Genomic DNA, 288358 nt, shown 5'->3' with positions numbered 1-288358 from the left:
TATCAATAAATTCAAATAATAACAACCAAAAGCCCTAACCCCCTCACTCACAAAAATAAAAACCATGATTAGAGTAATACAATAAAAAGCCAGGGTACTGATTGTGGGACTCACTCAGAGTTGCCCATTGTCATTCCAATCCTTCATCCAGTGGAGTGCTGTCACATCCCTCTAACGCCAGGGTCAGGGTAGGCGGTAAATTAGCGGGTTAAAGACGCGGCAAAACAGTTGGTTAAAAAGGCGATAATCGGGCAGCATGTAACTGTATGGGAGGGAATAGCTAATCCGATAGTTTACATATCATATACATGCCATGGGTGGAAAGGGATACGCGTCGATTTAAAGAAGCGGTAAAGATTGGTTAAAAACAGATAGTGAATCGCGGGTTAGACTTACGCGGCCAACTTGTGGATAGAAAGCGGGTTAGAATCAGGGTAACCACTGCCACGCTTTACTGTATCGGCCTGCTAGTTTACTCTGCCTTCTGGCAGATAGAAACAGCAAGTTCTCCTCTAGCATAAAGAGCTGCACAAACCTAGGTTTACTGGCCACTAAGGGCACCATATTTTCCATATGATCCATATACATATGAAATAGAATGCAGTTGCACACAAAATAATGCATTTTAATATCTAACCATACAAATACATGTATTGATTAGTCTATAATGCATGAACCTTTGTGGGTGGAGATGTACATATTTTCAGAATATCTCAGCTCTTTCCATAGTTGTCTAAAAACCAGGGTAAAATTTAGGTCCCTACATTTACTGTGTGTGGCTTTTAGCTTAGCTAGAAGCACTATTGAAAATTGTCCTTAATATGCATTCTGATGAAACATCTGTTAAGTCCCATGGGTGTAATTTTGACACTTGCCACTTGTCACCTTCAGTAACTATTTCCTACTAGTTTTTTAAATTAAGGCAATTGGAAGACAGCCATATATTAATTAAAGTAAAATAGTCAGTTCTGAGCAGTAATAAACAATTGCATTAATTTGCTTCAGATATGAGGACACCATTCAATTTGAGAAACAGACTGTATAATGATGTTAACAGTAGTATTTGGTTTCTAATTGTAAGTGTAACTATATATATGTAAAACACACAACTCATGCCAAATATTATTGCTCTTTTATATTCCAAAATAATTATGCACACAATTTGCTTTTAACTTTCCTGTGAATAAAAGAGGTTCACCTCTGTCATCCATGCATAGAGCTACTTAATATTTAATAGAAAAATATATCTGGAAGAGATACCTAGCAAACAAATATATTTTCTTGAATATGATGATGAATCTCCAGCTTCTTATTTAATTGTCAAATAATATGTATAAATTCATGGTAAATTGCACAATGGGCAGTGACCAAAATATTTTTGTATTTCAACCCTTTGATTGTTCTAAAGTTTTGTTTTGAGAAGGTACTGCTTAATGAGAGGTTCAATTCACCCAAATATTTTGACCTCTTGGGGGCAAATGGAGGAGTTCACCAATTACCAATGGTCATAAAAAGGAATATTTACCACAAATTTGCTGGAAACAAAAATGCCAGGATCTGAAAAGTTTTATATATGGCCAGTGCAGGAGGTGAGGCCATCAAGATAACCCACTAATGTTCTCACTTTGGCCATGCACATCTTCACAAGAACTGTTTCACTGCAAAAAATGCATGACATATTTATCTTGATCCTTCAACCCTAATGTATTCCCTCTTGCCTCAGGCAGAATTTACTCTAGCTCAGAGGATTTTCATGCTTTGTAGCTCATTCATTGCAGTGAATATTATTTTATCATTTCTAAAACCCTGACATTTATTTTAAATAGATAGATCTATTTTTCAACATATTGTAGAGAAGCAGCAGCAATAGCAATTTAAAAATGTTTTTCCTATGCTAAAGTTCCTAACTGATTCAAATTAAGGAAAGTGTACATTTTTCTTAGTAGGATTTTTCAGTAGAATTAAAGAGAAGAGAGTAAGAACATAACAAACATAAGAAATTGCCATACTGGGTCAGACCACTGGTCCATCAAGCCCAGAATCCTGTTTTCAACAGTGGCCAATCCAGGCTACCTGGCAAGTCCCCAAACACTAAGTATATCCCACTGTTTATTGTCCACTACACTTCTTTCTTTGACCATTTCCCTGGTGCTACCAAGACTTGGCAATTTGTCCCCCAACCTCCCAAGCTGTAGTCCATGGTAACTACAATCTAGTCAGGGGGCTGCATGGCTAGCTCCTTTAATAGAGTGTCTGGCTGTGTCCACTAGAGATGTGCAATCGTTTATCATGAATTAGGCAATTGCAACAAAATTGCCTAATTCGTCGTGGTTCGGGGGCCCCGAAACCCGAAAAGGATTTTCACCAAACTTCAGGGAAAATTCGTTTTTCGGGTTTGTATGGGGAGAGCGGCACATTTTATTTTTTAAATTAAAAACCACCCCAAACAATATGATTAACTATAATACAACCACCCTCCCCAAGACTTACTAACATCCCTGGGGGTCCAGCGGGGTCCCGGGTTCCATTTTTCCCTCTGTGCCCGGTGTGCCACTGCCAGCCGTGCTCAAAATGGTGCCGAATAGCCTCTGAACTACTATGTCACAGGGGCTACCGGTGCCATTGGTCTGCCCCTGTCACATGGCCATCGGCGGCATCTTGTGCTCACACCATGTGACAGGGGCTGACCAATGGCGCCAGTAGCCCCTGTGACATAGTATGGGCAAAGGCTATCGGCGCCATTTTGATTCCTGGCATCCGACGGCACGAGTGCAGGAGATCGCTCCCGGACCCCCGCTGGACCCCCAGGGACTTTTGGCCAGCTAGGGGGGGGCCTCCTGACTCCCACAAGGCTTGCCAATAATACCTGGGGGTCCAGCAGGGGTCCGGGAGCGATTTCGTTGTCGGCTGCCAGTAATCAAAATGGCGCAGATAGCCTTTGCCCATACTATGTCACAGGGGCTACCGGCGCCATTGGTCAGCCCCTGTCACATGGTATGAGCACAAGATGGCACCGATGGCCATGTGACAGGGGCAGACCAATGGCGCCGGTAGCCCCTGTGACATAGTAGTTCAGAGGCTATTCGGCACCATTTTGAGCACGGCTTGCAGTAGCATACCGGGCACGGAGGGACAAATGGAACCCGGGACCCCGCTGGACCCCCAGGGATGTTAGTAAGTCTTGGGGAGGGATCGGGATGGTGGGGGGCTTGTATGTAATGTATTAAAATGAATTTAAATGCTTGAGGTGGGGTTTTTTTTAGCTTCGTTTTCCCGCTTCGTTTTTTGGGCTGGTTTCAGGTTTCCTCATTTTGTTTTTCAAAAAAACTAAACGATAAAACCCGAATTTTACCACGAAGTATCCGAGTCAAAAAATGACCCGGTAGAAAAAAATGAAGCACATCTCTAGTGTCCACCAGCCCAGGTTCCTTCTTATTTCTGGTGGCATCTATTAGGGATGTGAATTGTTTTTCTGATGGATGAAACTATCGTACTATATTTTCTAATCCGTCAAGTATCGAGGGGTCCCCAAAAGCGATAGGAAAACCCCACACAAATTTTGTGTGGTTTTCTTATCATTTGGGGGGGGGGGGGAAGAAAGGGCACACAGAAAAAAAACCCAAACCCACCCCGACCCTTTAAATTTAATTATTTAGAATTCCCCACCCTCCCGACACCCAAAAAACTTTCCTAAAGTGCCTGGTGGTCCAGCGGGGGTGCCGGGAGCAATCTCTTGCTCTCGGGCTGTCAACTGCCACTAATCAAAATGGCGCCGATGGCCCTTTACCTTTACTATATGACAGGGGCTATCGGTGCCATTGGCCAGCCCCTGTCACATGGTAGGAGCAATGGTTGGCCCGTGCCATTTTTTAAGACCTACAGACGCTACAGTAATCCCTGCACCAATGGGAATATTACTCTAAACTCTGCGCTGATCACAAACATCAGTTGTATATCTACAGAATTGGCCACTATTTATCAGCTTGCTGCACCCCTGAAGAAGGAAGTGATTCCGAAATCCTGCAGAGTCGGGCGTTTAGACAGCGAGCGGCATTGAGGACTTGAAAGGGATCCATTTGCAGGACATTTAATGCATAGCCCAGGCCGGGGAATACAATCGCGTACCTTGTCATCGGGTTTATAGTACATCGTGGCACATGGCAACAACTTTAAAGTTAAGTACTTTTTGCGGCACTTTGCAACAATTTTTAAGTTAAGTATAACCATATAATATAAAAGTCAATGTTGGCCACTGCCATTACCTGTCCTTTACAACCACCCCAGTGCCCCCATATGCGGTAGCTTAAATATCTGTAACAACAGTCCATTTACACCACAGTGGTAGGAAGCATGTTGATTCAATTGGTGCTGTAGTTGGCGCCAGGCCCTCCACAGCACATGATACTGGGTTATTCTCTGTAGTACGGGGAACAGATAAGAACATAAGAACATGCCATACTGAATCAGACCAAGGGTCCATCAAGCCCAGCATCCTGTTTCCAACAGTGGCTAATCCAGGCCATAAGAACCTGGCAAGTACCCAAAAACTAAGTGTATTCCATGTTACCGTTGCTAGTAATAGCAGTGGCTATTTTCTAAGTCAACTTAATTAATAGCAGGTAATGGACTTCTCCTCTAATAACTTATCCAATCCTTTTTTAAACACATCTATACTAACTGCACTAACCACATCCTCTAGCAACAAATTCCAGAGTTTAATTGTGCGTTGAGTAAAAAAGAACTTTCTCCGATTAGATTTAAATGTGCCACATGCTAACTTCATGGAGTGCCCCATAGTCTTTCTATTATCCGAAAGAGTAAATAACCAATTCACATCTACCCTTTCTAGACCTCTCATGATTTTAAACACCTCTATCATATCCCCCCTCAGCCGTCTCTTCTCCAAGCTGAAAAGTCCTAACCTCTTTAGTCTTTCCTCATAGGGGAGCAGTTCCATTCCCCTTATCATGTTCCATGTAAACCGCCATTCAGGCGATAGTTATCTCTGTTACCTGTAAACCGGAGTGATATGTATATTATACAGGAACTTCCGGTATATAAAAACCAAAAATAAATAAAATAAATCATTTTGGTAGCCCTTCTCTGTACCTTCCTCATCGCAATTATATCTTTTTTGAGATATGGGGACCAGAATTGTACACAGTATTCAAGGTGCGGTCTCACCATGGAGCGATACATAGGCATTATGACATTTTTTGTTTTATTCACCATTCCCTTTCTAATAATTCCCAATATTCTGTTTGCTTTTTTGACTGCTGCAGAACACTGAACTGACAATTTCAATGTGTTAAGCACTATGACGCCTAGATCTCGTTCTTGGGTTGTAGCATCTATTATGGAACCTAACATTGTGTAACTATAGCATGGGTTATTTTTCCCTATATGCATCACTTGCACTTATCCACATTAAATTTCATCTGCCATTTTGATGCCCAATTTTCCAGTCTCTCAAGGTCTTCCTGCAATTTATCACAATCTGCTTGTGATTTAACTACTCTGAACAATTTTGTATCATCTGCAAATATCATTATCTCACTCGTCGTATTTCTTTCCAGATCATTTATAAATATATTGAAAAGTAAGGGTCCCAATATAGATCCCTGAGGCACTCCACTGCCCACTCCCTTCTACTGAGAAAATTGTCCATTTAATCCTACTCTGTTTCCTGTCTTTTAGCCAGTTTGCAATCCACGAAAGGACATCGTCACCTATCCCATGACTTTTTACTTTTCCTAGAAGCCTCTCATGAGGGACTTTGTCAAATGCCTTCTGAAAATACAGGTATACAACATCTACCAGTTCACCTTTATCCACATGTTTATTAACTCCTTCAAAAAAGTGAAGCAGATTTGTGAGGTAAGACTTGCCTTGGGTAAAGCCATGCTGACTTTGTTCCATTAAACCATGTCTTTCTATATGTTCTGTGATTTTGATGTTTAGAACACCTTCCACTATTTTTCCTGGCACTGAAGTCAGGCTAACCAGTCTGCAGTTTCCCGGATCACTCCTGGAGCCCTTTTTAAATATTGGGGTTACTTTAGCTATCCTCCAATCTTCAGGTACAATGGATGATTTTAATGATAGGTTACAAATTTTTACTAATAGTTCTGAAATTTCATTTTTTAGTTCCTTCAGAACTCTGAGGTGTATACCATCCAGTCCAGGTAATTTACTACTCTTCAGTTTGTCAATCAGGTCTTCCACATATTCTAGGTTCACCGTGATTTGGTTCAGTCCATCTGAATCATTACCCATGAAAACCTTCTTCAGTACGGGTACCTCAACAACCTCCTCTTCAGTAAACAGCAAAGCAAAGAAATCATTTAATCTTTCCACGATGGCCTTATCTTCTCCTTTAACCCCTCAATCATCTAACAGTCCCAACTGACTCCCTCACAGGCTTTCTGCTTCAGATATATTTTTAAAAGTTTTTAACGTGGGTTTTGCCTCTATGGCCAACTTATTTTCAAATTCTCTCTTAGCCTGTCTTATCAATGTCTTACATTTAACGCCTAAGTTTATGCATTATCCTATTTTTTTCTGTTGGATCCTTCTTCCAATTTTTGAATGAAGATCTTTTGGCTAAAATAGCTTCTTTCACCTCCCCTTTTAATCATGCCGGTAATCGTTTTGCCTTCTTTCCACCTTTCTTAATGTGTGGAATACATTAGGTCTGTGCTTCTAGAATGGTATTTTTTAACAATGACCACGCCTCTTGCACACTTTTTACTTTTGTAGCTGCTCCTTTCTGTTTTTTTCTGATAAGTTTTCTCATTTTATCAAAGTTTCCCTTTTGAAAGTTTAGCATGAGAGCCATGGATTTGAATACTGTTCCTCTTCCAGTCATTAATTCAAATTTGATCATATTATGATCACTATTGCCAAGCGGCCCCACCACCGTTACCTCTCTCACCAAATCCTGTGCTCCACTGAGAATTGGATCTAAAATTGCTCCCTCTCTCGTCGGTTCCTGAACCAATTGCTCCATAAAGCTATCATTTATTCCATCCAGGAACGTTATCTCTCTAGCGTGTCCCGATGATACATTTACCCAGTCAATATTGGGGTAATTGAAGTCTCCCATTATTACCGCACTACCAATTTGGTTAGCTTCCCTAATTTCTCTTAGCATTTCACTGTCCGTCTCACCATCTTGACCAGGTGGACGGTAGTATACTCCTATCACTAAAGTCTTCCCCGACACACAAGGGATTTCCACCCATAAAGATTCGATTGTGCATTTACTCTCATGCAGGATGTTTATCCTGTTGGACTCTATGCCATCCCGGACATAAAGCGCCACACTGCCTCCCAAGTGCTCCTCTCTGTCATTGCGATATAATTTGTACCCCGGTATAGCACTGTCCCATTGGTTGCCCTCCTTCCACCATGTCTCTGAGATGCCAATTAAGTCTATGTCATCATTCACTGCTCTACATTCTAATTCTCCCATCTTACTTCTTAGACTTCTGGCATTAGCATACAAACATTTCAAAGTTTTCTTTTTGTTTGTATTTTCATTCTGCTTTTTAATTGATATGGATAAGTTAGAATTTTTTAGCTCAGGTGAGTTTTTAGTTACAGGCACTTGGACTACATTTCTTATTATTGGAACCTCACTGTCGGGATGCCCTAATTCTAATGCATCATTAGTATCCTTTCAAAATACTCTCTCTGAACCATGTGCTGCTGAGCGACTGTAGGCTTTCTCCTTTGTTCTAGTTTAAAAGCTGCTTTATCTCCTTTTTAAAGGTTAGCGCCAGCAGTCTGGTTCCATCCTGGTTAAGGTGGAGCCCATCCCTTCGGAAGAGACTCCCCCTTCTCCAAAAGGTTGCCCAGTTCCTAACAATACTGAATCCCTCTTCCTTGCACCATCGTCTCATCCACGTATTGAGACTCCGGAGCTCTGCCTGCCTCTGGTGACCTGCGCATGGAACAGGGAGCATTTCAGAGAATGCTATCCTAGAGGTTCTGGATTTAAGCTTTCTACCTAAAAGCCTAAATTTGGCTTCCAGAACCTCCCTCCCACATTTCCCTATGTCGTTGGTGCCCACATGTACCATGACAGCCAGCTCCTCCCCAGCACTGTCTAAAATCCTATCTAGGTGACACGTGAGGTCCATCACCTTCGCACCAGGTAGGCATGTTACCAGGCGATCTTCATGCCCACCAGCCACCCAGCTATCTACATTCCTAATAATCAAATCACCAACTATGACGGCTGACCTAACCCTTCCCTCCTGGGCAGTAGGCCTTGGGGAGATATCCTCGGTGCGAAAGGACAATGCATGACCTGGAGAGCAGGTCCTTGCTACAGGATCCTTGCTACAGGTGCTGCTAATTTGCCACCACCAGGGATGCCAGAAGAGCTACATCCCAAGTGGTGAAATTAGGCTGTCTCCCCCTCATGGCCATCTTACATTAATGCAGTGAAGAGAAGGAATTTCCACCCTCATGTGTCCGTATGCACATGCAAACATACACCTGCCATTGCTCGGTGTGTGCAAGGGCGTGCACATGGCCACACTCAGTGGCACACTCAAGGCCACATGGTATGCACAAGGGACACACACAACTTGCAACCAAAACATGCATGTATTTTGCATAGCTAATGCCCATATATGCAAGCTTTGAAAAATATCTGCAGCTAGTGATGCGACATTATATTCGTGCATGTATGGCTGTGCATGCTCATTTTTAAAAATCTACCTTTTAATTGGCATCTCAGAGGCATGGTGGAAGAAGGATAACCATAGAGATACTGCCATATCAGGCTATAAATTATATCACAATGGTAGGGAGGAATAACATGGGGAGGGGGGGGCACTTTATGTCCAGGAAGGCATAGAATCCAACAGGATAAAGATCCTGAAAGAGACTAAATGCACAATAGAATCTTTTCTTTATAGGTACAATAGGAGTATACTACTGTCCACCTGGCCAAAATGAGAGGACATATGATGAAATGCTAAGAGAAGTTAGGGAAGCTAACCAAATTTGTAGTGCAGTAATATTGGGAGATTTTAATTTCCTCAATATTGACTAGGTATATATAACATCTGAACATTCCAGAGAGTTAAAGGTTCCTGGATGGAATAAATAACAGTTTTATGGAGCAAATGGTTCAGGAACTGATGAGAGAGGGAGCTATTTTAGATCTAATTCTTCTTGGAGAGCAGGATTTGGTGAGAGAGGTAACAGTGGTGAGGCTGCTTGGCAGTAGCAATCATAACATGATCAAATTTAAATTTATGACTAGAACGGGGACAATATATAAATCCTCAGCTCTAGCATTAAACTTTCAAATGGGAAATATAGAAAAAACTGAAAGAAGCAGCTACAATGTTTAAAAGTATACAACAGGTGTGGACATTTTAGAAGAATAGTCCAGATGTATTCCATGCATTAAGAAAAGTGGATGGAAGGCCAACAATTGTCAGTATGGTTAAAAGGTAAGGTGAAAGAGGCTATTTTACCTAAAAGATCTTTGTTCAAAAACTGAATGAAGAATGCATCTGAAGAAAGTAAAAAAAAAAATCATAAGCATCGGCAAGTTTCATGTAAAACACTAATATGACAAACTAAAGAGAATTTGAAAAGAAGTTGGTCATAGAGGCAAGACTCAGAATAAAACCTTTTTCAAATATATCCAAAGGGTTTAAAGGGGTACTTAAGGACAATAAGGCCATCGCAGAAAGACTAGATGAGTTCTTTTCTTTATTGTTTACTGGAGGATATTGGGGAAATACCCATTCCGGTACTGAATAGTAGCAAATGGCATCCATCCCAGGGTTCTTAAAGAACACAAAAATGAAATTTCAGACCTACACAAGTAATTTAACCTATCATTACAATCATCCTTTGTACCTGAAGACTGGAAGATGGCCATTGGCCAATATAACCCAGATATTGGAAAATGGCATTAGGCATGATCTGGAAACTTTAGACGGTAAGCCTGACTTCAGTGCCAATAATAATCTTTGAAACAATTCTAAAGAACAAAATCAAAGAACATATAGATAGACATGGTTTAATGGGTCACAGCTAGCATTTATTTATCCAAGGGAAGTCTTTCCTCACAAATCTGCTATATTTTTTGAAGGGGTTAATAAACACATGGATAAAGCTGAGTCAGTAGTATATTTGTATTTTCAAAAGGTGTTTGACAAAGCTCCCCAGGAGAGGCTTCTAAGAAAATAAAAAAGTCATGTGATAGGAGGCAAAATATTTTTGTGGATTTCAACAAGTTAAAAAGCAGGAAACAAAGAGTAGGATTAAATGGTCAGTTTTCTAAGTGGAGAAGGGTAAACAGTTGAATGTCTCAGACATCTGTATTTGGAGCGGTGCTTTTTAATATATTTATAAATGATCTGGAAAGGGGAACAATGAGTGATCAAATGACACAAAATTATTTAGAGCAGTTAAATCACAAGCGGATTGTGAGAACATGCAGGAGAACTTTGCAAGACTGATAGATTGGGCATCCAAATTGTTACAGTTTGTGGACCCTTGAGCCGGCTAGCGGATGGTGAAGATACACTGAGGAGAAGTCCACAGCGGGTGTCTTAGCCAGGAGGTGGATCTGAGCCAGGAGACCAATCAGGAACTTCACCACTGGAAGCTCAAAGTCCCCCCGGGAGGAGCCCTTGGGAACCCGAGCCGCTTGGACTTAGGTGCGATCTCCCGGAGACGAAAGTCCAAAGAGAATTTGGAAGTAAAGATGGAGGCTTGAGAGCAGAACGTAGAGACAGTCCAACAGTCGGGGCTGGCAGCAGACAGGAAATCCAAAGACGTACTGAAGTCAGGAACCAGGAAGACAAGCCAAGGGGATCAGGAGCAAGGCTGGATCAGGAAGATGACTCCAGGGAGCAAACCTTGTTGCAAGGCAAAGACCTGAAGCAGCAGCTGGATTTAAATACCCTCCCAACATCTGACGTCATCCAGGGGGCTGACTGAAGTTTTCCGCCAAAGTCCTTTTAAATCAGACCCCCTTGCGCGCGCACACGCCTAAGGGGCGGTGTCAGAGGAGGAGCTCAATGGTGTCTCCCTCATGGGGCCGCCGCCACAGAGAAGGCCTACCAAGGCCCAGGGAGAGTCGGGGAACGCTGCGGCATGCTGAGAGGCCAGCGGGAGGTAAGAGCCCAGTCGCGGGCCCCACGTCCGAGATCGCAACATAAATGGCAGATTAAATTTAATGTGGACATGTACAAGTGTTGCACAAGGGAAAAAATAACCCACATTGTAGTTATACAATGTTTTGTTCCATTTTAGAAGTTAACAGAGTGGAAAAGTATCTGAATGTCATTGTGAACAATACTTTGAAATCCTCAACTCAGTGAATGGTGGCAGTCAACAAGTAAATATATCAGTAATTATTGTGAAAGGAATAGAAAGTAAAATGGAGAATGTCACAATGCCTCTGTATTTCTCCATGGTGAGACAATATCTAGTAGGGATGTGAATCATTTTTCTGACGATTCAAAATATAGTACGATATTTTCAAAGTCATCAGAAAGCGGGGGCTCCCTGAAACCGATAGGAAAACCCCACAAAATTGTTCATGGGGTTTTGGGGGAGGGTGGGAAAAACGGTCCACAAAAACAACCCCTAAACGCACCCCAACCCTTTAAAACAGCTCCCTTAGCTTCCCCCACCCTCCCGACCCCCCCAAATCATTTTAAAATTACCTAGTGGTCCAGTGGGGGTCCAGGGAGCAATCTCCCACTCTTGGGCCATCGGCTGCCACTAATAAAAATGGCGCCGATGGCCCTTTGCCCTTACCATGTGACAGGGTATCCATGCCATTGGCCGGTCCCTGTCACATGGTAGGAGTAATGGATGGCTGGCGCCATCTTTAAAAATGGTGCGGGCCATTCAGTGCTCCTACCATGTGACAGGGGCCGGCCAATGACACAGATACCCTATCACATGAAAAGGGCAAAGGGCCATCAGCGCCATTTTTATTAGTGGTAGCCGATGGCCCGAGAGCGGGAGATCGCTCCTGGGACCCCCACTGGACCACCAGGTAATTTTAAAACATTTTTGGGGGGTTGGGAGGGCGGGGGAAGCTAAGGGAGCTGTTTTAAATGGTCTGGGTGGGTTTTTTGTTTATCGGCTCTTGCGCAGCCGATAAAAAGAAACCCGATCGGGCCGCACAAAAAAAAATTCACGATGTGAATCGGAACCGGAATTGGTTCCGATTCCGGTTCCGATTCACATCTCTAATATCTAGAGTACTGTGTACAGTTCTGGTCACCTCATCTCAAGAAAGATATAGTTGAACTGGAAAAGGTACAGAGAAGGATGATCAAAATGATGAAGAGGATGGAATGGCACTCCTATGAAGAAAGGCTAAAAAGGTTAGGGCTGATGAGCTTGGAGAAGAGATGGTTGAGGTGGGATAGGATAGAAGTCTATAAAACAAGTTAATATGAATCAAAAACTACAAAAACTATTTTAGACCCTACTTAAAAGTCCACAATCAGGCATTAAGTTTGGTCCACTTAAGACACCCACAAGGGAATTGTGGCTGCAGGACATTTCCCTTGGGATGAGAGAGATAAGAAGTTAGGCCCCAGAGATGATAGTGGTGGACACTAGGTTGTGTTGAGAAAAAAAAATGTGTTTTTATAATTTTTTTATTGGGCTGTTTTTTCCACAAATTTTGTTTATTTAATCTTTTTTTGTTGTTTTCAAAAACAAAATAAAATAAAATAATCCTAAAAACAAATTAAAAAAGAAACAGGATATCTTGAAACTCCCATCCCCACTAACAATCTCTCCAATTCAAAAAATGTGGGTCCAGGATCTCCATGTTCCCCACTTACCCAGTCCAAGGGGGACTCAATGATGAGACCTAGACTCAGGTTGAAGCCTCAATTTTTCACAGGCCTAGGCCGCAGTAGCTCATCGTGATCTCAACTTGTCATATACAACGGCCAGGCTTGGAAGCCTTGTCATGCAGCCTTGGCCTAGATCTAATGCTGGGGCCTAGACTGGATGCCAGGGCCTCAGTCTTGGCCTTGTCCTTGGCGAAGGCATAATGCCTTTGAAAATCTGACCCTATGTATAGTAATCTATTTGTCCTTACATTTTAACCTTCTCTTTTTAAAACCATATATCTCTTCTCCCTCATATGAAGCGTTAGTTCCCCTAACTCACTCTTCATTAACTCATCCTCTTTTTACATGCCATCTTTCTCCCTAAAATAATTTTCTTCTTTTCCAAGGTCCATCTCCCTTTTCAGAGTTCATGTTGTCCTAATTTGATCATCTTATTCCATTTAGTCTGATTACTAAGTTTCTCTTCTCTTTGCCTTCATCCTTTATTTCATATTTCTACAAAGCAGATGTTGCCCTCCTGCAGTGTAAAATCACCTGGTCTGCAGCACCTGTTATGTTACCTACTTTCTGCCCTTTCATATCTTTGTTGTATTCTCATTGCCTGAGTAACTGTCAAAATAACTTTCTGAAGGACGTCACCAGACTTTTAGTTGTTTTAATTTTTTTCTGATGGGGATGAAGGCAAAACAACATGCAAATTAGAAAGAATAACAAAAAGGATAATTATATTTTTATGCCAAAAATAACCCTACTTTAAAAGCCATCTTTTACAGATATGGGTGTATATTTAGTAAACTGAAATAATGCTTTAACATGTGAAAAACTGTTTATCATGTGTTTCAGCTATTTATCATGCCATATACCCATAACTCTGCAATATCGCACAATATTTGTGATAGTGTGTGCAATATAGTTTGATGTATTTACTGCACTCCTGTTTTATGTAAACCAGCAAGATATGTTTTCATGATTGCCGGTATATAAAAACCTTAAATAAATAAATATATATATATATATATATATATATATATATATATATATAATTTATTTTTTTAAATCACCCCTTATTGAAATTAGCTGATTTGCATGCATGTGAATACATACATTTTTAAAATGCATGCAAAAGTAGCTAATGAATAAGTATATGCTAAGAAAATATCATGGCCAAAAGAAGGGAAGCTACGCTATTTTAATAAACATCAAGAAGGTGGAGATATTTTGCCACAGGAGTATTAGGACATTAGCAAACATCCCAATACAACCAAGGCAAACTCCCCCTCAAAGTGAAAAGTAACCCCTGGGGGTCTTGGAAGATCCCTGTCAACCTCCCTCCTGCCACTAGAAGTGGCCCAATAGGCTGAAAAGTTTCACAAATATAAAAAACAATCATGTGATGATGCCATGCCCTCGTCCCAAATCTGTCCCCTTTCCAAAATTATTGTTACCCTGTTCTAAACTTCCCGGTTCTTCCTCTCTCACCCAGGCCTCCACCCCCCCCCCCCACCACCCCCTTGGTTCCCATCCCAATCCACAGACTCCCCTTACATAAAAAATAAGTCCATAGTAATATAGTGGCCCTCCCTCCACCCACCATATCTAGAGAAGACATCCCTGATGTCTAATGGTGGTTCAAAGCTTCCAACATGTAATAGTGGCAAAGGCCAATCAGTGTCATGTTGGACAATGATATTGAATTGCACTCCAGACCATCACCAGATACCAAGGATTTTTTTCCAAGGTGTGGAGGTGGGGATGGGCCACTAACCTACCAGATATTTATTTTTACCTAAGTAGGTGTCTCGGGGTGGTGGTGGTAGGGGTGGGGGACACTAGATACCAGGGACTAGAGCTATGGAAGGAGGCAAGGTGTAGAGACCTTGGGGGGGAAGGAGGTAAGGCATTGCCACATGATTATTGTTTATATTTTTAAATGTTTAAACATGCTGGACCACCTCTAGAGGTGACAGAGAAAGGTGGTGAGCATCTTCCAAGAGACCCCCCCCCCCCCCGGAGGGATTTTTTCACTTTGGGAAGGGGTTGTTTATGGGATTCTTAGCCATTTAATATGATGGCAGCCCTGGGCAAAGTGGGCCACTGTTATGCTTTTTTTTTTTAATATATTCCATGGTGATATTTTTATTGTGGGTTTTTTCTGTGATTAAATATATTGGTGTAAAACCATGGCAACATTTTCTTGTGGAGGGACAACATATTGTGGGAAAACAGCCCCCCAATATTTCACCTCTCATGATAAATATATTAGCTTGATAAATTCCTGCCTTGGGGGGTTATTTTCTAAATGTGTATCACGTGCATTAGGGCCTTATCACATGCAATAAGGCCCTAACGCACGTGATAAACCCTTATCACACGCTAAAAGGGCCTTTTCACGTGCGATAGGATTTAAATTAGCTGGAGGGGAGGAGTTGGGGTGGGGAGGGGAGGAGTTGGCCGTGGCACCGCTGCCGGTGATAATGTGAGGAACATTATCTCCGGCAATAGTGCAGCATTTAGCTACACCTTTTATGATGCTGCTATTCACTGCGAAAGGCTGCAGCTGGCCGCACTGCGGCTGGCAAAATCACTCCGCCACAGTGCGAACGACTGCAGCCTTTTGCAGACTCGCCCACCCCCCTTCGCCTCAGTCCTCTTTTTCACGGGATTCATCATTCCACAAGGAATGATGAAATGATGAATCCTGCCCTTGTTGTGCTATTGAGATTTATTTCATCCAATCTCCTAGTGATCCACTGAATACATTTTCCTTCTTGTGGCAAACTCCCTGATGGAATTCCACCTGTTTTTCAGAAATAGATTGCACTTTACCAAAGCCAACTAGTCTGAAACATCATATGTTAGATCTTAGAAGAAAGCTGAAGGATGGATCTAGTACCCAGATTGGTACTGGAGAAAACTGAAGTCTTAGAAGGTTGTGATACCTTATAATGGACCGCCAAAATATCTTGTAGTACATGAGTTTCTGAAATAATACAGGTTCTTTTTCTGAAGAAGGCACCTGTGTTTTCTCAAAAGCTCATGTGCTACAGCATTAATTTTGGTGGCCTCTTATCTAGTTACACAATCTAATAAGACTCCATGACCTTGAAGGCAAATTACCATATACAAGTACTTGCAATATTCCTCATTTCCTTCATTTTGCAACGTTGAAACTGAAAAAATTGTGCAGCAGTCAACATTGGCTTAAAATTATTATATTTATAGTTCCCAGTGGTACAACAAAAAAACATTAGCTCGACACCTTTAACAAAGAGAGGAACTTATTAGCAATAAAGAATTTGAAAGGATGGTTTATAATATTATTGCCTCAATATGAATGCTGAAATTGTTTCTAGGATATTCAAAGATCCTTTTAATAATTTGTCACAGTTAAAACAAAGTGCTACTTATTTTGATGCAGCTGAAAAAAAATGACAATACCATAGTTTACTGTGTAAGTGAAACTAAGTCATTAGTCGGACAGTTTGTGATGTGTAAAAATAACACTTCAGTAACACCATCTGGAAGCTCTTAATTAAATATAACCTTCAACTAACAACTTAGTTCACTTTCAACATCCAATAACTATTTGAAAATGTATATCTCTATCTTCCTATATATATATATATATATATATATATATATATATATATATATATATATATATATATATATATATATATGTGTGTGTGTGAAAAAATCAAAGGTGCAGGAACATTATTTTCAAAAACCTAATCCTAAACAATAAAGCCATTGAAAAAAAAACCAAACAAAAAAAAAAACAGTTCATAGCCTAAAGGCAAAACTAAAAGCAGAGGTTTTGCCAATCTGGCACAGCTCAAATCACATTAACTGGCTGAACTAATTATTTCAATCATTGCTGGTGAGTGCACTGTTTTGCAATGCAATATCAAAAAACAACCATTTTCACAGTTCAAAGGTGGGATTTGTCAAAACCAAGCAGACTAAGTATGTTTTCAAAAATACTCACATCCCCCAAAAAAGGCCCTCATTTAGCCTTGGAAGGCATCCTCAGGGGGATAAGATATATAGAGATAGAAGAGTGGTTATGCTAAACCAATCTCAAAACCTTGCACTTTTCAAAAAAAAAAATTCAGACTCTGCATGGGTTGCAACTCCAACATAAAGGCTTCATGCTAGCTTTATATATACTCTCTGAAATTTAACAATATATCAGTAATTCTAATAATCCCAATTTAAACTCAACTTTAAAAAAATTAGCAGCTCCCTATTAGAAATCAACAGACAACATACCTGAAGCCTATTCTTCAATGCTTTATCCACCACACTTACAGCTCATCTCAGAGGAGCCAGAAACTAAAAAGCTAACCTATTACCACCCATCATACCTATTTACCAATCCAGAACCTCCATTCAGATAAATGACAGCTAACATTAAAAACATCCATTAGCCCATCCTACATAAAAACTTCCCAATCAGCAAACAAATTGAGACCACTTGGAACTAATGTTTGCCAAGATAAAATGAAAAATTGTTCCAGTCTTCTTAATATGCAGACACATTCAATCGCCATATTTGTTGTAAAGAAAAAACTGTAGCTCATGCTTTTCATCCTATCAATGTCTGACTATTAGAGCTTCTTGTCCAGATTCAACTTTTATGCTGAATGATATTGGTTTTAACTATATTGTCCAATATAACAAATTATGACACACAATGTTATAAACAACCCACTTGGTATTACATTCAAAGGATCCAGGTAAACAATATTGAATGGGCAAGGTAGGGTGAGGAAATACTGTTCAAGCATAAATATTCTCACAAACAGCACATTTACCACATTGGTATTTGCCCTCTTCCCATGAGGCAAAAATTGTTTTTCCAAACAGTACCACGGATACTAACATATCATGCAAAATTCTGCCCCTTGAGTGGACAAACATAAGGCCCAATTTTAAAAAGCTTTTACATGATTAAAATTGGGTTTTACCTTTTTTTTGGGAGGGAACAAGATGGTGGCATGGTCTGTATGCATGGTTTGACCTGCTGGGGGTTCTGTTACTTTGTTTGAATTTCATGCAGTATGATGAATCCTAAATGCAAAAGGAAGGTTCAGGTCTTCCATCCAGTCCCACCTTTACTCCCTGGTCAGCAGCAGATTCCAAACTTCATGCCTCAGAGTCTCACAAGTAAGGGAAATGAAATCCCTTCTGCAATTCTCAGTAAGGGAACATAGCAATCACTAGGGGTAGAGGTGTCTGTCAGCCCTCTGGATCAGTGACTCCCCCCAGCACAAAGATGTGACTCTGCCAGTATCCCTTACTCGGTACTAGTTCATTAGCTCATCAGGGAGTCCGAAGTAGAGGGGCAGTGGCAATAGTAGCATATCTCTCAACTTTGTCATCAGATGTTTTAGACTCCAGAAGATCTGCTCAGAGATGCTTTTCTTCACAAGCGCTGTTGGAGCAGACTTACTCGGCGGCTGCTGCTGTGGTTTCTACTGTATCTAGACCTTTTGACAACTTGGCCATGAATGGTGAGTCCTTATTATCACTATCCAAGCTTTGGAGCCTATGGTTTATTTGCAATGGAATGAATTGCATGAACAAGAAGTAAAGACTATAGGGTAGATTTTTAAAGGCCCATGCACATAAATCCAGGGCTTTACATGCGTGGCTGGGTCTCACATGCGCCAAGCGAATTTTCAAATGGGCCCGGCCACAGGCGTAAGCCCCGATACACGCATCTGTGCTGGGCCTCTTCGAAGGGATGGGCTGAAGGGGCAGGGAGGGGCAGGGGGGGGGGGGGCAGCACAGCACCATTGATCACTGAATCGAAGACTTGTGCACCTGCAGCCAGCCGGCACACACAACTTACTTCAGCTCCTGAGCTGAAATAAGTTATAAGACAAAGAAAAAAAAAAAGGTAGGGTTTAGGGGTTGGGGAGGAGATGGTAAGAGGGAGGGAATTTAGGTAGGGAGGTAGGGATGCTAACCTATTACCACCCAGGCCTGCCCCTTCGAGGAAGACCCAAATGCGTTGCACGCGGAATTTGCAAAAGTCCCCTTCCGCGCACACCGCCCACACATATGCGCATGGATTATAAAATCTGGCACACATCTGAGCACAGCTCATGGATTTTCTAACTTGTGCATGCCGGCGCATGCATGTTAGAAAATTGCTCAGCCATGTGCCCACGCCGGGAAGCGTGCGCACATGGATGCCCACACACACACACACAGGTTTGAAAATCTAACCCCAAGTCTATGGAAAAAGACATACATGATATTAAAGATCTTAATACCTCTCTTGTAAAGGACTGTTTTTACCTCAACCACATGCTGCAGTGCTTGGAAAATTACTCTAAGGTTATCATTGAACCACCACTACTGACTTTAAGGAAATATTTTCTGGATATCTTAAAATGGGAGTCAGATGCCATTCTGTTGATGAATGAGATTTCTTTTCTTCTTACTCACATTGCTACTTCAAGTCACCTAACACATTCTACCTCTGGTTTATCCATTTTGATGAATTATCTTGAGAACTCTGGCCCTGAGATATTAGAAAGTGGGACTGCTTTGGTTACTTTTTCTAATGAATCTGACTTAAGCAAAGTAATGCATTTGTATTTTAGGAGTATCAATTTCCTTTTCTATGGGCAAACTGTCAGAATTTTTCCTGATTTATCAAAATATACTGAAGAGAAAAAGAGATCCTTTATTTTGTTGAGACAAGCCACCTTGTCTTTAGGGGCATCATTTACCTTAAGGTACCCTTGTAGGTGTGTCATAAGTTCAATAATGATTGTTTCAAAAACTGTAGCTTAGGCTTTTCAACCTGTCAATGGCTGATTAATGGGGAGCTTCTTGTCTAGATACAACTTTTATGCTGAAAGATATGGGTATTAACTGCATTCCTCGAATGTCCAATAAACAACTTATGGCATAGAAACATAATGGCATAATCAACCCTCTTGGAGCCAGTAAAACAATATTGAATGGGCGAGGAAGGGTGTTAAAATTCTGTTCAAGCATAGATATTCTCACAAGCAACACATTCACCACATTGATATTGGCCCTTTTCCCTCGAGACAATTCTTTGCTCCTGAACAGCTACAGTCGTTTTTGGATTGCAAATTATCTGCACCCCTCCAGGGTTCCACTTTGGACTCATAATGGGCTATTTTGAATGTTATTGTGGTCATTTCATGCTTTTTTCTTATTAGTATTTTTCAATGATAAAACTCCATTTTGATTTCTGTTCCTCCCTCTTCGTTTGTTTCTGATTACTGGATGGAAATAAGATTATCTTTTTATTTTCTTTTTATTGTTCTTTTCTTACTTGAATCAATTTCTATATGTTTCCTAAACAAGGTGGGGGTCATTTTCAAAGGAGTTACGCATGTAAATGTGACATACTATCATAGCAATTTTCAAAAGCTATTTACTCGAGTAAAGTGCACTTACTTGAGTAAATCCTATAGACAATTCAATGGCATATATTGTAGCAATTTTGAAAAGCCCACTTACTTGAGTAAAGTGTATTTACTCGAGCAAAAACCAGTTTTGCTCGAGTAAATGCTTTTTAAAATCTACCCCGGTATGTTTACACTTTGTATTATAATTGAAACTTGAGAAATATATATTTTTTTTAAATTGGGTTTTATTCAGGTCAATGCACTTTACCCATGTAAGTGGCTTTTGGAAAATTGCCACAAGTGTAAATGTTCTTTGAGTTAGATTTTATTTAAAAGTGTAGCGTGCCGCATCAATAAGGGTTGTGTGCACAAATTAGGCGTATGTGCACCGACCAGATTTTAAAAGCTACCCAGATGCACACGTATCTCCCATTGCATGTATATTTCACTTGATTTAAAAAAGGGAAATGGTGTAAGTATGGGCTGGGCTGAGCATGGGTGTTTCAGGGCATGGCTTAGAGATATGCACATAAATACTTACGTGCCCTGGTGCATGCCCAGGTCTAGTGTGACCTAAGTTTACTTCTGCTGTGGAAGAGATGAAAGTTAAAATTTTAAAAAACTAGTCATTCCTAAAGGAGTAACTAGGGGAAGAGTAGGCTATTCAACCAGGGGGGTTTACAGGAGCTAGCTCTACACTTGGGGAATTGGTCAATGAACTTGTGAAACTGACCATGGCACAGACACATACCCGTTTAAAAATTCCACGACTTACATGGCAGAAACCTGAGATGCATGGCTGGGTGCGCATAAGCCAAAAATTAGTCGAAGATGTGCATGTGCCTAGGCTATTTTATAACAATGCTGCATAAGTTCATGCAAGTTATAAAATCTCTACATTCCTGGGTGTGCACCAATGCACAAATGTCAATGTGTGCTTGAGCACTGCTTTGAAAGTTACCATTCCTAAACGTGTAATGGCTTTTAAAAATTGCTATTTTAGCATGATACATTTACTTGAGTAATCCTATTAAAATTACCTCTATAGGTTTTTCTTTGAAAATAGCATTCATAGACTAAATATCCCAATGATATAATATAATATTCTGGTCTCCCTGCACCTGCTATTTATACAGTAATACACAAACCAGCCCTATCAGATGATTCTTCATTGCAAGAGAATAATTGAATTTCATGATTAGTGAAAAGGACCCTTTTGTATGCATGGGTAACTGTTTCACTAAACTGTGAAAAGTGAAATGAAAAGTCTTCCAAAACAAAGCCAATGAAGGCATAAAAACTTCCCAACAGGAATGTTCTTCTTTAGGCTATGAGGATGGTGACTTGAAAAATGAAGGAATGTCCTATTGGTAGACTTATGGGGGTAGATTTTTTAAAAAAGCGCGTTCGCATACTTTTGTTTGCGCAGCAGGCGCAAACAAAAGTACACTGGATTTTAAAAGATGCGCGCGGCTACGCGCGTATCTTCTAAAATCCTGGATCGGTGCGCGCAAGGCTGCCGATTTTGGGCAGCCGGCGTGCGCCGAGCCGCGCAGCCTGTCTCCGTTCCCTCCGAGGCCGCTCTGAAATCGGAGCGGCCTCGAAGGGAACTTTCTTTCACCCTCCCTTCACCTTCCCCTCCCTTCCCCTACCTAACCCAGCCCCCCGGCCCTATCTAAACCCCCCCTTACCTTTATCCACGGATTTACGCCTCCCGGAAGGAGACGTAAATCCACACGCGCCAGTGGGCTGCTGGCGTGCTGAGACCCGACCCGGGGGCGGTTCCGGAGGGCGCGGCCACGCCCCCGGAACGCCCCGGGCCGGCGCCACGCCCCCGGTCCTGCCCCCGAAACGCAGCACCCCACCCCCAAAATGCCGCATTGTTCGGCCCCGCCCCCAACACGCCCACGACACGCCCCCTTCCAAAAACCCTGGGACTTACGCATGTCCCAGGGTTCTGCGCGTGCCAGCGGCCTATGGAAAATAGGCACACCGGCGCGCATGGCCCTGCTCGCGTAAATCCGGGCGGATTTACGCGAGCAGGGCTTCTAAAAATCTACCCGATGATGTATAGTAGTTAACAACCTACCTTCACCTTTGTATACCAGCACATCAAAAAATGAGATTTGTTGCATGTGATGTTGTACAATGAGTTTTATATTAACATTTCTTTGATCTAACCACTTGACAAAAAACCTCAAATATTCCGTGGGAACCATTCAGATCAAAATTATATTGTTGATGAATTAAAACCTCATCTTGATTTGAGACCAAAAAATTTAAATCATAAGGGGTAGATTTTAAAAAGCATTTACTCGAGCAAAACTGGTTTTTGCTCGAGTAAATACACTTTACTCAAGTAAGTGGGCTTTTCAAAATTGCTACAATATATGCCATTGAATTGTCCATAGGATTTACTCAAGTAAGTGCACTTTACTCGAGTAAATAGCTTTTGAAAATTGCTACGATAGTATGTCACATTTACATGCGTAACTCCTTTGAAAATGACCCCCTAAATGTGGATTTGCTCAAACAAGGACCTAGCATGGCAAGCCACTGAGGGGGCCATTGTAACTCTCATGGTAATACCCTTAATTTGCTGATAAAATTAATCACTGGTTTGAAGTAGTTCTTTATAAGAACTATCTCAGTCAGCCTCACAACAAATTCCTGATGTGCCCTCGATAGAGACATTAGCCTCAAATTCTTAGTAATGATATGTATACTGCAAATGAGGAATATTTGAATATAATGCTGTAATATCCACTGTCACCAATAATCAAGAAGGGTCAATCAAGTAATATTTTGTAATAATTAAATAAATTGTGTTGAATCGCTGATGTGATGATACTAAAGGATGCAAAAAAGAGTCTACATACTTAGGGAGAGTTTCCAAGACAAAAACAGTTCTAGATACAATAGGGTATGCGGGAGAGTTAGCAAAACTCTTGTGTATTTTTGGCAGTAGATGATAAAACTGGAACATTTGGATGTTGCTCAAATAAAATATTGTATTCCTTTGATGTAATAACCCCCTCTGACAACCCCTGATCAAGTAACTTTTTAATGTCAATCTGTAAAGATGCTATGGGGGTCTGCTCTTAGATGTTTATAAAAATTAACCTCTTGTAATTGTGGAAGTGCCTCCTGATTGCACTTTTCTAAATATTAAAAATTAGAGATGTGCATTCATTTTTGCCGAATTGGAAAATTTCAACAAAATTGTCCAATTCGGCATGTTTTGGGGAGCCCGAAAAACGATTGGGATTTTCCCGTTTTTTCACAAAATGGCAATTCCTCTCCTTTATCAGCTTGACAGGTTTTCTGGATTGGTAGATAGGTATGGTAGTAATAGGCTAGCTTTATAGTTTTTGGTTCCTCTAAGTTGAACTGTAAGTGTGATGGGTGAAGCATGGAGAAATAGGCTTCAGGTGTTCTGTCTGTTAATTTCTAATAAGGAGCTGATAATTTTTTAAAGTAAAGTTTAAATTGGGGGGGTTTATGTTACTAATATGTTGTTAAATGTGTGTTAGTAATTTTTGTTTTTTAAATTTTAAATCCAGTTGAAGCCTTTGGGTAGCAACCTCTGCAGAATCCAAAGATTTTTCGAAATTAAGTACATGGTTTTGAGATTGGTTGAGGATAACCACTCTTCATTCTATATAGAGTTGTGATCATAAGTTTACATACCCCTTGCCCCATTTGTAGGAATTATAGCATTTTAAGAAAAGATGAGTGGTCAGAAAAAAAACCCCATATCTGTACTTTTAATGTGTGTCAAATTAAGCTACTGTGTATCACAGAACAGCCCAATCATTAAACAAACCAGAGCAATAAAGGAAATAATAAAATAGTCTTGTTCAATAGTTTGCATACCCTTAGTTCTTAATATCATGTATTGCCCTCTATTACATCAATGACTAGAGATGTGAATCGGAACTGGAATCGGTTCAGTTCCGGTTCCGATTCAAATCTTATAATTTTTATCGTCCGGCCCGATTGATTTTTTGTTTATCAGCTGCGCCTGATCCAATAAACAAAAATCCCACCCTGACCCTTTAAAACTGACCCCTTAGCCTCCCCCACCCTCCCGACCCCCCAAAAAATGTTTTAAAATTACCTGGTTGTCCAGTGGGGGCACGGTGAGCAACCTCCCACTCTCGGGCCGTCGGCTGTGCTAATAAAAATGGCACCGATGACCCTTTGCCCCTACCATGTGACAGGGTATCCGTGCCATTGGCCGGCCCCTGTCACATGGTAGGAGCACTGGATGGCCGGCACCATCTTTAAAAATGGCGCTGGCCAGTTGTTTGGGATAATTCAGAAATCATTAGCTTCGGAGATTTTTTTACATATAGGCATATGGACTATGTTTGCTTTTAATGGAACCTCTCTGTTGGGATGCCCTAACTCTCCTGTTTCATTAGTATCCTTCAATGATACATTTCTCTGAACCATGCACTGCTAAGTGACTATTGGCTTTCCCCCTTGTTCTAATTTAAAAGCTGCTCTATCTCCTTTTTGAATGTTAGTGCCACAGCTTGGTTCCACTCTGGTTAAGGTGGAGCCTATCCTTTCTGAAAAGTCTCCCCTTTCCCCAAAAGATTCTCCAGTTCCTTACAGAGCTGAATCCTTCTTCCCTGCACCATCGTCTCATCCATGCATTGAAACTCTGGAGCACTGCTTGCCTCTGGGGACCTGCACGTGGAACAGGAAGCATTTCAGAGAATGCCACCCTGGAGGTTTTGGATTTCAGCTTCCTACCTAAAATCCTAAATTTGGCTTCCAGAAACTCTTTTCCACATTTTCGTATGTCGTTGGTGCCCACATGTACCATGACTGCTGGCTCTTCCCCAGCACTGTCTATAATCCTAAGTGATGCGTGAGGTCTGCCATCTTCGCACCAGGCAGGCAAGTTACCAGGTGGCCCTCACGTCCACCAGCCACCCTGCTATCTACATTTCTAATAATCAAATCACCAACTATGATGGCCAGCCTAACCCTTCCCTCCTGGTCAGTAACCCTGGGAGACTTGTCCTCAGTGTGATTCTGTGATTCCCCCTCCCCCCAGCCTCTCCAGATCATTTTACCCCAAATCTACTTTTTTCATTTCTTTTTTTATGGGGCAGACATTGAGCCCCAGTCACTCCTCCCTGACTGGTACAATTGTAAAGTGTGCTGCTAGACTGAAATTGGTACTATTATTATTTTCTGGCTTAAGGTAAAAAGTGTCCCCAATAATATTTTTTCTTATATTTCAATTTAAAAACAAAATTAAATGAAATTGAAATTTTTGAACATTTCCTAGTTTTCTTCCAACAAATACACATCCCTATAAGCAATCATCCAAGCATTCTAAGTGCCTTTTTTTTTTAATTCGATCTCACAGGATGCTGGGCTTGATGGACCCTCGGTCTGACCCAGTTTGGCAACTTCTTAGTTCTTTTGACCTGCTATATCACACTTGAAGCTCTCTAGTAAGAAAAAAAGAGAAATAAGTAAACAATGATAATGAAAATGCAAAATACAGGTGGTAATTTTCACAAAGGGACTTTTTATGGGTAAAGCAGTGCTTTACCCTCAGAAATGGTCCTTTAGAAAATTATATGACCAATATGTGTGAAAAATTACATACATGAACACTGTATATGCATACTTTTGCATGCACATGAGAAAAAGTATTCCAAATAGTGGAATTCATGGAGTTAGGCACTCCAGGAAGTTCAGTCTTTGGATTTAAGTGCATGAATTATCTTGGCAAAACCACATACACTAATAGCAAGTGAATAATTGGGTGCATGTAGTTTTGCCAGGATAATTTTCTAAAGGGAACTTAAATGCATAAGTTCACTTTGAAAACTGGTACAATTTGGGTGCATAAAGGCCCATAATTATATGTGGGTAATTAGAAAATTACCTCCATGATATAAAGGTTCAAAAATATTTCACTTTCAAAGTCAATTCATTCTATTTGGTCCACATTTAGCTACAGGCCAGCTAGCAAAGTTAACCAGATAAAGTTATCTGGATAGATTTCCAGGGTATTCATCTCAATTTCCATGTCTCTGCTGTTCCTGCTGAAACCACTCCTCCTGATCCCCTCATTGCTGCCTTTATGCAGGTTCTAGCCTTCTACTACATGAGTGGGTGACTCCAACCCATTCTGCAACTCCTGCCTAATAAAAGCCTCCTAGATACTGGCTCCTAGGATTTCTGGGAAGTGTAGTTCCTCATGGTAGCCATCTTAGGCATATTTTTTCAACCCACCAAAGCTCCTATTGAGAGAAATCTAGGGATTCTCCTTCTTTTTTTAAAGCACAGGGACTAAAGCAATCCAAGTGAATCATCACAGCATTCAATACATTGATATACCAGTTTCAATGCACTGCATGTATTCACCTATAAGCCTACATGCCTACATACACTTAGTTTAAAAAAACACATATATCATACACGTGGATTATTAATGTTGTGACCTCCTTGTTTCTCTTCCATGAATCATGCAGAATATTTCATTATGTGGGAAGAAAGCATAATTGGGTAGTTAGCTCCCACATGTGGGAGAGTGCGAATTGTGAATTTTTCTAATATAAATACTCTGACCACCATTTTGCCACGTGAAAGATTTTGTTTCCCTCACAGGGCCAGCATGCCTTCAGCTGTCCCCTATATAGGATTGTGTTGATGGGGTAAGGCTATCAGGGTTCTCAAAATGAGACCTGCAATATATATGGAATTAGAGAGCCTTATTTTATTTTTGAAAAAACATTTTTAAGAAGATTTTCTTTTGCTTAGCCAGGAGATTTCTCTACCCTCCTGGGCTCATGCATTTTCCCCTCTTTTCTGTAAAAAGACTTCTATTTTTACTGGGTCTCCCTATTAACTAGGGACCTAGTCTTTTGTTGTAACATCATAAAGGGAGGAGTTCTCTTTACTGAGAAGGAACTTAGGATCATCTACATCCATACAGAGGGATGGCTTATAGTCATCCAGATTAGGAGAAGGAGAATGGGGAGAAAGGAGTTTAGATGAAACTTCACAAGAGCCTATGTGAATCTACTGAGGTTTATAGGAGAGGAGAAGTAACAACTTTATCAGTCTGGTACTTTGAAGTGAACTTGAGTTCATAAAAGAACTACTACTGGAGAGGTAGGAAATTAGACTTTGCATGTATATTGTACTTTATCATTTGATACATTATCTACATGGGAGGGGAGCTTACACTTGCCCTTTACCTTGGAAAAGGAGAGAAGATACATTTCAAGAATTTAGATAATTGAATTTCACAACGTTCAATAAATAAAGAATTGATGAAGTCACAAATTTATCTGTAAAACCTTGATTGTAACATAATCACATGTATATGCCACCATGCTCAGTAATTTGAAAGTTATCCTCCTTTGTAGAAGGAGGATAACTCCTTTGTCTGAAAATAGACCTCTATCTCTCATCTGATAGCTTTTTTCCTAGCAGCTATTTCACCTCTAAGGAGTCTATGCCCTTCCAGAACTCGAGGAACTCCACCTTCAGAACCCCTCCTTTCCCTAGTCCTCCCAACTAAGCCTGCTGGTAGCTGTAGTCCAATTCTTATTTCATCTACTCTGAAGATCCTCATTGCTCCCTCTCCTTGCATAACTTTACACTCTCTCCTATATATACATCCCTTCATAGTGGATACAGAATATAAAAATAAGGTCAGGGATGGTAATTTTCAAAGTGGCAAGCAGGTGCACATGTTCATCAGCTGGCACCCAGGGACATGGGTATTTTATTACATAGTTATATAAGAAGTACCTTAAAGTCCAAAAATCTCATTTTGTGAACTCAATGAACCAAAATTTGTTTGACCCTCATAATAGGCTTCATCGTATAGTCTTGAAAACAACTTTAAAACTCCACCTTACATTTAATCATTGGTCAATTACTATTCAATTTTTAAAGATTAACTGTAAGGGCAAAACTAAAGTCATATTATGGTCGAAATACAGTATAGATGGACAGAAGGGGGGTATGGATTAGCTGTATGATAAAGATTCATAGTGTGAATGCTTGTTCAAACAACCATGTTTTAAGGTTTTGTTTGAAAGTTTTGTGACAGGTATTTTTGTGACAGGTATTTTGTGACAGGTTTTGTGACAAGTTTTGCATTTCCAGTATACGATGAAGCCTATTATGAGGGTCAAACAAATTTTGGTTCGAGTTCACAAAATGAGATTTTTGGACTTTAAGGTACTACTTATATAACTGTCGCTTATCTACCTATTGGTCCAACCAAAAAAATTGTAGGTGAACATGGTTTGCTAAGCATTTTATAACATATGCATGTATAAGCATCGATGTTTTAAAATAGCTTGGCTGCTCACACAGGTGTGCTCAATTTTAAATGGGCACACCCCTGTGTGTGCAAATCCTGCTTTTACTGCATGTTGTGACCATCGCTGCCCGACGTCTCCACTACACACACCTTACCTCTTTGGTGACTCCCTCTTTGCCTGTTGGAAGTTTGGCTGCCGCGGCGTCATCTTGCCATTCCCCTCCAGCGTCCCCGGACCAGCTGGACGCTGCACTCCGCCATGTTTCCCAGAAGCCTAAGGGCATGCGCATGGCGTGGCCCCGACTCAAGTACCAGCAGTGGAGCGAACCTCAGGGGCGTCCCCTGAGGTGATGTCATCCCCACCAGATATTTAAGGTCTCTGAATTCGCTAACTAATCGAGTTAGCAAAGGATTGGATAGAAAGGGTTTCCTTGCTACTCTGCCTCCTCGGACTTACCAGGGGTACCCGCTCCTCGGGGGCCTCGCTTTCTCTTTTGCTTTTCAGATCGCAGTCTGGAACCGGTACTTGCTCCTTGAGGGCCCACGTTCCCGGACTTGCTACTGAATACCACTTCTGCCAGGAAGTCATTGCTGCCTACTACACCAGTGAGTTACCATCCCTCACTCAGAGCGTTCCCTGGAACCAGGTACTCGTTCCTGGAGGGCCTATTTCATGCCAGCTCCTGGGCTGCTTCTAAGAGACTATTGTGTGAGTGTTACCATCAAGGGTCTGTTCCTGAACTCTGCATAGCCTGCCTACACACTATATTCAGTTTCTCTACAGCTCAGTTATCCAGGATCGCTGTTCTAGTATCTGAGGGACTACGGCCCAGCCAGGTGCTTCCAACTCACTACTGCCACTTCTGGTGGTTCCATATACTGTTAATAAAACAACTAGTGTGTGTCTGTCTCCATACTCTGAGCCTGACTGGTGGTCCCTCTCGGGATTTTTCCCGGGGGCGTGGTCATCTGCCACCGGCCCAAGGATCCACTCACAACTACCTCAAACACCAACACTGCATAAGTGGTGGGATTTTAAAAGGGATGTGTGCCAATGCCATTGACACTGAAACCAGTTCATTCCCAGTTCACCCATTTAAGGGATAGGTCTTCCAAACCCTCATAGTTTGTCTTCCTCTCCCTCGTTAGCTCTGACCTTTAAAACCCTGCTGAACTGCCTAGATTTTTTTCTTTTATCACTTACTCGTCATCCATAGCAGAAGTAAATTTATGTGGCAGGGTACCTCGGCTTGTGCCAGTTTGCATAAGCATTTATGCACAAATTTCACGTTAAAATCCTGGAATGCCCATGCCCTGCCCCGACCATGTCCACACCCATGCTACTTTTTGAAAACTTTTCATTTGTACATGCAGTACAAGGTATGTTCATTTCCAGGAGGCTTTCTAAAATCCACTCCGTGCAAGACCAACATTTTCGTGCATCCTCTAATTGATGTGAACATCAGGCTTTTAAAATTCACCTGTTAATCTCCTAAAGTGTTTTCCCATTCTGTGTCAATGCAGAGAATGTGTAAGACTTCTGGTCCTTAGTTATTATATAGAGATGTGTGGACATTTCTAAATTACATTCAGCTTGGTTTGACTTCAACAGAATTTTTGGATTTTTTGTTTCTTAGATTTTTCCTGTCCCCTGCTAAATTAACAAACTGAACAAATTTGCTCAGACTTTCATACTTCTCCACCAATTCAATGAATGTGCCTCGGATTTTTGTTAAAAAAACATTTGAAATTAATTTCACAAACCACAGACTTTTTTGTTAATTCTTTAAACTAGTTTACACATTTATTTTGTACATTTTTTCATACTCTTTTTGCAGATTAGCTGGGTAGTATATCTTTTCATCTAAATGTGTGTGAAACATGTAAACAAAACATTTCATACCTATCAAAAAATGAAAGCCTAAAGAAAATAGCAAGAGATGTTTTCAAGACAGCATTCATGGCACATTGTCTTTCCTGTCATATTTAGGGAATTAAATGATATAAGTATATTTCAGTAAAGAGAGAGACAGAATAAATTAATGCTGCAGAAAGATTCTTATTAAATCAATGTTTTCCAAGCACCAGAAACAGAGAAAATGACAGCAGATAAGTTCATCTAGTCTGCCCATGTGTAATAAAATACCACAGAACCTACTTGATTTTAAGCTTCACCAACATTTTCTCACATTGCAGAATCCTCTGGTTTGTGCCATATTTTGCTGAATTATGATACTATGTTACCATGATACCTTCAGTCATCAAATCAAGGTACCCATACAAACAGAACTCATGGATTTGTTAGTATTATAGTAATATTAAATTAAATGATTCCATCTAATGTAGCTTTTCTAAATTTCAGACAGTTGTGAAATATTTATACTTTTAAATCAATGGTCATACTATCTGCTGAGGAGCTGAATGCATTTATGTTTCTAAAGTGCTATAATTGTAAACTGCTTTCCTATCCAACCATGGTGTGCCATAAGCCCTGTATAAAGTTGACTCAGAATCCATTAGTGAAAATTCCTTTTCAGAGGTAGCTAGCTATATCAGTCCCAAATGAATATATATTTGCATTGGTTATTTAAGGGGTGCATGTGCAAAAGAATTTTAATGTTAAAATGCTTATTTACTGGTTGGCGCATACACATTTGTACTAAAACTAATTTGCATGGAAGTGCTAAAAAATATAGGGGCTAATTTTAAAAGAAGTGTGCATAGCCCATAATTGTGTGTATTGGTGCATGAGTGGAGATATGCTTGAATTTTAAATCACATGTGTACTTGTGCATGTATGATTTAACATACACCTACCATTCGTAAGTATGCTTCTAATTTTATATGGTTACTTGAGCAAACCAGCTTCACATATCATTCATAGGTCTTTGCTGGTTTTAATGTATTTATGTAAGCATATTTTAAAACATGCTAGAGCGAGGGACATTCCCAGTTTTTCCAATTAATCTACCAGTGTGCCCAGTCAATCTTGAGGTCCTCTATATTCCTCTGGTTCTTCATCCTGAATGCCCCCTGTTGACTCAGATCACTCATCTGCAGACTTGCTCCTCATCTGGAGCAGCAGTAAAGTTATGTGGCTAATGTTGGGCTTGGAGGTGGACTTTTGTCCTGGAGCAGTGTAGAACGGCTCCCTGGTAGGGACCAGGAAGCACCTGCCCCCAGGGGGCGGAGCACTGGAGGAAACAGAAGCTAGGATAAACTTCACCATTGGAAGCCTGCGGTCCCCCCAGGTGGAGCCTGTAGGGACCCGGGCCACTTGGACTTAGGTGGGCCTCGCAGGGTCTGCTGGAGAGGTAGTAGAGAGGCGTGCCCATGAGCATCAAGGGAGTGCGGTCGCTCACTAGGCTGTAGGTCTGGAGAACCAAGGAAGGCTGGTACAGCATAGATGATGAAAAGGCAAAGGACAAAGCCAGAATCAGGAGACGTTGTCAATGGCAGCCGGGGTCAGAATCCGAGGATCAGTCCAAGGAATAGTCAACGAAGCAAGGGTCAGGTTCCAGAGATCAGACAAGGTCACAAGGCAGACAGAGGTCAAGATCCAGGCAGTGAGCAGAATGGCCATGGAACAGGCCGAGGTCAGTACCAGAGAGATAGGACAGACAGATGCTGGAACAGAAGGATGCTGGACAAGGCTGGAACAGAAGGACACTGGAACTGTAGGACACTGGAACAGTAGGATGCTGGAACAAGACTGGAACAAGGCTGGAACAAGACTGGAACAAGACTGTGAAAGTGGAGGCAAACTAGTTCACTTACAGTGCCGACCTGATTGCCAAGGCAAGGAAGTGAAGGCAGCAATTTCCTTATATCGTACATTCAATCAGTGCATGCCGTGGAGCTAGGATCCTCCCCTGGCCCTACAAGAGGCTGGGCAGTCCGCACACAGACACATAGGGGCATGGCCAACACCACTGATGATGCCGTACTCTGGCATGAGGCCTGGTGCACAGTGGAAGGCCCAACGACCACCGCCGCAGGACGCCGAGGCCTGGAGGTGCTCGCGTCTACCACTGGGGAGGACGACCCATGACCTGCAGAGGAGCTAGTGAGGTGAACAGGCCCATGCGCGGGCCGGGTGCAGTTGGGGCGCACAACAGTACCCCCACTTCTAGGCCTCACTCTACGCAGCCGTGGCTTTTCAGGATAGGTCCTGTGGAAAGTCCTGAAGAGCTCTTTATAATGTTATGGGATGGTTCCCATGAGTTTTCCTTGGCCCCATAACCCTCCCAGGCTAAGAGGTATTCCCATGTGCCTTGACACCGACGGACGTTGAGGACCTCTCTTACTTGAAGTGACGAATCTGGTTTGGTAGAGATCCGTGGAGGTGAAGGATCTTTGCAAGAGAGCCAGGAGAGGACCAAGGGCTTCAAAAGGGAGACATGGAATGTGTTGTGAATGCCCATGGCACGAGGTAGCTGCAGTTGATAAGACACAGCTCTCACTCTTCGAAGAATTGGAAACGGGCTGATGTACTTGGGAGCCAGGCGATGAGAGGGGAGTCTCAAACTTATGTGTCGGGTGCTTAGTCACACCTTCTGACCAGGATGGAAGACTGGAGCAGGATATCTATGGGCATCAGAAGTTCACTTGGAGTGCTCAGCGGCCTGGGTAAGGTGCTCTTTGACTTGATTTCACACCTGGCGAATGGTGTGGGCCATGAATTGCACGGCTGGAGAGGGAACAGTCAGAGGATCTGGAAGTGCCAACTGAAGTTGTTGCCCTAATACCACAGAGAATGGAGATACATTGGTGGCAGCAGCAACGTGGGTATTGTGTGACAACTCAGCCCAGGGTAACAGATCGGACCAGTTGTCCTGCTGGTCATTCATGTAGGAACGAAGGAATGTTTTCAAGGTCAAGTTGGACCTTTCAGCTTGACCATTGGCCTGTGGGTGATAGACCAACGTGAAATTCAAGGCAATGTTGAACTTTTTGCATAGAGAGTGCCAATATCTGGCGGGAAACTGTGGTCCTTGGTGTGATATAATTTCCTTTGGGAGTCCATGGAGATGGAAAATATGTTTCAGGAATAACTTGACTAATTCTGGGGCCGATGGGAGGCCCAGCAAGGGAATGAAGTGACCCATTTTCGAAAAATGGTTGATGATGACCCAGATTACAGTATTGTTCTGGGACGGAGGCAGGTCTGTGAAGAAGTTCATTGAGATGCTGGACCATGGCTCAGTAGGTGCTGGAAGTGGTTGGAGTAGGCCCCAAGGCTGTCTGGTAGGTGACTTCTGTTGGGCTCAGATGGGACATGAATCTACATAGTTACAAGAGTCTTGCACCATGTTGGGCCACCAGTAATATCTCCACAACATCTCTAGGGTCCTGGTACAACCTGGGTATCCTGCCAACTTGGAATCATGAGCCCATTTCAGAACTTGTTCATGTCATCTACGTGGAATGACAGTTTTCCCAACTGGAGCTGTAGTGTTCATGGCAAGGGATATGCAGGCAGGATCAATGATGTGTCTGGGAATCTCAGGACATCCTCTGGTTTGAAGGATCTTGATAGTGCATCCACACAGACGTTCTTGGAAGCTAGGCGATAACGTAGTATGAAATTGAACCGTTCAAAGAAAAACACCCATTGGGCTTGTCTAGGATTCAAGAGTTGAGCTTCTTTAAGGTGCTCAAGATTCTTATGGTCAGTGAAAATGGTAAATTTATGTTGCGCCCCTTCCAATCAGGGGTGCCACTCTTGGAGTGCCAACTTGACAGCTAGAAGTTCTTGGTAACCAACAGTGTAGTGCTGCTCTGTAGGAGAGAACTTGTGTGAGTAGAATGAACAAGGTATCAATTTACTCTTTGGAGAAAACTGATTTAAGATGGTTCCTGCTCCGATTGCAGAGGCGTTGACTTTGACGAATGGGCATCTTGGGTATGGATGATGAAGACAGGGACCAGAACAGAATGCTTCTTTTAACGTCTGAAAGGAGGCTTGTGCTTTAGGAGTCCACACACGAGTGTTAGCCCCTATCTGGGTCATGGTGGTGAGCGGAGCAGCTAGGGTAGAATAATTGGCAATGAAGCTCCTGTAATAATTGGCAATGAAGCTCCTGTAATAGTAAAGTCCAGGGGATCCTAGACTGGCCCCAGCCAGTAGGCCCATAGGCCTACTGGCTGGGGCCAGTCTAGGATCCCCTGGACTTTATCTGGATCCATGGAGAACTATCAATCGGATATAGTGTACACCAGGAAGGATAAGTGATTTCGCTCGAAGAGGCACTTTTCTAACTTGGCATAAAGGTGGTTTTCTCTTAAACACTGGAGGACGATCTGAACATGATCTCGATATGATTCAAGGTCTTTGGAAAAGATAAGGATATTGTCAAGATATACGCCTACGAATGAGTACAGGAGGTCTCGGAGGATTTTATTCATAAAGCATTGAAAGACTGCTGGGGCATTGATTAGCCCAAAGGGCATCACGGTATATTCATAGTGACTATCCCTCATTTTGAATGTGGTTTTCCAGATATCTACAGGTTGGATGCATACCAGATTGTACGCACCCCTCAGATCCAAATTGGTGAAGATCTGTGCCCCTTGAAGGCAGTCAAACAGCTCAGTGATAAGGGGCAGGGGGTATCGGTCTTTTTGGGTTATGGTGTTGAGTCCTCTGTAGGCAATACAAGGGCATAAACTGCCGTCCTTTTTCTTGACGAAGAAAAATCCCGCTCCAGTGGGAGAATCGGAGGGTCGAATGAACCCTTTCTCTAAGTTCTCTTTGATATACTCAGACATGGCTAGGGTTTCTGGTTGAGACAATGGATAGGTTCTGCATTTGGGAGGCATCGTGCCCAGCAAAATTTCTACAGGGCAATTCCACTTGCGTAGCGGAGGCAAAGTGTCCGCCTTCTGCTTCAAGAAGACGTCTTTGAACTCAGCATACTGGGTAGGCAAACCAGCTAGGGTGGTAGACTTCAAGACAGGGACAGCTGGAGATACTTGACGTAGACATGTCTTCTGGCATTTGGAACCCCACTGCACCAACTGCAGGGAATGCCAATCGAACTTGGGTTCATGAACCTGGAACCAGGACAGCCCCAGGATGACTGGATGTGTGGAACATTTTAACACATAGAAGGAGCCCTGGAAAATGTTCTCCTTGAATGGAGGCGATGCGAAGGCTCACATCTAATGGCTGGAGAGGAATGTTCAGAAGCTTGGCAATGTCATCCATGATGAAGCTGCCACTTGCTCCTGTATCGACAAGAGCAGTGGTGGTGAAGGAGTGGGCCTCGATGCCCAGAGAGACTGGAAGCAGGAGTTGGGGGCCAGTGACAGTAGTGCCTAAGCTTGGGTTCCCCTGCTGGGCTCAGGTGTTGCAGTTTTCCATATGGACTGGACAGAACTTCCGAAGATGTCTGGAAGCCCCACAGTAAAGGCAAAGACCCTCCTTCCTCCGACGGAGACATTCGGTCGGAGACAGTCACCCACGGTTCACCTCCATGGGTTCCACCACAGGAGGAGGTACCAGTGATGGAGTCTTTGCTGGAAGACCCTGGACAAACATGGGATGCAGTGTAGGAGAGCAGGAAGCTTTTACTTATAGGCGCCTTTGCTGGAGTCGGTGGACAATCTTCCCGGTGAGGGAAATCAGGCCCTCTAGAGACGTGGGAGTCTCACGGACGGAGAGTTCATCTTTGAGAGCGCTGGAGAGTCCATCTAGGAAGATGGCTCACAGACAATCTACTTGCCACCTGAGTTCAGTATCCAGGGTCATGAATTCCATCGTATACTCAGAGAGGGTCCGTAACCCTTGATGGAGGTGGAGTAGACTATAACTGGCTACAGCTTGGCGGCCTGGGTCTCCAAAGGGCTGCTTGAAGAGAGCAACAAACTCGGATAGCTTGGAAAGCATGGGATCAGAACATTCCCACAATGGAGAGGCCCATGCAAGAGCCTTCCCTTATAGGCGGGAAAGAATGAAGGTCACTTTAGTGGTTTCTTTCAGGAACAAGGAGAGTTGCACTGCAAATTGCATGAAGCACTGGTTGAGGAAGCCACGACAGGAGCGTGGGTCCCCGTTGTATCGAGGAGGTGCAGGGAGTGCCAACGATGCTTTGGGTAGTATAGAGGCTGATAGGCCCACGGGATTGGCCAGAGCTGTATCTCTCAGCTGGGAACGAAGCTCTTCCACTGAAGAGGCTAGCAATTCCAAAGCTTGATGATGTTCTTTGACTCTGGCAGCCAAACCTGGTAGGGCCCTGGAGGCAGTAGACTCTGCCAATTCCATGGCCTTGGCAACCTGTTGCACTTGGAGGTGGACCCTTTTCCTGGAGCAGTGTAGAACGGCTTCCTGGTAGGGACCAGGAAGCACCTGCCCCCAGGGGGTGGAGCACTGGAGGAGACAGAGGCAAGGATGAGCTTCACCATTGGAAGCCGCGGTCCCCTCGGGTGGAGCCCATAGGGACCCGTGCCACCTGGACTTAGGTGGGCCTTGCAGGGTCTCCTGGAGAGGTAGTAGAGAGGTGTGCCCATGAGCATCAAGGGAGCGTGGTTGCTCACTAGTCTGTAGGTCTGGAGAACCAAGGAAGGTTAATACAGTGTAGGTGATGACAAGGCAAGGGACAAAGCCAGAATCAGGAGACGTGGTCAATGGCAGCCGGGGTCAGAATCCAAGGATCAGACCGAGGAGTAGTCAACGAAGCAAAGGTCAGGTTCCAGAAGTCAGACGAGTTCACTAGGCAGGCAGAGGTCAAGATCCAGGCAGCGAGCAGAATGGACAAGGAACAGGCCAAGGTCAGTACCAGAGAGACAGTCCGAGGGTACTACCTGGGTAGACAGGACAGACAGATGCTGGAACAGATGGACGCTGGAACAGTAGGATGCTGCAACAAGGCTGGAACAAGACTGGAACAAGACTGTGAACGCGGAGGCAAACTAGTACACTTACAATGCCGATTGCCGAGGCAAGGAAGTGCAGGCAGGGACTTCCTTATATTGTACGTTCAATCAGGACACGCCGCGGAGCTCGGACCTGCCCCGGTCCTTCAAGAGGCCAGGCGGTCTGCAAGTGAGTGCATGCATAGGGACATGGCCAACACCACTGAGGATGCCGAACTCCGGTGTGAGGCCTGGTGCGCAGTGGAAGGCCCGGCGACTGCCTCCGTGGGCCACCGAGGCCTGGAGGTGGTCGCGGCTGCCGCTGGGGAGGCTGACCCGTGACCTACAGAGGAGCTAGTGAGGTGAGCAGGTCCATGCGTGGGCCAGGCGCAGACGGGGCGCACAACAGCTAACAAGCCACTGTGCACTGAGGCCTCTGGTTTTAAAATAAGGAGTTACATGCATAACATTTGGCCCTCACGCCAGGATACCCATGCTCCACCCCTTATTTTTTGCTCATACGTGTAAATCATGGCTTTTAAAAATCTGTATTGCTTACGTGCAGTTCACATTCTTGCATATATGGGTATTTTTGTGTGAGCAGCACTTTTAAAATCAACCTCTTAGAGGGTAATATTTGCAAGTTTTTATGTGGGTAAACCCATTTATCAACATGAAAATGCTATTTATATATTGTCCCCTTCCTACTATAGGTTAAAGTATACACTCCATGATAATTATAGGATGAAATATTGCATGTTCAATGAAAATTAAAAGCCCTGATTTTACAAATGAAATATTGATCATGGTCTTGACAACATGTTTTCAGAATCTTGACATTTGCTTGCAGATATTGTAATCTTGTATGATTTGAGTCTATTTAGTTACATTTAGGATCACAAGCAAAGAATAAATAAGCAGGAGTGTGGCTTTGTGATTGTTTGTAAGAGCAGTTTATGAATGTACCAGTTAGCTTTTTCTTTTAGATTAGTGTGAAGTTCTAGTATTGTTTGCTGATAGTTGGTCTCTTGTCTTTTTTACTGTCCTCCTGGGTCTAGTGACAGTCCTTTCCTCTCTGGCCAATTCTTTAACTACACTACTATAACAGCTGAATGAAATTATCATTGATAGGATATTTTAACATCCATGAGCACTAGCTACTGCAAGTCTACCTGAATGATTTCCTACTCATCCCCTCTTTGCAGGATTTGTCTCGGGTTACTGATGTCCCTACTCACCAAGCAGGGCACATTTTGGATTTTCTCTTTGTGCCCATGGTTTGGCTAGCAGCTAAGCTTTTCTCGGACCATATTATGGTATCTAACACCATATTATGGTCTGACCATTTTATAAGCTGTGCATTTGTTTTAAAACAAAATAATTTAAATATTCATTTAGTAGGCAAACATGACAAATGAGGTGATTTTTATTTTAGTCATGGTTTCCCAAAATGCATGGAGGGTACCCATGAAAATAACACATAGTTTAGTTTTTATTTGTTTTTGTTATCTTCACTGCTGCAGTGCTTACTGTTTGAGACAGACAGAGGCACTAGAATTGGGAACAGGTGAGTGGACAGAAGCAGAGAACAGGGGTGAGTTTCAGCGTTTTTCTGTCTCACTCCAGTACACTGCAATTTAGTAATCTGCAGCTACTAAAACTGTAGAGATTGCATGGAACAAAAGAGCAGATTCAGCCCTGAGCCTTGTTTGTTTCTTTTCTGAGAGTTTTTGTATGTTTGCAAAAACAGTTAGCAGTAAATCACCGGCACGCTGCGCAGAACTTACTGCTGCTCCGTCGAGCAAGTAAGTTCCAAAACAAAAACAAATTGGGTAGGTAGGTGGGGTTTAGGGGTCGGGAAGGAGAGGGGAAAAGGGAGGAAGGATAGGTAGGGGGTTAGGGAAGCTCCCTCCCAGTCCGCTGCTTAACTCTTAGGGAACTGGGGAAGGCTCAATTGCGTTGCTGCACGCTTTTAAACAAAATACGCCCCCCTTGCACGCACAAGTGGGACCCCATGCACATGTGCGTGCAGGTATCAGATTTTATTGCATGCAAATGGCTACATGCACCTGTTATAAAATCAGCGCATCCATGTGCGCACGCCGGGAATCATGTGAGCACTTATATGCTGGAATTTTAAATTATAAGTGCAATTACACATGTATGATTTACAATATGCCTACCGCACATATGTGTGTTCCTAATTTTAAGTGGTTATATTAGCAAATGTATTTCACATATCCTCCTTAGCACTTTGTTAACTTTAATGCACACAGGTAAATGGATTTAAATAAGCTTATGTAAAGGCCATTCCCAATTTTCCCATTCCATCTCAAGGTCATCCAGACCCCTCCAGTTCTTCAGCCTGCACTCTTCACCAGTTGAACCAAAACCATCATCCAGTCGATTTAGTGATATTTAGTGATATTTAAGCAAACTTACACTTCATCAAGAGCAGAAGTAAACAAGTGTGGCTAACAGTTCACCATGTGCTGCAGCCACCAGATTTAAAATATACATTTTCATGCTTATCTCTTGGCCCTGCACCGGAATGTCTCTGATAGACCCAACTCTGGCCCTTTTAGCAAATACATGTGCATATATGCATGTAATTTGAAGCTTTTAAAATACAGATTGCTCACACATGGCCTATCTACCATCCTTTCTGTAAAGAAATACTTCCATGGATTGCCCCTTTTTACCCTCATTCCATGGCACCTCATTCCAGAGTCTCTTTTGCATTGAAAACGACCCACCCTTGTGCACTGATACCTCTGAGATATTTAAATGTCTCTATCATATCTCCCCTATCTCACCTATCCTCTATGGTATACACGTTTTGATCGTTAAGTCAGCCAACTTATGCTTTACAACAAGATTACTGAGCATTTTAGAAGGCACTCTGTGGAATAACTCCATCCAGTTTATATCCTTTTAAAGGTGTGGTCTCATCAGGGACTTTTAACAGGTGGATTTTATTAACTGTTCTGAAAAAGCTATAGACACAGTGTGATTGAAAATGCTTTAGAATGTCACTGTCATAAATTTCATGAAATTGCTTCTACTGATATACAGGGGTTATTAACAAATCTTTAACTTTCCTCAGGAGTCATCCATTCTGGGTCATTCATTGTTTAAAACTTATGGGGCAGATTTTAAAAGCCCTACATGTGTATGTCCTGTGGCTTGAAAAAAGGGGCAGGGTGTGGGCAGTCTGGGGCGGGGTGGGGTGTGGCAAGAGGCCTTCGTAAGGTCGCTAGGCCGGGGGATCATGTGCCGGCACTTGGCCAGCGCACGCAACCTAGGCCTGCCCGGAGGCAGGCGCAACTTCTAAAATAAAGGTCAGGGAGGGATTTAGGTAGGACTAGGGGTAGGGTTAGGTAGGGGAAGGGAGGGGAAGGGATGGGAAGGGAGGGGAAGGGAGGGGAAGGTGGGGGGGGGGGGGCGGAAGGAAAGTTCCCTTCGAGGCTCCTCTGATTTCGGAGCAGCCTCGGAGGGAACAGGGAAAGCCATTGGGGTTCCCCTAGGGCTCGGAGTGTGCAAGGTGCAACCCCTTGCGCGCGCCAACCCCGGATTTTATAACATGCGCGCAGCTGCGCGTGCATGTTATAAAATCGGGCATAGATTTGTGCGCGCCGGGTTGCGTGCACAAATCTATGCCCGCGCGTAGCTACTGAAGTCTGGCCCTATATTTGCACATTCTTTAACCACCATAGTTAATACATCATTATCCATGAGCGTAGTGAGTGTAGTTCCATCCTCATTGAAGAAAGCTATAGTAGTATGTCCACTATTAAAAAAATCATTACTTGAGGAGAAAGACAACATGGCCATAGGAAGTTATGTCTTCACTGGTCAGGTGTCTTAGGTATAATGGGGGAGCATGGCGTGGCGGGGCGGCAGTTGGCCAGTGCACACAAGTTACATCTGCCTCTGGCAGGCGAAACTTTTGAGATAAAGGTACTTTTTTTTTTCGGGCTGGAGGCAGAACAGGTAGGGGAAGGGAGGGAAAGGTGGTGGTGGGGGGGAAATGAAAGTTCCCTCCGAGGCTGCTCCGATTTCGGTGCGGCCTCGGAGGGAACGGGGAAAGCCAGTTGGTCTCCCCGAGGGCTCGATGCACCCAAGGGGCACTAGTGTGCACCCCTTGTGCACACCGACCCCTGATTTTATAACATGCGTGCAGCTGTGTGTGCATGTTATAAGATTGGGTGTACATTTGTGTGCCAGGTAGCACGCAAAAATGCACGCCGCGCGCCTACCTTTTAAAAACTGCCCCAATATTTTTGCTACTGATTTCCAAAGTGCTGCTCAAGTATTAGTCTTATGTTCTATCAATTACTGTAAAATGCTTTTTCAGGGATTACCAAAGTATTGGCTATGAATTCTACAGACTGTTCAGAATGCATTTCATTATAAGTAGCCAAAACTCTGACCATATAACTCCACAAACTTTACTGGCTGCTTATAACAATGTGGATCTATTTTAAATCTTTGCTGATTTTATTTGCATCCCTTAGAGGGAATGAACCACAGTATATTATCAGGTGAATTTTCAAAGTTTTTATAGAAATGTATGTGCATACATTTTGAAATAGAAAATAATGCATCTGAATGCAAAACCGTATCCAGACATCATCCCCAAAATGCCTCTCCCCACTGCACTTAAATTAAAAGCATATAGGAATCATGTGACTCATTTTATATGTATAGCAGCTGTATGATTTATAAAATGGCTATTTATACTTTTCAAATATTGTTTTATTCATAGAATTCCCTATGAAAATTATGCTCCCATGTGTACACTAAATGTGTACACATGGGGGCATAATGTGTGATGCATTAAACCTTTTAGTTCACACACTACAAAATAGCTTCAATAGTATGCAAATACTATTAGTTTGCATAATAATTCATAAAATTGTAACTTCTTGGGGTAAATAATAATCAAATTACCCACAGGTGTCTTGGAAACACTGAAAATATTGTAATTTTAACACACAGACCCCTAGATTTATCAAAATGCTATAAATAAAGCAGAACAAGCACCCATAATAAAAAAAAAAACACGGGGCATGGTTAGGCTAATTTCCCTGCTCCCACATTGCATAGGTAATTTCTGCAAGGCATGATACATTTATCACACCTGTGCTATTTTTCACTTCATGTGCTGATTAATACACCAGAGAGAGAGAGAGAGAGAGAGAGAGATCTCGGAATGGACTTTGGGGAGTGGGGTAGATTTGGGGGGTGGTTTACATGCATAGCAGGAAGTACAAACTGCAAAGTACACATCACTTAAAATTTTCTGTCATGTCAGTTGATGAAAGGTACAAGAGGAGTTGATTTGTTCAATGCACTCCCTAAATAGCTAGTTGCACTCTCTACCTATCTTTTTGAAGCATTGAACAAATCAACTCCTCTTGTACCTTTCATAAATTGACATGACAGAAAATTTTAAGTATTGTGTACTTTGCGGTTTGTACCTCCTACTGTGTATGTAAAACCATCCCTCATATCTACCCTACACTGCTAAAGCCCACTCGAGATAAAAGTACAGTTGTATACATAGTAGAGTGACATATTGTTTTCTCTCTCTCTCTCCCTCTCTCTCTCCTCTTGAATGGCATGTGTGATAAAAACCTTTTCACACAGCTACCATGGACATAACTCACAGAAAGAAGGTGTAATTATTTCTGGCATTAAAACACACATTGCTTTGTGTACTTTATCATGTTTGATGTTAGCAGCTGCTTATTAGGGATGTGCATTCATCCTGGTTAGGCCACCCTGAAAATGAAGTGTATTTTCCCGAAATTTCAGGAAAATTCTTTTTTTCAGGGTTAGTGCGCACTCCCCATTAGTGCGCACTAACCCCAAAATTTGGGGTGGCCGAAAAAAATTGTTCCGAACCGTGGGAAAACAAAATTTCCCACAGCGGGTCGATAACGATGACCAAACCGAAAGGTTCGGCCGAATCACATGTCTACTACTTATCACCATTAACTCCACCCAAATTCCTCCCACTTGCATAGCAAATGTGATATTTGCATACTAAAGTGTGTTGCACTATTTAACATGTACATTACAGTGTTATCACATGCATTAGGGTGGCACTTACTACTGCTCAAATGAGCAGGTCAGGTAAAAAATAATATATTAATTAGGATAGGTTTAGGGATCAGAGAGGAGAGGGGAAGAGGTAGGAAGGGTAGGGTTAGGGATAGGAAAGTTTCCTCCCAGTCCACTCCTTAATTGGTGCAGATTGGGAGGGAACTGGAGGAGGCCCAATTGTGTCACAACACGCATTTTTCTAAAATCTCCCCCCCCCCCCCGTGCATGCCACCTGCCCGCACATGCGCACGCAGACATGAAAATCCAGTTCATGATATAAAATAGCCATGTGCGTGCGCTGGGAACTGTGCACACATGGATGCACATGCGTATTTTTTAAAAACTATCTTATTGTGTGGAGGTGTTTCTAAAGGCAGAGAATGCAACAATGTGTATAGTTTTTAACTTATGGTACATATATGTTTAAGCTTGTACTTTGCATATATTATATCAGGTGTTACAATTTGATTGTATCTCTCCTGTTTTGATGAGGTTGCATAGGTTGCCAATATATTTGAAAGTAAAATTTAAGCTTAAATTCTGAATTTTAAAGTGATTCATGGCCTAGCTTCAAACTGCATAATTCAGATTCATTAACTAGTTCATACAAAATACAGATTCATTAACTAGTTCATACATTGAGGTCATCATTTCAAAACTTATTGGATATGCAGACTATTCAGAAGATTTGCATGACTGAATCAAGAGAGAAACTATTCTGTATAGCAGGATCTTAACTCTGGAACACTCTGCCTAATGAGTTAAAGGCTGAATCATCAATCTGTAATTTTTGGAAGTTGATAAAAGCACATTTATTTGCACAAACTTTTGAGGAGTTGAATTGCTCATTTATGTTTGATTAGTTGTATTGAAAGTTGATTAATTGTATTGAAACAATCAGGTTTGATTGAATTGCTTGTTTTAAGTATATATTTTAAATTATTTTTATATATTGTTGGTTAACTTTATTGAAGTGATAATAATTTATTGTATGTACTTTAAATTGTTTATGTTTTTTTATAATGGAGTGTTTTGATTGTGTAATCCATGATTTTAGTCAATTTATATGTTTATCAATGTATTATTTGTATTCCACTTAGAATGGAAGATACAGTTTACTATGAGTTTTTTAAATAAAAATGTACTTTACCTGTGTAAGTAGGCTATTGAAAATTGCTACAATAGATGACATTTAATTGTCCATAAGTTATGTATGTGTAAGTGCACTTTACATGGATAAATGGCTTTTGAAAATTGCTATGATAGTATGTTGCATTTAGGCATGAAACGTTTTTGAAAGTATGAGTACTTTCCCTTTGAGAATTTATAGAAAGCCCATGGATAAAAGTACCTATGGACTTTTCATCAAAAATCAGTTCTGAAATTGCCTCCTTAGGAATTGATTTTTGAATGTTTTACATTCATAAATCCCTGTTTTGTTTCACCTAAATTGAGCTTTGAAAATCATTTCCAACCTGTTCTTCAGCTGTCTTGCCAGTAAAATCAGCTAGGCTCTTTTCTGTAAAATCTATCTTCTACTTCCATACTCAGAATACCTTTTTGTAGTCCTGTTTGTTTGCTCACTTGTTGCTTTGAAGTATGGAATAGTTTATCTTATTCTTCAGACCATAATATGTTTATATATATCTAGAAGATATACATTTCAGTGTGGTATCCTTTGTAGAATCATGTTTCATAAGATATAAAAGTAAAACAGATCAACTAGAAATATGTATCAAAAAGATCTGAAAAGATACTACTGATCAAGTTCTCCCTGAAATTTACTTAATTATTGTTCTGTTTGCAGATATCCAAAATTTATGCTAAACTAATTACGCATTATTCCCTTGCTATTGCAAGGCACTATTGTTTCCAATGAATACCAAGTAATTCTACTTAATCCAATTGTCAATGAAATATAATTGATCTACTAGTAGTCAAATTATAACAAAAATAAGTTCAAGTGAACAACTCCATGTGGTTTCTACCAATCTTAATATGCTGTGGGGGGTGGGGGAGGGGGAAGGAATTCATAGATTAATATTTTATAAAAACAAAAATGTAAGGAAGAGGGCAGAGGAAAGTGAACATAGAAAATCAATGAAGGTATCATTATATCAGGATTAAACAATAAAAAAGTTGCTACCCACATCTTAAAGAGAACAATTATCAAAGTCATTTTGGTGGGGAAAAAAGCAATTATACATGTAAATAGACTGACTGAAAATTGCCATCCTTCAATGCAATCTTTTGTCATATTTAGAAGAGGCATTGCTAGGATATGCTTAGATCAGTGGAGGAATATAAGGAGGTAATTTGAAAAGGAGTTACTTTTATAAATGTAACTTACTATCATAGACATTTTCATTATCCATGTATGCATATTATGACAATAATTTTCAAAGCAATAGGCGGTTTCACATTGGTGTGCATATGTTGGCAATGCCCAGGGATGCAGTTATTTTAGAACATATGTGCACATGTTATTTATTTTTTTATTATTTAACATGTTTTGAATACCGTCATTCGGTTTTGCCATCACAACGGTTTACAGGAAAAATATATATGAGGACAAAGTAACATTAGGGTTTTAACAGAGAGTATCATAGTTGAAAAAAAAGTTAGGTAACATTTGATGGAAGTAATAGTAGGGTTAGTTATTATATATAGGAAAAAGTTATTGAACGACTATTGTAGGTTTCGTGGTTGTGTTGAGATTTCATGGGTGGACCGGGTGGTATCTCTGTTTTCTTGGTGTTGTCTGGTTGGGAGTCTGTTGGTGTTGATGATTAAGTGCGTCTGAGAAGGCTCTGGTAAATAGCCAGGTTTTTAACTCTTTTTTGAAGGTTTTGGTATGAAATTGAATTCTTAGATTGTGGGGTAACCATAGAGAGGGGCTGACGATGGATACAACTTTCTTTTGGGTTGATGATAGATGCGTGGTTTTTGCATGAGGAATTTTGAGGAGGCCTTTATTCATTGAGTGAAGGTTCCTTTTTGGAGCATGTAATTCAATGTGTTTGGTTAGCCAGTAGTTTTGTTGTCCTGTGATTATTTTGTGGAGGATTGATAAAACTTTGTAGTATATTCTATATAAAATATATAAAATGTAGGTTATAACATAGCCTGGCTGCGTGTACATGTGTGCCAAATTTTAAGTGGGCGTTAGCATGTGAATGCAAATGACGCTTCTACTGTATAAATAAGGGGCATGCACAAGTGCTTTTCCCGGTTTTACTACTTCATCCCCACTTTGCCCAGCTAAGAGATAGGTCCTCCAAGTCTCCCTAATCTAATAGCTTTCACTCCCCCCAGTTAGCCCCAACCCGTTTAACCCCACAGCTCTGCCTTTTTCTCTTTATATTTCAACTTACACATCGTCCATAGCAGAAAAATGTTATGCAGCAGGGGGCCTTGGTGCATACTGGATTACATCAGTATTTACATGCACATCTGAGATTCATACCCTGAAATGCCTATGCCCGACCCAGACCATATCCATGCCCCATCCCTTTTTGAAAAGTTCTGAAATGTGCATGCTCTGGGAGCTAGGCCCATATCTTGGCGTTTTTTAAAATTTGCTCAGTGCACATGAGCCCAACATATTTGAGCATCCCCAAATTGTGTGCATTAGATTCTTAAAATTCATCTTTAAGTGCACTTAAGTAAGTAAATCCTATGGAAAATGTAATAGCATATATATATATATATATATATATATATATATATAATGGTATATTTAATTCATTTATTAAAAATATTACAAATAATATACTTTATACAGGAACATGGCAAAGCAAAAAAATCACAAGAAAGCAAAAACAATAAGAGCAATAAACAATTTGTGTCTAGTTAGCCCACAATTAAACATAAAGAAGGAGGTAGAATTAAATGAGTGAACGAAAGGAAATGCATGAAGGAAACTGTGATAGCATGTTACCCTGCAGACATTCATACTAACTCCTAACTAGATGATGCATTTTGAGAGTTTGAGGACAGTATAACTTTCCAAGAATTAATTAAAACTTGCAATTATTCAGGCAAATAAAAAAGAATACTACTATCCTGATATTTAACAGAGCATTTACATGGATACCTTAATAGAAAACTAGCTCCTGAAGCCAGAACCTCCTGGCGCAAAGCCAGAAAGCCCTTTGTTTCTCCTGAATTGCTCGAAATAAGTCAGGAAAAATCCTGATACCTGACCCCATAAATTTTGCATTGACATTTTAAAATAACTCCTCACTACAAAACTAACTTCACATTAGAAGAAAAAAGATAACACTAACTGAATACATTTTATGTTGACCATTGTCATATGTGAGTATGTGTACATTTTCCATATAACATTATGCGTTCCCCCCTTGTTTCCCATCAATTCCAATTGATATGATGTGAAGTTCTCACTTTGCTATGTGAGCTTATACAAGCAACCATTGGTACAGGTATTTACTGTCTTAACACAAGTGTTTTTTACTTATGACTTTCTCCTGCTAATACCACGCCCTTTATCTTCAGACATACACATACATACAAATTCTGCACGTTATGGTTACAAGTTTAACAAGATCATGTAGTAAATGTTGTTCACACATTTCTACAATATGGGCCGGATTTTAAAAGAGTTACGCGCATAAGGTATGCGTGTAACACTTTTAAAATGCCCCTGTGTACACCGAGCCTATTTTGCATAGGCTTCTGGCATGCACAAAGTCCCGGGACAGATGTAAGTCCAGGGGCTTTCCGGGGGGGGGGGGGAGGGGGGGGCGTGACGTGGCCGCTGCGTCATCCGGGGGCGGCACCATGGTTTTGGCCCGGGGGCATTCTGGGGGCTTGGCCGTGGCCTCAGGACCAGCCCCCGGACTGGAACATGGTGCACGGCAGCTGGCCCGGCGCGCATAAAGTTACGCCTGCCTCAAGCAGGCGTAACGTTCGCGACAGAGGTTGGGGGGTTAGATAGGGCTGGGGGGTGGGTTAGGTAGGGGAAGGTGGGGGGAGGCGGAGGGAACGGGCAGTGCGTGCAGGGCTTGGCATGCGCAAGTTGCACAAATGTGCATCCCCTTGCACGCACTGACCCCGGATTAAATAAGATACGCGCGGCTATGCGCATATCTTATAAAATCCGGCGTACTTTTGTTCATGCCTGGTGCGCGAACAAAAATACGTGCATGCGCTGTGTTTTAAAATGAACCCCTATGCGCACACAATCATGTGTTTTTGATATATTAATTTAAATCATTGTTTGTATTTCTACACGTTTTATCACTTTATTTATGTTTTATATTTTTTAAGTTTATGACATTTTATATGTATTAACACATATCTATGTCTATTTGTTAATGTATATGTGTGTCAGTCATGTGTAATTTTAATCAATATCGTTCTTGTAGTAGCCCCTGAGGCAGCTCCTGCGAGAGCAAAACTCGGCCAGAGTCGGGCTAACACCAATAAAGAATCCCTGATTACACCAATCACTACCATTTGTCCTGCTTTCCAGCATCATTGATTGGCTTCCGATTCGTTTCTTGGGGCCAGAAAATTCAATGGGATATATTGTAAAAATTTTCAAAAGCTGACTTACATAGGTAAAGTGCATTTATACATCTAAAATACATTTGTAAGTGCATAAATACTTTTGAAAATCAGACCCTTAAATTGAATTTACAAATCTGCATGTGTTATTTTCCATGAAAATTATCACATAAAAAGTAGGCGCAAATGTGCACAGACACAACATACCTATGACAAGTTTTAAAATAAAAGTATGTATCAGGGTAAAAAGTATCCATGGACTTTGCCATAATGTAGAGAGTTTGAATATTGTTGCCAAGGTTAGTAATCATAAATATCTTAAAAACAGCCAGTTTCTCATTTAATAGCATAGATGCCAATAATAAAAAAGGTGAACACTTATATTTAGGCAAATGAATTAGAATACTAAGTTAGACACTATTTTCAGCTGAAAATCTATACTTAAAATTTGGGCTGAAAATAAATGCTTAACTTAAGATCCCTGGAGGCCAATATTCAAAAACAGAGAAAACAATAACCTATCCAGCTAAAGTTAGCCAGATTAGTTATTTGTGATATTCAGTGTGATAAACTTCCCACTGAATATTCCCAAATAAAGGTTTTCAGATAAGTGGATAACTTTAAACATAACTTAGAAACATAGAAACATAGAAGTGATGGCAGAAGACCATATGACCCATCCAGTCTGCCAAGCAAGCTTTCACAGTTATTTTTCTCATACTTATCTGCTACTCTGACCACTGAGGTCAGGGCCCTTATTGGTAACTTTTTGGTTCTAATTTTCCTTCCTCCCCTGCCATTGATGTAGAGAGCAGTGCTGGATCTGCATAAAAGTGAAGAATCAAGCCTAATTGGTTAGGGGTAGTAACCGCCATAATAAGCAAGCTACTCCCATGCTTATTTGTTTACCCAGCCTGTACAATTTAGTCCTTGTTGGTTGTCTTCATATAAATCCTCTTTTCTTCATTCCCCCCTGCCGTTGAAGAAGTGAACTGCGCTGTATATATATTCAAAGTGAAGTATTGATTCGGGGTAGTAACCGCCGCAACAAGCAAGCTACTCCCATGCGTATTTGTTTACCCAGACTATGCAATTCAATCCTAGTTGGTAGTTGTCTGACTGTAAATCCTCTTATCTTCATCCCCCCTGCCGTTGAAGCAGTGAGCTGTGCTGTATATGTATTCAAAGTGAAGTATCAGGTTTAACTGGTTAGGGATAGTAACCACTGCAACAAGCAAGCTAATCCCACGCTTATTTGTGAAAGCAAATCCTTTGTCCCACATTTACTCTTGTCGTTAAAGCATAGAACAATGTTGGAGTCACATTAACCGTGTATATGTTTATTGAATAAGGGTATTAATCACCAGGAAGTAGTGTTCATTCCCGCAAGCCACCCCCATGCCTCTTCTCTTCATTCACATCCTCGAGACTTTATGGATCCACAGTGTTTATCCCATGCCCCTATGAAATCCTTCACAGTTTTAGTCTTCACCACTTCCTCCGGAACAGCATTCCAGACATCTACCACCCTCTCCGTGAAGAAATAATTCCTGACATTGGTTCTGAGTCTTCCTCCCTGGAGTCTTAAATCGTGATCTATGGTTCTGCTGATTTTTTTGTAATGGAAAAGGTTTGTCATTGACTTTGGATCATTAAAACCTTTCAAGTATCTGAAGGTCTGTATCATATCACCCCTGCTCCTCCTTTCCTGTTTTGAATATTGCTGGTTAGGTGTATTGGTATCAGGCTATGATTAGCCTGATCATGTTAGACTTAACTGGCTATATTCAAAACAATATAATTGGTTAAGTGGTGATATCCTAAGTTTAAAGAAATTGATTGTGGGTCTACTAGTCCAAACGCATCCACCCTTCTCCTTCCACTCTAGCTGCATAAAAATGGGTGAGGCACCAGGCCTGGATCACGGTAGGCTGCTACTGTAAACCAGGATGAAGATAAACTTAAAAATAAGGTACAGGAGGGGAGAAGGGTAAGAGGTGGTTATGGGGGGAGAAAGGGGGGAGAAAGGGGGAGAAAGGGGGCCCTAGAGAGACAGGTTTTGTTAAAATATACTGGGCCTGGAGCAGGTGTGAGGCAAAGACTAGCCCCAGTTCATATTTTTTTTCAGTATTAGATGGAATGAATTTTAGGGAAAAGACTGCAGGCTTACCATTGCAGGGCTGAGTCTTTGATGCAAGGGTGGGATGGAGTGGGGGTTTTAGGACAGTAGGCCCACAATCTTTTTTTTTTCTTTTTTAACCTAGCACATCACCATTAAACTGGAACAGGTGACCAGATAACGTTAAACCTGCACTCAGGCATGTTTACAGTTAGCCAAATAGCTTATCCTACTAACTACAAATATTGGAGCTGGATAGATAAGTTATTTTACTAACTCAACCCAGTCTTAGAATACCTCCAAAACTCCCCTTGCATATTCAGCCATATCTTAGCTGGATGACTTATCCGGCCAACTTTTAGCTGGATAAGCAAGGGACATATTCAAAACTAGCCATTTAGACAGATAACTTGTGATTTATCTATCTTAATGGCTTTGAATATTGACTTCCTCATGGCAGATATTAAAAAAAACTGAGCCCCTAAATTTGGAACCTAAGTAACATCCCTAAGTAAAGGGCCTATTTTCACTCAAACTTAAGGACCCTAAGCTGATAATTCACCTAAATCTAGGGCATTAAAACATAGTGTGGTCCATATTGAAAAGAATTTAGCTGTAAACTGAGAAGTTAGCTGGCTAAATGAATATTTTTTTCACTTATCTGGCCAAATTCTAGCAGGCTAATAAGATAACTGGCTATAATTTAGCCAGCAAACAGGGTCATTCATCAAATTGTGTTAGGGCCTTATTGGGCAATATAAGGCATCTAATGCACAATCTTTATCCCATCACATGTTTGTATGCAAATATTATAATACGTATACACAAGCTAGATTGTATATAAATGAGGAAATCCTACATGCCTATGTTATAATGGCAGCTACCATTGTAGTACAAAGGCACATGTATGTGCACATGGTATCAGGCAGAAAGCATGTCATGTGCATTCTATTTGAAATGTACACACATGTGCATGCAAATCCCACTTACATCACATAAGTCGGGGGATGTTAAGGATGAAATAGGGGCTCATGTGGATTTGTTATGGGTTGAAAGGGGGGCTGAGAGGAAAGAAGAAGTTGAAAATGGCAAATATTTTATTGTTTTTCTGATTTGCCTTTGCAGTACATAAGAGACACTGCACACTGAAGGTTTGTGTATTTGGTAATTTTGGTTAATAAATGTTTTAGACTAAGAAGAACATGCACCAACGTTATTGCCAGTATCACCTCTTTGATCCCAGTTCACCCATGCTAAGAATAGGAATTCCAAATTCCCCTAGTTTGTCTTCCTTTCCACCTATTAGCCCCAACCAGTAATAGCATACTGACTAGCCTAGATTTTTTCTTTTATGGACTTACACATCATTTATTTATTTATGTATGTATTTACTTATTTATCTATTTTGTCGCTTTTCTATACCAACATTCGGTTGCACATCACATCGGTTTACATTGAACAAGTATGAACACATGGAAATTAAAACGAGAAAAAAAAATCACATCTCAATATTAAAATCATCCATGCAGTAGTAATGTTAAGAGGCAGGAGACCCCAGCATGCACCTGTGTGTACAAGTATATTTATGCACATTTATTGGCCTCCCACCATATGCCTACACCCCGCCCCTTTTTCGATACTTATCACATGTGCGCGCATAGTTGGAGATGCGTGCGTACTCAGGTGGCTTTTAAAACCTGTTCTGGGCATACTGGCCCAACTTGTGCTTATACCTCCTGGTTCAGATTTGCGACAAGCTAATTTATTGCATACCTCAATACTGCATTCTATAATGCAAAAACTATCGCGGATTATGATCTTTACCTATGCAATGCAGAATGTTCAATATTTGTCTCACCATGCCACTGTTTTATTGCAGCCACTAGCTTGCAATTTTCCCATGAAAAATATAGCAATTTGATTAATCTTGGCCTAAGTTAGGGATGTTCCAGGGGCATAACTGGAAGGAGTTGAGTTAGCTGGTTAAGTTAACCAGCTAACTCTGATATTCAGAGTTAGCTGGATGACCTAACTGGCTAAAGGGTCGATTTTCAAAGCTGCACGCAGACATCCTTGTGTGCTCGGATCCCGGCATGAGATCATTTTATAACATGCGCGCGTCAGTGAGCACATGTTATAAAATACAATATCCACGCGCACATGCACGTCAGATGTTAAGTTCCGCATGCGCATGTGCGTGCAGCCCGCAACTCGCGCACGCGGGGGGGGCGGGTTCAAAAGTATGCACACCAACGCGATTGGGCCTTTGTCAGTTCCTTCTCAGTCCGCTCTAATTAAGGTGTGGACTGGGAGGGAACTTTCCTTTAGCCCTACCTACCCTTTCTCCCTTTTTCTCTCTTCTCACCGACCACTAAACTAACCCTACCTATTCCCTTTTTCTAAAATTTCTATACTTACTGCTCCTTGGGAACAGCTGTAAATTCTGTGTCCCAGCTAGCTAATGGTGCTGTCCCAGCCTGCCTTCTTCCCTGCCCCTCCCTACCCAGAACATGCTCCCTACCCAGAACAAAGCCCACCCTTTTTGCAGGGCCCAGCACTTCTGCTGGGCCCTGCAAGGCTGGGCCCTGCAAGGCCCAGCCACGTGCATAATCCCCGGTTTTTATGCATGTGACCCTTTTAAAATTGGGCCTTAAGTCTGGTCTTGCCAAAGAGCTTTCCTAAATTTAAGCGTCTATAGCTAGCCATCTAACTTTAAGATAGCTGGCTATATTCAAAATGCAGTTTCACTATTGAATATACCTCCAAAGTTAGCCGGATAAGTTTATCCATCTAACTTTGCTAGCAAGACTGTGTCTGAATATGGACCTCAGGGATTCTAAATATAGGCCTACTATTCATTTCCCTAGATTTAGACTCCTAAATTAGGTGTTGTGCTGAAAATCAGTGCTATGCAATAAACACCAATTTTGTTTTCCAATTTAGCTCAATACTGGTAGTTACCCACATTTTAGGGTCAAAATGTTAGGGGTCTAGTAAAACTCAACACTGTAAATTTTTAAAAGGGCCAATTTTGGAGACTAACTTCCAAAGGTTGGCATCTAAACAATTTGAAAATTGATCTCACTTAAATTCACAACTATTATTCACTCACTTAACTTTAGATGTCTCAATTTGGTTTGTAGCACAGGAAATCAGTGTTGTGCAGTTCTTTTTGTCTAAACACCCTAACCTTTTACTTGACCCCACTTTTTAGACATATAATTGTAACTGGCTGATAAAAATGGGACCCTAAATGTAGGTGCTCAGTTAGGGAAATTTTCAATTTTCAGATGTAGGTGCCTGACTCCTTAAATTAGCACCAAGATCTTTGAATATTGGCTTCATGACTTTTATGAAGAAATGTCAATTATTGAAAAAAAATATATTCATAGCTATCCCATGTGGAAAGATCAGACAATTTATCTCATTCCTGAGTATTCAGTGCTTTAAGCTTACATATATTAAAAGAAGGATATCATTAGCAATTTTAAAAATATGTATTTTCTTTTAAACTAATATGCAATATCATGATATTTTCTACATGAGGTTTTGGAAAGAAAGGTAGGAATATTAACAAAACAAAGAGGTGTTTTAAGATTTGTGGGTTTTTTTTTATTTGAGACTAAAAGAACAGGATCTGATTTCAAATGTCAACTGTACATGGGTATTGCCAAATGTAATGGTCGGATGTAAATTTGTCCACTTAGCATTTCATACTTAGATAAGAAAATGCAAAACCAATCTTGCATGCCTAAACTGGAAACAGATAAACCCTTTGTACAAATTTGATCTAAGATTCTGTAATAAGTGTCACAGGGGAAATGGAACTAATATGCTAAAAATTATTTTTTAATGTTTCTGCAGAAATCTCATAGTTTAGTGCTTCAGAACATTGAGCAGCCAAATTAACCAAGATTTCCTGAGCCAATTCATTTAGGATCACCTTATAGAATTCTGATAACTTAATTCCTTTTGACCTAGACATTTTAATGAGATAGTCCAAAGGCTTATTCACAGCTAATGCTTTGTATTTATCCCACAGTGCAAGTTATTCCTAAATTGCAGGCACGCATGAAGTACTGTCAAGGAATATCAAACTTTTCTGTAGTTTGCTCTAATAAATTCATCAAATTTGAATAAAACACATCCCAAAGAGCAGGAATATCATTTCATCTTGATTCATAAAATATTTGTATCAATTTTCAAATGAATCTAGCCTACTAACTAAGTAGGTCATTTTCAAAGAGATTCACTCATGAAATTAGCATATATATGCATAAGTAATTTCCACTCTTGTACTTTACTTTTAATGTGGACATATATGTGTGTGTGTAAAAATGAGGTGGTCTGAGGATGCTTCAGGGCAGGGCCAACAGTTATGCACATATGTGCTTCACTAAAAGACACAAGCATGCATTTGGCAACTTAATTGCATGAATTTGCATCTGCTAATTATTTTGCATAATTCATATCAGACTTGTTAATTTTGTACTATTGGCTGGGTGGGAGGTCTAGATGAGCTGGAGGAATTCAGGCTGAAGAACCAGAAAGGTCTCAATGAGCTGGGAGAACTAAAGGAGTAATTGATAAACTGGACTAATTTCAATTATACACACATGTTTTAAAATTTGGTGACTTATGCATGTAAATTGGGCTTTACATGAATCTACTTTATTTTGCATAGAAAATGTAAGGTGAACTTTAAAAGCCCGGTGTGCACATCAATTTGGGGATGCTCAAAGAAGTTGGGCTTACACGTACAGACCATATTTTAAAAAGCTCCCATGTATGCATGTAAATGTTTCAGCATGCACAGCTCCACAGTTTCTAAAAGGAGTCAGGGCATGGCATGGCATGGTCTAGGTGGAGTGTGGGCATTTCAGGACCTGTCCAAGCGATGTGTGCATAAATACTTACACAGTCCGGCACACACTGAGGTCCCATGCCGCGTAACTTTACTTCTGCTATGCATGATATGTAAGTTAAAAAAACAAAACAAAAAAAAAAACAATTGAGCCATTTCTGAGGGGTCTGGGTCATCTGGGAGGGCGGGGGTGTAGGCTATCAAACCAGGGGGGTTGGAGGATCTATTTGTTAAGTGGATGAACTGGTGGGTTCTCTCAACCTAGCTTGATGTTTCCCAGGTAGAGAGTCCATCAAGCTAGGTTGAGAGAACATTGTACAAATCTCATCTTTGTGTGGGTTTCCTCACTCCAAAGGAAATAAAATCTTCAAGAGTGCACTGTACTGTTTGTACATCTCACTCTGAATGTGAGATGTACACTACACTAATACCTAAACCTCACTTCGAGGTACTAGGTTGGCCTCATATAGAGGTATAAATACTTAACTACTAGAAGGCCCTTATAGCTAGGTTCTCTCTCTCTCTCTCTCACAAAACATCATAAAGTGTGATAAAGCCATATCAAACAGCTTAACACAAATGAAAAAGGTGTAATTTTTAAAACTGTGTGATATGGCTTTGCAAGTTGTGAAGCCAGCCCACATCCTGCCCCTTTTGGAAACTTTAGAGATGTGCATGCAGCAGCATTTAAGCCTATAGCTGGGCTCTTTTAAAAATATAGTTGGCGAGCATGAGCCTGACTTCTTTGTGTAGCCCTTAATTAATGCACACGTCAGGCTTTGAAAATTCACCTTAAAGGCATTATGATATTCTGAGTTTTGCTCTCTGTTCCTTTCTATATAATTTCTAACATGCTACTTCTGCTGCACACTGAGCCTAAGATTTCAAGCTATTAAACAGGACTCCAAGGTCATTTTCCTGGGTGGTGACACCTATCAAAGAACACAGCATCTTCTACCTGTAGCAAAGATTATTTTTTCCTATGTGTATTAATTTGCACTTCTCCACATTATATTGCATCTGCCATTTAGATGCCCAGTCTTCCACTATTGCAAATCCTTCTACATTTTTCCACAATCTTTTGCTTTTCTAACAACTCAAAAATAATGTTGTGGAATCTCCAAATTTAGTCAGCTCATGCATTGTTCCTTTGTCTGGATCATTTATGAATAGCATAAATAACATAGTATATATGCAGATCCCTGGGGCACTTCACTAATGATCTGACTATTTACTCCTACCCTCATTTGCCTCTCATTTATCCAGTTACAAATCAGCAATAAGACACTGCCTCCAATCCATGACTTCCATACTTCCTGAGGGGTCTTTCATGAGAGACTTTGGCTTTGTCATTGGTCTTAGACATTGAGCACCGGTATCCAGGCTGGGTCTTGGCATCGAGCCTGGTCTGGGTCAAGTCCCTGGTATCAGGCTGAGGCTCATACATTGGGACCAGTCTCTAGGTCATGTCATGGCATTGGGCTTGTGCCTGGGCTATGATGCTGGATCTCCGATGGAGCAGGTTAGTTTGTTCAATTTTTGGGGGACTTAGCCAAGGCCCCTGGGTCTGGCCCTGGCTTCAGCTGAGACCCTGGCATCGCACTGAGGCATCAGCCGATACCCCCGGCATTGCATAGACCAAGATCCCTGCTTTTGGCCTCATCCTATTCCCTCAGCAGGGACCCAGTTTTGAACCTGGTCCTAGGCTCAATGAATCACTTTTTTGTTTTCAAAACAAAATGTGAAAACCAATGAAATTTCATTGGCTTTTCAATCTTTTCACTTTGTGAATGAAATGAAATGAAATAGGAAATTATGTCTCATTTACTATTTCATTTCTTCTGCATGCCCATCCCTATTACCCAGCAACCTGTTTGTGTATGTAAAAAATTACACAAATACATATTACACTTTTTTGACTAAAAGCAGACCCACAACTCTTTATCCAGATGAGTCTTGAAAGTGCTACTTATCAAGCTCTCAGAAAGTCTGATTAGCCTGAAAAGTGCTAGTTTTCTGGCTAAGTCAGATAGCTCATTTCGAGATTTATCCATGAATCTGATATTTGCCAGATTAGTATCATGTTTCAGACTTATCTAGCTATCTGAGTTAGCTGGATAACTAGCGATTTTTAAGATTTAACTGGCTAAGTAGCTGCTAAGCTGCTATTTGTCTGAATATTTGTTGTCCAACTTCTATACCCATATATTTTTACTTCTACCTTAAAAATATCTGCATAGAGATTTATCTAAGTAATTTACATGCATTTACCCCCTGTAAACCAGGGGATTATGTAACATATGCCACCAAAAACACCAACCTAGTCAGTATTTCACTTTTAAGCTGTTTATGATCACTGGCTCCAGATAAAGAGCAGATGTAAATATTTGCATGTAACTGCCAAATCTACAAGTGTAAATCTTTTATAAAATAGCAATTTTATAAAAAAGTTTACTTTGTTTACGCTGACGATGTGCAGATATTAATCCCCATCAAGAACCCCCTCTCCAGCACCATAAACTTCTGGAACAGCTGCCTTCACTCCATCAACCTCCTATTCTCTAGTCTCAATCTAAGAACATAAGAAAATGCCATACTGGGTCAGACCAAGGGTCCATCATGCCCAGCATCCTGTTTCCAACAGTGGCCAATCCAGGCCATAAGAACCTGGCAAGTACCCAAAAACTAAGTCTATTCCATGTTACCATTGCTAATGGCAGTGGCTATTCTCTAAGTGAACTTAATAGCAGATAATGGACCTCCTCCAAGAACTTATCCAATCCTTTTTTAAACATAGCTATACTAACTGCACTAACCACATCCTCTGGCAACAAATTCCAGAGTTTAATTGTGCGTTGAGTAAAAAAGAACTTTCTCCGATTAGTTTTAAATGTGCCCAATGCTAACTTCATGTAGTGCCCCCTAGTCTTTCTACTATCTGAAAGAGTAAATAACCGATTCACATCTACCCGTTCTAGACCTCTCATGATTTTAAACACCTCTATCATATCCCCCATCAGCCGTCTCTTCTCCAAGCTGAAAAGTCCTAACCTCTTTAGTCTTTCCTCATAGGGGAGCTGTTCCATTCCCCTTATCATTTTGGTAGCCCTTCTCTGTACCTTCTCCATCGCAATTATATCTTTTTTGAGATGCGGCGACCAGAATTGTACACAGTATTCAAGGTGTGGTCTCACCATGGAGCGATACAGAGGCATTATGACATTTTCCGTTTTATTCACCATTCCCTTTCTAATAATTCCCAACATTCTGTTTGCTTTTTTGACTGCCGGAGCATACTGAACTGATGATTTCAATGTGTTATCCACTATGATACCTAGATCTCTTTCTTGGGTTGTAGCACCTAATATGGAACCCAATATTGTGTAATTATAGAATGGGTTATTTTTCCCTATATGCATCACCTTGCACTTATCCACATTAAATTCCATCTGCCATTTGGATTCCCAATTTTCCAGTCTCACAAGGTCTTCCTGCAATTTATCACAATCTGCTTGTGATTTAACTACTCTGAACAATTTTGTGTCATCTGCAAATCTGATTATCTCACTCGTCGTATTCCTTTCCAGATCATTTATATATATATTGAAAAGCACCGGTCCAAGTACAGATCCCTGAGGCACTCCACTGTTTACCCTTTTCCATTCAGAAAATTGACCATTTAATCCTACTCTCTGTTTCCTGTCTTTTAACCAGCTTGTAATCCAAGAAAGGACATCGCCTCCTATCCCATGACTTTTTAGTTTTCGTAGAAGCCTCTCATGAGGGACTTTGTCAAATGCCTTCTGAAAATCCAAATACACTACATCTACTGGTTCACCTTTATCCACATGTTTATTAACTCCTTCAAAAAAATGAAGCAGATTTGTTAGGCAAGACATCCCTTGGGTAAATCCATGTTGACTATATTCCATTAAATCATGTCTTTTTTATGCTCTACGATTTTGATCTTGAGAATAATTTCCACTATTTTTCCCAGCACTGAAGTCAGGCTCACTGGTCTATAGTTACCCAAATCGTCCCTGGAGCCTTTTTTAAATATTGGGGTTACATTGGCCACCCTCCAGTCTTCAGGTACAATGGATGATTTTAATGATTGGTTACAAATTTTAACTAATAGATCAGAAATTTCATTTTTTATTTCCTTCAGAACCCTAGGATGCATACCATCCAGTCCAGGTGATTTGCTACTCTTTAGTTTGTCAATCTGCCCTACTATATCTTCCAGGTTCACAGTGATTTCGTTCAGTTCGTCTGACTCATCACCCCTGAAAACCATCTATGGAACTGGTATCTCCCCAACATCCTCATTAGTAAACATGGAGGCAAAGTATTCATTTAGTCTTTCTGCAATGGCCTTTAGGGATGTGAATTGTGTCCTCGATCGTCTTAACGATCGATTTCGGCTGGGAGGGGGAGGGAATCGTATTGTTGCCGTTTGGGGGGGTAAAATATCGTGAAAAATCGTGAAAAATCGTGAAAAATCTAAAAATCTAAAAATCGCAAAACCGGCACATTAAAACCCCCTAAAACCCACCCCCGACCCTTTAAATTAAATCCCCCACCCTCCCGAACCCCCCCAAATGACTTAAATAACCTGCGGGTCCAGCGGCGGTCCGGAACGGCAGCGGTCCGGAACGGGCTCCTGCTCCTGAATCTTGTTGTCTTCAGCCGGCGCCATTTTCCAAAATGGCGGCGAAAAATGGCGGCGGCCATAGACGAACACGATTGGACGGCAGGAGGTCCTTCCGGACCCCCGCTGGACTTTTGGCAAGTCTCGTGGGGGTCAGGAGGCCCCCCACAAGCTGGCCAAAAGTTCCTGGAGGTCCAGCGGGGGTCAGGGAGCGATTTCCCGCCGCGAATCGTTTTCGTACGGAAAATGGCGCCGGCCATACGCGTATGGCCGGCGCCATTTTCCGTATGGAAAATGGCGCCGGCAGGAGATCGACTGCAGGAGGTCGTTCAGCGAGGCACCGGAACCCTCGCTGAACGACCTCCTGCAGTCGATCTCCTGCCGGCGCCATTTTCCGTACGAAAACGATCGAAACGAGCGGGGGTCAGGGAGCGATTTCCCGCCGCGAATCGTTTTCGTACGGAAAATGGCGCCGGCCATACGCGTATGGCCGGCGCCATTTTCCGTATGGAAAATGGCGCCGGCAGGAGATCGACTGCAGGAGGTCGTTCAGCGAGGCACCGGAACCCTCGCTGAACGACCTCCTGCAGTCGATCTCCTGCCGGCGCCATTTTCCGTACGAAAACGATTTGCGGCGGGAAATCGCTCCCTGACCCCCGCTGGACCTCCAGGAACTTTTGGCCAGCTTGTGGGGGGCCTCCTGACCCCCACGAGACTTGCCAAAAGTCCAGCGGGGGTCCGGAAGGACCTCCTGCCGTCCAATCGTGTTCGTCTATGGCCGCCGCCATTTTCGCCGCCATTTTGGAAAATGGCGCCGGCTGAAGACAACAAGATTGAGGAGCAGGAGCCCGTTCCGGACCGCTGCCGTTCCGGACCGCCGCTGGACCCGCAGGTTATTTAACTCATTTGGGGGGGGGTTCGGGAGGGTGGGGGATTTAATTTAAAGGGTCGGGGGTGGGTTTTAGGGGGTTTTAGTGTGCCGGCTCACGATTCTAACGATTTATAACGATAAATCGTTAGAATCTCTATTGTATTGTGTTCCATAACGGTTTAAGACGATATTAAAATTATCGGACGATAATTTTAATCGTCCTAAAACGATTCACATCCCTAATGGCCTTATCTTCCCTAATAGCCCCTTTAACCCCTTTGTCATCTAATGGTCCAACCGACTCCCTCACAGGTTTCTTGCTTTGGATATATTTAAAAAAGTTTTTATTATGAGTTTTTGCCTCTGTGGCCAACTTCATTTCAAATTATCTCTTCGCCTGTCTTATCAATGTTTTACACTTAGCTTGACAATGCTTATGTTTTATAAGTTTTTCTTCAGATGGATCCTTCTTCCAATTTTTGAAGGATGTTTTTTTGGCTAAAATAGCCTCTTTCACCTCACCATTTAACCATGTTGGTAATCGTTTTGCCTTCCTTCCACCTTTCTTAATGCGTTGAATACATATGGACTGCGCCTCTAGGATTGTATTTTTAAACAATGTCCATGCCTGTTGAACACTTTTAACCTTTCCAGCTGCACCTTTCAGTTTTTAACTATTTTCCTCATTTTATCAAAGTTTCCCTTTTTAAAATTTAGTGTTAGAGCTGCAGATTTACTTATTGTCTCCCTTCCAGTTATTAGTTTAAATTTGATCATGTTATGATCACTGTTGCCAAGTGGCCCCACCACCGTTACTTCTCTCACCAAATCTTGCATTCCACTACGAATTAAATCTAAAATAGCTCCCTCTCTTGTTGGTTCCTGAATCAATTGCTCCATGAAGCAATCATTTATTACATCCAGGAACTTTATGTCTCTAGCAAGTCCTGATGTTACATTTACCCAGTCAATATTGGGGTAATTGAAATCTCCCATTATTATTGCACTGCCAAATTGATTTGCTTCCCTGATTTCTCTTAGCATTTCATCATCTGTCTGACCATTTTGTCCAGGTGGACGGTAGTATACTCCTATCACTATACTCTTACCCAACACACATGGGATTTCTACCCACATAGATTCTACTAAGCATTTAGTCTCTTGTATGATCTTTATCCTCTTGGACTCTATACCCTCCCGGACATAAAGTGCCACACCCCACCAAGTTGATCCTCCCTATCATTGCAATATAATTTCTACCCTGATATAGCATTGTCCCATTGGTATCCTCCTTCCACCAAGTCTCTGTGATGCCAATTATGTCAATCTCATCATTTGCTGCTATACACTCTAACTCTCCCATCTTACTTCTTAGACTTCTGGCATTGGCATACAGACATTTCAAAGTGTGGTTTTTGCTTGTTTTAACAACCTGCTTTTCAGTTGTTTGGGATAATCCGGAACTCATTAGCTTTGGTTATTTTTTACATATAGGCATTTGAACTATGTTTGCATTTAATGGAACCTCTCTATTGTGATGCCCTAACTCTCCTGTTTCATTAGTATCCTTCAAGGATACATTTCTCCGAACCATGTACTTCTGAGTGACTGTCGGCTTTCCCCCTTGTTCTAGTTTAAAAGCTGCTCTATCTCCTTTTTGAAAGTTAGTGCCAGCAGCTTGATTCCACTCTGGTTAAGGTGGAGCCCATCCTTTCGGAAAAGTCTCCCCTTTCCCCAAAAGTTTCCCCAGTTCCTTACAAAGCTGAATCCCTCTTCCCTGCACCATCGTCTCATCCACGCATTGAAACTCTGGAGCTCTGCCTGCCTCTGGGGACCTAGACGTAAAACAGGAAGCATTTCAGAGAATGCCACCCTGGAGATTCTGGATTTCAGCTTCCTACCTAAAATCTAGTTCTTAATACGTCCAAAACCGAACTCCTCGTCATCTGTCTTAATGAAAATAACCCCTTTTCCTGCAACCCAATCTTACCTCCAGCAAGCCATGTGACAGACCTCGGTGCTTTTCTGGACAACAGAATGAATCTCAAAAAGTTCATCAACAACACCACTAAGGAATGCTTCTATAAGCTACATGTTTTAAAACAGTTAAGACCTCTCCTCCACTTTCATGATTACTGCTCAGTCCTCCAAGTCATACTGTTTTCAAAGATTGACTACTGCAATGCGCTACTGCTCAGCCTCCCCTCTTCCACAACTAAACCTCTACAGATGCTGCAAAACGCCACAGCCAGGATCCTCACAAATTCACGTCGTAAGGACCACATCACACTGATACTTAAAAACCTACACTGGCTTCCCATCCATTATAGAATACTGTTCAAGAGCTTGGCCATTATCCACAAAACCATCTACAATCATTCCTCACTACAACTCACAATCCCACTCGAATTCCATAACTCCAATAGGCTGATAAGATTAGCATACAAAGGAACTCTCCAGGCACCTCCACGCAAATCCTTTATCCACAATTCCTTTCAAAAACGAACACTGTCCTCTGCTGGACCACAGCTATGGAACACACTACCCCCAGATCTACGCCAGGAACAATGTCTTCCCTCCTTTAGAAAGAAATTGAAAACTTGGCTGTTCTCTCAAGCCTTCCCCGGATGAGACACTCCCCCAACTAGCAATGACTCTTATCCCCCCTTCACCCTCCCTCCCCGCCTTGACCCTATAACCTCCGCCTGCCATTACCCCATCTCCAGCCCTTCCTACTTTACCACCTACCTTAAGGAACTGTAAGATCGAACAACTTAGCTAATTTTACCCGCTAAATAAGCTTTCCTTGCTAATCAATTGTTTTTAGTTACCTGTTCGCAATACTTTTAGAAGCGTTATGTTAATCTAATTTCTTCTTCTTTCAATTGTCCTGAATTGCACTCCCTGTTCATTGTAACTTTCATTCTTCTATTTATGGTTTCCCCTGGTTTTGATGTAAACCTGTACGATAAGACTTGGTCTTGAGCATCGGTATATTAAAATAATTTAAATAAATAATATAAATAAATAAATGTTCACATGTAAATGTTAGCCCCAGCTGGGAACGCTCTTGAACTACCTCTTTTTATATGCAAGTTGATTTACTTGCTCACCCTTATGTTTGTATGTTGTATTTTCTAAAATATCATATATGTAAGTATATAGTATTTACATGCTTATAAGCTGATTTATACATTTAACCTTTGAAAATTGAGCTTTAAATGTTTTCCTGGAAACATGGGCACCCTGCTGCACATACTCACTGGTTCTAATCCTTAAAATAAAATGGGCCAGACTGGTGCAATTCTGCCAAAAGCGGGTGGGAGATATTTATCTGCATCCAGTTTGGGGCATGGCCATTCACTGCCATATGGGTGTGTCATGACTGATTCAAGTATTTTTTCTTTTTTATTACTATTGTTTGCTCAATCACATTCCAGTTTACTTGCATAGGTTGATAAACTAATTTATTCCTTTGGGAGTCTACTTGGGAAAATGTATCTTTGATTTAAACCCTCAGTACTATGCAATAGTGATGTTACTGTGCAAGCTTTTTCAAGGCTGTATCCAGAATAAATTGATGGAATAAGGCTGCTAACTGACCTGCATATTGGGGTAGATTTTCAAACCGCGCGATTTGGCCTACTTTTGCTGGCGCATCAGGCGCAAGCAAAAGTACGCTGGATTTTAGTAGATACGCGCGGAGCCGCGCGTATCCGCTAAAATCCGGGATCGGTGCGCGCAAGGCTATGGATTCTGTATAGCCGGCGCGCGCCGAGCCGCGCAGCCTACCTCCGTTCCCTCCGAGGCCGCTCCGAAATCGGAGCGGCCTCGGAGGGAACTTTCTTTTGCCCTCCCCTCACCTTCCCCTCCCTTCCCCTACCTAACCCACCCGCCCGGCCCTGTCTAAACCCCATCCTTACCTTTGTCGGGGGGATTTACGCCTCCCAGAGGGAGGCGTAAATCTCCGCGCACCAGCGGGCCGCTAGCGCGCAGGGACGCGACCTGGGGGCGGGTACGGAGGGCGCGGCCACGCCCCCGGGCCGTAACCACGCCCCCGGGCCCGCCCCCAAAACGCTGCCGACACGCCCCGAAAACGGCGCGGTGCTCGGCCCTGCCCCCGACACGCCCCCCTTCCGAAAACCCCGGGACTTACGCGAGTCCCGGGGCTCTGCGCGCGCCGGTAGGCCTATGTAAAATAGGCTCACCGGCGCGCAGGGCCCTGCTCGCCTAAATCCGCCCGGATTTGGGCGGATTTAGGTGAGCAGGGCTCTTAAAATCCGCCCCATTATGCATATGCATTCATTTCAGAATTATGTGCATAATTCGTGGACTTTATACTACATACGTATGAAATGAATAGTATGGGGTAGATTTTAAAAGGTTTGCGCATGTGTCCATGTGCGTGCGTTTCCCAGCGCACACATGGATGTACCAATTTTATCGATTTTGGTAGCGCTCGCCTGCCAAGATAAGGTAAACACTTTGTTGGACGATTTGAAACACCGACTTCCAATAGATTCATTTTTGGACCAGCTGGCGGAATTTAAAAATAATCTTGTCATGTTTTGAGCAGAACTTAAAGCCAACAAATATAAGAAATTTATCAGGGATGAATCAAATTACTCCAAAGGTTTTGTCTATCCATGGATGTCCTCCACCTGCCTTCCTCGCAAACGAGTTACCTTTGCCGTATCTTCAGATGACTCTTCTCAAAATGAAGTGAGTTAAGTTCCCCAATTTTCCTCTACCTCTACCTCTTCCTCTTCTCTCTCCTCCATTGCTCCTTCCCTCCCTGCAGTGCCCCCTCTTTTTTTAGATCAAACACTCAACAGCAAACCCCAACAAATGTTCTGACAACATCATGGTTACCGCAACAGGACCCATCCACAAAGTCCCCCACTCACACAATGCATAACGTGGTCGAAACAGTCCTCTCTACCAGACCTTTGGCAGTAACTCCTTCTTCTTCCAGTTTAATTGATGTCCCATCTTTAACCTGTCATCACGACTACTATCTTCTTCAGAGACTCAGATCCTTCGCCGAGACCTCTCATTTATACCCGCCTTTAGGTATAATCCTTTTTTCATGCGGGTCTCTCTTCAAAACCTTTTCAGTTTACTACATATTAAACTTTTCTTTGCTAATAATTCTTCATTTCCTGATTCCTCTATTATTCGCATAAAATCTAAATGGGTTCCCCCAATCCCCCAGATCCACTGATCAAAACTTTTGAATGACTGGTTCTACATCACCTTTCATCTGTTCATTTCACATCTATCTTTCCTTTTCAGAGTTTATCCCACTCAGAACATTTAGCTACTGAGGCCCTGGCATCTGACACTTCCATCACTATCAAGCTGGCTGATAAAGGTGGAGGAGTGTTTCTCCTGGAATGGCTGGATTATATTCAGTAGGGATGTGAATCGTTTTTGAACGATTAAAATGATCGTCCGATAATTTTAAAATTGTTCTAAACCATTAGAGTACACGATACAATACAAATGCCCACGATTTATCATCAGGAACATTTATATTGTATCGTTAAATAGGGCACAGGAATTATTTGGGGGAGGGTGGGAAAACCGGCACACCAACACAACCTCTAAACCCACCCCGACCTTTTAAAACAAATTCCTTACACTCCCCCACCCTCCCGAACCCCCCCAAAATGTTAAATTACCTGGTGGTCCAGTGGGGGGGGGTCCCCGGCGCAATCTCCCGCTCTTGGGCCATCGGCGCCATTTTGGCTACCACTGATAAAAAGGCGCCGATGGCCCGAAAAAAAACCCCCACCCCGACCCTTTTCAAATTACCCCTTTGCTTCTCCCACCCTCCCGACCCCCCCAAAAACCTTTTAGATGTACCTGGTGGTCTAGCGGGGGGTCCAGGAGCCATCCCTTCAATCGTGCCGGTGCCGGTGCTGGAGGTTTCAAAATGGCGCCGATCGCCTTTGCCCTTACCTTGTCACAGGGAGAGACAGTCGCTCTCTGTGACAAGGGAGAAGAGATATAAAATGACTGGCATCACAGACAAATGAGGGAATAAGGGGAACAAATGGAGCGAGAAATGAGTCAACAAAGATTGACAGTGGCTCTAAGAGGGGAACCAATTCCAGAGACAATAGGGTGGCCAGGAGGGTTAGTCACAGATTTGTGGATCTTCAAAAGAATATAAAAAACGTAGGTGATGGGATGTTTTTCTACAAAAAAGCTGCTTTGTGTGGAGTTAAAAAATGTAAGGAAAGACCTCTATCAATCAACTTAGATATTTGCACTGAAAGAAGGGGTGTAGGGTCAGAAGCAAGTGGTTTGTAAAAGGATCAATCAGATAGTTGTCGGTTAGTCTCCTGAATATTAGAGATGTGAATCGTGTGCCCGATCGTCTTAATGATCAGGTTCGGATGGTGGGAGGGAAAAATCGGATCGTTAGAGATTGTGAATTGGAATCGTTCCGATTCCAATTCACATTGTTAAATTTTTAGTGAGGCCTGTGCAGATAAACAAAACCCCACTGACCCCCCCCCCCAAAAAAAAAATGTTAAATTACCTGGTGGTCCAGTGGGGGGGGGGGGGGGGGTCCCCGGCGTGATCTCCCGCTCTCGGGCCATCGGCGCCATTTTGGCTACCACTGATAAAAAACCCCACCCCGACCCTTTTCAAATTACCCCTTTGCTTCTCCCACCCTCCCGACCCCCCCAAAAACCTTTTAGATGTACCTGGTGGTCTAGCGGGGGGTCCAGGAGCCATCCCTTCAATCGTGCCGGTGCCGGTGCTGGAGGTTTCAAAATGGCGCCGATCGCCTTTGCCCTTAACTTGTCACAGAGAGCGACTCGCTCCCTGTGACAAGGTAAGGGCAAAGGCGATCGGCGCCATTTTGAAACCTCCAGCACCGGCACCGGCACGATTGAAGGGATGGCTCCTGGACCCCCCGCTAGACCACCAGGTACATCTAAAAGGTTTTTGGGGGGGTCGGGAGGGTGGGAGAAGCAAAGGGGTAATTTGAAAAGGGTCAGGGTGGGGGGTTTTTTTTTCGGGCCATCGGTGCCTTTTTATCAGTGGTAGCCAAAATGGCGCCGATGGCCCGAGAGCGGGAGATCACGCCGGGGACCCCCCCCCCCACTGGACCACCAGGTAATTTAAAAAAAAAAATTTTGGGGGGGGGGTCGGTGGGGTTTTGTTTATCTGCACAGGCCTCACTAAAAATTTAACAATGTGAATTGGAATCGGAACGATTCCAATTCACAATCTCTAACGATCCGATTTTTCCCTCCCACCATCCGAACCTGATCGTTAAGACGATCGGGCACACGATTCACATCTCTAATATTCAGGAGACTAACCGACAACTATCTGATTGATCCTTTTACAAACCACTTGCTTCTGACCCTACACCCCTTCTTTCAGTGCAAATATCTAAGTTGATTGATAGAGGTCTTTCCTTACATTTTTTAACTCCACACAAAGCAGCTTTTTTGTAGAAAAACATCACATCACCTACGTTTTTTATATTCTTTTGAAGATCCATAAATCTGTGACTAACCCTCCTGGCCACCCTATTGTCTCTGGAATTGGTTCCCCTCTTAGAGCCACTGTCAATCTTTGTTGACTCATTTCTCGCTCCATTTGTTCCCCTTATTCCCTCATTTGTCTGTGATGCCAGTCATTTTATATCTCTTCTCCAATCTCTCACGCTTTCAAGTTCCCCCTCTTTTCCAGTCACTCTAGATATGGAATCTCTATATTCCTATATCTCACAGGAAGAAGCCATTGAAATAGTTGAGTCCATTTTGGAACAACGTAAAGCTCCCTGTCACATACCTACTGACATATTGGTTGATCTCACCAGGGTTGCTCCCAAAAATATTTTTTTCAGTTTTAATGGCCAATTTTAACAGCAAATAAAAGGGACAGCCATGAGTGCTACCATGGCCTCAGACATCGCATGCTTGTATGTGGCCAACTTTGAAAAAAACATTTTTGTATAACTCTCCTTTCTACAGCTGCTTTATCACCGCATGGCTTTGATACATCGATAATGTTTTCTTGATATGGTCTGGTACTGACATCCAGTTCTACATGTTTTTAGACTTATTAAATTATTTTGACCCTAGCCTTCATTTTCAAGCACATATACACTCTTCTACTATTGCTTTCTTGGATTTATCAATTACACTTAACTCTGGTGTTTTCCCCACCTCTATTTTCCGAAAACCAACAGACCGCAATACATCACTTCATTTTACTAGCTATCACCCAGAATGCTTTGTGAGAACATTCCAATGGGACAATTTTTCCATCTGAGATGATTGTGCTCTTCCAGAGATTAATCCTTGACTCATGCTCGGCTGATGATGGCACATTTTGAATCACGTGTCTACCCACATAGACTTTTAAAACGGGCCTTCAAGGGGGGATGGAATCAAGATGGCGGACATGGCAGATGCATAGCACTCCTGTTCCAGCATCTTTTTTGCCTTTATATCTATTTCATCGTAACTTCTGTGAAGAAGAGAGGAAAAATGCCTGTTAAATGTAAGGGGAGACCCAGAGCTAACCCCTCTACCTCGGCAATCCCAGCTGGACAGAGGACAATCATGCAGTGCGTCGTCGCTTCTGGGGCAACAGGGCTGAGTGTTCCGGCTGTCGAGTCCCAGAGGGGAGCTAGGGACTTGACCTCGGAGGTTTCCCTCAGTCCGCTAGACGATCGACCACCACCAGCGGCACGAGCAACATCGACACCGCGGCTGCCTGAGAGCCCCGAAGGATTAACTCTCGGTGTGCAGCTTGAGGGGCCAGTGCCTTTGGAAGAGCATGTGCAGACCTCCGTGGAACATGGAGAGACCTCACTGGGTGAGAGCATTTCAGGAAGGAGAGAAGAACAGCCGGTTACCAGAGGTGAGACCCCATTGACAGGACTCTCTCCCCCTCACCTTGAGAGATGTAATAGCGGAAAAGCCACAAGTAGTCACTTTAGACTGCTTGTGGAATTTATCGGCAATGGCAAAGGCCATAACAGACTGCTCTCTTAAAATTAATTCGGTATCCAGTCAGCTAGACACTTTAAATAACAGCTTTGATGGTTATAAAAAAGAAGTTTCTGGAAAAATAATTGAATTGGAGACAGGACTGAAACAAGTTAAAGACGTACAGACTGTATTGATACAGGATTGTGGGATGATTAAAAGAAAAATTGAGAAAACTGAGCATGCACTAAGACATTTAAATTTGGGAATTATCAATTTTCCCAGGGTTGTAGGAGAGTTGCCTAGGATAACTGTGAATCGGTATATATGTGATATTTTGGAGATTCCCGCGGATAAGACTCCACCCCTGGAAAAGGTCTACTTTCTCCCTGTACGAAAGAACCAGCATGTACCACCAACTCAGAATATGTTTAAAAACTTGACTGAGTTTTTGGAATCATCCACTTATGAAATTGCTGAAAAATCAACCATATTGATTTCTTTTTTCAATGAAAACGATATGGGTGTACTTATGAGGGCATATTTTGAAAAGATTAATGTACCTTTTATGGGATCCTGTCTGTGTATATTTCCAGATTTGACAAAAGAGACTCAACAAAAAAGAAAAAGCTTTCTAGTTTAAGACAGGAGGTTTTAGATCTTGGGGCCCTTTTCATACTTAGGTTCCCATGTAAATGTGTCCTTAAGTATAGAAGGGAGAGTTATATTTTTTTTCAGCTGGAACATTAGATGAGTGGTGTCTCAAATAGTCTAAATAGAAATACCTGAAGCATGATGTCTGTTATTTTCATTCTATAATTTTGTTTTCCTAATATCTCCTTACTTTGTGCAGTACACCACCCCCCACCCATTATAGTGGTCTAAATGATGTATTAATCAAGGTCCTTTATTTGAGAATATTTTATTTGCTGGAAATTTTCAATCTTGAGTTAATGCAACATGTTTCTGTAACAAAGTAATCTTTGTAAATGTTTGATTTAATAACTTAATAAAGATTAAATAAAAAAAAACAAAAATGGGCCTTCAAATGGGCTCTATATAGTCATCGCGGATTGCTTCTTTTACCACAGAATCATCCTCCATCATATGAACTCACCTGTGTCCTTCCCTTTTTCCCAGAACCGGCCGTGTGTGCACAATCATTCCACAATTTTGGCATATCCTTTCTCCACATCCTTTGTTTCAGGAACTCCCACATTTTGCATTCACCCGAGCCCACAATCTTTGAGACATTCTGGTCTCCTCTGACCTTTGTTCCACAAATCTTGCTGTCACTCCTCCTTCTGGTCATATTCCATGTGTATCTTGTGCCGCTTGTTCACTGTCATTAAGTATACAGAACCTTATCCATACTGTCTCCAAACGATCCTATCCAATCTCCTACTCCTCCATCTGCAACACTGCTGGAGTGGTATATATTATCACATGCCCGTGTTCATTATTATACACAGGGAAGACTACATGTTCTTTGAAAACCCGGATCTTTGAGCACATGAGCTGCATCCAGAACTAGGGGTGTGAATCATTTTTCTGGCGATTGAAAATATTGGACGATATTGTCAAACTCATCAAATATCGGAGGGTCCCTGAAAGCGATAGGAAAACCCCACAAAACTTTTCTGGGGTTTTCTTATCATTTTCGGGGGACCGGAAGAAAGGGCACACAAATACAACCCTTAAACCCACCCTGACACTGTAAATTTCATTATTTAGAATTCCCCACCCTCCCGACCCCCCCAAAACATTTCTAAAGTACCTGGTGGTCCAACGGGGGTCCCGGGAGCGATCTCCCGGTCTTGGGCCATCGGCTGCCACTAATAAAAATGGCACCGATGGCCCTTTGCCCTTACCATGTGACAGGGGCTATCGGTGCCATTGGACGGCCCCTGTCATATGGTAGGAGCAATGGATAGCCAGCGCCATCTTTAAAAATGGTTCGGGCCATCCATTGCTCCTACCATGTGACAGGGGCCGGCCAATGACACCTATAGCCCCTGTCACATGGTAAGGGCAAAGGGCCATCGGCATCATTTTGTTTACTGGCAGCCGCCGGCCCGAGAGCAGGAGATCGCTCCCAGGACCCCCTCTGGACCACCAGGTACTTTAGAAAAGTTTTTAGGGGGTCAGGACTGTGGGGGATTCTAAAGGATTTCATTTAAAGGGTTAGGGTGGGTTTTTTTGTTTTTCGGCTAGGGCGCAACTGATAAAAAAAAAAACGTTTGGACTGCGGGAAATAGAATTTACTGATGGTCCACAAAACTGAAACCGTAACAGATTCTGGCACCGATTCACATCCCTATCCGGAACATCCGGGAGGAAGCTCCTCTGGTGCCTCACTGGCTAGAATTACATCACCGACCAGATGATTTACGATTTTTTACAAATGAGGTTCCCAAACCGCGTACACGAGGAGGTGATTTTAACACGTGGCTCCTAAGATGAGAGCAGTGGTGGATTTTTACCCTCAATACATCCTATCCAGCTGGACTAAATCGAGATATAAAATGGTCAGTGTTCTTTTGACTACCCCCTTTTGACTCGTTGCTGGTCCTTTTCTGGTTTCCCTCTAATGATTTTTGTTTTTCTCAGTGCTCCTTGATGAACTTGGATACAAGGTGTTGCTTCCATTAGCTTTGCCTCTCCTTTCATTTTCTCCCTTTTTCCCTTTTTTGACTGTCCTCTCTTTTCCCCTTCACTCCCTTTTCTTTCCCCTCTATTATTCCTTTCCTCCCCTTTCCCCTCCCATTCCCATCTTCATCCCCCCACCCTCCTTCTCCCACTTTTCCTTGCTGTCCTTCTCTTTTCCCTTTTCAAGTTCTGTACTCCAGAAATTGGTTTATGTTGTTTTACTTTTTCTAGGTTATCAATATTTGGGGGTCTACAGACAACAAATCAGTCTCTACTTGCTTTTCTATTGCAGTTACTTCATTTGTATCATCAGACCTGACCCTTAATTTCTTCTTTTTGAGCGCTTTTTGTTTTCTTATTCCAAAAATGTTCCCCTTCCCTTTTCACCCCCTTCTATTCCCCCTTCCACCTTCTCTCCCCCCTTCCTTCCTCCCCCTCCCCTCCCTTCCTTCATCCCCCATCTCCCCGTCCTTAATTTCCTGTGTTATTCCTTCTTGTCTTTTCTTTCCCCTTCAATTTCTGTGTTCCTACAGAATTTTCTTAGCTCATTACCCTTTGGGTGAATACATATAAAAGATCAGCTTCTATGTGCCTTTCCATTACACTTACCTCATTTGCATTCCTGCACTTGTCCCTTACTTCCTTTAAGCCTTTTTCAATTTAACTAAAACCGTCTAATCAATTTTGCCAGCCATTCATACTTGCTGTACATTTTTCTCCCCCTTTCCAGTCTTGTTACATTTTTACTTCAACTCTCGCGTGGTTTAGGTTTCCCACCCCCTTTTTAAATGGCATCATACCTTGGCAGCAGCAGCCCTTAAGAACCATCATGAATTTGCCTTTGTTTGGTAAGTTTTTCAGCTTTTTAAGTTGTGTACTCTACATATCCCTGATTGGCTTCCTTTCTGCCAATATAACTGAATCTCTACTTTCTATTCCCTGTCCAGGAACCGCTGCTTACCATCCCCAATACTTTGCATTTAGTCTGGAAAACAATTATCTTCAGGAGACATTGCTGCACTCCCTATTAACTGTTATAAGGTATTTGCTCTGAAGCTCTGATCTTGGGTTCCTTTACTGTTCATTATCTTCTTGTCTCAACTTGTTGGTTTATTTGTTCTTCTACCTGTTCTTGTTTCAGCTCATCTGATTCCTCAACAGGGCTCCTCTACATATTCATCACTCCTACATAACTGGCCTTACCAGTACTACTGTTTTGCTTTTTGGTTTCTTTGGTTGTTTTAAGGTATTCCCTGCCCTTCTCTCCCTTCTTCTTCTTATCCCCCACTCCCCCCTCCCTCTTTCCATTTTTGCAGTACATTTATCTTCTACAAACCCTTGTTGGCAATACTTGCCTTAAGCATCTAATGTTTTCAATACCCTATGGGCCAGATATTCGTACATACGCGTGGGCGTAGATCTGTGCGCGCAAACAGTCGCGCACAAATTTATGCCCATTTTAAAACATGCGCACATGTTATAAAATCCGGGGTCAGCACGCACAAGGGGGTGCACATTTGTGTACCATACATGCGTCGAGCCCTAGTGGAGCCCCAATGGCTTTCCCCATTCCCTCCGAGGCTGCTCCGAAATTGCAGCGGCCTTGGTGGGAACTTTCCTTCCGCCCCCCCACCTTCCCTCCCTTCCCCTATCTAACCCGCCCCTCAGCCCTACCTAAATCCCCCACTTCCTTTATTTTTTATTTACGCCTGCCTTTGGGCAGGCGTACGTTGCGTGCGCCAGTCAAGTGCTGGCGCGCAATCCCTGAGCCCAGCGGAAGTGGAGAGGCATATGGCCACGCCCACACCCCGCCGCTGGACCACCTCCCCACCCACGGCCCACCCATTTTTTCAAGCCCCGGGACTTACACACATCCCAGGGCTTGCACGCATCACCGGGCCAATGCAAAATAGGCTCGGCGCGCGCAGGAGCCGGTTTTCGGGGTTGCATGCTTAATATTTGCGCTTAATAGGGATGTGCAGAGCAAAAGTTTAAGTTCATATGTCCATATGTCCAAAGGGGGTCCCATTTGCGGTCAATATGGACATAAACAGAATTCAATGAGTTGAGTATATGTCCATATGTGCAAATAAAAATTTAAACCCCTCACCCTCCTTAATCCCCCCCCCCCAAGACTTACCACAACTCCCTGGTGGTCCAGCGGGGTCAGGACGCCATTTCTGACCAACTTTGCAAGTAGCACGTGTCGTCGGCGTCACGTCGGAGTGACGCGGCGTCACGTGATTCCCCGCGGGTTCGCGCCGGAATGCTCGTTCGGCCCAAAAGGAACTTTTGGCCAGCTTGGGGGGGCCTCCTGACACCCCCAAGCTGGCCAAAAGTTCCTTTTGGGCCGACCAAGGATCCCGGAAGCGACCCCGCGGGGAATCACGTGACGTCGGCGTGACGCCGACGTGGCGCCGATGTCACGTGCTCCTCGGAAAGGCTTTCAGAAATGGCGTCCTCACTCCTCGCTGGATCACCAGGGAGTTGTGGTAAGTCTTTGGGGGGGATTAAGGAAGGTGAGGGGTTTAAATTTTTATTTTGGATCAACAATTGCGATTTCCAACTTATTCAACATAGCTATGTTGAATAAGTTGGAAATCCGATCGTTTATGTCTTATCACTTTTTTAAGTTAAAAAAAAAAAATAAGTAGCGTTTTACATTTATGTTCAATACAAATGCACACCCCTAGCGCTTAACCTTTTTAAAATCTGCCCCTTTGGTTCCCTCCCAGCCCCCACCCCCACTATCCTCAGCATCTTATTTTTAGTATGTCGTCCCTTATTTACTGGTGTATTAATTTCAAATTTATATTCACTATACTTATTCTTATTTCATTTGTTCAATGTCTTTTATTATAGTATGCTATTATATAATTTTATCATTTCTCTATTATTTACATTTATGTCCTTTATTCAGTTTATATGTAAGTCACATTTATATGTACTATGAATATTCTTTTGTTGAATATTTTTCCCCTAATGACAATTGTTTCGCTGTTTGGTGTCCTTTTTATTTTTGGTTCCTGCTTATAGATCTCTTTTCTGCTTTCTTTGATTTGTCATCAGCTCATCCTTTTGGCTCCTGTCCCTCCTGATGCAGTCCATGTGGCAAAACTTGGTCCATGTTGAGGGACCAAAAATCTGTTCTCTTAAAGCAACTGTAAATAAACAATGAATATGTTAAAATTAATTCTTTGTTAAGTTTCTTCGATTGAGTGCTGTAAGACAAGGTTCCATGAATGTTATCAGCGCTATACTACCTACTACTGTGGTCTGCACCAATTTTATAACATGCCGCCGGATTTTATAATCCGTGCATGCATGTGTGGGTGGCGCGTGCAGAGGGGCCTAATTTTAGAAAAGTAAGCAATGCGATGAGATCGGGCCTCTCCCAGTTCCCTCCCATTCTGCTCCAATTAAAGAGCGGACTGGGAAGGAACTTGCCTACCCCCCTTACCCATACTCCCTCCCTCTTCCCCTCTCCTCTCCTCTCCTCCCCACCCTAAACACTTTTGCCGATCTTTTCTTTTTTTTTCTTTTTTTTTGCTTACTGCGCCATTGGAGCAGAAGCAACTTGTACATGTCAGCCAACTACCGGTGCGTGTTTCCCCAGCACAGCAGCAAATGGCTGCTGTACAGGCTGGCTCTAGCCCCGCCGCCTGGACCGTCCCTTTCCTTGGTCCTGGCACCTTTGAAAATGCACGCGGTATGCACGCGGTATGCGCAAGGCCCAGCCACGCGCATAAACCCCATTGTTTACGTGCATGGCCGTTTTAAAATTTGGCCATATGTGCATAACTCGAGTTATTAAAAGTACACACATAATATCCAAAGTCAACGAATTACGTGCATAATTCCAAAATGAATGAAATGAATTCACATCTTACTGCATGCCAGGCTCCATCCCTTGCTTTAGTCACTGTAATACACATAGAGAGTGGGCAATTTTGAAAATGCCCATTTCCCTGGGTAGAACCCTGTTTTAACAATGGAAATAGCTTTTAAAATTATCCTGTAAATATGTAGCATTATATATTCATAGTTTATTCTTTTATTTTATGATAGCTGTGTTATATGAATACTGTAAGAAAACAAATGCTAAATAAATAAAGACAAGAGAAATCATTTTATTTAAAGATGTTTTTTTAAATAAATGCATTGGTAGTCTGTGGTTACTGTTGATCAAAAAGTTTTACTGAATAAAATAAACCACCATAATGTCCTTTGGGAGCATGGACAAGGTGAAGTGGAAAGCTGATAACAGAAAGAACTGGTATACCATAGTTGCTGACCTTCATATCAAAGACGGTACTTGATGATGATTATGATGGTGATTGTCTTTTGTCCATTTAAAATCTGTTATGCTTAATGAGTTAATTAAAAGTACAGTAAGACAGCTTCCCATTTAAATCTGTTCACTCTTCGGTGAAGGACACTGTGTTTTCTAATGCCTTTCCTTGTAAACACATATTAGGAAACTACAAATATTATATCAGCACAAATTGTCCCTTTAGTTCTCTGTTGATATTAAGCAGTTCTCTCCTGCAGTAAGCAATTTGCATTGGTCTCAATGTGCAATTTTATTACCTTTGACAACTGCACCATTACAAATCACATTTCCAGGAAGAAGTTCATTCACATTGTACCATAAGTGAATTTTTTTTTTAATTGGATTTCACTTATGTCTCTTCTTTAGTAGTTCAAGGTGAGTTACATGTAGGTACAGTAGACATTTCCCTTTATCTAGTGGACTTACAGTCCAGGGAAGTCTTTTACTAAACTGTTAGGTGTTTACTCTGGGGTAGATTTTAAAAGGTGCGCGCAGGAGTAGATTTGTTCGCGCAATCCGGCTTGATCAAATCTACTCTCACTATTATAACATGCGAGCACTGCCATGTGCATGTTATAAAATACAGAGTCGGTGCACACAAGGCTGCACAAAATCGGCAGACTGAGCGTGCCGAACCGCACAGCCATCCTCTATTCCCTCCAAGGCTGCTCCGAAATCGGAGCAGCCTCAGAGGGAACTTTCCTTCCGGCCCCCCCACCTTCCCCTCCCTTCCTCTATCTAACCCACCACCCAGCCCTAATTCCCCCCCACCTTTATTTTACAAGTTACGCCTGCCCGAGGCAGGCGTAACTTGCGCGCGCTGGCCGGCTGCCGGCGCACCATGTTCTTGTCCGGGGGTTGGTCCGGAGGCCATGGCCATGCCCCCGGAACGCCCCTGGGAAGGAACCACACCCATGGCCCTGCCCCCAGAATGCCCCAATGACATGCCGGCTGTGACACGCCCCCCAGGAAAGCCCCCGGACTTATGCGCGTCGTGGGGCTTGCGCACGCCGCTGAGCCTATGCAAGATAGGCTTTGCATGCGCAGGGGGTGGAAGGGGCAGCTTTTCGGGGGTTACTAGCATATCTTATGCATGTAATCCTTTGAAAATCTGCCCCTTTGTGAATAATACCTTGATGCAGTAATAATATATAATATTTTAAACACCACATAGTCATTTAACCCCCAGCAGCACAAGAATGGTAATGAGCTGCTTTGCATGGAAATACATGCAAAGCAACTCATTACTAGGTGATTTCATATAAATACAATAACCCAGCTTGCTTGAAAAAATTGATGATCCCAGGATTGTGAGTTAAAAGACTCCAGCAGCTGATATAATCTCCCTAAATGTGTGAAAAAGCTCGGGGGGGGGGGGGGGGGGCTTGTGAAACCATCCCTGGGTCCACTCTCAGTAGTGATTTTATTTTTTTTTTGTAATTAACTTTTTATTACATTTTTCAGAAGATACATAACATTGTGCTTCGATGGACATCATATATTACAATTACAACGAACAGCGAACACATATGAACATAAAGAATTACAGTGAAATTACATTAAGAGTACAAAGTGTTGCCATATTGAGTGGCGCAATTCCCCCCTTCCAATGTAGGAGGAACATATATAATCATCATCCTCAGCTGAGTCACAAGGGAGTCGATCATCATGAACTGCATGGTCCAACAAAAATGTTAATATTAACATTAACATTGACATCAACAATAATAACATTGTGGGGGTCAGACTAATTTCTTGAAGACCTCAAGACATGAGCATGTGAATAGGTGTATGAATATATTAGTACTAACTGAACTTATATGCTGAGAAAGTACTTTAAAGTTGCTATGAACACAGCTTGCTATGGAAAAAGAACCAATTAGAGCATAGCCTGATGTAGAGACCTGCAACTAAGGGTACTAATTCCCCCATACAATCTCGAAAAGACAGATCCATACCCTTAGATCTGTGAGGTTCCATGGTCAGGAAACTTTCCATACTTGAAAATAGGCAGCTAAATGATTTATTTTTGCTGTCGTAAGATAAGCCATCCGGCGATGTCTCCTTAATCGAACCTGTACTTCTGAAAGTGAGGGCACCACGTTAGATCTCCATTGCTGAGTAATCACTAGTCTAGCGACAATTACCAATGAGAGCAAAACCTTTGCTGTGGTTTATATAACCCGTTCACTGGAACCGACAAAAGTGTATTAATAGGGTCCTACAAGAATTGCGTAAGTAATAGTTGATGTAGCCTTGTGACTCAACTAAAAGACAGGAAAAAGACAGGAAACTAAAAGACAGGAATCAGAGAGTAGGAGTAAATGGACAATTTTCTCAGTGGAAGGGAGTGGAAGGTGGAGTGCCTCAGGGATCTGTATTAGGACCCTTACTTTTCAATATATTTATAAATGATCTGGAAAGAAATACGATGAGTGAGATAATCAAATTTGCAGATGACACAAAATTGTTCAGAGTAGTTAAATCACAAGCAGATTGTGATAAATTGCAGGAAGACCTTGTGAGATTGGAAAATTGGGCATCCAAATGGCAGATGAAATTTAATGTGGATAAGTGCAAGGTGATGCATACAGGGAAAAATAACCTACTCTATAATTACACAATGTTGGGTTCCATATTAGGTGCTACAACCCAAGAAAGAGATCTTTCTTGGGTTGTAGCACATTGAAATCGTCGGTACAGTGTGCTGCGGAAGTCAAAAAAAGCAAACAGAATGTTGGGAATTATTAGAAAGGGAATGGTAAATAAAACGGAAAATGTCATAATGCCTCTGTATCGCTCCATGGTGAGACCGCACCTTGAATACTGTGTACAATTCTGGTCACCGCATCTCAAAAAAGATATAATTGCGATAGAGAAGGTACAGAGAAGGGCTACCAAAATGATAAGGGGAATGGAACAACTCCCCTATGAGGAAAGACTAAAGAGGTTAGGACTTTTCAGCTTGGAGAAGAGACAACTGAGGGGGGATATGATAGAGGTATTTAAAATCATGAGAGGTCTAGAATGGGTAGATGTGAATCGGTTATTTACTCTTTCGGATAGTAGAAAGACTAGGGGGCACTCCATGAAGTTAGCATGGGGCACATTTAAAACTAATCGGAGAAAGTTCTTTTTTATTCAACGCACAATTACACTCTGGAATTTGTTGCCATTGGATATGGTTAGTGAAGTTAGTATAGCTGTGTTTAAAAAAGGATTGGATAAGTTCTTGGAGGAGAAGTCCATTACATGCTATTAAGTTCACTTAGGGCCTGATTTTAAAAAGCATTTACTCGAGTAAAAACCAGGTTTACTGGAGTAAATTCACTTTACTTGAGTAAGTGGGTTTTTTAAAATTGCTACAATATATGCCATTGACTTGTCTATAGGATTTATTCACATAAGTGCACTTTACTTGAGTAAATGGCTTTTGAAAATTGCTACAATAGTAGCTACATTTACGCATGTAACTCCTTTTGAAAATTACCCCCTTAGAGAATAGCCACTGCCATTGGCAATGGTAACATGGAATAGACTTAGTTTTTGTGTACTTGCCAGGTTCTTATGGCCTGGATTGGCCACTGTTGGAAACAGGATGCTGGGCTTGATGGACCCTTGGTCTGACCCAGTATGGCATTTTCTTATGTTCTTATGTTTCTTAGGACTTTTCAGCCTGTAGAAGAGACGGCTGAGGGAGGAGATGATAGAGGTGTTTAAAATCATGAGAGGTCTAGAATGGGTAGATGCAAATTGGTAATTTAGTTTTTCAGATAACAGAAAGACTAGGGGGCACTCCATGAAGTTAGCATGTGGCACATTTAAAACTAATCGGAGAAAGTTTTTCTTCACTCAACGCACAATTAAACTCTGGAATTTGTTGCCAGAGGTTGTGGTTAGTGCAATTAGTATAGCTGTTTTTAAAAAAGGATTGGATAAGTTCTTGGAGAAGAAGTCCATTACCTGCTATTAATTAAGTTGACTTAGAAAATAGCCACTGCTATTACTAGCAATGGTAATTGCTGGGCCCACGGCGCATGCAAGGGGCCCACAGCTTACCTGGGGCCGTGGGCCAAAGATGGACAGTATTCCCCCAAAGCAACGGTGCTGGCCAATGGCCTTGGGTTGCTCCTGCATCCCAGGGAGAGTGTGGGCTGGCATCATCGGGGTGCACCGGCGTCATCGGGGCGCGTCGGCTCCCCGGCACGTCCTGATGAGGTCGGCAACGTGACACGCACGTGGGGGGGCATTCCTGCGGGCTGGCGTCATCGGGGCCAGCCGCGGCCGGCCCAGATGATGTCGGCCCAGCTATTTAATGCGCAAGCCATGCCGTGGCTGGCCTCTTGCGCCTCTCCCAGTGGACCAGCATGCATCATAGGCATGGCTGCAGTGTGGCCCATTCGTCGACCACGTGGCTGGCCTCAGAGCACGGGACAAGGTCAGATGGGGGGATTCGGAACTCAGCTATCCCGGTAGGATGGGGGCAGGGGGCCACAGAGAACCTTGCCAATTAAAAAATAAAATAAAGAAAATTAAAGAAAAAAAAAAAGCTAGAGTTGCCGGTTGCCTGCCTATTGCAGGCAACGCGGCTCACCACACAACTGCTCATCGGTAGTCAGGGCAGCCCATCGGCATCCAGGTTGAGTGGTGGGGGTCAGCTTGTTAAATTGTCTTCCTCTCCTCCCTCCAGACTGGAGGACGAAGAGACACGGGAGTGGGAGAAGGGGCTCCTTTCGGATGGGCTTTGCCCAGGCCCAGGCTTCTAAGGACATAATTGTCTGGCATTATGCATTGTCTGCCCGGATCTCCCTCCAGATTTGTATTTCTGGGATCAGATCATTGTGGGGCATTTGTGGCTTCGAGGAAGGGCCACAGATATAGGGACAAGTGTTTTGTGAGCTCTTTGGGACTGTGTATGGAGTGGGGTTCCTTGCATTCGCGTTACTCTGTGTCGCTCCATGGGTGCTAGGTGCAGTTTTGGTCGCTGCTCCTCAGTAAGGATGTAGTTGAGATTGAGATGATGTGGAGAGTGGTGATTGGATTAATGGGGAGGAGTGGAACAGCTGTGAGTATAGACTGGTGTGGTTGTGACTTTCAGATTGTAGAGGAAATGGCCAAAGGGGAGATATGATGCAGGTGTTTGGAATTGTGAGAGGTCTAGAGCAGGTAGATGTGTATCGGTTATTTGATATTTCATATAGTGAGAGGTCTAGAGCTAGTAAATGTGAATCGGTTATTTGCTCTTTCAGATAGGGGAAAGACTAGAGGACACCCCGTGATGTTAGTACATGGCACAATTTTAACAAGGCAAATAAGTTCTTTTCAGTCAATGCACGATTGAACTAGGGAATTTGTTGTCAAAGGATGTGGTTAGTGCAGTTAGTGTAGCTGGGTTTAAAGAGGATTATGTGAGGGATTGGAGTAGAAGTCCATTGCAGGCGACTGGTTAAGTTGACTTGGAAAATGTACTCTGCTATTGCTGTCAACAGAAACAAGGAATAGACTCAGCTTTTGGGTACTGGATGAGTTCTTAGGGATGATTGGCCAACGTTGGCGACGAGAAGCCGGGCAGGAGGGACCCCCTTTTGGTCTGACCCGGTACGACATGTTCTTGTGTCATTGGGTTCCTCGTCAAGGGATGCAGAGGCCGGAAATTCGTTATATTTTCGGGATGGATTTGTTTTCCCGGTTGCAGTTCGGCCGTATCTCTGGCAGGCCCTAATTTGGTGGAACGAGGAATTTTTCCTCTGTAGCCAAGTTCTTTTTGGTTTCTCTTGGCCTGTTCCATCAATGTTTTTGCATTTGGTTTGGCAACGATGGTATTCTTCGGGTGAATCTGTCTTCCAGTTTTGAAGAATGGGGGTGGGGGGGTGCCTGGAGTGGCCTCTTTCTCTTTTATCAAATTTTGATGGAATTGAATATCAAGCTGTCTTTGGGCAGAATGGCAACCCCTTTTCCTTTACCCCCTAGTTCAAAGCATGGCATTGTTTCCTCTGGTGGTGGTACCGAGGAAGAAATCAGGATGGGACCCTTAATTGATGGCCACCTGCCATAGCTCCAGATAGTGTGCTTCATTTGACAGCATGATCACTCTTCTTTGGACCTATGGAGAGTCAGTATATATATAAAACAAGTGTATGACCATGGGTTGCTCCATTTCCTGCGCCTATTTTGCAGCATTCAGGGGATGGCAACAAGGTCATATAATACAATCCTCTACTTGAATGAATTCCTTTTATTGGTCTTGTGGGAATAGAGATGGTGGTTATACATTACGTAATTTTCAGGAGAGGGCAGAGGATTTTTGGTGTCCTTCCTTGGCATTGAGCTGGATTCTAAAAGAATGATATATGGGCTGCCAAAGGACAAAACTTAAATAAAAATGTGATTTCTATTGGACAAGGCACAATGGAGGTGCAAGCAAAGTTGGGAGCATTTAACTTCGCCTGAGTAATCCCAATAGATGGAGCCTTCCTGCACAGATTATCCGCTGTGTTAGCAGAGGGGCGACATCCACATTACTTCATTCAAATATCACCACCATACACGAGGAACTTGCAAAATAAGACTCATTCCTGAGAAGTTATGTCATATCCACACGCATATGTATATAACCGAAACTTTTTGCAATTAATTATATATTGCATTTAATAATTGTAATGTAAATATACCCAGTTTTGTACTGTAAATATACCCAGTTTCTCCTACCCTTATTTAACTATGCATTGCATATGATTATACTGTAAACCTCCTGGTCTCTCCAATTCCTCCCCCCCCCCCCCCCCCCCACCTACCCCCTGTTACATTATCAGTTTCATTGTGAAGCCCTGTTGGCTAATTTTTTTGTTCGATGGAAACCGATGTGATGTTTTCTTAATGAATGTCGGTATACAAAAAATGTTAATTAAATAAATAAAATAAATAAATATCAGCTGGCAGGAGCCTCCGATTTCAAGCCGGATTTGGGACATTTATTTGTAGACTTCAGGAGGTAGGGGATTCAGTGTTTACGGTCAGAGTGCATGGTACGTCATGCATCACTCGACATCATGGGTGGACGAAGGAATAACAACAAACAACAATGCTAAAAAAAAAAAAAAAAAAAAAAATTCCCCCATGTGGTTGGCGCAGATAATCTAGCGGGGGAGTGCTGCAGAACAAAACTCATCATATTCCAGCATGACAACAAAGCACTGGTTTCAGTCATTAACAGTCAGTCAGCCAAATGTACATGGGTGGTGGACCTGTTTCGACAGGTAGTCCTAAGAAGTTTACATACTAATGCCACTGTAAAGGCGCAATACGTTCCAGGTAGGGATGTGAATCGTGTGATCGATCGTCTTAACGATCGATTTTGGCTGGGGGGGGGGAGGGAAATCTGATCGTCATGTTTTGGGTTTTTTTTTAAATCGTAAAAAATCATAAATCGGGGAGGGCGGGAAAACCGGCACACCAAAACAACCCTAAAACCCACCCCGACCCTTTAAAACAAATCCCCCACCCTCCCAAACCCCCCCAAAATGTTTTAAATTACCTGGGGTCCAGTGGGGGGGTCCCAGCACGATCTCCCGCGATCTCCCGCTCTCGGGCAATGGCTGCGTTAATAGAAATGGCGCCGGTGGCCCTTTGCCCTTACCATATGACAGGGCAAAGGTAGCGCTGGCGCTATTTTGGTTCCCGTCACCCGACATCACGAGTGCAGGAGATCGCTCCCGGACCCCCGCTGGACCCCCAGGAACTTTTGGCCAGCTTGGGGGGGGCCTCCTGACCCCCACAAGACTTGCCAAAAGTCCAGCGGGGGTCTGGGAGCGACCTCCATTACTCGGACCGTCGGCTGCCATTATTCAAAATGGCGCCGATAGTCTTTGCCCTTACTATGTCACAGGGGCTACCGTTGCCATTGGTCAGCCCCTGTCACATGGTAGGAGCACAAGATGGCGTGGTTCATCCAGTGCTCCTACCATGTGACAGGGTCCAGCCAATGGCACGGATACCCTATCACATGGTAAGGGCAAAGGGCCATCAGCGCCATTTTGATTAGTGGCAGCCGACGGCCCGGGAGCGGGAGATCGCTCCAGGGACCCCCACTGGACCACCAGGTACCTGTAAAAAGTTTTTTGGGGGGGTTGGGAGGGTGGGGGAAGATAAGGTATTAGTTTTAAAGGGTCGGGGTGGGTTTTTTGTTTATCGGCTCGGGCGCAGCTGATAAAGAAAACCGCGATCGGGACCGATGAAAAAAAACAAAACACATGTGAATTGGAACCAGAATCCAAACCGATTCTGGTTCCGATTCACATCTCTACCGATTACTGTAATGCACTTTTTCTAGGACTCCCAAATACAATAATAAGACCACTTCAAATTCTACAAAACACAGCAGCGAGAATACTAACTAGAAAAAGAAGAAGAGACCTTAAAACTGAAACTCTGGCCGAACTTCACTGGCTATCCATAGAACAAAGAATAAAATACAAAGCACTATGCACCATACATAAACTAATACATGATAAAAAAGCGGACTGGCTAAACACTGCACTATGAGTACACATACCACACAGGAACCTTTGTTCAGCAAACAAAGCTCTCTTAACCATTCCCTCAGTCAAGACAGCGAGACTAACCCAGGTAAGAGAAAGGGCATTGTCTTTAGCAGGACCCACACTCTGGAACACAATGCCTTTGGAGATCAGATTGTAGAGAGACCCCAAAATATTAAAGAGAAGTCTAAAGACATGGCTTTTTAAACAAGCCTTTTATAAAGAGACCGGAGAATAGAAAATACACTGGAATAAACAGAAGAACACTGGCACACAGCACTATTCTCATAAATGTGCATTACAATATTTTAACAAATTGAGTACACAATGAATGTAATAATATAATACAGTAAATGTGATATTTTTTGACCTGTAAAAGTACCTTCTAGGTTCACCTGGCCAGAACCTACATCACTAAATGTATTTTTATGATTTAATGTAACCGAAACTTAATGGCACCTGTTAGAATGTACTATAGTACACTTACTCCAAACTTACTTATGTGCCTACATGTATACCGTTGCGATGGTATATAAATTAGCGCCGGTATAGAAAATACTTTAAATAAATAAATAAATGTGGCACACCCAAATGTTTTTTTCATTTCTGAACAATTGCCTCAGCAGTGGTCACTGCTTTTTGATTTCTTTTTGGTTCTGCAATTATGAAACTAGTGAACATATCTATCATGACCATTACATTTTTCATCCCATTGGTACTGGTTCTAAAATTGTATAGTCAATGGCTAAGATGTCTAGAGGGTATGTTACTTGAAAATGGCCAACCTCTTCCTTAAGAGCATAAGAACATAAGAAATTGTCATGCTGGGTCAGACCAAGAGTCCATCAAGCCCATCATCCTGTTTACAATAGAAGCCAAACCAGGCAATAAGAACCTAGCAAGTACCCAAACACTAAGAAACATAGAAACATAGAAACATAGAAATGACGGCAGAAGAAGACCAAATGGCCCATCCAGTCTGCCCAGCAAGCTTCACACATTTTTTCTCTCATACTTATCTGTTTCTCTTAGCTCTTGGTTCTATTTCCCTTTCACCCCCACCTTTAATGTAGAGAGCAGTGATGGAGCTGCATCCAAGTGAAATATCTAGCTTGATTAGTTAGGGGTAGTAGCCGCCGCAATAAGCAAGCTACACCCATGCTTATTTGTTTTACCCAGACTATGTTATACAGCCCTTATTGGTTGTTGTTTTTCTTCTCCCCTGCCGTTGAAGCAGAGAGCTATGCTGGATATGTGTGAAGTATCAGTCTTCTCCCATGCTGTTGAAGCAGAGAGCCATGCTGGATATGCATCGAAAGTGAAGTATCAGGCACATTTGGTTTGGGGTAATAACTGCCGTAACAAGCCAGCTACTCCCCGCTTTGTGAGTGCGAACCCTCTTTTCTTCTCCACTGCTGTTGAAGCAGAGAGCTCTGCTGGATGTGTGAAGTATCAGTTTTTCTTCTCCCCTGCCATTGAAGCAGAGAACTATGCTGTATATGCATTGAAAGTGAAGTATCAGGCTTATTTGATTTGGGGTAGTAACCGCCGTAACAAGCCAGCTACTCCCCTCTTTGTGAGTGTGAATCCTTTTTTCCACATTTCCTTTTGTTGTTGAAGCTTAGAGCGATGTTGGAGTCACAGTAAGCATGTGTATGTTTATTTAATAAGGGTATTGTCTCCAGGCAGTAGCCATCATTCTGGCCGAGTCACCCACTCTTCATTGGCGGCCTCTTGACTTTATGGATCCAGAGTGTTTATCCCACGCCCCTTTGAAGTCCTTCACAGTTCTGGTCTTCACCACATCCTCCGGAAGGGCATTCCAGGCATCCATCACCCTCTCCGTGAAGAAATACTTCCTGACATTTGTTCTGAATCTTCCTCCCTGGAGCTTCAAATCGTGACCCCTGGTTCTGCTGATTTTTTTCCTACGGAAAAGGTTTGTCGTTGTCTTTGGATCATTAACACCTTTCAAGTATCTGAAAGTCTGTATCATATCACCTCTGCTCCTCCTTTCCTCCAGGGTGTACATATTTAGATTCTTCAATCTCTCCTCGTACGTCATCCGATGAAGATCCTCCACCTTTCTGGTCGCCCTTCTCTGTACCGCCTCCATCTTGTCTTTGTCTTTTTGAAGATATGGTCTCCAGAACTGAACACAGTACTCCAGGTGAGGCCTCACCAAGGACCTGTACAAGGGAATAATCACTTCCCTTTTCTTACTCGATATTCTTCTCTCTATGCAGCCCAGCATTCCTCTGGCTTTAGCTATAGCCTTGTCACATTGTTTCGCCGACTTCAGATCATTAGACACTATCACCCCAAGGTCCCTCTCATGCTCCATGCACATCAGCCTTTCCCCCCCCCCCCATCAAATACAGTTCATTCGGATTTCCACTCCCCATATGCATGACTTTGCACTTCTTGGCATTGAATCTCAGCTGCCATATCTTCGACCACTCTTCCAGTTTTCTTAGATCTCGTCTCATTCTCTCCACTCCTTCCGGCGTGTCCACTCTGTTGCAGATCTTAGTGTCATCCGCAAAAAGACAATCCTTACCTTCTATCCCGTCCGCAATGTCGCTCACAAAGATATTGAACAGGACCGGTCCCAACACCGATCCTTGCGGTACACCACTTAAAACCGCTCTCTCTTCAGAGAAGGTTCCATTTACCATCACACATTGTCTTCTGTCCGTCAACCAATTTGCAATCCAGGTCACCACTTCGGCACTCACTCCTAAGCTTCTCGTTTTATTCACCAGTCTCCTGTGTGGAACCGTATCAAAAGCTTTGCTGAAATCCAAGTATATGATATCGAGCGCTCTTCCTTGATCCAATTCCTTGGTTACCCAGTCAAAAAAGTCAATCAGATTTGTCTGACAGGATCTTCCTCTGGTGAATCCATGCTGCCTCTGGTCCATCAATTCTCCCGACTGTAGATAGTCACTATTCTCTCTTTCAACAGTGACTCCATTACTTTTCCCACCACCGAAGTGAGGCTAACCGGTCTGTAGTTACCAGCCTCCTCTCTGTTCCCACTCTTGTGAAGCGGGACCACCACCGCTCTTCTCCAATCACTCGGCACCACTCCCGTTTCTAGGGATCTATTGAACAGGTCACACAGCGGACCCGCCAGCACATCTCTGAGCTCCCTCAGTATCCTTGGATGAATCCCATCAGGCCCCATGGCTTTGTCCACTTTCAGATTCTTTAGCTCTTCCCATACATTAACTACAGTAAATGGATTTTCCTCTGTTCCGCTTCCCTCCAGTTTCTTGTTGTGTAGAGATGGTCCTTCTCCAGGGTCTTCTTTAGTGAACACAGAGCTGAAGTATTCGTTTAATATTTCTGCCATTTCTTCGTCTCTCTCCACACATTGATCATTTCCACCTTTCAATTTCACTATACCACTTTGGACTTTTCTCTTTTCGCTGATGTATCTGAAAAATGTTTTGTCACCATATTTTATCTCCTTGGCAATCCTCTCTTCCGCTTGACTTTTTGCCAACTTGATTAATTTCTTAGTCTCCCTCAGTTGAATCAGATATTCTTCTTTGTGCTCCTCCCTTTGGGATCTTTTGTATTTCTTGTATGCAGTTCTTTTAGCTTTAATTTTGTCAGCCACCTCCTTTGAGAACCAGATAGGTTTCATTTTTCTTTTGCTTTTCTTTACATTTCTAACATATAGAGCAGTTGCCTTGGCGATTGCTCCTTTTAGATTGGTCCACTGCTGATCCACATCTCTCTCATCCCATGCTACTGATACCAGTAATAGCAGAGGTCATTCCCTAAGTCAACTTGATCAGTAACAGTTAATGGACTTCTCCTCCAATAACTTATCCAAACCTTTTTAAACCTAGCTACACTAACTGCATAAGCCCCATCCTCTGGCAAAAAATTCCAGAGCTTAATTGTGAATTCAGTGAAAAAGAATTTTCTCCAATTAGTCTTAAATGTGCTACTTGCTAACTTCATGGAATGTTCCCTAATCATTATATTATCCAAAAGTGCACTAACTTAGCTCTTTGCATAGGTAAATAGCGATAAACTGTGAATTAGCATAAACCACACCCCTTTTGCATGCAATACTTATCACTTTTTGAGAAATCCAGGCCTAAGTTTGTACCTGAGGCAATGGAGGGTAAAGTGACTTGCCTAAGGTTATAAGGAGCAACAGTGGGACTCAAACCCTGGTCTCCTGGTTCATAGCACACTGCTCAAACCACTAGGCTACTCCTCCACTCCATCTGTAATCATGAGAAGTTGGATCACAATGTATCCACACAAAACCAGAAACCTGCTATTAGTGCAGATGAGTGGCAAACCATGAAATATTGTCTAGGTGACCTTCTGAGGTTAGCTGAATGAGATTTCAAAAGGCAAAGCTTTACACTGGGCCTGGGCGATAATTTCTTTGGACCCAGATTCACTCTGTTCTTGACCAAAAGATGGGATCCATGCATTCAGGCCAAGTAATCTTTTCTCCAGGGCACAATGGAGGTAAACTCCCTGCTCTTGATTCTGACATCAATTGTAGTGCTAACGCTGAATCTGAGGGACATTTTGACAGTGGCAGCTTTAAAAGCCATCAGACAGATTACTTTTAATATTACTTTGTAGAGTCAATGACATAGATTTGCTCAAAAACAATAGAAATGAAATAGGAAATACCAACAATATTTCCTTTTTCTTTTCATTTTGGAATTTAAAAAATCAATAGGAAAAAAACACAACATTTCAAGTTGTTTTTCCTATATAATTTTTTTTAAATAAAAAATGCAACATTTAACCTTTCCTCTGAATCCACTCCAAGCATTCCCTCTCAGTTCCAGATGAACCTCCCCACCAGGATTCACCAATACTGCCCTTGTAGTCTAGCGGGGGCCTGGGAGCAATCTCCCATTCCCGGGCCATTGCTGCCTTTAGTCATAAAGAACATAAGAACATGCCATACTGGGTCAGACCAAGGGTCCATCAAGCTCAGCATCCTGTTTCCAACAGTGTCCAATCCAGGCCAGAAGAACCTGGCAAGTACCCCAAAACTAAGTCTATTCCACGTTACCGTTGCTAGTAATAGTGGTGGTTATTATCTAAGTCAACTTAATTAATAGCAGATAATGGACTTCTCTTCCAAGAACGTATCCAATCCTTTTTTAAAGCAGCTATACTAATGGAACTAACCACATCTTCTGTGTCAAAATGGTGCTGGCCGCCCTTTGCCCCTATCTTGTGACAGGGGCTACCAGTGCTATTGGGTACCCCCTGTCATATAATAGGGGCAGTGGGCAGCCCACACAATTTTGAAAAATGGAAATGTTCAGCCCTGTAGTGCCAATTTCCATAGCTTGAGTAGGAAGGCTGTTTCATTTTTGGCTGCTAGGTCTGCAAGTTAGTTTTTGGTTTTTTTTATTGTTGTTGTTTGTTTTTTTTAATTATTTTTTGTTTATTCATTTTCAAAATATTGCAAAGCAATTTATGTTCTTTGTACAGTGTTACACAGAAATATAAGTTTAAACATAATCAAACAAGGAAATTCTAGTCTTATACATTAGTCCACAAGATAATATCGAGAGGTGGAGTGGAAATTATAGGAAGCCATAATATCAACATCAAAGAAAAAAAAGAAACTGGTCACAGCCTGATATTTCTTTACCCCTTATACAGGTTAAGTAATAGGACTAACCATGGGTGATAAAGTACTTATCACCCTTCTTTGGGAATTAAGCCACATCTTAAAATGTTCCAGTAAAAGGAAGACATAAGTACAATTATTAAATTTAACAATACATCTACATGGGTATCTAAGCTGGAAACTGGCCCCAAGAGCTCTAATTTCCTGCCTTAATACCAAAAATCCCTTCCTACGTTCTTGCGTAGCTTTGGCCAGATCCAGAAAGATCTGGACAAATTGCCCATAAAATGGATCTCCATATTTTGGAAGTAACTTCTCATAATTATCCCAATATCTTTTTTATCAATAAAAGAAACTAACAAAGTGGCTTGCTCCACAATCTCAGTAGCCAACGATTCCAAAAAGTTTGTCAAATTCCCAATATCCAATTGATTATTTATCCTGTTATCTCTTGACTGCTGCTAAGGCCAGAAATACACCTTATTCATTCAATGCCCGTATATCTTCAAGGGATATATGCAAAATTTCAATAAAATATCTCCTTAAAGTAACCCTTGGTAGTTCTCCTATGATCTTGTGAAAATTTAAGTCTTAGTTTAAATCTTCTAAATCGGTTCTCCATTTCTATTTTCCTGTTAAGGTTAGTGCAGTCTAAAATTGTAGTAGATTGCACAGTTTGAATATCCTTTAGCTGGTTCTCAATAACCTGAATTGGATTTCCTGGCTCATTTATTTTCCTGTTGTGGTCTTGAGTCACTAAGTCCATTCTAGAGGACATTTGTGAAATTTGTGCCATACATGCCTGGGGTGCCACATTCTGCTGGGCCATTAATCCCCAAATTGTGTCCAAGGTTAACACAGGTGGCTTGGACGGAAACGCAATACCTGGTTGGCTCTCCTGAGTAACATTAAGTATGGAAATAGCTGTTACTGAAGCAGGAACAGGAACAATCTTACCGCTATCGCGTTGCTCCGTTCCCTGAATCACTGCCACACCTTGGGCTGTGTCTCCTCCTTGCTTTGGTGTTAACTCTTTCAAACTCCACCATCGCCGCTGAGCCCTCCATGGTCTCCTCCGGGCGCCGTCCGCTCAGGGCTTCCAACGTAGCTTCGGACGGTAGTGAGGATGAAATTGCGTGTGGAACCCTTGACTCCGGAGGGCTGAGTGACAGTTCCCCAGATGAGGCGGTGGCCTCCTTACCGGACTGTTCAGCGGGGATCAGCTTCTCCCCTCTCAGGTAAAGTTGCGCGCTTTCCATGATGCTACATTGTCCGGCTGGGAGTGAGGGGTATTGAGGGAAAAACCCTCACCTTCCCTTTGCGTTTCGGGGGCATTCCAATCGCAGTAGAAAAAGTTAGAAAAGCAAAGCAGGAGCTCTTGAAATGAGCTGCTATCGGGCGGCCATCTTAACTCCACCGTTGTTTGTTTTTTTAAGCACTGCAGCATCACTTAACTGGCCAAATTCAGAAGAATATGGCCAGTTATAGCTAAGGTTATCCAACCACATGAGGCTGGATAACCGTAGACCTGCTCTCAGGCATGTTTTGAGTTAGCCAAATATCACAGTTTGCCAGATAAGGTATTTGGCTATCTGAATGCCTCACCAGAATGCCCACAACACACATTTTTTTAAATGTGGCTAAATCTTATCTGGGTAATAACGTTTGCAACTAACTTTTAGCCAGATAAGCAAAGGGAATATTCAAAACTTCCCATTTAGATGGATAACTTGTGAGTTGTCTGGTTTAATGGCTTTCAATATTGACCTCATTGTGGATAGTGTGCACTATTTGCCAAAATATGATGAAATACAGAAAAAGATGCCAGCACAATGAAAACTTGAATAAAAAGCAGATCCATAAACAAATAAAATTAACCAAATAAAAAATAGATTCTCTGCATATCTTCAGCATATAGACGGAACCTGAATTACGCAAGAGCAAACTGAATAGATCATGTAGCTCAAACTAGATCAAACCAGAAGCTTGGCTTAAAAAAAGGCTATGCAGCAAGAATAATATTCCTCTACATGAAATTTTGCTTTTTTTTTTTTTTTTTTACATAAAAATACTACCTGACAAGATAGAATGCATTTACAGATCTGCAATAAAATCTACATTTTTAGCAAGCACTTATTTTGTTCTCATATTGAAACATTCAGGAATTAAGAGGTTTTTTTGTGACTATTTCTAGTAATTCTGCATTTGCATAATTTATTTAGTTAGACAGTATTTTAACATCAAAATGTTCTACATAATAAATACCTTTTCAACTGCTGGAAGAACTTTCTTTCAAGTCGCTGCTCTCATTTAAAAATAAACATTTCAATGTACTTTCCTAACAAAGGGGCTAATGTCATAAGCCAGATTGATTCTACTAAAAGTTTTTACTCTGGTTTTTGCACAGGCTTTTCAGTGCTAACCTTACTCAGGCATGTAATTCTGGATTTAGCGCCAAAAACCCCACACAAATAAACCCATGGTATGCTTAGCACAGCTGCATGCTATTAGAGGGCAATGCAAAGAGCTGTGTTAGCAGGCAACCATTTTAGTTCATGTTTTTTTTAACATGGGAAATTCAATTCAAGGATCAGGGCAGGAGTAAAGTCAAATTTCTGATGGCCATTTTAGTCTATTTTGTTGCTGTGTATAGTTGATTATTTCTGGCAAACATGGATTATATAGGATTTTTTTTTTTTTAATGGTTTGGCACATTTTGCAGTTGAGCTGAAGAATTAGAGAAACAGAATCTTTAGAGAAAAGAAGAAAAAGAGGGAAGAGAGAGAAAGAAGATGCTTTATTGCCGAAGAAGAAAGGAAGGTATGAGAGAAGCAGGCTGCCCTGTTTAAGCCATTTACAGAAGAGCTTGCAGGCAGTGAATATTTCATCTGAGGAAAACACTGCTGGGATTAGTGAAGACAGACATGGTCCGGACATTTAGACTGAGCTCCAAGGCAATTCTTTCTCTCTACAAAGAAATCAGAGATTATATTGACTCTCTAACCAATCATGGATGTGCCATTCCAGGCTTGGTCAAGCTTCATGGTATCTTGCATTTTCTTGCCACTTGATATTTTCAGAATACAGTGGCTGTAGTGGCCATATTTTCAAAGTATTTCAGACAGGTTCCTTCCTAGGGCTTAGATGAAACAGGTCATGGAGTATGTTGAGTACCTATAGCAGCATACAGAGTGACAAGAGATGAAGTACACTTTCTTTGATATAGCTGGCAAGTGAATGTAATGGGCACAGTCGGTTGCACCCACGTCACTCTCATACCCCTATATGAAGGAGAAATGGCATACCATAACTGGAAGTTGTATGCAATGCACACATAAAGACCCTGAGTGTTTTCTCCTAGTTTTCTGGAAGCAGACATTGCAGTCAGCACTGCTCAAAGCTGGTTGCTTTGAAGTTTGAAACAGAAGTCAAACCAAAGTGCAAGTTAAAATGTTAAAATACAAGGGGGGAGGAGTTAAGATTGGTGGCTTGCTAGGTGTCATGTATGCAGGTGATTTTTACCTCCTTCTAATTTCCTACTCCAATATGCCTCCGAAGCATAAGGGAAAGCCAAGGCAATTTCCCTCCTCACGTGTGATTTCTCCTGCCCAGCAGACCTTGGAGTCTGCTTTTGCCTGGGTGATAGATGTTGGAGGAACGTGGTTCTTAGCGGCTCTCACTGAGGGAGCGGTGAATCCGCTGGATGTCACACTTAGCCCTTCCGAACGCTTTCTTCCACCTCAGCGAGTTCCTCTGTTAATGCAGCACCAAGGATGTCACAGGAGAGTGATGCGACTGCTACCACTGCAGGTAGGGCCATTGGCAGAGTCAACCTGGCTGTTACATTTACTAGCATTTTTGGAGGATCTGGAGAGACATTACTACCTCATCTCTACTCAAGGGAAACTGCACCTCGAAATGGAACTCCTCTTATGAGCTCTTCTCTACAACCTTGCTTGAAGTGACTTTAGATTCCTTGTGGTCTGTTTTAGTTCATGTGGACTCGGCTATCTCTAATTGTGCTTTAAAAAGTTTTGGAACTAATAGGGGGTCATTTATCAAAGTGCTATATGGCATTTTTGCATGCATTAGGGCATTTTTGCATGCCTTAAACACTTTAACGCATGCAAAAACGCCTTTAATGCATGCGAAAGCACCATAACGCATAGTGCGATGCAAATGAGAAAAATAGGAGGAGTTTGGGGTTGAATATGTGGCCAAGTAGGCTAGGCTCACAGTTTTGCGAAGCCATATCGCACGGCTTTAACGCCCATTTTAACTACACCTTTTTCATTTGTGTAAAGCCGTGCGAAAGGGCTTTATCGTGTGTTGTGATGTTTTCGCACATGCTGTTTTTAGTAGTTTTAAGCTCCTAGAGAGCCAGCCTAGCTGTCAGGGCCCTTCTACAACAACAGGGGGGGGGGGGGGGGGGGGGGGAGAGTCAGTAAGTCAACAGTATTCAAGCAACTGGCCCATTAGAAGTCTTTTTTTTTTTTTTTTGTTTGTTTGCATGAGGTGGTAAGGAGAGAGAAGTAGGAAGACAGGGAGATGATAAGGAAAAGAAAGAGTAGAACCCAAACTGCCAGCAGTGGAAGGGGAGGAAGTTACTAAAGAGGCCTTAGAAACCATGCATAAGGACTCACAGAATTAGAGATAAGTCCACCTTTAAAGTTATTAACAAAAAGACCCTTTTGCTTACTTAGTACCTGATTCACTAAGGGTTTTTACCATAGACACAAAATGAGAAAAAAGCCTTCATGAATCTGGCCCTTAATTAGAGGCTTTGAGGTATGGAAGGATTTAGGTTCTGCTGCCCTGGCACATTTTTGGTAATTTAATCCACAAGCTCCAGTAAGGGTCTGTTACAGGTTAGCATAACTCGTTTCTCTGCTAACAGTGATTCAGCAGAACTGAAAGGAAGCAAATCTTATCCAGCCTGTTACCCTTAAACATTTTCTGCCCTAGGTACAGGCATCATGGCTGCCTATTGACAAATCCAGGGTTTATCCCATATAGATGAGACAAGACCTCATAGGACACGAACAATTTTATTGGACAAAACTCTAACTTGATCCACCAACACTGCAGCAGTGCTGTCCCTTGGAGAAGGTCTGGATTCTCTACACAACCAACATATTTCATTCCTGATGCTTTCTATCTCAGCCTATATAATTGTCCATCCCACCATCACACTGGTCTTAACAAGTTCCTGCCTCGCAATAATTTACACAGTTATCTGGTCTGCCATTGTGTCAATGCCAGCAAGAGGTAATCCTGTTGGTGGGACAATGCCGAGATGTGGATCCCCACTACCCACTACACTGGTACCAGGTGTTGGTGGTATATCCTGAATGTCTGTCATGGATTTGTCTGGCCATGTGAAGCGGCATTAATTTGTCTGATTATCTTCTAATGCATTGTGTGTGAGTGTCTTATTTTTCAGCTGCAGACTGTCAGTGGGTTGTTCTGCTGTTCCCATGGGAAGTGTATCCTGAGGCTGTATCCCTCAGATGCTGGCTGGTTCTCTTTGATCACACCAGCTGTAGCAGGCCCCTCTAAGACAACTCCCTTTATTTCCACTGGCTGATGATCATTTGAAAAAAAAAAAAAAAGACATATCACAACCAAATATTGGGAAACTATTACAAATCTCTGAGCCCCTTAACCAGCCTTCTTCACCCCTAGAAAAACATTCTTCTTCTTACTCACCTAATCCTTCCACAACATCTGTATCAGTACTACTGGTAGGATACTGTTGTGGAGATGGACGAGAAGGTGAACCCCTTGTCCGAGGTGGAGTTGACGCAACATGAGAGGGCGACCCCCGTAGGTCCCCACCATCAGGAGGCGAGGCTGGGCTGGTGCAGGGGCTGGCTGGAGCTTCGCCGATACCAACCCCATTCCCCGCGGGTTGAGCCTTTGGGTGTGAGGGCCAGCTGGTGTTAGGTGGGCCCCTGTGAAGATGGTTGGGTCGTCGTTAGCCAGTCCAGAGTCAGAAGCCAGAGAGTCACCGATAGCCAGTCCGTGGTCGGGAGCCAAAGAGTTGCTGATAGCTAGTCTGAGGTCAGAAGCCAGAGAGTCACTGATAGCTGGTCCAAGGTCAGAAGCCAGAGGGTCGCCGATAGCCAATCCAAGGTCAGAAGCCAGAAGGTCCGTCCGTAGGAACCAAGGATGGGAGCAGGAGCTGGAACAGGGCTCAGAAGGCAGGAACAGGATTCCAGGCACCAATGCAGAGCATAAGACTCCACCAAGTGAAGCAGACTCATTGCCAAGTCACTGGGAGGCTGTCCAGGCAGGGTTTTTAAAGGGCAGAGCCCTGACATCAAGGGGGAAGGGCGGTGGTGCCTTCCTGCTGCGGGCCCTTTAAATCTGGCCTAACCTGGAAGTCAGCCGCGGGTGGCGCCGGCAGCATCCTGCACACCGGCAGCGCTGCACTGGTGCTGGTTGTAGCGGAGGCCTTCCAGACACGAAGACCCGCAAGGTTCTTCGTGTCTGGAAGGCCTCCGCTGCTATTGGTTCCCATGGGAGGTGTATCCTGAGGATGTATCCCTGAGATGCTGGCTGGTTCTCTTTGATCACACCAGCTGTAGCAGGCCCCTCTAAGACAAGTCCCTTTATTTCCACTGGCTGATGATCATTTGAAGAAAAAAAAAAAAAAGACATATCACAACCAAATCCTATTCCAGTGCTAAACCTTACTTAGCACTGACAAAATTTCAGTGGAGAGGCTGACTCTTATTTCCATGAAAGGAGGTGTGCCCAAGAAAACAAATGGACAACTTTGTACCAACAATCACACCTTAGGCCTGCCTAGGTCACTTCTATCAGCCAATAGGGAACACTGCAGCACTTTATAAACTAGCACATTCTTTTTACCATTGGTGTAATCAGTTTTCTACATATTGGTTTTAATGCCAGTTTTGACACACATTTTGGGATTACCTTGGATGTTTAGTGATAGTTAGATTTGCATACCGTTAGTTTACTGCATCGTGCAGGGTCGCATGTTTTTGCACACATTCATCAAAGTCTCTATTCTCAACTGGAAGCCCTTAATTTAACACTGAATTCCTTTTGTTCTCCAATTTCTTTATCCAATATACTAATCTTTATTTTTATTTATTTATTTTCAGGTTCTTATATTCTTCCTAAATAGGGATCTGTACTGGGAAGTTTACAGTATCATAACAAAAAGCAAGCAGTACTCAAAAAGAGCCACAGAATGTAGTCCAATCATTCTTTAACTCTTAATTTAATACTTAAATCTTCCCACTGAAGGTTGTTAGAATGTATACAGTCCTAATATCTAATCAGAACTTAGTCCCAGATTTAATCTTTTCCCCAAAGGCTTCTTTAATTATTCTACTCCTTAGAGCCTTGTAGACACCTCTCATACCCTTGATTAATATTTTCCACAAAAGCAACAAAGTTCTTGTTTCCTTTCATCTTCTTTGTCTCTCCAGGTATTGCACTTTACTGGGATCCTTTACTTTAGATGGAACTAGCAATATTCCTGTTTATTTCTGGATGAAAAACTTTACAATTCTAAAAGATTTGTCTACTGACTCTCTGGCACCATGGGCTATCATCAGGAAAGATGCATTAAAACTTCCATGCCTCCAGAGGAGATAGTTCAAAAAGACAGTGAATGCAAAGTATTCTTCCTCTGTATCAGGTCACTGTTAGCTCTATGCTCTGAAAGAGGTATAGCACACTGCAGGTCTTCCTTTCCCCAAATCCAACCTTGAATTCAGGGACATCCCAATCCACTGCAACAAGGGGAATTGGCTCTCATAGGGAATCCTCAAAAATTGACTTAAAAGGGTCCAAAGCAATACTTAGAAGGCTGGTTGTCAAGTCAATGGAAGGCTGACTTCTAAATGGGAACTCTTCCTTACTCCTGTCCAAGATAATTTAAAGCAGGAGACAGAGAGCAACCTCTTACTTAAAAGGGTAACTAAAAATCCATGAAGATAAATTATGCTGTAGGATGATAAATGGCTAGGATATACCACCTGCATATTTCCACTTGGGGGAGCAACCCCAAACCTCTCTTGATTATCTCTCCACAGAACTTCCCCAGTCAATTGGTACACTCCTTTAGTAAGGGGGAATCAAAGATCCCTTTCAGAAATAAAGTTGTAGATTATTTTACTGTAAGCAACTTTTGGCTGTTTCTCCAGAGTTGTCTCATTTCACTTTTCAATTTTAGATTAACTTGTAGTCTCCACTTGGTGCCAGTCAGTGTCTCAGTGGGCTGATTAGAGATTAGGGGTGTGCATTCGGATTGACCGCATTAGTAAAACGCAACTCATATTTTTTTTTTACTTAAAAAATTGATTCGACATAAACGATCGGATTTCCCACATATCGAACATAGATATGTTCGATATGTGGGAAATCGCGATTGTTGAGCCAAAATAAAAATATAAACCCCCTCACCCTCCTTAATCCCCCCCCCCCGACTTACCACAACTCCCTGGTGATGGAGCGAGGAGTGAGGACGCCATTTCTGCAATCCTTGGCGAGAAGCATGTGACGTCGGCGGCACGTCGAGTGACGCCGGCGTCACGTGATTCCCGGCTCGTTCGTGCCGGACGGCTCGTTCGGCCCAAAAAGAACTTTTGGCCAGCTTGGGGGGGCCTCCTGACCCCCTAAAGCTGGCCAAAAGTTCTTTTTGGGCCGAACGAGCCGTCCGGCGCGAACGAGCCGGGAATCACGTGGCGCCGCGTCACTCAGACGTGACGTCACGTGATTCCCGGCAAGTTCGCGCCGGACGGCTCGTTCGGCGCGAACAAGCCGGGAATCACGTGACGCCGACATCACGTGATTCCCGGCAAGTTCGCGCCGGACGGCTCGTTCGGCCCAAAAAGAACTTTTGGCCAGCTTGAGGGGGTCAGGAGGCCCCCCCAAGCTGGCCAAAAGTTCTTTTTGGGCCGAACGAGCCGTCCGGCGCGAACTTGCCGGGAATCACGTGACGTCGCGTCTGAGTGACGCGGCGCCACGTGATTCCCGGCTCGTTCGCGCCGGACAGCTCGTTCGGCCCAAAAAGAACTTTTGGCCAGCTTGAGGGGGGTCAGGAGGCCCCCCCAAGCTGGCCAAAAGTTCTTTTTGGGCCGAACGAGCCGTCCGGCGCGAACGAGCCGGGAATCACGTGACGCCGCGTCACTCGACGTGCCACCAACGTCACATGCTTCTCGCCAAGGATTGCAGAAATGACGTCCTCACTCCTCGCTCGATCACCAGGGAGTTGTGGTAAGTCTGGGGGGGGGATTAAGGAGGGTGAGGGGGTTTAATTTTTTTTTTTTGCACATATGTACATATACCCAACTCATTGGATTTTTTTTTATGTCCATATTGGCCGCAAGTGGGACCCCCTTTCGGACATAAAAAATATGAACATAAAATTTTGCTCTGCACATCCCTATTAGAGATACATCTGTCACCTTTTCATAGAATGTTGACCAGGTTCATAACTGAATTTAGAACTTGCATAACATTGACATTTATACTAGGGATAATTTTCAGGCTGTCCTCTTTGGGTCTGGGAATAATTTTTACACATGAACAAATTCTAAAGAGAAAGTGCTGCCTTGCCTCTAATACAAAGTACTTCTGGACTTTTGCACCTGCTTTTTGTGTGGGTAAATTTTACATGGAAAATAATAGTGGTAGATTGGAAAATATAATCTGGATGCAGGGCGCCAAACTTTCAAACCTATCTGTAGTACAATATTTATGCACATAAGAGGATGCATGAAAATTAATCTCTGTATTTCATAAAATGCATAGCAGGAGCAGCAAAGTTTATAAAATAGCATGTATTTCTACTCCAAAAGGAAATTTATATGTTTCTGGTACATTTAGCAGTCCACAGGCCAGTACCATGGGCCACTGCTCCCATCTCCAGCCCACCTATGCAGAAACACCACGTTCTGGCACAGTGAGGCCTTCTATATGTGCCATGCTGCCATCTTGCGCTACTTGCAGCTGACTCTCTGCCAACAGGCTTTCTTGTGGTGCATCCTCCTTAGGAACTTGCATGCTCCCCTGGACAGAATTTAAAAGGACAATGGCAGGAAAGCCTGCAGTCCCCCACCCCAATTATGTCATTTATCGGCCTCTTCTCACACTCCACCAGCACCTCAACAATAGGTCAGCATCTTTGAAATAGTGCTTTGCCTTTGTGTGTTCTGGTTCCTGGTTTTGCTTCTGTCTGGTATTTCTGAGGTCTTTCTGGTTCCTGAGATCCATCTTCTTCAGTTACTGTTCTCTGTTTGGCCAGTCTTTGGTTCTTGTCTTCAATCTTCAGTGCCTTCATCCCTGCTTGTGCTGCTCCTCCTCCATCCTTGTCCCCATCCCCTTTTTCCCTGTGGACAGATTTCTGGTTTTGATATTGGCCTTGACTCTGACACTATTGTTGGATTCCGCCTGCTATGACCTTCTGCCTGGACCTCGACTCAGACTGTATTCTGCCTGCTTCTGATCATCACTTGATTCTGACGGTGTTGTTTGCTGCTCATCTGACCTGTCTTGCTCTCATCGCAGCCTGTCATGTCTTCACTTCTTCAGATCTTAATCTCCACAGAGGCCCATACCTAAGTCCAGAAGAGGGCCTCTGTGGAACCTGAGGGCTCAACCTAAGGAGAACAAGGGCTGGTATTGCTGACACTCGTGTTGGGCCTGCTCCAGCATGCTCCACCTGCCAATGGTGGGACCTTACAGGCTCCATAGAGGCAAAAATTCATAATAAAAACTTTTAAAAATATATCCAAAGCAAGAAACCTGTGAGGGAGTCGGCTGGACCATTAGATGACCGAGAAGTTAAAGGGGCTCTTAGGGAAGATAAGGCCATTACAGAAAGACTAAATTAATTCTTTTCTTCCGTGTTTACTAATGAGGATGTTGGAGAGATACCAGTTCCGGAGATGGTTTTCAGGGGTGATGAGTCAGATGAACTGAACAAATCACTATGAATCTGGAAGATGTAGTAGGCCAGATTGACAAACTAAAGAGAAGAAAATCACCTGGAGCAGATGGTATGAATCATATGGTACTGAAGGAACTCAAAAATGAAATTTCTGCTCTATTAGTTAAAATTTATAACCTATCATTAAAATCATCCATTGTACCTGAAGACTGGAGGGTGGCCAATGTAACCCCAATATTTAAAAAATGCTTCAGAGGTGATCTGGGTATCTATAGACCAGTGAGCCTAACTTCAGTGCCGGGAAAAATAGGGGAAACTATTCTCAAGATCAAAATTATAGAGCATATAGAAAGACATGGTTTAATGGAACATAGTCAACACGGATTTACCCAAGGGAAGTCTTGCCTAACAAATCTGCTTAATTTTTTGAAGGGGTTAATAAACATGTGGATAAAGGTGAACCGGTAGATGTAGGGTATTTCGATTTTCAGAAGGCGTTTGACAAAGTCCCTCATGAGAGGCTTCCAAGAAAACTAAAAAGTCATGGGATAGGAGGCAATGTCCTTTCGTGGATTACAAACTGGTTAAAAGTCAGGAAACAAAGAGTAGGATTAAATGGTCAATTTTCTCAGTGGGAAAGGGTAAACAGTGGAGTGCCTCAGGATCTGTACTTGGACCGAAGCTTTTCAATATATATATATATAAATGATCTGGAAAGGAATACAATGAGTGAGGTTATCAAATTTGCGGATAATACAAAATTATTCAGAGTAGTTAAATCACAAGCAGACTATGATACATTACAGGAGGACCTTGCAAGACTGGATGATTGGGCATCCAAATGGAAGATTAAATTTAATGTGGACAAGTGCAAGGTATTGCATATAGGGAAAAATAACCCTTGCTGTAGTTACACGATGTTAGGTTCCATATTAGGAGCTACCACCCAGGAAAAAGATCTAGGCATCATAGTGGATAATACTTTAAAATTGTCGGCTCAGTGTGCTGCAGCAGTCAAAAAGCAAACAGAATTTTAGGAATTATTAGGAAGGGAATGGTTAATAAAACGGAAAATGTCATAATGCCTCTATATCGCTCCATGGTGAGACCACACCTTGAATACTGTGTACAATTCTGGTCGCTGCATCTCAAAAAAGTTATAGTTGCGATGGAGAAGGTACAGAGAAGGGCAACCAAAATGATAAAGGGGATGGAACAGCTCCCCTATGAGGAAAGGCTGAAGAGGTTAGGGCTGTTCAGCTTGGAGAAGAGATGGCTGAGGGGGATATGATAGATGTCTTTAAGATCATGAGAGGTCTTGAACGAGTAGATGTGACTCAGTTATTTTCATTTTCGAATAATAGAAGGACTAGGGGGCATTCCATGAAGTTAGCTAGTAGCACATTTAAGAGTAATCGGAGAAAATTATTTTTCACTCAACGCACTATAAAGCTCTGGAATTTGTTGCCAGAGGATGTGGTTAGTGCAGTTAGTGTAGCTGGGTTCAAAAAAAGGTTTGGATAAATTATTGGAGGAGAGGTCCATTAACAGCTATTAATCAAGTTTACTTAGGGAATAGCCACTGCTATTAATTGCATCAGTAGCATGGGATCTTCTTAGTGTTTGGATAATTGCCAGGTTCTTGTGGCCTGGTTTGGCCTCTGTTGGAAACAGGATGCTGGGCTTGATGGACCCTTGGTCTGACCCAGCATGGCAATTTCTTATGTTCCTCCCTGTGGGTTTCACCAACTCTACCTTGGTCCAAGGTTCCACTTCCACAACAGATTGTTGAGGCCCTGGACCTGTCAGATCTAGCAGCGTTGAAAGCCATCCCTGATTTAGCCAGGAATCTACAGACCCTCCAGTCAACTATAGAACTCACTGTGACCAATATGAACTACCTCATTGCATGCCTGGACTCCTTGACTCTACCCACTGCCCAACCACCTCCCACCACAGTTCCAGTATCAATCCCAGGAACCTATCAGCCAGTATTTCCATTTCTGCTCCACTCCAGTATGCCAGGGATCCAAAACAATGCCAGGGATTCTTTAACCAGTACCACATTCAATTCTCCCTCCAGGTAGCATTGTTCTTGAATGACATCACAAAGATGACATTCATTCTCTCCCTCCTCGATGGTAAGGCCTGGCCTAGGCTTCCCCCTATGGGAGCACTTTGAATACCTTTTTATGAATCTACAACAATTTTTCTTGGCCGTCAAACATGTTTTTTTATGCGCCTGGCTGGCTGCTCATGATAGGCTCTGACCTCCTGTACTTGTGCCTAGGAAATCAGTCATTACTGCATTACGCCATAGAGTTCCGAACACTAGCCATTGAACTAAACTGGCAGAGAGATAGCTTATATGCCATATTCTTAGATGGTTTAGCTTCCAAAATTAAATATGAGCTTGCAGCATAAAAACCTCCCACCTCTCTCAAAGGGCTCATCAATCTCATGGGGAAAATTGATAGACACCTCCAGGTGCAAGCCCATGAAACACACTTGGCACAAAGAGATCTCTCCTAGACATCCTCTCCTTCTATTCTTGACTCCATCATGCCTTTGGGAGGCTTATCTGAGGACCTCCATGCTATTGGGTTGTTCCCATGTCACAAATGAAAAGAGGGCTCAATGTTGTCATTTAGGCCTCTGCCTTTATTGTGGAGCTCCTGGCCAACTACTGGCTCAATACCTGGAGAGAGGAGGACAGTGCTGTGCCCTGAGGTACCTAGGCAAATGACCATAGGCTTGAAGTGTGTGACCTTCCCCCTCCAGCCTCTACTGCCAGTTTTATTTGAGCAAACCTCCTCATGTTTCTCCACTCTGATACTTTTAACCTCCAGTTCTGCAGAAAATTTTGTATGACAGGAGCTTGTCAAAAGGTTCCACATGTCTCCTCTTTTGACCCTCTGATCTGTTCATGGGGAACCCTTCAGGTGCAGGTAACCTGCTCCACTGTGCCCCTTACACTTTGTATTGGTCCTTCTTACACAGAGGTTATTAGTCTCATGGTGCTACCTCAAGCCGTGAGCCCGGTAATATTAGGCTAGCTGTGGCTGCGAAAACATCAGCCCCAATTCAAGTGGTCCACCACTGAAATTATTCACTGGGGACAAGGATGTATGGGATCTTGTTTTGTGCCTGAAGGGGCATCTTCTCCAAACCTCATAGCTACTACCTTTCTGATGCTGTCAATTCCCTGCCAGCATTCCAGAGGGACCCAGATCTCTCTACGATTTCTCCATGAAAATGCACTACAGATGTTCTTTGAGTTGTTCAAAAACTAATTGGGACAAGAAAGGACATAATGAGAGAATCTGGAGAGGGAACTCAATCATGCAATGAAAAGGTTTGACTTTTTAGTTTCCAAAAATGATGAAGAAAAATGAGCTCTATACACACTTCTGTAACAAGAGAGAGAGAAGAAATCTTTATTCCTGTTTAATCCTGCCTGTCTAGTCTCTAAAAAGGGAAAAGCAATTGTCACCCCAATATTGGGACCTGTCTTCTCTCAAAACAACATGGACGAGACTACCTCTTCACCTGTGGCTTAGGTTTACTTCCTGTAATTTCATGAAATAGGAAACAAAACCAATCATTTTGTTGTAGAACCTACCTCCCAAACCAAGAAATCTGTGGGGTCCGAAGGACTCATCGTGACCACTAACCCTGCAAACTCAAGGCCTCAGGAGGGGGGCTTAAAAGAGGGGGGTACTGTTGCATTCAGCATTCTGTGGGCCCATACCATGGACCACTGCTCTCACCTCCAGCTGGCCTACACAGAAGTGCAGCTTCCTGGCACATTGAGGACTCCTCCGTGCACCTTGCCACCACCCAATGTCATAGCATGCTGGTGGTACTTGTGGCTGAGATGCCACTGTATGGCTTTCTTGTAGTACTCCCTCATTAGGTGTGTGCATGCCCCCTGGGAAAGCCTGCCGTCCCCCCCAATGACATTATTCATCCGGCCCCATATATGGCGTCTTATGACACTCCACTGGCACCTCGGCAATAGGGCAGCTTCTTTGAAGTAGTGCTTTGCCTTTGTGTGTTCTGGTTCCTGGTTTGGCTTCCATACAGTTTCCTGAGTGCTTCCTGGTTGTTGTGGTCCATCTCCTTGAGTTCCTGTTCTCTGTGGTCCTTGTCTCCAGTCTTCAGTGTCTTTGTCCCCACTTGTGCTGCTTCTTGCTCTCCATCCTTTCCTCTGCCCCCTTTTGCCTTGCGGACATATTTCTGGTTTTGATCTCGACCTGGACTGACAGTGTTTTTGAACTCCATCTGCCCTCACCTTCTGTCTGGACCTTGACTCAGACCAGATTTCACCTGCCTCTGACCCTCACCTGTTTCTGATGCTATTTATTGCTGCTCATCTGACTTCTATCACTCCCATCACTGGCTTGTCACATACTTGCTTCTTCATATCTTCATCTCAACAGAGGCCCACACCTATCCAAATGGACCTGGCACCTGAGGGCTCAACCTAAGGGGAACGAGGGCTGGTATTGGTGAAGGTCCTGTTGGGTCTGCTCCAGCCAGCTATGCCTGCTGATAGTGGGGACCTACAAAGTTCCTCCCTGTGGGTTATGCCAACTCCACCTCAAGTCTAAGGGTCCACTTCCACAACAGTTTCAGTATGCATAAATATTTATAATGCAAGAAAAAGCATTTTTATCTACCTATTTTGTGTTGCGATCCCGGGTCGGCCCCGGGATCGGCGCTTACCCCGCCGCGGTTCTGGCTCGGGCCCTCCTCCTGCGGGGGCTGCGGGGACCTCGGGCGCCACGTTCCTGACGCGTGTCCACCTCGCCCGGGCCTGCAGGGCCCTCGGCCGCCACGCTCCTGCATCCTCCAAGTAGCCGGCGTTCCTCCGCGGCTGGCCCCGCCCCTTAGACGCGCGCGCGCGTCTCTGCTTCTTATTTAAAGGGGCCAGCACGGGAAAACCCAGATCCTCCCTGGTGTGACGTCAGACGCTGCAGGGCTACTTAAGCCCTGCAGTTCCAGATCTCCTTGCCTTGCAACGAGGTTCTACAAGGGTTCCCTTGTCTCTAGTTGCTGCATCCTGTTGTTCCTGCTCCGATTGACCTTGGCTCCGACCTGGCTCTTACCCTGACCACGCTTCCGTCTGCTCCCCTGGCTTTGGCATCTCCTCTGATCTTGGCTCCGACCCGGCTTGTACCCTGACCACGCTTCCGCCTGCTCCTTCGGTTTTGGCTTCTCCATCTGTCTCCCGGCTTGCGACTTGGCTTGGCTTCTGGATTCCGTCTCAGACTTTCACTGTTCCTTGGTTCTCCTCTCTGCGGAACCAAAGATTCTCCTAAGTCCCAGCGGCCGGGCTCCTATGGGCTCCTCCTGGGGGGGCTTCGGCTTCCAGGGCAAAACCTCCAAAAGTCCCAGCGGTCTGACTCCTACGAGCTCCTCTCGGGGGGGTACCGGCTTCCAGGGTGAAGGTCTTCAAATCCTGGGTCCAGCCTCTACCTCTCTTCGTCTCACCGCTGAGCCCTTGGCCGCATAGGGTTCCACCCAGGCCCACTGCCCAAGCCGTACCTCAGCCCGTCTGGCCGCCTCCCGGTCAAGACGCCTGCTGTGATCCTTCACAGCGCTCCATCTTCTGCCTTGATCGGCCTAAGGGTCCATGAAGCTGACAATTTTGTAAACATACACATGTATCTTTAGTTAAATAAAAGAAAATAAAATGTGCTTAACACTGATGTATATACAGAGGCATGTCTTTTTATAAAGTATAATTGGTATACTATTTTGAAAATTATTTACATGCATATATTTTTTGAATTACCAGTTTTCCAAACCCTCTGTTAGTTCATTTAGTGCTTCTCCATCTAGACTCTCTAGTGCTTCACCGTGATCCCACACTAGTTCACCAAAGCCTCCCACCCAAAAACTGTAGATAATACACAAGTATAATTTCACTTATGCAACTCAATTATCAATGTTTTGTGTATTGGGTATTTTAGGTATAAGATCTCAGATCTCACCTGTTCAAGTCTCGTTTATGCATAAAGGATGTTTAATTGCACTACATCTGATCCTGAAACATTGTATAGCTGCAAAACCACCCACCCTGAAGGAATGGAGGGACGCTATGCTGGACTTATATTTGTTGGAAAAGAAGTCTATACCACCCAACTCCAAAAAGAAGCAGCTGTGATTTCGTAACCTCTGGGTAAACTTTGTACACTCACTATCTTCTGAATTAGATACCACAATTCCATAAACTGAGACACCTCAACGGATGTAATGACCAACTAGTCAGAAAAAATGACTAAATCCCATCTAGAGTGAGTGAGGGAGGGAAGGAGGGCAGTTCTTGGGGTACTTTATATTGGGTATATGACATTTGATATTGAAATTTGGATGTTTCTTTTGCGGTCACCACCGCTTCCCTTTCTTTAGCTCTGAACAGGGCTCACCTCCGCTGCTGGAAACGCCGCGTTCTGCATGCCCGGGACGCCTATGGCTCTGCTGGTTCCTTGTGGCGGCCGCCATTGCTTGCCCGTCTCCACGCTGCCTCGCGCGCGTGCCCGAGGACACACACTATGTGCGCACAGCTCCCGGAAGTCTGGCCCCACCTGTGCTAATGACGCCACGCCCTAAGCCTGATATAACCGGCGTCCGGACGCCTTCTCTTTGCCTTGCAACGAGGTTCACTACTGCCTAGTAGTTCTGAGTTGCGCTTCGTCTGTTCCTCGTTCCTGACTGACCTTTGGATTGCCTTTGACTTCGCTTCAGCCTGCCGCCTGCCTCCGACCTTGGTCCGTTCCTGACTTCGCTTCAGCCTGCCGCCTGCCTCCGACCTTGGCCTATTCCTGACTTCGCTTCAGCCTGCCGCCTGCCTCCGACTTTGGTCCGTTCCTGATTCCGCTACAGCCTGCTTCAGTTCACAGCCAGCTACAGACTCCGTTCCAGTCTACAGTCTGCTCCAGTTCAACAGCCAGCTAAAGACTCCATTCCAGTCTACAGCCTGCTCCAGTTCACAGCCAGCTACAGACTCCGTTCCAGTCTACAGCCTGCTCCAGTTCACAGCCAGCTACAGACTCCATTCCAGTCTACAACCTGCTTCAATCCACAGCCAGCTACAGACTCCATTCCAGGCTACAGCCTGCTCCAGTCCACAGTCTGCTATCGATTCTACCTCAGCCTTCAGCCTGTTCCCGGTCCAGTATTCTACGATCCCTGCCTCACGGTCCGGCTTACTACAGGTATCGCCGCCGCCTGCTGTCCTATCATCAGCTGGCCCTCGACCTGCACTGCCGGCCTAGAGACTATCCTTCACTCTTTGGACTTTTCTTACTACACTCCCTGCCCAGGCTTTGCTATTTGACTCTGAGCTGATATCCCAAGTCCCAAGGTTCCAGGACCCTACGGGCTCCTCCTGGGGGGCTCTGGTTCCCGGGTGAACACCGCCAGCCTGTGGCTCCGCCTCCCGGCCTACCCGGTCACCCTGGGTAGACCGGCCCAAGGGTCCACTATCCTGCCTGCAGCTCCCAACTGCAACAGTTTCTAACATTGATATAGTGCTTTGTTTGGAGATTCTGCACGGTACAGGGATGATCTATGTCATTTGTCAATTGTTCTGATGTTTATTATGTATTTGTTCATTCAAAAACCAATAAAAATGATTGCAAACAAAAAAAAGTATGCAAATACTTTTGGAAATATATACACATTGAGGTCAAGATTCAAAACCAAATATTTAAATGGATAACTTGGTGTTAGAATGCTAACTTGTGAGTTAGATGGATAACTTGCCATTTAGACCGATTAAATTGTGAGTTATCTTTCTAAATGGCTTTGAATATTGACTTCACATTATATATCTATCTCTTACAAAATAGTAACTATAATGCACACTTTTGAAACTCGCCTCTGAATGTCTCGTTCTCACACCCATTTTCTCCGTAGTAAAATGTATGCACAAAATGGAAAATACATATGTATTCTTGATGTTTATAAAATAGTATGTGCATGAGTACATGCTATTTTTACATGCAAAACCCCTTTGAAAATTTACTCCATTATTTTCCAATCCATCCCATATCATGCTCCTCAGGAACACCTAAAAATATGATGTCGAAAAATGTGCAAACTTTTAAACATATTGAAGGAGAGTAATTTTAAGACATTTTTTATACATATACATGAATAACTTCAAATTGTCCTCATTATTTTATAAAATGCTACAGGAATCAAAAGACCACAGATATGTTCAACACTAAAAACTTTATTTACAGATGATATGTAGATATGTTATAATCAAATAATGTGGATTGTTAGCCAAATGTTGTGGTTAAAGAAATTGCAGCCAGATAATGCAAAATAATCACAAAAGTTAAACAACATCTAACTTAAACTTTGAAAATAGTTTCATAGGTAAACAGAAGCCTTACAATACACAAGAGAAGAACAGAAATTATCTACTTTGCATCAAAGCTCAATTGCTGCACATATTGTACCATATATAGCAGGAACAAAGAAATTAACTAATAAATTCACATTCACATTACTGCTGGAGTGTATAGCACTTAAAGTCTATTCAGACCTGACTAATCTTCACTTAAATAAGTTTTTGTAGGTTTAACAAAGTCTATTACAAGTTTTTATAGAATCTGGGATCCTTTAACAGCTAAGCTGCCTAAAAATCATGCTGTTAGGTCTTATGTCACAAATGCAATTTTCTGGTGACTTGCAATTACTCAGTCAACTCCAATAGTTTCAGGACAGGTGATAGAGAGTAATGATGTGCATTCATTTTTCATGAATTAGGCAATTTCAATGAAATTGCCTAATTCGGTATGGTTCGGGGGAACTGAAAAGTGAAAGAAAATTTTCCGAAATTTCAGAACATTTCATTTTTTGTGTTGTACGCACTAACAGGAGTTAGTGCACTCTAAGCCCCATTAATGTGCGCTAACTTTGCCCCATTAGTGTGCACTAGCATGAAAATGGGGGCCCCCGAAAAAAAAACCCTGAACCATGAGACAATAGAGATGTGCTTCGCTAAACCCTATTAGAGAGAACAGAATGAGACCAATATTCATTAGGTCATTTGGTGGACAACTTATCCACGTAAAGTTAGCCAGATCAATTGTCCTATACATTCAGTAGGATAAACATCTTACTGAATATACTTGCTGTAAGCTATCCAGCTACATGTGACTGGTTAACTTTAAAACCTAACCAGCTAAGTTTGAATATGGTCAGTTAGGTACTAAAGTTATCTGGCCTCATGTGGCAGGATAACATGCTACTTAATAGAGATGTGCTTCGTTTTTTTCTGCCGGGTCGTTTTTTGACTCGGATACTTCGTGGTAAATTTCGGGTTTCCTCGTTTCGTTTTTTTGAAAAACAAAACGAGGAAACCCGAAACCGGGCCAAAAAACGAAACGGCAAAGGAAGCTTAAAAAAAACCCACCCCAAGCATTTAAAATCATTTTTTTACATACATACACTACCCCCCCCATCCCGATCCCTCCCCAAGACTTACGAAGTACATCCCTGGTGGACATAGCTGTATGATAGAGACTTTATTTTGAAGGAAGGAAAGCAGAGCCTGCAGAGTGGGAGATGCAAATAAATACAGTTCTGAGCAGTGGGGTATACCCAGGGTGATACCACTGATGTAAAGTTCTGGTAGTGGCCCGCAGAGCGGGGAATGCCAGGAAGTCCATTCAGGCGAGTAGAGATTACCGCAGAAGTGCAGATCGGTAGTGGCCCGCAGAGCGGGGAACGCCGAGGATGTCTGTACTAAGATGATGATGATGAGATAGCTTGTGCAGTAATACCCTGCAACACAGGGTATACTGGAACAACTTCTACTGAAGAGGAAACTGTAGTGGCCCGAGGAATGGGTTACACCGCAGAGAAGATTCAGTAAAGCTAGTATCGTTGAAGTCTGTAGTAAAGCACTCACAAGTGATAGTTCCAGGAGTGAGTCCCGAGAAGCAGGTCAGGAGTAGTCCAAGGCAGAGAGACCCTCTGAGGAGGGGATAGCCAGGAACATGGAAGAGCGCCCGAGGAACGGGTACCCAGTGCGTCCACAAGCCAAGAGAGGAATCTGGAACTGGAAGTTCAAGAATGGAGCAGATTCAGCAACGAGGGAACTCTTTGCTAACTCGTTGAAGCAATGCACCAGTCAGCTTAAGTATAGCAGCAGGTTGATGCCATCCGGAGGGGACGCCTCAGAGGTTCCCGCCATGAAGTGTATAAAGGAGGCCCTTGCGTGATTCCGGAGACAATATGGCGGTTGGTAGTGGTTGGCAAAGGCCACCATTCATCCTAGGATTGACAGTGCAGGGGAAAAAGGAGGTGAGCATGCGTGGTCGCAGCCATCTGCGACCGATGGGTGTAACAGTACCCCCCTTCTTAGGGCCCCTCCCCGGGGGTTTTAGTTTCCTAGGATGTGACAAGTGAAATTGTCTGATCAACATCAAGGATGTTGCTTGCAGGCTCCCAACTATTCTCCTCAGGACCAAATCCTTCCCAGGAAATGAGGTACTCCCAGCGTCTTCCATGTTTCCTTACATCAAGTATATCTTCCACCTGATAAGTAATATCCTCTTCTGCAGTGAGAGGATGAGGTTCAGGTGTCTACTTTGAGAATTCCGACAAGATGAGCGGTTTTAGAAGGGAGATGTGGAAGGCGTTGTGAATTCTAAGAGAGGATGGTAACTGCAGGATGTATGTGACTGGACCCAGGCAGCAGAGTATTGTAAAAGGTCCTATGTATCTGGGCACAAATCGAGCAGAAGGCAGTTTTAGGTGGATGAAGCGGGTACTGAGCCATACCTTGTGTCTGGGTTGTAACTGCAGAGCTTCTCTGTGATGGGTGTCGTAGAACTTCTTAGCCTGTTGCCCAGCTTTCTGAAGAAGTTCTTTAGTGTGTTCCCAAAGCTGATGCAGTTCTTGCGCTGAGGCCTGGGCTGCAGGAAATGATACTGACAAAGGCATTGGAAAAGGAGGCAGAGGTTGATGTCCATAGATGAGTTGATAGGGTGACGATCCTGTTTAAGCTGATTGATGGGAATTCAGCATGAATTCGGCCCAGGGGTGCAACTCAGAACAGTCGCTTTGTCTGGAATTGACATAAGCCCGGAGAAACTGTTTTAGCTATGGTTTGTCTTCTCTGTCTGTCATTTGGCTTGTGGTTAATAAGCTGATGTAAGATCCAGGGATATGTCAAACCTTTTTGCAGAGAGATCTCCAGAATTTTGCTGTAAATTGAACCTAGCTTGATAGAGAGTCCATCAAACTAGGTTGAGATAATATTGTATAAATCTCATCTTTGGGTGAGTTTCCTCACTCTGAAGGTAATCAAATCTTCACAAGAGTGCACTGTTCTGTTCGTAAGTCACACTCTGCATATCAAAGTGGCCCCTAACCCCTACACTGATACCTAAACGTCACCTCGAGTAGCTAGGTGGGCCTCCTATAGAGGTATAAATACCTACCTAGTATGAGGGCCATATAGCTAGTCTCTTTCTCTCTCTCACAGCAGCTTAAAGTACTGAAAATGCTATTTGCGAAAACATCACAAAGTGTAATAAAGCCATATTGCATGGCTTAACACAAATGAAAAAGGAGTAATTAAAATCCACGTTAAAGCTGTGCGATATGGCTTCACAAATTGTGAAGCTGGCCCACTTGGCCAGAAATCCTGCCCCAAACTTCTCCCCTTTTCCTAATTTGCATCACCCCATGCATTATGGTGTTTTCGCATGCATTAAAGGTGATTTTCGCATGCAAAAACGCCTTAACACATGTGAAAATTCCATATAGATCTTTGATAAATGACCCCCTTATATAGACAGGGTTTGATGGGACACAGCCAAATTGAATTTACCTAAGGTAAGTCTTGCCTCACAAATCTACATGTTTATGAAGGGGTAAATAAACATTTGGAGAAAGGTGAACCAGTAGATATAGTGTATTTGGATTATCAGAAAGTGTTTGACAAATTCCCACATGAGAGACTTCTAAGAAAGCTAAAAACTCATGGGTTTGGAGGCGATATCCTTTTGTTGTTTGCAAGTTGGTTAAAAGACAGGAAACAGAGTGTAGGATTAAATGATCAGTTTTCACAGTGGAAAAAGGTAAATAGTGGAGTGCCTCAGGGATTTGTACTTGGACCGGTACTTTTTAAAATATTTATAAATTATCTGGAAAGCAGTACAATGAGTGAGGTGATCAAATTTGCGGATGACTCAAAATTATGCAGTCAAGTGGATTGTGATGAATTCAGGACCACCTTGCGAGACTGGAAGATTGGGCTTCCAAATGACTGATGAAATTTAACATGGACAAGAGTAAAATGATGCATATAGGGAAAAATAACCCTTGCTGTATTTACACAATGTTAGATTCTATCTTAGGAGTTACTTCCCAGGAAAGAGATCTAAGTTTCATAGTGGATAATACATTCAAATCTTCAGCCCAGTGTGCTTTGGTAATCATAAAAGCAAACAGAATATTAGGAATTATTAGGAAGGGAAGGGAAAATAAAATGGAGGATATCATAATGCCTCTGTATCACTCAATGATGAGATTGCACCTTTAATACTGTGTTCTATTCTTTTCACTGCATCTCAAAAAGGATATAGCTACAATGGAGAAAGTGCAGAGAAGGGGGACGAAAATGATAAGGTGCATAGAACGGTTGCCCTATGAGGAAAGGCTAAAGAAATTAGGGCTGTTCAGTTTGGAGAAGAGACGACTGAGGGGGGATATGATAAAAGTCTACAAAATCATGAAAGGACTTGAACAAGTTAATGTAAATCAGTTATTTACTCTCTCAAATAATAGAATGACCAGGGGTCTTTCCATGAAGTTAGTAAGTAGCTCATTTAAAACAAATTGAAGAAAATTATTTTTCACTTAGTACATAGTTAAGCTCTGGAATACATTGCCAGAGGATATGGGTACAGCATTTAGTATAACTGGGTTTAAAAAAGGTTTGGATAAGTTCCTAGAGGATAAATCCATAAACTGCTATTATGGTAATTAATAAACAATAGTAGCTTGTGATCTATCTAATGTTTGGTTACTTGCCAGGTACTTGCGACTTGGATTGGCCACTGTTGGAAACAGGATACCGGGCTTGTTGGACCCTTGGTCTGACCCCAGTATGAAATGTCTTATGTTCTTATGATTCTTAACTATTATCATACAAATTTCCACACAGAGCGATGGTGTTCCCAGAGATTAGTAGTTCATGTGCATCCAAATGGCAGATTAAATTTAATGTGGACAAGTGCAAGGTGTTGCAAATAGGGAAAAATAACCCTTGCTGTAGTTACACGATGTTAGGTTCCATATTAGGAGATATCTAGGCGTCATAGTAGATGATACATTGAAATTGTTGGCTCAGTGTGCTGCAGCTGTCAAAAAAGCAAATAGAATTCTAGGAATTATTAGGAAGGGAATGGTTAATAAAACGGAAAATGTCATAATGCCTCTATATCACTCCATGGTGAGACCACACCTTGAATACTGTGTACAATTCTGGTCGCCGTATCTCAAAAAAGATATAGTTGCAATGGAGAAGGTACAGAGAAGGGCAACCAAAATGATAAAGGGGATGGAACAGCTCCCTCATGAGGAAAGGCTGAAGAGGTTAGGGCTTTTCATCTTGGAGAAGAGACGGCTGAGGGGGGATATAATAGAGGTCTTTAAGATCATGAGAGGTCTTGAACGAGCAGATGTGACTCGGTTATTTACACTTTCGAATAATAGAAGGACTAGGGGGCATTCCATGAAGTTAGCAAGTAGCACATTTAAGACTAATCAGAGAAAAGTCTTTTTAACTCAACGCCCAATAAAGCTCTGGAATTTGTTGCTAGAGGATGTGGTTAGTGCAGTTAGTGTAACTGGGTTCAAAAAAGGTTTGGATAAGTTCTTGGAAGAGAAGTCCATTAACTGCTATTAATCAAGTTTACTTAGGGAATAGCCACTGCTATTAATTGCATCAGTTCACCAACTCGAACGTACAAGGGAATCCTTGTGTGGTGGTAATCTTGTACGGAGGTTTTCGATGAGGATAACCAATTTGCAGTTATCCTTTCTTTTGCCTCCGTCTATTATTCTTTTATTAAGGTCAAAAATATATTTTTTAAAGGTGCTCTTTCGTGTGATTTTTCTTAAAATCCCTTCTCCCTTGCTGCTTTTCCGACCCCCTGCTAGTCTTACGTCATACTTATCAAGGTCGTCGCCTTTGTTGATGTCTCATGGGTACGGAGCTGCTTGTACCCATGAGACATCAACAAAGGCGACAACCTTGATAAGTATGACGTAAGACTAGCAGTGGGTCGGAAAAGCAGCAGGGGAGAAGGGATTTTAAGAAAAATCACACGAAAGAGCACCTTTAAAAAAAATATTTTTGACCTTAATAAAAGAATAATAGACGGAGGCAAAAGAAAGGATAACTGCAAATCGGTTATCCTCATCGAAAACCTCCGTACAAGATTACCACCACACAAGGATTTCCTTGTACGTTCGAGTTGGTGAATTGTTGAAAAGGGAAAGAGGTTGGTTAGCGATTAATTGCATCAGTAGCATGGGATCTTCTTGGTATTTGGGTAATTGCCAGGTTCTTGTGGCCTGGTTTGGCCTCTGTTGGAAACAGGATGCTGGGCTTGATGGACCTTGGTCTGACCCAGCATGGCAATTTCTTATGTTCTTATTTAAAGGTGATGATGGTTTAGAGATTTACTACATAAGACATTCTATCCACATTCACTAATAACTATTAGCATTGATCATATATTCTACTCCTCTGCTTCTGTTGTGGGCTGTACCATTTCCTGATCGAGGTTTTTGTTGCATAAGGTTCAGTGTCTGTTAAATGTGATTTATAACAGCAAATCAAGTATTGTGTGATCTTGAAAACACAACACTATTGCACATAAAGATCTTTATTATATTGGTACCTTCAATTACACTTTATCAAAATGATTCATTTCATCACTACTAGTAATGTTATTCTTATGCAGTACTCCAATCCGTTAACAATTTTTAGGTGCATTTCTTTAAAGTAAGAATATCTATTTGAGAGAACTTGTCCATTTATCTGTGTTTCCACCCATCGCCAAAACTCTGGCGGACATCATTAACTGTTCTTTATACCAGGGTTTCTATCCAGATGACCTTAAACTGGCATCCATCAAACCACTCCTTAAGAAACCAAACTTGGACCCCAAAGATCCCAACAGCTTCCGCCCAATCTCCAAACTCCCATTCATTGCCAAGGTCATGGAAAAATTAGTTAACATACAACTATCGGACTACATCGAAGATCACAAAATTCTGTTCCCTACTCAATATGGATTCCGAAAAGCTTCAATTACCAAATCCCTACTCATCTCCCTGACAGACTACCTCATCATGGGCCTCGACAAAGGTCAGGCCTTCTTACTGATCCTACTGGACCTCTCGGCAGCATCTGATACCGTAAACCACTCCATACTACTAAATCAGCTGGCAAACATCGGCATTACAGGAACTGCACTGGCTTGTTTCAAAACATTCCTAGGGAATAGAGGCTTCAAGGTCAAAATCCATAATAAAGAATCTCACCGGTACCCTTCCTCACTAGGAGTTCCTCAGGGCTCCTCCCTCTCACCCACTCTCTTCAATATTTACCTCCTTCCACTTTGCCAGTTGTTAACTAAATTGAACCTAAAACACTTCTTATACGCCGATGATATCCAGATCGTGATCCCCCTTAAAGAATCCATCACAAAAACACTAGAATTCTGGGAAAACTGTTTTCAAGAAATCAACTGCCTCCTCACCAGCTTAAACTTAATACTAAATTCTTCAAAAAGCGAATTCCTTCTCATTTCCACGGAAAATAGTAATATCGCCTCGAACCCACCAACCAACCTTCAAATCTCACAAGTAAGAGACTTAGGAGTTATTATAGATAACCGGCTAAACCTAAAATCATTTATCAACCGTACAACTAAAGAATGTTTTCACAAACTACATGTCGTAAAAAGAATAAAACCACTCTCACTTTCATGATTACAGAACAATTCTGCAAGCAATAATCTTCTCTAAGATAGACTACTGTAACGCTATCTTATTAGGTCTCCCCCCATCTCATACTAAACCTCTTCAGATGGTCCAAAACACAGCAGCCAGAATTCTGACAAACATGAGGAGAAGAGACCACATATCTCCCATCCTGAAAGACTTACATTGGTTGCAAGTTCACTACAGAATCATACATAAGTCCATCACCATCATCTACAAAGCTATCCATCGCCTTGCTCCCCTCAATCTACAAATACCACTCAAAAAACATTCCTCTTCCAGATCCATCAGAGAGGCTTACAGAGAATATCTACATGTACCACACTCCAAAACCTCTCAACATATAACCTTGAGAGACCGGGCCTTCTCCACAACAGGACCACCGCTATAGAACTCCATCCCACCGGATTTGCGACAGGAACCTTGCCTTCTAACTTTCAGAAAAAAACTCAAAACGTGGTTGTTTAAGCAAGCCTTTCCGGACCCTAACTGACCTTTAATTTCTCCAACGACCACAGTCAGGCATCACTAGATCACTGTAATTTACTGCTATATATGTTAATTTTCTATCGTCTTTTTCTTCTACTCCCAGTTCGGAATATCCCTGTTTTATTGTAACTTCAGTATTTCTCCACACATGTTAAAGTTTTACTGTATCTTCATATTTTTCACGCCCTGTTAATTGTAAACCGGCATGATGCGATCCACATCGCGAATGCCGGTATAGAAAAACACTAAATAAATAAAATAAGTAAATATATATGTGTGTGGAAGTCAATATGTACCTACATAATCATGTACCAGGACAGAAAAAGCAGTACATGTGGCATGTAAAGCATCCCAGCCCTTAAAAGTAGCAACAAGAGCCTGTCAATGCTCCCATCCCATTCCTGATCTTTGAATTCACTGCACTTTTAGACACAGAGTGGAAGACATGGCAGAAGCCTTTACCATATCCACTGCTACTCCCCATATCTGAACTCAAGGCATTTTTTTAGAGGGGTAGGAGGAGGAGCAGGAATCTATCTTGCCAATGCCAAGGATGCTCCCCATCTCAGACCTCACAGAAGTTGCGAAGGTATGCACTTTTCAAACTAAGGGGCCGATTCAATACGGTGCGCTGAGCCGAGTGCACTGTTAACCTGCAGTCAGACATGGGCAGAATAGGCGCTAATCACTCCCGTAATGCAATAAAGGGATTAGCGCATATTCAAAGTGCTTCCAACGCAGAGTGAATCTAATAGTGATCATCACGTGCAAATGCATGTGAATGAGGCTATTAGGCATTCACGCCCGATGCAAAAAAAAAAAAATGTGCATCTCGGATGCACATTTAACTATCATCTATTAACGCCTGCCTGGAGTAGGCGCTAACTCTGTGCATAAAAAAAACCCCTGCTTTTTCCTACTTAATATCATTGTGATATTACTTAATATCATTGTGATATCATTGTGATATTAAGTAGGATGAAAAATAAAAGAAATAAAAGTAAAAAAAAAAAAAATTGACGGACCCATCATGAAAAACCGACGCTGAGTTTATCGGCATCTGTTTTCCTTACCGGTGGACAACCACAAAAACCGATGCTGATAAACCCAGCATTGATTTTTGTGATGGCCATCTGATGCTAAGGACACCTGGGGTGCGTTAAGAGAGTGGGCGCTGACTTTTCAGTGCCCGCTTTTTATGCAACTTTATTGCATCAGCCCCTAAGGGTCTTTATGATAAATGAAAATAAATAAATAAATACTGAAGAAATGAATTGAATAAGATAAATGGTATTAAGTTTTCATCCTTATTTCATCCCATAGATGATTTGTTGTCCAACATATGTGTGTCTCATAAATATAAATATGTAATACATTATTTAGTCGAGTTCTTATCCTAGTCCAATCAAAGTTCATTTTATTGCATTTATTTTACATCAATCAAGGAAGAGTCTTGATTAAATACATTATTTGAGTCTCTGAATAGTAAATAGTGCAAAACCAAATCCTGAATATCAACTGTCAGAAAAGCAAATATTCTGAGATATTTGGCAAAAAAAAAAAGATATTGGCGGTGCACATAAAAAAAGAAGCAATATACATACTCCATGAACACTATCCACTGTCTACCATCACCTATTCACTTAGAAACATGCACCTTATATTCATATCTGACAGCCCTCAGATAACAATATAAATCTAGGCTACAGAGCTGCCACAACCACTCCCATTTCTTCCTATGGGAGCAATTCTGAGACTGTTAAAACTATGTTATAATCTTCTGGAAAAATAGAAAAGCTAGCTGAAACAAACCCTCTTCTATTAAGAAAAATTACAAAAACGATTTTTATCAGTTTTCTTCTAATTTAAAGTGCTGGTAAAAGTTTTCCATGCAAAATATCCTTTAAAGCGCTAGTGATTTGTTTTTCATCAGAGTTCATGTTACTTACATTTATAAAAAAAAAAATACTTTGTCCTGCTGTAAATACTACATTACCCTAGACAACATGTACATCAGCTTTCTCCTCTTATTCTAAGGCTAGATTTTCTTCCATTCATTTCTTTCTCTTCCACAAACATATTCATTCAGTCAAACCTTTCACACTCACACTTGTACTCCATTCATTTTCTTCATGCATTCAAACTATTTTTCCTACATCTTAATCTCTCATTCTTTCAGATATACAGCACAAATCAATTCAACTGCTGATACATGAGAAAGCACATACCTTAACTAACATATTGCTCAGTTAGCAAGAGGGACTTAAACATGCAGGGTATTCATTCCTTTTGAGCTGGTGCATACATTCATATCTCCGTCATACAACCTACTGCAAATATATTGCATATACTCAGCACTCCCTCAAACCTTTCTTTGCAGGTCAGCATTCATATATCTTCTGGCATACACAGTCACATTAAACCTGACCACACAGGAATGGGTTGATTCATCCAATCAGAGACCAGAAAAGAGGCAATGGAGATAAATTATTCTGGATGGTGATCCACATATTTCAAAAGTTATTATGATTTTGGAAATTCCATCTGCAGGAGTCCAAATAGTAATAGATGGAACTTCAATGGCTTTCTTATTAGGGATATGTTATGAATCCAGGCCGCGGGACTCCCCGGCCGGGCTCTCACCTCCTCTTCTGCCGGCTCCGGGCTGCTTACGGCGTTCCCCGCTCCTCTCTGGGCTGCGGCTGGGCCTCTCCACATTGGCATCCCCACGAGGCAGATGCCGCCGAGCTCCCTCTGCAGTCTCTGCCCCCTAGGCACGTGCATGTGCAGAAGACTGCAATTTATTTATTTATTTATTTATTTATTTATTTATTTTATATACCGACGTTCGATCGAGATATCACATCGGTTTCCAGATAACTAAAAGAATAGGGTAGTAACAGCCCTATTTTACATTATAACATTGTAATAAATATAATAAATTATAACATTGTAATAAAATATAACGAATTATAACAGAAATAACAGGATAACATGGAACATTTGATATAGTATATAACATATGTACATAAATGACTTGTTGATGAGGATATTTTAAGGTTAAGGTTGGCAAGGAGGGTTGAAAGGGGGAGGGGGGATAGGTGGGAGGAAGGTGGGAGGAAGGTGGTGCAAGGGAGGGAAGATGGTGGTGCGAGATGCTTGTGTAGGGGGCGTGGTGTGTTGCAGTTGCATTTGGGCAGGTTACGTGTCAGGTGGGAAAGCTTTTAGGAACAGCCATGTTTTGAGGTGTTTTTTGAAGACTTGCAATGAAGGTTCATTTCTGAGACAGGTGAGGAGGGAGTTCCATATGGTGGGGCCCGCTATTGTTATGGCTCGTTTGCGGGTGACGTTGAGGTGTGCAGATTTGAGATTGGGTACGGCTAGGAGGCCAGTGTTGGTGGATCTGAGAGTTCTTTGAGTAGGGTAAGGTTGTATTCCGTTGTTTAGCCAGTTCATATTGTTGTTGTTTATTTTTTTGTGCATGAGGGTGAGGGTTTTATACTAGATTCTTTGTGTAATGGGTAGCCAGTGGAGTTCTTTGAGAGTGGGTGTGATGTGGGAGGATTTTTTTGTTGTTAGAGATGATTCTGGCGGCAGCATTCTGTAGCACTTGGAGGGGTTTGATGTGGGTTTCTGGTAGGCCAAGGAGGAGGGAGTTGCAGTAGTCAAGTTTTGCGAAGATAATTGATTGAAGGACTGTTCGGAAATCGTGCTCTTGGAGAAGGGGTTTGAGTTTTTTTAGTGTCTGGAGTTTGAAGAATCCATCCTTGATTGTATTGGAGATGTGTCGTTTAAAGTGGAGTTGTCTGTCGATTGTTACGCCTAGGTTTCTTGTGGATGGCGTGGGTGAGATTTGTGGCACTCCCGGGTTGGTTGAGCTTCCTGGGTGGTCGGAGGGGGTGCACTTGAGTGGATGAGAGGGACGGTCATCGTGGATGTGAATGATTTCTGTTTTGGCTTGGTTGAGGCATAGTGATAATTGAGATAGCAAGTGGGATAGATTTGAGCTGAGTTTGTTCCATTTTTCCATGGTTAGTTGGATGGACTTGTTTATGGGGAGTAATATTTGTATGTCGTCTGCATAGATGAAGTAGGTGAGGTTTGCCTCTGAAAGGTATTTGCATAGTGGAATGAGGTAAATGTTAAATAGGGTTGAGGATAGTGAAGAACCTTGTGGGACTCCATGAGTGAGGGGCACTTGAGAGGATTCAGATGAGTTCGTCTTGACGATGTAGGATCTGTTTGAGAGGTAGGAGTTGAACCATTTGATTGTGGTGTCTTGGAGACCAATTTCTTTAAGTCTGGTGAGGAGAGTTCTGTGATTGATGGTGTCAAAGGCGGCGGATATATCAAGAAGTATCAGGAGGAAAGATTTGCCTTTGTCGCGGCCTCTGAGGATGGTATCAGTGAGAGAGAGGAGGAGGGTTTCAGTGCTGAAGAATTTTCTGAAACCATGTTGTGCAGGCTGTAGAACATTATAGGTTTCAAGGTGTTCTGTGAGTTGATTGTTGACTGTTTTTTCGATGATTTTTGCTAGGAATGGGAGGTTGGAGACTGGTCTGTAATTTGCTGGGTCGGATTTGTCGAGTTGAGGTTTTTTGATGATAGGTTTGATGATGGCGTTTTTGAGTTTTTCTGGGAAGATTCCTTGTTCTAGGGATAAGTTAATGATGTAGGTTATTGGTTTGACAATAATCTCTCTGATGAGTTTTAGGGTTTTGATGGGGATGGGGTCTAGAGGGGAAACTTTGGCCCAGCCCCTTGAGTGACATCAGACGCTGGCAAGGATTTAAACCCAGCACCAGCCTTCTGTTCTTTGCCTTGCAACAGGGTTCTCCCTCCGGAGTTGCTAGTTGCTATTCTTTGTTCCTGCATTCCTGATCCAGTTCCTGCTTGTTCCTGACTCCGTGTTCCTGTTACAGTTCCTGCTTGCTCCTGCCTCCATGTTCCTGCTCCAGTTCCTGCCTGCTCCTGCCTCCGTGTTCCTGTTCCTATTCCTGCTCCACTCTCCAGTGCCTGTTTTTTCCTCGGCTTGTCTTCCTGGTTCATGACTTCGGCTTGGCTCCTGATTTTCCACTGATCTGCTGCCTGTCTCGATCACTGATCCGCTTCTCGACTTGCACCTCCACTGCCTGCCATGAACTCTGGACTTTCTTGACTCCTTTCCTCCTCCGCCTGCCCTGACCAGACAGTTTATCTGCACTCTATCACCCAGAGACTCCGCTCAGTCCTGCTTGTCCCCTGGCTCTGATCCACCTCAGGTCTTCCTTCAGCAGTCTCTCTTCATCTCCTAGCTGGCTCAAGGGTCCACTACCATAACACTTACCCAGAAATTATGGAGAAAGATAAATAAAAAACTAGTAATAACTTGGTAAGCTACAAAATACAGGGATCTGCTGTTATGCAAAATAAGAATGCACCAAAATATGAGAGAACAACTTCTGCCATTATGCCCAACTTTTTTCTCCCTCAAAGAATGATGGGTAAAGTATCATGTTTATTAAGGATCAGCACTTTCAGTACACTGGCAAAGGATACCTTTAAAGACCATTCACGTTTTGTTCCAAGCTATGCTAACATAACCTTATAGCTTTACAAAGTCTTCAACATTGGAATCAGAGTAGGACCAGTGGATAATGGAGTATCCACTTACACACACAAGGGCTCCAGCTATTCAGCAGATCATGTATTTATTTTGTTATTATTTATTAACTTTTATATACCCCTCTATTCACATAGAATGCTCAAAGTCAATAAAACACAAAATAACATCAACAACAAAAATTCAAAGCCATACTCCCATCCAAGTCACCTTTATTTTTGTAAATACCCAGTTAACAAAGCCCACATATAGTATTAGGACTCCTTATTATTGTCACTATTAGCACCTTAACACCTTCCAATTACACTCATTCCATTTCTCCTCAATGGACTCAATCTAAGCTTATCATAAAAGCCCATTACTTGCTTCATTATCATCCTCAGATTCCTACTATGAAAATCATCTTAAGTAAGATCAATTTAACAGCTTTATGGAATGCATCAGATTGAACATTACACATTTACCTCCTTGGACAAGTTGTTCCAAAGTTTAGGGCTGACAAAAAAAATAAAGGATTATTTTCATGTACTCTGTAACGTAGTCAATTTCACAGATAGAATTTTGAGATTTATTGATTTCAAGAACTGAGCGGCCCTCAATGCTTTATATGGAATTAATCTTTTGCTCAAATAACCTAGAGCAAGGCCTTGAAAATTAAATTAGCAATCTAAAATGAACTTGAATTAACATGTAGCCAACACAAGGACATAAAAGCTAGCATAATGTGCCCACTCTTTTTAACTGTCATAATTAATAGGGATGTGAATCGTTTTACGACGATTAAAATTATCGTCCGATAATTTTAATATTGTCTTAAACCGTTATGAAACACAATACAATAGAGATTCTAACGATTTATCGTTATAAATCGTTAGAATCGTGAGCCGGCACACTAAAACCCGCTAAAACCCACCCCCGACCCTTTAAATTAAATCCCCCACCCTCCCGAACCCTCCCCAAATAACTTAAATTACCTGGTGGTCCAGCGGCGGTCCGGAACGGCAGCGGTCCGGAACGGGCTCCTGCTATTGAATCTTGTTGTCTTCAGCCGGCGCCATTTTCCAAAATGGCGCCGAAAAATGGCGGCGGCCATAGACCAACAGGATTCGACGGCAGGAGGTCCTTCCGGACCCCTGCTGGACTTTTGGCAAGTCTTGTAGGGGTCAGGAGGCCCCCCCCAAGCTGGCCAAAAGTTCCTGGAGGTCCAGCGGGGGTCAGGGAGCGATTTCCTGCCGCAAATCGTTTTCCGTACGGAAAATGGCGCCGGCAGGAGATCGACTGCAGGAGGTCGTTCAGCGAGGGTTCCGGCGCCTCGCTGAACGACCTCCTGCAGTCGATCTCCTGCCTGCGCCATTTTCCGTACGGAAAACGATTCGCGGCGGGAAATCGCTCCCTGACCCCCGCTGGACCTCCAGGAACTTTTGGCCAGCTTGGGGGGGGCCTCCTCACCCCCACAAGACTTGCCAAAAGTCCAGCGGGGGTCCAGAAGGACCTCCTGCCGTCGAATCCTGTTGGTCTATGGCCGCCGCCATTTTTTTGGCGCCATTTTGGAAAATGGCGCCGGCTGAAGACAACAAGATTCAATAGCAGGAGCCCGTTCCGGACCGCTGCCGTTCTGGACCGCCGCTGGACCACCAGGTAATTTAAGTTATTTGGGGGGGGGTTCGGGAGGGTGGGGGATTTAATTTAAAGAGTCGGGGGTGGGTTTTAGCGGGTTTTAATGATTTTAGCGGGTTTTAACGATTTTAACGATTTATCACGATATTTTACCCCCCCCAAACGGCAACAATACGATTCCCTCCCCCTCCCAGCCGAAATCAATCGTTAAGACGATCGAGGACACGATTCACATCTCTAATAATTAAGCATGTAGCATAACTTTGAACATCGTGATGTTAATCTCTTTGTAAACCCTTCATACAGGGTATTGCAGTAGTTTATTTTGGATTACACCATTTGCATGATTGTTCTGAAATCTTCTGCTGCTAAACAATTTTGAGTGAGATCAATATTCTAAAGCCTTTTAGATGGATAACTTTAGGTCATGCAGATTACAAAGTTTTGGGTGTACGCAAATATCCATGTGCATGGAAAGTTCCACACAGATGTTTGTTTTATTATGTGTACTCATGCTCTTCTGATTTTGTTGGGTTGGGCTCATTCCAAAATGCCCTCTTCCCCAGTAAGATAACCCAACTTCACCACCAAGGATGTGAGCAAGCTGGCATCTCTGGTTGTGAGACAGGAAAAGCAGCTCCCCATCATGGAGTAAGGAGAAATGCATAGGCCATGGTGAGGCCTCCATAGAAAGTTCAATCATGGAGTCTTCTACTTCCATGGGTAAGTGCCATATAGAGAGGAGGTAGGGATTGGGGGAAAGTGATGTGGTGAGGGTGGGGTTAGGATATGAGGTATGGTGGGGAGGGGTGTTTGAGGGGGTACAGTGAGTGGGGTTTGGGCAAAAAATGACAGCATATATGTGCAATGGGACAGCAGTAATCCATTGAAATAGTAGGTCAGTAGTTAACTGGAAAAAAAATACACTATTGAGGGGGTCACAGAGCCAACATCATAAGCCCTCCTTAGTTCAGGCTGGTCACCACACTTGATAGAGAAGCTAGAGGTTCTTAAAATTAATCTGCCGTTTTTTGGCTATCCAGATTTGCCATGTGAGTTAATGTTAATGGTTGAAGCATAGCATGCTGTAACTGCTGTAAGTGACAGACCTCATTGGTAATGGTTGGAATATGGCATGCCGTAGCTGTAAATAACAGGCCTCATTGGCAAAGCTTGAAAAATTGTAGGTGTGTGCATTCATTTCCAACGTATTGGCAATCTGCAACGTATAGGGCCCTATTCGTTGTATTCGTGGGGAAGCGAAACATATCGCGATTCCCACAAATACAACAAATCTTCACCAAATTATTCGGCCATCTAAAGGTGTGAATTTAAACAAAACCCCCACCTTCCTGACCTCCCCAAGACTTGCCAAAAGTCCATGGTGGTCCAGTGGTGGTCCTGGAGCCATCTCCTGCACTCAGGCCATCGGCTGCCAGTATTCAAAATGGCACAGAGAGCCTCTGCCCTTACTATGTCACAGGGGCTACTGGTGCCATTGGTCGGCCCCTGTCACATAGTAGGAGCTCAAGATGGCGCCAGCCGTCCATTGCTCCTACCATGTGATTGGGGCCAACCCCCTTCCCCTAAGCCCTGTGCCCCTTTGCAGAGCCTTAGGCTACTTTATGCCACTTTTTTGATGTCACTTTGCATTTTCTAAAGTGAGGTGTGGCTCTTTCCCTCTTTTGATGATGTCTTCTCCCAATTTCATCACAATTGATATAACATTCAGTATTGTAGAGCTTATTACAGACTGCAATAATACTCCCATATGTTTTAATGCAAAATGAATGAAACAAATATACAATTTTTTTTTGTTTTGTAATGAAACTAATGAAATGAATATGGGTTCAAACGAAATGAATGAATGAAATGAAACAAATGTTATTAGTCTGCACATCCCTTGTAAGTTCTCTAAATGCCCATCAGGGGGATGTCTACATGGTCTATATATTTCCTGCTTCTTTAAAGGCCCCACTATTGAACTGCCAATCTTCAAGACTCTGTTTCTGCCAATAACTGCAAGAAAAACCCATGCACATTAACTTCTTCCTTTCAATTACCTGGCTCCTGTGAAGTCTGTCATGAAGCATACATTTTTATGTTCTTATTAGCCAAATAATGAACTAAATAGAGTTTTAGAACTTTCTTCTAAAACCCTTACCAGGGAATGTTAAAGCCTCCCATCCAACAAAGACCCATAGATTTGTGGAAGCACATTGAAATTATCTAATTCGTCCAAAACAAATGCACATCTCTATCATGCAGTACAGCACCGCTGTACAGATGCCTAGGTATCTCCAGGAAACCTATATAAGGCTTTGCTACCCACTGTAGTACATGATTTTCCAACCAACAGGGGAACTCCCATTGCTTATACCTCTCCCAGAAATGGATTGCCCTCTAACAGTTTATATGATGCTACACATCACACCCTAGAGCACATCAGTTGATGGCATAAGAACATAAGAGTTTTCCATTCTGGATCAGACCAAGGGTCCCTCAAGTATAGCATCCTGTTTCCAAGAGTGGACAATCCAGGCTACAAGTTCCTGGCAAGTACCCAAACACTAAGTAGACCCCATGCTACTGATGCCAGTAATAGAAGTGGCTATTCTCTAAGTCAACTTGATTAATATCAGTTAATGGACTTCTCCAAGAACTTATCCAAACTTTTTTTAAACCAGCTACACTAATTGCACTAACCAGATACTCTGGCAACAAATTCTAGAGCTTAATTGTGATGGAGTGAAAAATAATTTTCTCCAATTAGTTCTAAACATGATACTTGCTAACTTCATGGAGTTCCCTCTAGTCCTTCAATTATCTGAAAGAGTAAATAACAGATTTACATATACCCATTCTAGACTTCTCATGATGTATCATATCCTCCCCCCCCCCCCCCCAAGCCATCTCTTCTCCAAGCTAAACAACTCTAACCTCTTTAGCCTTTCTTCATAGGGGAATTGTTCCATCCCCTTTAAAATTCTGGTTGCCTTTCTCTGTACCTTTTTCATCACAATTGGATCTTTTTTGAGATGTGGCAACACAAAAGTTTTCCTCTCTTCACAGACACCACCAGCTCCAAGGATGATGAGGAGAAGGAATATCACCTTGCCCCTTCTCCTGTAGCAACAGCTGTGCCTGCATCAGGAGAGCAGCATTTACCACCTCCATCACCATCAATGGAACTTGCAATGGCACAGAGGACTCTCCTCCCCGCCTCAACAGGTAGATTCAGGCCTGTTGCAGCCAGCAATTTCTCACTCCTTTTCAGTAGAAACCCCTCCCCATTTTGTCACAGCCGTTTGGATGTAGATCCTGAGACTGCCCAACCATTACTGGGCAATGAAGTTGAGCAGCTGACTGGGTCATTTCCCCTAGTTTCAGGGCACCATTTCATGGCTGCAGAAGCAGGCTCTGTGACTGTAGCACCCACTTCTAGTCTAGGACTCTGGGATGTGGCAGCTATAAAGGAAACATTTCAGAGAATGGGGGAGGATATCTGTGACCTGCATGCTAACATCAGGAGGCTGGTGGAGGGCATTACCCATTTTCAAGAGGGCTACAGCTGCTCTTGAGCTGGTAGGCATGAGGTGACTCCCATAGCCCACAGTCCTTAGTCCCATCAGGACTTTGCCTCCAGAGGTTCCTGTTTCCATTTAAGTTTTATAGTTTTCTCCATAGATTGTCCCAACTCTTCCCCATATTTTATTACTATGTAAATAGTTTTTACAAGTTTACAGTTTTAATATTGTTTTATATTTATTTTAATACTGTGTAAGCCTCTTTCTTTTGCTTGCTAGAATCCTTCTAATCCCTGAATCAAGCTTCTTTTAATACTGCCTACTGAACGCACTCTCATACCTACATACTGCCATATCATACTGATGCTCTGGTAGGAGTCCCTTTCTATAGAAGCAGTCTCCATTCATGCACCTTTTATCTCCAAAAGATGGTGCTGTTTATGAAAGTAATAAGAAACAAATCTGTCTAAAACCATGTTGAAGAAGTACCTGGAGTACTACAGGTGAATGATATTACCACATGACACATCCTCACCTTCTCTCTGCTCACACTGGCTCTCCTCTTCAGTATGGTGCAGTTTTCCCCCACAAGGCTCCCTGCATCCAGCTTCAAATCCCTTCATCGGCATGCCTATATTTTTATCTCTGAAAGACTCAACTTGCAACAGGACACTGATTTTGCCAGGGCCCCCAACATCTACAAGAAATCCAGGCAAAAGGAGTATTTGATGGCTCTCACTCTAAAGCTCCTAGATGTGAATTATCAGGGACTTCATCTCATTTCAATTACCTCACCCCCTCACCCAACTACACCATCCTGACTAAGCGGCCTTCAGAGCTTGGAAATCACCTGAAGCAAAGTCTAAGCTGTAATTTTACTCATCTGCTTCCCATCTAGACATCAATTACACTAAAATGAGTTTGTAGGGTAGATCTAGCTGTAGAAACTAATAGTCAATGCTTTCTAAAACACAGAACACATACATTTACCTAAAAGATTGTTATTAGCTAGCTGACTAGTATTCCTTAATGATGAAATACCAGATATATAGAGGAACAGCAAAGGCAAATAAATAAAAGTTAAAAGCTTCAGACTGAGTTAATCATTCACACATACCTTTCTTTCCTGACATTCAATATAGCTTACTAGCGGTACCCGGCCACGCGCTGCAGTGGCAGAGTCAGGTTCTTTACCTCCCTCCCCCTTCCCCTTGCTCATTTACCTCAGTCACTCATCCTCCTCCCCCTTGGTCACTCACCCCCCCCCCCCTTCCCTCTCCTGTCCCCACTCCAACTCTCTCCCCTCATACTCACCTCTCCCCTCATTCTCCCTCCCCTGACACTCACCTCCCCTCTCATTCTCCCTCCCCTCACTGTCACCTCCCCCCGCCTACTGCCTACCCTTCATATCAGAAAACCTTTGTCTTTCTATTTCTGTGGGAACCCCCCCCACCCCCACCCTCCTGGCCCCTCCCAAGACCTGGGAAATTAACATTGTTGGTGCTACATGTGGTCTGTCCCTGGGTGTCTGTGCATGTTATGTAGCCAAATAGGGGAGTGCCTAACCAAATTTGCATTTCCAAATTTGTTTTGTGGTCTGGGGAGGGTTATTTTGGTGCATTCCTGAGATCGTGCAAGTTTAATGTATGTATTTGTGTGTGAAACTCCCCCTTCCCCCAAAAAACAACCCTATGAGAAAAGTTCTCTTAAACTAACCACCCCACACTCTCCTGCCCCCCCTCCCCCAGCCCTGTGAAAAACAGTAGCCCACCCCCTGCCCCCCCCAGAGTTGCTGAATGAATGAAACCTGTCCCCCCTCATGACCCCTCCCCAAGATGTTCACAATAAATTAATTACCACCCCCTACCCTCCAGATTCCCCGAGACCTGATAAAAATGTCAGTCGGTGGAGCGGGCGTTCAGGAGCGGTCCGGGAGCGATGTATTGGCGTTGGTCCATCGGCTGTGAGCACTGAAACGGGTTCCGACGGCCCTTTGCCCTTACTATGTCAGTGGGGTGGAGCAATGGCAGCGGTAGGTCCTCTGACATAGTAAGGGCAAAGGTCCGCCGGCTGCCAGTCCTGAAAATGGTGCCGAGGGGCCCTCTCCCTTACTATGTTACATGGGATACTGCCGCCATTGGTGTCCCTGAGTGGCATAGTAAGGGAAAGGGCCGTCGGCGCCATGTTGATTGCTGGCAGCCGACGGCCGTAGTGCAGGAGATGTGTCCCGGACCGGTCTTGGCCCCCCGCTGGAGCCTCCCGGACTTCTGGCAGGTTTTGTGCGTGTTGTAGGGCCTGGGAAGTACAAAAATTTGGCATGTGTGTGGGGGGTATGAGGAGGGTGGTTTTGTGTGTTGGGAGGCTGTGGGAAATAAATCAATTTGGCATGTGTGTGGGGGGTGTGAGGAGGGTGGTGGGTGTATTTTATCTGTAAAGGAAATAGTTATCTTCCGGTGCAAAAAGTGCGCAAATGTGTTAAAACTGAAGTGATACTTGGACCTGGACTGGCGAAATGATTAGTGTAGCGTGTGTTAGTGTAAGGAGTAACAGATGGTGCTTACGTCCAGCAGATGTCGCTGTTTTCTTGAAAAAAAATTTAAACGTATTTTACTTGTCACAGATGTGACATATCTGTAATATAAGTACAGAAGAACCTTCCTGTATGTGAAATGAAGGTTGTGTCCAAATTTGAAAGCAATCGGTTCAGTGCTTTCTGAGATTAGCGATTTTGTCAAAACTATTTAACATTTGTATTTATATAGATGTAGTAAAGAATAAAAATGGGGAAAAGTAATATCTATTCTGAAGAACATGGGTGCACACTATATATATTGTACAGCACAACTAAACACATAAAAAATATTAATTCAATGATCATAACTAATGGTCAAAAGCAGGATGTATGGACTATGAATCAAATATCAACTGAAAACAAATGGAAGAGTTGAACAACAGGTATACATGTATTAGAAAAATACAAAAGATGGTCTCTTATATGAGCATTTTCTACAAACTTTGCACATCTTTACAGTCATGCAAACATTCAGTTCAGCAAAGAAAATTATACATATCATTCAGCTTTCCATTCTTACCAGTCAGGGAGCACCATTAGCCTAGGTAACCTTTTTGGAGTCTCATATATTCACAAAGGCATCTTAATGAAGGCATAATGCTTTAAATACACTCCCAGACCAAGATAGTCCATATCATTCTAGTATGGTCTGAAAGCTAAAGCATATTCATATAACCATGTGTTCCATAAATTAGAAGATGAGAATTTCCTAAGCATGATGGAATCAGTGCATTCCCATTACAAATTGGAGAGCTAAAAATGAAGTTTTTGCCCATCTTTGTTCATATAACAATGTTATTACTGATAAAGAAACTAGTCCAGTCCTTCTCTCCTATACTGCCTTGATTTCAGTGCTGCTACAGACAGGGACATGATTTTCAGTTCTTAGATTACTTCTTTTTTTGTTTTGTTTTTGGTTGAATCATTTTATGTGCTATTTTTGCAGCAATGGGGCTAATTTATTAGATAGGGAATGGAAAACCTTTGATAAATGAAGTACATTGTTGTAGAGCGACCCTGTATAGGAGAAACAATAATATTGGATTCTTCAAACAAATCATTTTTAACAGGGTTCATTTCATCTTGCTCCCTCCACCATAAAGGCTACATTCCCATAGGCCTGCAAACCGATTTTCTCTGCTGAGTTTCCCTTTAAAAATCTGCGGCAGCTGGTGCAATGGGGAATTTTTCAACCACAAATTTTACAAAAGCAAAATGCAACTACAAATCACTAAATTCAAATATGTGTGGATTCCAAACTGAAAACAGGGAATTAGATCATGTTTAATAACCAATATATATATTTTCCTTCAGATGCTATTTTTCAGAAACTTGCAAAGATACACATAAATATAAATTTACTTGGCAACATTATAATTTTACTAATATCTTGTTCCAATGTACAACTGGATAAATTAAATATAAAATTAAGTATAAAACAAGATTGTAGGATAAAGTGTATTACTCATTTAACATTGACCAAGAAAATGCTAACTTTTGTTGGACTTCTAAGTTATTTTCTTTGCTAAGGATGGTGGTGTGTCTCTCTGATTTTCTTTCTATGCTACCAGCTTTTTTCATCACATTAATACTTGCAAATATTTGTTTACCTCCAATTTAGCAAAGTCCTGAGGCTTTAATTTACCAGCTACCTCTGTTGGATAATTAATTGGATTGTAATGATTTGTTTCCAGAAATAATAAACATTAACTCTTTGTCATCAAATTTTCAACTCAGGCTTAAAAAGCAGATCCAAAAAGAAAAAAAGAAATGCACAATTCCCATCAAAGACATTCTGCATTGTGTGCATATTATATTTGATCCATCCAAACAGTATTTGTTGCCCTTGTTGAAAATGTTGTTATGCCTAGTGCCCTCTCAGTGGGGTGAATATCATATTCATTTTAAAATATTCAGTATATTTTCAAAAGACTTAGGGCCTCATTTTCTAAAGTATCGCAGGCCTGCGATACTTTAGAAAATCGCGCTAATGGGGGGCGGGGTGTTGACCCGGGGGGGGGCAGTCCTGCGCTAGCCGGCAGCGATCGCACCGCCGCGGTGCGATTGCTGCCGGTTTTGCCCCCAGTAGCACCACCATAGAAGGTGTAGCTATTGGGCGCGAAGTAGGACACGAAAAGGCCCTTATCTTTTTGTCATCTATGGTGTCTTCGCGGAGTCAGCCCCAGTGACGCCCTGACTCCTCCTCTTCCGGGGCCGACTCCACCCAGATTTAGGTAGCGCAGGCTTTTAGGGAAGGCAAGGCCATTATGGAAAGACTAATTATGGATTGGAAGAAACAGGTTTCAGAATTGGTTTTCAAGGGTGATGATTCGGATAAAGTGAACCAAATCACAGTGAACCTGAAAGATGTAGTAGAAAATAATTGACAGAGTAGCAGATCACCTGGAACAGATGATATATACCCCAGGATTTTGAAAAAACTGAAAAATGAAATTTCAGCTCTATTAGTAAAACTTTGTAACCTATCATTAAAATCATCCATTGCACATTAAGAATGGAATTTGGCCAATGTAACTCTGATATTTAAAAAGGCTCCAGGGGCAATCCAGGAAACTACAGACCAGTAAGCCAGACTTCAGTGCCAAGAAAAATAGTAGAAACTATTCTAAAGAACAAAATCACAGAACATAAAGAAAGACATGGTTTAATGGAACACAGTCAACATGGATTTACCAAAGGGAAGCCTTGCCTTACAAATCTGCTTCTTTTTTTTTTAAAGAGATTAATAAACATGTGGGTGAAGGTGAACCAGTAGATGTAGTGTATTTAGCATTTGACAAAGTCCCTCATGAGAGGCTTCTAAGAAAACTAAAATGTCATGGGATAGAAAGCTATGTCCTTTCATAGCAAACTGGTTAAAAGACATGAACAGAGAATAGGATTAAATGGACAGTTAAAGTGGGAAAAGATAAAGAATAGTGTGCCTCAGGGATATGTACTTAGACCAGTGCTTTTCAATATATTTTTAGCTTAAAAACTTTTATGTTCCTGGATTGTTTGGAATTTCTCTATTAATATCCTGTCGATAATGCAGTGGTCTGGTCCTAAGAAATGCTCACCTATGGTGGTGTTACCTTAAAAGTGAATTTTAAAAGTCTGATGTGCGCATTAATTAGAGAAAGTATGAGTATGTCAGACCAGTGCTCGCTGAGTAGATTTTAAAAGCCTCACGAATATGCATGTATCTCCCTCTACATACACAAATGAAAAATTCCAAAAAAGGGCAGGTTGTGGACATGGGCGAGGTATAGGTGGGGCATGAACATTCCTGGATTTCAGCTTCAAATAAGCACATGAATATTTACGCACACAGGTGCGCTGGGGTCCACTTCTGTGTAACTTTTCTTTTGCTATGGATGATGTGTAAATTATAAAATAAAAATAAAGACAGATTGGCAGGGTTTCAAGGGTCAGGCCTAACAGGGGAGAAGAAAAACCATTAAACTGGGGCGGGGGGGGGGGGGGGGTGTTGGAAGTCTTATCCCTTACCTGAGCAAACAGGGAGCAAACTGGAAAAACTGGTATTGGAGTCAGTGTGTATGTCTTTTAAAATCTCCCCACTTAAGTTGTAGAAGCGGCATTTGCGCGCATGTTATAAAATGCCCACGTCCCTGGGCAGGGCTGACAAATGCACACACATGTATGCCTGTGCATCTGTTTAAACATTGCTGTATTAGGCCTGGATTTATCAAAATGCGATAAGTAGCAAAAGGGGTGTGTTTTATGCTAATATACAGTTTATCGCAATTTGAGCTAATTACCTATGTGAAGAGCTAAGTTAGTACAAATTGTGATAACATTTTGAGAGAGAGCGAGCCTAGCCATAATGTCCTTTCCCTAGATATGTATTTCTATCCCTATGGGAGGCCCACCTAGCAGCTCTGCTGCTAGGACTACCAAATACTACATTAAGACCACTTCAAATACTTCAGAACACAGCAGCTAGAATACTAACCGGAAAAAGGAGGAGGGACCACATAACCGAAACCCTAGCGGAACTACATTGGTTACTAGGGATGTGAATCGTTTTCCATATCGTCTTAACGATAGAAATCGTGTGGCAGGGCAAGAAAATCGTCTTAGGCACGATTTTTTAGTTAAAAAATCGTTAAAAATCGTTTTTTCCGATTAGTGCGCACTAACTCGAGTTAGTGCGCACTAACGGGAGTTAGTGCGCACTACCTGGGAGTTAGTGCGCACTAACTGAAAATGATACAATTTGACACTTTTCAGGTCAGTTAAGGTTAGTTTAGGAATGAATATGTATTCCTATTGGCTGCCCTCTTATTTATTCATGTTACCAAGTTTCCTACTGACAGTATATGGGGGATGGGAAATGGAAACAGTTGGTAGCTTGACAAAACAAGTAATGTGATCAGTCAATGTGACTAGAACTTGTGCCCTAACCCTGATACCAGGGGTATTGTGATCTTCCTGCACACAGTGCCCTATCCCTATTAATACCAGGAGTGTTGTGATCTTCCTGCACACAGTGCCCTATCCCTAATACCAGGGGTGTTGTGATCTTCCTGCACACAGTGCCCTATTCCTGATACTGGGGGTGTTGTGATCTTCCTGCACACAGTGCCCTATTCCTGATACCGGGGGTGTTGTGATCTTCTTGCACACATCCTGATATCAGGGATAGGGCACTGCATGCAGGAAGATCACAACACTCCTGGTATTAATAGGGATAGGGCACTGCATGCAGGAAGATCACAACACTCCTGGTATTAATAGGGATAGGGCACTGTGTGCAGGAAGATCACAACACCCCTGGTATCAGGGATAGGGCACTGTGTGCAGGAAGATCACAATACCCCGGAGGAGTGAGGGTCAGACAGCTCCCCCCTGTCTGTGAAGCCAGCCTCTCACTAGTAATGCAGGGAGGGAGCTGTCTCAGACTTCACCATCCTCCCCCCCCCCCTTACCCACACACCATTCACTAGCTGGGACATGGGGGAAGTCAGGAGTGAGGGTCAGGCAGCTCCCCCCTGTCTGTGAAGCCAGCCTCTCACTAGTAATGCAGGGAGGGAGCTGTCTCAGACTTCACCATCCACCCCCCCCCTCACCCACACACCATTCACTAGCTGGGACATGGGGGAAGTCAGGAGTGAGGGACAGGCAGCTCCCCCCTGTCTGTGAAGCCAGCCTCTCACTAGTAATGCAGGGAGGGAGCTGTCTCAGACTTCACCATCCTCCCCCCCCCTCACCCACACACCATTCACTAGCTGGGACATGGGGGAAGTCAGGAGTGAGGGTCAGGCAGCTCCCCCCTGTCTGTGAAGCCAGCCTCTCACTAGTAATGCAGGGAGGGAGCTGTCTCAGACTTCACCATCCTCCCCCCCCCCCTCACCCACACACCATTCACTAGCTGGGACATGGGGGAAGTCAGGAGTGAGGGTCAGGCAGCTCCCCCCTGTCTGCGAAGCCAGCCTCTCACTAGTAATGCAGGGAGGGAGCTGTCTCAGACTTCACCATCCTCCCCCCCCCCCTCACCCACACACCATTCACTAGCTGGGACATGGGGGGAGTCAGGAGTGAGGGTCAGGCAGCTCCCCCCTGTCTGTGAAGCCAGCCTCTCACTAGTAATGCAGGGAGGGAGCTGTCTCAGACTTCACCATCCTCCCCCCCCCCCCTCACCCACACACCATTCACTAGCTGGGACATGGGGGAAGTCAGGAGTGAGGGTCAGGCAGCTCCCCCCTGTCTGTGAAGCCAGCCTCTCACTAGTAATGCAGGGAGGGAGCTGTCTCAGACTGGTATCAGGGTTAGGGCACTGTGTGCAGGAAGATCACAACACTCCTGGTATTAATAGGGATAGGGCACTGTAAGAGATGACTGTAGTAGATTGAATAAAGATCTGATGTTTCTGCTCTCCTCACACCAAACAAAAACAACATACAAGCAGAGAAGCCCTTCTTACAAAGCTGAGCTAGTGAGTTAAGTAGGAGGAAAAGTAAACATACTGGTGCCAGTGTGTCTACTTAAAAAATACACTTACCAACAATCAATTACATATATTTGAACTGTGTACAGTTCCAGCCAGGACCACCTTTCTAAAATGCACAGTGATTGGCAAATTCAACATGCACTAGCATTTCAGGTGCCTGCTAACAAAAATAATAAACAAACAAGTTCTAGTCACGTGAGTGCTGATCATTACATTACTTTTTTTGTCAAGCTTCCAACTGTTTCCATTTCACATCCCCCCAACCATATTGGTAACATCAATAGATAAGAGCACAGCCAGCCAATAGGAATACATACATACATATTCATTCCTAAGTGACCTTTACTGACCTGGGAAGTGTGAACACTTTGTTTCATTTTCTGTTGGTGTTCGTTAGTTTCCAGTTCCATTTCCCATCCCCCCAACCATCACCTCAGTGGTAACCTTGGTAATATCAATAGATAAGAGGGCAGCCAGCCAATAGGAACACATATTCATTCCTAACTGACCTTCAGTGACCTGGAAAGTGTTTATTTGTATCATTTTCAGTTAGTGCGCACTAAATCGAGTTAGTGCGCACTAACGGGGAGTTAGTGCGCACTAACTCGAGTTAGTGCGCACTAACACGATTTAACGATTTTTAACGATAAATCGTTAGAATTTCTATTGTATCGTGTTCTATAACGATTTAAGACGATATAAACATTATCGGACGATAATTTTAATCGTTGAAAAACGATTCACATCCCTACCGATTGAACACAGAATTAAATACAAAACCCTATGTACCATCCATAAACTATTTCATGATGAGAAATCAGACTGGCTAAACACAGCATTACGGGTACACGTCCCACACAGAATTCTTCGATCAGCAAATAAAGCACTCCTAACCATCCCTTCAGTTAAAACATCAAGACTAACCCAAGTGAGGGAAAGGGCCTTATCATTAGCAGGACCCACAATTTGGAACACAATGCCTCCAGAGATCAGATTACAAAGTGATCTCAAGGCATTTAAGAAAAGTTTAAAAACATGGCTTTTTAAACAGGCTTTTTACAAGGAGACGGGAGAATAGAAATTATTCAGGAATAAGCAGATAAACACTGACACACAGTACTTATGGCAATACAGTAGAGTAGTCTATGAACCCCACATCACAACTAGCATATTGATAACACTATGTATAATAAATTTACCCGTAAAAGTACTTTCAGTACACTCGGTCACGACCCACTACTCTAAAAATTATTTTGTCTAATGATATATTGTAACCGAACCTTTGACGGCACCTGTTAGAATGTACTATGTACACTTTTACTTACATTAAATATGTGCCTACATGTAAACCGTTGCAATGGTATATAACTTAGTGATGGAATAGAAAAGATTTTAAATAAAAATAAAATAAATAATTTGAGGTGAGTTTTAGGTATTAGTGTAGGGGTTAGGGGCCAACTTTGACATTCAGTTGAGATGTATGAACAGAACAGTGGTTCAGTCCAGGCCTTATGTCTCTACGAGGGTTTGACCTCTAATGCTGTGCCTGTCCATCCAGGCTTTATGTCTCTATGAAGGTTTGACCTCTAATGCTATGCCAGACCGTCCAGGCCTTATGTCCCTAAAAGTGCTTGACCTCGAATGCTGTGCCTGTCCATCCAGGCCTTATGGCTCTATGAGGATTTGACCTCTAATGCTGTGCCAGTCTATCCAGGCCTTATGTCTCTATGAAGATTTGACCTCTAATGCTATGCCAGACCGTCCAGGCCTTATGTCCCTAAAAGTGCTTGACCTTTAATTCTGTGCCTGTCCATCTAGGCCTTATGGCTTTATGAGGGTTTGACCTTGAATAATGTGCCTGTCCATCCAGGCCTTATGTCTCTATGAGGATTTGACCTCGTATGCTGTGCCTGTCCATCCAGGCTTTACGTCCCTATGAGGGCTTGACCTCTATCCTTGAATGCTGTGCCTGTTCGCCCAGGCTTTATGTCCATACAAGGGCATGACCTCTATCCTCGATTGCTGTACCTGCCCGTCCAGGCCTTATGTCCCTAAATGGATATAAAATAAGATAGTCACTCATTAAGTTAAAGTCATAATCATTAAACACTAATTCATTTCCAATAACCTAAAATAATTTGAGTAAATTTAAATCAAATATCTATGCGTTTTAAATTATTATTACAATACTTTCATCTGAATGTCATCTCTTGTTTAAAACTGCAAAAAAGAAAGTAGGAGTTATGGTTATCGCCTTAACATGGGAAGCGAACCCTCAGAACACATTTTTTATTACATGCAGCAAGGAGGCAAACCACATGTTGATGTAAAAAGTGGTTGCAGCTTTATTAACTTCAAACAGATAACAGTAAAATCTAAGTTCTTGAGCCATTACAAAAGGTTATCCTAACCAAATGTCCTTGAGGTAGGCAGTGCTTCACCTCAGCCCTTGGAAAAGCAGCAGTCAAGCAAAGCTTGGTCCATTAGAAAGGAGCTTGTCCAGGGCATTCCCAGTCATCTGCCATGCACAAGGAAGGTGACTACCTAACTGACAGGGGCATCCAGTCTGCTGTCACACAGGGGCTGACCGGCCGTGATGGCAGACAGCCCCATAATGGATTGTATGGTAGCCCAAACACTATACCATGCACTGCCTCAGACCAGACATCCCACCCACCTGGCACAGCTACACCCGCCAAAGGTGTGGGCCGCCATAAAGGCTTGCCCAGGATCATCCCCTTATAATTAGGGATTAAAGCCCAAACACACTTTCTGAATGGCCTGCTTAAATGCATTCAAGAACAAGTCCTGAGCCATATCCAAGATATGCACCCAAACCTTGCGGAACAGGTCTTCACAGTCTATGCAGAGTTACTCATTCCTGATGTGATAACCCCCATGGTTTTCTGTGAGGTTACCAATCTGATTGTTGAGTTTTTGTATCCAGTATCCCCACAACTGTGAGTTCAAGAACCAGTGAGGAGGGTTCACCCCGGACCATAGGATCTGCGAGCAGGGCATCAAGGATGCAACAAGTGCAATGTCCTTTCTCATGTTGCCAATGAGAAACGGGTCAGGAATCTTTCCAAGATTGTTGCTCCCCAGGTTTGATGCTCCCCAGGTTTGATGGTCAAACCTGTCAAGCTATTGGTGCAGAAGGGGGATGAGTTGAACCCACCACAATCCTCTTCTGCCCAAGCATCATGCAGATATGCTGTGAGAGCAAAGCCCAAGTGCACATCCAGAGCACCCTGCCTTGCATGATATTTGGCCCAAAAGTAAAAGCTAATGTCCTGTAATATATACCATCCCTTTGTGCCGGAGGAGCCCTGAAATGATAAAACTGTTAACACAACACTCAAATTATCATAATCAACCAGCCTTCATTGCCAACAATCCCCTTTTCATGTTCTGAAGTAACTAGTTATGTTGTAACCAATCATGGGGTGCATTCTGCTGCCTCACATAGGAGATCGATGCCAGGGACAACCATCTACTGATACTCTGTACAGCAGTGCCCATAAGACCAGGTGTTGCCATGCTGGAAGCTGTGCCAATTCGGAATGAATGCATTCCACACTGAGGCACCTCCAGCCCCTCTACACCTAAAGTGTGCTTCATGATCGCAATACATTGAAATCAGGATAGCAGAATAAGATTGGCAAGCAGGAGGAAATATATCCCCCCAGCTGGTCTAAGGGTGGCACAGAGCTGTGGCTAGCCTATGGCCTTCCACTATAGGCGCCATCTACTAGAGGCACTGTCATGCTCTCACAATGTGGCTGAAAAGCCTCCCTTCTTCCCGCTAGGATTCTGCTTCCTGGGGTATGAAGAGCTGCTACCCCTGCTCCTGGGGTCCACTCTCCCCTCAGGGCCGTCCATAGAGGGGACTTGTAGGCAGCCTGCGGAGGCACTTCTCCTTGGCCTGCAGTTAGAAGCAGTGGGACCACAAGAATCATCATTGAACTTTCCCCCTCCAGCTGGGAGCAGGAAAAGCTGTGTGGCACTGTATAGAAAAGCATTGACTCAACCCACCCCCACCCCCACCCCCCAGCAGCCAGGAGCAGCACTGCACACCCATGGTGCCACAGGAAGGGTTGTTGGCCTATCCCACCTCCAGGCAGGAACAGGAAGGGCTGTGTGGTGCACGGCCACAAAATGAAGCAGGTTTTCCCTCCTCCCTCTGGCAGCCAGAAGCAAGAAGAGCACTGCATGGCCTGCAGCGCCAAAAGCATCATCAGCCTCCCATGGTAATCAGGAGCAGGAGAAAAAGTGCAGCCAGCAGGCAGGAAGAAACACCATTTGCCTTCCCTCCCTGCCCCCCTATAGTCAGGAACAGGAGCAGCAGCCAGAGGCTAGAAGAAACTAATAGGCTGAAAAAAGATTTCTGTTGCTGCTCCTTTTTCTTACAGAGGGGGAAAACCAGCAAGAAAGCATATGGTGTGTGTGTGTGTTTGTGACTGAGTACGTGAACAGCAAGCATGTGTGAGTGTGTTTGAGCATGTATGTGTGTAACTGAGCATAGAGCAAGCATGGGTAAGTAACTAATGTGAAGAAGCGAGCAAGTGAGTGCATGTGACTAAGCATGTGAGAAAGCAAGCATGTGAGTGTGTGTGATTGAGCATATGAGAGAGAGAAAGCGTGTATGACTGAGCATGTGAGAGAGAGCGTGAAAGTATGAGGGACTTACAAACAACAAAGCAGGTGGTTTAGAATAGACATACTACAAATTGTGGAGTGTCTAAATAAAAGTGACATGAGCAAAATGTGTATATACTTGGCAAATTGAACTAACAAAAATAAAAATAAAGATGATGGACTCAAAAAAGATTACAAAAAACAGTATCAGAAACCAAGGACTTACTTGAACTTGAGATGAGAAAGTATAGAGATCAAAGCTGGAAAATTCTATATATTGATGTAAGAGACTGCTGACCATCTTAGGATATTGAAGACAGGGAAAAAGGAAGGAAAAAATCAAAGTAAACAAAAAGACTTAAACATGAAACGCTATATTGAAAAGTGAATGGAAAAAAGAAAAAAGAATAAAAAAAAGAATAAAGGTCGGGAACCTGAAATATAACACTCAGCACCGGAGCAACCATGTGTAGAATATTTGTGGTGTGTCCTGTCTAAACTACCTGCTTTGTTGTTTGTAAGTCTGGTTCCTTTAAATTGGTTTTCCAATATAACTGTTTTTCAATTTATTTGTTCATCTGGGTTTTCCTGGTTCCCTTCCCCTTTTCAGGTTGTTTAAAAATAATTTCATATGTTTATGTGCTCGCCTACCTGCTCAATATCTTGATTATATGTTTTGGATTTATAGATCTATAGAAGGTTGGGTCCCCCTGACACAGCCCTGATGCGAAACACGGCCATGTCGGGGTCCTTGGTGTTACACTTTGTCTTAACTGTTTTTGTTAGGAACCATGTACCCCTTATGCGGGTGTATTCACAAATAAAAAATATTTTCTTTCTTGGGAACTGCAGCCAGGGGTGAAAGAATCATTTTGGCAAAAGAGGATTGTGGAAATGGACCCACTATCCTGCCCAAACTCATCTCTGTGGCCAACTTCTCTTTTAGCACTGGGAAGAGCCATGAGGCAGATGGGGCATTTATGCAGTGACCAGTGTGTAAAAGGCCTTTATTCAGTATTCTAAAACCATCCTTGAATCCCTCCCTCAGGGTGAAGGCGGCATTCAACTGGGGGTAAAACCTCAAGCTCCTCTCTAATTCTGGCTACTACACTGGGGTTAGGGCCCTGCCAATCACACTCTTTTTCTTTTCTAATAGGGGCATTTCTTGTGCATTTGGTCATGGGGAGATTGATGGCACAGGCAGTTCAAATGTGCTTGCACTTGCACTTCGGCGATGAGCATCCCCCCTTGTTAAACTGCCAACAAGAATCAATGGTAGGGTGGGTTGAATAACCCTGATCCTGGGAGCTAACTTGGCCCCAAAAGGAATGGTTACCTACCGGTGGATCCGAGTTCCTTGATGTCATGTCATGGGTGCCCCAAGGCGTGCTGGGAGTGTCAGACATTATTTCCCTAAACCTCATCATAAGTGAGCCAGGCAAATCTTTCGTATGTGGAATAAGTATCAAGGTATGACCACATTGCAGATGTTGAGAAAGATTGACCCTGCCAACTATCAATGCCAAGCATGCAAAGGAATGTAGTCAGTTGTTAATATTCCTGTGTACTTACCTACTTACAGCCAGAGGCTTATGCCATCTGCCCTTTCCAGGAGTTTTCTTCTTTTCTGCATCCCTCCAACAGACTAAATATATCAACATACTGATGGTGCCTGATGCACCACCATAGAGGCTGGGCAATGCCCTACCACAACTGTTTGGTAGTATTCAAGGCAGCCAAACCTTCACTTGTGTCAGGATCAGATTCTGTGCCCTCTACAATAGAGGAACCGCAAGAACCCAAATATGCTGAGGAGGAATTCTGACTGCCTGATGTGTCAAAGCAGTGGAAGTGCCTCCTACCTCCATGCTTTTGTTTGCACCTGGTAACCTTAGGGCCCTCTGCATCAGGCACAGCCACTTTGCTAGCCTTGACAATGTCAGTATTAGTAATAGGCTCCATTCCCCCAATAACTGCTGCATTGGCACTAGACTTACACTCTTTGTCGAATGAATAGATGTCGACAATTTGGCTGCAAGATCTGCAGACGCACCCACTCCTGTATAAGTCCCTGGGTAAATTGCTGAGCCAAACGCTGAGATCAGTGTGTGATCTGGGAGGAGGTCCCTGCCAGGCATCAGAAATGTGGGGGCTGGTGGGAACTGAGGGGCATGCTCCATGGGCCCACTATAGTGAAGGAATACAAAAGATGCAAACTATGCATAATACTGGTGGCAGACTTACAAAAGCATGCAGGGGAATTGGAACCACCACACTAAGGCTGTTTCCAAGGATTTTGTGCAAATTCCCATGGTCCTACTGCTGGGGGCCCTGCAAATTGCCACCCCTGTGGTTGGAAGCCAGGCTTACAGGATGCTGAACTTCAGGGCACTATCTCAGGATGCCTCCAGGTCGAGGTAAAGTGTAAGAGGGCATTGGGTAGATGTAGAGTTAGGTTACCTTGACTGAATGCCACCTATTCTCTGTAGGGTGCTGTTTCCAGGGTGGAATGAGGCATACTCACCTGATGTCAGTGTCCGTCTGACAGGCTGGAAGGTCCTGAGGTTGAAGCTTCCACCCATAGAATTTGGTTCACTGCTTGACCCCAGTCCTATCCCCACTTCCTCTGGCATCTGTCTGCATCACCCCAGTGGACTGGTCAACTACGGTAACCCTTTGATCACCTCTGTCCTCTCCTCTGTGGTCCAGCAACCACTCTGCCAACTTCTATTGTGAGGGGCATTTTCTGGCAGTGCACTCCTGATTCCTATGTGAGTATAGCTGTGCCTATAGCCCCCTTCCTCTGAGATGCATGATGGGCTGGGGGAGCCAACCTATTACTGTGAAACATGGTAACCGGATCTCTGAAGATTATGAGGGTTGAAGCCAACTTGTTGTAGTCCTGCCCAAAATCAGTGCGGACCCTAGCAAAATTCATGTTTAAAAAAACATAGTTCAGATCTAATCAATTGCCAGTTAAGAATGCCAATCAATAGACAGTCAATAGGACAGGGAGAATGCACTAGCAAAACACAGCACAGTTGAGAATGCTGAGACAACAATAGTATGGGGAGCAGGAGTAAAAGGGATAGCTTGCCTGCAGCATCCCAGAGTTAAAACTTCACATTGCCAAGCTATGCCCCGTCTGCTCCTCCAAGTTTGAAATTGCCCAATGTGGTCAAGGAAGAGAAGGGCCCATCCCAAGGCTGTACTGCTCCTCTCTACTTATGTTTCACTGGATTTGCATGGATTTGCCCTCTCCCAATGCTCCTTGTGGCCGGCTAATCTGTCCCCATATATCATGCACAATCTGGATTGGTTGTCATATCTGAGAGATCCATATATCATGCACGATCTGGATTGGTTGTCATATCTGAGAGATGGCGACATGGGACTGACGTCATTTGGGTGCGATGCCGGTGCACCGGTGACATCACCTGCCATGTCGATGCCACAGTACAGTCCCCCATTCACCCACAACACACTGGATGCCGGACATGGTGAATGCTACTCGTGCCCCCTTCCTGCTCCAAGCGCGGTGCCGAGTTACTGGCAATATACGTATATGGACCCAGCACCATGTCTTTATTAACCTTCATTTTTTTGCTTCTGGATAATACTGAGTCTTCTCTATTTAGTAATCAAAGGACATTTCAGCATCATAACATCATTTTCCTTTCTTTTAGTTCTCTTATCTTTTATGCTGCGATTTCACAAAACATATTTGCCATCAGGTGTCAACATATTTTTGATGTTTTGTTCAGTTTTGTACAGTGCACATTTTAAATTTCTGATTCCAAAAATCTTTAAAGTGTCACAAAGTGTTTATAATTTTTACTCAGCCAAGCATGACCAAGGAAGGTTTTTATCCTCCATAGCAGACACAATTAACCTGAAAAAATGTGAACAGCTGAGTCCAAACTTTCTTTTAAAATTGTGCATCCAAATCCTAAACACATTATTTTTGTCTCAACATTAAGTTCACAGATACATTTAAATTGATGTTTTGAAGTTTATGTAATTTTAGTGTGTTAAGATATACAGTTATGCTTTTATAAAACTTTCATAAAAGAATGTACAATTAATCTACAATCCATTTAAATTTCATAGTCATTAATTAAATTAGTAGTGTCCTAAATGCAAGAGCAAGACTCATTTTTAAATTAAGAGAAAATGTAGTACTGAAAAAAACCCATAATATTTTATTGGGTTTTTTTTTTCTGATGCTACAGTTTCAAGTACTTTTCTTGATTATGCAGGCTGATACATGTGATAATCAACACTTTCTAAAAGATCTATGCTTTACTCTTAATTGCTTTGTTTTAATACTAGGCTATAAAAAGAGACATTAGTTCTCGTCCTTGATGAGTCAGAATGAAAGCTGTATGTCTCTTGTGCTCGTACGGATGATCCTTTAAACATGTTGCTATTAAATACTGTATAAAACTGCTAACTATATAGATTTGATGCACTTTATGGTGAAAGATAGACATTTGCTGCTTATGAATATTTCATATTGTAGTATTTATCATGATTACCAACCAAATATGGATGCATATTTTAGATTGTTCCAAAAAGCATTATAAAATATGCCTATTTATAAGTGATAAACTATGTCAGACAAGGTGCAGTATATATTAACAAGTCTTTATACTATTATGATTAAACTTTTTATTAATATAAAAATAAAATAATACAAAACAAGTGCCCGATATAATTTTGTTTCTTAAATATGTTAAATAACAATACATTAACCATGTTTACATGTTCTATTTTCTCCCCAATTCAGTGAATTCTGATTATGAACTACTTAAGTCTGCTAACCAATCCTAAATTTAAGCCTTCCATTCCCCAACATCCTACCCCCCAAAATTTATATATAAAACCTCTTGCATACACAAAGGAACTTTCATCTATAATTCTGCATTAACTTTTCCAAGTTACTGAACACCACTATTAACATTATTTCTCCTTGCTAACAGTTTAAGATCTCACTCTGAGCTCTCATAGAGTGTCCCTGAATATATATTTCCAGAGTAGTAAGAAAATATTTTCTTTTTAGAAAAACAATTTTACTGCATAATTTCTCTATTTGCATTATGTTATGTAAATTCTTCCATAGCCACAGAGAAGGAAGTAAAATTTTCCTCCATGTTAATATTGCCTTTCTCCCAATCAAAAATGTTGTCCTTATAAATAACTCCCCCCTTTATTTTTCATTTGAAACTGAGAGACATTATTTAATAAAACAATTTCTTCCAAACAAGTGAATTTACAAAATGTTATGTGCATCATAGATAGCATATACACATGTAAGTAGCCTCTATATGAGAATTCCATATTTTATAAAAGGTGAAAATATGCATGCATTTTCACTTTTGTGAGCAAATATAACATCGAGATCAGCTACTTGTCAGTACATATGCCCCCTCCTTCCCCTGAACCATACCCCTTGACAAAGTTGAACCAGAGACTCTGATAGATGAAGAGGTCATAGATTTATTATAACATTTACCTGCTATTAAGTTCACTTAGAGAATAGCCACTGCCTTTAGCAATGGTAACATGGAATAGACTTAGTTTTTGGGTACTTGCCAGGTTCTTATGGCCTGGATTGGCCACTGTTGGAAACAGGATGCTGGGCTTGATGGACCCTTGGTCTGACCCAGTATGGCATTTTCTTATGTTTTTATTAATATTATAACCATAAACTACTGTATGATACACAAACCGCTTTGTACTTTCTGACCCAAACCATGTCTCAGATGCCACCCGCCCATGTCTCCTAACAAGGCAGTCCATTCAGTCTGGCCCTCCGCCGTGACCTCCAAGCAAGGGGGCCCACCCCAAGGCCTACCAATTCGGCCCACCATCTCATGCATCTGCCTAACACTGCAACAGTTTTTACATATGATCCACAAAGATGGGTTTTCATATACATAAACACAATAGTAATTGAGAAACTAACATAGCCTACCTACCTGTCACCAAACAATAGAAGCACATATCTGCCGTGTAATAAAAGGTGTGTTAAATATTAAATCTAACCTCCATCCCAGATAGGGTGCATGGGTGGGGAAACAGCATTGGTGCAGGAGAAAAAGGAAGGAACAAGATGGGGGCAGGTGTTTAATAGGGCCTGTGATGCGTATATATGCACGTGTCATGCCCCGATGACATTGTTCCCACTCGCAGGGGATGGGATTGAATCACTCAGGCGACACTTGTATGGCCCGTATATTGTTTGCATTGCTGTCATGGCTTGTGTGCCTAATCGTGGCCTTGCTGTTAATAGTGGACCGTCAGGCATGAAATGCGAGCCCTAGTAATAACATCAAAATTGCCTACTTCATCCTGGTTTGGGGAACCCAAAAACCGAACCTAATTTTCCAAAACTTTAGGGAAAATTTGGTTTTTGGGTTAATGCATACTAACTCCCTATTAGTGTGCACTAACTCCCATTAGTGTATGCTAACGTTAAACTAGCTTGATGGACTCTCTACCTGGGTAACATCAACCTAGGTTGAGGGAACATTGTACAAATCTCATCTTTGTGTGAGTTTCCTCACTCCGAAGGACATCAAATCTTCATAAGAGGGTACTGTTCTGTTCGTATGTCTCACTCTGAATGTCAAAGTGGCCCCAAACTCCTACACTACTACTTATACCTCACCTTGAGGTACTAGGTGGGCTTCATGTAGAGGTATAAATACCTATGTACTATAAGGGCCTTAGAGCTAAGAGCTCTCTCTCTCTCTCTCTCTCTCTCTCTCTCTCTCTCTCTCTCTCTCTCTCTCTCTCTCTCTCTCTCTCTCTCTCTCTCAATAGTGAAAACATTGCAAAGTGTGATAAAGCCATATCACACAGCTTAACCCAAATGGAAAAGGTTTAGTTAAAACTGTGCAATATGGCATTGCAAAGCCAGCTGGCTAGAAATCACACCCCAAACTCCTCCCCTTTTCCAAATTTGCATCACACCATGCATTATGGCATTTCACATGCATTAAAGGTGTTTTTCACATGCAAAAACACCAGAAAGCACTTTGATAAATCACCCCCTAACTTCAGAAGCCACAAATATATTATTAAAAAAAAAAACATTATTCACAGAATGGCTAAATGTACCCACCCAAATTCACAAAACAGCCACATTTCATTTATTTTAAAAAAGAGGCAGTTCCTGGGACATTCCCAGGGGGAACTTATGATTTACTCAGTGAGCACCAATTTTCATTCCTCATTGCTTAAATTTAAGAGGACAACCCCAGCCACATGAAAAGCAGTCATAAAACTAGCTTGTCAAATTTTGACTAGATTTAGGTGAATTTCTGGTTGATAACCTAGCCAGTTTAGTTTGGCTGAAAATTAGCCTGAAGATAACTAGCTAAAGTAAGTTGGTTATCTTGCCCACTGACTGGTTCTTTGAATATTGCTCCCCTAAGTCTCTAGCTACAGACTTGTAATCAAGCATGTCAAAGAAAGTCTTTTCTTTGAGGATTCAATAAGAGACAGACCATGACAAAATCTTTCTCTCTACCATGCAGCAATTTGAGGATTTTCTTCTTTGCATTACAATAATTAACTATTATCCTGACCTGTGTGTGAAATTATTTTGTAAAAAGGTGCCTTTGCATGAAAAAAAATGTGCAAAATGGCTCAAAAAAGTACAAAAGAACCAACAGTTTGGTATTTTGCTTGTTTTTTAATTCGACGTGCCCTTTTGTTTAAAAATTTACAAAATCACCTTTTGATAAGTAGTACACTTTTGCACGTAGTCCACTATATGTAAAACTTTACTAAAATTCTGAATTAATGAGTTTCTGTGATGCAGTATCATAGAAAGTAGCTAATTAATTCAGAATTCAGCAAAAACTAGTCTAATGAGATGACTTCATGGGCTGTTTGCAAAAAGAATAACTAAATCTCATTGGGATGCAATTATCTTTTGCAGACTTCTTCCCAGGAAATTGCATGCACAAGTTTGCTGTCAGCATTGGTAGCAAATGTATGTGCAAACAAGAATACTATACCACAGGAAATTGGCTCCATTGGATGGTAAAAGTTTTCTTAAAGTAGGTGACAGCTCACCAGAGAGGTTTTCAAGAGCAACCACAAAGCAGCAGTGAATCAGAAATGCCTATTTTATCCTTTAGACAGTGTTTTAACATACTGGATTCTAACTAGCATCCAAGTTCCAATTCTCCAAACCAGGTAGCACAGTTCAGTTTTTAGGTCCCTACTTAGATAATCACATTCTTGCAATTCAATTTGTTAATTTGGACCTGTTAAGCTAGAGGGATCTGTTTACTCCAACATAGGTGGTATCAGGCCAAAAGATGAAATTACATTGAACTGCTACAGTAACTAATCACTGGCATAACAAATATATTTCATCTTATTTAAAACTAGAATATTGCATATGTACATATTAACCTGCAAAATATTTTTTTAATTTCAAGTTTTAATCCTTCTTTAATAAATGCTGTAAAAACAGGATTCATTTGTTTGGTTTTTGGTCTGCACGTAGCACTGCTACTTTCATCGTTTAATGTGTTTAGTTACAGCTTTGACTCCAGGAGCAAAGTTTTACTTTTGTTGTTAGATATTTCATCAACATTTGATACTTTAAATCCCTAGGTTTTAATATCTCATTTGAATGGTCTCTTTGTCAGTCCATGGTTGGTTTGCATTTTATATACAGATTTGAGTCAAAGGGTCACTTTTAGTGATTCCATTTCCACCAAGCTCTCATTGGTTACAGGCATTCCTCAAGACCCAGTATTATCAACTATGCTATTTAATATCTTCATCCATCCAATGTGTAAACTACTTGCTCACTTAGGGTTTGATATCAGTTTTATGTAGATAGCAGATAGTTATTTGCTTCAATCTCATCCTCTGTAAACAATGCATTATCAGAAGTTGCTTAATGTCTTTTATCAAGACTGTCATGTGAATAACAGATTTACCTTAACATCAGTAAGACTGAGCTGATTTGTGAAATTTTTACCTACAGATTTGTATTTGGATGACTTAACTATTTTCATCTCATCCCGTTTGGAGTTTGGGAATTCTGGTTGATTTGATGCTTTTTTAAGACCTCATGTAAGGTCAGTAGTAAAGAATGGGTTCTTTAAGTTGTGAACATTGTACAAATTGGTGCTGATGTTGTATCTAGATGATTTTAGGATGGTATTGCAAGCTTTTTTATTAACAAGCTTTGACTACTGTAATTCCCTGATCTTGGGTTACCTATGACAACTTTGAATGCACTACACGTAGTTCAAAATGCAGCTGTCAGGGTCTTGACAGGTGTCAACCTCAGATACCATATTTCACCTGTCCTGAGCATGTTGTATTGGTTACTAGTCTGAAGGCAGATAATATAGAAAATTGTGATGCTTATCCATAAGGGCCTGTGTGGGGATTCCCCTATGTTCATTAATGTGGTTTTGAAAATCTATAAATCTATGCATACTTTGGGCTAGATTTTCCTATGTCGCAGGGCTCCCTGAATTGTGTGCTAAAGGGGGTGGGGGGGGGGGGCGAAGCGGGGGGCGGGCCTGCCAAAGCCAGCAGCGATCGCACCTCTGTGGTGCCGGCTTTCACACCCAATAGCGCCATCATAAAAGGTGATTCTATTGGGCGCGAAATAGGCAGCGAAAAGGGTTCTTACCTTTTCACTGTCTGCGATGTCCTTGCAACATCCGCACCAGTGCTGCCCCGACTCCTCCTGTTCCGGTCTTGAAGCCACCCCATTTAGTGATCGCACGCGACAAGGGACGTTTTGCATGCGATCGCTTTGGAAAATAACCCCCTTTGTTATTTGCCGATCATACCATCTGTGCACCCAGAGCAGTTATCTGAAATGCAGATTAGAATGGCCACAATCACCAGCCCCATCCTCTGGAGCTCTTTACCTGATGAAATTATGTACACAGAGATTCCAGAAACAATTAATTATTAGTATTATTAATTTTATATATAAGCATTCAAAACTGATAGGGCCTGATTCTGCTATCATTAAAGTAGTCTTTTGGCTAGGATAAGAATTTCAGTGAAGCATAACATCTGGGTGCTATAGAATATTAGGATAAGTATTTTTGCCAGCCAGGATGGAGTTTTGTTTAAGGATGAGCTTGATTGTTTGTTTCATGTTTGTCAATTTGTTTGTTTTGATGTCAATGTCAATGTTACCCACCTAGAATTGTATATAGTGCAGGATATAAATATTGCAAATAAATACATAAATACAATTATATTTTAATTGCAATAGTAAGACACACTTTCCATAAATGTCTGTCCTTTTTAATTAAGTTTATAAGGTGAATAAAATCACAATGAGCATAAGGTACATACTCTGACAATTCCTTATTTGTTTTCTAGAAATAAATTGTTTCCTTCAAGCCTCTTTGCAAAGCAAAGTCGTGAAGAACCTATTATACTATTTTATGTCTATTTTCTCTCCTTCGGTACTAAAAACAGAAAAACCTGGAATGTTGAGAAACAGTGTAAATCTTGCTAAGGTCCTACTAAGGCAATATTTATAGCACTTTTTATTTTTTTTTTCTGATTCTGTGAAAATAAGTAGTAGTTTTAAACTCAGCAGCAGAACCAATATGGCAGTCACCGTTCTGAACAAGGGCAAGGAGTAGTTTTATAGATTCTGCTGACCTCTCTACTATTAAGAAAAATGGCCTCTACATTTTGTTATTGCATTCTGCCATTGTTTCATAGTTGTTTAATATTTTCAAAATATCATATTAGCAAAGTAATATATTTAGTAATCTCTTGATTCTGAAAAATCTGTCTAGAGTCAAAAATGAGTTTACAGATTTATTTGAGCATGGGTGCTATGATACTATGAATACATATATTTCTGTCTGAGTTTAGAAATGGGATCATGAATGAACTACTCATCTGAGCAATTTTGTATGGGATTTTTTTTTTATTTAAATGTTTATTAGAGTAAAAGGGGTCATTACAAAAAGCAAAAAGCTAAAATACATAACAATACTGTGAACACAATAAGCAGTGACCCATCAAAAAGTCTAATCATTCTATGTTGAAAGCATCATATTGGAATAACCTCCCTGTTAAACCTATCAAATCCATAAGAATGTAAACAGGAAAAAACAAAAAAGAAAGAAGGAGGCCTCCTAGGATGGTACCAAATGCAAGAATAATTAAAAGCAAAATACACAGCATATAAATGCATTATGTAAGGTAAAAAAAAAAAAGAGACAAAATAAAAGACTAGTCAACAAGAGACTACAAAACACCAAGAGGCCTGCCCTCCCCACCTTGCCCATCATGGCCAGAAAAGGCTTGCATTTTTTTTAAACATCTACCTAAAAATCTCTTGCTGTGTCAAATGTTCCATTGCATAAGTATGCCACATATTTTGAAGCCACTAGGATAAGGAGAGCTTTGAAGGAAAGCTCCATTGAAAAGCACCTTGCAGTCACAAAGGTGTATCAGAAGGATGAGTGGGTAACATCGACAACAGTATAACTTTCAAAGTGATATCCTAGCAATATTAGTGCAGGTTCTGAGGGTAATTTTACCTTTGTAGTTCAATAAATTGAAAAAAGTATTTCAGTCCAAAATAAGGAAATAATGGGGCAAGTCCACCAAACATAAAAACAGTGCCCACCTCTCCAACAAAGAGGATCCATCAAACAGACCATTCATAATATTCTCACAGGTGAAAAGCTCTACTGATAAAATATTTTAAACCTGTTCTCTTGGGTAAATAGGTAAATCGAGTTCCCTTTATTCATTCTAAGAAAAGTATCCACCTATCCTTCCTTGCTTATCTTTTGTAGAACCCGCTGGGTAGAATTCCGCTGCTTGAATTTCCCCAGGCTAGTTCATGCTACAGGATCCTATGATGGTGCCAGAATAGGGCTAGGAGCACAGCTGAGTCTGGATTAGCTCTGGTTCTCCCTTCCAGTACCATCACTTATAGACAGCCATTTCTCGCAGTATAGTTTGCCCCAGCACAAATACTTCAATATAAAGCAGTTCAGTGCTGACTGGTTTGTCCCCCATCACCAGTATTTAATGGAAGGCAGCTCAGTGCTGGCTGCCTAGTCCCCAGCACCAGTATTTTACTACATGGCAGTTCAATTTTGTCCTAAGCACAAATACCTTACTATATGGCAGTTCAATTTTTGTCCTCAGCACAAGGATGCATATTAGGGGTGTGCATTCGTTATCAACGCATATGTAAAACGCAACTTATATATTTTTTTTTAACTTAAAAAAGTGATGAGGCGAAAACGATCGCAATTTCCAACTTATTCAATATAGCTATGTTGAATACGTTGGAAATCGCGATCGTTGATCCTAAATAAAAATTTAAACCCCTCACCCTCCTTAATCCCCCCCAAGACTTACCAAAACTCCCTGGTGGTCCAGCGGGGAGTCAGGAAGCCATTCCTCTATTCCTTTGCGAGGAGCACATGACGCCAGCTTGGGGGGGCTGACCCCCCCAAGCTGGCCAAAAGTTCCGGTTGGGTCCAACGAGGGGTCCGGGAGCGGAACCGCGGTGGACCATGTGACGTCCGCGTCACGACAGAGTGACGCGGACGTCACGTGCTCCTCGCAAAGGACTAGAGGAATGGCTTCCTGACTCCCCGCTGGACCACCAGGGAGTTTTGGTAAGTCTTGGGGGGGGGGTTAAGGAGGGTGAGGGGTTTAAATTTTTATTTAGGGAACCGGTGCACGTATGGACATAGACTCAACTTATGGAATTCTCCATATGTCCATATTGACCGAAATTGACCCCCCCTTTCGACTTATGGACTTATGAACATAAACTTTTGGTCTGCACATTCCTAATGCATATATAAGGCAGTTCAAAACTGGCTGTGCTGCCCCCAGTCAAGTTACTTCTACATAGATGGGGAGGATTGCCAACTCCCCCTTTGTAGGAAACCTATAAACTGAATTACTCACATTTCAATACCAAGGATTTCAGCTTTTCCTGCTCTGCCCACTGCAATCCAGTTGGGGACTTTCTCAGCTGTTAGATACCAGCCACTTTCACCCTCCTTTTTTTGCCATGTTGTCCTCCTCTGTTTGGTTTCTCCACCAGCTTTGCATATCTGGTAGCTCCCATTTAATCATGTCACCACCTGGTTCCTGGTCTTGAACAACTTCATTTTTCCTCAGCCCTGTGGCCCTCTGGGAGGTGTAGTTATCCCCTCCCCCACCCCAAGTTCTGCCTACACTGGCTTTCTCTTTCCCATCACTCCCTTTTAACCTGAGTAATGGGATGTACCTCCCATTACGCTTGAAACCAATATCATTTTCCTGCATACTCAAAATTTTATCTAGCAATTAAGATTTTCTATCCAGTAACAACCTATAAATGATAGCTATGAAACTTTTAATTCCAGGAACATACAACAATAACATTTCAAGCTCTTCCCCTCATTCACTAGCCTGTGGTATTTTCTTCGAGGGAAAAATACCAGGGGAGTCACAAAACCATGGTAAATAATCCTGTGGCTTTGTGAACCCCATGTAATTTTTCCACAAGGGAAAATATTGTAGCAACAAATGTTCCCCATTCAATGTGTGATGGTGGAGCCACCATTGCTTAAAGGAGCTATATAGCCCAAAAAACAGCCTCCCAAAAATGTAAATCCCCCCTGGGATCTGAATAGACCCCTCAATCCACCTCCTTGGAGGTGGCCTTATTCCCCAGTATAACAAATTAACTTTTAAATATGGGAGAAAGACCCAACCCCAACCCGTCCCTTTTAGTATAGAAACAGGTCTCTGGATACCAGGATCACCTCACCCCACCATAGCCAAAACACCAGACCCCCTTTTGTTAAAAGAAATAACCCTGGTAGTCCAGTAGATTGCCCCTCCCCCACCCTTACTGAAAAATACCTCCCTGGTGGTGTTAGTGGATCTAGATTCCCCTCCTCAACCATAACTCACTCCCTGGATCCTTACTTTAACCTTAACAAGAGGCATCAGTGGTGAAGTAGGAGTCCAGAGCACCCCCTAGCCTTTTATGTGGCAAAGTGAAATAAGTGCTTATTTTTTTCCTTCATAAAATTATGCAATGGATAAACAGAAGCTATGTATTTGCATATCTGCAAACTTTTAGGCTTATAATGTTTTAAAATTCGCCCCTAAGAGCATATGCACAATTTATACCAGATATTTTTATTATTTGCTACTTATTCCAGATAAAGAAAAACCAGCCTGCTTGAGAAAGAGGATTCTAACTGCCAGACTGCACATATCAAGTTAGAAGAATATGGGCCAATTTTAAAAGGCACGTGTGCATAAAAATAGAGGGTTACACATGTGCCCAGGCTTTCCAAAGGGCCTGGCCACGCGCATAAATCCTGATACATGCCAAAGTGCCGGGCCTCAAGAAAGGGGTGAGCTGGGGAACTGGGTCTAGGTAGGAAGGGGTGGGCTGGGACAGCACCATTAGCTGCTATCCTGAGGAAGTGTGTGCTGGCCAGCTGCCGGCGTATGGAGACTATTGTTGCTCCAAAGAAGCAGCAAAGTAAATAACAAAAAAAATCTTATAGCTAGGAAGGGGTTAGGGGACAGGGAGGAGAGGGGAAAAGGTACGAAGGTTAGGTAGTATTGGAATCCCTGGCCGCACAGGTCCACAACCGGTCCCCTCACATCCACCAGTTGGAGGCCCAGATCTGCCCTCTTCATTGCTGCTCCCCGCCTCTGACACCTCCTGCGGCCTGCTTTCATGGTGCCTCAAATGCTGCCAACACTGGGACCTCATGGCCATCTCCCTAGGCACGTGTGCGCACTGAGTTGCAGGATTTAAAGGGCCAGCAGTGGGAAAGATCTCTGTGGCCTAGAGAGATGACATCAGGCTAGGCGGGTATTTAAACCCTGCCTAGCTACTTCCACCTTGATTCTGCAATGGGTCCTGCTCTTCAGAGAGTATGAGTTGTCTGCATTCCTGAACCCAATGTTCCTGATTCCTGCCTTGCCTTCTGTTCCTGACTCCTGGTTCCAGTGCTCCCATTCCTAGCTCTTGTTACCTGCCTTGCTCCTCTTCCCTTCAGATTGGATTCTCGGCCTTGAACATCTGCCTGGTAATTTGACTCTGCTTGACCTACACCTGCCCTGACCCTCTGCCTGGCAACTTAAGAACATGCCATACTGGGTCTGACCAAGGGTCCATCAAGCCCAGCAACCTGTTTACAACAGTGGCCAATCCAGGCCATAAGAACCTGACTCTGCTTGATCACCACCTGCCCTGACCACTGGTCTTTCCTTGGTTCCTCTTATAAGATACCTGCCTCGATTCCTGGTCCACCCAATGCTGCTTCAGCCATTTGTCTTCTTGCTCTTTGTTTGAGAGACCTATGCCTAAGTTTTTCCAGCCCTGGTACCCAAGGGCTCAATTTGCATGGAATGAGGGCTGGTATAGGTGAAGGTCCTGTTGGGTCTTCTCTCCCAGAACTACCTCCCTATGATGAGGACCAACAGGGGCTGTCCCCTGGAGGTAGTGAAAGTCTCATCTCGGCTCAATATTCCACTTTCACAACAGCTAGGTGTATAGAGAGTTGATTTGTAGAATTCACTCTCTACCTATCTTGATTGCAGCTAGGTAGAGAGTGCATCAAGCTAGGCAGAGAGTGGATAAGTGCAAGGTGGATAAGTGCAAGGTGATGCATATAGGGAAAAATAACCCATGCTATAATTACACAATGTTGGGTTCCATATTAGGTGCTACAACCCAAGAAAGAGATCTAGATGTCATAGTGGATAACACATTGAAATTGTTGATACAGTGTGCTGCGGCAGTCAAAAAAGCAAACAGAATGTTGGGAATTATTAGAAAGGGAATGGTGAATAAAACGGAAAATGTCATAATGCCTCTGTATCGCTCTATGGTGAGACCGCACCTTGAATATTGTGTACAATTCTGGTCGCCGCATCTCAAAAAATATATAATTGCGATGGAGAAGGTACAGAGAAGGGCTACCAAAAAGATAAGGGGAATGGAACAACTCCCCTATGAGGAAAGACTAAAGAGGTTAGGACTTTTCAGCTTGGAGAAGAGACGACTGAGGGGGGATATGATAGAGGTGTTTAAAATCATGAGAGGTCTAGAACGGGTAGATGTGAATCGGTTATTTACTCTTTCGGATAGTAGAAAGACTAGGGGGCACTCCATGAAGTTAGCATGGGGCACATTTAAAACTAATCGGAGAAAGTTCTTTTTTACTCAACACACAATTAAACTCTGGAATTTGTTGCCAGAGGATGTGGTTAGTGCAGTTAGTATAGCTGTGTTTAAAAAGGGATTGGATAAGTTCTTGGAGGAGAAGTCCATTACCTGCTATTAAGTTCACTTAGAGAATAGCCACTGCCATTAGCAATGGTAACATGGAATTGACTTAGTTTTTGGGTACTTGCCAGGTTCTTATGGCCTGGATTGGCCACTGTTGGAAACAGGATGCTGGGCTTGATGGACCCTTGGTCTGACCCAGTATGGCATTTTCTTATGTTCTTATGTTCTTACATTGTACAATTTAATTCATCTTTTACTTTTCATCACTCCAAATGACAGAAAATGTTCACTGATGTCAACTTTGCTGTTTGTACTTCTGACTATATGTAAAACTGCCCCCCAAAATCTACCCCCCAAACCTCACTCCAAGTTAATAGTGTCCCCTTTTTGATCAGTATCGCACAGCTAATGAAGGCACAATACTCAGAAAAAAAGGTGTAGTTATTTCTGCCATTAAAACCTGCATTGATGTGTGTTACTCTATTGCATTTGATGTTAGGAGATGCTCATTACCATTAACTTCACCCAAACTCCTCCCGCTTGCATAGGAAATGTGACATTTGCATTCTACCATAAACATTAAGGCATTATTGGTTGGATTAGAACTTTAATGCTAGCTTAAGGCCCTAACACAAAATTATAAATGACTCTGCAAGTTTGCTCTACACTAGGACACACCAAAACCACCTCTGATGTATCTGGGTAAATTGTATCAAGTTAAAACTTTACACAGATAAATCAATAGCAATTGGCAAGGTAGGATTTCTAAATCCTGCAATTTGGCTAGCTAAATGTTAAACTTAGCATACAAATTGCTTGAATATGGACCTCTTTAAAAACTATGTTAACTGTTTTTTTTTCTTTCCTGTTGCAATATGACAGATCCTACTTAACCTTTGACTTTACTCGTTTCCTCAGATATCGTGATTTCCAGTATTTGCATAATGCTTTCAAGATTTCTCATTTCGATTTTGCCCCCACCTCCTCTATTCATAGACTGCTCTATTACACACCACTCTTTCTGTATATTAATATATATATGTTTGTTTCAATCCTGAGTCGTTTTTAACCTTTTCTTATAACATATTTTTCTGGATTGTCTTTTAATTGAAAAATAGTCATCTCATGCATCTTATAGTATTTGTGTATTTAATATATTTGAAAGTCTGTCTCATATTCTCCTTCACAATTTTCTCATCTTGGAGATAAGTGTGTGTGTGTGTGTGTGGGGGGGGGGGGGGGGGTAATTGGTCCTTAAATCTCATATCATAGGGCTTATGGTACAAACTCTGCCCCATTTTTATAGGCCTTATATGGAGTATCTCTACTCCGTCTATATCTATTTGGAGATGTCATCTCCAGAATTGGACATAATACTCTAGATTAGGGATATGCATTCATTTTGAACGAATACGCAATCCACAACATATAGGTCCCTATTCGTTGCATTTGTGGGTCCACAAAACGTATGGCGAACCCCCACGAATGCAACATATCATTAACGAATAAAACCCCCACCCTCCTGACCCCCCCAAAACTTGCCAAAAGTCCCTGGTGATCCAGCGGCGGTCCTGGAGCGATCTCCTGCACTCGGGCCATCGGCTGCCGGTATTCAAAATGGCGCCAATAGCCTTTGCCCTTACTATGTCACAGGGGCTACCGGTGCCATTGGTCGGCCCCTGTTACATGGTAGGAGCAGAAGACGGTGCCAGCTGTCCATTGCTCCTACCATGTGACAAGGGCCGACCAATGGCACCGGTAGCCCCTGTGACTGTTATAATCTACTATGCTGATGGAAGAAGCAAGCAGATGGGAGTTAGCAATCTGTTGTGCTCAGCTCCTGAAGTGGGAGGAATGAGCAATCTGTTGTAAATCTGCTGCTGGATAATCCTGTTGTGGGAGGAGTCAGCAATCTGTTATGAGTCACCATGCGGTGTTAGCAACCAATTAGGGACTGGCTCCCGTGGAAGGAGGAGTTTAGCAATCTGATATGCTCCCTAGGTGGAACTAGCAATCTTGTTATGATATAGACTGCTGAGTTGGCAATCTGTACCAGCGTAGTGCTAGAGAAGGTACTCAGCTGGAAAGGAATGTAAATAGGTGAATCTTTGGGCCAATGGCAGATGACCGTGCCCCCAGGAGGATATCCTGAGAGGGGACACCAGCTAGGCTTTGTATGTATACAGACACAGATAGTTCTTTTATTAGACAGGTTAGTAGAACCACCAGAGCTGATAGTGGCGGTAGTGAGCTGATATGCCAGGCAGGGCTGAAGTCCCTCAGATACTGGAACTGCGATCCCAGGGTTGCTGAGCTGCAGAAAGAATATAGATAGTGAGTAGACAGGGTATGCTGTATTCATAGCCAGTAGTAGATGACAATATCACATAGATTCTTAAGGAGGCTCAGTAGCTGGAAAAAGTTAGGCCCTCGAGGAGCGAGTACCTGGTTCCAGGGAAAGCTCTGAGAGAGCGGTGGTAACTCACGAATGTCTGTATCTGCGATAGCTTCCAGGCAGTAGAGATTATTCAGAGTATTCATGAACATGGGCCCTTGAGGGGTGAGTACTGGTTTCTATATGCAATCTGAAATAGAGAAAGAGTGAGGCCCCCGAGGAGTGGGTACCCCTGGTAAGTCTGAGGAGGCAGAGTAGCTTGGACGAATCCGAGCCCTTGCTAACTCAATCTGTTAGCGTTAATGAAGACCTTTTATGTTGGAAGCAGATGACATCAATACAGGGGGATGCCCCTGATGTTCACGCCCTTGCTGGTACATACTTCGGAGTGCACGCCCTATGTCATTGGGAACATGGCGGATCCGCGGCGTCGAGCCGGTCTGGGGATGCCGGGGAGAAGCGGCATGGAGACGCCGTGGCAGCAAGCCGTCCATCAGACCCGGAGGGAGTCGCCACAGAGGTAGAGAGGGCGGAGTGAAGGCGTAGAGCAGCCACGAATGCAACAGTGACATAGTAAGGGCAAAGGCTATTGGTGCCATTTTGAATACTGCCAGCCAATGGCCCAAGTGCAGGAGATCGCTCCAGGACCCCCGCTGGACCACCAAGAACTTTTGGCAAGTCTAGGGGGGGGGGTCAGGAAGGTGGGGGGTTGTAGTTAATTAAATTTAAAGGGTTGGGGTGTTTTGGGTTTTTTTTGTTTGTTTTTCCAGCTTTAATGGAAAACGAATACCGAATGCAACTAATGGACGAATCGGGTTTCCCCGAAAATGGATGCAACGGATTTGGGTCCCAGAGCAACAAATAACGAATAGCAACAAATGTTTTCCTTCTGCACATCCCTACTCTAGATGTGTTAACACTAATGATTTGTACTGTATTATTATCATCTCTTTTTCTCTTCTGATTATCTCTTTCTCTATAGACCCTTTCATTTCTTTGGCTCTTACCACTTTCATTTGATTTGTGTTTCTTAACCTTGAGATAATTATATATGATTAGTATCAGATTCTTGTCCTATTTGGAGCATATCAGTACATCAACCCTATAATTTATTATTACCTTAGGTTTAATACCCCCAAATGCATGACTCTACTTTTTGTACAGGCAGGGTGATTTTATAGATGTGTAGTTAGTGGTTAATTCTGTGTATCTTTCACATTCATATTTTCAAAACAAACTTATATAGGTTCCCTCCATTCACAATTCTCATATCATTTCATATTTCCCAGTTCTGCTCTTTACCATATGGTCCAGTCCTCCCCTATTCTCAGAAAACTTAAACCAGCTTCCCACCCTTCAGACACCATTCCCACAAAATCCCTCCTCTCCATCCCGAACACTATATCCAAACCCATCGCAGACATCATAAACTCCTCCCTCTCTTCAGGCTCTGTCCCAGATGCTCTTAAACAAGCTATTGTCAAGCCCCTCCTAAAAAAACCAACACTAGACCCTAAAGACCCCGCTAACTTCCGCCCTATCTCTAACCTGCCCTTCCTATCCAAAATTATGGAAAAGATTGTAAACATCCAACTTACAGAATATCTAGAAAGCAACAACATTCTGCATCCAGCCCAATACGGCTTCCGTAAATACCTCAATACAGAAACCCTCCTGCTCTCCCTCACGGACCACTTACTCATAGGCATGGACCGAGGCAACTGTTACCTCCTCGCCCTACTCGACATCTCAGCTGCCTTTGATACCATCAACCATAACCTCCTCATCAACCGGCTATCCGAAATAGGCATCTCAGGCCTAGCCCTACTATGGTTTAAATCCTACTTATCTAACAGAAAGTTCTCCGTCAAGATAGGAAACGCCAACTCCACACTCTATCCCTTGTCTCAAGGTGTCCCACAAGGCTCCTCCCTCTCCTCCACCCTTTTCAACATTTATCTCACACCTCTATGTCAGCTCCTCACAGACCTCGGCCTCAAATTCTACCTCTATGCAGATGACGTTCAAATCGTCATTCCCATTCACAACTCTCTCTCAGATGCCCTTGCCTTCTGGAACACATGTCTTGCCAACATCAATGACTTCCTCACCAACATCCACCTCGCTCTAAACTCCTCCAAAACAGAGCTGCTCCTTATCTCTCCTCACCTCCCTCCCAAACCACCGATCTCCAACGATCCAGCTTTCAACGTCATAACACCCCAACCCACAGTAAGAGACCTTGGGGTTATCATAGATCAACAACTCAATCTCAAAAAACAGATCAACTCCATCCTCAAAGAAGGTTTCTTCAAGCTTCACATCCTGAAGAAACTCAGACCCCTCCTCCACTATCATGACTTCCGCACCGTCGTCCAAGCCACCCTTTCCTCAAAGCTGGACTACTGTAATGCCCTCTTCCTTGGCCTACCCTCCTCCACCACCAAGCCCTTACAAATGCTCCAGAATGCCATCGCCAGGGTCATCACCAACTCAAGGAAAGCTGATCACATTACCCCAATACTCAAAGAACTCCACTGGCTCCCCATCGCATCCCGAATTCTCTTCAAAATTCTAACCATAGTGCACAAGTCCATCCACTCGCACAATTCCAATTGGTTGGATGAACCCTTTCGTCCTATACGCACTGAATGACCCACTCGCACTGTCAACAAAGGCACCCTCTCCATTCCCCCTTTGAAAAAAGCCCACCTCTCCTCTACTAGGGACCGTGCACTATCCATTGCAGGCCCTAAACAATGGAACACCCTCCCTACCACTCTCAGGCTAGAGCCATGTTACGCCAAGTTCAGAAAAAAACTTAAAACATGGCTCTTCCGACAAGCCTACCCTGATTAAGTACACCGACTTCTGCAAGTATCTTGCCTACGCCTTGTATATTCCTGTAAATAGTCCGTTGCAGTTTTTATTTATTGCTTTAATTCCTCCACCTCCTGCTCTTTGTATACTCCTCCTTGTTCGCCCTCCCTGTTCATTGTAATTTCTACCTTTAAAGTTACATTGTAAACCGGTATGATGTATGCATACTAATACCGGTATATAAAAGTTTTTAAATAAATAAATAAATATTCCTCTCAATATGGTACAATCCTCCCTTGTTTCTTCATCCCATATAGTGATTGATAGAACATGAGAACATAAGAAATTGTCATACTGGGTAAGACCAAGGGTCAATCAAGCCCAGCATCCTGTTTCCAACAGGGGCCAAACCAGGCTTCAAGAACCTGGCAAGTACCCAAACACTAAGAAGATCCCATGCTACTGATGCCAGTAGTAGCAGAGGCCATTCCCTAAGTCAACTTATTAATAGCAATGAATGGACTTCTCCTCCAAGAACTTATCCAAACCTTTTTTTTTAAACCCAGCTACACTAACTACACTAACCACATCCTCTGGCAACAAATTCCAGAGCTTAATTGTGCACTGAGTGAAAAATAATTTTCTCCAATTAGTTTTAAATATGATACTTGCTAACTTCATGGAGTGCCCCCTAGTCCTTCTATTAACAGAAAGGGTAAATAACCGGTTTACATCTATCTGTTCTGGACTTCTCATGATTTTAAAGACCTCTATCATATCCTCCCTCAGCTGTCTTTCCTCCAAGCTGAACAGTCCTAACCTCCTTAGCTTTTCCTCACAGGGGAGCAGTTCCATCCCTTTTATCATTTTGGAAGAGAGCAGCACTAAGTTCTCCTCCCTTCCTCTCTGTCCCTACTAGGGATTCTCAGTCAGCAAGGACTACTTTCTATTATTCCATGTACTCAGGTCCAGTGTTTCAGCACCAGCAGCTACTTTCCCAACTAGATCTCCTAAAAGGGGAGAGGGGATAGGGAGAAGGAAAGAGGGGTATTGGGGAGGATTTGTGCAGAGGAAAGGAAGGGCTTTGGAGATGGGAATAGTTAAGGAAGTGGAATTGCTGCTCTGTGGTTGACTAATAGACAAAATGTTATTTGAATGGCAATCAGCTTTTTTCAGTTTCACAAATGATTGAAACTATATAAATGCAGCTTTTAAGGAAAATCTTAGATGATTACTTTAAAATATATGCATCATTGCTAATGATATTATTTACATTTTCTGTCAAAATTTTGGTACCATTGCAAATTCTACTAAAAAAACAAACAAACAAGCAAACAAGAAACGTAAGCAATTTGACCTTGGGGGAAGTTCCAAGATGGCGATTTAGACGGATGTGCCTGACACTGCTCCTTTTGCTCTCTTTTAAAATTTGACCTCATAAACACAAAGGTAAGATTAGGGTCTACCCGGCGGACCCTTGTCCTCCCTTGGAGCAGCGATTACTAACTCAGTACGCCGTGACAACACAGGTAGTGCAGGCTTCTAGCTCCATTAGCGAAACTGGTAGAGGAGACCCAATGTCGCCTGGGGAAATTACCCTAAGCCCGCCGGATCCCAGGCAACCTATCTTAGCTTCCCCACTGAGTCTCGCTGTTTCTGCACAGGTGAAAGATGAGATGCTCATCAGACGACCTTTGCCCACTGGGAGCGCCGGCGGTGACCCGGAAGAATTGTCCATTTCCAGCCTGCTGAGGTCCGGGGATCCTTCGGATAGGAGAGTGACCTTTGGTACAGCTGCCCCCATGGGAGAGGAAAAAGACACAGCGAGAGGATCTGGATTGAACAACATATGGACAGAGGATTATACCAAACCTGAGGTTGTCTCAATGGATTCCCTATGGGGAACAAACCTGTCAAATTGAATTTTTGGGGAAGAAATTAGACTCAGTAACCAAAGACAACCAGCTAGCACAGCAAGAACAAGTGCAGGCTACTGAGTCTTTAAAGATAGAAGTTAGGAAATTACAAGACACATCCACTAGCTTTGTATGGGACTCTCTAATTCCCTCAAGAAGGTTGGAGGCAGTTGAAAATTTCCTAAGGCATCTAAATATTAGACTGCTGAACTTTCCTAAGATTATGGGCAATTTACCATTTATAACCTTTAGAATATACCTGCAAGAGGCCTTAAAGATCCCTTTGGAACATATATCCCCTGTGGAAAAGATCAGTTTTTTAGTACAGAGAACTGGAAATTCTTCAAAATTAGAAGGGAACAGGCCTGATTTCCTAAATCTCACCCAATATCTGGAAAATTCAGAGTTAGAAGTGATTGAAAGAGCAGTATTATTTGTCTCTTTGTACTCTGAGCAATATTTTAGTCTCATTATGAAAACTTATTTTAAGAATATAAATGTGTTGTATCAAGGACAGTCTGTTCAAGTGTTTCCTTTCTATGAGACAGTCTGTTCGAGTGTCTTCTTTCTTTTGAGACCTGAAGTGACGGCAATGGGTGTGATTTTCCAACTTCACTACCCATGCAGATGTGTCATACAAATTTCCAATAATACCTTTATATTTTTCAACCCAGACCATTTGAAGGAGTTCGTAAATAGCAGAAGACAATCTCCTACCAATGACTAATATCAGTGGATCAAAAGGAAAAATTGTGTTGTAATTATCGATTATCGGTTATCTTTGTTATAACGATCGTGATTTATCCTTAATAATGTAGTAATTACTCCAGCCCCTCTTGCTACCTTTATAGGTTTAGAGATATGAGATTTGTGGTATGGGGTCATGTTTAAAATGTACGCTGGAACACTGTAATTGTCCTTATAGAATTTTTGTTTATTTATTTATTTAAAATCTTTTCTATACCATCGTTAAGCTAGTTGCCGTCACAACGGTTCACAATAAGGCACATAATTTCAAACTTAAATGTGTTGAGTTATATTAACTAAACAGGTGCCATCAAATACTGTAACATAGTTTCATATTAAATATTACTTATTGGTTGTGATAAGTCATGTCTACTTTAAGTATATTGGCTAAAAGATAAATTAACACTTAAGTCTTGTCCTCTGTTGTTGCAATCTAATAGAGGTAAAGTAAAATAAAATATACACACACACACCCTTCCCTACCCAGATCCCACTCCAACCAGCCCCTTTCTTCAGGCCCAGCACTTCTGCACATATCAGGAGATATGCGCATAGCCAGGCCTTTTTAAATATGCGCTCGGCACGTACAAGGCCCGGCCATGCATGTATCTCCATGATTTTATGCCAGCGAGTCTTTTAGAATCTACTTGATTATCTCTAATAGAATAAAAAGTATTCTTCCCTCTCTACAGGTCTCTGGTGAGATCCAACTTTGAGTATTGTATTCAGTTCTGGAAACCACATCTACAAAAGAACACTGACAAGACACAGACAATTCAAAAGAAGATCACCAAAATGATGCATGGCCTGTATGATATGTCATACATATCGAGACTGAAGGAACAAAAGATTTATTTTGCTAAAGAAAGAAGGGAAAAATGAAATATTGATATCAAAATTCAAATATCTGTCAGGCTTCAAGAATGTAACAGAAAACAGCATTTTCCAAAGATAAGGAATGGGGCCAGATGGGATATATTTGAGGGTACTAGGGGAATTTTGAGAAATCCTGGCAGCTCAACTGTATAAATGTTTAAATGTTTCTTTAGAGTCAGGATTCACTGGGGAGGAATGGAGATGGGTGGATGTGGATGTGGTTCCTTTTCTTAAAAGTGGAAGTATGGAGAAAGTAGCAGTTACTTCCTTAGAAAGCTTGCTGGGCAGACTGGGTGGACCTTTTCTGCCATTATTTATGTTTCTATTACTTTTTAAATCTGCTTATAAGCTGTTTTCAATATTCAAATATATCTCTGATCATAAATTCTTAGGCTACCTTTAATAAATGCAACGCTAATATCAAAAACATCATATATCTTTACAAAACACTGCAAAAGACCCATTATTATAATGGGATGTGCTATCATTCAGGGCAAATTAGGCAACTCCCGTTAGTGTGCGCATTACATTCCTACCAAAAATCTACACCCAATCAATGTACCCAGCAGGACTCTAGTAAAACAATGGATTACAAACTATTAATTCTCCACCAATACAATACCAATAAGCTTTAACAATGCTTCCCATGGTAATTAAATTCAAATTCCAGCTGTCTTATATTAAAGTTCTTTGCTGTATTAATTCCAGGCCTTTTGGGTATTCCCCCCTAATCTCAACAGCAGGGTATCACACAAATCTCTGAGCCAGAACAACCCATGGCTCAAGAATGGATATAGCCAAAAACTCTGAGCCAGTACAAAGACAAGATTCAGGATATCCTAATAAAAGATGAATAACAAGTTGTAAGTGAAAATAAAATCTTGTGTTTTGCAAAATATATCAACCTAAGGGCTTGATTCACTAAGCATTTTCCCATAGACACAGAATGGGAGAAAAGCCTTAGTGAATCAGTCCTTAAGTTCTTAAAACATGTACATTGAGACTTGAATAGAAGATGGTAAAATCATTTTAGAGCTTTTTTTTTTCTGCAAAAAATGTTAGCATGTGTACTTTTTAATATAATTCTTTTCTGTTTAATCATACAGCTCAAGAACTAAGCAAATCCAAAAAGGTTTTATAGGAAGCAACTGGATAAAAGCAAGCATTGAAAGAAAGTCCTAAGAAAAAGAAAAGGATGTGAGACTACAGACAGAGGTACATACCAAGAGACTATGCATGCATTAAAGCAATTTGAATATTTTGTTTAGTGTGCACTCTTATGCATACGCTTTCACTTTGCAATAAATGTAATATTCATTTGCTTTATTATTGCAATAATATTGCTATTAGTTTGCTTTTATTACTGCAATAATCTTAATCTTCATTTGATTTTCTGTGTTACCACATAGCTGATGAAGCAAGCCAGTCCAAAACATCTGAGTATCAGAAAGGCCCATATGGAAAACCTAAGGATAAAAGTAACCATCTCAAAAGAACACCCAGACGCCACACTTCTAAGCAAAGGCAGAGAAAATAAAGTGAGTCAACAGTTAAAGACACAACAGAGAAAGACTGTTTTGAGACTGTAACTGATTCAGATTTAGAGATGGTATCAGATGTAGACCCTGAGCTGGTAAAATACCTTGAATTTTGAAACAGGAGGCAGAGACCAATGGTACATTTCAATGGTGTGATCTATTCAGATGCTTTTCATTTTATTAATATGGAAAATGTCATGTCATTCAGAGAAGTGCAGGAAGCCATACGTTTGGGCATTCAACAAGCTTTAGATGAGATACACTGTAGAATAGAGCCCGGTGATTACCTACAAATATGATTTGATCTGGGAAGTGATCACCAGCCCCTGTATTCTAGATAGCAGCATCCCGATGAGCTGAACATGGATGTTTTCTTAGAAAGAGTAGGTTTCTTCAGAGCTACAGAGAGAAACACATAAATGCCACCATACATGTCCTTGTGACAATGATAGCAAAAACATGTATATAACTTTTTAATACATAACACTGGCTTAGGTGTGCATGACCATGTACAGGTTTATGTTTTTAAACCCCAAAACCATAGCACTACCCTGTTGCGTCCGTCGGTCTCAGACGGCTTCGACCTCTGTGCCTTAACTTTCTTCCTTCTCTCTTCTCGTCTTGGGAAGATGGCTGCTGCCGCGTCATCATGCCGCTCTCTCTGGAGTCCCCGGAGCGGCAAACGGCAATGATGTTTGCCATGATCTCCTGAGGGCCCCCTAGGGTGCGCGCGCGCACGCCACCCACGTCTTTATCCACGTCATGGCGGGAACCTCAGGGGCATCCCCTCCGAGTGACATCATCACATCCTGGTATTTAGCCTGCCCTTCATTTGCTAACAAACTGAATCAGTAAGGATTGGACTGCTCCGGTCTAAGCTGCTCTGCCGCTTCCAGCTGCCGCAGGAAGCTCTCTCTGCCCTTCGGGGTATTCTCTCTAACATGAGTACCCGTTCCTAAGGGGCCCTTCTACTCTATTTCAGGTACCTATCCTGGGAAACCGGGTACTCACTCCTCAAGGGCCTGCTCTCCCTAATCTGGTGCCTGCCACTATCAACTTCTGCCTGAGTGGATCTTCAACTACAGCTTCAGCTTCAGTGAGAACTAACCTTCAGTCTGTCTTCAGCTTCAGCGCTCCGCTCTACATCCGGGACCTGTCCCTGCCATGCCGCGCTGTCTACCATCTACTCGAGAGAGAGACACTGTCTCCTCTGCTGAGGATCCCTGACTGCTTCACTGGGTTCTTCACTGCTGCCCGCTTCCCGGGCAGTGCCATCAAGCTGTATAATAAAATCCTGTGTCTGTGTCTATAGAGTCTAGCCTAGTACTGCGGTTCCTCACGGGGCTCCTTCCCGTGGGAGTGCCATCACCGCAGTACCTAAGAATCCATTTCAACACCATAACATACCCCAAGAGATAATTGACCTCCAGCATCCAGTGGCTGATATATACTATGGCCATAAAGAACATACAAATCAGACATGCTTTTCAAGGTGGCGAAGTACAGGTCAGCCCCTACTTTCTTGACAATTATGCTTCACCGATGGGGTGTTCAATGGCTGTTTCTATCATGGCTGAATCATTTGTAGGAAGGAGTGAAGAGCCCCCTATTGGCTGACGTCTTTGGGTTTCTGGACTACAAAACACAAATTAAGGTGGATTTCCTAAAGCCTGAAGGGTTCAAAGTCATAAGCATCTGGGAACATGAATGGAACAAGATGATAAAAACAGACAGTTCCTGTGCAGCCTCCAGCACAGTGCTGCATTATCAGAGCCTCTGGTGCTTTGAGATGCTCTTTTCAAAGGAAGGACAAATGCAGTATGCTTGTACTATGAAGCAAAGTCTGGTGAGTAAGTACATTATTACAATTTTACCAGCCTGTACCCTTTTGTCAATTAAACAAAAGTATATCTGATAGGCCATACCTAAATGTTTTTTTTTTGTTCAACAAAGCATACCAACTCACCCAATGAACAACACAACATCATCGCTCTCCAATCCAACCTCATGATTAAATAAATGAAATTCATCACATCTAGGTTTTCATAAATAAGAAATGAAACAAAAAACTGAACTAAATCCTTACACATGTTATCCCCTATGCTTAATAACAGTTTGTGCTTTGCATCCCTTGTTTAACCCCCTCTTTTCCCTGTAACCTTATTTTGTAAACCGTTATGATGGCGTTATTTTGACGTTTCCGAATGACGGTATATAAAACTCATGAAATAAATAAAATAAATCATTTATGACCAGTTTGGTCTTCTCTAGGATTATTTTGGGTTGATTAAAGCTAAAGTGTACCCTCCACAAGGAGGTTACCATTCAGATCTCACAGAAAACCTGTGTTTCCTCTGTGCTGCCTGTGCTGCAAGACACTTCAGAGGGAAGAGTGCACCACATAGATGAGGATAGGACACTAATGGTGACCTGATGTACCACAAAGGTGAACAAAGCCATCACCAAAGGGTACATAGTTGTGAAATTCTTTGAAATCTGGCATTTTGAAGAAAAAAAATGACCACCTCTTTGCAGATAACATAAACATGCACCTGCATAAAAAACAGGGGGTGTCTGGGTTACCACACTGGTGTAGCAACACTGAAAAGAAAACATGGTATGTGGAGGATTTCCATAAAAAGGCATGCATTTACATGTGGACCAGGTGAGCATCAAACTTCAAATCACCAAGCTATTTTTAAATTTGATATGGGGAAAATTCATCCAAATAACACATCTGCCCACCACGAGCATCATGAGAGATCCCAGTGAGCTCAATATGTGCTTGTTTTCCCCAAAGTACAAGGTGTAATTGTATGATATTCTTGACAATGAGCTAGTGTGCATATCCTGGAGATATTCCAAGGACAGTAGACATTGCCAGGTAACACCAATATCTTCACAGTCTTTTTCACCATGTCTTATGCTCATTTACAGATGTACCAGCTGCTGGGCAGTTTGCACAAGCATTATCTTTACCATGACACAGACTCCATGAATTTTGTCAGCAGGAAAGATGAATGCCACCCCCCCCCCCCCCTTGTGGGATTATTTAGGAGAGCTGATCAGCAAACTCTCTGCATTGGCTACCCATCAATGAACCCATTAAATACAAAATTGGAATGCTTGTACACAAGCTTCTCAATGAGCAAAAATGTCACTGGGCCAATGCATGCTATCCTCAAATTTTATCAGGCAATTTTATCAAGAACTTTGTTCTTCACAAAGATGTTTACTTGAGGTCCCATCTCCAAAATTCACTAAACTAAGCATTACACATGTATGCACCTTCTCCATAGCAGCACCAACACTATGGAACTCTTTCCCAATTGAAATCAGACTTTGTGATTGACTTCCTCAATTTACAAAACTCATTAACACCTTTTTATTTAATGTAGCTTATGGTTAATTTTACCCTACCATTTTACCTATTTGATATATATTCATATTAATTTTATGTTTTCAAGTTACTGTTTTTATTTTTATTTATTTAATTTGTTTTTATGCAACACATTATTATTTTGATTTTAAATGTATGCTATTTTCTATTATTCTTGATTTAAATTGTGTATGTTTTTATGTTAACTGCCTAGGCCTTCTTATTGTTAGGTGGTTTATAAATGCAATAAATGTAAATGTATGTAAATGTAGATGAGAGCATCACAGAGTTTGTATTGGCGGGGCCCAAAACCAATGGCTGTAGGCTGTCGAATGGTGAGACCCATATGAAAGTGAAGGGAGTCACTCTAAATTCAGAAATATATAAAAAGTCATTTTTTGCAGTTTGAAAAAGCTGGTGATGGACTTTGACCTTGAAGAGCAGAGGAAAAATACAGCTATATGACAAAAGGAGATCATAAGGAACAAATCAGAGTGGCAGGTACAGCTCTGAGAGCTCAAAAAACCCAAGGAGTCATTTGTGATAAAATAAAGTTGTGCCCTGGCTTTCATATGCTCCATTATGGTTACTGAGGTAGTGGAGGTGCTCTGGTGACATCCTTTTTCCTGTATTCTAGCAGGGTCTTCAAATTCTGGCAAGAGTTTTTTTGTCAAAAAACTGTTATTACACACTGACCGTACAATGACCATTGCCCCCGACAATATCATGTGGTATTATAAATGTTGGCAATCTTTGTGTAATAAAATGTTGTCCTGGTGTTCCCTTTATGGTCTCTTTACCTGAAACTTTTAACAATGATATCCTGTTTCCATTCAATAAAGTTAGCATGTTTATTGTAGATGATTTGATGAACTCTGCTTATAAAAGTTAATGAAATAGAGAAAGCCTATATTAAGTGTGTGCACCATAGAAACATAAGTATTATATATGTCGTCTAGAACATTTTCTGTCAAGGAAAGTGAGTCATACTATTACTTTAAACACTAAAAATATGGTGCTTTTAACAATTTTAGAGAAAAATTACAAATAACTATGCTAGCCTCTTTCCTGGCACATCACGTACTGTACCCTGGTAAGTCACGATTCTTTCTTGAGGCTTTTGACGATGCTACTAGAAAAACATAAGAACATAAGAAATTGCCATTCTGGGTCAGACCAAGGGTCCATCAAGCCCAGCATTCTGTTTTCAACAGAGGCCAAAACCAGGCCACAAGAACTTGGCAATTACCCAAACACTAAGAAGATCCCATGCTACTGATGCAATTTATAGCAGTGGCTATTCCCTAAGTAAAATTGATTAATAGCCATTAATGGACTTCTCCTCCAAGAACTTATCCAAACCTTTTTTGAACCCAGCTACACTAACTGCACTAACCACATCCTCTGGCAACAAATTCCAGAGCTTTATTGTGCGTTGAGTGAAAAGAATTTTCTCTGATTAGTCTTAAATGTGCTACTTGCTAACTTCATGGAATGCCCCCTAGTCCTTCTATTATTTGAAAGTGTAAATAACCGACTCACATCTACTCGTTCAAGACCTCTCATGATCTTAAAGACCTCTATCATATCCCCCCTCAGCCATCTCTTCTCCAAGCTGAACAGCCCTAACCTCTTCAGCCTTTCCTCATAGGGGAGCTATTCCATCCCCTTTATCATTTTGGTTGTACCTTCTCCATCACAACTATATCTTTTTTGAGATGCAGTGACCAGAATTGTACATAGTATTCAAGGTGCGGTCTCACCATGGAGCGATACAGAGGCATTATGACATTTTCCGTTCTATTTACCATTCCCTTCCTAATAATTCTTAATATTCTATTTGCTTTTTTGACTGCTGCAGCACACTGAGCCGACAATTTCAAAGTACTATCCACTATGATGCCCAGATCCCTTTCCTGGGTGGTAGCTCCCAATATGGAACCTAACATCGTGTAACTACAGCAAGGGTTATTTTTCCCTATATGCAACACCTTGCACTTGTCCACATTAAATTTAATCTGCCATTTGGATGCCCAATCTTCCAGTCTTGCAAGGTCCTCCTGTAATGTATCACAGTCTGCTTGTGATTTAACTACTCTGAATAATTTTGTATCATCTGCAAATTTGATAACCTCACTCATCATATTCCTTTCCAGATCATATATATATATATATATATATATATATATATATATATATATATATATATATATATATATATATATATATATTAGGGGTGTGCATTCGGATTGACCGCATTAGTGAAACGCAACTCATTTTTTTTTTTTACTTAAAAAATTGATTCGACATAAACGATCGGATTTCCCACATATCGAACATAGATATGTTCGATATGTGGGAAATCGCGATTGTTGAGCCAAAATAAAAATATAAACCCCCTCACCCTCCTTAATCCCCCCCCCCCCCGACTTACCACAACTCCCTGGTGATGGAGCGGAGTGAGGACGCCATTTCTGCAATCCTTGGCGAGAAGCATGTGACGTCGGCGGCACGTCGAGTGACGCCGGCGTCACGTGATTCCCGGCTCCTTCGCGCCGGACGGCTCGTTCGGCCCAAAAAGAACTTTTGGCCAGCTTGGGGGGGTCAGGAGGCCCCCCCAAGCTGGCCAAAAGTTCTTTTTGGGCCGAACGAGCCGTCCGGCGCGAACTCGCCGGGAATCACGTGACGCCGCATCACTCGACGTGCCACCGACGTCACATCCTTCTCGCCAAGGATTGCAGAAATGACGTCCTCACTCCTCGCTCGATCACCAGGGAGTTGTGGTAAGTCTGGGGGGGGGATTAAGGAGGGTGAGGGGGTTTAAATTTTCTTTTTGCACATATGTACATATACCCAACTCATTGGATTTTTTTTATGTCCATATTGGCCACAAGTGGGACCCCCTTTCGGACATAAAAAATATGAACATAAAATTTTGCTCTGCACATCCCTAATATATATATATATTGAAAAGTACCGTTCCAAGTACAGATCCCTGAGGCACTCCACTGTTTACCCTTTTCCACTGAGAAAACTGATCATTTAATCCTACTCTCTGTTTCCTGTCTTTTAATTTTAGTTTGTAATCCATGAAAGGACATCGCCTCCTATCCCATGACTTTTTAGTTTTCGTAGAAGCCTCTCATGAGGGACTTTGTCAAACGCCTTCTGAAAATCCAAATACACTACATCTACCGGTTCACCTTTATCCACATGTTTATTAACCCCTTCAAAAAAATGAAGATTTGTTAAGCAAGACTTCCCTTGGGTAAATCCATGTTGACTGTGTCCCATTAAATCATGTCTTTCTATATGCTCTACAATTTTGATCTTGAGAATAGTTTCCACTATTTTTCCCGGCACTGAAGTCAGGCTCACTGGTCTATAGTTACCCAGATCGCCCCTGGAGCCTTTTTTAAATATTGGGGTTACATTGGCCACACCAGTCTTCAGGTACAATGGATGATTTTAATGATAGGTTACAAATTTTAACTAATAGATCAGAAATTTCATTTTTTAGTTCCTTCAGAACCCTAGGATGCATACCATCTGGTCCAGGTGATTTGCTACTCTTTTTAGTTTGTCAATCTGGCCTACTACATCTTCCAGGTTCACAGTGATTTTGTTCAGTTCATCTGACTCATCACCCCTGAAAACTATCTCCAGAACCTTATGATTACACCTAGTGTTACACGTGCCTTACGCGGCAGACCAGCGGTGCGGCCCCCTCACCTTCTTACATGGACTACAGCTCCTGGTTCCTCCTTGCTGGCAGCGGTGGGTCACTGGCTCTGACCTCGGGCCGCTCCCAGTGCCTCTGCTGTGGTCCCCAGTTTTGCCAGTCAGGATGCCATTGCTCGTCGAGCCTCTCTGCGTGGTCCGTGGAGAGATGCTGCCGCCCGCGCCGCTCCCCTTCCTAGGTGTGCGTGCTAATCCTTTTTGAACGGCCCATGGTGGGAAATTGGCCGCAGCCCCGGATGATGACGTAATACTCTCCAATGTATTTAAGCTCAGGCCTCACTCCATAGCGTTGCCTTTGCAACAGTCTCCTCGTACTCTGAGTACTCATTGCTGATAGATAATCCTCTCTATTCCATGTTCCTGACCTTTGTTGTTCCCGGTTCCTCTCATCTTCATTCCTGCCTTGTCTATGTGTTGGACTGACTCTACGGATATCGACTTTGCTTTGTTTGACTATGCTTCAGCCTATCTCCAGACCTGGACCTCTGCTATACCTGACTACTCTTCTGCCTATCTCCGGACCCAGACCTCTGCTACGCCCAACTATTCTACTGCCTATCTCCATACCCAGACCTCTGCTATGCCTGACTATGCCTGACTTCTCTGTGATCAGACCATCGCCTTGATTGACTACGCTATAGACTTCTCTGTGTTCAGAATTGTACATTGCTTTCCACAACCTCCGCTTGCCATTGGCCCTGATCCAAGCCTGTCATTGACGCCTCTCCTAGCCTACTCCCTGGATGTGGACTTATCAGGCTTCAGCCTATCTTTTCTCGAGTGCCTCCAGCTACTCTGTCACATTGGCGCCTGAATTCCAGTACCGTACCTAGTCCAGGGTAGGACTACGCCATCAACTGTTGTCTCTGGGCTGAACCAACTTGCCTCACTAATCTACCTCAAGGCCCACCTAAGTGCTACCGGACCCAGCACCCAAAGGCTCAATCCGCAGGGAATGAGGGCTGGTATAGGTGAATCTCCAGTGGCCTCTACCTTCAGCCCACTCCACCTACCGGTGGGGACCCATAGGTCCTCACCTACGGGTTGAGTCAACCCCACCTCAGCCTAAGGGTCCACCTTCGATGCAACACCTAGTGGAGATGTGTAGACTGAGGATGGATTTCTTTCCTCTTTCCTGGCCCATCACGTACTGTAAAAAAACACAGAACACTTATAAAAAGAAGGTACTGTTCACCCAGACCACAATGCATACATGCAGACCAGATTGTTGCAGACAGCATGTCTAATCATCTGAAGAGAAACTTGTCACTTTTGAAACTTTTAGATCAGGCCTCAACCTGACAAAGAAAAGTCATTCTAAGTATGGCTTTGGATGATTTAGTCACCCCTATCGCTGAAATCGTTCTTAACACTTTGAAAGACAGCATACCTTTGTCACAACTTCAAATATGCATCCTAGAAAGGATATGGTGGGCCATAAAGTGTCTGGGTGATAAAAAGGTACCCCTTAAAAGAAAGAAGAAGCTGGTGAGGCAGTCAGGTGGGTTTTTTGGTTCCTTGTTGAGTTTTGCCTTGCCTCTTATTATGGGTCTTCTTGGTAATGCAGTATACTGAAAAAATGTGCTTGGTCCCAAGCCAACAACTTGAATGTTTGAGAGCCCTCATGGAGAATATTAGAACTGAGGCCAATCACAGACTAGTCAAAGAAATGAAAGACATTCTTCAAAGTTCTGGCATAATTGATTATGAAAAGGCCAAATGTTATTTCACTATGCTACAGCATTACCTTTCATATAACAGGCAAGGAGAAATAGAAAAGAAAAACTAAACTTGTATCTACTGCAAACATAATAATACAGCTACTGCTCCACTAGAAAATATCAGGCACCTAGTCCTTCAAAAAGTGCTTAATCTTGTCAGCTTGCACTATAGGAAAAATGCAGAAGTGTTGCTTCATAAACTTTCACAGAATAAGGACATGACATCTTGATGGAGTAATGGTACTTATGTATACAAGGAAACCCCTGACAACAGTTCTAACCTGCTTGACCTGGTTTGCGCGCCTATGCAGACCCAAGCTCTCTTGCAACATCAGATGCATAAAAACTGGGGATATTTCATGTGAAGCCTAGTAGAACTCTATAAGTCCACCATGGTAGTAGGTAATGTGAGCAACAGAGAATCCCTTGGTGCAAAATAGAACTGTTGCACTTGAAAGAGAACTCCTTGGGGACCACAGGTGCTGCCTCCACAATATTCACTAGGGGTGTGCATTCGTTTTCGCCGAATTGGCGATCCGCAACATATATTGCACTATTCGTAGTATTCGTGGAGAAGCGAAACGTATCGTGATCCCCCACGAATACACGAATCTTCGCCGAATTATATGGCCACCTAAATAAAAATTTAAACAACACCCCCACCCTCCTGAACCCCCCAAAAACTTACCAAAACTCCCTGGTGGTCCAGCGGGGGGACCGGGAGCCATCCCCTGCACTCACACCCTCGATGCCGGTTTCATCATTGCGCCGATAGCCTTTGTCACAGGGGCTAACGGTGCCATTGGTCAGCCCTTGTCACATGGCCATCGGCGCCATCTTGTGCTCCTACCATGTGACAGGGGCTGACCAATGGCACCGGTAGCCCCTGTGACATAATATGAGCAAAAGCTATCGATGCCATTTTGAGTACTGGCATCGGACGGCCGGAATGCAGGAGGTTGCTCCGGGTCCCCCATTGGACCCCCAGGGACTTTTGGCCAGCTTGAGGGGCCTCCTGACCCCCACAAGACTTGCCAAAAGTCCAGCGGGGGTCCAGGGGCGACCTCCTGCATGCCGGCCGTCCGATGGCAGTACTCAAAATGGCGCCGATCGCCTTTGCCCTCACTATGTCACAGGTACCGACGGTCGGCCCCTGTGACATAGTGAGGGCAAAGGCGATTGGCGCCATTTTGAATAGTGGCAGTAGATCACCTTTGCCCTCACTATGTCACAGGTGCCGACCGTCGGTACCTGTGACATAGTGAGGGCAAAGTTGATCAGCGCCATTTTGAGTACTGGCATCGGATGGCCGGCATGCAGCAGGTCGCTCCCGGACCCCTGCTGGACTTTTGGCAAGTCTTGTGGGGGTCAGGAAGCCCCCACAAGCTGGCCAAAAGTCCCTGGGGGTCCAACTGGGGTCCCGGAGTGACCTCCTGCACTCCGGCCGTCTGATGCCACTACTCAAAATGGCGCTGATAGCCTTTTCCCATACTATGTCACAGGGGCTACCGGTGCCATTGGTCAGCCCCTGTCACATGGTAGGAGCACAAGATGACGCCGATGGCCATGTGACAGGGGCTGACCAATGGCACCGGTAGCCCTTGTGACAAAGGCTATCGGTGCCATGATGAAACCGGCACCGAGGGTGTGAGTGCAGAGGATGGCTCCCGGACCCCCGCTGGACCACCAGGGAGTTTTGGTAAGTCTTGGGGGGGTCAGGAAGGTGGGGGGGGGGGGGTTTAGTTAATTTTAATTTTAGCTGGGACACGAATAGAAATCGTCGTATTAATGCATCAGGGCGCCATTCGGCCGAATGCAACGTATCTGCTCCCCGACGAATCCGAATCACGAATGCAACGTATGGCGTTCCTCTGCACATCCCTAATATTCACCAAACCTGTAAAATCCAAACACCCGTATAAAACATAAATTGATTTACAGATACCAATGGCTGAATGTATGATACTGTTCCTAATGAAAAATACTTTTTTTTATAAAAAGAAGAGGGGGGCATTTGATTTATTTACAAGGTTATTTTATTGACACACTCATTATAGGTAACATACATCTGAATCTTCTGAAACATGCCTCAAGCAGCTCTACACATACAATGCTTTCTTAATTTGCTGTTTGTTTTTTTTTTTACAAAACCTAGCATGGTTTCATCATTTTTAATTAGGTCTTTGGAATATAATTTTAATATATTTTCCTAAGGTAAGGCTTTACAGTGATGATGTAAGAAAAATATACAGTGGTTACTACAGGTTGTGCAGATAGGGTATTACAGCTGTCTATTATGCTATAAAACAAACATTGTGTTTATTTATAAAGACTGTTATGTTATTCATAAACTACATGATGTCTGGAGATTGACCGTAAGAATGAAAAAACTCCCCGACCCTGTCCTCCATCATGTAGATACTTAACCAGTATTCAGTGGGAAAGTCATGGGGGTGGATTTTCAAAACTAACCCTGTCCATCTCTTTGACAGCTGTACCTCGGATAACCAGTCACATGGCAGTACATCTAAAAAAGATTCTGTGAGGTGTAGTTCCCTATTTAACACATGGTATATCTGCATAGTGTTTGTGTTCACAGGTAATCAAACAATATGTTATTTCTGTGATTGATTTGTACCATGTTGACAAAATGCCATGTATTATTACATCCATGGTATGGGGCAGCCCTCTACCAAAACTGATTTTGACCCTCAGATTACCTTTTTTAATCATGGAGTAGTAGTCCACACACTCCTGATTAGACAACAGATCAAAAGTGAGTAGGGTATAACCTTTGGAAAACTCTAACATTCAATCAGCAAAGAACTGTCTTTCAGATGTTTCCCAGTGACATGTACCAGCTTCATGTATTCTCTTACACAGCCCCATTTTCAAAACCTGGCTATAGAGGTTTTTTGCCAGTATTTGTTCGTCATCCACTTAGAGTGTGGCAAAGTTGTCATAATGCTTAAATTGCTTCGGTGTTTACTGAAGAGGATGTTGGGAAGGTACCCGTACTGGAGAAGGTTTTCATGTCTAATGATTCAGATAGACTGAACCAAATCACGGTGAACCTAGAAGATGTGATAGGCCTGATTGACAAACTGAAGAGTAGTAAATCACCTGGACCGGATGGTATACACCCCAGAGTTCTGAAGGAAATAAAAAATGAAATTTCAGACCCATTAGTAAAAATTAGTAACCTATCATTAAAATCATCCATTGTACCTGAAGACTGGAGGATAGCTAATGTAACCCCAATATTTAAAAAGGGCTCCAGGGGCGATCCAGGAAACTACAAACTGGTTAGCCTGAATTCAGTGCAGGGAAAAATATTTGAAAGTGGTCTAAATATCAAAATCACAGAACATATAGAAAGACATGGTTTAATGGAACAAAGTCAGCATGGTTTTACCCAAGGCAAGTCTTGCCTCACAAATCTGCTTCAGTTTTTTGAAGAAGTTAATAAACATGTGGATAAAGGTGAACAGGTAGATGTAGTGTACTTGGATTTTCAGAAGGCGTTTGACAAAGTTCCTCATGAGAGGCGTCTAGGAAAAGTAAAATGTCATGGGATAGGTAGTGATGTCCTTTCATGAATTACAAACTGGATAAACAACAGGAAACAGAGAGTAGGATTAAATGGAAATTGTTCTCAGTGGAAGGGAGTAGGCAGTGGAGTGCCTCAGGGATCTATATTGGGACCCTTACTTTTCAATATATTTATAAATGATCTTGAAAGAAATACGACAAGTGAGGTAATCAAATTTGCAGATGATACAAAATTGTTCAGCGTAGTTAAATCACAAGCAGATTGTGATAAATTGCAGGAAGACCTTGTGAGACTGGAAAATTGGGCACCAAAATGGGAGATGAAATTTAATGTGGATAAGTGCAAGGTGATGCATATAGGGAAAAATAACCGATGCTATAGTTACACAATGTTAGGTTCCATATTAGGTGCTACCACCCAAGAAAGAGATCTAGGAGTCATAGTGGATAACACATTGAAATTGTCAGTTCAGTGTGCTGTGGCAGCCAAAAAGCAAACAGAATTTTGGGAATTATTAGAAAGGGAATGGTGAATAAAACGGAAAATGTCATAATGCCACTGTATCGCTCCATGGTGAGACCACACCTTGAATACTGTGTACAATTCTGGTCGCCACATCTCAAAAACGATATAACTGTGATGGAGAAGGTACAGGGAAGTGTGACCAAAATGATTAGGGGAATGGAACAGCTCCCCTATGAGGAAATACTAAGAGGCTAGGACTTTTCAGCTTGAAGAAGAGACGGCTGAGGGGGGATATGATAGAGGTGTTTAAAATCATGAGAAGTCTAGAATGGGTAGATGTGAATTAGTTATTTACTCTTTCAGATAACAGAAAGACTAGGGGGCACTCCATGAAGTTAGCATGTGGCACATTTAAAACTAATCGGAGAAAGTTCTTTTTACTAAACGCACAATTAAACTCTGGAATTTGTTGCCAGAGGATGTGGTTAGTGCAGTTAGTATAACTGTGTTTAAAAAAGGATTGGATAAGTTCTTGGAGGAGAAGTCCATTACCTGGTATTAATTAAGTTGTCTTAGTAAATAGCCACTGCTATTACTAGCAACAGTAACATGGAATAGACTTAGTTTTTGGGTACTTGCAGGTTCTTATGGCCTGGATTGACCACTGTTGGAAACAGGATGCTGGGTTTGATGAACCCTTGGTCTGATCCAGTATGGAATGTTCTTATGTTCTTATTAAAAGGGGCTTTCCCAGTGAAAGCATCATTGTCCATTAAACCCAGGACAACGAGCTTGGGTAATTGTCCCCAAAACAGATTTTCCTGGTTGGTAATGCACACTCCACCTGGGATGCTAAATACCTTCAGCCCCACTTGGTCCACAGAATACTTGATGTTGGCCTTCAGCAGCACCTCAGCATGTGCCAACCAAACCCCCAGGGATACTTTGACCCTCTTTATGAAGAGTGCCAAAGAACAATATGGAGTTTTTAACACACACTGGCATCACTGCTCATTAAACTGAAAGTATTTTTAGCAGGTGTGAGTTTAATTTCACAACCACTCTATTGATCAAGAGTTTCTCTTGTAAAAACAGGTCACGGTGCAGATGTCCCAAGAGCTCCATCTTCTGGCTAACATTTATATAATAACACCTTTCATTAAAAACGACATTGCAGCCTCCCAGTTCCATCACCTTTTGGTAAAGAGGAAGCTCGGAACCACAGGCTGGCTAATCTGACCTCTAGAGTAAGCAATTAATGGAATCATTTCTAAAAAAGGGGATAGTGCAGTTTCTGGAATCCAGTGGATTGTAAGATCCAAGGCAACGTGATTTTACCAGAGTAGAACTTGTCAGACAAATCTGACCAATTTTTTTGATAGGATGAACAGAGAGTTGGATCAAGGGAGACCATTAGATATAGACGTCGATCTTCAAAACATACACACGCGCGTACTTTTGTTCGCGCCACCGGCCACCGGCACCACCGGCGCGAACAAAAGTACACCATATTTTATAAGATACGTGCATAGCCACGCGTATCTTATAAAATCTGGGGTCGGCGTGCACAAGGCTGCGCAAAATTGGCAGCCTGCACACGCCGAGCAGGTGTAACTTGCGCGCGCGGCCCCGGCATCCCCCGGCACAGGCCGCAGTGCCGGGGGACTAGGGACCGCCCTCCCAGACCGCCCCCTGCCCCCGGACACACCCCCCGGACACACCCCCTCCTGCCCCTTTTACGAAGCCCCGGGACTTACGCGCGTCCCGGGGCTTTGCGCGCGCCAGCAGCCTATGCAAAATTTGGCGTGCCGGCATGCGAGTGCCCTGTGCGCGTAAATGCGGGAGGATTTACGCGCGCAGGGGTTTTAAAATCTACCCCATAGTGTACTTGGATTTCAGAAAGACCATTAACCCTATTACTCATAGACAACTTATAAATAAATAGAGCACTACTAGTATTAGTAAACCTTTCTGCAACATTCGACTTGGTAGATCACAACATCTTAATCAATTTACTCATGGAAATCAGATTAGCAGACGCAACTTTAAAACGGTTCCTAATCCACCTTAACAATAGATCTTTTGAAGTCAAAATTCAAAATTGCATATCAAAGAAAATAAACCTAGATACCGGAATTCCCCAAAGGTCCTCACTGTCTGCCACACTATTTAACATTTATATGATAGCAGTATGTTATCTACTGGCAGGCATGTGTTTAACCTACTTCATATAAGCTGACAACATCCAGTTCCTAGTACCAATTCAAGACTCCATTGAAAAGGCACTTAAAACAACCTCAATGTATCTAACAGTAATCAAAACCTTATTAAATCATATGAAACTTATACTTAAAGTCAAGAAAACATACATTGAAATCATTATCTCAGTGTAAGCCAGCAGTCAAAAATCAAATAGAATTTTAGAAATGTTCCAAAAAGGAATAGAATCTAAAATATAGAATATCATATTGCCTCTTTATCAATTCATTGTGCAACCACACTTTGATTATTGTGTGCAGTTCTGGCCACTATCTGGAAAAAGAAATAGCAGAACTAGAAAAGGTGAAGAGGAAGAATGACACCCCTATCATTAGAGGATACACAGCTAAGCACTCTTCAGCTTGAAAAAGTGATGGCTGAGAGGGGGTATGATAGAGGTTTATAAAATTATGATTTGTATAGAACAGATAAATAAAGGATAGTTAATTACTCTCTCAAATAATGCTACAATAAGGGAACACTCCATTAAATGAACAATCAGCATATTTAAAGCACATCATCCTTAATGTGGAGGTGTAATTTTGGGTTAGAATAGTTGTTTATGAACTGCAGAAGTGATGGTTCAAATCTCTCTACTGTTCTTTAAGACCTTGGGCAAGTCACTTCACAATCCATTACCTAAAGTACAAAATTTAGAATGTGAGCCCTCTGGGGACAGTGAAATATCTATAGTACCTGAATGTAATCCACTTTGAGGTACCTGAAAAGTGGAAATAAATAGGTAAAATAAACTGTGTAACCTGTTGCCAGAGGACAAAGTTAAGATGACTAGAACAATGGGGTTCAAAGAGCTATGAAAAAGTCCATACATTATTATTAGCCATGTAGACAAAAGAAAGCCATTGCTGTTCCTGACAGAAATTAAAAAGAAAAAGCTGAACTATTGGGGATCTTCCAGGAGGTTGTGACCCAAACAAGAGATAGGTTACTGGGCTGGATGAACCTTGATCTAATCCCACAGGGAATATCTTATATTCTTAAATACTGTACATTCAGTGCCATATACTAATTAAGCACTTTGTCTGCAACTCAGTTAATTTTAACTTGTTTCTGCCAATGACAGGCTATCTTGAAATATGAAGCCATATTTGCATTTGAATAAAATCTCAATCTGAATCAAACTATCCCCTTTCTAGTTTATTTCCTTGTGAATATTATTTGCCAAAAAAAAAAAAAAAACCCAAAACAAGGACTCATGATTAAGAATATGACCATGGTCAGGAAACATGCTTTTAATTTTCTTAAGGAACATTTTAGCTTGATTTACCTGAAAATTATGGGCAATACGCCATAGCTATTGTTTTTGTAGTGATGAAAAATGGTTTGAATGGTGTTGAATGTGAGTTTCAATCAAGCCATTACTGAATAAATATAGCAGTAAAGCACGGTCCATCTCATTTTACATGGTATGCAAATGACTCCTTCCAATTGAACATTGACTAATTTAATTGTAATACTGATGAGCTAGTTTTCTCATGTTAATTGTGTAATCTAGAGTTATTGTTTCATTTCTAAAGAGGATGTGCTTCCTTTATCTGTGCTGAGGAGTTATATATAATAAATTAACTATTATAAGATATCCTATTGAGATGATTAGGAAACAAACAAAGGATGTTGGAAAGACTTTGATTTGACATTGATTTGACAAAATAATTAAGAAAAGAAAGGAAAAGATAGCAAGTCTTCCAGTTATGAAACATTAAAAACACAATGATTAAATAATACATAAAAAGACTAATGGGAAAAAAAACAAATTATGAGAAAAATGAAGATACATTAATCTTACATTTGTATCTAACAATGGAAGACTGGCAAGATTTTCAATAAATTCTAAAGAGAAAAAGATTTTACAATTTATTTTTCATGAGTATGAAAGTGAATATTGGGAAAGAATTACAATGTTTAACCCTTTCCATCTTAAATACTGGAAATATAATATCTGCAGTGTAGGCTAAAACTGGCTGCAACCTACTGGTAATTCATTATCAGTCAACTTATAAGGTAATGTAGGACTTCTCAAACCTGCCCTGGTGACTCCACAATCAGCTGGGTTTTCAACAGCTCCACAGAGAATATGCACGACATAAATATGCATATACCAGGTGTCCAATGTGTGCAAATTTATCTCATGCATATTTATTATGAATATCCTGAAATCCCAACTGGCTGTGGGGTATTCCTAAGGAAAAACTTGATACAGCACATCATGATCAGAATAGGACCAGTGTTTAAATCCTGGTCAGATTTTCATCAGGGAAGAATTATTTCCCATCCATGTGATAGCGTGATGGCTTCTATTGTATTCTTTATATACATGATCTGTTCATTACAACCATAGGATGGGACTTTCAGCACACAATTTGTCCTTTTACTTTTAATCCTTTAAGGATTTGTGTGACTTTTATGTTTCCTAGTAAAGAATAAGAAACTCATTGACCATGTATTGACACTGTATTGTTTAAGGATTATATTGCAGTATAATTACATATTGTGAGTGTAAACCTTCTGTGGAATTTTATGAATATGTTCTACTTTTTAAGGACCTACACCTCCCTGGAGGCAGGCACAACCTTTAAAATAAAGATAGGTGGGTGATTTAGGTAGTGCTGGGGGGCGGGCTAGGTAGGGGAAGGTGGGGGGTGGGGGCAGAAGGAAAGTTCCCTCTGAGGCCGCTCCGATTTCAGAGCGGCCTCGGAGGGAACGGGGAAAGCCATTGGGGCTCCCCTAGGGCTCAGCGTGTGTAAGGTGCACAAATGTGCACCCCCTTGCACATGCCGACCCCGGATTTTATAACATGCACATGGCTGCATGCGCATGTTATAAAATCGGGCGTAGATTTGTGCGCACTGGGTTGCACGCACAAATCTATGCCCACGCATACCTTCTAAAATCTGGCCCTATATATTTGGCTGAAAAAAAACCCAATTAATTCCTTATCATTTGTTTGAGTTTGGTCTTAATTAGAAGGCTTTACAGTTTTCAGAAAATGTTAGTATTCTAAAGTTATTTATATTCCTAAGCAATTTTAATGTAATGTACTGAAAAATTATCATATCAGATGTAGATCAAGTGATGAAGATCAATCTGATCAAGTATCCTGGTCTACATTGCTAATGAGATATCCCAGCTGTCAGCCATAAAAGTTTGACTGCTAGTAGGATATCAGTCCTTTTATGCAATGCATCATGTTTTGCCATAAATCGTTTTGCTTCTCTATTGTTCTGGGTAGCAAAACATACACATTCCCATATTTAATCCACCTCTCACTCCAACTCCTATTTCTTAGGGATGTGAATCGTTTTTCAACGATTAAAATTATCGTCCGATAATGTTAATATCGTCTTAAATCGTTATAGAACACGATACAATAGAAATTCTAACGATTTATTGTAAAAAATCGTTAAATCGTGTTAGTGCGCACTAACGGGAGTTAGTACGCACTAACACGCAAGGTCAGTTAGGAATAAATATGTGTTCCTATTGGCTGGCTGCCCTCTTATCTATTGATGTTACCAAGGTTACCACTGAGGTGATGGTTGGGGGGATGGAAAATGGAACTGGAAACTCACGAACACCAACAGAAAATGAAACAAAGTGTTCACACTTCCCAGGTCAGTAAAGGTCACTTAGGAATGAATATGTATTCCTATTGGCTGGCTGTGCTCTTATCTATTGATGTTACCAAGGTTCCACTCAGGTAATGGTTGGGGGGATGTGAAATGGAAACAGTTGGAAGCTTGACAAAAAAAGTAATGTGATGATCAGCACTCATGTGACTAGAACTTGTTTGTTTATTATTTTTGTTAGCAGGCACCTGAAATGCTAGTGCATGTTGAGTTTGCCAATCACTGTGCATTTTAGAAAGGTGGTCCTGGCTGGAACTACACAGTTCAAATATATGTGGTAATTGATTGTTGGTAAGTGTATTTTTTAAGTAGCCACACTGGCCACCAGATCACGGATCATGGAGAGCTGCATCCCTGCTCCCAGCCAGTCTGGGGCTGCCTGTCCCAGTCATCCATGGAGGGCTGCAGCCCTGCTCCCAGCCAGTCTGGGGCTGCCTGTCCCTGTAATCCATGCAGCGCTGCATCCCTGCTCCCAGCCAGTCTGGGGCTGCCTGTCCCAGTAATCCATGCAGAGCTGCATCCCTGCTCCCAGCCAGTCTGGGGCTGCCTGTCCCTGTAATCAATGCAGAGCTGCATCCCTACTCCCAGCCAGTCTGGGGCTGCCTGTCCCAGTAATCCATGCAGAGCTGCTTCCCTGCTCCCATCCAGTCTGGGGCTGCCTGTCCCAGTCATCCATGCAGAGCTGTATCCCTGCTCCCAGCCAGTCTGGGGCTGTCTGTCCCTGTAATCCATGCAGAGCTGCATCCCTGCTCCCAGCCAGTCTGGGGCTGCCTGTCCCAGTAATCCATGCAGAGCTGCTTCCCTGCTCCCATCCAGTCTGGGGCTGCCTGTCCCAGTAATCCATGCAGAGCTGCTTCCCTGCTCCCATCCAGTCTGGGGCTGCCTGTCCCAGTCATCCATGCAGAGCTGTATCCCTGCTCCCAGCCAGTCTGGGGCTGCCTGTCCCAGTAATCCATGCAGAGCTGCATCCCTGCTCCCAGCCAGTCTGGGGCTGCCTGTCCCAGTAATCCATGCAGAGCTGCATCCCTGCTCCCAGCCAGTCTGGAGATCACAACACTCCTGGTATTAATAGGGATAGGGCACTGTGTGCAGGAAGATCACAACACTCCTGGTATTGATAGGGATAGGGCACTGTGTGCAGGAAGATCACAACACCCCTGGTATCAGGGTTAGTGCACTGTGTGCAGGAAGATCACAACACTCCTGGTATTAATAGGGACAGGGCACTGTGTGCAGGAAGATCACAACGCCCCTGGTGCCAGGGTTAGGGCACTGTGTGCAGGAAGATCACAACACTCCTGGTATTAATAGGGATAGGGCACTGTGTGTACATGAAGATCACAACACCCCTGGTGCCAGGGTTAGGGCACTGTGTGCAGGAAGATCAGAACACCACTGGTATCAGGGTTAGGGCACTGTGTGCAGGAAGATCACAACACCCCTGGTATCAGGGTTAGGGCACTGTGTGCAGGAAGATCACAACACTCCTGGTATTAATAGGGATAGGGCACTGTGTGCAGGAAGATCACAACACCCCTGGTGCCAGGGTTAGGGCACTGTGTGCAGGAAGATCATAACACTCCTGGTATTAATAGGGATAGGGCACTGTGTGCATGAAGATCACAACACCCCTGGTGCCAGGGTAGGGCACTGTGTGCAGGAAGATCACAACACTCCTGGTATTAATAGGGATAGGGCACTGTGTGTACATGAAGATCACAACACCCCTGGTGCCAGGGTTAGGGCACTGTGTGCAGGAAGATCACAACACCCCTGGTATCAGGGTTAGGGCACAAGTTCTAGTCACATTGACTGATCACATTACTTTTTTTGTCAAGCTACCAACTGTTTCCATTTCCCATCCCCCATAAACTGTCAGTTGGAACCTTGGTAACATGAATAAATAAGAGGGCAGCCAATAGGAATACATATTCATTCCTAAACTGACCTTAACTGACCTGAAAAGTGTCAAATTGTATCAATTTCTGTTAGTGCGCACTAACTGGGAGTTAGTGCGCACTAACTGGGAGTTAGTGCGCACTAACTCCCATTAGTGCGCACTAATCGGAAAAAACAATTTTTAACGATTTTTCAACGAAATAATCGTGCCAAACACGATTTTCTTCTCCTGCCACACAATTTCAATCGTTAAGACGATATGGCACACGATTCACATCCCTACTATTTCTTACCATTAAGCTTTGCAATAATCTTACTATCTATTAAAGCTAGTAAGATTGCTGTCCATACATTTAACTGCTTATGTCTCATGATCTTTTTGGACAATGCAGGATCACCACCTACCTGTTGGCAATGATCCATTTATTTTTCTAGGAGTTATACCATGTTTGTACCAATGAAATTTCCTAATTGTTCATGGTGTTATTAGGTTGTATTTTTTTTTACCTTTCCCTTGTTTCTTTCTTAACACTTTTCTGGATGATACCTGGCTACCACCAACTTGCTGGAATAGAACCAATTGCTTTCTGGAAAGTTGTAACCTGGTGGCTCCAACCCAACCACCCTGTGTTCTGTGGTATCACTAGCTTATGTTTCCGTTATTTACTAATGTGCTCACATTTCTACATTTGCCTCTGTACCAAGGGAATAAAAGGGTGAAATGTTTGCAATACAGCAACCTCTCAACTCCGTAACTACTACTGTCCTCTATAACTGTTCCAAACATTTTTTAATTCTGTAAAGTACTGATTTCCATTAGGGATATGATTTTATTTGAAATGAATGAATTAAATGCAAAGAATGAGACCATTTTCATTTAATTCATCAACTCTCAAAATGAATGCAGGTTACCCTCATAAATGACAATTTTTGTCTCATTTATTTTTATCATTAAAGTCTATAGCACATTAGAAGAATTGTACAGATAAAACTGTAGGGACTAACTGGTAACTATAGTAAACAACCCTTGCCATGTGAAATAGTAGTCAGGTGGGAGAACTAGGCAAATAGAAAGGATGGCGGATCAACCAAGGTGAAGCTTTTTTTTTTTATGTGTAAATATGTTTATTAATTTGCCATAAATCTAACAAACATACAAATATGAAAGGGTTGTATAGAAAATGCAAAACAGTATTTTAACATAGAAAATACTAGAGATGTGAATCGTGTCCTCGATCGTCTTAACGATCGATTTCGGCTGGGAGGGGGAGGGAATCGTATTGTTGCCGTTTGGGTGTGTAAACTATCGTGAAAATCGTTAAAATCGTGAGCCGACACACTAAAACCCCCTAAAACCCACCCCCGACCCTTTAAATTAAATCCCCCACCCTCCCGAACCCCCCCCCAAATGCTTTAAATAACCTGGGGATCCAGCGGTGGTCCAGAACGGCGGCGGTCTGGAACGGCCCCCTCAATTGAATCCTGTTGTCTTCAGCCGGCGCCATTTTTCAAAATGGCCGCCGCAAAATGGCGGCAGCCATAGACAAAAATGATTCGACGCAGGAGGTCGTTCCGGACCCCCGCTGGACTTTTGGCAAGTCTTGTGGGGGTCAGGAGGCCCCCCCAAGCTGGCCAAAAGTTCCTGGCCCTAACGATTTTTGACGATTTAAAATATATCGGACGATATTTTAAATCATCAAAAAACGATTCACATCCCTAGAAAATACAATATTCAAGAAGTAATCCCAAACCTCCCCAAATTCCCTTCCCTCTAAGATATATGTTAATATTAATATCCAGATTATCTCTGTCTAATTCAAAATCATAATAAAATGGATGCAAAATCACCTGGGCACATTCAAGGCTTGGAATATTAGTTCGTAGTATCCAGCTTGAGGGTATCTCGAGTATCTTTCGGTAGGGTCTCTGCATATAATTTCACACATTATTGAAATACTTAGGTTGGTGCTGTTCTTTAACTCATGTTCTATAGTCCATCATCATGACTTCTATTATAACTAATGTCCATTGTTCTAAGGTTGGTGCTGTCGGCTTCAGCCTGTGTGTCAAAATATGTTTTCTCACAATTGCTAAGGCTTTGTAAAGAAAACAAGTCTTATTAACCTCCAGTGGTAGATTAGTATTTAACAATCCAAAAATACAAAGCTGTACTTCTTTACTTGGAGGGGTTATCAGAATCCTGATACTTGCATGCCACACTTTATCCCAAAAGTGAATAATACCACAATCCCAAAAATTATGAAGGATAGTTCTTATGTTCTTAGTAGCATGCAGTTGTTAGCATTTCAGCATTGAAGAGATTCGGTAATCCCCATTTTATGGGCTCGGGCCTGACAAATAATCAATCTATGAGCTATACGTAAGTGTAGATCTCTGAGGTCCACTGAGAACAAGATTTTATATGTATCTGAAAAACTCTCTAGCAAATTAGTCATTGATGATACTTCTCCCTCCCATTTAGCAACAGTATCCAGCAGTAATTTGGAGTATGTTGTACTTTGCAAAAATGTATACATTGTAGTTAGTTTGTAGACTCCCCTTTGGAATATAAGAAGCAATTTTTGGAATGATAAGGAGGTGAGCCATTCCCCGTTCTTACTCAGAAGGGGTTTAATGTAACTTGCCAATTGTAAGTATGTTAAGAAATCAGAAGGGTCAAACCCTAAATATTGTTGTTATGAGCTATGTGATACATGCACTTTGTCTGGGGGTTAACAAAAAATTGGATAGTGCCCAATTTACTATCTGCTATTCCCAAAAGCACTTAGCTTGTTGTCCAGGTGCAAAGTCTGGGTTCCCACATATCGGTATCCACAGCAAATATTTCCAGGACAATGAGAGGTGGATTTGCAAGAAACATCAAGATTCTCTCATGCTCCTGATGAGTATATGTGACTGCACTTCTCTGGGTAATTTCTCTGCAACTGCATGTATTATATACCTGCATGTAATAAATACCAGTTTCCATTCTAACACTAGATCTTAGCAAATGGTTAACCCACATAGCCAATCTCCAAAGGAACGAAGCACACAGTCCATATAATATGTCAAGATAGGGGTGTTTAGTGTGCCCTTGGGCCTCAGCTTGACCCCAGACGGATCCAGGACCGAACCGAGGGTTGACGGTGTGTTCCAGCATGGCAGACGGTCTTACCCTCCGCCAGGCCTGCAAGGTCTCAACGCCAACAACAGGATGATGTTGGAATGTGAATGTCCTTTGACCATTCCGAGCCCTTTCAGACCTGCCGCTTGGAATGGCATGGAGCAGCAGGCCTGGCCTGAGGATGAGGGCAGACGAGCCTTGACATGAAGACGTGACACTATGACAAAGGTGAAGACGTGACACCAGGGCTCTTGAAAACATGACACCAGGACTATAAAAAGACATAACACCAGGGCTGATACGAAGACATCACAGACCGGGTCGTCGATGCAACGGCATCAGGGACAAGACTCTGAAGTGCAGACATGACAAGGAACTTAAAATCCAAACAAGACAAGATGCTGGGTGGGAGGACATTGGCACTGTCTCTCAGGGTGCCCTACTCAGCCCACCTTCATGGACAGACCCAACGAGCTGGTCGCGGACCACCCTGTCCCACTGTGTGCCCTATACAGCCCGAAGAGGCTGGTCATGGACAACGCTGAGAATGGGACGAGCGCAGGGAAGAATCCAGCCAAGGCAGAACTTCGACGACGGAGCTGTAAGTCGCCCGGAGCTCCACAAAGATTGGCAGGACAAGATGGCTCAGGAGCACAGGACACCAGTCCACCTGTAGGCCACTCCAACCCGGGAAATGCTTCATCCGAGGGAGCCAGGCCGAACAGGACCAGAAGGCTCAGGAATGCTGACGTCAATACCAAGGAGGACAGGACACCAGGAGGCGAAACACCAGGAGACAAAACACCAGGACACCTGAACGAGGACCTCAGGCACAAAGACATGGCATGACAAGGAACAGATGAGACGAGGAACTCCATGGAGAAGAAAGAGGACCTGATGGAGCTCTAGCAGGCAGGAGCCTCCAGACTGAAATAACTCTGATGCAAGGCGAAGACGTACTGTGAAGACACTGAGACAGCCCTTTTATAGGGCTGGAGCAGGAAGTCCATCTTAGGTGGGGAGAGCACACTTCCTGTGTCTGGCCCTTTAAATTCAGAAGAGAGACGCGCAACGGCGCCTAAGAGGAGGAAGCAGGAACTTGTGCAGGACCGCGGACAGTGGCCTGCACCGACGTCAGATGCCAGAGATGCAGGGCTGGGCCTGGAGGTAGGCCCCGAAGACAGCAGCGGCTCCAGCCGCTGCAGGAGCCCCAGAGGGCGGCTCCAGCCACCAATCCAGCCCAGGGATGCAGCCTGCAGCCCCAGAGGAGGACGGCGACGGCGGCGGTGGTTCCATGCCACGAAGAAGGTAGAAGTCCGCGGCTCCAGCCGCGGTGAAGGCAGGCGACACGGGGGGCCTCCGGGCCACGAAGAGCAACAAAGTCTGCGGCTCCAGCCACACTGGAAGGCCAGACATTGGTGGTATCCATGCCATGTCGTGTGAAGAAAGCAGCAACGGGGAGAAGGTGAGTGCCTGCTCGCAGGGATTAGCTCCGTGAGCAGGGTCCATGACATTATACAAGTGCAAATCCGGGAATCCCCAACCTCCTTCACTAACTGAGGTTATTAATTTGCTCATAGATATATGGGCTCTTTTCCCCTTCCATATAAAGTAAGAGCACTCTCTAAGTATGGATTTTAGATCTTTTTTTCCAAATAACAAGAGGCATCATCTGCAGCATGTATCGTAGTTTCAATAGTAACATAATTTTAAATAAAAGATGTTCTTCCCATTATATTTAATGATAGATTCAGCCAGGATTGAAATTTGGCTTAAAAACATGCAGAATTGAATCAACATTGCTACTATATCGACTACCCAGGTCCTGATGGATGAAAACTCCTAAATATTTAAGTTTCTGAGATGCCCACTATAATGGAAAGTTTGTCCAATCTCCTTATAGATTCCCAATTAAATCCAGTGCTTCTGATTTCTCTGAGTTGATCTTAAACCCAGAGACTGCTCCATATTGCTCAAATATATATAGCAGATCTCCTAAGCATTGTTTGGCTTCTGGTAGAAACAACAAGATGTAAGATAATGTATGATCTCGAAGGATGGGGATTTGCACAGTTTAATATCTACATTTAATATGTTATGAATTGTCCTGCCCGCGGGTCCCCCCGCGAGCAGACACGGACTCACCCCACGCTGAAATCTTCACCGATGTGGCAGGACACCGCCATCGGCCCGCCCACGCGGCCAGGAGGCCGCCCTGTTTGTTTCTCCACCTCCGCGGCCGGAGCCGTGGCTGTCTTCGGGGCTGGGACGCCCCCGACGCGATCTTCATCTTTGCGGCTGGAGGCCGCAAAAGCCCCGGGCTCGATTAGTGGCAGGAGCCGCCCCCGGGGCCTCCTGCAGCGGCTGGAGCCGCTGCCGACGCTGGAGCCTGCGTCCAGGCTCTCCCCTGCCTTCTCTGCAGCGTCTGATGCTGCCGGCGTGCAGACGCTGTGCAGGCCGCTGTCCAGGGTCCTGCACAGCCCTGCTCCTGCTCCTTAGATGCGCGGCCGTGTCTCTCTTCTATATTTAAAGGGCCAGACACAAGAAGTGTCTGGGCCCCACCTAAAGACTGTTTCCTGCCTGAGCCCTATATAGGGCTGCTTCGTTCATTCTGCCTTGCCTTGCATCATCATTGGTCTTCACCCTGGAGGCTCCTGCCTCCCAGGGCCCATGTAAGGTCTTCTTTGTGGAGCTCCTCACCTTGATGTCATCTCGTCATGCTATGCCATGTCCATGTCTTCGCCTGAGGTCCATTTCCAGGTTTCTTCGTCTTCGTCCTGGTGTTCCTGCCTTCCTGATGTTCCTGCCTTCACTCCGCCTCGTCCTCGCTCTGGAGCCTTCTGGTACTGGTAGGCCGGGGGTTCCCCAGATGTAGTTCCTGGGTGGACTAGGCTACCGGTGGACGGTTGTCCTGTGCTCCTGAGCCGTGAAGCCTGATGTGTCTTCCTGCGCTGTCCCGCTCCCGTTGTGGTCCGCGATCAGCCTTGGGGCTGTATAGGGCGCATTACGGACAGGGTGGTCCACAACTCAGTCCCGCGGGTGGCCTGAGTAGGGCGCCCTGAGAGACAGTGCCAATGTCCATGCCTTGTGTCTTGCCTTGATGCCAAGTGTCTTCGTCTGCCTTATCCAGCCATGTGTCTTGCCTCGGATGCCGTCTTCATCATCCTCATTAAGTGTCTCGTCTTCGATGCCGTCCGCATCGATCCTGGTGTCTTGTATCCACAGCCCTGGTGTCACGTCTTCTGCCAAGTGTCTTCGTGCCATGTGATGCCGTTGCATCAACTCCAGTGTTTCCATGCCAAGGCCCGTCTGCCCTCAACCTCAGGCCAGGCCTGCTGCTCCATGCTGCTCACAGCAGGTCCGAAAGGGCCCGGAATGGTCGGAGGACCATTCACCTTCCAACATCCTTGGATGTTTGGCCATGGGAGCTTGCAGGCCTGGCAGAGGGTAGAGTGTCCAGCCATGCGGAGCCACCGTCAACCCTTGGTTCGGCCCTGGATGGCCGGGGTCGGGCTGAGGCCCATGGGCACACTAAAACCACCGCCCACAACATAATAAAGAAATTAGCCTGTATGAAGATGCCAATTGCGGATCTCTCCTGGGCTTCGGTAGTACAATGATACTAGCTGATTGCAGTATTTTAGACATGTCTCCAGTAGCTATCATAGGGCCTCATTTGCCAATATCGCACAGAATACCAAAAAGGGGTGTTACCTTAGCACACAACGTACTGCAAATGAAAGAGGTGTAGCTATGAGCCATGCTAACGCTGTTTCGTGGCACACAATAAACTCTTTCCTACTTTACATATGCTCTGCCCCCTGAATACAAAATTAACGGCTGTTAGCATGATTTGTGGTAACCCCTTGGAAAATGACCCCCATAGCTTCAAATAGATTTTTTAATGGCTCTAATATATGTGGATGACCCTGACATCCTCCATAGTAAAGACAGACGCAAATAATTAATTTAGTTTTTCTGCTATTTTCCTGTCCTTCCTGGTCAACTCTTTCACCCCTCAGTCATTTAGCAGCCCTACTCACTCCCTCACAGGCTTTTTGTTTTGAATGAACTTGAAAAAGTTTTTGTTACTTGTTTACCTCTATTGTAATCTTCTTTTCTGATTTTATCTTATCTTAATAACATTTCTTACTTCTAACCTGCCAGAGCTTATGCTACTCCATGTTTTCCTCATTTGAGTCTGATTTCCAATTCTTGAGTGAAGCTCTTTTGGCTTTAATTGCCTCTTTTTATTCACTATTAAACAATAATGGAGGTTTGGTTTTCTTTCTAATTTTTTAATGCATGGAATACATTTTGTCTGTGCTTCAATGATGGCAATTTTAAACAATGTCTACATTTACAGCAAGTTTTTAACTTTGTGGATTGAACCTTTCAGTATTTTTCTAACATATTTCCACATTTTATCATAATCTCCATTTTTATAATGAAATGCTACTGCAGTGTTGCACTGCGATGGGAGAGAGCGCTAGGGTGTGCTCCCCAGTGCGGGATGAGATTTGTACCCCTGCGGTGAGACAAGCCCCTTATGGGTAGACAGGAGGAATCTGGAGGCCCTGACCCTCCACCGGACCTGCACGCTCTGGTGAGACCACAATGCAATGGTGGTCTCTGAGTGGTCCTCTGACCACTCCAAGCCCTTTCAGACCTGCCGCTGGGTAATGGCAAGGGCGGCAGGCCGGACAGAGGTCAAGGGTGGACGGAGACATCTGGCACAAGATGAAAATTCATGCATTGCGGAAGACGAAGACCCAGGCATTGAGGTAGATGCAGACTCAGGTGTGGCAAGGCAAGGCATGGCAAAGCAAGGCAAGGCAAGTTAAAATCAGGAAGTTAAAACTCCAGAACTTTCAAGAGAGTGCAGGGCCTCCTTCACTGATGGACACTTGGTGAAGAGCAGCACGGAGAGGAGGAAGAATGATAGCCCCTCAGGAGGCCCAGGAGCAGGAGGAAGGAGGACAGTGAGCAAGGTCCCTCAGGTGCCCTACACAGCCCAGTCGGGCTGGTTGTGGACCACACTGAAGAGCAGGGCCTGCCCAGGGAAGGTCAGACATCAGGCTTATGGACATCAGGACAAGGTAGAGGTCAGATGAGGGATGAGAAGACTCCTAGGTGCTGACAGATTTGCAAGATCCACCAGTGCCCTACACACCCCAGTGGGGGTGGTTGCGGACCACTTGGCCTCTACGCATCCTACTCAGCCCAGCCGGGCTGGTCATGGACCATGAGGGATGGGTCAGAGTGGAGCTGAAGACATCTGGACAATGGAGAACATCTGGAATATGGACAAATACATCAGGGCTGGAACGGAACATCAGGACACTGAAGACTTCAGGGCTGGAACAGATCACCAAGACATTGAAGACATCAGGACGAAGACGAGAGACTATGAACAATAACAACGAGGGAGCTCCAACAAAGATACAGGAATGCCAGCAGGAGCGGAGAGCAGGAGACCTGAATAGAACAAGCTCCTTGCGAAGGCAAGGTGGGAATGGCAATTGAGCCCTTTTGTAGGGCTGAAGGAAGGAGACACCCAAGGAGGATTCAGCAGGAAAACTCCCTCACTGACCCTTTAAGAAAGGCAGAAAGGCCCCGAGCGCCACTCGGAGCTTGTAAGCCAGAGAGAGAAGACGGACAGCCTGAATGAAAAAGACACAATTTTTTGGAATAATCATGAACTACACGTGAACAAGGATAGACACACTCCCCTGATGAAGGAACAACAAAACGCAGCTGTGTCGGGAGATAAGTCTTGAATAGTTTTATGTGGACAGTGGCAGTTTAAAACAAAAAAAATCGGCGTTCATACAACACCCTTTTTAGGGAAATTAGAAATAGATGGCGTGTAGACAAAAAGGAGATTTAATCACAATCTTCCACGTACATAGGGATAAAAGAATTTAGTTATCCAATTAAGATAGCGCGGGCCATCCATTGCTCCTACCATGTGACAGGGGCCGACCAATGGCACCGGTAGCCCCTGTCACATGGTAAGGGCAAAGGGCCACCAGCACCAATTTGATTACTGGCAGCCGATGGACCGAGAGGGGGACATTGCTCCCGGGACCTCCGCTGGACCACCAGGGACTTTCAGTATGTCTTGGGGGGGGGATCGGGAAGGTGGGGCATTATAATTAATTTAATTTGAAGGGTCAGGGTGGGTTTGGGTTGTTATTTTTAATGTGCTCTTTCTCCCTCCCCTAAAAATGATAGGAAAACCACATGAAATTTCATTGGTTTTCCTTTCATTTTGTCAGCCCCCCAAAATGCAATGAAATAGGAAATATCTTTATTTCCTATTTTGTTGCAAACAAATGCACATCCCTACACTGTAATGCATGTGATAAATACCACATGGCAAATTGTGTATGCAAATTTTTCATTTGTATTCAACTGGGAGAATTTTGGGAAGAGTAAATAGAAATGAGGGATAGTTAGCGTGGCATAGAGTAATGCACAGCACTGCAATTTTTAACTACACCTTTATCCTGTGTGTTCTGCCTGCGTTAGCTGTGTGTTACTGGCCAAAACATTTTTATTGCAAATTGCAGTTTGGGAAGGGAGAGGGAGAAGGGAGGTATATGTTTCATGTTGTCTCTACCTAGCTTGGTTACACTTTTCATCACTCCATATCACATTAAATCTTCACTGATGGTAACTGTGCTGTTTGTACTTATGACAGTGCATGTAAAACTGCCCCCTAAAACCCAGCTCACCCCACAAACCTCTCCCCGTGTTACTAGTGCCTCTTCCTACAGTGGTATAAATAGTTAACTTTTTTGTTAGCCTGTCTCTTACTCTCTCTCTTTCTCTCTCTCTCTCTCCCCCTCTCCCCCTCCAGCAGCCCAAAACACCAATTATAATAAAAGCCCATCTAGTCAGTAATGCAACATGCAATGGACTTCCCAGCTTACAATGTGAAAATAATACAGGTGCAATACATTTAACACACATTGCAGTAAAATAAAAATTCAATACCAGGACAATTATCCTAACCATGCCATTCTTTTATTGGTCAATGATAGACCTCTCACGGCGGGGCAGCAGACAGCTCTTTAGCATCGCACAATGTTCATTGAGAAATATGGTCAAAGTGACATAAGAACTTTTTGAATTCACAGTCCCTTGCGCCGGCAATAAGATTCCTCCAATTCCCTGAAGAAGGAGAAATCTCCGAAACACCACAGTGTCGGATATTATCGGATTAGTTTCATCAAGCCTGGCTTTTCTGTTTCTACATGGACTGCATCGATCGCCACTACCAGCAAAAATTGGACTGGAGGACAATTTGATACATTTACAAGATAAGTGTTCTCATCTTAGATAACTTCATCTTTTGAAGAATCCCTTAAATACTGTTTAGCTTCTATTGGAGGCATTGTTAAATCATTCTCAGTGACCAATGATTAAAAAGGCCTAACGCTCCCCAGAACTTCATGAGCCTGTAGCTAGCTGGGCATGTTATATGAGGTCACTTTGAATTCATAATTTGTTGACCCGTACATATTCAGCATAATTTAATTTTTGTGTTCTTTTATCGGAGGCACTATTTTTGCTATATTTATAGCAAAATGATGAATCTAGGCATTAAAGCCTTATTTACTAAAAATGTTTCCATAAACATAGAATGAAATAAAAGCCTTATCAAATCAGGCCCTTAGAGTGCAAAATCTCTGGGATAAGGATATACCTAATTCATTTTGAAGTGCTAAAAAGGTGGAATATATATCAAATATACAATAAATAATAATAATAATAATAATAATAATAATAATGATAGGAAGTTTGATAGCACCAAGATCCCTAAAGCAGTATATCTTGGGCATGGTAGGTAGGCATGTGGCAGCAAGACCCTTAAAAGTCATATATAGGGGGCATAATAGATAAGCAGGGTGATAGCAGCAAAAATCCTAAGGCCCCCCCATGCCCACTATAACAACATGGTTTCTCACTCAATGAAATATCCAATTGTCTCCATAATTTCTTCAATCTCTCTGTTAACATATTTTTGATCCTATCTGTTAAATTATTTAAGTTATTAAGTTCTAGTTAATCTAAGCTATCCTATTTAAGTTCAAGTTAAATTAAGTTATCATGTTTAAGTACTCAAGACACCAAGTTGCTACTGTATTCCATTAGCCCTATCTTACTTAACCTAATAGTTACATGTAAAGTTCTAAGTTATCCTGTAAAAATAAGCCTCCCATGCCTTATTTTTCCTTTCAGTTTCATGTAAACTGATGTGATATCCCGATTGAATGTCAGTATATAAAAAACACACAAATAAATAAATAAATATCAGGGGCATGACAGTTAGGCAGAGTGGCAGCAAGGGCTTCATGGTATATTCAAGATCATATCACTCTCATTCTCAAAGCCTTATACAATATAAAACTGCTATAATTATTCACAGTATTTTGCACAGTATTTCATCACCTTGGTTACAATCCACTCTCAGAATTCACGCTTGTTCACATGCTTTGTGGTGCATAAGACAATTCCTGCTAGACATTCCATCTCCAGAGTGGCACACCTCAATATAAATAGAGAATGGTGCTTCTATATCCATAGTCCCATACTCTTCTCCAGTGTTCCTATTTTGGATTTTTTTTTAGTTTTTAGTGCACTGGTAAATATTTTTTGGATTTTTGTGGTGATATAACTTTAATAAGATAAACCTCCTTCTGCTGGAGTTTCCCAACTTTCCATGCAAGTAGCAGGAAGATTGAGAATAGATTTAAATTTCCTATAAAGAATCTCTCTCTCTTTTTCTTTTTCTCTCTCTCTCTTTCTCTTGCTCTCTCTCTTTTGAAAATTTGGAGTTTTGTGTGCTAGTCCTGCCTCGGGAACTCTCTTTTCCATCTACTTTTTCTGGGTGCATGTACCTCAATTTATGCATGCCCTTCTGGCTATTTAAAATTTGTGTAGCTCCCACTCAACCCACTTATGCATGTGATTGACTGTTTTTACATACACAAGGCTTTTAAAATCTATGTTTAATGTCTTCTGAATGGAATATAGCAAACTAGGTAGTAACAGAGAGTAACATATGGATAAGATGTGGCAATTTATTTTCAAATAGTTTAATTTCTATTATTGTGTTTTGTATATGGAATATTTCAAACCCCTTCTACAAAAGAAAAATAGGTTTAATAAAGTAATAGAAAAGTTTGGCATATACATGCAATTTTTAATCTACTGACTATGAGAAGAATGAGAAATCAATACTATTGTGAAAGCTATTTGAAAGTGCTGGGCAGAAAGTGGACAATAAGGTAAAATGTGTTGGGAAGCTATTAGGAATGTGGACCTTTAGACCGAGGAGGAGTTGGGGCAACCTGCAGCGAGAATCCCTGCAGTGGACTGGAGCAGAGGCTCAGCTGGAGCTTCACCAATACCAGCTCTTGTTCCCTTTATGTTGAGCCCTCTGGTACTGGTGCTGGCTGGACTTATACACGACCTCTTGGTAGATGGAGATCCGATGAGATGTGGGTGCCACAGGCCAGAACTGGAAGAACAAGCAGAGTTCAAGAGAAGGTCTAGGCAGGCAGTGATCAGGTGGAATCATGGTTCAGGCAGTGGTCATGGCAGGCAGTGATCAACAGCATCAGGATCCAAGCCAAGGTCAAGCCAGAAGGAAAATGTGAGAAGAAGCCAGGATCTGGTCTGAGTTCAAGAGCCAGGAGTCCAATCCAAGAATCAAGGAACGAGCAGGGCAGAGAAGAGGAGACACTGAAGACAGACATAGGGATAACTTGACCAGAAAGACAGGAACCAGACTGCAGAGAACCAGGAAGGAAGACAGGAACACATTCAGGAAGAAGAATCAGGAACAGGCACACAGGGCAATCCACTTCTCTAGATGAGACAATCTATTGTCAAGGCACTGGAGGATGGTGAGGAGTGGCCTTATCTAGGCCTCAGCCTGTAACATTATTTGAGAGTGCTGCTGGGTCATTCCCACCACTGGCCCTTTAAAAGTGGAGGAGACTGCTGCATGTGTGCCTAAGGAGATGGAGGAAGAGGCTGGGTGGAAAGCGGCCCTGGCACTGAAGCTCTGATGCTGTCTTGCCACACTAGGGAGAGAGAGACTGGAGTGACATGGCCCAGCTTCCTGGTGAACCCAGAAGAGGCCGCTCTATTGGACCTGCTGGAAGCGAGGAAGGCACAGCATCGGGAGACCATGTGGCTGGACCCAAATGGTATATAGTGGCAGCAAGCCACAGAGCTGACCCGCAGTCTGCCGGATATAAGAAAATGGGAGCAATAAGCATGACAATGTTGGGAGATGGGTTTATGATGGAGAAGGTATGGCCTAGCGGTTAGAGCAATAGGCTGAGGTTCAAGAAAACCCATATTCATATCCCACTTTCTTCCAATAACAATTCTTGTAACCTCGCACACTATGTCATTGTTTCAATCACACAATTACACTGGACGTTCTTTGTGAAAAGGACTTATTGTACCTGAATTATAATACTTCTGTCCACATCCTTTGGAAAGGCAGCCTAAAAAAATCCAAATTAATATTATAATTATAGAATGCAGGCTAAGACAAATGGAAATAGGAGTTCCAGGAAATCCTTGTATCCTGCAATATGGTAGTTTATATTTTATTATCTCTACAATAAGATGAAATTCAATTATATAATACTCTGTAGGATATCTAAATGCTTATAATTACTACTCAACTGAGATAAATCTGAGAGAGAATTGGCGCCTCTGCTCTATTATTCCAACAATCCTATTCCCAGCTGTCTTTGAGTGATCATATGAAAATATGTAGAAGATTTTACTAAAAATAGCTGCTCTTCCACAAACCTCAGTATGATATATATGCTTTGATTTCAAAGAGCTACAAAATAGATACTTGAGTTCAGCTGCTGTATAATGCTTAAACACACTGGAAAAAAATATTGGCAGTGAGATGTTAACACCTGGATCATCAAGAAACAGATTTGTGTCCAAGTTCAGAAGAACTGAGAATGAGAGTAAAGACTGTTTTAACAGTCTCTCAGCAAGCAAAATATGATACTGCTTTAAAAATGTGCCCTTATAAAACATAAGAACTACAGCAAGGATGAACTGAAAGTGAATTACTTTCAAAGGCATTGCTGTAAGCATCAATTTCTCTACCAGTAATGGGAATGTAAAACACAAAACTAGCATTATCAGAAAATAGCTCACATGGTTTTGTTGTTTGAAAGATACACCCTAACACTCATCATAATACATGTTGATCAAAACCATAGCTCAAGAAATAAAACATTTTTAAATTTTTTAGATGGCAGTGAGAATAAAGAGCTAAGTTAAATCAATTTACTCCTAGTTTTTCTATCATTTAGTTCAGAAGAGCAACATATTTTTGAAGAGGCAGTAATGACCTCCCACTAGCCTTCTTCCATCAAAATAGATCAAATAAATGTGGATACTATTTTCCTATGCTACTCATGACAATAAGCCTTTCATAGCATCAGACTGACAGATTTAATATTGACTGCACAGTAGGGATGTGAATCGTTTTTTGACGATTTAAAATATTGTCCGATATATTTTAAATTGTCAAAAATCGTTAGAGCCGCGATACAACAACAATTCCCCCGATTTATCGTCAAAAAATCGTAAATCGGGGGAAGGGGGAGGGGAAGGGGGAGGGCGGGAAAACCGGCACACTAAAACAACCCTAAAACCCACCCAGCCCTTTAAAATAAATCCCCCACCCTCCCGAACCCCCCCAAAATGCCTTAAATTACCTGGGGTCCAGAGGAAGGGTCCCGGTGTGATCTTTTACACTCGGACCTCCGGTGCGTTGTAGAAATGGCGCCGGCGCTACCTTTGCCTTGTCATATGACAGGTCAAAGGTAGCGCCGGCGCCATTTTGTTTTTTGTCCCCCGACGTCAGGAGCATAGGAGATCGCTCCCGGACCCCCGCTGGACCCCCAGGCACTTTTGGCCAGCTTGTGGGGGCCTCATGACCCCACAAGACTTGCCAAAAGTCCAGTGGGGGTCCGGGAACGACTTCCTGCACGCAAATTGTTTTTCCGTACGGAAAATATGGCCGGCGCCTTTTTCCGTACGGAAAAACGATTCGCGGTAGGGGATCGCTCCCGGACCCCCGCTGGACCCCCAGGGACTTTTGACCAGCTTGGGGAGGCCTCCTGACCCCCACAAGACTTGCCAAAAGTCCAGCGGGGGTCCGGAACGACCTCCTGCAGTCGAATCGTGTTGCCATACGGCCGGCGCCATTTTGCGCAAAATGGCGCCAGCCTCCTGCCGCCGGCCTCATGCCGCGAATCGTTTTTCCGTACGTAAAAATGATTTGCGTGCAGGAAGTCGTTCCCGGACCCCCGCTGGACTTTTGGCAAGTCTTGTGGGGGTCAGGAGGCCCCCTCAAGCTGGCCAAAAGTCCCTGGGGGTCCAGTGGGGGTCCGGGAGCGATCTCCTACGCTCCTGCCGTGGGGGGACAAAAAACCAAAATGGCGCCGGCGCTACCTTTGCCCTGTCATATGACAGCTAATACATATATTGTGACATCAATCCAATTCAATAATCTTTATTGGTGAAAAATTCATGAAAAATATTCACAATTAATCCATAATACCCCACACAATAGACATAATATCTTTATAAAAACAATAGACAAAATTCACACACCACCCATACTACACATATACACATCCGTTCTACATTCAACTCCTTATAAAAATCATTTCCAATTTTCTAAACATTCAAATATAACCATTAAATATAAATCTTCACATAACATATCATCAGATGTTAATACATTTCACTTCGTAAGCAGAAAGAGTTATATTGCACTTTAATTCTTGCGTTACAAGAACGTCAATCCTTTTGTTCTCCTTTTGTTCTCTCTACATGTTTCGCCTTTCCTCAGGCTTCTTCAGGAGAGTTTTTTCAAACAATCTCCCACTGCTCATGTACAACATCTATCCATAGGGTCTTCTAAAAACATTCATACAAAAAAATGTTTTTGAATATTCAATTAATACATTTTATATATAAACTTGATTCTTTATAAAGTGCTTCAAAAAAACTCCCATACCTGCACGTCCCAAAAAGGCTTGCCCAGACGCACAAATCAGCACATCCTCAACTCTTGTTTCAAAGCATTTCAATTGTTCAAATGCTCTAAACACATCTCTCAAAAGTATTCAAACTAGAAAAAAACAGATCAAAATGACTTCAAAGAGAAAATCATTCCCTTAAGAGTTCACCAGTGTGCAAGACAACCAAGGATTCTTACCTTTCTTATCTTAGGCAGAGAAACCACCTTCACCTTATTTCAAAGAGACGCCTCCATCGAGTGAAAAAACGGAAGTGAATCAAACTCTTCTCTTCCATCCTTTTAAGCCACACTGCCCCAATCAGAGCTCAACTCAAAACTATCCCTGCCCCTTAGAACATATGGTGTCTAAACCAATTGCCACTAAACCAAGTAATTGCCACTCCCTAAGCACGCCAGATTCAAACCAATCACTGAAGACAACAAATGAAGAAAAAAAAAAAAAAAAAAAAAGTGAAAAAACTTTGCAGCCAGAGTACAGGTTCTAAAACTTTGCAGCCAGAGTACAGGTTCTAAAAACATGTAGCCCACTCGATCTTATCATTCAATCCTTTTGGCCACAAAGTCTGTAAATTAAAAATCCATCGTTGTTCCTTCTGCAATAATATTTTGTTTATATTACCTCCCCATCTAGCAGAAACCTTCTGAAGTACAAAGAAACGAAGTTCTTCTACCTTATGATTGTACTCACGCCAATGTTTCACTAGGGGAGCTGTCTCCACCACATTTCTAATTCTGCTACAATGCTCTAGGATTCGAAGTCTCACCATCCTTGATGTTTTTCCTACATATAATAGCCCACATGGGCATTGTACAACGTACACCACTGAACTTGTTTGACATGTTGTAAAATGCTTTAAGAAAATTTTTTTCCCAGAAACAGGATGTGAAAAATCTTTCAATGATAAACACAATTTACACACACTACACTTAGTGCAAGGGTAATGCCCACCAGCTGTATCTTTCCAGTGTTCACTACCTCCCAAATCTGAGTGAACTAAAATATCCCTCAAATTTCTAGATCTCCTAAAAGAGAACATAGGGGGATCCTGCATACCCATAAAGCCACTCACAAGATGCCAATGATTTTTAACAACCTCTATGAGGTCCCCAACTCGATTTGAATAAGGTAAAACACACACTAAAGCTGGTGCATTCTGTTTTGGCTTCGGCTGTAACAGTAAATCTCTATTAATATGTCGAGCTCTTTTATAAGCTTGCTTCACTATACGTGTGGGATAGCCCCTTGCACTAAATCTTTCTTGTAAGTCTTGGGCATGAGTCTTAAAGGACAATACATCGGAACAGAGTCTTCTTACCCTAAAGAACTGTCCTACGGGGATATGTTCCCTAACATGCTTGGGATGAAAACTGTTGAAATGTAACAATCCATTTCTATCAATTGGTTTCCGATATAACTCAGTGACAATTTTTCCACCCTTCTTTCCCACCTTCATATCCAAAAATGGAACCCATTGATTCTGAACATCACTAGTAAACTTAAGATTAGTATCTTGTGTATTTAAGTAATGAAAAAATTCTTGAAATTCACATTGTGTGCCAGACCAGATAACCAGGACGTCGTCAATGTAACGGCACCATAACCTCACATGCTTGTACCAAAATGATGGATAAACACATTTTTCTTCAAAAGCTGACACGTACAAGCATGCGAGGTCAGGTGCCATCGTTGCGCCCATAGCTGTTCCATGAACTTGCTGGTAAAAATCATTTTGAAACAAAAAATAATTCTGAGTGAGCGCTATTGTAGCCAATTCTACCAAAAAGTGTGTTGGAACCTTCTTATCTAACCTGGTATCCAAAATCTCCTGCACCAAATCTATTGTAGCTCTCTGAGGGATATTCGAATAAAGTGATTCAATATCCATTGTAATTAGCAAGGTAGATTCTGGTACATCAGGTAAAATTTGTAAAACTGTTATCAAATGTGATGAGTCCCTTATAAATGATCTGGCCAATGGAACAAAAGGTCTCAAAAAATGATCGATATAGATAGACAAAGGTTCTAAAACAGACCCTATACCGGCAACTATTGGTCTTCCAGGTGGGGACTCTAAGGATTTATGCACCTTTGGAAGTACATAAAAAACAGGTATCTGAGGATTTTGGTTTATCAGAAAAGCCGCTTCTTTAATGGTTACCCAACCTACACTCAAAGCTTCTGTAATTACCCCACCAATCTGCGCAGATAACAGTGCAGTCGGATCTCCTTCCAGTTTTTTATAAAGTCTGCCATCTCCCAATTGTCGATTCACCTCCTTTATATAATCATCTTTATTCAAAATTACCAGGGATCCCCCCTTATCAGCAGGTTTAAAAACCAATTTTTCATCACTACTTAGATGTTCCAATGCCATAAATTCTTCCTTACTCAAATTCCAAAAAGGAAACCGAACCTCTGCCTCTTTAATCTTTAAATCCCGCTCAACCACTTCTTCAAAGGCAGCCATTAAGGGATGTATAGGGCCCGGTGGCATCCAACTAGAGGGGTTTTTAACCACTGAACTATCAACACTCACATTTTCATTACCTTGAAAAAAGATTTTTAATTTCATTAATCTAAAAAATTTTTGCAAAGCTACACGGATTTCAAAAGAATCATATTTCGGAGTAGGTGAGAAAGAAAGACCACGATTTAAAACCTGCAACTCAATTGTAGTGAGTGGACGAGAAGATAAATTTATAACCAACTCATTCATGACTGATGATTGCGATCCCGCAATCGAACAGGACTGCGATTTCTTGGCGGACGATTTCCTCGTCCACCTCGCCGTTCCGTCCCTTGTTTGGATCTTACTCCCTGATCTAAAAAAGTCACCCGTCCACCCTCCTCTCCCGATGATCCACTCGATGAAGAGTCAAAAGTAGGTGATTTCTTATATTTCACTCGATTCTTATTACACCAGGGATACACATATCCCTGAGTGTAATCCTTTTCATCTCTCTGAAACTTATTCAATTTTGTTTCCTTTATTTTGTCATGCATACTGGTGATCTCCTGTTCTAATTCATTCATCTTTTCTTCAAATTTATCAGGAGATGTGTTATCTTTCAGAATGGCACTCAACGCATCTATCTCCTTCTGAGTATCTATCAGCAATTTCTGGGTGGTCTCTACAATCAGGATCATAAGATCCATTGCACACTTATTTAATATTGAGTTCCACTTAGCTACAAACTCCTTATCTTCTGAAACTAAGTGGGGTTCTTTATATAATCGAAGTCCACGTGGAATTCGCTTAATCCTTAGATACTCAACTAAAGTAGAGGAATGTAAAGATGAACGTGTATAACGTTTCCTCAATTGTGAAAGATCAGACCATTGAGTGTCATTCACTACATCAATTTTTTGATCAAATAAAGGTGTCCCTCGTAACAAAGAGTCAAGGATAGTATCTGAATAACTGAATATAGAATCAATTTGAAAAGCCATTTTCATCTACAAGATACCCAATCCTGGCTAATTATTTATATATCACAAACCAATTGCAACTAATACATATATTGTGACATCAATCCAATTCAATAATCTTTATTGGTGAAAAATTCATGAAAAATATTCACAATTAATCCATAATACCCCACACAATAGACATAATATCTTTATAAAAACAATAGACAAAATTCACACACCACCCATACTACACATATACACATCCGTTCTACATTCAACTCCTTATAAAAATCATTTCCAATTTTCTAAACATTCAAATATAACCATTAAATATAAATCTTCACATAACATATCATCAGATGTTAATACATTTCACTTCGTAAGCAGAAAGAGTTATATTGCACTTTAATTCTTGCGTTACAAGAACGTCAATCCTTTTGTTCTCCTTTTGTTCTCTCTACATGTTTCGCCTTTCCTCAGGCTTCTTCAGGAGAGTTTTTTCAAACAATCTCCCACTGCTCATGTACAACATCTATCCATAGGGTCTTCTAAAAACATTCATACAAAAAAATGTTTTTGAATATTCAATTAATACATTTTATATATAAACTTGATTCTTTATAAAGTGCTTCAAAAAAACTCCCATACCTGCACGTCCCAAAAAGGCTTGCCCAGACGCACAAATCAGCACATCCTCAACTCTTGTTTCAAAGCATTTCAATTGTTCAAATGCTCTAAACACATCTCTCAAAAGTATTCAAACTAGAAAAAAACAGATCAAAATGACTTCAAAGAGAAAATCATTCCCTTAAGAGTTCACCAGTGTGCAAGACAACCAAGGATTCTTACCTTTCTTATCTTAGGCAGAGAAACCACCTTCACCTTATTTCAAAGAGACGCCTCCATCGAGTGAAAAAACGGAAGTGAATCAAACTCTTCTCTTCCATCCTTTTAAGCCACACTGCCCCAATCAGAGCTCAACTCAAAACTATCCCTGCCTGTCATATGACAGGTCAAACGTAGCGCCGGCGCCATTTCTACAATGCACCGGAGGTCCGAGAGTAAAAAATCACACCGGGACCCTTCCTCTGGACCCCAGGTAATTTAAGGCATTTTGGGGGGGTTCGGGAGGGTGGGGGATTTATTTTAAAGGGTCGGGGTGGGTTTTAGGGTTGTTTTAGTGTGCCGGTTTTCCCGCCTTCCCCCTTCCCCTCCCCCCTACTGGACCCCAGGTAATTTAAGGTATTTTGGGGGGGTTCGGGAGGGTGGAGGATTTATTTTAAAGGATCGGGGTGGGTTTTAGGGATGTTTTAGTGTGCCGGTTTTCGATTTACACAATTTACACGATATTTAAAAAACCCAAACTGCGACGATCCGATTCCCTCCCCCTTCCAGCCGAAATCGATCGTTAAGACGATCGATCACACGATTCACATCTCTACTGCACAGCAAAAGATTGGCAGTAAGGCAGTAGAATTTGAGACTGAAGAGTAGCCAATAAAGATGAGCAGATATACATTTTTCATTGTAATTCATTCATTTGTCTCATAGGGCACCTATATTTGTTTCCACTAGTTTCAAATAAAACTTTAAACATTGTTTACTTGTTTTATTTATTAATTTGTTTACCATTATAATCAATGCGGGAAACAATATAGCTTATTTTGGGTTCTGAGATTGGATTTTTAAATAATTTCTAATGAAATCTGTAGCTACACATCATCAGAAGGGTAAAGGCATGCCAACAAATTAAGACTATGTCAAAGTGGCACCAATAGTGTCATGAAGAGCTCAAGGATCCATTATGGGGCAAACCAGTATTAGAAGTGGCAAAAGTTCTCCAAGGCACCATTAGTGGAGCAAAAGAGCAGCAAGTTTGGCCAGATCACTCAAGCCTGAAAAAGTGGGGCAAAGGGTACCAATTACAGTGTCATGAATTCCCACTCCCACCCCAAAGCTGTTTGAGAAAAGCAAAGTGGCACCAAGTGTGGCACCATGAAGGGGGGGGAAAAAGCATCAAAAAAGACAGAAAACAGCCTAAGGAGGTGATAGAGGATTAAAGTAATTAAAAGAGTCCAATGAAGACTTCAAAGCATCATGAGAGGTACAAAGCAGACACCTAGAGTGGCAAGAATACCCCAAGACTCCTTCTGAGGAGAAAAGACAACAACCACATTTATAGTAATCTCTAGGCATGAAGAAGCCAGAGACAATCCCTGAAGGAGGCCTAATATCTTTTTCAAAGGAGCTGGCGATTTGAGTTTGAAGTTGGTTTTTACTGGAGGCTAAGGTGTTACTGAATAGAGATGTGCATTTGTTTGCAATGCAATACAACTTATCGATGATATTTCCTATTTTGTTGCATTTTGGGAATACAAAAAAATGATAGGAAAAACCATGAAATTTTGTGTGGATTTTCCTATTGTTTTCTTTTAGGGAAGTTAAAAAACCTCAACCTGAAATAGAGGCAAGGGAAGAAATTATAGAAAATTACTAACCATATGTTACGTGTGCCGTCCGTGGAAGTCCCGTTGCACAGCCCCCTTACCTTTCCACAAGGACTCCAGCCTCTGGTTCCTCTACACTAGCGGCGGTGGGCTGCCAGCTCCGACCTCAGGTCTCCTCCGGTGCCTCCGGCTCTGCCACAGTCCATAGCATTCCAGGTTATGAAGCTACTGTTCATCGGGCCTCTCCGTGTGGCCCACGGAGAGATGCCACTACCTGCGCCACGCCCCTCCCTAGGCCCGCGCGCACGCATCGCTGATCCTTATTTAGGAACTGTGGCGGGAACCTGGCTGCGGCCCCAGATGATGACGTCAACCTCTTCATAGTATTTAAGCTCAGGCCCTGCTCCATAGCATTGCCTTTGTAACAGGTCTCCTCGCTGGTCGAGTACTTGTTGCTGCTAAGAGATTTGTCTCTACCCTACATTCCTGATCCTCATTGTTCCTGGTTCCTGTTTCCTCATTCCTGACTTGCCTATGCTTCAGATTGATTACATGGACTTTGACTTCACTTCGCCTGACTACACAAAAGCCTATCTCCAGACCCAGACCTCCGCTTCGCCTGACTACGCTATAGCCTATCGCCAGATCCAGACCTCCACTTCGCTTGACTATGCTATGGCCTATATCTCAAACAGCTTTGGGGTGGGAGTGGGGGTCCAGACCATGCTATTGACTTCTCTGTGATCAGATCTCAGCTTCGATTAACTACACCATTGACTATCTCCGTGATCAGACCTCAGCATCACTTGCAACAGCCCCTGGATTACCGCCAGCCCTGACTCAAGCTTACCATTGGATGCCTCTTCAGCCTACTCTCTGGACGTGGACTTATTAGGCTTTGGCCTACCTTTACTTGAGCGCCCTCAGTCTGCCTTTGTTTCATTGGTGCCTGATTTTCCAGAACCTTACCCAGTCCAGAGTAGGACTACACCATCCCTTGCCTGCTATCTCTGGGCTGAACCAACCTCTCTTGCTATTCTATCTTGAGGCCCACCTAAGTCCTGCTGTCCCCGGCACCCAAAGGCTCACCCCGTGGGGAACAAGGGCTGGTATAGATGAAGCTACAGTGGCCTCTGCATATCAGCCCACTCCACCTGCTAATGGTGGGGACCCGTAGGTCCTTACCTATGGTTTGCATCAACCCCACCTTGGCCCAAGGATCCAACGCCAATGCAACAGGTTGCAAAGGCCATGGACTCAGTGGAGCCTCGTGCCCTCCAGGCCATCACAGGCCTAGCAACTAAGGTACAAGAACAGCAGCAGTTTCTTGAGGCATTGGCCTCCTCCATGGATCGTCTTCATGCCTGGCTTGATGCCCTCACTAGTAATCCAGCTTCTACTCTGGCTCCTCCTCATCCACAGTGGGAACACTTGGAGTCCTTGTTAATCGAACTGTCTCAGTTTGTGGCTGTGTTTCGATGGACCTTCGCTGATCTTGGGCAGCATGCCATGGCAAGCACCAGTCTACAACATCTCCGTCAAGGTCAAGGAAGTCTCTTCGACTATACCATCGAGTTTTGAACTTTGGCTACTAAGCTCACCTGGCAGGAAGACAGTATACGAGCTATCTACCTGGATGGAATCTCCTCACTGCTTAAAGATGAGCTGTCTGCAAGGGAGCTCCCTTCCTCTCTTGAGGATCTTATAGATTTGACAGGCCAAATCGACCATCATCTCCAAGAGCATCACTGGGAGAGTTGTATTCCCAAGAAAAATTCTTGGGTTCGGACCCATTCACCACTGGCCACCAATCCTGCCCCAAGCAGGGACACGATGGTGGCTAAGACGGAAGAGCCCATGAAGTTGGGTCATGGGTGAATGACACCGGAAGAGCGCCTCCGGCAGAGACAAACCGGTCTCTGTCTGTATTGCGGAGCACCTGGCCATCTACAGACTTGTCCTATCCATCCGGGAAACTTTCCGCTCCGTGTTCCATAGGGGTCCTGAACTTTGGTGTAACTTCTCTGGCCCCTCAGTTATCTGTACCAATTACCTTGATCTGGGATTCCCGGTCCTTTCCAGTTCTTGCGCTGGTAGATTCCGGAGCAGGAGGTAATTTCCTTCTCAAGGACCTTGACCAGCTCCTGGGTATAAAGACCCACCCACTTGAGACCTCCTTATGTATCGCATCTATTTATGGAGAACCGTTACCTGTTCAAATCTCCCTTACTACAGAACCTGTCCAGCTGTGCACTGGCGCTTTACACACTAAGGAACTCAAACTGTTAGTGTTGGAGAAATCCATCCATCCGGTAGTTCTTGGACTTCCCTGGTTATAGAAGCATTCTCCTCGATTTAATTGTGGTTCATTGCAACTTGTGGAGTGGGGTCCCACCTGCCACCAGTCCTGTCTCCAGAAAGTGATACCTCCATCTGTGGTTCCTTTGGCTGTCACTTCTTCTGACATACCTGCCCCTTAAGCAGATTTTGAGGACGTGTTCTCCAAGTAAAAAACAAACCTTCTTCTGCCTCTTTGGAGGTTTGATTGTCCTATTGATCTCCTTCCAGGAACCATGCCTCCTCGAGGACGTTCCTACCCTCTGTCTCTCCAGGAGACGAGGCCATGATGGAGTACATCCAAGAAAATCTTGTGAAGGGATTCATCCGCCCCTCTACTTCTCCAGCTGGGCAGGATTATTTTTTGTGACCAAGAAAGATGGGTCTCTTAGGCCATGTATTGACTACCGTGGCCTAAACGCCATCACCCATAAGGAGAAGTATCCCCTGCCACTAATCTCCGAACTATTCGATCGTCTTCAAGAAGCATCCATATTAACAAAGTTGGACTTACGCGGAGCGTATAACCTGGTACGTATCCATCCTGATGACATTTGGAAGACTGCCTTTAACACCTGGGATGGGCACTACGAATACCTGGTGATGCCCTTCGGCCTCTGTAATGCACCCACAGTATTCCAACGAATGATGAACAAAATGTTTAGAGATTTGCTGTATACCAAAGTTGTGGCTTACCTAGATGATATCCTTGTCTTTTCTAAAGGCCTTGACACCCACCGCACTGATGTATGAACTGTCCTTCAATGCCTTCATGAGAACCAGCTGTTTGCAAAATTGGACAAATGCTTGTTTGAGAAATCCAGCCTGCCTTTCCTCAGTTATATTATTTCCCAACAAGGGTTTTCCATGGATCCAGCCAAGTTAAAAGGAATCCGGGATTGGCCACAGCCCATGGGTCTTAAAGCTCTCCAGCGCTTCCTGGGATTCCTTAACTACTATCATCACTTCATTCCACATTACTCTACTTTGGCTGCTCCTTTGATGGCCTTAACTCACAAAGGTCGAGATACATGGAATTGGACTCTGAAGGCCATCACAGTCTTCCATCGCCTCAAAGAAGCCTTCCAGAAGGGGTCTTGTTTACATCATCCTGACCCGAATTGTATATTGCTAGTGGAAGTGGATGCCTCCACCATTGGGGCTGGGGCAGTCCTGAGTCAATGCACCGCTTCCGGTTCTATAGTCCCGTGCTCCTTCTACTCCTGTAAATTTTCATCTGTGGAGCAAAATTACAGCATAGGGGATAGTAGGTTATTTGCCATAAAATTGGCTCTCGAAGAATGGTACCCATGGCTAGAGGGCATGCAACACAAATTCCCTGTGTTCACCGATCATAAGAATCTGGAAAATCTGAGCCAAACCCAACATCTCAATGCCCATCAAGCTCGATGGGCTCTGTTCTTTTCCAGGTTCAATTTAGAGCTTTGTTACCGCCCAACCGATAAAAATCTCCGGGCAGATCCTTCAAGCCTGAAAACACTCCAGAAGAACCTAGCCACATAATAGACCCAGCCTTTGTTCCCAGTGTAGGTGACAGTTGAAACTGGTATGTAACTGGTCCAATGCATCGGGTGACTGAAAAAGGTCCAATGTACCTTGGAGCGAACCTTTGAGAACGTATCTTGAGTTGGATATACCGAGTGCTCAACCAGACTTTTTAGCCAGGAAGGAATTCAGGGGCCGAGCATCCGTGACTGTCAGCAGATCTCTTGGCTGGGGAAGCAGCTTGACGTAAGTGAAGGTTCGTCTGTTTCCATAAAGTCTTGAGGGCATCAGCTGTAGCCTGCACAGCAGGGGAAGGTACTGATAGTGGTATGGGCAATCGTGGTCATGGTTGTTTTCCATAGACAATAGAGAACGGTGATGTGCCAGTAGCAGTGGCAATGTGGGAGTTGTGAGAAAACTCCGCCCAAGGAAGGAGTTCAGATGAATTGTCTTGGCGGTCATTGATGTAGGCGCAGAGAAAAGCCTTCAAGGTGCAATTCATTCGCTCGGCTTATCCAATAACTTGGAGATGATAGGCAGTTGTTAGGCTGATATTAATACTGAATTTTCAGCAAAAAGCACACCAATATCTAGCAACTAACTGTGAACCACTGTCTGAGACAATATCCTTGGGCAGGCCATGCAATCTAAAGATATGGTGGAAAAATAGGCGTGCCAACTCTGGAGCAGATGGTAGGCCCGGTAGAGGGACAAAATGAGCCATCTTTGAAAATCGATCTATGGTTACCCATATAACAGTATGGCTCTTATATGGAGGCAAATCCATGATGAAATCTGTAGACAGGTGGGTCCACGGTTCCTCGGGTGCTGGAAGTGGTTGTAGGAGACCCCAGGGTCGACTGACTGGGAGTTTTTGTTGTGCACAAATATTATAGGATTTGACGTATGCTTTAGAGTGAGAGACCATAGTAGGCCACCAGAAGAACCGCTGGAGCAGTGCCAAGGTCCATGCTCACCCTGGGTGACCAGCAAACTTTGAGTCATGCGCCCACCAGAGGACTCTTTCTCGGAGTCGTCGGGGCATGACCATCTTCCCAGTAGGGACGGGGTGAGTAGTGGATAAGCAAATACAAGCTGGATCTATTATATGGCCGGGTTCTTACGGAGTATCTTCAGGCTCGAAACAGCATCATAGGGCATCTGCCCAGAGGTTTTTCTCAGCTGGACGGTAACGAAGTTTAAAGTTGAACCTGGAAAAGAATAATGCCCATCGGGCCTGACGGGTGTTGAGACGGGTATGGCTCAAATGTTCCAGGTTCTTGTGGTCAGTGAGTACAATGAATTTGTGTTCAGCACCCTGTAAGCACGGGCACTATTCTTCAAGGGCAAGTTTGATGGCAAGTAACTCGCAATCTCCAATAGTATAATTTTGTTCTGCAGACAAGAACTTGTGAGAGTAGAATGAACAAGGGACTATGGATCCAGAAATGGTGAGTTGGCTCAGGACTGCCCCAGCCCTAATCATGGAGGCATCCACTTATACCTGAAAGGGGCAGTTAGGGTCAGGTGATGAAGACAAGACCCAGCCTGGAAGGCTTCTTTAAGGTGGTGGAAGGCTGTGATGGCATCCAGTGTCCAATTTCGAGTGGCTTGGCCTTTGCAAGTCAATGCAGTCAAAGGAGCAGCCAAGGTTGAATAGTGTGGAATAAAATGGCGATAATAATTTGAGAATCCTAAGAACCGTGGAGAGCCTTAAAACCCATGGGCTGTGGCCAGTATCGTATTCCTTTTAACCTAGCAGGGTCCATAGAGAATCCTCGTTGGGAAATAATATATCCAAGGAAAGGCAGACTGGATTTCTCAAATAAACACTTATCCAATTTTACAAATAAGGAGGGTGGTACGGACATCAGTGCGGTGTGTGGCCAGATCTTTAGAAAAGACAAGGATGTCATCCAGGTATGCCACAATCTTGGTGTACAGAAAATCTCTGAGAATTCCGTTCATCATTCATTGGAAAACTGCAGGCACATGGCAGAGACCAAAGGGTATCACCAGGTTTTCGTAATGCCCATCTCTGGTGTTAAAAGCTGTCTTCCAAATATCATCAGGATGGATTTGTACAAAGTTGAATGTCCCGTGTAAGTCCAACTTGGTGAATATGGATGCTCCATGCAAGCGATCAAATAGTTCCGAGATCAGTGGCAGAGGGTACTTGTCTTTACGGGTAATGGAATTCAGGTCATGGTAGTCAATACACGGCCTGAGAGACCCATCCTTCTTGGTCACAAAAAAGAATCCTGCTCCTGCAGGAGATGTAGAGGGGCGGATGAATCCCTTTGCAAGGTTTTCTTAAATGTACTCTGTCATTGCCTTTGTCTTGGGAAGAACACTGGATACACATGCCCTCAGGGAGGCATGGTCCCAGGTAGGAGGTCTGTGGGACAATCAAACCTCCAAAGATGTGGGAGAAGGTCTGTTTTTTGCTTGGAGAATACGTCTTCAAAATCCACATAGGGAGCGGCAGCCAGAGGCACCACAGGTGGCAGCCAGAGGAACCACAGGTGGCGATACCACTTTACGTAGACAGGAATGGTGGCAGGTGGAACCCCACTCCACCAATTGAAATGAACCCCAATAAAATTGGTGAGAGTGACGTTGGAGCCAGGGTAGTCCTAAGACCACCGGATGAATGGATTTCTCCAGTACTAGTAATTCAATGTCTTCCATGTGGAGAGTGCCAGTGCATAATTGAATGGAAGCTATGCACAAGGAGGTCTCCAGAGGATGGGTCTTTATACCCAGGAGTTGAACTAGATACTTGAGGATAAAATTACCTCCTGCTCTGGAATCCACCAGAGCAAGGACTGGAAAGAACCGGGAGTCCTAGATCAGGGTGACTGGTACTAACAATTGAGGGGCCGGAGACATTGCGCCCAAGTTCAGGACCCCTACTGAACTTAGGCTGGAAAGTTTCCTGGATGGACGGGACAGGTGGAAAGGTGCTCTGCAATACAGACACAGACAGGTTTGTCTCCGCTTTAGGTGCTCTTCTGGGGTCAGCCACCCACAGCCAAGCTGCATGTGTTCTACCATCTTGGTCACAATAGGAACCCCACTGGAGGCAGGGCTGGTGGTCGGTGGTGAATGGTATCTAACCCGAGAGGGCATCTTGGAGGCAGTCTTCCTGCCAAGCGAGTTCAGAAGCCAAAGTCCAAAATTCAATAGTATAGTCAAAACGACTTCTTTGACCTTGACGAAGGTGTAACAAACTAGTGCTTGCCACAGCATACCAACCTGAATCATCAAAGGTCTGTCGAAACACAGCCACAAACCTGGACAACTCCTTAGAAGGGAGCCTGATCATTCCCACAGGAGAGAAGCCCAGGCCAGTGCCTTCCCTTCAAGACGAGACAAGATAAAGGTGACCTTGGTTAATTCATCCTGGAAGATGGAGGGCTGCAGAGTGAACTGCATATATCATTGGTTGATGAACCCTCTGCAGAGCTTGGAGTCACCTTTGAAGCACGGAGGCACTGGTAGGGCCAGCATGGCTCGAGGCTTGGAAGATGATGGCTGTGAATGAGAAGGAGCCAGTCCTGGAACCAGATTGCTGGTCAGGGCACCAAGCCGGGCATGGAGATGCTCAATTGAAGGCCAATGCCTCGAGAAACTGCTGCTGTTCTCGTACTTTGGATGCCAGGCCAGGAATGGCCTGGAGGGTATGTGGCTCCGCTGAGTCCATGCCTTTGCACCCTGTTGCGCTGGAGTTAGACCCTTGTACCGAGGTGGGTTGATGCAACCTGTGGTAGGGACCTACGGGTCCCTACCATTGCAAGCAGAGTGGGCTGATGAACAGAGGCCAGCTGAAGCTTCACCAATACCAGCCCTCGTTCCCTGCTGGTTGAGCCTTTGGGTGCCGGGGCCGGCTAGACTTAGGTAGGTCTCTGTTTGTGGTTGATGAGGAGATCGTAATCAGCCCAGAGACAGCAGAAAGGAGATGGTATAGTCTTACACAGGTCAAGGTAGTGTCCTGGAGACTCGGGCGCCAAAGGAACATAGGCAGACAGGGGGCACCCAAGCAAGAGCAGGCCGAAGCCTGAATAGACCGAGTCCAGGAAGTAGGCTGAAGAGGCATCAAAGAATAGGTTTGAGTCAGGGTTGGCAGCAATATGGAAGCAGTGGCAAGCAAGGCTGAGATGGCCAAGCATAGTCTGGGTCTGGAAAGAGGCAACAACATAATCTGGAGATGCAGAGGTCAGTCTGGAGAGAGGCAATGACGTAGTCAGGCAATGCAAAGCTCTGGGTCTGGAGAAAGGCAACGGCATAGTCAGGCAATGCAGAGGTATGGGTCTGGAGAGAGGCAACGCTGTAGTCAGGTGAAGCAGAGGTCTGGGCTTGGAGAAAGTCAATGGTGTGGTCAGGCAAAGCAGAGGTCTGGGTCTGGAGAGAGGCAACAACATAGTCAGGCAATGCAGAGGTCTGAGTCTGGAGAGAGGCAATGGCGTAGTCAGGCGAAGCAGAGGTCCGGGCTTGGAGAGAGTTAATGGCATGGTCAGGCAAAGCAAAGTCAAAGTCCATGTAGGCAATCTGAGGAAAGGTGAAGATCAGGAACGTAGGAGCAAGGAGTCAGGAACCAGGATCAGCAAAGAACAGGAACACAGGAGTGAGACAAATCTCTAAAGAGGCAATGAGTACTCGACCAGTGAGGGGACCTGTTGCAAAGGCAAAGCTAGGGAGAGGAGCCCGGGATTAAGTACCGGTGCTCCGCTGACGTCATCATCTGGGGGCCGTAGCTCGGTTCCCATCATGGGCCCTACTTAAGCATTGGTGATGTGCGCGCGTGCGCCTAGGAGGGGCGTGGCACTAAGTAGCAGCATCTCTCCGCGGGTCACGTGGAGAGACCCGACGTGAAGCCCTGGAAGTGTTGGCTAGACTGGGAACTGAACTGTAGCTGAGCCAGAGGCACCAGTGCAGGCCCAAGGATGGAGCTGGAGGCCTACCGCCACCAGAGATGAAGAACCAGGAGCTGGATTTACTGCAGAGAGATGAGAGGGCTGTGCCGCGGGTCTGCCGCGGAAGTCACACATAACAGATAGTTTTAGTTCTAAATATCTCATCATCTAGAGATCAGTTTGTGTGAAAAGGAACCACACAAGCTCTTAGCAAATCAGTTGAACACTCCATATAGCTTTGATCAACTCAATTGATGATTAAATTCCAAGATTTCAATTGTTAAACTGATTGCAAATTATAGATGATGAACAACACTTATCTTTGTAAAGTCCATAAATCCAAATTTCCCAGAGTGGAGTGGAAAAATTGAAAAACCCTTGAAATAGCTTAGCCTTAGCTGCCCAGAAGCCCCTGTCACATAGTAGGGGCAAAGGGTGGCCAGCACCTTGGATTTTTGTTGAGTACTGGGTCAGAAGGATGGGCATGGGTGAGTGGGTCCTTGTGTCGGGTAGCTCCATATTTTAATAAATGGGAAGGGTTGGGGCAAGTTCTGAGGTTTTTTTATGAAATGGGAAATGAATAAAAAAAAACAGTCTGGGGGTCGACCCAAAATGCCCCACCACCAAACCAAAAATTAAATTGAATGACATTTTTATAGGCTACATCCCCTACTAGATGTACCAAATGCTCTTTAGTCAATTGATGCTTTTAAAAAAGCTTTTAAAAAACTGTATCCTAATTAATTTATTATACATACTCAAGTCAACCTTTTACAGATATGTTAGGAAAAACTCCAGAAAAAATATATCTATAAAAGACAGCAAAAAAGAAATGTCATAACAGTTTTTATAATTTCAATCCCATTTCAGAGGAAACCAATATCACATTTCCAAGGAAACATATCATGGAGAAAAGAAAAACAGGGCACAAACAATCTTATCATTGAATGGTTATTAACATAGCTGGGCATATCCCATTAACTGTTAGGGATGTGTAGAGGGACCACATACGTTACATTCGGTATTTATATTCATGGGGGGGGCAAGATACGTTGCATTTGGCAAGGGGGGGCCCCGCTCCGTTCATGTGTTCCATTCTTATTCATTTCCTGGCTAAAATTTAATTAACTACAACCCCCCACCCTCCTGACCCCCCCTAAGACTTACCAAAACTCCCTGGTGGTCCAGCAGGAGTCCGGGAGCGATCTCCTGCACTTGGGCCATCTTGTGGTGGTCAGGAGGGTCCCCCAAGACTTTCCAAAAGTCCCTGGTGGTCTAGCAGGGGTCCGGGAGTGATCTCCTGCACTCAGGCCGTTGGCTGCCAGTAATCAAAATGGCCCGATAGCCTTTGCCCTTAATATGTCACAGGGGCTATCGGTGCCATTTTGAATTCCGGCAGCTGACGGCGTGAGTGCAGTAGATGGCTCCCGGACGCCCAATGGACCACCAGGGAGTTTTGGCAAGTCTTTGGGGGGGGGGGGGCAGGAGGGGGGGGGTTTACATTCACTCCTTTAGATGGCCGAATAATTCGGTGAAGATTTGTTGTATTTGTGGGAATCACAATACGTTTCGCTTCCCTACGAGTATGATCCTATACTTTGCAGATTGTCAATACATTTCAAATGAATGCACACCCCTATTAACCATTACAAGAGCCCATGTATACAATTTTATTACTAAGAAAGATGATTATTTACTAGGCTTGAAAAAGGTAATGGAAAATAGAGGTGGAAAAGATGAGCAGTACACTCAGTGGAAAATGTCCAAAAGGAAATGGTATAGTGCTAATAACATCAAAATCCACAAGATAAAAATATTGCCAAGCAATTCCATCTTTATTTTACCCAGTATCAAGAATAGATAATTTTGGTCCACTGATACAGACTGTGTTTCACCACTCTGGCTGCATTGGGAGGTACAGAAACCCAAACTATGAACAAATAGAGAAGGGATATCCAAGCCAAACCAAACAGGCTACACAATACCAGCAATAATACAAAAAATATCCAGTCAAAGACAGTATGAAAGAAAACAGTATGTCCAAAAAATTGGCATTTCCAAATCCCTGTTTTCACTGTTTGTAGATGAATACACCGATTTCCTTCAAACTGTCATTGATTAGGTATGTTTCTATATATTGATTTTATTGTGTAGCCTGTTTGGTTTGTCTTGGATCCCTCTCTTACACCTTCTCTATTTGTTCATACTTTGGGCTTCTGTCCCTCCTGACGCAGCCAGAGTGGCAAAACATGGTCCGTGTTTGCATACCAAAATCAGTTATTCTCTATACTGGCTATAATATATATGGAATTGCTTGGCAGTCTTATCTAATTGAATGATTTCTCTTTTTATCTTGTGGATCTTTTTGAAAAATATATAGAACATAAGAACATAAGATTGCCATCCTGGGTCAGATCAACGGTTCATCAAGCTCAGTATCCTGTTTCTAACAGTGTTCAATCCAGGTAACAAGTACTTGGCAGGATCCCAAAGGGTAGATAAATTCCATGTTGCTTATCTCAGGCATTTGCAGTGGATTTTTGCAACTCCATCTTAATAATGATTAAGATTTATGGACTTTTCCTCCAGCAACTTGTCCAAACCGTTTTTTAAATGCAGGTACACTAACATCTTTCACCAAACACTTGCATATAAATTTAAGAAAGCACTAGATATTTAATACCCTGGGATTCAGGAAATCCAAGACATGATTCTTCTTCTGAATCCAGTGTTTGCAAAGACTGTCTCCATTACCTCAGAAGCACTAATCATTAGAGATGTGTATCGTACTGGTAATCATTTCTGGTTTCATTTTCGTAGAACCGTGGGAAATTTCATTTCCCACGGTTCTGGCTGGTTTTTTTTTTTGGTTGTCCCGATCTGAAAAAAAAACAAACATCCTATCCTTCAGATTTAATTATTTACAATCCCTCACCCTCCCAACCCCCCAAAAAACTTGCCTAAAGTCCCTGGTGGTCCAGCGGGAGTCCCAGGAGCTATCTCCCGCTCCCGAGCCATCGGCTGCCAGTAAACAAAATGGTGCCAGTGGCCCTTTGCCCTTACCATGTGACAGGGGCTATTGGTGCCATTGGCTGGCACCTGTAACATGGTAGGAGCAATGGATAGCTGGCACTATCTTAAAAAATGGTGCTAGCCATCAATTTCTGTTATCATGTGACAGGGATCGGCCAATGGTACTGATAGCCCCTGTCACATGGTAAGGGCAAAGGGCCATTGGCGCCATTTTGATTAGTGGCAGCCGATGGCTTGAGAGGGGGGCATCGCTCCAGTGACCCCCGCTGGACCACCAGGGAATTTAGGCAAGTTTTGGTGGGGTCAGGATGGTGGGGGATTGTAAATAATTATATCTGAAGGGTTGGGGTGGGTTTGGGATTTTTTTTGTGTGTCCCTTTCACCCCCCAAAAAATGATAAGAAAACCACATGAAATTTTGTGTGTTTTCCTATCATTTCAAGCCCCCCCCCAAAAAAAACCACGATGAAATAGGAAACATCATCTATATTTCCTATTTTGTCTAAAATGAATGCACATCCCTAGCAATCATGAAGGAGAATTGTCCCAGTGGTTCTGGGTGCTGCCCTTCTAAAGCCCTTGCCTGTATTTTCATGTAATCCATGAAAGGCTAAATACCAGATGAGACTAATAAATGCAAGAACTATAAGGGAACTGAGTTTGAAGAAAAGATCCAAGAGAGAATGAAACCATTAAAGATAACTGGATGGGTAAGGCCTGTGTTAAGTACTGGATGGAAAGCACAAGAACAAGAATCATCAAGTACTATGGTGAAAGGGAATTAGGAAGGAAAAGTATAAACAGCCAGGACAATGGTGGAAGCACCCTAAGGTAGTAAGACTGGCTTGGAGAAGCAGTGGCAGAATTGATGCTAGTGATTATTAAAAATTGAAAAGGTAGGGATATAGCAACACTGCAAGAAGAGTAGCCATACAACACTAAGGTGCACCTTGAGGGCTTAGGTGTAGAAAGAATGGTATCAAAAGCCCAAAGAATGTTTCACCAGGTGTACAAAGCAATGAATGGCCAGGGCAAGAACAAGATCAAGAGCCATCAAGTACTACAGAGAAAAGGATGCAAAATGAACAAATTACATGGCTGAATCAGTGGAGGAAGCATCCTGGCTTGCAGTGGCAGCAGTGAAACTGGTTATGATTAAAAACTGAAATGGTAGGAAAAAAACAATATGACAAAAACACTAGTCATAAAAACCACAAGGTGAACCTCGAGGGCTGAGGTGGAGGAAGAATGATATTAAAAGCATAAGAAATAGTGCAGAACGAATGCAAAGGAATGGATGGCCAGAACATAAATAAGAATTGGAAAGTATCATAAGGGACAGGGATTTGGACAGAATCTCAGAGACAGCCAGAATGAGGGTTGCCTGTTTCAGTAGGAGAAATGTGCTTGATCCTACCTGTAGCAAATGCTTCTATTAAACTCTAAATATAGAGCAGTACCTGGAGTGGCCTCAAATACCTGAGGAGTTGAGCAGCAGGCATGTAAATCAGTGGATGGCAAGGGTAAGACCAAGAGTCAGCATGCACTGTATGTGAAGAACATTTGGACAAAAACTTAAAGACAGCCGGAATGGGGAATGTCTGCCTCAGTATGAATGGTTGAATCTACCAGCAGCATATGTTTCTATTAAACTGTAAAGATTGAGTAGCATGGGATAAATACAGGAGATCTCTATGAAGTGATGAGAATAATAATATTACATTAATTGGATGAATTCGCAGTCTAGATGGGCCATACAGTCTTTTTCTTCCATTATGTTTCTATGTATCTTGAGTGGCATGAAGAACAAGAGGGATAGGGCAGCAAGCATATAAAGCAACTGATGGCTAGGCAAGACCAAAAGTTGGCAAGTACCATAAGGGAAGGGGATTTGGATGGAAGCTGAAAGACAGCCAGAGTGTGGGATGCCTGTTTCAGAAGGAGGAATGTGTTTGATCCTACCAGTAGCATATGTTTCTACCAAAATGTAAAAAACAAGGCATGCACATGGTTTATACACATGACCAGTACAGAGAAACTGTGAATGACTCACTGAATCAGTAATGGTTCCATCTGTTACTGATATAACTGTGTCATTGATTGTACAGCTAATACATGCCAAACAGTGCCTACCCAAAAGACATAGTGCTGAGAATCTCAAATAGCATAAATGTGTCAAATCCCTCAAGGCATATAGAGCAGGATATCACCCTAGCTTGATTGACTCTCTACCTGAGTATTATCTCATTTAGTATGAATTTGAATGAGAGAGATTTTAGCATGGTTCATGACTGATAAATGTTCTGAATCTCCTTGATATTTGTTGGAAATATCAGTTAGGTTACTTCTGTGGTCTTCAATGAAATCCACGATAGATACATCGTAATACTTATGTTATCTGCAGAAACCTACAGGAGCATTTGCCTCATTGGCAGATGGCTATGTCTCTGCCAAAAATGTTGCCAGCAACTACCCCATTTATTTAATTAAAAAAAAAAAAAAAGAGTTACCAACTAATTCACCCCACATTTTTTATGTGGGTTTGCTCAATTTGTAAGCAACTTCTTTAAAAAATATTGATATCTCTAAGAATTTAATTTTATAAAATACAAAATTAAACTAGTTCCATTTCTTTGGAAAGTATGCTATAAAATGTGAGCTTTTTCTTTTTTTAGGCAAACATGATAATATTACTGCTTTGCTTGAAATATGCTATTTTTATTTCTTCTGATTTTTAATTGCTTCAGTATCAAGTTAACAATTAAATAATTTTAAGTACAAAAGTTTCTAAAGATGCTTGCAAATTTTTCCTAGCAACAGCATGAAATTTTCATTGGAGATAAATAATGTATTGTCACAATACTTAGCCCTTTCAATACCCCAATAGAATAAATTATGTATTTTCAGTATTTTCAAAGTGACTCTTATAAGCAAAACTAAATTGTAATGGCAACTATTTTTTACTGATTTTTTTTTTCCAATTGCATTTTTTAAATTCTGTTTGTAATTGCTTCATGACAAAAAACTTTCAGGGGAAGAAGAGGAAGAGAAAGAAATGTCCCTCTACCTTGGCCAATTTTTCTGGATTTATCACTTCTATGTACCATGTTCATTTGATGGGCATCATGAAAGAAAAAAGTAGAGAAGTATCAAATTCTTTTGTAAATTCAAGGAAGTAAAGTAAAAAAGAAAAAGGGCTATTAAATTCTTCTGCAAGATTTTCACATGCGTGCAGTCAAAATCAGTATTTCAGGAATGATTCTGCTCTGTTCAGTAGTGAAGAAATAGTAACTATGAAGCAGAGCTGCCTGCTGACATTGTTGTAATAAATTTGCCATTTTGACAGGGCAATACAAAGTAGAGATGTGAATCGTGTGATCGATCGTCTTAACGATCAATTTTGGCTGGGGGGGGAGGGAATCTGATCGTCGCGGTTTTGTTTTGTTTTTTTTTTTAAATCGTTTAAATAGTAAATTGGGGGAGGGTGGGAAAACCGGCACACTAAAACAACCCTAAAACCCACCCCAACCCTTTAAAATAAATCCCCCACCCTCCCGAACCCCCCCAAAATGTTTTAAATTACCTGGGGTCCAGTGGGGGGGTCCCGGTGTGATCTTCCACTCTTGGGCCATGGCTGCGTTAATAGAAATGGCGCCGGCGCTACCAGGGCAAAGGTAGCACCGGCGCCATTTTGCTTCCTGTCCCCCGACGTCACGAGCACAGGAGATCGCTCCCGGACCCCAGCTGGACCCCCAGGGACTTTGGGCCAGCTTGGAGGGGCCTCCTGACCCCCACAAGACTTGTCAAAAGTCCAGCGGGTGTCCGGGAGCGACCTCCTGCACTCGGGCCGTATTGCAAAATGGCACCGGCCATACGGCCATACGGCCGGCGCCATTTTGCAATATGGCAATATGGCAACCATGGCCCGAGAGTGGAAGATCACACCGGGACCCCCCCACTGGACCCCAGGTAATTTAAAACATTTTGGGGGGGTTCAGGAAGGTGGGGGATTTATTTTAAAGGGTCGGGGTGGGTTTTAGGATTGTTTTAGTGTGCCGGTTTTCCCGCCCTCCCCCTTCCCCTCCCCCTCCCCCGATTTACGATTTTTGACGATAAATCGGGGGAATTCCTATTGTATCGCGTCTCTAACGATTTTTGACGACTTAAAATATATCGGACGATATTTTAAATCGTCAAAAAACGATTCACATCCCTAATACAAAGTAAGGCCTAAATTTACAAAAACACCACAGTGGCGTGAATCCCGTGGTAATGGAAGATGGGGGAGCAAAGCTGGGAGTGGACCTGCGATCGCTGCCAGCGTTGAGCCAAATAACTATACCATAAAAGGTGTAGTTATTCGGCGCGAAACTGGCAGCGAAAAAGAAGCGTACTTTTTGCTGTCAGCGAAGTCTTCGCAGCATCAGCCTCGTTGCTGCCCCAACTCCTCCAGGAAACTATAGACAAGTAACTATGAGGGCTGTACCGGACAAGATGGTAGAAACTAGCCTAAAGAAAAAAATTGTTGAACATATAGATAGGCACAAAGCCAACATGGATTAAGCCAAGTGAAGTCTTAAATCACCAATCAGCTAAATTTTATTTGTGGGCATAAATAAACATGTAGATAAAAGTGAGCCACTTAATATAGTGTATCTGTATTTCTAGAAATCATTTGACATAGTCCCTTATGAGTGACTTCTTAGGAAATTAAAATGTCATGGGTTAAGGAGGCAGTGTCCTAGTGTGGAATGGGAACTGTTTAAAAGACAGAAAACAGAAAATAGGGTTAAATAAAAAAATTCCCAGTAGAGAAAGGTGAATAGTGGAGTGTACCAAGGATTTATTCTGGAAAAGCTGCTTTTTAATATATTTATAAACAACCTAGAAATGGAAATGAATGAGGATATTGCAAATCTGGGAGACTGGACATGCAAAGGCAAATGACATTTAATGTGGACAAGTGCAAAGTCATGCACTTAGGGAAGAGTAACCCAAATTATAGCTATACAATACAAGGTTCAACATTAGGAACCTTTTATTCAGGAAAAGGATAGGTGTCAGCATTGATAATACATTGAAATCTTCTACCCAGTGTGCAGCAACAGCCAATAAAACAAATAGAATGCTAGGAGTTATTAGGAAAGGAATGAAGAATAAAACAGAGAGAGTACTATAATGCCTCTGTATCACTCCATGGTGTGCAGTTGTGGTCACTACATCTAAAAAATAACAGAGCTAGAAAAGATACAGAGAAGGGCAACCAAAATGATAAAGGATATTGAATGATTCCCCTATAAGGAAAGACTAAAGAGGTTAGGACTCTTCAACCTGGAGAAGAGACGGCTGAGGGGACATATGATAATAGTGCATAAAGGGGCAGATTTTAAGAGCCCTGCTCGCCTAAATCCACCCAAATCCGGGTGGATTTAGGCGAGCAGGGCCCTGCGCGCCGGTGCGCCTATGTTCAATAGGCCTACCGGCGCGCGCAGACCCCGGGACTCGCGTAAGTCCCGGGGTTTGGCGAGGGGGGCGTGTCGGGGGCGGGCCCGGTCGGCGCGGTGTTTTGGGGGCGTGTCGGCAGCATTTTGGGAGCGGTCCGGGGCGTGGCTGCGCCCTCCGGACCCGCCCCCAGGTTGCGTCCTGGCGCGCTAGCGGCCCGCTGGCACGCGGGGATTTACGTCTCCCTCCAGGAGGCGTAAATCCCCTGACAAAGGTAAGGGGGGGGGTTTAGACAGGGCCGGGTGGGTGGGTTAGGTAAAGGAAGGGAGGGGAAGGTGAGGGGAGGGCAAAAGAAAGTTCCCTCCGAGGCCGCTCCGATTTCGGAGCGGCCTCGGAGGGAACGGGGGTAGGCTGCGCGGCTCGGCGCGCGCCGGCTATACAGAATTGATAGCCTTGCGCGCGCCGATCCAGGATTTTAGCGGATACGCGCAGCTACGCGCGTATCTACTAAAATCCCGCATACTTTTGCTTGCGCCTGATGCGCCAGCAAAAGTACGCCAATTTGCGCTGTTTGTAAATCTACCCCAAAATGAGTAGAGTGGAATGAGTAAACATTTATTGCTTGTTTACTCATTCTTGTTTACTCATTCTTTGAAACTCTTGTTTCAAAGAGATCAAAGATTAGGGAAACACACTGAAGTTGCTAGGTGATACATTTAAAACTATTAAGGGAAAATATTAATTTAATCAGTGTATAATTGAGCTCTGGAGTTCATTGCCAGAGGATGTGGTGAAAACTCTGAAATGTAGCTGTGCTTAAAAAAGGTTTGGACAAGTTCCTGGAGGAAAGGTCCATAAACCATTATTAAGATTGAGCTACAGAAATCCACTTCTTATCTCTGGTATACCCTGCCAGGTACTTATGACCTAGATTGGCACTGTTGGAAACAGGATACTGGGCTTGATGGATGTTTGGTCTGACACAGTATGGCATCTTATATACTTATGTACTTATTTTACCTTTATGTATTGTATCTCTTACTCTGTATTACATTGATTGTATAATTGTTTGTTTCATTATTATACAATGTAGATCACAAAGAAAGATGTGAATTGCAGTACATATGATGAGATGGGAGAGCAGGCAAATGAACATAAACTAGGAATTGAACATTGCAAAACTGTTTAAGTAAGGTAGTAATATACGATGTGCATTTATTTCATAGTATACAGAGAATATATAGCAATAAAACAAGTAAACACTTCACATAAAAGTAGAATACTGTTTTCATTGTTAAGGGAGGACACCTATCAGTAAGATGGCTGGAAATGCAAATTGCAAGCTTGGTTGAATGGCCAAGTATTACTATTATTATTATTATTATTTAGAAAGGAAGAATAACATGTTTCCTTTCATAAGTTCTGTGGGATACTGATCCATAAGGGGGTGCAAAACAACTAAATGCACAAAGCTTCATGAAGGCTAGACTTGCAGTAGTCTGTGAAGGGATGCACAAAAAGGGCCTATTGGGAGGACTACGTTTTCTTATTGGGATGTTTGTGGGGATGAGATGATAACATTTTGCTGGTGCTTTTTGATTTAGGCATTTGAATACAAAACAAAGTATTTAAATTTATAGAACCAATGGAAGTTACACAGGATAGGCTTCACATGGTTGCTGGACTTGGTCCCTGCAAAAAGCCTTTTGCATCAGTTGGAGGCACTTGAGGCTATGCTATGGGATACTGTGCTATAGGAAACTGCAGTAGACAGTATGGCTAGTGATTGGGGAATAAGAGATGGTGGCTAGGTGTAATTATAAAAGTTGACATAAATGTAGGAATGTGGAGTTAACCACATCTTAAATGTAGGCTTCCATTGAGAGATAGTAGTCAAGATGGAACCCCAGACTATATACAAAGTTTGAGGGAGGACTCTGAAAGGGAGTGTGTGTGTGTGTAACATTGAGTTTAAATTACTTTATTTATTTATTTATTACTTGGAATTATATTCCACCTTTGTGGGTACAAAATTCACTCAAAGTGGGTTACAGCATATTAGAGGTTTTGCTTACAGACTGATCACTTGAGCTTTACATTTCAAGGGAATAACAGATTTGAATAGGAACAGGATATAAATACAACTTAACAGTAAAATAAAGTGCCTAAATATAAACAAAATGCAATTATAACTAAGCTGTAATTGACACATAAAAACTAGTGACTAATTCAGAATAAATAACACCATTGAAAATCTTAAAATTGTGATCACTGAACTATTGGCTACTGTTGAGACATTCATTAAGAGTGGAAATGGCAGCATGTTGGTTGGATTTTATTTAAACATATAGCAAGATATCAGCAAATAGATGACAATCCATGTTATAGGATTGAATGATGGCATAATGTGGAACTCTGCAAGTAAGAATTTTTTTAGAGGTATCATTTACCGGCCTAAATGTCAGACTGAATTATTAAGAACAGAAGAACATAAGAAATTGCCATGTTGGGTCAGACTAAGGGTCCATCAAGCCCAGCATCCTGTTTCCAACAGAGGCCAAACCAGGCCACAAGAACCTGGCAAGTACCTAAACACCAAGAAGATCCCATGCTACTGATGCAATTAATAGCAGTGGTTATTCCCTAAGTAAATTTGATTAATAGCCGTTAATGGACTTCTCCTCCAAGAACTTATCCAAGCCTTTTTTGCACTAACCACATCCTCTGGCAACAAATTCCAGAGCTTAATTGCGTTGAGTGAAAAATAATTTTCTCCAATTAGTCTTAAATATGCTACTTGCTAACTTCATGGAATTCCCCCTAGTCCTTCTATTATCAGAAAGTGTAAATAACCAATTCACATCTACTCATTCAAGACCTCTCAAGATCTTAAAGGTCTCTATTATATCCCCCCTCAGCCATCTCTTCTCCAAACTGAACAGCCCTAACCTCTTCAGCCTTTCCTCATGGAGGAGCTGTTCAATCCCCTTTATCATTTTGGGGTGGTTAGGAAGTGCTGTATTGGGGATAATTGTAGGTGAGAAATAAGAGGAGATTGGCTTGGGGGTATGGGTGTGTCTCAGAGAGAGAGAAAGAATGGAATGGGAGAAGGGTTGCCAAGGGTGCGTGTGTGTATGTGTATACATACCAAATTGAATGGGAGGTTAAAGAGAATACATAAGGGGACCAGAACTAGGGCATAACTCCTCTTCACCTTTTCCCCCCATCACAATTCAAATCCTCTCTTTCTTGATCTTAGGTTCTATGCCTCAGATCCGAGAACCTCCCTTTTTTATTGCCCCCTTCTCCCCAGAGCCTGGAAACCAGCCACAATGCCTTTTACTCTTTCCTCCTCTTCCTTAATCCCAAAACTTTCCTTCCTATCACTCCTCTTCCCCAACCCACCTTCCTTGATCATTCCCTCTTCTTTCCTTCTTACACTCCTCTTCTCATCCCCAGTCCTCTTGCTTTTTCACCCCATTCATATTCCTCCTCCCTTTCTTTTCCCATACCTAGTTCTCACCATTATATACCTCCTTCTTCCTATTCCTGATATCTCTTTTCTGTCCTGACACTTGAGATCTCTTTTCCTCACCCAGTAAAAAGAAAAACATATTATACAGATACAAGCAAGTTTGGAAAACTATTTGTATAATGTAAAATAAAAGATGAATTTTTTTTGTCAATGTGTTTCAGAATTTTCTAAGTTTTGCCACAGAAATCTCACTGTACTGCCTAAGGACACCACACCAACAGTGCCTAGGAATGGCTGTGGTATAGCACAAGCAGTTTATAGCTTGCTAGAGGCCAGATTCATGCAGGACTCTGGCTCTTGATTACACAAATCTTAATTCTCCACAGCAGTTAACATAAATCTGAAAATGCTTACCTTGCATTATTTCACCAAAAACACAAACAGAGCTGTATTTATCTGGAGCTCACTTGTCCTCATCTTCCCAGGGCTTCCCTTCGTCTCTTCTGAGCCTAAGCTATATTCCTGCTTAGAGGAGATCCCCTATAACCAGAATGCCTTGCCTTAAGTTGGACGAGGTCCAGAGCTTTGGGACCGGTCCTTTAAGGTGTTCTGAGGTTTTCTCTGGCATGTTCTGCCGCATAAACTCCCCCTCAGATCAACCTTATTAGGTTGAGCGATTGCTCCTACTAGGGCTATGACCCTAGTTAGAAACTGCTCACTATTTTTATCTTTTCTTGCCCTCCCTTGGGGCTTCCTCGTCTTTTATTCTTTAGCTATGTTCTGAGCACCTAATGCATAAAGTATTTCTTATCCTATCCCTTTACTTGCCCCCATTCTGTATTTGGGGAACAAAGCCTGGATGGAGTCTGTTCACCTTTTCTCATGGCAGACTTTCCTTACCTTTTTGGGGTTTCTGCTAAGGGTTCCTGGTGTAATCCTGGTTTCTATTTTATCTAAACCCCCCTTAATTCTTTGAAATTTCAGGAAACTAATATACCCTGCTTCCCTGGGGATATCTATTTTCTTTTTCTATGGTTTTGAACTTTTGGAAATACCCTCTGGATTTCCCCTGCTGAGATTTCTTTTCATCCTTGGGTACTCAGAATGTCTCTCCTTCAGCACTGCCCAGTTAATTAGTCCCTTCCTATAGTTTGGCTTCTGTGAGCTTCTGCCCCAGTGAGTGTATAAACAATCCCAGTTTTTTGGTACAATTGGTGTCTGTTCCATGTTCACCAACAAAAAAGAAGTCCTCCTTGATTTATACCATCTGTTCCTTTCCAATTGTTTCATCCATGTTAGGGAACTGCTTCCGCACCCCTTGTCCACAGCTCACTGTTGCTGGAAGTTCATGATCTCTGCAGCCTTGAGACACCTGTTCCCTCTTTCTGAAGGCTTCTTCTGTCTCATTTTCAACTAATCCCTGCATCTGAGTCCTCTCCCTCTCCAGCAGGGCCATATACATGACCAAACCAGAGCAAGAAGTGCTACCAACATCCCCACGATGGTGTCTCATTGCCACTATGTCAGACTCCACAGACTGCAGTTGACACCTCTGGCTTCATTAATTCTTCAGTCCGCTCCACTTTTTCACTTGTTTCCAGGAGTTTTCAAAGTTGTGCAACTTGATGTTCATGAAGCAGCTGCTGCTGCAGCAGCATCATACCCTAGCTCTGCATTTATATTTGTAATGTTTGTAACCCATCTCCCAGACAGTACACCCACTGCTGCCAGGTTTGCTGATGGGCTTAAAGCTGCCACTGCCCTTCTAGTAGGATTTGACTCCATGCTTTCATGTCCCCCATGAATCCAACTAGTGGCTTTCTTGGCTGTACTGCCTTCTCCCATAAGAACAAAGTTTTACCTTTTCCTTCATGCAAACATTCAGGCAGTACAGGGATTTTCTTAAGACCCTTCCCTGTTTAGGAATGCACACCAGCAAATCTTGTCTTCTATTTAGAATTCCGGCCTTTTGTTTGTCATGTATATACATTTCAATATGTAAGTCATGTCTATCAACTGCCAGGAATCTTTATTATCTCCACGTAATTATGAATTCAGTTGCAATCTTATTTTCTATATTATTACCTTTATGTGATTTATATTATTTATGCCAATTATGTTAGTTTCTTTTATTTGTAAACCACATTGAAAAATCCATGAAGAAACCAGTATACATCTTTTTTTAAATAAATACATTAAAAAATAAGAAGATTCAGGTTAGGATAAATTACAACTCTATATTGGAGATTACTACTTAATGCCCATATTTGAATGGAATTTCAATGCAAGAGTCCGATCTCTGGAGGATAGAGTGGCAGACCTGGAGGAGCTGAGGCAGACAGAGAGGTATAAAGATGAGACCTTCAGTGACATAGTAGCCAAGTCCCAACTTCAGACTGGCAGCCCTGGTGCTGCCTTGGAGGAAGAAGGTCTCATGATTGGAGAGCATCAACCTGGTGTAGCAGGAAAGGTTCCTATAGCAAGGACCTGCTCTCCAGGTGATGCACTGTCCTTTCATACCGAGGATATCTCCCCAAGGCCTACTGCCCAGGAGGGAAGGGTTAGGTCGGCTGTCATAGTTGGTGATTCGATTATTAGGAATGTAGACAGCTGGGTGGCTGGTGAGCATGAGGATAGCCTGGTAACATGCCTACCTGGTGCGAAGGTGGCGGACCTCATGCGTCACCTAGATAGGATTTTAGACAGTGCTGGGGAGGAGCCGGCTGTCGTGGTACATGTGGGTACCAACGACATAGGAAAATGTGGGAGGGAGGTTCTGGAAGCCAAATTTAGGCTCTTAGGTAGAAAACTTAAATCCAGAACCTCCAGGGTAGCATTCTCTGAAATGCTCCCTGTTCTACGTGCAGGTCACCAGAGGCAGGCAGAGCTCCTGATTCTCAATGCGTGGATGAGACAATTGTGCAAGGAAGAGGGATTCAGTTTTGTTAGGAACTGGGGAACCTTTTAGGGAAGGGGGAGTCTCTTCCAAAGGGATGGGCTCCACCTTAACCAGGGTGGAACCAGACTGCTGGCGCTAACCTTTAAAAAGGAGATAGAGCAGCTTTTAAACTAGAACAAAGGAGAAAGCCCACAGTCGCTCAGGGGCACATGGTTCAGAGAGAGGTATCTTCAAAGGATACTAATGATGCATTAGAATTAGGGCATCCCGACAGTGAGGTTCCAATAATAAGAAAAGTAGTCCAAGTGCCAGTAACTAAAAACTCACCTGAGCTAAAAAATTCTAAGTTATCCCTATCAATTAAAAAGCAGAATGAAAATACAAACGAAAAAATAAACTTTGAACTGTTTGTATGCTAATTCCAGAAGTCTAAGAAGTAAGATGGGAGAATTAGAATATATAGCAGTGAATGATGACATAGACTTAATTGGCATCTCAGAGACATGGTGGAAGGAGGACAATCAATAGGGCAGTTCTATACCGGGGTACAAATTATATCACAATGACAGAGAGGAGCATCCGGGAGGTGGTATGGTTCTTTATGTCCGGGATGGCATAGAGTCCAACAGGATAAACATCCTGCATGAGACTAAATGCACAATTTAATCTTTATGGGTAGAAATCCCTTGTGTGTCGGGGAAGACTATAGTAATAGGAGTATACTATCGTCCACCTGGTCAAGATAGTGAGACTGACAGTGAAATGCTAAGAGAAATTAGGGAAACTAGCCAAATTGGTAGTGCGGTAATAATGGGAGACTTCAATTACCCAAATATTGACTGGGTAAATGTATCATTGGGACACGCTAGAGAGATAAAGTTCCTGGATGGAATAAATGATAGCTTTATGGAGCAATTGGTTCAGGAACCAACGAGAGAGAGAACAATTTTATCTCTAATTCTCAGTGGAGAACAGGATTTGGTGAGAGAGGTAACGGTGGTGGGGCCGCTTGGCAATAGTGATCATAATATGATCAAATTTGATTTAATGACTGGAAGGGGGGCAGTAAGCAAATCCATGGCTCTCGAGCTAAACTTTCAAAAGGGAAACTGATAAAATGAGAAAAATAGTTAGAAAAAAACAGAAAGGAGCAGCTACAAAAGTAAGGTGTTCAAGAGAAGTCCATTACCTGCTATTAATTAAGTTGACTTAGATAATAACCACCACTATTACTAGCAACGGTAACATGGAATAGACTTAGTTTTTGGGTACTTGCCTGGTTCTTATGGCCTGGATTGGCCACTGTTGGAAACAGGATGCTGGGCTTGATGGACCTTTGGTCTGACCCAGTATGACATGTTCTTATGTTCTTAAGAGGCGTGGTCATTGTTAAAAAATATTATCCTGGAAGGACAATCCAGATGTATTCCACACATTAAGAAAGGTGGAAAGAAGGCACAACGATTACCGGCATGGTTAAAAGGGGAGGTGAAAGAAGCCATTTTAGCCAAAAGATCTTCATTCAAAAATTGGAAGAAGGATCCTATAGAAGAAAATAGGATAATGGCAAGTTAAATGTAAGACATTGATAAGACAGGCTAAGAGAGAATTTGAAAAGAAGTTGGCCTTAGAGGCAAAAACTCACAGTAAAAACTTTTTTAAATATATCCGAAGCAGAAAGTTTGTGAAGGAGTCAGTTGGACTGTTAGATGATCGAGGGGTTAAAGTGGCATTTAGAGAAGATAAGGCCATCGTGGAAAGATTAAATGATTTCTTTTCTTTGGTGTTTACAGAAGAAGATGTTGGGGAGGTACCCGTACTGGAGAAGGTTTGCATGGGTAATGATTCAGATGGACTGAACCAAATATTGGAAAAATAATTAACAGACAACTCACAGATTATATAGAAGACCACAATATTCTCTCATCATCCCAGTTTGGTTTCCGTAAACACCATAGCACAGAAACCCTACTCATATCCCTCTCGGAAACCATACTCAAAGCCCTGGACAAAGGACAATCCCACATACTCGCACTACTAGATATATCGGCGGCATTCGACACAGTCAATCACAGCATACTCATTAAACGCCTCAAGGAAATTGGCATCTCGGACACTGCCCTCCTCTGGTTCCAGTCTTACCTACACGACAGGAGCTATAGCGTAAAAATCGGTCGCAACGAATCCAAACCAGTCAAGCTTTCACAAGGAGTACCACAAGGCTCCTCCCTCTCCTCAACCCTTTTTAATATCTACCTCATACCCCTCTGCCTACTGCTCTCCAAACTGGGTTTCCAGCACTTCATATATGCAGATGACGTGCAGATACTCATACCAATAACCGACTCTATCCCAAATGCAATGAAGATTTGGAACTCTGCTTTGTCTGAAATAAACAAATTACTCACTGACAACTTTCTGGCACTCAACACCAACAAAACCGAGCTACTCATCCTCTCTCCCCCTAACATTCCCACACTCAGCCTCTCTTCCCCCTCGCCACCATGCTGCCCTCCCACCCAATTTGTCCACAGCCTAGGCATATGGATCGACAACCACTTTAACCTCAAAAAATTAATTTCTTTTTTTTTTTCTCATACTTATCTGTTTCTCTTAGCTCTTTGGTTCTATTTCTCTTCCACCCCCACCATTCTGCCACTATAAAGAGCTGATTCTTCAAACTCCACACCTTGAAGAGAATCAAACCACTATTACACACTTCTGACTTCCGAACAGTGCTGCAGGCCATGATCCTATCCAAACTGGACTACTGCAACGCTATCCTCATAGGCCTTCCAAAAAATACCCTTCAACCGTTACAGCTCCTACAAAATGCCGCTGCCCGCATTCTCACCAATACTCACCGTCATGACCACATCACTCCAGTTCTGCAATCCCTACTCTGGCTCCCAGTAACCTCTAGGATAATTTATAAATCCCTCACCCTCATACACAAAGCCATTCACAACCAAAACATGCACTGGTTCCCTGAACATCTCCATCACTACAACCCAACCAGACCAACTAGAAATCAGCACCAAGCCAAACTCCTGACACCTTCTCCCAAAATCATCAAACATGCCATGATCAGAGAACAATCATTCATCACAGCAGGGACATCCCACTGGAATAAAATGCCCCCCCCCCCACCTACGCCAGGAACCCTGCCATAAAAGATTCAAACAGAATCTTAAAACCTGGCTTTTCAAACTAGCATACCCCGACTGACTGACTACTCCCAAAGATACATACCCGACCCCACATGCCCTACCTGACTGACAACCCCCTATTGAACTTAAAAACCTCAGACCCCCCCTCATCCTCGCCTCCTCCTACATCCCTGTTCCCCCACCTCCCACCCTCCCCCAACCTCCTCCCACCTCACCCCCCCTGTCTTTCCTCTCCCTCTCATTCACCACTTATAGCCTTATATCTTGTTGATAGTTAAAAACCTCTTTCCTCTACTCACTTTAAGACTTAATTATTTATTCACCTTTCTTGAGTTGACTTAGTTTACTTACTTTTTGCTTGACATTTAACTATTGTAAAGCTTGTTGCTATGTTACGTTACAATGTGAACCGGGGTGATGTTTTTAACGTGCCCCGGTATATAAAAAAATCTTTAAATAAATAAATAATACATAAATCACAGTGAACCTAGAAGATGTGGTAGACCTGATTGACAAACTGAAGAGTAGTAAATCACCTGGACTGGATGGTATACACCCCAGAGTTCTGAAGGAACTAAAAAATGAAATTTCAGACCTATTAGTAAAAATTTGTAACCTGTCATTAAAATCATCCATTGTACCTGAGACTAGAGGATAGCTAATGTAACCCCCATATTTAAAAAGGGCTCCAGGGGCGATCTGGGAAACTACAGACCAGTTAGCCTGACTTCAGTGCCAGGAAAAATAGTGAAAAGTATTCTAAACATCAAAATCACAGAAAATATAGAAAGACATGGTTTAATTGAATAAAGTCAGCATGGCTATACCCAAGGCAAGTCTTGCCTCACAAATCTGATTCACTTTTTTGAAGAAGTTAATAAACATGTGGATAAAGGTGAACCTGTAGATGTATTGTACTTGGATTTTCAGAAGGCATTTGACAAAGTTCCTTATGAGAAGCTTCTAGGAAAAATAAAAAGTCATGGGATAGGTGGTGATGTCCTTTCGTGGATTACAAACTGGCTAAAAGACAGGAAACAGAGAGTAGGATTAAATGGACAATTTTCTCAGTGGAAGGATGTGGGCAGTCGAGTGCCTCAGGGATCTATATTGGGACCCTTACTTTTCAATATATTTATAAATGATCTGGAAATAAATATGACAAGTGAGGTAATCAAATTTGCAGATGATACAAAATTGTTCAGAGTAGTTAAATCACAAGCAGATTGTGATAAATTGCAGGAAGACCTTGTGAGACTAGAAAATTGGGCATCAAAATGGCAGATGAAATTTAATGTGGACAGGGGCAAGGTAATGAATATAGGGAAAAATAACCCATGCTATAGTTACACAATGTTAGGTTCCATATTAGGTGCTACTTTCCAAGAAAGAGATCTAGGCGTCACAGTGGATAACACATTGAAATTGTTGGTTCAGTATGCTGGGGCAGTCAAAAAAGCAAACAGAATGTTGGGAATTATTAGAAAGGGAATGGTGAATAAAATGGAAAATGTCATAATGCCTCTGTATCGCTCCATGGTGAGACCGCATCTTGAATTCTGTGTACAATTCTGGTTGTCGTATCTCAAAAAATATATATAATTGCGATGGAGAAGGTACAGAGAAGGGCGACCAAAATGATAAAGGGAATGGAACAGCTCCCCTATGAGGAAAGACTAAAGAGGTTAGGACTTTTCAGCTTGGAGAAGAGACAGCTGAGGGGGGATATGATAGAGATATTTAAAATAATGAGAGGTCTAGAACGGGTAGATGTGAATCAGTTTTTTACTCTTTTGGACAATAGAAAGACTAGGGGGCACTCCATGAAATTAGCATGTGGCACATTTAAAACTAATCGGAGAAAGTTCTTTTTCACTCGACACACAATTTGTTGCCAGAAGATGTGGTTAGTGCCATTAGTATAGCTGTGTTTAAAAAAGGTTTGGATAAGTTCTTGGAGGAGAAGTCCATTACCTGGTATTAATTAAGTTGACTTAGAGAATAACCACCGCTATTACTAGCAACGGTAACATGGAATAGACTTAGTTTTTGGGTTCTTGCCAGGTTCTTATGGCCTGGTTTGGCCACTGTTAGAAACAGGATGCTGGGCTTGATGGACCCTTGGTCTGACCCAGTATGGCATGTTCTTATGTTCTTATGTTTTTATACAATACTCACATTCTTTATCACATATTTTGTGAGCGTAACATTTCTTGCTGCATTGTCAGTAAGGTTTATGCTCACAAAATGTGCATTAAAATTAGGGTTAAGCTGTTCATTTGGCTGAACACTCCTTTTCCCATCAGCCTGAAGGAATGGCACGTGAAATTAGATTTTGGGGTCATGGTTACTGCAGCAGTATGGGGCTCCTTCAAAGCACTGATGAGCAATCCTATAAGGAAGCCCCTGTTCAGGGATGATGTTAGGACTAGCTGAACTTAAACTGACTTATAACATGTTTTACTATCACAGGTTTTTATTTTTTACTTTCTTTTTAGTAGACAAAAAGATATATTAATTGCTCTTCAGTTCTTTTCCTACTTGTTTAGATTCCCTTTGGATTTCTCCCAATTTTGTCAGGAAACATCTAATAGATTTCTCTAGTGAATCTAGGGAAAAACAAAACATATGGAAGTCTCGAACCAGAGTGAAACCTGCATAGTTTGATTTTGAATTATTCTCACATCTTTATTCTTTTCTTCTATTCTGACTGTTTTTCTATTGTTGAGTTCTATCATCTATGGAATGTTTGAAAACATTATTTAAATGAATATATAATAATGATAATACAAAAATAATTTGAATCAATGTCAGTGGAGGTAGGGAGAGGATAATATCAGTGAACATGTTTGTTGTTTTATAGTTTAAACATACTTTATTCATAAATTAGTTTATAGTGGTGCAGAGCTCTTCCAGCAAAAAATGTAACGTTAGCAGCTGCTACTTGCTCCCTCGTCCCTCGCTCCACCCAAAAAGTTTTATATGTGTCCCATTGTCCCTTGATCTTATACCTTGCTAGTAGGGGTGTGCATTCGGATTGACCGCATTAGTAAAACGCAACTCATTTTTTTTTTTTACTTAAAAAATTGATTCGACATAAACGATCGGATTTCCCACATATCGAACATAGATATGTTCGATATGTGGGAAATCGCGATTGTTGAGCCAAAATAAAAATATAAACCCCCTCACCCTCCTTAATCCCCCCCCCCCGACTTACCACAACTCCCTGGTGATGGAGCGAGGAGTGAGGACGCCATTTCTGCAATCCTTGGCGAGAAGCATGTGACGTCGGCGGCACGTCGAGTGACGCCGGCGTCACGTGATTCCCGGCTCGTTCGCGCCGGACGGCTCGTTCGGCCCAAAAAGAACTTTTGGCCAGCTTGGGGGGGCCTCCTGACCCCCCCAAGCTGGCCAAAAGTTATTTTTGGGCCGAACGAGCCGTCCGGCGCGAACGAGCCGGGAATCACGTGGCGCCGCGTCACTCAGACGCGACGTCACGTGATTCCCGGCAAGTTCGTGCCGGACGGCTCGTTCGGCCCAAAAAGAACTTTTGGCCAGCTTGGGGGGGCCTCCTGACCCCCTCAAGCTGGCCAAAAGTTCTTTTTGGGCCGAACGAGCCGTCCGGCGCGAACGAGCCGGGAATCACGTGGCGCCGCGTCACTCAGACGCGACGTCACGTGATTCCCGGCAAGTTCGCGCCGGACGGCTCGTTCGGCGCGAACAAGCCGGGAATCACGTGACGCCGACGTCACGTGATTCCCAGCAAGTTCGCGCCGGACGGCTCGTTCGGCCCAAAAAGAACTTTTGGCCAGCTTGAGGGGGTCAGGAGGCCCCCCCAAGCTGGCCAAAAGTTCTTTTTGGGCCGAACGAGCCGTCCGGCACGAACTTGCCGGGAATCACGTGACGTCGCGTCTGAGTGACGCGGCGCCACGTGATTCCCGGCTCGTTCGCGCCGGACGGCTCGTTCGGCCCAAAAATAACTTTTGGCCAGCTTGGGGGGGTCAGGAGGCCCCCCCAAGCTGGCCAAAAGTTCTTTTTGGGCCGAACGAGCCGTCCGGCGCGAACGAGCCGGGAATCACGTGACGCCGCGTCACTCGACGTGCCACCGACGTCACATGCTTCTCGCCAAGGATTGCAGAAATGACGTCCTCACTCCTCGCTCGATCACCAGGGAGTTGTGGTAAGTCTGGGGGGGGGATTAAGGAGGGTGAGGGGGTTTAATTTTTTTTTTTGCACATATGTACATATACCCAACTCATTGGATTTTTTTTATGTCCATATTGGCCGCAAGTGGGACCCCCTTTCGGACATAAAAAATATGAACATAAAATTTTGCTCTGCACATCCCTACTTGCTAGTAATTAGGCAGACTCCACTTTGGTGTAAAATTGGCCACAGCTTTATTTAAACATAACAATAATAACTAAATTTCTTGTGATACCAGAGCCGGCAGTATGGTTACCCGGCTGCCCGCCGCTTGGACCAAGCAAGGCAGCCTGATGATGTGGGCCCCCCGCCTTGTTCCCGAGCAAGGGGGCCATTGCCTCATACGCCTCCCGGCGCCCACGGCTATCCCCTCCTCACCCTGGCCGGAGATGCTATGCCTGTAGGGCCCACGTGGGTAGGCACCGCGAGGGCACATGTCCATTCCCTCTCCCCTTCTCCCACCGTGGTGAAGGTGCAGGGAAAAAAGTGGATAAGTGCCGCAAGAGTTTTTTTTTTTTTTCTCCTCCCTCCTAGCCATCATGCACGTGCCGGATCGAGTGCCTCCGAACCGGCCGAGGACGCCTTGAACGCCAGTGGCCAGGGATTCCGCGGAGCGAACGCGAACACGAGCAGAGCGGCGCAAAGTCATTACTCCCCCCCCCCTGTCTTGAAAAATGTACCAAGGAACCGGTAACCCGCAGGCGGAAGGACGCCGCCCAGATCGGGCGACCCACTGCCGACTCACACACAGGCCCCGTTTGCTATCGCGGCATTACCCAGACCGGGGACACAACGAGGGACCGCGAACCCACGCGGTGCAGGTGGAAATGGGGGAAGGACGCGGCCAAGTTAGTGGAAAAAACCGACACAGTCCGTCGCACGCAAGAAACACGACACCAGCAAATGCCCAACTTTGGTTCTCCGAGGACGGCACAGGACACGAACCCTCGTCTCCCCGCTGCTTTTTGAGCCGGCGGCTCTAGCCACTAGGCTACGTGGGAAGCCTTTAAAAGGAGAACTGTTAACAGTATTAATTGCCAAATGAGTAGTATTCTTACCGGGATCAAAGCGAAACGGAGTCGATTTGATCGATGCCAGAGGCGTGCACTACTGCTTCGCTGGTGTTGCTTCGCTGGGCAATCCTAAAAGGATCGCTTGCCACGTGGTGCAGTCCTTTTAGAGGGGCGCCCGCATCATCCTCTGGCGCCCCTGTCGCCTCCTCACGGCGTCACGGCTCCGGGGCGGGGCCGTGGCGTTCATCCTTCGCTCATCTTCTTCTTGGCTGCTGGTAAGGAGGGGCCCCCTGGAGGTGGGATTTGTTTTCTTTTGTACCATCCCCCCCCCCTCATTTCTTCCTCGTGGCCTCGGTTGCGAGCAGGCGGCCGTTACATGCGTGCTCCGGGCAAGTGGCCCAGGCCGCTTTTAATATTTACTCTTTTTTTTTTTTTAATTTTTTATTTTGCACTTTTCAATATTTGATACATTCAAACTTTTTTCATAAATGCAGGAGTAAGAATTAAACAAACATACATGTTTATCCTAAACATTTCCCAAGCCCAAAAAGCTCAAACTCAAATTCTTTTCCCCATGTTACAAAACTAGAGAGGGAGAGTGTCAGAGCAAAATTATTACAATACAGCAATTACAAAACTGTAACAGTTATAATAGAGAAAGATTCTCAGAAATTCCTTCATACACCAACTTTCAATAGATGTTATTATTCAGCCACTATTCCTTGATTCTTTCGGTTCTCAAGGTATTCAGCTAATGGCTCAGGCTCTTAATATACAAACTTTTTCCCTTCAACTTTCAATACACATTTACAAGGAAACCTGACATTGGCTTGAAACCCAAAGGTTCTTGCTTGATTAGCAAGAATTAGAAATTTCTTCCGTCTTATCTGTGTCTCTGGTGAAACATCCGGATAAAACCAGACTTTTTGTCCCAAATACAGCATAGATCTTTTAGCTAGAAATATTTTAAGCACATTATCTCTTTCTTCCAAATATTTAAATTTTACCAACAAAGTCCCACGCATCTCTACTTGAGAGGTATACGAGGATTCTATTAACTCCGTCACGTTCAATGAAGCTCCTTCTGATGGTAAATTCCCTTGTGGGGATTTCTCTCCTTTTTTCATAAAGAAATAGGCCTTTTGGATTGCGGGTAACTTTTCTGCAGATATTGATAATATCTCTTGGAAGTAATTTTTCAATTGCTCCTTCGGAGAAGTCATTTTGCATTTAGGAAAGTTTATAATTCGTAAATTATTATATCTCAAGGCATTTTCAATACTTTCCACCTTCTTTACAAGCAAATTTTCTCCTTTTATTATTGTAAGTTGCACTTTCTTAATCTGGCATATTTCTTCCTCTACTTTAATCATCTTAGTAGAATGTTGGTTAATTTCTGGAGTTAAATTACATATAGAAGTTTGCATGTCCTTTATATTTGAAGATAGATTTAATATTACTTTTTGCATAGTCATTATTGCCTGCCATATAGATTCATTCGTGACAACTTTAGGTTTTTCCATCGCTAAGAGAGGGGACAAATTTAAAGCTTGAGGTACAAAAATACCTTGATTTTCTTGGTCTCTCGGTATAGTGGCTGTTTCCTTGGCCGGACCGGCCATTTTCTCGCCAGGCCCCGCTCGATTTGCTCCACCATTTTCTTCCGCCCGGGGAGAGGAGGTAAAGGGAACCTCCTGATCTTCAATTACCGCCATCCCTCCTGCGGCTCCCTCTCCGACTGGGCTCCAATCTGGGGACGCCATCCGTCCTCGGGTAGAACCTGGGTAAGCGGCAGTGTCGGCGTATCCGGGTGGAGTGGGGGTAGTTGGAGCCCCGGGACTGAGCGTGACGTCTCCCTGGGGCAGAGGCGTTTGCTCCCCGCCTTGCTGCCCAACGGGACTCTCCGGGGCTTTTTGCTCTGAGATAGGGTGGAAACCCGTCAAAGTAGTCTGAGTTAACGCGGGTCTCGAGGGGGTCGGGACTCCCTCTCTCACCCGTCCTTTCCGCTTCGTGTGAGGCATCCCGAGGGGGCCTTAACAGGAAACAAAGTTACAATGTAGAAAGCAGCTTTGCGGAGCTCACAACCCAGCGTCTTTCTCCAGCGCCATCTTGGCCACTCCCCCCTCTTAATATTTACTCTTAATTTAAAAAAAAAAACAAAAAACGTGTTGGTTTCTTTATGTTCCTGTGGTCACCTTTATTCTAGAAAGAGTGTCATAGTTGCTATCACTCGTCCCATGCAGCCTGAGATGTCACTTGTAATGTTCTTGCCAATCCACATAAGCTGAATTAGTTTGGGTGATGTTAGAGTGACACTCTTTCAAGCACAAAGAAGATGTTTGAAGATGTTTATATTGTATCAGGCTGAAATTAAAATATTCTTACTTTAGTTTTATCCAAAGTAAATAGTACTTCTCAGTATTTTTAATTTGCAAATTATTATCTTTGCCTTCATTTAATTCTACGTTCATGGTTGCAAAGTTTTACATTTGTTTACAGTGATCTCTTTAGAGTACTGATTTTATTATGTGTATACTTAAATTGTATTGGTAAATATGCTACAACATATTGCTTGGATCTGCAGGTGAATCTAAAAACTGGACTTCACATTCTATTTTTTTTTCCTGAGGCATCCAGTATTGAGACTAAACTTTTTAATAAGACTAGATTAATAGAACAAAGGCCAACAAACAAGATGAATATGATACATATTTCTTTAACTATTAATATATTTGTGACTAGCATTCTAGTGTTATATTTTCTATATCATAAATTTAGCAAAATAGGCTCAGGTTCTTTATTTTCTGGATGCAGAAATAAATTATTGATTGGTTTTATGCCATCCTTATATATTCCGACAACATCCTAACTCCATAGTTCAGTTCCTTCAGATCTTTAGGTCTATAAAGGAATAGACTTTTGATCCTAGGTTGCATTTTTTATTACATAAATAAGAAGAACCTTCAGAAATTTTCTGTGGAAAATTGATCCAGAATGTATAAAGCATAAAAGACAAGAAGAGAAAACCTTAATTGTGACTGTAGTCTTTCTACTTCAGTAAAAATGCATGAGTTAAAAAATAAAGTTTTAAGAAAACTTTATATTTATTAAAATATACAAAGGAACACATAAGATACAGATTTCAAAGGACAGCAAAGTAGTCATACAAAATCTCCAGTATCATAATACTGTTGATAATTAAACATAGCAACTGTTATGATATCAGAACAATATTTGTATGTAACCCATCACTATACCATGAACACAGTATTACATTTTAATTTGTTTTTCTTAAATGCTGACAAAAACCATCTCATAACTTACAAAATGTTGTTTGTTTTTTTTTTGTGGCATTGGCTAGAGCACTAACTCTACATCCATAATTTGCAGTAGATTTGGAACCAGGAAAAAAGGATGATTCATTAACACATTTACATGTTCTTTTTGTAGATAATCTTCCTGCAAGCAACAGATGGTCAGTCTACTCAATAACAACTATCCCGTAGGTTACATTTTCTTGTCCAAAAGAACAGTCCCAGCATTATCAAGGATCATCATCACTCTAGAAAAATTATAAAGAAAAATATGTATCAGACCCAGACTGGATATTAACATAATACACATATTCTACCAACATTTATCATCAATGGATTTTTCAATTTGTGTTAACTTGTCAAAAGTATAATCCAATTGTTTGGCAATTTTATGCTGCAGCACCAGGAAGGATCTTGAGGTTAGCACATTATTTACTGTACTTTAATCTAGATATTGTGCTAATCATTTTCTGACAAAGGTGGGAAAATGAACATGTTCTATCATGATCTAAATGATAATGGCAGAATATTAGAAGGATTAAACTGTTTATAGAGCCCATTATTTAATACTTATAAAATAAATTATACTGTTTCTATTCACATAAACTTAAATAAGGAAAACAGAATATGACAGCAGTTAATATCCATAAGGCCCATCCAGTCTGCCCAATTTACTTCTTGGTGCAAAGCCATAGATCTCAGTTGTTCTTCCTCTATCCCTTCATTTCTTCACTGCTTAGTCTATGTTTTCAATTCTGTTAATATTTTTGCTTCTACCACGTACCCTGTAAAACCATTTCATTCATACTTTACTCCTGAATATACACATTGGAACTTTCTCTACACTGAAAAATATTTACTTCTTTTGCCTTATTTTTAATTTTGAAGAATTTGAAAGTATCTATCATAGCCCCCCACCCTTTTTCCTGTCTTCTAGGGTACACATATTTAGGCCCTAAAGTCTTATTTCATAGGGTTTTTGGCATATTTATCTATTTATTTATTTATTTATTTATTTCAGGGTTTTTACATACCGCAGCACGTTAGGAAACATCACCTCGGTTTACATTGAACATTAACTTAGCAACAGCTAAGTTAATGTATACCTACACCATTTTAATAGCCCTTTTATAGATTCCAACTGCTCTTATATCTTTTGAAGATATGGTCTTCTCATCCAAACAGAATACTCTTGGTAAGGTCATATGAAAAATAATATATAGTTGAAAATTTACCATGTATTTTTTCTATTGGTTATGCCTCTCCTTATGCACCTGCCTCGTCCCTCCCCTCCCCAATCATGAACATCATTCACTCCCTCAGTGGCAACCCTCTGCTTGAGCATGCCTCCTCTCCTCCTGCTCTAAGCACAATGAAGTCCCTACCCCAGCAGAACCTCTTCCTCCCCATGCTAGCGCTGTCCATGGATATCCACCTACCTTGGATTCCTCTTCTCCTAGGTCCCAAAATAACTATTGCAACAAGGTCTCAGAGTCTTTGTAGCAGGAAAAAAGTTCAAAGGGAGATTACCCTGTTTCCCCGAAAATAAGACAGTGTCTTACATTAATTTTTCCTACCAAAGATGCACTAGGCCTTATTTTCAGGGGATGTCTTATTTTTCCATGAAGAAGAATTCACATATATTGTTGAACAAAAAAATGAACATTTATTATATTCTGAATAGTTGTTGGTTATGCTGGTTTGTGATGACAACTAACTGTGAATCCTGCAGGGTAAAAAAATCACAGCTGCATGCTCTGGTGTTCTGTGCGACGGGCATGCTCCCAAATAAAAATTTTGCTAGGTCTTTCTTTCGGGGGAGGTCTTATATTTAGCAATTCAGCAAAACCTCTACTAGGTCTTATTTTCAGGGGATGTCTTATTTTCGGGGAAACAGGGTATGAGATCAGTTGGTATCATTTAATGCCATGGAGAAAGTGGGGCAGTAGTGAGTAAGGACTAGGGATGTGCAGAGGGAAAAGATACATTGCTATTCAGTATTCGTTGCACCGGGACCCAAATCCATTGCATCCATTTTCATAGGGGGAAACCCGATTTGTCCATTAGTTGCATTCGGTATTCGTTTCCCATTAAAGTTGGAAAAACAAACAGAAAAAAAAACATCCCAACCCTTTAAATTTAATTAACTACAACCCCCCACCCTCATGACCCCCAAGACTTACCAAAAGTTCCTGGTGGTCCAGCAGGGGTCCGGAGGCAATCTTCTGCACTTGGGCCATCGGCTGCCAGTAGTCAAAATGGCGCCGATGGCCCTTTGCCCTTACTATGTCATAGGGGCTACCAGTGCCATTGGTCAGCCCCTGTCACATAGTAGGAGCAATGGATGGCCAGCGCCATTTTGAATACTGGCAGCCAATGGCCCGAGTGCAGGAGATCACTCCTGGACCCCCACAGGACCACCAGGGATTTTTGGCAAGTCTTGGGGGGTCAGGAGGGTGGGGGTTTTAGTTAGTTTTTTTTATATTCGCTCCTTAAATGCACAAAAAATTTGGTAATGATATATTGCATTCATGGGGGTTTGCCATACGTTTTGCGGACCCACGAATGCAACAAAAAGGGACCTATCCATTGTGGATTGCACGTATGTTCAAAACGAATGCACATCCCTAGTAAGGATTGCTCCTGCTCCAAAGACCCTGAAATTATGTTACAATTCATAGGGGAGATAAAGGGTAAGATGATTATTTCACTGTATTCATCATATTTTATATAGTTGTCTTTGTCATATTTTATATAGTTTACTGTGTTCATCTTATATTATATCATCCAGTTTTAGTCCTGTAAATTCTCTCTCATGTATTTCAGTTTATCTTTTGCCTTTTTTACTAGATTCACCTTATTTTATATTATCCATTTTTAGTCCTGTACTTTATTCCCCCTGTATTTCAGTATATTTTACATCTTGTATTTCAGTAATTCTTACACCTTGTATCTCAGTATATTTTTGCCCCGTTTTTCTGTATTTCCTATACCTTGTTACCCCTGTACCATCTAGCCGTTATTTATTAGTTACACCACTTTTTGTCTGAATCCTCTTCCCCTGTGTATTTTACTACCCTTTTTCCCATTTTACCTTCCTCTAGCTTCCTCATTCATATTAGTTTCTCCTATTATTCCATTTTACCCCTCCTCATCCACCTTGATCTTTGGTTCCTCTATCGTTCCCTTGTTTCCCCTACCCTTATTCTCTGTAATATGTTAAGTTATCTGTAAACCGAAATGATGTATCCACGAATATTGGTATATAAAAGTTCTTAAATAAATAACTAAATAAAAGAGGAGAACATTTAATGGGCCCTAGCAGAGGGATTTCTGTTGCATAGGATGTTCACTGTGCTTCAGGCAAAAAGGGAATGCTTAAGGTATATGTGTATGGGGGTAGAGGCTTTCTTCTCTTTGAGGAAATGATGCTTAGGGAGTGAGGAGTTTCTAGGTTGGGAGTGTGAGTGATACTCTGGGGGAGGTGCTTTCTACTTTTCTATTTCAGGGGGTGATAGGGTTTCTCTGGTGGTGTTCTGCTCAGAAAGATGATCCTTATGCTGGGGATATAGGAAACAGCAAGCTTTAATATTGCTGGTAATGCATACACATTACTGGCTGTGGTAAAACTGTTAAATGCAATATTTACTAAAAGCAGGATAAAAAAAAACACAGTGCTAATGATAACCAGTTAATTCTAACTGGATATTATGAGCTGAATTTTCAGATGAGCCTAACCAGCTGTGTTTAGCTGAACATTCAGCTAATTCTATCCAGTCAAGATTTGACTCACCTCTTTTAGTAAATCTAGTTGGATGGTACTCATAATCACTGTGAACTGGTTAGGTCCTCAAAAATCTCCTACAAGACAGTAAACTTCTCTGTTGACATATAAATTTAAACTAAAATGTTAGGTGACTTAATCTTCCTCTCCCTCAAGACATACAAAGAAGGAAGGTAGCAGTCACTGATTCTCAATAAATTTACCCTAGTTCTTCAACTTATCGACTATAGTTTGATTGTTCTAATTTCTAGTGTGAAAGAAGAAAAATGCTCATAAGTCTCCAATTAAATTCTTGAGAACTGTATAACTCATTGTTCCTAGGCATAATGGAGGGTGATTGGATTTTTTTTTTCAGTAAATAAATCAAGAGTGGTTTGAAATCACTGCTATTATTTTCATGTTCATGCAGGAAATACAACTGTATCCACAGAGAGAAAAAAGTCTTTTACATTGAATGTGTTTCATCTGAATTCCACTACAACATCTATTAGACCTAATTCTTGGATAAGCCTAATACTGTTCAGACATTGCTGGTAAATAATCAGTTTGTAGTTGGGAGAAATAAAAACATTCAAGAACAGCAACTACAAAATATGCAACAAACAAGTTAAAAAGAAATAGAACCCAGATGAAATGAAATTAGCCAACAATTAATAATATATTCAAAGAGCACACACAGTTATTTGTAAGATCCTCCATTATGTTTGTGCATAAACAGGCCGATACAGTACAGTGCGCTCCGATGGAGCACACTGTTAACCTGTCATTAGATGCACGTTTTCCCTTACCCCTCATTCAGTAAGGGGCGGAAAATGCGCGTCCAACCCGCCGAACCTAATAGCTTCCTCAACATGCAAATGCATGTTGATGGCCCTATTAGGTATTCGCACGTGATTCAGAAAGTAAAATGTGCAGCTAAGCCGCACATTTTACTTTCAGAAATTAGTGCCTACCCAAAGGTAGGCGCTAATTTCTTCCGGCACCGAGAAAGTGCACAGAAAAGCAGTAAAAACTGCTTTCCTGTGCACACTCCGACTTAATATCATGGTGATATTAGGTCGGAGGTCCCGAAGAGTAAAAAAAGTTTAAAGAAAAGAAAAAAAAAAAATTGAAGTCTGCCGGCGGCTGTCGGGTCGAAAACCAGACGCTCAATTTTGCCAGCGTCCGGTTTCCGAGCCCGTGGCTATCAGCGGGTTCGAGAACCGACACCGGCAAAATTGAGCATTGGCTGTCAAACCCGTTGACAGCCGCTGCTCCTTTTGCCCGTTTCTACTACTGGGCCTCATTTGAATAGGGTATCACGAGCACAGGCGAGTGGCTGTGTGCACGCCGGGAGAGCAGGCATTCGCCCGCTCTCCAGTGGACTTTACTGAATCGGCCTGATTGTGCATTATGTGGATGCACACTAAGTGGATTAACAAAAGCCCTGTCATGACTGACATGGACCCCTTGATATACTAGATCCTGAAAATTTGTTCTGGAGCCGAGGCAAATCAAAGAACGTATTGGGAAACAGTTGTACACGTCTACTTGTGGAATAAGAGCTTCCACACATAGGTGGATTGAAAACATTTAACCTGTAATGATGTTTGTGGAGCCCCTGTTATCTCTTAAAGTTTGGTGTGAATTCAATGCAAAACAAAAAAAGATATGAGGTGATGTTATTGACATATCTTGGTGCCAATCTGATGGAACCCTCATAAGCAATTAGGTGGCATAATAGCACATTCAAAAAGTAAATACCTCATCAGATTCATCATGTCCTCCTGAAACAACCTGAAAATCTGATATGGATTGGATGCAGATATATTAGGGGATGAGAAATATATGCACATATATTTGGAATATATGAATAACTAAAAATAAATTCCTCTGTTAGAATGATAACATTCCCCGTGGCTTGTTCTGACAATTTGGGTAGATAGGACACCAATCAGAAACATTACTAAGGAAACACACATATACACATAAATGCTAATATTCTTCCAACGAAACTGCTCACATTTGAAAAGAAGATAACATTAAAAACTTGCTGCTTTGTCTACAAGTGCGTGAATAAGCACTCAAGTAACTCACCCAACTTCTTTCCTCCTTACATGTCCTCAAGAGAGCTCTTTTTTTCCTCTCATCTGGCTTCCACCAGACTGTCCTACATGCTTTCAGCTGTTATGCATCAATAATTTGGAACAAGGTACACTAACCCTAGGACTTGAAACTTGCTACTTTATATTCAGGAAAAGAGAAAACATGGCTTTTCAACATGGTTTTCCCTTCAGAAACTGCTCTCTCCCAAACTAACTCTCCATGCATCCAATTTGAACTTGACATATATTCTGGATTCCCAATGCCATTCTATTGCTCATTTGAACATCACTGTGAATTATAGCAATTAATCTGTTTTTAAACTGATTGTAATCTGCCTTGAGGCCATTCTTGCAAGCAAGTATAATAATAAATGTCTATAACTAACAAACTAAGGGGGTCATTCACTAAAGCTTTATCGCGTGCGTTAGGGAACTAACACATGTGATAAGGTCAAATCGCATGCAAAAAGGCCTTTTTGCATGCAATATCATGCTAATTAGGGGGAGGGGAGGAGTTGGGGCAGGAGGAGAGAGGAGTCGGCGGTGTCTTCTCTGCCGGCGATAACATTACCAACGTTATCGTTGGCAGTAGCATGCCGAATAGCACCACCTTTCACTGTGGTGCTATTTGGTGTGAAAAAGCTGGCAGCAAAGACACCGCGGTGGTTCGAAGGCTGCGGGCTATCCCAGGCCCATCCCCCCCTTCGCCCTTCTGCCCCCAGTTTTCACTGGATTCATCATTCAGCGATGAATGGTGAATCCAGACCTAAATAAATAAACATACACGCACAATGTGGTCAGTTTTTAGTAATCTGCTCTTTGGTAGTATAGCTGGTTAAATAAGGTCAGAGAAAAAAAAGACAAACACACATTAAAAGACAAACACACATTTTCTAAAGTGCCAATATCCAGATAAATGTAGCTAGTCTTTAGACTCATTAACAATTTATAAAACCCCACCCCTTGTTACTATATAGTCCAGTTTGCAAAGGCTGAGGGGGTTCATCATAGAAAATTATTAATTTTGCTCTCTACACTCATGGAATGTAAAAAAAGGTTATTTACCTTTAGGGGAGAAAAATATTAGTTTTGTGGAGTTCTCTGTTCCAGAACAGTGAGTTGAGAGATGAGAAAGTACTAGAGAATGTGTGTGCTTAGGTGTGCAGCAGTAAGCAGAGTCAGAAACTCATTCATGAAATGAAAAGGTGCAGAGTCTGAAAGAAGCAGCAGAAAACTGTCATAGGAAGGAATTCATAGCTAGTAAACTGTACCAGATAGAAGGGATATGCATTAATTTCCAAGAGATGCCAACAATGCAATGAATGAGGGCATTTTTAGTTTGTCCTGAATGGAACAAAGCAAAAATAACTTTCTATGAAAATACCCCAAAATTTCTGGGTATTTTTGTATTTGTGACATTAAAAAAAAAAAAAGAACCCCAGCAGCCCTGGCTAAGCCTCCCAGGTCAAACTCTAGCTTGGTAGAAGGGCCTGCCCAGTGCCAAGCATACCTGGGAACTCTCTGGATTTGACACATTATCTCAAGAATTGTAATGAAACTGCTGAAGCTCCAGGCCAACGCCTGAAACCTCAGGTGTACTGCTTCCATTTTGAAGCAGCCTGTGCTCCTGCATTAACCAATTGAAAGCCTCCTCCTTTCTGACTGCCTCATGGGCCAATCGGAAGTCTCCTCACTTTTTTCTACCCCTTTGTGTCAATTGGAAGCCTCCTCCCTTCTTCCTCCCAGTGGGAGTAGGAAGAAGAGAGGAAGCCTCTGATTGGCCAGTGGGGCAGGAGGAATGGGGCATCCCATAACCCTCCGCAGAAGTAGAAGACAAAGAGGGCATGGCCTGAAGAAAAAGTAGGAGGAGTTTCATGGCTGCCGGGGTGCCCAAAGGAAGTAATTGCTGCCGCTGGTAAGGAGAGGGAGTGTATTTGTGGGAAAATGTGAGGAATGTGAACAAGCAGGTCTGTGAAAATAAACATAAAAGTGAACATATGAGTGTGTGTGCATTAGAGGAGAAAACTTGTATGCTTACCTAAGAGCCTGTCCCCACCTCAATTAATGGATTAAATCACAGGGTGACTATAAATCAAAAGTTCCCAAGTATGGTGCTGAGTCCTACCCAGTGCCACTGCCAAGGCCTGCCTCAGGGTGGTCCGGCACAGAGGCCTGCCTTAAGCTGGTATGGAATCAAGGCCTGCCCAGTGCAGAGCCTGTCTGGAATTATCTGGCACTGAGGTCTAATTAGTACCAGGGCCTTCCCAAAGACAGTCCAGTGCTGAGGCCAACCAGCACTAGGACATGCTTCAAGCCAACCTGGCACTGTTGTCTGCCCAGCACCAGAGTTGGTCTGGAGCTGATCCAATGCCAGGGCTTGCCAGGGGCTATGGACAAGCAAGGCTCACTTTGCCTCCCTTCCCCCCTTTTAAAATTTCCTGGGCTAGGGAGATCCTACCTGGCCCAAGAATACCCCCTTCCCAGATCCTCCAAAAAAGACAGAAGTAATGCTCAGTCATTCCTGCCAGAGTCTGTGATGCTATAAAAAGGTTGTCATCCACTTGCAGGATGGCACAAAAGATACATCACTTCAGTGACTTCCTCCAGTATGGCCAGCATCATTTTGGTATGTAGCAGTACATTTGTACGGATGTGCAGAAAAATGGTGTCATCCACACCAGAGGAAGGTGCTGAAGTGAATTCATTGCAGTGTCACCCTCCAGGCAGATGGTACCATTTTAAAAGTAATCTATAGAAATCTAACAAAAGCAACATGGACACATGCATTGCTCAGGCATGGATTTGGCATCCCTCTTGTAATTTTTTGAGGATAAGAGAAAGGAATAAATGGGGAACAGAGTAGGGGCTCCCTGACTCCTCAATTATAAAAGGAGAGGAAAGAGACCAAGCCCTGGCCATAGCTCGGGTCTGTGCAGATCCTGATGTTGGGTAGGCTTTTTATTATAACTCTGTATTTAGAAAGTTTCAGTGATAAATAAAGTAAAATCTTAAAACAAAATTAAATAAAACAGTAGTTACCCCTTTACCCACCCGCCCAAGAGCCGAACCAAGAGTACAGTATAAGCAGAGTATAAGCAGAGCAAGTATATTATGCAAGTATACCCAGGTTTAACCCAGCAACACATAACTTTGTCCAACGACAGCTGAAGTATGTTGTAACACAAGGAATGTCATCCTGTAAGCCCAATAAGGTGACCATATTGTGTCATATACTGATAGTTTCCATTTAAGAGTGTAAGTGAGCTTCTCCAAAGAGCAATCTCATGTACCTGCCGCAACCAGCATTCCAATGTAAGAGGTAATTTCCACATTAGCATGATAGTAAATCGTCCTGCATGAATTAAATGACCAGCTAGCTTTCTTTGTGCAACCGTGAGGGTATGTTTCTTCCATAACCGAATAAATACAGATCAGGAGTCTGGGTTATTTCCTTGCCCAAAATAAGGTAACACACCCTGAACACTGCTTTCAAGTTTCCAGAGGAGATCAATATGTTACAGGTCCACCACATGTGAATATAGGAGCCAACATAGGCCAATAGAGGTGGGATTGAACTTATTGTAAAACAAAGGGTACCGATAAGCCCTGTGAAGAAGCTTCACCATAACTTCCACTCGTCTGGCACATAATGAAATCTTATGTGCTTTTTCCCTAATAAATTTCCAATGTTGACTAGTTAAGTCAAGTTGTAAATCATTATTCCTCTGGTGAATGATGTTGGGAAGTGGGTCCTGCATACCTTGGACATTCAATAAAGCTTTATAGAAAAGAGAAATTTCCTTGCAGGGAAGGGTATCCTGATTAAGTATTCATATAACAGGATCTGGGAGCACCGGTTGCCAACCCGTTTCCCATAAGTGGTCAAATTCTACTAGCAGTTGACTATGGAATTCTGCTGCACTCTCCAAACAGAAACATCCGCTCAGCTAATAAAGGTCTATTAAAGATTCCACCTGCTCATTCCAAGCAACTCACTTCAACTCGGAAGAGAGCCATATCCCTAGGAAGCTCCAAACTCTGAAACACCCTCCCAATCGAACTTAGAACACAGCAAAACTTAAAAACCTTCAAAAAAGAATTAAAAACCTGGATGTTTACCAAAGCCTACCAACTCACCCAATGACTCTCAAACACCACTTCCCTCCTTCTGACCCTATGCAAACATGTGGAGTCAATGCAAGTACGTAATATAATATATACAAAACTGTATAGTTAGACATCTGAACTACGTTTATAAAGCCTACAATATCTATGTTAACAATCACAGGAACATTTTGGAAACTCTGTTAAACATTTAAACTTTGTAAACCATTCTGATGGCAAAACCGAACGACAGTATATAAAACTCAATAAATAAATAAATCTAGGTCATATTCATCTTGAAGGTCTTGAAAGGATTGAAATTGAGGTGCATCATCCTCCCAATGATGACCCACAAATTTAAGACCTGATTTCTACCATCTAACGGGTTCTGTGGACATCATAGCCGTAGACAAATTCCACTTCCTGTGCAGGGGGGTAAGTGCAGTAATAGAGATGTGATTCGGCCTAATCTTTCGGTTCAGCCTTCGTTATCGGCCCACCGCAGGCAATTTCATTTTCCCACAGTTCGGGCTGATTTTTTTCAGCCGCCCCGAATTTAGGGGTTAGTGCACGTTCACATTTCCTGTTAGTGTGCACTAACCCCAAAAAATGAATTTTCCCAAAATTTCAGGAAAATCTGCTTCATTTTTTGTGGTGGCTGAACCAGGACGAATTAGGCAATTTCTTTGAAATTTCTATGAAATTACCTAATTCATTTTGAATGAATGCACATCTCTATGCGGTAACACCATGGAGAGAACATTTGAGTTTCATGCTCAGAACCTTCCATATTTCAAGGTGTAACTTATGTGTGAAGGTTTTTGCAATAATAATAAAGATAAATCAATGTCACCCAGGAGTGTGCACTCCAGGACATACCAAGGTGTGGCACAATCCCAATGTAGCCACACCATGGCACCCGCAAGACCACAAGCCCAATGGTAAAATTGCAGGAGGCAGGGCCATCCCACCTGCCACCTTAGGCCTCCAAAGTGAACGGAGCTTAATACGCGCAGATTTCTTATGCCATATAAACTTGGACTTATCTCCGTTTAGCGATGTGAAAAAATCTTCAGGTAAATAACATGGAATGTTTTAAAAAAGAATCACTCAAACAAGAAGCAACACCTCTCAATAAGTAACTCACACAGACACAGTGTAAACACTATAAGAGAGGGAAATAGTATCACAACTATTCACTCAAACGTTATATTAAACTAGACTGGAGACAATATCATAGGCAAAGTGCTCAACTCAGTTCTCGATCTGCTGTCTCTCGCCCTCAATGGGCCGCAGGCAGTAATCAGCCTGTGAGCTCAACGGTATATAATCATTTATTGTCTCCTGTCTACCCACCCCTCACTCCAAAGAACATATTTTATTTAATCAAATAATCTGTAAACCATGAAAATAAATCTATAAAATTTGCTACCGGTTGGGTAAGTAACCCACTACTAATCAACAAATATTAAGCCACGTCAGTGGTCATTTAGATATCGAACACTTTCGATATCTAAATGACCACTGACGTGGCTTAATATTTGTTGATTAGTAGTGGGTTACTTACCCAACCGGTAGCAAATTTTATAGATTTATTTTCATGGTTTACAGATTATTTGATTAAATAAAATATGTTCTTTGGAGTGAGGGGTGGGTAGACAGGAGACAATAAATGATTATATACCGTTGAGCTCACAGGCTGATTACTGCCTGCGGCCCATTGAGGGCGAGAGACAGCAGATCGAGAACTGAGTTGAGCACTTTGCCTATGATATTGTCTCCAGTCTAGTTTAATATAACGTTTGAGTGAATAGTTGTGATACTATTTCCCTCTCTTATAGTGTTTACACTGTGTCTGTATGTTTTAAAAAAGATACATCATGCATGGCAAGATGTTCATTTTAAGAACATTAATTCTGCCTGCTGAGAAGAGAAAATGATCATCTCATCTTTCCATATCCTGAAAGATCTTTGTGACTACCAGGGTGCAATTGAGTATATATAGATCTGATGTCTTCCGTGTGATCCATATGCCTAAGTACTTTATTCCTGTCCATGCTATCTTGAAAGGGGAAAAAAACAATGGGGTATCCCTTCTAAGGATAGGGTGCAAAGGGGGAATACTTCCAATTTAGAGAAGTTAATGTTGTAGCCTGAATGTCTACCATAATGAGACAGGACATTCAAGAGATGGAAAGATGGGATGATCATTTTCTCTTCTGGGCAGGCAGAATTAATGTTCTTAAAATGAACATCTTGCCATGCATGATGTATCTTTTTTAAAATATTCCATGTTATTTACCTGAAGGTTTTTTCACATCGCTAAACAGAGCTAAGTTTATATGGCATAAGAAATCTGTGAGTATTAAGCTCCATCACCATGTGTGGCTAGGAATGCGAATGCCTATTCCTAAGAATCATACTGCTTCCACACCTTCCACGTTAATCAGGAGTCATGCCGGATATATCAGCCGGAACCACAATCGTGTAGCATGAAGTTGCTGTTTGACACTAAAAAAACAACAAATAAAAGAATCCACTGGTCAGGATATAAATGATTTCAACAACAAATAAGGAATCCCGTATAAGTTGAGTGGCGGGGACGCTCAAAGAGACCTCATAATAGATGTCACCTATTTAAGCTGACATGAAAGCTTATAATGGCTCAAGCTTTTCTTTGCTTGTAATCATCGGTCTCTATGAGCATATGATGCTCCTGCAATAGGTAGCTATCTCACGGCATGGTCAGTCTCTATTAGTACTCTAATATAGAGTCTCTTAATATACTTAACTTGCGATTTTCGTGTCCGTAGACAAACCAGTGTAGTTAGTATAAGTGTAATCCGACGCTGTTCCGACACGGCGTGTTTCGGAGGAAAACCTCCTTCCTCAGGGGCTCGGATGTCACTAAGGCCGGTTTTTCACATTGCTGCAATAAAATAAATATAGACAAGACCGTGTCAAGAGGAGGAGGTTTTCCTCCGAAACACGCCGTGTCGGAACAGCGTCGGATTACACTTATACTAACTACACTGGTTTGTCTACAGACACGAAAATAGCAAGTTAAGTATATTAAGAGACTCTATATTAGAGTACTAATAGAGACTGACCGTGCCGCGAGATAGCTACCTATTGCAGGAGCATCATATGCTCATAGAGACCGATGATTACAAGCAAAGAAAAGCTTGAGCCATTATAAGCTTTCATGTCAGCTTAAATAGGTGACATCTATTATGAGGTCTCTTTGAGCGTCCCCGCCACTCAACTTATACGGGATTCCTTATTTGTTGTTGACACTAAAAAAAGGCAGCCCTGTGCTTCTGGGTAGTGTTGCTGTAGTCAGGGTAAATTGCAATTTGATGACCGCAGTATGTAAGAGTTCCCATATCTCTGGCCTTCCTAAGGAGCCACTCATTGACCTGGTAAAAGTGCACCTTAAAGATGAAGGCCCGTGGGCGCTTATTGGGGCGGATTTTAAGAGCCCTGCTCGCGTAAATCCGCCCGGATTTACACGAGCAGGGCCCTGCGCGCCGGTGCGCCTATGTTCAATAGGCCTACCGGCGCGCGCAGAGCCCCGGGACTCGCGTAAGTCCCGGGTTTTTCCGAGGGGGGTGTGTTGGGGGCGTGTCAGGGGCGGGGCCGATCGGTGCGGCGTTTTCGGGGCGGGATGCAGCTTTTTGGCGGCGGGCCCTGGGGCGTGGTTTCGGCCAGGGGCAGTCCGGAGGCGTGGCTGTGCCCTCTGGAACCGCCCCCGGGTCGCGTCTAGGCGCGCCAGCGGCCCGCTGGCACGCGGGGATTTACTTCTCCCTCCGGGAGGTGTAAATCCCCCAACAAAGGTGGGGGGGGTGTTTAGACAGGGCCGGGGGGGTGGGTTAGGTAGAGGACGGGAGGGGAAGGTGAGGGGAAGGTGAGGGGAGGGCAATAGCGAATTCCCTCCGAGGCCGCTCTGATTTCGGAGCGGCCTTGGAGGGAACGGCGGCAGGCTACGCGGCTCGGCACGCGCCGGCTACACGGAATAGGCAGCCTTGCGCGCGCCGATCCAGGATTTTATCGGATACGCGCGGCTATGCGCGTATCTACTAAAATCCCGCGTACTTTTGTTTGCGCCTGGAGCGCCAACAAAAGTACACGAACGCGCCGTTTTTTAAAATCTACCCCATTATATAGTAGTTCACACCCAGATATTCTGTGCCCTCTATCCACTATCAATTCAGGGCAGTCCTCCCTGGGGGAAAAAAGTTCTTTCAGAAACCCCTCAAGAAACCACCATGAATCGCGGCCCTCGATACGCTCCGGGAGGCCAAGCACTCTTATGATACTTCTGCGGGATCTATCTTCTAGATCAATTACCTTGTATTCCAGTGTTTTAATCTGTTTCTTGAGAGCAAGAAGGGGATTAGCTGCAGTTGATTCCAAATCTTCAATAGCGTAAACTCTGTTTTCAAGCTCTTCCACTCTGAGTCCCACCGCTTTGACCCTCTCCTTCAAGTTGTCAATAGAGACGCGCATGGCACCCAGATCCTGCAACATGGCAGCATGGAGTTCATGCAGCTCGTGTAGGATTTGCACCATCGTTGCTTGGTCTCCAAGAGTGGCTGGGCTCTTGTCCACATGATCCCCTGTCTCCAATCAGAGGCGACTTCTGGTGCCTCTTTATAAAAGTCAGTTATAGGCCGCTTGAGCCTGCTGCATTTTCCCTGCGTAGCCATGCTCTCAAGCAGCCAGAAAAAACCTCCAAAGGAGAGGACAAAAAAAGTAAAAAGAAAAGAAATAACCTTGCGTTTGAAGGGCACCAATGCTGCACCTGCCTTGTAAATGTGCATGAGCTAAATCCAAGAAGACTTTTGAGGAGATTGTAATATATTAAACTCTTGGGATGGCGGAGCTAAGCTAGCATGCATCCTCCTTCATCAGCATGCAATAGTGCCATGTTGGGTAGGTTTTGATACACTGCAAATTCAGAGAAGGACCCTATGTAAAGTAGGCCTTAGTGCCAGGTCAGCACTGGGCAGGCCCTAGCATTGGGTAGGTCTTGGCACCAGCCTGGCTTGGGCAGGCCTTAGTGCTGAAAGGCCTTAGTGCCAAATTGGCTCAGAGAAGGCCCCTGCCAAATAGGCCAAGGTGCTAGGCCAGTTTCAGGCAGGCCAAGTTATTGAATAGGTCCCTACACAGGCTGGTTTTTGGCCATAGAGTAGGGGTCACAGAAACCCAGTGAGGTTATGCCATGGCTGCAAGAGGTCCTTTTTTAAAATTCAATTCAGGATTTTATTTGTTATTATTTGGTGAGGGGTTAATGTGGTTTTTTTTGTTTGTTTAACAAACTGGACAGAGAACAACATTTAACAAACAAAAACAAAAAAAACAAAACAACCCCTCCCGAAACAAAAAAAAACAAACTGTAACAAAAAATAGGGACTGTGTTACGTGATGATGTGAAACTTCCTATTAGATTGGCTGTTGCCATTTTGGACATGGTAGTGCCAGGCCAAGAGCATTAAGAAATACTGTGGGCTCCACTAATCAACACACAATTAAACTCTGGAATTTGTTGCCAGAGGATGTGGTTAGTGCAATTAGTATAGCTGTGTTTAAAAAAAGATTGGATAAGTTCTTGGAGGAAAAGTCCATTACCTGCTATTAAGTTCACTTAGAGAATAGCCACTGCCATTAGCAATGGTTACATGGAATAGAATTAGTTTTTGGGTACTTGCCAGGTTCTTATGGCCTGGATTGGCTACTGTTGGAAACAAGATGCTGGGCTTGATGGACCCTTGGTCTGACCCAGTATGGCATGTTCTTATGTTCTTATGAATCTGCAGATATTTAAGGGGAGGAGTTCATATTGGGTAGGCTGAGATAGGGGGAAACTTCTGGAGGGCATGTTTTGTCACTTCAGGGAGTGACTTGCACATGATGGGACGGAGTTTAAAAGGGTTACGCGCATAAGGTACGCGCGTAACCCTTTTAAAACGCCCCTGCGCGCGCCAAGCCTATATTGCATAGGCTTCCGGTGTACACAAAGCCCCGGGATGCGCGTAAGTCCCGGGGCTTTCGGGGCTGTCGGGGGGGCGTGACGCGGTTGGCGCATCATCGGGAGGCATGTCGGGGGCGTGACGCGGTCAGCACGTCATCCGGGAGTGGTGCCGGGGTCGTGGTTTCGGCCCGGGGTGTTCCAGGGGCATGGCCGTGGCCTCCGGAGCAGCCCCCGGACTGGAACATGGCATGCGGCTGCCGGCCTGGCGCGTGCAAAGTTACGCCTGCCTCGAGCAGGAGTAACTTGTGCGACAGAGGTGGGGGGGTTTAGATAGGGCTGGGGGGGGTGGGTTAGGTAGGGGAAGGGAGGGTAAGGTGGGGGAGGCAGAAGGAAAGTTCCCTCCAAGGCCGCTCCGATTTCAGAGCGGCCTCGGAGGGAACGGGCAACGCGCGCATGGCTCGGTGCGCGCAAGTTGCACAAATGTGCACCCCCTTACGTGCACGACCCAGGATTTTATAAGATACGCATGGCTACGCGTGTATCTTATAAAATCCGGTGTACTTTTGTTCGCGCCTAATACGCGAACAAAAGTACGCATGTGCGCTGTGTTTTAAAATGTACCCCGATATCTTTAACTTGGCAAATACTTATTTTTAACTCTTGGATTGCCACAAGTTGTGATGGGGAAGGGGGTGGTGAGAGGAATATCTGTTGAGACTGCCAGGTTTTTTGTTTTTATGAGTAAGGGAGGAGGGTCACTGTTTGTCCCAATAAAGCCTTTTAAAATATGAAGTCCCCAAACTGTGAGGCAACCATCAAACAATATCTCCTGGAGACAGCTAATCCATGGTATTTTTCTCTCCTGCTTTTTGACCATCAGGAAAAATGCCATGAGATTCACGAAGCATGGGACTGATTACCACAGCTTTGTTAATCAATGGGTATTTGTCCCTCCTGGAAAAATTCCGCAGTTTGAATAATTACCGTTATTGTCTTTTATGGAATTAAAGAGTGGGATAAATCAATATTCCTTGCCTCTACAATTTTTCTACTATAGTTTGAATTGTCCTAATTTTTAGTGTGAAGGAAGAAAACTGCAATCCTAATATTTTATATATCAACTGCTCAACACAAAAATTGAGAGCTGTGTAACTCACTATCAGTGAGTTCTGAATGAAAAATGTTTTCAATTTGGAAGCAGCCTCAGTACCACCAGTGCAATATTTAAAGGACATGTTAAGATCCACCACACATGTGTACATGGATATTTTATTTTATAACATGTGTGCGCTGACATGCTCGTGTTATAAAATAGCCGCATCCATGTGAGCGCACTGGGAACCATGTGCACATGGACGGGCATGCGCACCTTTGATAATTAACCCTTAATTGAATTGAAAAAAAGGAAGAAAAGAATCCCCCAAAACCAAAAAATAAACACCAAAATATTTTTTTTTGTCCTGCACATCCCTAAAACATCACTGAATATTGATCAGATACACCTCTAATAAAAGGGAGATCTACAGATTTTCAGCATTATCTGGCTAATGCAGCAGCAAACTTTAAGATAACCAGATATATTCAGTGGAGTCCATGCACTGCTGAATATGACAACTAAGTTAATTAGATTAGTTTATCCAGTTAACTTTTCCAGCTGCCTAGTGGCTTAAAAAGGACTCATACCTATTGGGAGACCACATTTCTGTGCATCAGGACCCCCTGAAAAAAATACTGAAACTCACCCCTCCAGAAGCATCTGTGAAATGTTCCAGTTCACTATTAAACTGAGGTGAGGCACTGGCCATATTGACACCCCATTGTAATTCTGCAGAAATTCTATCCATACTTTAAAATCCTGTCTAATAGATTGAGTGACTCAGATGTGATGACATTTTTGGAAAGCTCCAGAAGTTGTCATTGCTGGTCTCCATTTGAATGCCTTTCCCATGGGTATTAAGAACATAAGAACATAAGAACATGCCATACTGGGTCAGACCAAAGGTCCATCAAGCCCAGCATCCTGTTTCCAACAGTGGCCAATCCAGGCCATAAGAACCTGGCAAGTACCCAAAAACTAAGTCTATTTCATTTTACCGTTGTTAGTAATAGCAGTGGCTATTTTCTAAGTCAACTCTGCAAGTGAAGTTAAGGAAGCCAATAAGGCACTGGAATTGCTCTAGAGTGTTCTTTTTTTGCTTGTGCCATCTGCAACAATGCCTCCTTTAACTTGTCTGCTTTATGTTTTGTGATCCTAGACACCCTCACTAGGGAATCCAGCTCAATACCTAAGAAAACAATTTTTTGTGCTGTGCATTCTGTCTTGCCCTGGGCCAGGGGGATTCCAAAATTATCAGCAATAATTTGAAAAGAGACCAGTAGGGATCTTCATTCATGCACATGCCTGCCAATAAACAGGAAATTGTCTAGATCTTGAACTAAACTTTTGGATCCCGAGGACTTCTCAACCATCCAGTACACAAAAGTATTGAAATGTTCAAAGTATGCACAGGATATTGAGCAGCCCATTGGGATGAATTTGTCAAAACAGAATTCTCCTTAGAATTTGAAACCTAAGAGGCAGAGTCATCAGGGATGGACTGGAAGTCATCTAAAAGCTGATTCCATATCTGCTTTCACTAGGAATGCCTGGCTATCATGGCCTTATAATATTTTTATGTCTTGATCTATCGAAGCATATCTGACAGCGCATCATTGCAGGCTGATCTTGCCATTGACTGATTCACCTGCAAATTAAGACAGCTTCTATATGATTTTGAATTTTTCTGGTTCTTTCTTTGGTATGACTCAAGGGGGGATATGACTATATTATTGAAGGAAGGATCTCATATGGGGCTGCCTACCCTACCCAGAGCCATTTCTTGGTTTATATTTTCCAAGGCTATAGCGTTGTGTTTTTTTTTAGTGACAAGGCATTGTGAACTTTGTTTTGAGGAAAAGGGAAATATCTCAAGCATGGAATGGGATAGCCCCAGGTGAATCCTAGGGTGATGTTCTCAGCTTGTTCTCTGCATGGTTACCACTCCAACCATGGAGCCATTACCTTAATTTTGACTGTGGATAAAGCCAGACCCTTTGCAACCTCACTGAAATTGAAGTGGCAGTCGCTTGTCCTTGGGAGAATGGCATTGAGCAGCCGGGTGTGTCACTCCACAATCAGCGCATGTGTGCTTAATTCTGAAGTGTGCCCACAGGTAAAGCCAAGCAGTGTACTGTCAGCAAGTATCACACCTCCCAAAGGCCCTCCCCTGCAATTTTGCCTCTGGGTGTGAAACAGTTGGAGGGCTGCTAATAACTATAAGGCTTCTGCATCGTCATCTCATCTAACCTTAGTTTAATGACTCGCTGATGCCATGATATCAAACTATCTTCTGACATAGCTTTTCAGAATTTTATATAATAGTTGAGCCATATCCATTCACCATAATGCTTATGTGCTCTCATGATAGAATCTAGATACCATATCAGGCATTAGGGATGTGCATTCATTTAGAACAAATTAGGCAATTTCAGTGAAATTGCCTAATTCGTCCTGGTTCGGGAGACCCGAATCCCGAAACGGACCTTTCCCAAAATTTCGGGAAAAAAATCATTTTTTGGGTTAGCATGGTGGTGGAGGGGCACATTTATTAAAACAAAACCCAACCCAACCCAACCCTTCAAATTTACTTAATTACAACCCTCCGCACATACCAATCCCTCCCCCAAGACTTAATGAAAGCCCTGGTGGTCCAGCGGGGGTCCCTGGAGCGATCTTCTGCTCTCAGGCCATCGGGCCTGCGAGGAATCAAAATGGTGCCGTGGCCCTTTGCCCTTACCATGTGACAGGGCCTACCGGTGCCATTGGTCAGCCCCTGTCACATGATAGCAGCAATGGATGGCCAGCACCATCTTTGAAAATGGCACGGGCAAGGTAAGCGGTCAAGGGGGCTTTATACTATTGTACAGCATTTTCTTTGCCTTTTACTGGGACTTGGGGCCCTATTCAAGTTTTTGGGTGCCATCTCTCTCAATGTGCCACACCTTCAGAAATGTTTTAGCTAACAGGTCGCAACAAATTAACATCAATAATCACTCGTCGGATCAATATACAATTCCATCTGGTGTACCACAAGGCTCAGCATTATCTCTAATTCTTTTTAATATCTATCTACTTCCTCTTTGCCGTATTCTTTCAGCTCTAAACATTCAATTCAAAATATATGTAGATGATATTCAGTTTCTCGTTCCCTACAATAATTCCTGGTCATCCACTTTGTCATTGATCACACTTTATCTGAATACTATCAGTACTTGGCTCTCACACAATAGGCTAAAATTAAATCCAGCCAAAACCAAATTGGTCTACGTTACCTCAATTTCAGAATCTACAATTGGCCCTCCTACTCATTTTACCTTTAATGGTATTTCTATCCCAATTCAAAATCAGGCATCCAGCCTGGGAGTAATAATGAATTCAGACTTATCCATAAAAAATCATATTTCTGACCTCACTAAAAAATCCTTCTTCAAACTTCATCTTCTAAAAAGCTTACATCCATTACTGTTCACTCAAGACTTTCTTACTGTTCTACAGGCCCTGATATTTTCAGGGTTGGACTACTGGAATGCACTCTACTTGGGATTACCGGACTCTACAATTCATCCATTACAATTGGTCCAAAACTCAACTGCTTGTGTTCTTTCTTGTGCATCCCTCAGAGACCATATTTCCCCTATTCTTAATTCATTTCATTGGCTTCCTGTAAAATTTAGAATACCTATAAAATCCTCTCAATTAGTCATTCTCTAATTAATAATCCAGCATCTACATGGCCATGCACAACACTAAGGATATACAAACTAGTAAGACATCTCAGATCCCTTCCAAAAGATTTACTTGCTCTACTGTCTGCTCGAATTGCAAGGCTAGAGTTAACTAATAAAAGAGCTTTTTCTGGAGGCAAGATGGCGGCATAGTATGTTGGCATGGAACGCTCAAGCTGAATTTTTTGCAACTATTACCTGGAAATATTGCGATATGCCTGCTAAGAGGAAAGGTAAAGTAAGGATTTACCCCTCCGAGTCCTTACCACCACTGACTCAGCTCGACATTGAGCGTTTTCTGTCTGCTCCAAAAGTTTGGGGAACTGATGAGCCCAGTGGGAATCCCTGTGAAAGACAGCAGGGAGTTCCCTTGGAGGAATTTTCCCTGAGCCCCGACCAGTGCCAGCCCCCAGCTCAGCATGAACCTGGAGGTGAACCAACTCAGACACCCACTGATGATGCAGTGGAGGCAACAGAGCAGGAGGGGGGAGTCACCACGGAGGTGCTGAACATGGAGAACTCTCTGAACGCTGTGGAAGAAGTTGATCCAGGTGATAGAGGAGAGATTTGGCTGCTGGAGAGCCCCGGAGGAAATGTGAGAGAGGGGGTGTCTACAGAAGATATCATGCCCAGATGACATTGAGTGCTGGGGGTGAGTTAACGGTCATACCACCTAGACCGGAGACTATAATTCTGGAGACTATTTGGGAGTTAATGGTGGGACTTGGGGCTTCACTGAATAGATTGGAAAGGAAAATGGACTCAGTTGCCCATAATACTCAACAGAGAACAGATGAAATTCAGGAACAAGTACAACAAATTTTGAATAAGGTCGGTGTGGCAGAGAACAAGATTAAAGCAATACAGGACTTAAATGGGACAATTCTCAGAGATCAGATATCCTGTTTAAGACATCTGGAAGCTTTTGAAAATATCTCAAAATATCTCAATATAAGGATTTTAAACTTTCCTAAAATTGCTGGTGAAATTCCTTTTAGTACTTTAAAAAGATTTCTCATGGAAGCTCTCTCTTTTTTGCCTGAGAATATTCCCTCTATTAACAGTTGTTACTTTGTGAATAAGAGAGCTCCGTCAAGAGAAACAAATTATGTAAATGTACCAGCAAACTTGACTAGTTATTTTGAGAACTCTAATATGGATGTTATAGAGAGGAGTACTCTTTTGGCATCATTTATTTACAAACAGGATGTGAATTGCATTATGAAATCTTATTTTAGGAAGTTTCCTTGGATGTTCTATGGCCAGCCGGTGAAGTTATTTCCTGATTTGGCTCAGGCCACTCAAATCAGGAGAAAATAATTTCTTACTTTTCGTCAGAAGGTTATTGATTTAGGATTTTCTTTTGTGCTACGTTATCCATGTAAATGTATCCTAAAAAGAGGCACTGAAGTATTTATATTTTTTCAGTTTGATCAGTTAAAAAAAATTGTGGAAGCCAGACAACCTACCACTTCTTCCCCAATAACTCCTAATGAGTAGAGGGTTTAATTTAGGAATCCTGGAGTATAACCTATGTTAATGCCCTATTTGAATGCTAAGTTTTTTCCTTAAGAATTCTCTTCTTAGATTTTCATTGGCCTCCTACCTTTTGTTTCTATATAAAATGCTTTTGTTAAAAAATTAATCAAATAATCAATAACATGATGGTGATGACTAGGCTGGATGTATATAGTTAAATTATCATGGTATATTTCTGTAATTGCACCAAATGTTAACAATATAAGTTCTTCTTGATTTGTAAATGAAAAATCTGATAAATAAAGAATTTTAAAAAAAGAGCCTTTTCTGTGGCAGTTCCTTTCCTTTGGAATTCTTTAAATGATTCTATTCGCCTCATAACACATATACGAGACTTTAAGAAAGTATTAAAAGCCATTTTTTCAAAAAGCATTTCAACACTTATTAAGAGAATAAGTTCAGCACTGATTTGATTCACAATCTTCTTCATAACTGACAGTTTTCTTCCCTGCCCTTCTCCCTCCCTTCTCCCTCCCCCCCTCCTGTGTTACCATACTTTTTTATGAACTTGCGGTTGAATTATGGCACTTACGTTAACCTTGTTTGTTTATGATTCTTAATGTCATTTTGTGGTTCTTTATTTTAATTGTATTTTAATTTAATATATTATTTATTTTTATAATTATGTTTGTTTTGCTGTGAACCATTTTGATCAAATATTATTTTTGTAAAGGCAGTATACAAACAATTTTCAAATAAATAAATAATGCAGGAGGGACGACATTAAATATTGTGTATATGTTACTTACATTTTCATGAAGCCCCTACCCCTCCCTGCCATTAGATGTAATTCTATTTTGAAATGTATTCCACCATTTTTTTTGCCTCCATGCAGTAACCTTTTGCAGAGTCACAATAATGCTGCTGTATCCCTCTTTGTAAGATATTAGTGTTGCCCTTTGTTTTAGAAAACAGCTTCAGTGCTTCTAAAATTCACTCACACGTTGGACCTGATGTGCTCTCCTATACTCCAGCAAAATGGCCACTGATATGCTACTTTTACCACATACAAGATGGCCGCACCTTGCAATTTTCAATTTTCCATCTACACAATGGCTGCCCCCATGCAATTTTCTATTTTCCATCCACAAGATGGCTGCTGCAGTGTGATGTCCTGGCCTCTACTAAATGGCTGCAATCATGCTGCATTTGAGCCATCCCCAATTTGGCCAGCAAAAAGACTGCTGCCCTATTGTTACAGAGCTAGCAGTTATGCCAGACCATCACTCTGCAGAGGGAAGGAATGAAAATTCCATCCTCTCTAGAAGATAATTAGCTGTTCATTTTTAAAGCTGCTGCTTAATGGGTAAATTTTTAATGGGCTTCACATGTAAAATACCAGGGTTAAGCACATGTCCAGGCCTTGCGTACATTGCATACATTTTCAAAGGGGCCTGGCCATGTGCCTATCCCCTGTTACGCGCAGAAGTGCCGTGCCCAAGGAAAGGGGTGGTCCAGGGAGTGGGGAGGGGCAGTCTGAGGGGCGGGGAGGGGCAGGACTGGAGGTGGCCAGAACAGTGGCCATTTGCCGCTGTGCCGGGGAAGCATGTGCCAGCAGGCAACATGCTTCTGCCCCTGTTGAGGAGCAAAAGGTAAAACAAAAAATCAGGGGTAAGATAGGATAGGGATAGGAGGTGGGGAGGAGATGTGAAGGGGAAGGGAGGTTAGGTAGGTGGGTAAGAAAGTTCCCTCCCAGTCTGCTCCTTAATGGAGTAGACTGGGAGGGATCTGGGGAAGGCCAGGATGCGTCGACTTGCGAAAATTACATAAGCAGGGGGGGGGGGGGGCTTTGCCCATGTGCACAGATTATAAAATCTGGCGCACATGTGCATGCGGCCCCTGGATTTTATAATATGTGTGTGCCGGCGCGTGCATGTTATAAAATTGGCACATCTATATGTGTGCGCTGGGAAGCACACGCACATGGATGCACACATGTAATTTTAAAAATCTACCCCTAAGTGTCTCCATGCATTGGCTCTGAACTGTTCCTCTGTTGGGGACATGCTTTCTCTACTCATAGGGATCCTTTCAACTCTACCTCTGCTGCCATTTGATTTCCTGGATGTAGAGAAGACCACCTGAGACCATGGTCTATAGCCAGTTGTACTGGTGAGAACGGAGCCAAATCGACACATGAGATAAGTTTTGCATCTCGTAGTGATCCAAAGACTTTCCAGGTACCCTCAATCTATATCAACTGGTTTTCAGGGTATCCAAGCCTGAAATGAAAGCCAAGATCATGCAGAATGCATTTGACTTCCAAGAAGGATCCCCTCAATTTCATAGTATCCACACTGAAATCAAGAAAAGTAAAGATACACCGGTTTTCGTATCCCAGGCAATCAAATTCCCTTGATCATCAGAGAATCTACTCTTTAGCATTGAATAAGTGGAACTTGAGCAAAAGAGAAAGCGGTTTATTAAAATCAAATTTGGGGCCTCCCACCATACGGTGTGCACAATCACTTGTCAAATCAGGACCAGAACTTTTGTTTGCAGAATCTCCAGCAAAACCTTTTTCCTAAGGCTAGCATGTATCTCCCTTCCACTCCAGTGATGCTGGTGATCAAAAAAATAAATGGTAGATGCAGAGCAATGCAACAAGAAGAGTGACAGCAAAGTCCATAAAAATAGAGTGAGACCTGAGATGAGAAAGTGATTGGCATAAAAAACCCAAGGCACCAAGAAAGGCAAAATAGTAAATAATAGGGATGTGCAGCCGGGACGGATTCATCCCAATCAGGATTCATAGGGGCCCAAATCCGTTGCATCCGTTCTCGGGGGCCACGCAGAGAGGCCCAACACGGAGCATCAGGAACTGTAGCAGAGCCAGAAGCCCCAGGGGCGGCCCGAGGACGGAGCCGGCATCCCACAGCCACCAGAGATGAGGGACCAGGTGCTGGATCACTTTGAAAGAGGTGAGGGGACCGAGCTGCGGGTCTGCTGTGGCCGGCATGTGTAACATTCCTATGTTGAGTAAACAGTGAGGAATGGATAATTTTATTCTACATTAGAAGCTATACAGCTGTACTTCAATGGCCATCTCAATACTCCTTTCCACTTTCACAGAATTAGGATTGCAGTTTTACAGGGCATTTATCAAATCACATTAGGGCCTTATTGCAGGTGCTAGGGCCCTAACACCAGCGATAATGCAATAGTACAGGCGATAAATAACACATTTCGAAATGCGTATGAATATTCTGAAAATGAATCAAAAGGGAAGAGTTTGTGCGGAGTTTATGAAAATGAGAGGTGTTTAATGTTTCATATGATAGCATAACACATGTTTTAGTGCCTGAAATAGCTATACATTTATTCTTGGTGTACTAAATATTGCAAATTTTATTTTGGGTGAGGGGTGGGGAGGGAGAGAGAGAGAGCTATTGGAGAAGTACACATATTTTCAACTGTTTATACCACTGTAGGAGAGGCAACTAGTAACTTGAGGTGAGGTTTTGGTGGTGGTCTAGGTTTTGGGGGGCAGTTTTACATGCACAGTCAGAGGTAGGAACAGCACAGTAAACATTAGTGAAGGTTTGATGTGATTTGGAGTGATGAAAGTACACAAAGATGAGATTTTTACAATGTGCTCTAGACCTAGCTTGATAGCAGCTAGGTAGAGTGTGCATCAAAATAGGTTGAGAGGACAATGTACAAATTTCATCTTTGTGTACTTTTCCTCACTCCAAATCACATCAAATGTTCACTAATGTGTACTGTGCTGCCCATACCTCAGACCACCATCAAAACCTCACCTCGAGTTACTAGTTCACATTCCCATTGTGGTATAAATGATTTACTTGTAGAAGAGCCTTATAAATATGCTCGCTCTGTCTGTCTGTCTGTCTGTCTGTCCCTCCACCTCAAGCAGTGATTTGAAAATGTCACAGGTATGAGAAAATACCTATGCAATGTGCTAAAATAGCACATGATACAGTATCTCAAAAATTATCCTAACCTTACCTCCCCCCCTTTTTTTTTTATCGTGGGCGGTATTCATGAAAAATTTATTGCAAAATTATGAATCTAGTCCTTCAAATTTTGAGTACATTCTTCTAATTTATTAAAGCATTTTCTTTATTAGCTGTTCAGTAGAATAATATGCAACATATTGATGCATATTGTTATTACAGAAAATGCAAATATATATAAAAAAATAGCCCTGATATCATGCACTGCAATTCATAACAAGCTTAAAACAATAATTTCACAATTCCAAATCATTAAATATTTGAACATGCTACACCAATACCTCTTAATCCAGATGTAACCTTAGTTTTTGAAGTCTTCACTCCTATAGAAATAACCGCCAGTTCTTATTTACTTAACCCTATTCTGTAGACGTAAACTTTTCTTGAAGACTGTAATCTATAAACACCTGTATTTATTATAAGAACTTGTATTTACTATTTATATTTATTATTTAGCTATTAACATTGTTCTATTACCACTTGGTACTATTTCTCTCCTTCACCTCTAACTCTAAGTTCCTACTAAGTTAGCCATGTTATTTATACCCAATTGTTGGATGTAATTGTATATTTGTTTAATTGTTCAATCTGTTTGATGTAATTTTCTGTTCCTTGTTCCGTGTAAACCGAAGTGGTATGCACTAGTGCATGAACTCCGGTATATAAAAGCCTTTAAATAAATAAATAAATAAATTTGCATAGAAGGAGACAATATAACTTTTCTGTGTTGGAAACCTTGCCTATCTTTTCAACAAGCCTTGCCTTGTGGTCATAAGTGTGGTGATGTACCTCTAAGGGTATGCTCATCTATGATGATTTGAGATGTAGAAGCTGATCAACCAGGATAGATGAGAGTAGCACAGATCCACAAAAAAAAATAGAAATTAAGCAGGTGCTAGAAAAGTGGTACCCAGACTTTTGAAAGGAAAGCCTCAGTAGTTTCAGATCCCACTCTAACAATCTTCTGCACAGGAAAACTGAGCATCTTGCTCCAGATTTAACAGCTTATTTCGGATGCTAGAAACAACATTTTTTTTTGTAGCAAATACAGCAGTGTTGAAATACTTTTTTGCGCTTCTCTTTTTGTGAGTCTGAGGTCTCCTTCTCCTGAAGCAGTGTTGTGAAAACTTCCCAGACTTGAACAATAGTGCTCCAAATTTAACCTCGAGTAGCAGCATTGCAAAAGAAATGCGGTAGAAGATGGCAGTATCAGTGGTGAAATGTCATATGTTGCAATGGCAGTGCTGCCACCAGGTGTCAAGTTTACCGAGGTATTTGGGATGTTGCTGGGGGGGGGGGGGGGGGGGGGGGGAGAGAGTAGGCAAGAAAGGAATCATTCAAATAGTAGCAGAGTATCAGAGCTAAATACTTTCCCAAGCAGCTGCATTGATCATACAGGCTTCCTCTCAGAGACCAAGAAATTAGCTTTTTTTTCTTTTTATTTTTGGAAAAAGGGATTTTTTTGCATTGCTTTTTGTTTCTTGGTCATTTTTTCTATTTAGTTTTAGAAAGAAAGAGTAGAAGATGAGGCTCCTTCCCTCCCCCCAACAACTCCCACCCACCTTTACTTCAATTCTTACTTTATAGACTAACCTACTAATTAGGAGGTAGGACTACAGAGAATAACCTGACATTGGTTGGCAGATTATCACAAGGAAGTAATTTAGATAAATGTAGTTATTGTGGAATCAAAACACTAAGTACAGGGGGAGCTTATTTAATAATACCATAGTATATACTTTAGGTAATTAAATTTCAGATAAATTACTAGTCATCAATTGGAGAAAAGAACTGCTTTGTACCAGAAAGAGGAGGGCTAGCAAGTGAATTAGATCATTTTGTGTTTTCTATAAATAGAACAAGTGAATTAGATCTTATGGTATTAATAATTCCTAATTGCTCTGGTTTTCTTTTATATCCTCAACAACAATGGTCTACAAAGGGATCAACTCAAAATTACATACCTCATAGATTCATAAATATATTTGTAGTCTGAAAGAATAAGATAAGACGCTTCATGCTTCCAAATATCAAGTAAGCATGCGAGGAGGCCCACAAGCAGGGATTCTGAGTGTAAAAGTTAGATTCTACAGGCTAGCTAATTTTATTGGCAGGGCAACTGAGGAAAAGGCAGGGACTTTGGCATGAAAAGAGTGTATTAGCAGAGCTTTCACCACTGTTACCAGTTCTACTAATGTCCAGACTGGTGACTTGATCTGAAGAACCAGTGCAGTGTGAAGGATATTGCAGATCGACTCCCTCTGGAAGAAGGTGATGGAACTCAGAGAGGAGATGCTAAGACTGAGAAATATTTGAGAGAATGAGGATTCCATCAATAAAATGTGTATCAAAGGATTTAAGCTGGAGAACTCAAGCAGAGAAGATGAAACTGGACCATGAGATGGCAGCTGGACCCAGATTGCTACAACTACTATTTATTTATTTATTTATTTGTTTGTTTGTTTGTTTATTTAGCAGGTTTTATATACTGTCATTCAAATTCATCATCATAAATCCATCATAACGGCTTACAAATATGAAGGTTACAATGTTAAGGGATAAACAGAGTTTAAAAAGGTTCAAACTGTTGTTAAACATAGGTGAATCAAATGTTAGTTATTTACTGTTCTGTTTTAAGATTAACTTCTTAGTTATAGTCTGTAGTTGTGATAAGTTCATTAATTCATTTAATCTTCAGGTTGAAGTGGAGGGTGAAGTTGTTGTGTTGTTCATTGGGTGAGTTGGTATGCTTTGTTGAACAACCATGTTTTTAACTCTTTTTTGAATGTTTTTAGGTTTTCTTGAGTTCTAAGTTCAGTTGGTAGGGAGTTCCAGAGTTTTGGGCTACTTAGAGATATTGCTCTCTTTTTGGTTGAGGTGAGTTGATTGGAACGTATAGGAGGTGTTTTTAGAAGTCCCTTGTTTGGTGATATGAGGTTTCTATTTGGGGTATGTAGTTTTATAGATGAGCTTAGCCAATTTTCATGTTTTTCATCTATAATTTTATGAAGGATGGATAGTACTTTGTATTCAATTCTGAATCTTATTGGTAGCCATTGTAGTGAAATAAGTATTGGGGTGATGTGGTTGTGTATTTTGGATCCAGTGAGGATTCCTGCAGCTGCATTCTATAGGATCTGTAGTGGGCGAATGGTGTTTAGAGGTAAGTTGAAAAGGAGTGAGTTACAGTAATCTATGTTGGAGAAAATTAGTAATTGAAGGACTGATCTGAAATCATTGTCATGAATCCTGCCCGCAGAGCTTCCCCCACGAGCAGGCTCCTCACCTCCATGCTGCTGCCTTCCCCATCATGGCACGGAGCCGCTGACGTTCTTCGTGGCCGGTGCCGCAGTTAGCTCTCCTTCTTCACCGCGGCAGAAGCCGTGGACTTCGGCCTGCCTCTCCAGCACGGTGGGCCTGCTGCCATGCTTCTTTGCGGCTGGAGCCACTGCTGACCCCAGCATCATCTTCGCAGCCAGAGGCCACAATCCCCAGGCTTGCTTGGCAGCTGGAGCCGCCTGTGCTTCCTCCTGCAGCGACAGGAGCCACTGCTGATGTCGGGGCCTGCTCATCGGCCCAGCCCTGCTTCATCCTCGTCGGTGTCTGTTCAGGGCTGCTGACCATGGTGTGGCCATGCCTCCTTACAAGATTTAAAGGGCCCATGGCCGGATATGCCCTGGGCCACTCCTAAGGACTGTTTCCTGTGTTAGTCCTATAAAAGGGCTTCTCCTGACCTGCCAGTTCCTGTGGTTCTCCAGATGACACCAGCTTCGTCATTGGACTCTCGCCTCAGCTGGATTTCCTTCCTGCGCTCATCCCACTCTCTGCGTGGTCTGTGACCAGCCTCCTCAGGTTGTGTAGGGTGCGCAGTAGGACAGAGTGGTCCATGACCACTCCCACGGATGGACTGTGTAGGGTGCCCTGAGAGACAGTGCTAATATCTACCTTCCCAGCTTCTCGTCTCGTCTAGAGTCTTCCAAGTTCCCCGTCTCGTCGAGAGTCTTCCCAGATCCTCTTCCACTTCCAGTGTCTTCACGTCATGAGTCTTCTGTGTTACAAGGCCTCCGTCTGCCCTCATCCTCAATCCGGCTTGCTGCTTCATGCTGATCCTAAGCAGCAGGTCTGAAAGGGCTGGGAACGGTCGGAGGACTGCTCATATAACAACATCACATTATTGGCTCCGGAAGCATGCAGGTCCAGCAGAGGGTCAGACCTTGTCTTCGCCCATGCGGGGACATGCTTCGCCAACCCTCGGTGCTGTCCTGGATCTGTCGGGGATAGTGCCGAGGCCCAAGGGCACACTAAAATCTCTCAGCTGGGATCGCTCCCTAGCATTCCCCTTCTGCAACAGAATGCTAGGCCTTCCGAAGGTCGTCCCCGAAACATAACAGAATGCAAGGCCATGTGTCCGGGGGACGTGTTCCTGCGATGGATCCGCCTTGTTCCTGGAGTTTTGCTTCAGAGTTTTGCTTCAGAATGACATTTGAAATGACAGGTACCAGGAAGTGGATGGTTCTCCTACACTCGGGATTGCCAGTCCTCTCTCCCCTCCTCCCGAAGCAAGGCACGTAAAGCAGCCTTGCTTCGGGAGGAGGGGAGAGAGGACTAGCAGTGTAAAGCAACGAAGCGACTTACTCTTCTTGCAGCCCCCCTCCGGAGACAGACATAGGCGGAGACGGACCACGGCTCCCCTGCCTCCAGCTGCCGGTGAAGATAGATGCCTGCACGGGCGAAATCGGACCCTGTGTATGCAACTGGGCCACTCAAGACGTGACGTCACATGCCATGACGCCAAACATCGTGACGTCACGCTTTGCGTGGCCCAATTGCACGTACAGGGGCCACTTTCACCCGTGCAGGCATCCATCTTCACCGGCAGCTGGAGGCAGTGGAGCCGCGGTCCGTCGATGTCCATCTCCGGAGGGGGGCTGCAAGAAGAGTAAGTCGCTTCATTGCTTTATACTGCCAGTCCTCTCTCACCTCCTCCCGAAGCAAGGTCTCCGGGGGCAGTCCCAGTCCTCTCCCCTCCTCCCGAAACAAGGCTGCTTTACGCGCCTTGCTTCAGGAGAAGGGGAGAGAGGACTGGCAATCCCGAGCATAGGAGAACCATCCACTTCGCTGCTACTTTTTTTTTTTGCTTTTTCGATTTTTTTTTTTGCTTTTTTGCTTTTTTCCGCTTTCGTTGCTTCGGGAGGAGGGGGGAGGACTGGGGCTGCCCCAGAGACCAGCACCCATGGACATGGCCAGGGCAGGTGAGTGGGGGCTGGGGGAAAGTTTGCCAACTACCCTTACCCCTACCTCTAACGCAGGGGTAAGGGTAGGCGGTAAGTTAGCAGATTAAACGCGCGGCAAAACGGCAGGTTAAAAAAGCGATAGTCAGGGCACGTGTTACTGTATGGGAGGGAATAGCTAATTTGATCGTTTACATCTAATATACATGCCACGGGCGGAAGGGGTTACCCGGTGATTTAAAGAGGCGGTAAGAATGGGTTAAAGGGGATAGTGTATCGCGGGTTGGACTAACGCGGCCGGAAAGTGAGTAGAAAGCGGGTTAGGAGCAGGGTAACAGCGGCCGCACTTTACTGTATTGACCTGTTTGAGAGGGAATCATTGAGTAGTACTTGGTAGGATCTTTGTGATAAGTAACAGGAGAACCATTGTAGGGTTGTTTCTTTAGCTCCAATTTCAGATAGATGGTCAATCATGATAGAATGATTTACTGTATCAAAGGCTGCAGAAAGATCAAGTAGGATTAGAATGTAGCTGTGGCCTTTTTCAAAACCTTTGAGTACACATTCATTCATTGCTAGTAGAAGCATTTCAGCGTTCAGTTGTTTTCTGAATCAAAATTGAGCGGGTAGCAGGATGTTATTTTCTTCTAGGTGGTCAGTGAGTCATGTGTGAACGACTTTTTCAATGATTTTGGCAATGAATGGGAGGTTTGATATGGGTCGGTAGTTCATTGGGTTTTCAGGATCAAGATTTGATGATTGCCGATTTTAGGCATTCTGGGTAATTTCCTTCCGTGAGGGAGAGGTTTACGATTTCAGTTATCATTTTAGTTATTGGTGGTTCGAGATTTTTTTATCATTGTAATGGGAATGGCATCAATAGAATGTTTGGCTGGGTTCATTTTTTTAATGATCATTTAGACTTCTAAAGAAGATGCTATCTCAAAGTTGGGCCAGCTTTTTGTTTGAATATTTGGCATTTTCTGGTCTTGTGAGTCATTTTTTAGGTTGTTCTTTATGAGGGTTTTGATTTTTTCATTAAAGAAGTCTGCAAAGTTATTACTAGAGATCTTTAATGTTGATTGTGGTTGGTCATCGTAAGATGATTTGGTTAGGTTTTTTACTATGTTGAAGAGCATTTGTTTATTTTGTTAGTGTAAAAGTCTTTTTTTGATTTATGGATGAATTTTTTGTATTCAGCTAGTTGTGCTCTGTATACGTTTAGTAGTGTGGTTGTTTTGTTGTTTCTCCATGATTTCTTTGTTTTTCTGAGTTTCCATTTGCCTGCTCTGATATTTTCATTGTACCAAAGGTTCTGATTTTTTGTTTCTTTTATAGTTTTCTTCATCATGGGATGTATCTTGTCAGCTACAGTTCTAGTTATGGTAATCCAGGATGAAGTTGCATTTTTGGTGTTTGATAGGTCTATGCTAGTTCAGTTTGTAGATTTGCTTGAAGAGTTTCAATGCAAAAAGGTGGACAGTATGAGAAGGATTTAGTTGTGCTTATTCTTGTTGTTAGTTTACAATTTGAATATAAGTTTGCGTGGATAATAGAGTGGTCTGACCATGGTATTTTTGTTATCTTAGTTTGGTAGTTTGACCAAATGTTAGTGTTGATGAAGACAAGATCTAGTGTATGACCTGCTTTGTGTGTTGGGACATTGATCATTTGACTGAGACCCAGTGATGATAGTGCATCAATGATTGAGGTACAGGCAGGAGGGTAGGGGGAAGTGTCTATGTGTAGATTGAAGTCACCAAGAATAATTATGGGTTTGTTGATTGATATTTTGGTCAGGAAAAATTCAATAAGTGATGAGAAGTTTTTATCTAGAGTGTTCGGTGGGCAGTATACCAGATAGATTTGTAGATGTGGAGAATTAAATAATGCAATTTCCAGTGGAGAACAATTTCTTGTTGGGATTAATTTCATCTGTAAGTTTTTTTTTTGATGATTAGCATTAGGCCTCCGCCTTTCTTTTTAGGTCTGGTAATTGAAGAAAAAGTTCTGTATGTAGAGTTATTGATTTGGATAATTAGGGCTGTATCAGTGTTTTTTTGCCCATGTTTCTGTGATGGCTATGAAATCTAGTTTTTCATCATGGAGAAGGTCGTTGATAATTGGTATTTTTTAAATTATAGATTGAGCATTAAATAGTAGGAAAGAAAGTGTTAAGTAGCTGCTGAGGGACGGCTCCAATTTCCCTTGAATTGAAAAACCAGTAAGCAGTCCTGGAAGTGGAGGATGAGATAACATCCAATGATGAGGAAGATCGAAAACATGGAAACCCCAAAGCTGAAGGCACAACAACCACTGCACCTAGAAGGCAGAAGGTAGTGGTGGTTGTTGACTCAATTCTGAAGGACACAGAGGCAACCATCTGATAACCAAACATGTTGTCCTAGGAAGTGTGTAGTCTGCTTGGTGCCTAAATCCAAGATATTGTGGAGAGTTCCACAAATGCTCAAGTCTACTGACCACTAGCCAATGTTGCTCATCCAAGTTGGTACAAATGATAGGTAGCACACAGATCATATTGATTTCATGACATTAGTGAGAGAGCAAAGAAGATAGATGCATAGGTAATATTCTCCTCCATCCTCTCAGTCAAGGCAGGGAAGCTCATATTCTGGAGGTAAATGAATGACTGTTTAGATGGTGTCTAAGAGAGTGTTTTGACTTCCTGGATCATGGGATGATATTCCAAGGATTGCAGAACAGGGATGGGGTTCAGCTGTTGAATAAGGGGTGCAGCATCTTTCTACACAGAATGGAAAACCAAATGAGGATGGTTTTAAACTAGAATCATCAGGGTGGATGAATAAAAATATTAAGATAAATAAAACATGAAATGGTCATATAGAAATGGGAGAAATGGGAAAAAAGGGCAATATTTGGAAATCCATGTACACAAATGCTCATAGTATGGGGATTAAAGTACTAGATCTAGAGTCAGTCATACAAGAAGCTGATTTAGATATAGTGGCTGTCACGAAAATCTGGTACATGGAAAACCATGACTGGGATATAATTATACTGGGTTACAATCTATTCAGGAAGGACTGTGAAGGAAAGAAGAGGGAAAGTGTGGTAATATATATGTAAAACAATATTAAATTAACAGCTTTTCTGGGCTTATGTGTTTAGGTGGAGGCTCTGTGGGTTAATCTGGAAAGATGAAATAGAACATCTATTTATATTGTTTTAATATACAGACCTTCATCACAGACAGAAAAAATGGATACATATTTAATGGAGGGCTGCTGTGAAAAGGGAGATGCTATTGCTAAGGGATTTAATGGAGGGCTGCTGTGAAAAGGGAGATGCTATTGCTAAGGGATTTCATTCTGTCAGATGTTGATTCAGACATCCCACTTGCAATGTCTTCAAGAAGCAGGAAGATCCTGGATTCTCTGCAAGGAGCTGTTCTGTCAGGTGAAAATGGATTCCACTGGACCTCGTGCTTACCAAAGTGGCACAGTATTTCTGATATTGTTGTGGATAACCAATTGGGATCCTGTGATCACAGATGGTATGGTTCAGTATTAGGGCATAAGAGATGAAGGTTCATTCAAAGTGAGTATCCTAGACTTCAGGCAAACACATTTTCTTAAAATGGGGGATTACCTCAAGGAATCATTAGCTGGATGGAAAAATCTAGAGGAAGTAGAAGAGCAGTGGGCAAAATTAAAAGGAAATGTTATAAGAGCAACTATCCTTGTTGTTAGAAAAATAAATAAAGGAATGAGCAAAAGAGGTCCCTAAGGGTTTCTAAAGTAGATGTAAAGGTGATGGATTTAAGGTTAGCATTCATAAACTACAAGAGATCACAGAAAGTGATAGACAGGTGACAATATCTGGAAAATCTAAGAGAAGCTGTGAAATAGGAATGCAAAAATTAAAATGGGAGAAATTGATGACAATTCTAACAATAGGAATTGATTTGAACACTGCTCTGTCTACTAATTGCATTGTACAAATCAACTCCTTTTCATCACATATAAGGTCTACAATTCTTTAATGATGTCAGTTTTATAATGGATACCTCTGGATGTGTCTGAAGCAACAACGCCCAATCACAATCCCAACCCACCTCCTGAAAACTCATCACAAATCAAAGTGCCCCTTTACAATGGTCCATTTATAGAGTATCAGACCGAGCTTTATAAAGAGGTTTTCTCTCTCTCTCTCTCTTTTTTTCTCCCCACTGGACTCCTGCACCTGATAAGGATCTATAGAAAAGTGATACACATACTTTTTCTGGCACATGTACCTCAAGGTACACACGCCCTTCCCGGCTATTTAAAATTTGCATAGCTCCCTCGCAGCCCACTTAGATGCATATTTGACCATTTTTGTATGTGCAAGGCTTTTGAAATCTACATTATAATAAAACAAACAACATAGCTTGTAAAATTAAATTAAAAAATGACAATCAAAACAAAATAACACAAAATGAAAGTTTTTCCTAAATTAAGGTGGCATCACTGACAAGGAAAATTGAGGTTTACTAATGGGCAAATTATGGAAATTTGAAAGTGGAACTTAATCAGGTTCAAATTGTATGTCCAGAAGGAAGATTGCTGGCATTACATTGCAAGAGAGCGGGCAAGCGCTCGCTCTCCCAGCGCACACACAGGCCAGTGTCCTGTGCGCGCGATTCAGTAAACTAAAATATTTAAATTAGGGCCGGCAGTAAAAAGAGGTGCTAGGGACACTAGCGCATCCCTAGCGCCTCTTTTTGGACAGGAGCGGTGGCTGTCAGCAGGTTTGACAGCCGATGCTCAATTTTGCCGGCGTCGGTTCTCGAGCCCGCTGACAGCCTGGGTTCGGAAACTGGACGCCGGCAAAATTGAGCGTCCAGTTTTCAAGCTGCGAGCCCATTTCAATTTTTTTTTTTTAACTTTCAGGACCTCTGGCTTAATATTGCCATGATATTAAGTCGGAGGGTGCACAGAAAAGCAGTTTTTACTGCTTTTCTGTGCACTTTCTGGTGCCGGCAGAAATCAGCGCCTACCTTTGGGTAGGCGCTAATTTCTGAAAGTAAAATGTGCGGCTTGGCTACACATTTTGCTTTCTCAATCACACGGGAATACCTAATAGGGCCATCAACATGCATTTGCATGTTGCGGGAGCTTTTAGGTTCAGGGGGGTTGGATGCGCATTTTCGACGTGCTATTACCCCTTACTGAATAAGGGATAAAACTAGCACGTCCAAAATGCTCTTCCAATCACGGGTTAACAGTGCGCTCTGCCGGAGCGCACTGTACTGTATCGGCCTGATAGCTTGTTTATTCTCTTGACAGTGATATTAGAAAAAAATAATTTAAGTCATAAGACACTCATTTATATATTGGGCCATTTCATCCACTTTAAAATATTGGTTTTGAAGCTAATGTTATGATTAAATAAAACTGTGGCTGTTTCAAACATCCATTAAAATGAAACCATTAGAGTGTTTTTGTTTTTTCTTTTTAGTGTGCTCTCTTGGTATTGGATGGCTGTGCTTAAAGGAGAAAATAAAAGGACAAGGGCAGTGAGGAAACAATGATTTAGGGGTAAAAGCATGGCATGTTCATGTTATGTGAGACTTGAAGTGCGACTAGTCTTTAGAAAGTACTTCAGCTCCTTAAAACAGTATGCAGTGCATGCCCACAACAGTCAGCATGTCATTGTAACTCTTTGGCTAGAAATAGCTTTACTATAGGGAAGAAAAAAAATTGCTTGAACAAATCTGTCCTCCAACTGCTTTTTGAATAGCACAAAGTGACATTGTGAGTGTATAGAGGGTGCTGTCTGTTATCTGTACTTAATAACTTCTCTAACTGGCATCCATTCAGCTGCCACTTAGCACAAAGGCATGTCTGCATGTCATTTAAAGGGACTGCATTAATACACCCAGCCAATCAATGGTCACTGCCTCTCCACAAGGACGCTGGTCTGTTACCATTACTAGATGCTGTCAACAGAAAATGGCACAGGAGTCACAAAAGGTAAAGTGATGTCAATTTAATCAGAGAGCAGACAAAAAGCCAAATAATACTGATCCCGGATACTCATTTATCAAGGAGACTCAGAGGTTAGTGTCAGCCACACATGACATGTCCCAGTAAAAATGGATTGAAAATTAATGTGATAAAACCCAACACAGGGGGCAAGCAATAAACGGTAGTTTCCAACCCCCATTCCATTGCAATCAGCCAGTGCTTCTGGCCAGAAATAAATTTATGTCAAAATACCTGGAAGAATCAAAAGCTTGGTGAAAACTTGCAGTAGGTCAATTATCTTTTTCTATTTTTATAGTCTCAGGTTGAAAGCATATTGGCTGAATCTAAAGTTTCCTCTATGTAGTAAGATCATAGTTTATTTTCTTCTAAATAAATGCACAGAATGTGTTATTTAATAGAAAAGTTTCACTGTTCTAGAATTAGAAAGTGAACTATGACATTACAATTATATTTTTCCCAGTTTTGGGGGGAGAATTTTATGATGTTCTTATATTCAAATTTAATAAACATTGTAAAATAAACCATATGTTATTTTTTTACAGTAGCTAACCTATTTTAATATTTGTGTTCATGATATTGTGTGTGATATGCCTGAATATCACTGACTTGGAAGACTTTGCTATCAAGGTATTTTTTAATAACACATTTCCTTAAAATGATTCAGAAAAAATATGAAGTGACAGTGGTCTAGTATGGTAGCTGCCTTTGCTTATTTATGCATCTTAAAAGCTTTCAAATGTTGCTGTAGCACGAGGATTAAAACATCTGGATTATAATTTATGGATGAGCTTGAGAGAACCTCTAAAGTACATGACTATTATACTGAATTATTAATGAGATGCTAACACACTTAAATTAAGACCCCCTGTCAAGCAGACTCTTGCATTTGAAGAAAAAACAGTATTCAAGAATAGTGTTCCATAGGGTCAAGGTTGAAGACATTTGTGAATACATTATGGGAATTTAGGATTCATACAGTATTATTTCACCAAACTTCTCCTGTAAACTACTACTATTTTCACTTAAACTGTAGATATTTTACTCAGAATATTTGTTCCTAAATGCTGTAGTATGCTGGTAATATGAGGTTTCTTATCATTTAAGGCCAGTACATTAAAATGTGTCAAAGTTAATATAGCATCAACATTCATTAAACATTAATGTAGAATTAATAAAGTCTGATGCATTAATAAAAATATTAATGAGCTGCATCACATGTACATTAGGGACAAAAGTCTGCATAAATTCAGTCACTGCCATTTTGGATTTTGGTACAGTAGGGTAAGCATTCATTTTCTCCCTCCTTCTTCCATGTATGGAGGAGACCCTGACAGGGCTGGAGGGGTATAGAAGGAGGGTCTCAGCTTAGATGCAGGAGGGATCGGGGTCTAGAAGTCAGCTTTGATTTTATGGCTGGGGATATGGGGATACAGAGTGCTTCAGTTTGCCTGCTGGAGTATGTAGGGGATGGAAGCCTCTCTTAAGGCCACATTTGCCCTGCTAGTAATGCACTAGTACCCTGGGCATTAAGTGCAGTGTTTTGAGGCAGATTACAGGAGAGAAGGTGGTAGGAGAAAAATAAATAAATAATCACAAAGTTAATTCATGTAGTCAATTAAATCTATATATGTGAAAAAAAAAAACATTAAAGGATCCAAAAACTTTTATATAATACAATACAAAATGTCAAACATTTTTTAAAAAAAATATTTTTTGAGAGATGAAAACATTAAAATGACATGGACTCACTAATCTACTTGATTCAAGCAATATAGCAACATACATTGAAATTAATTTATTGGATTTCATACTCTTTTAGAATTCCCAGCTCTAAAAATGACAGGATTCCTTTTGTCCTTGATATCTATTAAAAATGTCCACTGAAGCAAGAAATGGTTGTGAAACATGAAGATGGTCATGTTGGGACTTCTTTTGTATTTATTTTTTTTTTGTTTGCATTTCAATATATGATAGGGAGTGTTCACTTGAAAAACAAATTGATTCATTTTGTTTGTCTATTTATTTTAATTTTGTTTCATTTATCCAAAACCATACAAAGGGAAAATAATACAAAAATGAAACAAACAGAAAAGCAAAATGAAAGGAAAGTGTCCTCCTCCTGTCATCTGCCAAATCTGATTAAATGAAAGGCTTCCTCTATCCACGAGGATCCTTCCAAACTTCCATCACCAACTCATTTCTTACCCTGCTAATTTTTTTCCATTGCCTAGAGTGACTCCCCCCCCCCCCCCCAGGTTCCTGTCCTGCAGCTCCATATTTTCATAATGGATTCTGGTGAACCTGAGGTAAGTATCATTATGTTATGCAATAAATTCTGCACAGCATAACAGTGCCATACTCAGTGGCCATTTTGAAAAAATCAAGCAACAGGGCATGAACAACTGGGGATTGCTCATGTCCTTGGAATACCACCGATGGGGTAAAAACTGGATTAGAGGAATGGTGGGAGATCAAAGGAGTATTGGAGGCCAGAGAACGACTTTTATTTAATTGGGTTGGGTGGGCAAGAAGCAAGAACTAGAACTAGACTAGGACTCAGAGACTGTTAATTTTGTTTAAAGGTGTTAGCAGCTGCTTCTTAAAACAAATGAAAGAAAAATGAACAAAATGTATTTCCTTTTTCTTTTGTTTTGTTTAGAAATCAAAACAAAAAAAAATAGTGAATGCCATTGATATATCCTATTTCATTTCAATTGACAACAGATCCCTAACATACATGGCATATTAATGATAATTCTTTACAGTTAATGTTTTATTATTCTAAAGTTTTTTTGATCATTTAAAGTGTACATATGTTCAAAAGTACACATATACTTTTTCTACACAATAATATGTATGCATGTACTTTTATAAGCATCTAGAAATATGAATGCATGTTCTACATTTATCATTTTCACAAGAGAAAGGACATTGGTTAAATGTAAGGATATGCAGGCCAAAACATTTTGTTTTGTGATATATCCTGCTGTTTGGGGGCTGATTTTTGTTTTTCTTTATGTTTCTATTTCTTTTTTTTTATGTTTCAGAAAGAGTATGCACT

This window comes from Rhinatrema bivittatum, chromosome 5, assembly GCF_901001135.1.
Source record: "Rhinatrema bivittatum chromosome 5, aRhiBiv1.1, whole genome shotgun sequence".
In the NCBI taxonomy this organism is placed as follows: Eukaryota; Metazoa; Chordata; class Amphibia; order Gymnophiona; family Rhinatrematidae; genus Rhinatrema; species Rhinatrema bivittatum.
This window is presented reverse-complemented; position numbering follows the sequence as displayed.